At 42.6% G+C, this 227,686-nt stretch overlaps 5 protein-coding genes across 15 annotated transcripts in view; 1 reads left to right on the plus strand and 4 right to left on the minus strand.

The window, feature by feature from the left end:
- LOC118367714 (protein O-linked-mannose beta-1,4-N-acetylglucosaminyltransferase 2) overlaps positions 1–10,220 on the plus strand; it is a 19,468-nt gene extending 9,248 nt beyond the window's left edge. The window contains exon 2 of the mRNA XM_035751325.2: positions 3,845–10,220. Within this exon, the coding sequence (XP_035607218.1) occupies positions 3,919–5,694 (1,776 nt within the window). The 5' untranslated portion in view covers positions 3,845–3,918 and the 3' untranslated portion in view covers positions 5,695–10,220. The remainder of the gene's footprint in view (positions 1–3,844) is intronic.
- A 21,376-nt stretch (positions 10,221–31,596) lies between these two features.
- Positions 31,597–60,960, minus strand: LOC118367715 (Golgi-associated kinase 1A-like). The gene is made up of 5 exons (XM_035751326.2): positions 60,498–60,960; positions 41,225–42,721; positions 35,011–35,133; positions 34,090–34,193; positions 31,597–33,682 (listed from the first exon to the last, which is right to left on the minus strand). The coding sequence occupies exons 1-5, from the start codon at positions 60,498–60,500 to the stop codon at positions 33,478–33,480; spliced, it is 1,932 nt and encodes a 643-aa protein (XP_035607219.2). The 5' UTR covers positions 60,501–60,960; the 3' UTR covers positions 31,597–33,477.
- Positions 60,961–61,852: 892 nt separating this feature from the next.
- LOC118367716 (ectonucleoside triphosphate diphosphohydrolase 3-like) lies at positions 61,853–79,852 on the minus strand. Its single transcript, XM_035751327.2, has 10 exons — positions 79,714–79,852; positions 77,609–77,728; positions 75,028–75,145; positions 73,298–73,457; positions 72,834–72,993; positions 69,433–69,663; positions 68,498–68,758; positions 68,269–68,379; positions 67,430–67,567; positions 61,853–63,497 (listed from the first exon to the last, which is right to left on the minus strand). Exons 2-10 carry the CDS (start codon positions 77,723–77,725, stop codon positions 63,306–63,308), a joined length of 1,488 nt encoding a protein of 495 aa, XP_035607220.1. The 5' UTR covers positions 77,726–77,728; positions 79,714–79,852; the 3' UTR covers positions 61,853–63,305.
- Positions 79,853–94,390: 14,538 nt separating this feature from the next.
- LOC118367717 (aromatic-L-amino-acid decarboxylase-like) lies at positions 94,391–118,665 on the minus strand. Of its 5 annotated transcripts, none has more exons than XM_035751329.2 (14): positions 118,538–118,665; positions 113,369–113,576; positions 112,203–112,316; positions 111,415–111,534; positions 109,124–109,258; positions 106,937–107,086; positions 105,655–105,721; positions 105,392–105,486; positions 104,548–104,615; positions 103,066–103,142; positions 102,018–102,037; positions 101,676–101,774; positions 98,658–98,759; positions 94,391–96,806 (listed from the first exon to the last, which is right to left on the minus strand). In XM_035751329.2, the coding sequence occupies exons 2-14, from the start codon at positions 113,567–113,569 to the stop codon at positions 96,606–96,608; spliced, it is 1,449 nt and encodes a 482-aa protein (XP_035607222.1). In that variant the 5' UTR covers positions 113,570–113,576; positions 118,538–118,665; the 3' UTR covers positions 94,391–96,605. The 5 variants fall into 5 exon arrangements, with proteins under 5 accessions (XP_035607222.1, XP_035607223.1, XP_052350414.1 ...); XM_035751330.2 differs by lacking the exon at positions 118,538–118,665 and adding an exon at positions 115,888–115,976; XM_052494454.1 differs by lacking the exon at positions 118,538–118,665 and adding an exon at positions 115,861–115,882.
- Positions 118,666–124,858: 6,193 nt separating this feature from the next.
- On the minus strand, positions 124,859–214,938 carry LOC118367718 (growth factor receptor-bound protein 10-like). 7 transcript variants are annotated; one of them, XM_052494458.1, is made up of 19 exons: positions 214,788–214,928; positions 190,137–190,257; positions 189,809–189,868; positions 188,007–188,080; positions 177,107–177,203; positions 160,631–160,889; positions 158,985–159,117; positions 138,930–139,086; positions 135,764–135,879; positions 135,171–135,245; positions 133,740–133,877; positions 133,311–133,421; positions 131,207–131,302; positions 130,893–130,967; positions 130,475–130,591; positions 129,943–130,009; positions 129,741–129,828; positions 129,461–129,554; positions 124,859–129,277 (listed from the first exon to the last, which is right to left on the minus strand). In XM_052494458.1, the coding sequence occupies exons 4-19, from the start codon at positions 188,007–188,009 to the stop codon at positions 129,131–129,133; spliced, it is 1,773 nt and encodes a 590-aa protein (XP_052350418.1). In that variant the 5' UTR covers positions 188,010–188,080; positions 189,809–189,868; positions 190,137–190,257; positions 214,788–214,928; the 3' UTR covers positions 124,859–129,130. The 7 variants fall into 7 exon arrangements, with proteins under 7 accessions (XP_052350418.1, XP_052350421.1, XP_052350420.1 ...); XM_052494461.1 differs by lacking the exon at positions 188,007–188,080 and having other exon boundaries at positions 177,107–177,200; XM_052494460.1 differs by lacking the exon at positions 188,007–188,080.
- Positions 214,939–227,686: the final 12,748 nt, after the last annotated feature.

Raw genomic sequence — 227,686 nt, forward strand, 5'->3', positions numbered from 1 at the left:
TGCACTACTTCTGATCAGGTCACATCAAAAGTAGTGCACTGTAAAGGGGAAATGGTGCCATTTGGGACAGCCATGTACTCCTGATGACATCCAGGTCATGAAGTCTATAGGCCCAGCTGTCAAGGTCACGAGCAGTGTCTAATTATGGGCTTTAGCCCCCTGTCAGTACAATATGGGTCAGTGGGCAGAGGTGAGTTAACCAAACCTGTCTCCTCTGCCAGTGCCCTTGGCAAATGGCGATCCAAGTCAAATATTTGAGGGAGGGGAGAAAAAAGGAGGCCCCAAAACTGAGTGACTCCCATCGTTCTTTATCTTCAAATGTAGTGCAGTTCACATATGAGTATTCTGAGTACCAGTACATCTGCATTGCTATCATATTGTATCTATAGATGGGAGCCCTTATCTCCATCTATAGATACAATAAGACTTTTCCCACCTGAATTTGTATCATGCTCTTTTGCTTAACTAAATCTCAAATCATAATGAAAAAAAGTTATCTTTTTCCTATAACTTAGCTACAACTGCAGGGTATTACCACAAATACTGAGCCTACTACTACCACTGACATATTGTAGCCTATGTATTTGGATGTCAAAATAGCCTGAAGACTTTTTTTAGCCTGCCTCTATTGCAGCATATGAGAGCAGATATGGAAAGAGAATGAGAGCAGCAAGAGAGAGAGTGAAACAGTGCAGGGAGGGAGAGATGGAGCCATCATGTCTTTGTTCAGTCTGGCTCCTTCCTCCAGGGCCCTTGGGTTGGCTGGCTGCTAGAGGAGAGAGAGTCCGGGGCTTTAGGAGAGTGTAAGGCTGGCTGTGTCCAATGGGCCCTGGTCAAAAGTATTGCACTAAATAGGAAATAGGGTGCCATTTGGGACTGAGACCGAGTCAGGCCAGAGATACTGGAGTTCTTTATGAGCTCAGTCTGGAGAGACAGGAAGACCATGGGGGGGATGGCTGCTCTCTGGGGATGCTAGTGGCAAAGGAGGATTCTCCGGGAGTTTTTAGGATAGAGTGATTTTACAGAGGAACATTTTAAGAAATCAGAGGTGCATGTGTGTCTGTCCAAATGTGTGTTAGAAGTGGCAATGCCTGTTCATTATGTTTCCATGATATCTGCTCTATGAATCTTGTGCTCCATATCTGCTGCTCAAAGCATTAGAGACATTGAGGTAGAGTTAAACTGGAATTTGTTTTACTCAACATGAGATTGAAGGATAGGCTTGGCTGCAAAATAGACTTGGGTGGTATCCAGATTGTCCTACCTTCAAACCGATCTTGTGCCATCCTGGGATATTCGGTAATACCGGCGCTGCACACAAGGGGCACTATTTTCAAACCCCACTGAGCCTCTGTAATACCAAGGTTAGCAATGCTAACAAGTACATGGAAAATACCATAGTGATTGCTAGTTAAATGAAAATGAGCGCATGCAAACATTTTTACAGTCTCTGATAAACTATTTGCAGGACAGATATCACAGCTCATAAAGTTTATAAAAGTAACAAAAGAAATCTGCTCACAGTTTGCTGCACACACAACTAATATTAGACAGCAAGGTAGGCCTAAAAACCATATCTAGATTGTTTTCAAGTTTATGGGTGATTTATCTTGATTTTTGAAACTTTTTCTCTGAATAAGCTTTGTTGCACAATTAATACACTGGATTTCAAACAGGAATAATCTAATGAATTCTGGGATTATAAATATAAACCTTTGACCCACTAATGATTTAATTATTTTATCAAAATAGTTTAACCTGCTTTTTTTTGCAATAATCACTGATCTGGCTTTCAAAGCTTCATATGAAAATCCATTTTTGTTAACCAGAATCATGTTTTATACTCATTGCACATTTATAAAACATAGACTAGATGGCTAGCGCTTAAGTCTGTGTCTAAAATGCTGCTAGCGGTACGTGGTACTCCAGCGCCAGACAAACTGAGCATTCATTAATTTCCCACAATCATGTTCATTGATACTTCCATTTTCGTAGATAACTAGGTACTAAATTAGCAAACCAAATTCACATCTTCAGAGCATTTAGCTCTGTAAAACACAGCATCACATGATGCAAAATTCATCATACGGGCCAGATTTCTGTATTTTGAAAGTTACATCTTGAAAACTTGGGAGTATGTCAACAATGGACTAATGAAACAAATACCAAAATATCGTTTTTGGGTGGGGGTTTTCCTTTAATAGTTCTAAGATATTTAGCTGGCAAACATTTAGTTGTGAATTCCATACTTTAACTAGATCACCTGGCGCATGCTGCACAACAATGTGACTCACAAAGCTCCGATGTCTTGATGTTGTGTGCATGTAAACAAACGTGACTGGGGACTACCGGTAGGCCTACACTTCATAATGAATAATAATCTGACAGGTGAAATGAAGAACGTGTGATCTGCTTTATTTCCTAACCTACTGCACAAGTTGACTGCAGGTATTTACTTTGGTATTGAAAAACCATCCCGTGGCTATTTCCAAATACTCTGGAATACGGCATATACAGTATACCTACCAAGCCTACTGCAGACCATCTGGCTCCAGGGAGAGGAAGGGAGTGTATTTAGTGTCTACAGCCCAAAGTTGAAGGTTAGGGAGATAGTCCGTAGATTCTGATGAATATTATATATGCCAATGACTACGCTAACTCTCTTGACTCTTCTTTTTGAGTATTGCTAAATTATCATGGTGATATAAAGCATATTTTAAATGAATTAAGTCTCAATGTTATTTACTCAACTTTTTTATACTGGAATAATTATATTATTTTAATCTCAGCCGCTATTATGGAAAGTGATATTTATAGTATTCCAGGCAGAGGCTAGCCTATTGAAACATTTGTTCTTGTAGCAGTCAACCTTTAGATGACTACTTTCCCACATAGTCTGGAAGCAGCTGCTTGGGATCTGAATTAGTGGCGGCATCCCAAATGGCACTGTATTCCCAAGATAGGGCTGCAGTAAAAAGTAGTGCACTATGGGTCCTGGAGTGATCAAAAGCAGTGCACTATATAGGGAATAGCATTTGGGACGCAGATAGCCTGTCTCACCACATGACTTACTTGTTCTCTCTATGCAGGTTAGTGTAGTTTTAAGAGGAACTTTTCTTTTCCCCTTTCTCACAATGTCATTCATCAAGACATAACCAGGAGGGAAATGTGATTTGAGGTTCTAGGAATGCCTGTGCTTTTCCACCAAGGTAAACAAAGGATACGTCCCAACTGGCACCCTTTTCCCTAGCCTATACAGTGCACTACTTTTGATCAGAGCCATATGGGTCCTGGCCAAAAGTAGTGCATTTAAAAGGAATACTTTGAGATTTTGGCAATGAGTCCCTTTATCTACTTCCTCAGAGTCCGACGACCTTGTGGATACCATTTGTATGTCTCTGCGTCCAGTATGAAGGAAGTTAGAGGTATTGCGAGCCAATGTTAACTCGCGTTGTTAGCTATTTCCATAGACTTCTAGTCATTGCTTTAACTGTAGTTAGCAATTGAGCTAAAGCTAGTGAGAAACTACCTTCCAACTGCATGCAGAGACATGAAAATGGTATCCACGAGTTCATTTGACTCTAGGGAAGTAGATCCCGGAGTATCCCTTTATTTGGGACGCAGACAAAGACTTCTCCAACGGAAGGGACTTTGATCCCTAAAATTGTTCTACCGGTATGTAGACCTTCATCATGCACTGAAAATAATAGGCTTACACTTTGATATTATTTCTATGATTACTAAGTCTGAAATATAGTATGTTCAGTTGGAAACATGATATCAGTAATATGCAAAAAATTATTTCTCTCCCCCCCACCCCCTCTCTCACTCTCTCCCTCTCCAGGTGTAACGGCGCCTGGCTAGCGGGAGGCGGAGCATGCATGTGAGATCAGAGATCAGATTGGACGTGGAGCTGTGATGCGTGCGGCGAGCTGCAGGATGAACGTGGCGGCCATTCTGAATGGCCTGCTGGTGTCGGTGGTGGCAGCACTGCTCTGGAAGTACGTGAGGCTAAGTGAGCATGCTGCAGTACTGGAGGAGGAGCTGCAGCTGACCCGCCAGTCCCAGGAGCTGTCCCAGGCCCGGATAGACTACCACGCCGCTCTGCTCGCCCTCCAGGAGCATGGCACCCGTATGGTCTGCACCGGAAAGATGCACACTGACCGCATCTGCCGCTTCGACTACCTGTGCTACTGCACCGAGGCTGAAGAGTTTGTCTTCTTCCACAGCAACTCCTCCTTCATGTTGCCCAACCTGGGGCCCCGGCGCTTCCAGCCGGCCCTGCTGGACCTGTCCTCTGTTGAGGATCACAACACCCAGTACTTCAACTTCCTGGAGCTGCCCGCAGCTGCCCTCAAGTTCATGCCCAAGCCTGTGTTCGTCCCTGACGTCACCCTCATCCTCAACCGGTTCAATCCGGATAACCTGATGCACGTGTTCCACGATGACCTGCTGCCCATCTTCTACACCATGCGGCAGTACTCGGACCTGGACGATGAGGCCCGCCTGGTCTTCATGGAGGGCTGGGGTGAGGGCGCACACTTTGACCTCTACCGCCTGCTGAGCAGCAAGCAGCCACTTCTCAAAGAGCAGCTGAGGAACTTTGGCAAACTTATGTGCTTTACTAAGTCCTACGTGGGCTTGTCCAAGATGACCACATGGTACCAGTACGGCTTTGTCCAGCCACAGGGCCCCAAAGCCAACATCCTGGTCTCTGGGAATGAGATCCGGCAGTTTGCCTCATCGCTGATGGAGAAGCTCAATATCACCACGAGAGGAGGAGAGGAGAGTGCAGCGGAGGAAAAGGATGAGTACTTTGTAGTGTTCAGTCGCTCCATCAACAGACTCATCCTGAACGAAGCGGAGCTGATCCTGGCGTTAGTGCAGGAGTTCCAGATGAGAGCGGTGACTGTGTCTCTGGAGGAGCAGAACTTCCCCAGAATCGTCAAGGTCATCAGCGGGGCCTCCATATTGGTCAGCATGCACGGGGCCCAGCTGGTCTCCTCTCTCTTCCTCCCCCGGGGGGCCGTCGTTGTGGAGCTCTTCCCCTATGCGGTCAACCCAGAGCAGTACACCCCTTACAAAACCCTGGCCTCTCTACCAGGCATGGACCTGCAGTATGTGGCCTGGAGGAACATGGTGGAGGAGAACTCTGTGGCCTACCCAGAGAGACCCTGGGAGCAGGGAGGTATAGCCCACCTGGATAAGGAAGAGCAGGATCACATCCTGACCAGTAAGGAAGTACCCAGACATCTGTGCTGCCGCAACCCTGAGTGGCTCTATCGTATTTACCAGGACACCATAGTGGACATCCCTTCTTTACTAGAGGCTCTCAGAGCGATCGTGAAAACCAGGCCCAACCTGAAGAAGGCCAAACCTGCCAGCACGGTCCACCCGGGCCGGGTCAGAGAGCCCCAGTGCCAGACATCGGTTCAGGCCACCAACGAGGCCAAGCTGACTGTGTCCTGGCAAATCCCCTGGAACCTGAAGTACTTGAAGGTCAGGGAAGTGAAGTACGAAGTGTGGATCCAGGAGCAAGGAGAGAACACGTACATGCCTTATATTCTCCCCCACCAGAACTATACCTTCTCTGAAAACATCAAACCCTTTACGACGTACCTGGTGTGGGTGCGCTGCATCTTTAACAAAAACCTCCTGGGGCCTTTTGCCGATGTACTCATGTGCAGGACATAATTTGTGTTGATCTATACAGTTACAAGTTTGTGACTGCTTGTTCCGGATGATCAGATAGTGGGGTTGTGGATTACTGAAGGTGATACTAGATAAGTTCAGCCAGTAGTTTTGAAAGTAGCGCTCACGAGCCAAAATGGGTCCCAGAAAATTGTGCACAATTGTATACGATGTCATTCATTTTGTATGATATGTTACGTCCTGCACAATAAATGTATATTTCCTACAATTCGTATGATATGTTACGAATTTGTAAGTGCTTAAGATCCCGTTCAATCTCATTAATATGAAAATCTGTGATTGAGTATAGTCTCCGATTTGAGGATAGTTGATGTGATGTGATTTGTATCTAGGATGAGAGACAACCATGTCCTCACACAGAGAGTGAAATGCAATGGAAGTTCAATGGCATTTAGCATGGGACGCAGGAACACAGGATGCATCGTCTGTACCAATAGCAGAAAGTACTATACAACGTATCTTTGTGAGATATAGGAATTTCTTTAATATACTTATGAGCAAAAATATTTTTTATTAGTCTAAAAACACTGAACCTATCTATATCTGTACTTATTTGAGTATGTAATGTAGGTTTTCAGCAAAGCTCAGATTTGATTGGTTTGTGATTTATCTGAGAAATCACAACTTTGTGGCTTAGCCTACCCTCCTGCACAAAGTTGTAGCTTTGTCATGTTGCCTTTCTAATTGTCAATTTACATAATTGTTTGCAGAATGTTGCCAAAACCTTAAAGGGATACTGTAAGATTCTGGCAATTTTCTACTTACCCAGAGTCCGATGAACTCGTGGGCACCCTATTTATGCCTCTGCGTGCAGTATGAAGGAAGATAGGATTGCAAAACTACTTCTAACTAGCATTAGCACAATGACTGGAAATCTATGGGTATCTGCTAGCTGGGTATCTGCTTCAGGCCTGGACAATTCCAGTCCTCGGGGGCCTAATTGGTGTGACACTTTCCCCGTCCCTAGCAAACACACCTGATTTTAAACGAATTCAATTTTTAACTGAAGTTCATGATTAGTTGATTATTGGAGTCAGGTGTGTTAGCTGGGGCAAAAGTGTGACACCAATCAGGACCCAGAGGACTGGACTTGCCCAGGCCTGCTAGCTGCAAATACCCATACACTTCCAGTCATTACACTAAATCCAGTTAGCAATTATGCTAGCACTAGTTAGCAACTTCCTTCAAACCGCAATCAGAAACATATAAGAAGGGTGTCCATTTGTTCATTTGACCCTGGGGAAGTAGATAAAGGTCCTCATTGCCAAAATCCTGAAGTATCCCTTTAAGAGAAACCAAAATGAATTTGAAAATGTGGTTACAAGTCTACAGTACCATTAAGTATGTGTTATTAGTTGTAATTGAATTATCTTGTGCTTCATTGAGGCTTTAATATTTGCCAGTTACCTTTTTGAACTATTGTGACCCATGGATAATAAATTCTTCCTCTTCTAGATTATTTGAGATATTTATTCAAGGCAGATAAAAACTGTGTGTCCAGGAAAAAGTTTGTAGTTTTCTAAAGATGCGGACTAAAACATGCATTATTCCTTCAAATAGTAGCAGTCTTTTACGAACATTGTTCCTCTAAATGAAAATAAAGAGAATATATTATGTATTTATGTGAAAGGTTCTGTTGCTATGCGGTGCAGTTGCTAGATATGCGAGGGTTAGTTCTATTTCTTTCAGAAAAACTGTAACTTCTTTAATCAGTTTCTTTGTCATTGTGTGTCAAAAGATAAATACAAAAAGGTTCATGCCACTTCAGTGTGCCCATTACAGCAATTCTGAGTTCAATTGTCCTATTATTATTTTTTATTCAGTCTACACAGTTGCAGAAAATGATCAGAATTCCTTACTTACTATTAATCGGTACCATTTCTGATTGTGATCATAGAACATGTGTGCAGGTTATATGCATGCATAAACTTGTGAAATAATTAGCCTGTAATGCTTTGGTAATGACTACTATACCCTGAATCAAACTGGAGTAATAACCCATTCTATGGCTCATCAATGCTGCTAACCATGTGTGATTCAGTGTCTTTATCCCAAATGGCACCCTCTTCCCTTTAACAGTGTACTACATTTGACCAAGAACTATAAAGGTCAGCAGAGCCTAAAAGTAGTGCTCTATAGGGAATAGGGTGCCATTTTGGGACTCAGCCCAAGTCTATATGGTGGTGTGCAATGCTGCCTGTTACATTTCATTGCCTTGTGGTGTGCAAAACTAAAGTAATGGCTAGCTTCCCAGTATGTGCCAAGCCCTCAGAGTACGAGTGCTGATGTAAGATCAGCTGCAGCCCTCGTGTCCTGCTAAGCGTATATGCATTGCCTTCAGAACGTATTAACACCCTTTGAATTTTTCAACATTTACAAAGTGGGATTAAAATGGTTGGAAAAAAACATACAATTAAATCCATCTACAAATAATCTAATGTCAAAGTGGAAGAAAAATGACACTAATACAGTATATCTTTATAAGTATTCAACCCACTTAGTCAATACATGTTTCTCTGGGCAAGTCTCTAACAGCTTTTCACACCTGAATTGTGCAACATTTGCCCCTTATTCTTTTCACAATACTTCAAGTTCTGTCATTGTTTATTGATCATTGCTAGACAACTGTATTTGGGTCTTGCCATAGATTTTCAAGCAGATTTAAGTCAAAACTGTAACTCAGCCACTCAGGAACATTCAGTGTCTTCTTGGTAAACAACCAGTGTAGATTTGACCTTGTGTTTTAGGTTATTGTCCTTCTGAACTGTAAATTAATCTCCCAGTATCTAGTGGAAAGCAGACTGAACCAGGTTTTACTCTAGGATTTTGCCTGTTCTTAGCTCCATTTAATTTCTATTTTAACCTGAAAAACTCCCCAGTCTTTAGCGATTACAAGCGTGCCCATAACATTATGCAGCCGTTTCTATGCTTGAAAAGAATGGAGAGTGGTACTCAGTAATGTGTTGTATTGGGTTTGCACCAAATATAACACTTTGTATTTAGGACAAAAAGTGATTGCTTTGCCACATTTTTTTCAGTATTACTTTACTGCCTTGTTGCAAACATAATGCATGTTTTGGAATATTTGAATTATGTACAGGCTTCTTTAGTTTCACTCTGTCAATTAGGTTAGTATTGTGGAGTAACTACAAAGTTGTTGATCCATCCTCAGTTTTCACCTTGCACAGCTGCTCAAAGGGATATTCAATGTCTGTTTATTTTAAGTATTTTTTTAAAACTTATTTAGGATTGCCATAACAAAGGGGTTGAATAGTTATTGACTCAAGACATTTGAGCTTTTCATTTTTAATTATACTGAACAAAAATATAAACTCAACAATGAACAATTTTACTGATTTACAGTTATGAGGAAATGAGTCCATTTAATTCATTAGGCCCTAATCTGTGGATTTCACATGACTGGGCAGGGGCGCAGGGCCTGGGAGAGCATAGACCCACCCACTTGGGAGCCAGGCTCACCCACTGGGTTTAATCAGCTTCTTGATATGCTACACCTGTCAGGTGGATGGATTATCTTGGTAAATGAGAGATAATCCCTTACAGGGATTTAAAGAAATGTCTGCTCAGAATTGGATAGAAACAAGCTTTTTGTGCATATGGAACAGTTCTGGGATCTTTTATTTCAGCTCATGAAACATGGGACCAACACCTTACATGTTGCCTTTATATTTTTGTTCAGTATAATTTAGAATTTTTGGGGAAATCATCATTCCACTTTGACATCATCATTCCACTTTGAATCAATTTTAAATTCAGGCTGTAATACAACAAAATGTGGAAAAAGGTCAAGGGGTGTGAATACTTTCTGAAGGCACTGTATTGTGATCTAAAAGGTTAAACTGTCCTAAATCAGCACTCCTACTCTGAGCGCTTGACATGCGGCCCCAGATCACTCTGTCCCACGGTTGAGTTTTCAGCAGAGGGCACAGGTTTGAAACGTTTTTTGAGGCAGCTGAGAGTGGTGACGGGAATCTGTGAATCAATAGCATTGGATTGGGTTTCTCTCTTCCCCTAAAACAACACTAGTGACACACAGATCGCCAGTGCCAATTCATAGACTTTGCAATGTGTTGCATTGTTGATTATTGGTATAATCATTTAATGGACATTAATGGTGTCATAATAATCAAGGGATTTAAATGCAGTGCTGACTTGCTAGTATGTGAATACTACCCATTGACGTATCCTACTGATGAACTAAATTCCACATTAACTGGAATTTGTCCCTTTTTGACTGAGATGTTTCGGTCCAACTTGAACTGTTTGAAAAAAAGATGCTCTCAAATGCAGTTCTGTCAGTGTTTGTATTCAAGAGATTATTTTGAACTGTTTTTGTTCAATGTGATGGTGTATTTTGTGTGTTTCTTTTGCTTGTTAGCTTGTGTATACCACCTCCAGTAAAAAAATGAATATATTTGCTAAGACTGAAGTGTGCCAGAAACTAGTGTACATGTATTATGTTTATTATAATGATTTTTAAAAAGTAAGTATTGAGTAACTGAGTTATTTAATTAAGCAACATTATTTTATATACAGTACCAGTCAAACGTTTGGAGACACCTACTCATTCCAGGGTTTTATTTTTTTACTACATTGTAGAATAATAGTGAAGACATCAAAACTAGGAAATAACACATATGGAATCATGCAGTAACCAAAAAACAAATCAATATATGTTTTATATTTGAGATTCTTCAAAGTAGCCACCTTTTGCATTGATGACAGCTTTCAACACTCTTGGCATTCTCTCAACCAGCTTCATGAGGTAGTCACCTGGAATGCATTTCAATTAACAGGTGTGACTTTGTTAAATTAATTTCTGGAATTTCTTTCCTTATTGCATTTGATCCAATCAGTTGTGTTGTGACAAGGTTGGGGTGGGATACAGAACATTGCCCTATTTGGTAAAAGACCAAGTCCATATTATGGGAAGAACAGCTCGAAAAAGCAAAGAGAAATGACAGTCCATCATTACTTTAAGACATGAAGGTCAGTCAATCCAGAAAACGTCAAGAACTTTGAAAGTTTCTCAAAGTGCAGTCGCAAAAACCATCAAGGGCAAAGATGAAACTGGCTCTCATGAGAACTGCCACAGGAAAGGAAGACCCAGAGTTACCTCTGCTGCAGAAGATAAGTTAATTAGTTACCTGCCTCAGAAATTGCAGCCCAAATAAATGCTTCACAAGAGTTCAAGTAACAGACACATCTCAACATCGACTTTTCGGAGGAAACTCCATGAATCAGGCCTTCATAGTCGTATAGTGGAGTTCAAGAAGAAGAAAATATTTACCAAGCAGGCTAAAATAAAAAGTAATAATAAAAGTAACACAATAACAATGACAACAAGGCTATATACAGGGGTACCTGTCACCGTGCAGGGGTACAGGCTAAATTGAGGTAATCTGTACATGTAGGTGAGGGTGAAGTGACTATGCATAGGTAACAAACAAACAGCGAGTATAGCAGTGTACAAGAGGGGAGGGGGGGGGTCAATGTAAATTGTTCGGTGGCGATTTTTATGAATTGTTCAGCAGTCTAATGGCTTGGGATAGAAGCTGTTGAGGAGCCTTTTGGCTCTAGACTTGGCGCTCTGGTACCGCTTGCCGTTCGGTAGCAGAGAAAACAGTCTATGACTTGGGTGACTGGAGTCTCTGACAATTTTATGGGCTTTCCTCTGACATCGCCTATTATATACAGTTGAAGTCGTAAGTTTACATACACTTAGGTTTGAGTCATTAAAACTTGTTTTTCAAACACTCCACAAATTTCTATAGTTTTGGCAAGTCGGTAAGGACATCTACTTTGTGCATGACACAAGTAATTTTTCAAAATAATTGCTTACAGATAATTGCTTACAGATTATTTCACTTATAATTCACTGTATCACAATTCCAGTGGGTCAGAAGTTTACATACACTGCGTTGACTGTGCCTTTCAGCAGCTTGGAAAATTCCAGAAAAGGGTGTCATGGCTTTAGAAGCTTCTGATAGGCTAACTGACCTCATTTAAGTCAATTGGAGGTGTACCTGTGGAAATATTTCAAGGCCTACCTTCAAACTCGACGCCTCTTTGCTTGACATCATGGGGAAATCAAAAGAATTCAGCCAATACCTCAGGAAAAAAATGGTAGACCTCCACAAGACTGGCTCATCCTTGTGAGCAAATTCCAAAGGCCTGAAGGTACCACATTTATCTGTACAAACAATAGTACACAAGTATAAACACCATGGGACCACGGAGCCGTCATACCGCTCAGGAAGGAAACGCGTTCTGTCTCCTAGAGATTAATGTACTTTGGTGTGAAACGCGCAAATCAATCCCAGAACAACAGCAAAAGACCTTGTGAAGATCCTGGAGGAAACAGGTTCAAAAGTATCAATATCCACAGTAAAACGAGTCCTATATCGACATAACCTGAAAGGCCGCTCAGCAAGGAAGAAGCTACTGCTCCAAAAACTGCCATAAAAAAAGACAGACTATGGATTGCAAATGCACAAGGGGACAAAGATCGTACTTTTTGGAGAAATGTCCTCTGGTCTGATGAAACAAAAACAGAACTGTTTGGCCATAATGACCATCGTTATGTTTGGAGGAGAAAGGGTGAGGCTTGCAAGCTGAAGAACACCATACCAACCGTGAAGCACGGGGGTGGCAGCATCATGTTGTGAGGGTGCTTTGCTGCAGGAGGAACTGGTGCACCTCACAAATTAATGGCATCATGACGCAGGAAAATTATGTGGATATATTGAAGCAACATCTCAAGACATCAGTCAGGAAGTTAAAGATTTGTCGCAAATGGGTTTCCAAATGGACAATGACCCAAAGCATACTTCCAAAGCTGTGACAAAATGGCTTAAGGACAACAAAGTCAAGGTATTGGAGTGGCCATCACAAAGCCCTGACCTCAATCCTATAGAACATTTGTGGGCAGAACTGAAAAAGTCCATGCGAGCAAGGAGGCCTACAAACCTGACTCAGTTACACCAGCTCTGTCAGGAGGAACAGGCCAAAATTCACCCACGTTAGTGTGGGAAGCTTGTGGAAGGCTACCCGAAACGTTTGACCCAAGTTAAACAATTCAAAGGCAATGCTACCAAATACTAATTGAGTGTATGTAAACTTCTGACCCACTGTTAATGTGATGAAAGAAATAAAAGCTGAAATAAATCACTCTCTACTCTTATTCTGACATTTCACATTCATAAAATAAAGTGGTGATCCTAACTGACCTAAGACATGGCATTTTTACTAGGATTGAACTTCAGGAATTGTGAAAAACTTAATTTAAACATATAAGCCTAAGGTTTATGTAAACTTCAACTGTAGGTCCTGGATGGCAGGAAGCTTGACCCCAGTGATGTACTGGGCTGTTCACACTACCCTCTGTAGCGTCTTGTGGTCAGATGTTAAGCAGTTGCCATACCAGGCAGTGATGCAACCGGTCAGGATGCTCTCAATGGTGCAGCTGTAGAACCTTTTGAGCATCTGGGGGCCTATGCCAAATCTTTTCAGTCTTCTGAGGGGGAAAAAGTTTTGTTGTGCCCTATGTTTGGACTATGATAGTTCATTGATGATGTCGACCCGCTCCACTACAGCCCCGTCGATGATAATGGGGGCTTGTTCGTCCCACCTTTTCCCGTAGTCCACAGTTAGGTACTTTGTCTTGCTCACATTGAGGGAGAGGTTGTTGTCCTGGCACCACACTGCCACTTCTCTGACCCTATAGGCTGTCTCATTATTGTCGCTGATCAGGCCTACCACTGTTATATTGTCAACCAACTCAATGATGGTGTTGAAGTCATGTTTGGCCACGCAGTTGAGGTTGAACAGGGAATACAGGAGGGGACTAGGTACACACCCATGACGGGCCCCAGTGTTAAGGATCAACATGGCAGATGTGTTGTTGCCTACTCTTACCACCTGGGGGCTGCCCACCAGGAAGTCCAGGATCCAGTTGCAGACGGAGGTGTTTAGTCCCAGAGTCCTTAGTTTAGTGATGAGCTTTGTGGGCACTATGGTGTTGAACGATGAGCTGTAGTTGATAAACAGCATTCCCGCATAGGTGTTCCTTTTGTCCAGGTGAGAAAGGGCGTTGTGGAGTGCAATTGAGATTGGATCATCTGTGGATCTGTTGGGGCGGTATGTGAATTGGATTGGGTCTAGGGTGTCCGGGAGGATACTGTTGATGTGAGCCATGACCAGCCTTTCAAAGCACTTCATGGCTACCGACATGAGTGCCACGGGCAGTAATCCTTTAGGCAGGTTACCTTCGCTTCCTTGAGTACAGGGACTATGGTGGTCTGCTTGAAATGTGGGTATTACCGACTCGGTTTAGGGAGAGGTTGAACATGTCAGACTTGACACACTTGACAGTTGGTCCACGCATGCTTTGAGTACACGTCCTGGTAATCCATCTTGCCACGCGGCTTTGTGAATGTTGATCTTTTTAAAGGTTTTGTTCACATCGGCTACTGAGAACGTTAGCACACAGTCATCCAGAACAGCTGGTTCTCTCGTGCATGCTTCAGTGTTGCTTGCCATGAAACGAGCCTAAAAGGCATTTAGCTCACCTGGTAGGCTCGCGTCACTGGGCAGCTCGTGTCTGGGTTTCCCTTTCTAGTCTGTAATAGTTTTCAAGCCCTGCCACATCTGACAAGAATCAGAGCCAGTGTAGTAGGATTCAATCTTAATCCTGTATTGACGCTTTGCTTGTTTGATGGTTTGTCTGAGGGCATAGCTGGATTTCTTATGTGTCGGCATTAGTCTCCCGCTCCTTGAAAGCGGTAGCTCTAGCCTTTAGCTTGATGTGGATGTTGCCTGTAATCCATGGCTTCTGGTTGGGATATGTACATACTGTCACTGTGGGGACGACATCATCTATGCACTTATTGATGAAGCTGAGGTGGTGTATTCCTCAATGCCATTGGATGAATCCCGGAACATGTTCCAGTCTGTGCTAGCAAAACAGTCCTGTAGTGTTGCATCCACGTCATCTGACCACTTCCGTATTGAGCGAGTCACTAGTGCTTCCTGCTTTAGTTTTGCTTGTAAGCAGGAATCAGGAGGATAGAATTGTGATCAGATTTGCCAAATGGGGAGTGGGGGAGAGCTTTGTATGCATCTTTGTGTGTGGAGTAAAGGTGGTCACATATGTGACGTAGAAGTCCATCACTGGCCGCGGGCAGCATTTGGTACTTTAACACACGCACACATTCATCATTCCTCCCTGCTCCGTTATAAGATAAGTTAACAATGTGGGTCGACACACAAATTAACTTCTGTCTTAGTACATACATTTCACACTTGTCAGTGTTCATATTTAATATAAGCAATATTTATTATACTTATATATGTTGTGGATGAGCGCATTGTTTGTTCTGTTCCTCTCTATCTCTGTAGCTTCCGGGTATGCTGGATAAGGACCCGAGCTAAGGGAATTGGGCTGACTTTGTAGTGCCTGTCCCGAATGGTTCATTCATGTAAATGGGCATATTGAAATACACTGTCAGTAGTGATGTATTGTTGTAAATGTTATATTGGGATATTGTTTCATAAAAACGTGTTGCAATTTATATCCTTTAGAATGTTTAGTTAATGGAAAATGTAGGTTTGACTAGGTAATTGCTTAATTAATTCATGTTAAAATCGGAAATATATTTTGCTTTGTTTAACACTATTTCTGGTTACTACACGATTCCATGTGTTATTTCATAGTTTAGATGTCTTCACTATTATTATACAGTGTAGAAAACAGTCAAATAAAGAGAAACCCGTGAATGAGTAGGTGTGTCCAAACTTTTGACTGGTACTGTATATTGCCCTTTTTCATAGCTCTGACAAACATCTCATGAGAATAAGCATTCTAAGAAATGACATTCATATTACACATGTCATCAATATCATGTTTGAATGAGAAGGAAATTGCACAGACGAAAAAGAAGAGCAACCTAGAACTTCTACAACTGATACTCCGAGACAAGAGTCAAACTCAAAGCAGTATTTACCTGCTTATTTTTAGGTTCTAAATAAGGGCATTACCTTGGTTACTTTTTTTGGGGATTCTAAAGATAGTTTAGGCCATACATACAGGTTATTTAATTACACATGTCCTCCAGAACAAACTGTACTGCATCAATGTAATTATAACAAACATCTGAGACACAAAGTGAATGCATGCACTCTTGGTCTCATCATACGTTGTCCTATAAAAAGTAGACTACATGCATTTCCCTTGGAAGACAAGTCGCCTCCCGGCATCCATAATTCTCTTCCCTCCCATCCCTCCCTCTTGTCCACTGGGCTTTTTTCTGCCAGCTTAGCTTGGGAGATGAGATGCGCTCTGACAAGCCCAGATGGGCAGCGCCGGCATACGGATGTAAGTGACAGTGCCTGCCCCCAGAGTGGAGAAGTGTCAGGGGGAGCCGGGTGGCAGAGCACAGCAGAGTGAGGGTGCGTCCCAAATGACACCCCTTTCTATTTAAAGTGAATTACTTTTGACTATAGGGCTCTGCTCAATAGTAGTGCACTATGTAGTGTGCCATTTGGGAGTGAATGGCTGTAATGGAGGAAGAATGAGAATAACTCTCACAGTGGCTCTGAAAAAGCAGAACAGAAGGAGCCAGGGGCTGAGACTTAAGTGGACCCCATCCTCCAATCCATTCTTTAACCTTCAGTCTCTGGCTCCAGAGCTTTTTCACCTTACTTAGTGTAAAGGCAAGCTGGAGGGACATAACATCTAGTGTGACAATATGATTTGTGGGAAGATGCTCATCATGAAAAGCTTAGGACTCTTCCCTTCTACTCCCTCTCCATGATGCGAAGCAGCAAGCGTGCCTGATGTGATGGTTGCCGCAATGGTGATGAACCTTCTGGAAAGCCATTTATCCATGCAGACTTGGTGTCAGTCAAAAATATAAGGGCATCAGCCGAATTGTCTCTAATCAACTGGTCACAAAGGACTAGCCTGGGTGTAGAAATGTATTCTTTTTGTATTTGCTCAAGGTCCCACCAGTGAGCCTCATACAAGCCAAGCCACTCAACGTGCAAAATATGTTCTTTAGGGAAGTCAGAAGTTGGCAGGTAGAAGCTACTGAATTGCTTGTGTAGGCCTGTGTGTCCAACTGCAGAGGGAGTGGATGAGTCTTTCTTATTAGTATTCAGAGTGTGTTGCGTCTTAAATCAGTGGCTCTTTTTCCTCCAAAAGAGAGCAGTGACTCACCAGTAGTTTTTTTTATATTTGCAGAAATGCCCCAACGCTGAAACAAGGGGAGAAGCTTAATCTGCCGGCTTTTGAAGTCAGGTTTATGTCTCATTGACTATACACGAGGGGAAAGCTACTCAAGGCTGCTTTGAACTCAAAATAATGCAGCTTTTCCATCTCTCTGTGTTTTATCTTTGAACCTCTTAGTAAAGGGTTAAGGTGACTTTGGGGATTTTGCACCCAACATAATGTAGTGCTGTTGTATACAATATGTTTCCTCTGTGATATCACAATAATATCCTCATAGTAAACTCAATGTTATTTTGACAAAATATGCTGCTAACAAAACACACCTGAGAAGTTTCAAAAACACGCACGCTGACATGTTCATTAGCAGAACACCTGAGACCAGCCTGAAGAAGGTCCTGTAAATTATGCTATGGCAATGCACCTTTCATCGTTACAGCAACATACCTGAGAGAGGAGCCATAAAAATTCTCTCATTATTATCACAGACAGCCTCCTACTTGAGAGAGCCTTGGGTACATTTCCTCACAAACTATTCATATCCCTTGACATATTACACATTTTGTTGTGTTACAGCCTGAATTAAAAATTGATTAAATTGATTGTTTTTCTCAACCATATACATACACACAATGCTCCATAATGACAAAGTTTTTGAAAATGTACTGGAAATTAAATACAGAAATATCTAATTCACATAAGTATTCACACCCCTGAGTCAATACATGTTAGAATCACCGTTGTCAGTGATTACAGCTGTGTCTTTCTGGGTAAGTCTCTAAGATCTTTGCACACCTTTATTGTACAATAGTTGCACATTATTATTAAACAATTATTCAAGCTCTGTCAAGTTGGTTATTGATCATTGCTAGACAGCCATTTCCAATTCTTTCCATAGATTTCAAGACGATTTAAGTCAAAACTGTAACTAGGCCACTCAGGAACATTCATTGTTGTCTTGGTAAGCAACTATGTTATTGTCCTGTTAAAAGGTGAGTTTGTCTCCCAGTGTCTGGTGGAAAGCAGACTGAATCAGGTTTTCCTGTAGGATATATTTTGCCTGTGCTTAGCTCTATTCTATTAATTTTTATCCTAAAAATACTTCCTAGTCCTTGCCAATGACAAGCATACCCGTAACATGATGCAGCCACCACCATGCATGAAAATATGAAGAGAGGTACTCCGTGATTTGTTGTGTTGGAATTTCCCCAAACATAACGCTTTGTATTCAGGACATTGTATTCAGTTGATTTATTTGCCACAAACAGGATGCATGTTTTGAAATATTTTTTTATTCTCTACATGCTTCCTTCTTTTCATTCTGTCATTTAGGATAGTATTGTGGAGTGTCTACAATTTTGTTGATCCATCCTCAGTTCTCTCTTATAACAGCCATTAAACTGTAACTGTTTTAAAGTCACCATTGGTCTCATGGTGAAAACCCTGAGCGGTTTCCTTCCTCTCCGGCAACTGAGTTAGGAAGGACGCATGTCTCTTTGTAGTGACTGGGTGTATTGATACACCATCCAAAGTGTAATTAATAACTTCACCATGCTCAAAGGGATTCAGTGTCAGCTTCTTTTCTTTTACCAATAGGTGCCCTTCTTTGTGAATCATTGAAAAACCTCCCTGTTTTCTGTGGTTGAATCTGTGTTTGAAATTCAGTGTTCGACTGAGGGACCTTACAGATAATTGTATGTGTGGGGTACAGAGATGAGGTAGTCTTTCAAAAATCATGTTAAACACTATTATTGCTCACAGAGTGAGTCCATGCAACTTATTATGTGACTTGTTAAGCACATTTTTATTCCTGAATTTATTTAGGCTTGTCATAATGAAAGGGGTTGAATACTTACTGACACAAGACAATTCAGCTTTTCATTTTTTATGAATTTGCAAACATTTCTTAAAACATTATTCCACAATTTAATACATTTAAAAATTCAGGCTATAATAAAACAAAATGTGGAGAAAGTCTAGGGATGTGAACTTTCTGAAGGCACTGTATCTGGAATAATAGAAAGGGTATTGGGTTTTTCCTTTCCCTTTTCTCACTGTTCTTCCCGTTCGTTTGCTTTCCCATTCCCTTCCTTCCCTTCCCTTTCCTCTGTTCCAGCATGACCTTTCCCTCTGTTCCAGCATGACCTTTCCCTCTGTTCCAGCATGACCTTTCCCTCTGTTCCAGCATGACCTTTCCCTCTGTTCCAGCATGACCTTTCCTCTGTTCCAGCATGACCTTTCCCTCTGTTCCAGCATGACCTTTCCCTCTGTTCCAGCATGACCTTTTCCTCTGTTCCAGCATGACCTTTTCCTCATCCCTCCATCCTTACCTCCAAGCCGAGGGAACAAGCCCAAAGACATCATCATCAATAAGATGTGGTGGTGTACCATTACTAAATCGCCCCAATGCCAAGAGAGCGTGGAGTCCGTTAAAACTTATATTTAAGTGAGGGACAAATCAAAATCCTTTGGGAAAAAAAACAAGAGACAGAAAATAGTATTCCACAAACAGGTAGAACATCACAAATGGATTCCAAATGGCAAAGAGTGATGAGTTTGCAAGGGTTACAAAAATGGGTTTAAAATTGTAATTGTTGGTCACGCTTTACGTTGAATTGTTGGTATTACTGTTATTACTGTGTTATTAGTGTGTAATTATTTATATAAATACAGTGAAACAAGTATTATATTATATTTACTCATTGTTACACTGTATTCATACAAGGATGGTGTTAAGGCTTGGGTTAGGCTTAACGCTTAAGGGTTGTGGTTAGGGTTGTAGTTGAGGCTAGTGTTTGGGTTAGGGTTGTGGTTGAGACTAGGGTTAGTGTTGAACTGGGATGTGGACATGAAGCTAGGGTTGAGGATAGGTTTAGGGTTGAACTGGGATGTGGACATGAAGCTAGGGTTTGAGTTGAGGATAGTTTTAGGGTTGAATTGGTATATGGACATGAAGCTAGGATTAGGGTTATGGTGAGGATAGATTCAGGGTTGAACTGGGATGTGGACATGAAGCTAGGGTTAAGGTTAGGGTTAGTGTTGAACTGGGATGTGGACATGAAGCTAGGGTTGAGGATAGGTTTAGGGTTGAACTGGGAAGTGGACATGAAGCTAGGGTTTGAGTTGAGGATAGTTTTAGGGTTGAATTGGTATATGGACATGAAGCTAGGATTAGGGTTATGGTGAGGATAGATTCAGGGTTGAACTGGGATGTGGACATGAAGCTAGGGTTAAGGTTAGGGTTAGGGTTGAACTGGGATGTGGACATGAAGCTAGGGTTAAGGTTAGGGTTAGGATTGAGTATCGGTTTAGGGTTGAACTGGGATGTGGACATGAAGCTAGGGTTAAGGTTAGGGTTAGGGTTGAGGATAGATTCAGGGTTGAACTGGGATGTGGACATGAAGCTAGGGTTAAGGTTAGGGTTAGGGTTGAACTGGGATGTGGACATGAAGCTAGTGTTAGGGTTGTGGTTGAGGCTGGGGTTGAACCAGGATGTGGACATGAAGCCTCAACCCTAACACTATGCACAGCTGTAACACCAAACCTATCCCTAACCCTAGTTTAGCAATACATATCATGACCTAGGCCTAGATTAAATCTGTAGTGCGAAAGATCTGAGTTAAAGCATGACTGACATTTAAAGGCAACATTCCAGTGTTAGCGGAGACTGCATTCACGGTAAAAGCTGTATATGTCAGCTCAGTCGGAAATGATCTTAAAATGGCAACCACTTAAACATCTAGCATCTAGCCCCTAGCATTATGAGTTTTTGTTGCACGGTGCCCCATAATGAGTCATATTACACTGAGCTCAGCTGACATAGTCCCAACACTCTTGGGTGCAGTCGGTGCAATTTAGTAACAGGAAACTAGCTCTGCCAGTGCACTGGTTAATATCATCCAAACACTTCCAAACTGGCAAATTTACCAGAACAGTTCATACTTTCCAGAGGGGAGAGGGAGTGAGCAGAATGAGAGTGTACTGTAGGTTGTGAAAATAACATTCTGTTCTCCAGTGTGCATGTCCTGTTGAATATCCTCTTTGTCCAGTTTCATTGGTCCATCAACTATTCATTTCAACCCCTTTCACCATTCCATGATATATTCCATGATTGATCATCGAGGTTTAAAAGCTGCATGTCTTTACACATTTTTCTTTCACCTTTCCATGTAGCCTATTTGGAATCGCCTCACATGGTGATTTCAGGTGAAATGGAAGTCTGCTTTTACTTGACAAAGTACCAGACTGGTGTTTGGTGTGAGGTTACATTAGTTAAGATCCTCAGTTTTGCACTGCAACTTTGTAGCTTTGCTAAGTGCTGGTTTGCCTGGAGGAATTTCTCTTGATGGGCCTACCAGTCAGCAGACGCAAGAGAACGAAGCCGTAGCTCTCTGAGAGATGTATAATTACCTCAAAGCTCTCTCGCTCTTTCTCTCTTTTTCTCTCTCTCTCTCTTTCTGTGTAATCATAATCTCTGTGTTTATAACAGTTGCTCCCCTAGTTATGATTAATTGAAAGTTTGCCATAAAAATAATGACAAGCTCAGTAAACACATTGGAGACTCTGTTGTGAGGACTAAGTTTGAAACCACAGTGCATTCCATTTGGTTGGAGGCTGTGCCTTTATTTAAGTTATGTCTGGTGGTGTGGTTTTTCTCCCCTAAAAGACTAAATGTTAGTTTTGGTAAATAGATCCACTAAAATGCAACTTTTGTGAAAGGCATATACAGTACATACCCATTGGCAAACAGACAATTGAAAAATAAGAAAAAATTAAGGAAATTGAAAATAATAAAAGAGGACAATAAATCATGTTTGCCAGCTGAAGATCAGAGATGAGAAGTGGAGTTCATTGCTTTTTCAAAGCCATTAAAATGTTTCCTTTATCTGAGGCCAAATTACAAAGTGGCCCAATGGCAGAGGATGAGTCAGATTTAAGAGGGAGGGAGAGGTGGCTCGGGGCCATGTCTATCTGCACTGACTAACTTTAACATTTACATGAAAATTAACTGGTAAGCGACAAGTCCTCCAAGCATCAACACTGAGTTACTGGCCACCCCACATAGCCTGGTTCCTCTCTAGGTTTCTTCCTAGGTTTTGGCCTTTCTAGGGAGTTTTTCCTAGCCACCGTGCTTCTACACCTGCATTGCTTGCTGTTTGGGGTTTTAGGCTGGGTTTCTGTACAGCACTTTGAGATATCAGCTGATGTACGAAGGGCTATATAAATACATTTGATTTGATTCGATTTTATTTAGTTAGCCTGCTGAGCTGAAGCCTAGGCATTAGCTCACAGGAGCTAATGTGAGTCCTCAAATCTCAGGCAAGGTTAGTCATTAGGCAACCATGGTTCTGGACCACTTCTTACACAAGCACCCTGCTAGGGTTTATTTATGGTACATTAACGTCTGTCAAGAACATTTTCAAAATCTGAAGATGGCAGCAAATGTGTAAATGTCTTTTATTCATGTCTGGGTAGCAGTAATAAGAGCATGCAGGGAATGGACTACCAATCAAAGGAAGATTTCAGGAGGAACTCATAGATTATAAAATGAGCTAAGCCTAAAGATTTGCACGTTTGGAATAATCAGGATTTATAGTAGAAGCACTGACAAATACCCTTTCTGTACATTTACATCAAACTGACAAGAAAACTCTTATCGTGATTAATTGAAAAAGTGAACGACTTTATTTAACTACAAAAGACGTATAGAATTTTGAGACCTAACGGTTATCATTCAGATTCAGGCGTTTCTTCTCATGTTGGAACGATATGGAATCAACGTGAATGTAATGTCAGGGAGCCAACTCAATCACTATTCCTCAATATCTGTGATCCATTTGAATCTTTTCACATGGATTGCGAGTACCACTGTCTGAAGCTTTTAGCATTTTTTTGAGAAAGAGACTTCTTAAATCTGTAGATATTATGAAGTAACTTCATGCACTAAAAATGAATTTTTTCAAAGTTGTCATAAATGTTTTACCAATGATCAGGTTATCTCTTATAAAAAGACCACAACTGTGAACTGACTGACTGCTAAGCCATTGGACTGTAGATGGATACTACAGTACCATCCATGGGACGGCCCCGAATGGCACAAGCAAGGCACTAAATCCTAATTGCTCCAGGGGCACTGTACAATGGTGACCCTGGCCATGACCCCAATCCTTGCGGTGTCTCAGGGGGAGTTGGGATATGCAAGAAACATATTTCCATTACATACCTCCAACTGGACACAGACGTAAATCCAACGTCTATTCCACTTTGATTCAACATTGATTCAACCAGTGTGTGCCCAGTGGGTTGTGTGTAGCAGGACACATATAAGCACCCTCAAAAATATTGTTATTAGTATTATCATTGTAAATAATGCCCTTGTTTTGACCAGGGCCCTGGTCAAATGTAGTGCATTATATAGGAAACACTTTAGTTACCCATTCCATCTCACAGAGAGATGAAACAGTCTTTCTTTATTTTTATCAGATTTTTCTACAGCTTAGTTTGTTCAGTGGTTGGGTGCTCTATTAAATAGTTTTCTATTTTTAATAGAATGGGTAGCATGGATAAAACGCAGTAATATCCTCCAAAGTGAGAGAATTTAGATTGAACACAATCAAAGAATGCAAAGGCATTTCAATGTTTTAAATGTTTACTCAGCCTCTTTATGCCTTACAAAATAGTTTTCTGTCTCATTGTGAGATTCTTTTCTGAAACAATCTGTATTCTGTCCCCAATTCATACGCATTGGCTATGTAACGATTACTATTCACCCTGCAGTAACAAAGAAATGGACTAGCAATTCACTACTGCTCCACACACAGATGGTCAGTTTGTCATGATGAATAACATTGTAGCTGGGAGGAGATTTTCTCCACGTGTAATGTTGAGTTTTCATAGCATGCTAGCCCTAACCTGTCTCCTGTTACTTCAATTATGCATGGAGAGTGCTGTGCTGTGCTGTGCTGTGCTGTGCTGTGCTCCTCCCTTAAGAATGTGTATGCGAGTTTGTCTGACATAGCAGGGTTGACAAGACACCAGACCAGAGGATCTCTTACTCACAACACATCCACCATGATGATGACTCACCGAGCTATGCATTATAATAATATGACTAAGTCCGCATCCTTAATGGCACTCTATTTCTTACGTAGGGCCTACAGGAAATAGGGTGCCATTTAGGACACAACCCTGTTTAACATGTGTACTGCAGATTCTCAGGGTTAAGGTGCCAACCATTATCTGATCATAGGGAGATGCTGTATGAAAGATCTAATCATTTTTCTTCTTCTTTTCTTTCCTGCCCTACCATCCCTACCATCCCTACCATCCCTAGCATCCTACCATCCCTAGCATCCCATCCCTACCATCCGTACCATCCCTACCATCCCTACCATCATCCCTAGCATCCCTAGCATCCCTACCATCCCTACCATCCCTACCATCCCTACCATCCGTACCATCCCTACCATCCCTACCATCCCTAGCATCCCTATCATCCCTACTATCCCTAGCATCCTAACATCCCTAGCATCCCTCCCATCCCTACCATCCTAACATCCCTACCATCCCTACCATCCCATCCCTACCATCCCTACCACCATACCATCCATACCATCCCTACCATCCCTACCATCCTAGCATCCCATACCATCCATACCATCCCCATCATCCCTACCATCCCTACCATCCATACCATCCATACCATCCCTACCATCCCTACCATCCATACCATCCCTACCATCCCTACCATCCCTACCATCCCTACCATCCCTACCATCCCTACCATCCCTACCATCCCTACCATCCCTACCATCCCTACCATCCCTACCATCCCTACCATCCCTACCATCCCTACCATCCCTACCATCCCTACCATCCCTAGCATCCCTACCATCCATACCATCCCTACCATCGATACCATCCCTACCATCCCTACCATCCATACCATCCATACCATCCCTACCATCCCTACCATCCATACCATCCCTACCATCCCTACCATCCGTACCATCCCTACCATCCCTACCATCCCTACCATCCCTAGCATCCCTAGCATCCCTACCATCCCTACCATCCCTACCATCCATACCATCCCTACCATCCCTGCCATCCCTACCATCCCTACCATCCCTACCATCCCTACCATCCCTACCATCCCTACCATCCCTACCATCCCTACCATCCCTACCATCCATACCATCCATACCATCCCTACCATCCCTACCATCCCTACCATCCCTACCATCCATCCCTACCATCCCTACCATCCCTACCATCCCTAGCATCCCCATCCCTACCATCCGTACCATCCCTACCATCCCTACCATCCCTAACATCCGTACCATCCCTACCATCCCTAGCATCCCTATCATCCCTACCATCCCTAGCATCCCTACCATCCCTACCATCCCTAGCATCCCTACCATCCCTACCATCCCTAGCATCCCTAGCATCCCTACCATCCCTACCATCCATACCATCCCTACCATCCATACCATCCATACCATCCCTACCATCCCTACAATCCCTACCATCCCTACCATCCCTAGCATCCCTAGCATCCCTACCATCCATACCATCCCTACCATCGATACCATCCCTACCATCCCTACCATCCATACCATCCATACCATCCCTACCATCCCTACCATCCATACCATCCCTACCATCCCTACCATCCGTACCATCCCTACCATCCCTACCATCCCTACCATCCCTAGCATCCCTAGCATCCCTACCATCCCTACCATCCCTACCATCCATACCATCCCTACCATCCCTGCCATCCCTACCATCCCTACCATCCCTACCATCCCTACCATCCCTACCATCCCTACCATCCCTAGCATCCCTACCATCCATACCATCGATACCATCCCTACCATCCCTACCATCCATACCATCCATACCATCCCTACCATCCCTACCATCCCTACCATCCCTACCATCCTACCATCCCTACCATCCCTACCATCCCTAGCATCCCTACCATCCCTACCATCCCTACCATCCCTACCATCCCTAACATCCCTACCATCCCTACCATCCCTAGCATCCCTATCATCCCTACCATCCCTAGCATCCCTACCATCCCTACCATCCCTACCATCCCTACCATCCCTACCATCCCTAGCATCCCTACCATCCCTACCATCCCTACCATCCCTACCATCCATACCATCCATACCATCCATACCATCCCTACCATCCCTAGCATCCCTACCATCCCTACCATCCATACCATCCCTACCATCCCTACCATCCCTACCATCCATACCATCCCTACCATCCATGCCATCCCTGCCATCCCTACCATCCCTACCATCCCTACCATCCCTAGCATCCCTAGCATCCTTACCATCCCTACCATCCCTACCATCCTACCATACCATCCCTACCATCCGTACCATCCCTACCATCCCTACCATCCCTAGCATCCCTACCATCCCTACCATCCGTACCATCCTAGCATCCCTACCATCCCTACCATCCCTAGCATCCCTACCATCTCTACCATCCCTACCATCCCTACCATCCCTACCAGTACCATCCCTACCATCCCTACCATCCCTACCATCCCATCCCTACCATCCCTACCATCCCTACCATCCCTAGCATCCCTACCATCCATACCATCCCTACCATCATCCATCCCTACCAGCATCCCTACCATCCCTACCATCCGTACCATCCCTACCATCCCTACCATCCCTAGCATCCCTAGCATCCCTACCATCCCTACCATCCCTACCATCCATACCATCCCTACCATCCCTGCCATCCCTACCATCCCTACCATCCCTCCATCCCTACCATCCCTACAATCCCTACCATCCCCATCCCTACCATCCATACCATCCCTACCATCGATACCATCCCTACCATCCCTACCATCCATACCATCCTACCATCCATCCCATCCCTACCATCCCTACCATCCCTACCATCCCTACCATCCATCCCTACCATCCCTACCATCCCTACCATCCCCATCCCTACCATCCCTACCATCCATACCATCCCTACCATCCCTAACATCATCCTACCATCCCTACCATCCCTAGCATCCCTATCATCCCTACCATCCCTAGCATCCCTACCATCCCTACCATCCCTACCATCCCTACCATCCCTAGCATCCCTACCATCCATACCATCCCTAGCATCCATCCCTAGCATCCCTACCATCCCTACCATCCCTAGCATCCCTAGCATCCCTACCATCCCTACCATCCATACCATCCCTACCATCCATACCATCCATACCATCCATACCATCCCTACCATCCCTAGCATCCCTACCATCCCTACCATCCCTACCATCCCTACCATCCCTACCATCCCTACCATCCATACCATCCCTACCATCCATGCCCCATCCCTACCATCCCTACCATCCCTAGCACCATCATCCTTACCATCCCTACCATCCATCCTACCATCCCTACCATCTACCATCCCTACCATCCCTACCATCCCTACCATCCCTACCATCCCTACCATCCCTAGCATCCCTACCATCCCTACCATCCTACCATCCCTAGCATCCCTACCATCCCTACCATCCCATCCCTACCATCTCTACCATCCCTACCATCCCCCATCCCTACCATCCCATCCCTACCATCCCTAGCATCCCTACCATCTCTACCATCCTTACCATCCCTAGCATCCCTACCATCCCTACCATCCCTACCATCCCTACCATCCCTACCATCTCTACCATCCCTACCATCCCTACCATCCCTACCATCCCTGCCATCCCTACCATCCCTACCATCCCTACCATCCCTACCATCCCTACCATCCCTACCATCCCTACCATCCCTGCCATCCCTACCATCCCTACCATCCCTAGCATCCCTACCATCCCTACCATCCCTACCATCCGTACCATCCCTACCATCCCTAGCATCCCTACCATCTCTACCATCCTTACCATCCCAAGCATCCCTACCATCCCTACCATCCCTACCATCCCTAGCATCCCTACCATCCCTAGCATCCCTACTATCTCTACCATCCCTACCATCCCTAGCATCCCTAGCATCCCTAGCATCCCTACCATCCCTACACTCCGTACCCTGATTGGAGTAAACGAACGGACAACAATACTTCTACTGTTACTTACAGTTATTTTCTCTCACATATATATATTACCTGTAGTTAAATAATTATACATACAGTATATTCCTAATTTCCTCTTTCTTCAAGTGCTCCTCTTTCTTTCACCCACAGCGACCAATCACTGAAATCTAACAGTACAGCTCCCACGATCATCTTATTATCAATTTCTTTCAACCAATCATCAGTCATTTGTGTCAGTGTAGTAGATGTCGAATGCCCTTCTCTATAAGCATGCTGAAAGTATGTTGTTAATTTGTTTACAGAGAAATAGCATTGTATATGGTCAAACACAATTTTTACCAACAGTTTGCTCAGAGCTGGCAGCAAGCTTATAGGCCTGCTGTTAGATCCAGTAAAGGCCGCTTTACCAAGCTTGGGTAGCGGAATTACTTTGGCTTCCCTCCAGGCCTGAGGACAAAGAATTTCCTCTAGGCTCAGATTAAAAATATGACAGATAGGAGTGGCTATAGAGTCAGCTATCATCATCAGTAGCTTTTCATCTAAGTTGTCAATGCCAGGAGGTTTGCCATTATTGATCGATAACAATAATTTTTTCACTTCCACTGACTTTACAAAATTCAAACTTGCAATGCTTTTTTATCATTATTTGTTTTTTTTATGCATGAATACGATGGCTCACTGTTCATTGTTGGCATTTCCTGCCTACGTTTGCCCACTTTGCCAATGAAATAATCATTAAAATAAATGGCAAAATCAGATGGTTTTGGGTTTAATAATCCATCTGATTTGATGAAAGATGGAGTTGAATTTGTCTTTCTGCCCATCATTTAATCTAAAATACTCAAGTTTTTTTCCATCATTATTCATTTAGTCACATCTCAATTTGCAGTAAGTCAGCCAGTCAGATGTGCAGACAGACTTATTAGCCACTCCTTTTGCCTCATCTCTTTCAACCATACAGTTTTTCAATTCCTCATCAATCCATGGAGCCTTAACAGTTCAGTCAGTTTCTTAACAGGTGCATGTTTATCAATAATTGGAAGAAGCAATTTCATAAATTCATCAAGTCTGGATGCTCCTCATTAATCATATCAGACCAACAAATATTTTTAACATCATCCACATAAGAGTCACAGCAAAATCTTTTGATTGATCTCTTATACACTGTTTTAGGCCCAGCTGTTGGATTGTTGGCTTTCTTGGATATAGCCACTATATTGTCATCACTGCATCCAATGGGTACGGATACAGCTTCAGAACAAAGTTCTACAGTATTAGTAAACATGTGATCGATACATGTGGATGATCTTGTTCCTATAGTGTTTGTAAACACCCTGGTAGGTTGATTAATAACCTGAACCAGATTACAGGCACTGGTTACAGTGAGAAATTCCTCTTGAGTGGACAGCTTGATGAAAACCAGTCAATATTCAGTTCCCCAAGAAAGTAGACCTCTCTGTTTACATCACATACACTATCAAGCATTTCACACACATTATTTAGATACTGACTGTTAGCACTTGGTAGTCTATAGCAACACCCCAAAAGAAAAGGCTTTAGATGTGCCAAGTGAACCTGCAACCACAACACTTCAATAACACCTCCCCCATAAGCTTTTCTGTCTCTTATATAGATGTGATATCCTTGTATTGCTACTGCTGTATCATCCAATTCATTATCTAAGTGAGCCTCAGAAATGACTAATATACCGTATGAATGTTATCTGATGTTAGCAAGTTATTGATTTCATGAACCTGATTTCTAAGGCTACATATATTAATATGGGCGGTTTTCAACCCTTTCCTGGTTAGCTTATCAGAGATAGACATCATTCTGAAAAGAGTAAACAAAGCAAGAGAAAAAAATATACATTCAGCAGCAATTGGTGTGTGTGTGCTGCAGGGTTGAAGCTATGAACCCATAGGCTTGGCTCTCTCATCCCTTCCAGGTTTCTGGTAGGGACGGTGGACATTGAGCCTGTCATAACAAATCTAAGCAATGTCTCCACACCCTCTGGCAGCTTTCATGGCTGGGATCAGTTCTTTCCTCTTCTGGCGCACAGCTTCAGGACAGTCCTCGTTGAGGAAGATATACTGTAAGTTCCTCTCAAGTTCTTGGCTCTTTACAGAACAGCTACCTTGTCCTTGAACCTCAGAAACTTGACCACTATTGGCCTGGGCCTATCACCTGGGCCGGTTCTTCCAGTCCTGTGGACATGCTCCACCTCAATCTTCCTGTGGTCCATCTTCAATTTCTCAGAGATAATTTCCCTCACTTTGTCCTTAGACTCCGTCCAGGTCTCGTGGAGACTCTGCAATTCCGTCCACAACCGTGTTATTCCACCTTGATTGTCCATCGAGATAGTCTGATTTATATGTCATCATTATCATGGATTCACACACAGAACTGATGTCCTGTCTCAATGATTTACAGATTGATTGAATGATTGTCATCTTGTCATCTTGCTGTTCTCCTATTTCAACTCATCCATCTGACCCATGCTGGAGATGAAACATGGGCTGTGTCCCAAATGGCACCTTATTCCCTATATAGTGTATTCATTTGCTGGTCAAAAGTAGTGCAATATAAAGGAAATGGGGGGCCATTTGGGACACACAGGGATAAGAAGAACGGTACACTCCGTCCATACGTCAATTACAGTCAATTGCATTCACTCAGTAGTACAGAAGGAACCATCTTGTTCTGTAAATGCAGAAAATGTTCATTATTCATAGAACATTGATAACTTGATCACTTGTCAATCACTGTTGGGTTCAGTAACTAAATGTGTTATTGTTGTGTGGCGTAAATATAATTTTTCATTCATAACAGTCAGTAATATGAAAATATGAAAACATTTAAATCATACCATTTGTGCTTGACCCAAGGGAGAATGACTGCCCCCTCTCATTGAAGCCACGGAAGTTCAAGGAAGAAAACAGGATCCCCCATTATGGTGAATGGAAAAATGTCGATCTTCATGGTCAATCTTCGTGTAAATAAAAATCTAAGACAATTATGGTACTAATAATTTATTCTCTTACACCATATGTACAGTATGTCCTTCAACCGATTATTTTAAAATCACACACATAAGAAGTTATAAGGACAATTTAGTAGCTAATGGCAGCCTGCAGTATCCCGGTCATCCTTCAACTTAAATTACTCAATGAGAGAGGCAGCACTAAACTTGTCTGCAACGTCCCTTCTTGGAGTAGCTCCTACTGTGCATGTTATGTCTACATGAATCTCCATCTTAACTGACTTCATTTGGCTTCAATTCGCTGTTGAGTCTTCATAAAGGAATGAATGGCGTCACGTGATCGATGGCTTGGTCCACTATATACAGTCATTGGCTTGACCCTACATACCATAACTCCAAGGAAATGTTTTATTGCGAAGAGATTTATCAACATATTCATACTTGCAGACACCAGTGAATTCCTACCCAAAGAAACTTGTTTTTTTTTCTTGAAGTCATATACAGTAAAGTGAACAAAGGATCAATTGTCAAGGAGCCCAATCTTTTTTTTTGTGACCAACTTTTTATTTAGTTTGGTAATTTTTCTTTTTCAAAAGAGGGATACAGGTAGAAAAGCAAAATAAATGCATACAAAGATAACCCCGACCCATTCCCACCTCAGTCCCCGTCAGATATGTGAGTGAAGCGGAGTTGGAGCGGAGCGTGCCCAATTTGACTGGAGCGTGGAGTGAGATTCCCAAAGGCTGAAGCTTTGGCCTTCTCACTTGCTCCAATTTTGCTCCAGTAGCGTTCCAGTAGTGGTCACTTCTGGAGCTGAGGGCATACCCGGCCCAGCATGCATTTGTAGTCTACTTTTGTGCTGCTATAGCCCCTTGCTTTAGACACTGTCATAGAGTTCACTAAATATTTTCATAAAGAAACTAATAAAACACACAGGTGCTAAATCAAGGTGACTTACAAAGATGAGGACCAAGAGCAAGAGAGGTGGTGCGATGATTTAGTGTCCACAACCAAAGAATCATTGTGGAATCTCAATCGCACTCCACACTGCCATTTCCCACCTGGACAAAAGGAACACCTATGTAAGAATTCTGTTCATTGACTACAGCTCACCATTCAACACCATAGTGCCCACAAAGCTCATCACTAACCTAAAGACCCTGGGACTAAACACCTCCCTCTGCAACTGGATCCTGGACTTCCTGATGGGCCGACCCCAGGTTATAACGGTAGGCAATAACACATCTGCCACGCTGATCCTCAATATGGGGGCCCCTCAGGGGTGCAGCTTAGTCCACTCCTACGTGGGCAAGCACCAGTCCAACACCATAATTTAGCTGGCTGACAATACAATACTGTCTAGCCCTGACCTTAGAGATCCTTTTTATGTCTCTATTTTGGTTTGGTCAGGGCGTGAGTTGGGGTGGGCATTCTATGTTTTGTGTTTCTATGATTTTGTATTTCTATGTTTTGGCTGGGTATGGTTCTCAGTCAGGGACAGCTGTCTATCGTTGTCTCTGATTGGGAACCATACTTAGGTAGCCCTTTTTTCCACCTGTGTTTGTGGGAAGTTAACTTTGTTTGATGGCACATCGCCTTAAGCTTCACGGTTTGTTTGGTATTGTTTATTGTTTTGTCGGCGTCATTTCTTAAAGTAAAATGTACGCTCACCACGCTGCACCTTGGTCCTCATCCTTCAACAGTCGTGACATGTATCCCCACAAGGAAGCAACCCCAGTCGGTAGGTCACTTCAATATATTGTCCATTGTTCATTAATTGGCGTGGAGTCAACATTATCTAAATGTCTTTGAACATAGGAAATAAGTCCAATGTTCAGCAATAATAATAATAATAATAATTGTGTTCCTTTAACCCAATTGAGTGGGTTTCCTCATCATTGTCTTAGGAGCACAATCTTATGAAAGGTTTGGTATTTTCTTATCGACCAGTAGCCTCGATCCAGTTCAGAAGCTATTTTAAGATTGCAGCCAAACGCTTATCTCATATAACAGACAATAAATAGATCTTTCAATCTGCTATTTTTTATTTGAAAATACAAAACTCACCTCATGAACAGTCAGGGAAGAAGAGGGTGCAATTTCAATAACATAATTTGCTTGGCTTGAGGGATGTTGGCAAGATGTATGGATACAACATGGATGGGAACCACAACCAGCATGGAACAGGCATACTGTACCTGCGGCCCAAAGAGCACCCTCTTCCCTATATAGTGCATTACCTTTGACCAGGGGCTCTTAGGGTGTTTATAGACAATGAAGGGCTGTGGTCATATGTAGTGCACTATATAGGGAATAAGGTGCCATTTGAGACACATCCTGTGTCTTTAGGCTGGCTGGGACCTTGAGGAGGCTTCCATGTCTGTCGCAGGCACCCCCTGCCTGGATGAAATTAATGTGCTGCTGGGTGCCTTCTGGGCCATTGGATTCACAAATCCCTGTTTAGTCTCAGTCTCTTGTCGTGGATGTGCTGCAGCAGTATCCTCCCTCTTTGCTCAACAGTGTGGATGAGAGGTTTCAGGCCACGTGCCCCCCCTCGGCTCTCCCAGAATTGCTTGTCCATATACAGAGAGCTCAGGAGCATGCTCTCCAAGCAGCCAGACTGGAGAACTGATACAGCTCTCTCTGGAAACCTGCCAGAAAAATACAGTAAGACTGTCAAATCCAGACAAATACCAGACAGCGGATATCAAACCCAATTGACTGAGCATAATGTGATGGTGTGGGCAATTTTAGTTTAATCTACCAACAGTTATACTTCATCTCTGAAGTATTCAGAAAGAAATAACAACAATGCATAGCTACTCGCTATCCGCCCACTCGCTTCACTGGATTTATAAAACACACATTAAGGCTGTGTGATGTGGGGTTGATGTAGGGTTCAACTGAGCTTCTGTACACTAAGCTGCTTCCTAAATGGCTCCCAATTCCCTATATAGTGCACTACTTTTGGCCAGTACTTCTGGCAGACTAAGCCTATTTCCATGATTCTATTCCATGATCTTTGAATAGAGACTGGATAATAGATGTTTGTACTCACTCATCGATGCCCTCTACTAAGCGGAAGTTGAGGTTGTCATGGGGATGATTTGGCCTGCCTGCATTGTCTATAAACACCAGTCTGGTAGGCTCTACCCTCCTCACCTGTAGAAAAAAACATAGACAGACACAGTATAGTTTAGCATAAAGTATCATCAACACTAACTGTATCTCTTTGATAGATATTAATATAGTAATTATGAGATGAGAGGAAGGCTCGGGAGACTAAGTTTAAACTAGATATTACTCGTTTACACCTCTCACTATATATCAAACTATAAATCAAAGTTTATTGTTCACATACAGTGTTATAGTGTAATGGCGGGTGCAGTGAAATGCTTGTGTTATTAGCTCCGAACAATGTACTAAAAATGTCAAAGTACACAAAACATCTTCAAAAACGAAGAAATAAGAAATCATAATTGTCAGGTCAGATCCAGTTAACAACCCAAATAACACTGTGTGAGTAATTCAAATGCAATCTACTATATTACAGTGAGCCAGGTCAAGAATCCAGTATATAGATACCAAGTCAACTCTTACTCCTTTCTACAACAGTCGAAATAATAATGTGTAATGTGCTTAATAGAATCCTATTTGTCGTTTCAAATAGTTCAGCAGGTTCAGTGGAAAGAGGGAGTAATTTTTCCACAAAGCAGTTGTAAAAGAATAGTGATCATCTTTATCCAACATTGGAATTCTCTTTGTTAAGAAGAAAAGGTCTGGATAGAAATAATAATATTAGTATATGTAGAGGTCTGTTTACATTGTCCTATTAGATTATTTAGACAAGCCTCCTCCTAAACCTCCTGCAGGCTATTGTCTTACATTATGTCCAAGTAAGTAAGTAAGCCTTGTCTGAGCCAGAATGGCCCATACATTATGTCCATGTGATGTTTCTTGGGTGTGATATGACAGTTACCAGGATGTGCACCAGCACTAGATCCTTTGAGTTCCTGCACTTGGTATGTAGCAGGTTCTCCACACATGGTTCTGCTGGGTCAGGCTGGAAACCGCAGCAGTACCGGTCCAGACGATCATTCACCTGCACGGGGGGGGGGAAGAACATGGATTAGTTGGGATTGACCATCAACAATGTCCTTTCCATAGAATTACATACAGAACTGTGTAGCAGAGGTTCCCAATTGTTTTAGTTTTTACAATTCCTGATTGTATACCAATCTAAAACAACACATAGATCTGTAATTCTTTAGGCTAGAAACAAGCGGTAAAACACCCAAGGAAGACACGACTCGGATGCACATGGGATTATATTTGATTGGTCTCTATGACATTCAGAAGCTGAGCTACGACCTTCTAAAGTCGAGAAATGAAAGAAATTGGACTATGCGTCATTTCAGCCTTTGCTTGGGGAGTAATCTTATACAATGTGACTCTGTGACTATCAATTGATCTATTCACTTTGTATAAAATAGAATATGAATAATTTAATTGAGTGGTCATATAAATGATCATAATAAAACATGTTTGATAACGGCCTAGACTATTTTCTTTATCCATTATTATGATTATTATCATTAAAGAAATGTAGAATTGGGCCTCCCGGGTGGCGCAGTGGTTAAGGGCGCTGTACTGCAGCGCCAGCTGTGCCACCAGAGACTCTGGGTTTGCGCCCAGGCTCTGTCGTAACCGGCCGCGACCGGGAGGTCCGTGGGGCAACGCACAATTGGCCTAGCATCGTCCGGGTTAGGGAGGGGTTGGCCGGTAGGGATATCCTTGTCTCATCGCGCATCAGCGACTCCTGTGGTGGGCCAGGCGTAGTGCACGCTAACCAAGGTTGCCGGGTGCACTGTGTTTCCTCCGACACATTGGTGCGGCTGACTTCCGGGTTGGATGTGCGCTGTGTTAAGAAGCAGTGCGGCTTGGTTGGGTTGTGTATCGGAGAACGCGTGACTTTCAACCTTTGTCTCTCCCGAGCCCGTACGGGAGTTGTAGCGATGAGACGAGATAGTAGCTACTAAAACAATTGGATACCACGAAATTGGGGAGAAAACGGGGTAAAAAATATTAACAAACAAAAAAATTAGGAAATTAGCTTCAGAACAACACTGTTTTCCGAGGTCCCACAAATGAAACAAATTCAAGTTGGTGGTGTATTTAATATATGCTATCTCAATAAACAGGTGGTGTATTTAATATATGCTATCTCAATAAACAGGTGGTGTATTTAATATATGCTATCTCAATAAACAGGTGGTGTATTTAATATATGCTATCTCAATAAACAGGTGGTGTATTTAATATATGCTATCTCAATAAACAGGTGGTGTATTTAATATATGCTATCTCAATAAACAGGTGGTGTATTTAATATATGCTATCTCAATAAACAGTCATAAAAAAAAGTGGTGGGTGCATGACATGTTTTACATGTGAAAAAGGGGCCCTGGTGAAAAACGTTTGGGAACTCCTGATTTATAGGATCTCTTCTGTCCTTTATGAAGAACTTCAGAATCCAAAACAGCTTTCCAAGAGGAAAATCAAGGGTGACTACAAGAAACAAGTAGAAAATGTATTTACTTTCTGAAAACATCAACCATAGCAAATAACTCTTACCGCTTGTTCGCTATGCAGTCATTGATCATTTTGTTGACAGAAATCCAAACGCAAAGTGTTGATAGAGTTAGTGACAGTTACAGCTTAAGCTTTTGGCATGAGAGCGAGAGGGAGAGGAGGAGTGGAATGGTGAGAGGAGGAGTGGGGCGATGGTGAGAGGAGGTGAGAGGAGGGATGTTGAGGAGGTAGTTACTTGTGTGAGACAGACGCCTGCGGGAACTTTGACTTTGAGGTCAGAGGTCACCAGAGTTGATTACAGTAAGAGGTGGATCGGTCATTGTAGGTCAATCACCTGCAGTGAGGGCAAACCAGAGCAAGCTAGCGAAAGCAGTAAGACTGCTTCTTTTGCCACCTCATTTATTGCATTAAGTCCAATTCTATGAACAAGAGTGCTATAGAAAAGCCAAACTTTCAAGTGTACTTTAAATTCATATCTATTGTAACTTCAGACTGACTTCTCTCCACTTCACCAACTTCAATAATCACTGTTTAAAGAAGGAAGCTTGACTTTTTTCAAAGTTAACACCCATCATATTATATTTGTTCATGCATGTATGTATTCACTGCAGTTGATTTGTTTTTGCATTTTCACACAAAAAATCCCTAATTATAATGATGCAACATCAACACCTGTGGTGTCATTCTCTTCCCCATTACACCGCCGAACAAACCAACTATCAGGGGAGGAAGGGAGCAATGTCGTCATTGTTGTTAAACTGAGAAGTGAAGGCATTGCCACACTCCTCTGAGAGTTACCAAGGTGAGATATGCCCCCAGGGCTGTCTGGGCCTCTCTGTGGTAAAACTCACACCACACCATTTCGCTTCACTTCTTTCGCGCCTTCAGGAGTTCTCACATCCCTACTACTTTTCACCCTGACACTAGAATACACTCATTCGCGTAGGGACAGAGTACAAGAGTCTCCTGGATACAGCTCCAGTGTTGACATACAGTATTACACCATCACCAAGTCTCTGGGAAACAGGACATGCCATTAAGGTCTATATCACACACAATAACATCACAAGCCGACTCACAACTAATTCATAGCGATACATCAGTAGCCTTCTTAGCCTACAATGGCAATTCAAAGCATCCAAGGCAATGACCAACAACGAGGACACTTGGCGCAAGGTCCTCTGTCTCCTCTGTTTTTCCCAGGCAAAGTGCGTGTGTGACTGTGTGTCCTTCACACTGTTCCCCTTGCTAATTGGTGTTAGGTTCCACATCAGAGCCATTAGATGTGTTAAATGAGCAGGTAGGAACAAGTGTTACAGGGTCCCAGTCAGCAATTCCACTGAATCAATACAATCAATACAGTTGGCCATGTTACAGGTATTGACTTCTGCAAAGAGACTACTCATGTATTATTCATGCAGTGGCTAATCGCATCCCAACTGGCACCCTATTCCCTATATAGTGCACTACTTTTGATCAGAGGCAGTCAAATCTGGTGCACTATATAGGAATAGCGTTCCATTTTGTATTCAGCCACTATTATCTCCCCCCACAGTTCAGTTACCCATTCCATTCCATCTCACAGAGAGATAAGACAGTCTTTCTTTCTTTTTATCAGATTTTTCTACAGCTGAGTTGGTTCAGTGGTTGGGTGCTCTATTAAATAGTTTTCTATTTTTAATAGAATGGGTAGCATGGATAAAACACAGTAATATCCTCCAAAGTGAGAGAATTTAGATTGAACACAATCAAAGAATGCAATTTGTGACTAATCTCTTTTCGAGGCATTTAATTTGTTTTATGTTTACTCAGCCTCTTTATGCCTTAGAAAAATGGTTTCCTTCTCATTGTGAGACATTATTTTCTGAAACAACATGTATTCTGCCCGCAATCTGTATTGGCTATGTAACAATGACTGTTCACCCTGCAGTAACAAAGGAATGGATGGAATTTTTCTAAATGTTTTGTTTACTATGTGGTGTCCTTCATCCCCATATTTTTTTCTGCCAGTTATAGACCACCCTTTTCAAAGAGCACCTAATATTAAGTCTCCATGGACTTGTAGTTTTTACCCATTTGAGCGCACCAGCACACTGTTTATTTCTTCTGGGGTTTTTTTCTAAACAAAGAAATGGACTTCCTTTTGGCTATAGAGACAGACAGCGAGAGGAGCAGCTGCTATCACTTTCCTCTCAGTGCTTCCTTATGTGGACTTAGGCATCCATGATTGCCGAGCATCACCATGGCAACCCTGACTTTGACTTCACACTGCCAGCGGCCAGTCATCGGTTCTTTAGAGGCCTGATGAAGACTCTCTATACTATACGTACTAACTCTCTCTTACATGCAACACACATCATTGGGCTGTTGGCTTCATTGCCACCTCTCATTCCCTAATGGCAGCTTAGATATTCCTCATGCAGAATTACTCAGCTTTACACACACACACACACACACACACACACACACACACACACACACACACACACACACACACACACACACACACACACACACACACACACACACACACACACACACACACACACACAATGATCCTCCATCTGGCTCTTACAAGGACCATCAGCCATCATTTCTTACATAATAAAGATCTCCAACTTCATTATAAATCACTGGCAGATCATAAACGAGTTTGAAGCTAAATTAGAGACAAACATTGTGTTGATTTTTTTTATTGAACTGCGTTGATACATTCATCTACTGTAGTAGGGAGAATGATAATGTTCATTCAACTAGTGGGAGAATGATATATATTTTTTATTTTGATTTATTTCACCTTTATTTAATTAACCAGGTAGGCCAGTTGAGAACAAGTTCTCATTTACAACTGCGACCTGGCCAAGATAAAGCAAAGCCTTGCAATAAAAACAACAACACAGTTACACATGGGATAAACATTCGTACAGTCAATAACACAATAAAAAATCTGTATACAGAGTGTGCAAATAAAGTAAGGAGGTAAGGCAATAAATAAGCCATAGTGGCAAAGTAATTACAATTTAGCAATTAACACTGGAGTGACAGATGTGCAGATGAGGATGTGCAAGTATAAATACAGGTGTGCAAAAGAGCAGAAAAAAACAAAAACAAATATGGGGATGAGGTAGGTAGTTGGTTGGATTGGCTATTTACAGATGGGCTGTGTACAGCTGCAGCGATCGGTAAGCTGCACTGACAGCCGATGCTTGAAGTAATGACTTATTATGTTGTATGTCTAGTAAGCTGATGGGATGCACTCACAACAATACCCTTCTACCTGTGATCCATGAAAAAACATAATTATCTGATAATCAATTACATTTATCGCCCCAGACAGAGAGATCTCCACACTTTTTTCATTGGCCGGTATCTTTTAATCAAAGGCAGTTTAGTGAGTAGAGTTCTTCAGATGATAAGACCTTGGCAATACAATCCAGTGCTCAAATAGGCTCATTATCAAGGACTGCCAGCCTACTATTAGACGAGGTCGGTGGATTTCATCCAGTGAGAATGTTCTTTAATATAAATGCAAAACAAGAGCTGAATCCCAAATGGCACCCTATTTCCTTTGTAGTGCACCACTTTTAACCTCTGGTCAAAAGTAGTGCACTATATAGGGAATATGGTGCCATTGGGGAAACAACCAAGGACCATTGGCTGCCATGAGTTTTCCCAGTCTGCCTGAACTCATGAGTCCTTATCAACTGGACCCTCCATAGGGACGTTAAGTGAATCACTAGCTAACTGTCAGTTTATACAGCGTACTGGAATAACAACTTTACAGAACTTACATCTCTCAAGGTGAGATTTCAATCAGAACTCTAGTCTATGAATTATTTCCATAGGTTGTCTTCACATGGTGTGATTGAAAGGATATAGAAGTTTGGATGTGTACGTTTGAGTGGCACATCAGGATAAAACTGAGTTAAGGTTATGGCTAAGGTTAGGGATACGGTTAGGAATTAAGATCGGGTTAGAATGCCTGGCATTAGGAGCCATATAAAACCTAACAGTCACATATGAAATCTAACAGTCTGTAACGGCATTCCTCCTCCTCTTCTGAGGAGTAGTGAGAAGGATCGGAGGACCAATGCGCAGCGTGGTAAGTGTCCAAAACGTTTATTTTAAGACATAAACTGAACACTATGAAATACAAAACAATAAATGTGAACATGAACGAAAACCAAAATAGTACCGTGTGGCAACAAACACTCACATGGTAACAAACACCCACAACTCAACAGTGAAACCCAGGCTACCTCAGTATGATTCTCAATCAGAGACAACTAACGACACCTGCCTCTGATTGAGAACCATACTAGGCTGAACTCAAAACCCCAACATAGAAAAACACACAGACTTCCCACCCCAACACACGCCCTGACCATACTAAATAAAGACAAAACAAAGGAAATAAAGGTCAGAACGTGACACAGTCACATATAAAATCTAACAGTCACATCCACTACCTATCAGTTTTTCTGACCTCTGAACTCTAGCCAATGTATCTCTTAAACGTTCAAATCAATTCTGTCAATAAGTTAAATAAAAGGCTTTAACAAGTGTGATTGGAGGATACAGTGTTATTAGTTGTTCTATACCTGTAGGAGGAAGTCAAAGAGTGCCAGGTGCCCCCACTCCGCATGGTGAACCCCCACACAGGGGGTCTCGTTGAGGGCCACGCCGCTGCCACTTCCACACCTGGCCCTCAGCAGGCTCTGGTACTGGGGCCAAGTGAGAGGGAACGAGTTCTGGTCATTGTCATCATCAGCCAGGTGCTGGATGCCTGGGTCCCACCACACCGCGGGTCTGGCTGCCCCCCTGGTGTATTTATAAGGCAGGATGTCACTGTGGAAGTCCCTGAGCACTGTGGGCAGACTCCTGTTCAAGCCCAGAACACGGTCTAAATGGAAAGCGAAGACTTCGAACCAGTCGTCTGGACGTTTGATCAGGGCACACAGACCCTGTTGGCAGTGCCCACTGTGGTCAGCCAATGGAGCCCCAAGAGAAGGGGGATGATGAGGGGCACCCAGCCCTACATGGAGGACCTGTCCGTGGGCTGGGAGCCTAGCCTTACTGACAACCTCACTGCCCGAGAGGAACTCCATCTTGTGAATGTCGTCCTTGCTGAGCCATGGCACAGACTCAGGGTCCCCAGTCCTTATTCTCCGTGTGTCAGTGTCTGGGAACTCCCTCTCTCCAGCTGACATCTTACACCAGTGGGCCTCCCCCTCACTCCCTTTCTCTGGCTCTGCTGCTGTTTTTGCTGTGGGCCGGGTCTTTTTACGCCCAGACGAAGGCTGTCTGTCACGTTTCCTGAGTTCTCTGGGGACCTTTTTCACAGCCTGCTGCTTGGTTAGGTTCTCCCTCCCTGCTTTCCCTGCCTGCCTGGTTTGCCCCTGGTCCTGCCTCTGTTCATCTTGAGTACATTTGTGCTCAGAGTCAAACAGGCCGAGTAGTAGAAGGGCGGCAGTAGAAGGGCGGCTCTGGCTGTGCACTACAGTCTGGGTCACGGCTGGGTGGACGTTCTCTTGTCTGGGAAGAGGTGGTGGTTGGGTGGAGAGCTCTGAACCACTGCAGTTGGTTAGATGGCTTCCATCATGCCTTATTAGCACAGCATTGACTGTCAATGGCGGGGTATCATGTTGTTTGTCAGTAATAGAACTTGGCGGCATCTCTTTCTTCTCTTTCCTTTTGGAGGCGATGCCCTTAGTTTTACGATTCTTCTTGTAGTTGCTGTGAGTTCTCTCACCTGTCATGCTAGCTGCTCTCCTATCCAGTTTGGGCTGGGCAATGACCAGGTGATGCTTTGAGAACTCTTTGACTTTGTCACTCTGTTTCCAACCTCCACTGTGACCTTTGAGGGGTAGAGGAAGATGGTGTTGGTGGTGAGGGGCCAATGAGGCCCTTTCCCTGGGTCTTGCCCTCACTTTATACCCTTTGGCTCCAGCAGAGCTCAGGCCTCGTGAGGGCAGCCTGCGTGTCTCAGAGGGGGGGAAGGGGAGGATGTTGATCACCACCACAGACAGGGTAAAGAGGAGGAGGAAGGCCCACACTGCCCACCTCTTGCAGCAGATCTTGGACCACACTCTTAAGGCCTGCATGCATGGGAAACAGAAAACAAAGAGAATGTTAGGTCTGTAGTTGTGAGCAAACCACCAAAAAGCCATGATTATAATGGAGCAGAGCCATAAATCAAAGATCATATATTTACTCTCTAAACTATACGGTCGCTGGTCGGCCACTTGAACTGAACAGCTCAGATTCCAGTGTGTGTTTACAGAAGAGGAAACTTGAATCTCTCAGAGGTTGACAAATGCAAATATCGGTACACAGACTGAAGGACAAGGGCAAACCAAAAACATAGAGATGAAGCAACCTGTGCTTAAAAATAAAATGATTTGGTAAGTTATTCTGAGAGAGAGAGAGAGAGAGAGAGAGAGAGAGAGAGAGAGAGAGAGAGAGAGAGAGAGAGAGAGAGAGAGAGAGAGAGAGAGAGAGAGAGAGAGAGAGAGAGAGAGAGAGAGAGAGAGAGAGAGAGAGAGAGAGAGAGAGAGAGAGAGAGAGAGAGAGAGAGAGAGAGAGAGAGAGAGAGAGAGAGAGAGAGAGAGAGAGAGAGAGAGAGAGAGAGAGAGAGAGAGAAATATCTGCAATGCACACAAGTATAAATAAAGCCTTTTTCAGCCACAGCTGGGCTTTCCTCAGCTTATATTGTAGGAGAGTTGCAGTTACTGAGTTGAGACAAATACTATGGCAAACACGTAGATATTGCAGCATTCCCTTTTGCACGCCAGTTCATCCAGAATGTGCTGATAGACACTGCGTGCCAAATTGTATATAGTGCACTCCTTTTGACCGTGGCCCATAGGGAATAGGGTGCCATTTGGGACACAGACAGATTCTGAATGTCTTACTTCTACTGCAGCCTCTGTGAGGATGAATTACTTTTCTGTGGCATAGGCCTAAATACAACCCGGTCCCATTCCATAAAGTCTCCATCGCATATAGAGTATGTATGCCATAGAGATGAATCCATTCAGATGGATCTCTATGGAATATGCTCTCAATGTTATTCAAACCTATGGTAAATCCAGAGGCAGTTATTTATCTGAATCACATATCAATGAAAGGATTAGGCTATTGTATAGAGCTATAGAGGCTATGGGATAGAGCTATAGAGGCTATGGGATAGAGCTATAGAGGCTATGGTATAGAGCTATAGAGGCTATGGTATAGAGCTATAGAGGCTATGGTATAGAGCTATAGAGGCTATGGTATAGAGCTTGGTGCTTGCCTACGGAGCTGTGAGGGGAATGGCACCTCAGTACCTCCAGGCTCTGATCAGGCCCTACACCCAAACAAGGGCACTGCGTTCATCCACCTCTGGCCTGCTCGCCCCCCTACCACTGAGGAAGTACAGTTCCCGCTCAGCCCAGTCAAAACTGTTCGCTGCTCTGGCAAACCAATGGTGGAACAAACTCCCTCACGACGCCAGGACAGCGGAGTCAATCACCACCTTCCGGAGACACCTGAAACCCCACCTCTTTAAGGAATACCTAGGATAGGATAAGTAATCCTTCTCACCCCCCTTTAAGATTTAGATGCACTATTGTAAAGTGACTGTTCCACTGGATGTCATAAGGTGAATGCACCAATTTGTAAGTCGCTCTGCTAAATGACTTAAATGTAAATGTAAAAGCTATAGAGGCTATAGAGGCTATGGTATAGAGCTATAGAGGCTATGGTATAGAGCTATAGAGGCTATGGTATAGAGCTATAGAAACTATGGTATAGAGCTATAGAAACTATGGTATAGAGCTATAGAGGCTATGGGATAGAGCTATAGAGGCTATGGGATAGAGCTATATAGGCTATGGTATAGAGCTATAGAGGCTATGGTATACAGCTATATAGGCTGTGGTATAGAGCTATAGAGGCTATGGCATAGAGCTATATAGGTTATGGTATAGAGCTATAGAGGCTATGGTATAGAGCTGTAGAGGCTATGGTGTAGAGCTATAGAGGCTATGGGATAGAGCTATAGAGGCTATGGTATAGAGCTATAGAGGCTATGGTATAGAGCTATAGAGGCTATGGTATAGAGCTATAGAGGCTATGGGATAGAGCTATATATGCTATGATATATATCTATAGAGGCTATGGTATAGAGCTATAAAGGCTATGGTATAGAGCTATAGAGGCTATGGCATAGAGCTATATAGGCTATGGGATAGAGCTATATAGGCTATGGTATAGAGCTATAGAAACTATGGTATAGCTATATAGGCTATGGTATAGAGCTATAGAGGCTATGGCATAGAGCTATAGAGGCTATGGCATAGAGCTATATAGGCTATGGTATAGAGCTATATAGGCTATGGTATAGAGCTATAGAAGCTGTGGTATAGAGCTATAGAGGCTATGGTATAGAGCTATAGGAGCTATGGTACAGAGCTGTAGAGGCTATGGTACAGAGCGATATAGGCTATGGTATAGAGCTATATAGGCTATGGTATAGAGCTATAGAAGCTGTGGTATAGAGCTATAGAGGCTATGGTATAGAGCTATAGGGGCTATGGTACAGAGCTGTAGAGGCTATGGTATAGAGCTGTAGAGGCTATGGTACAGAGCGATAGAGGCTATGGTACAGAGCGATAGAGGCTATGGTACAGAGCGGTAGAGGCTATGGTATAGAGCTATAGAGGCTATGGTATAGAGCTATAGAGGCTATGGTATAGAGCTATATAGGCTATGGTATAGAGCTATATAGGCTATGGGATAGAGCTATATAGGCTATGGTATAGAGCGATAGAGACTATGGTATAGAGCTATAGAGGCTATGGTACAGAGCGATAGAGGCTATGGTATATAGCTGTAGAGGCTATGGTATATAGCTGTAGAGGCTATGGTACAGAGTGATAGAGGCTATGGTACAGAGTGATAGAGGCTATGGTATAGAGCTGTAGAGGCTATGGTATAGAGCTGTAGAGGCTATGGTATAGAGCTGTAGAGGCTATGGTATAGCGATAGAGGCTATGGTATAGAGCTGTAGAGGCTATGGTATATAGCTGTAGAGGCTATGGAATAGCTATAGAGGCTATGGTATAGAGCTGTAGAGGCTATGGTATAGAGCTGTAGAGGCTATGGTATAGCTATAGAGGCTATGGTATAGCTATAGAGGCTATGGTATAGCTATAGAGGCTATGGTATAGCTATAGAGGCTATGGTATAGCTATAGAGGCTATGAGCCATGACTACATGGAACTCTCTCCCACCTCAGTTAACCCAAGCAATAAAATCAGAAAAAAACACCTCACTGCACAACGTGGACTCTGAAGACACACACTAACACATGCTATACACACGCACCCACACATTATTCTTAGTAATGTAATATAGTATTGTAAAATGGTAATACAATAATGTAAATTTGTATGATGTCATGTTTAATTTCTGTTTGGGCCTCAGGAAGATCCCTATTAGAAACAGCTAATGGGGATCCTAATAAAATACTAAAGACTAAATATTATGGTTCCATTCGATCTTCACATACATACAGTATTATTATGAATATAACTTAGCTTCTTCCATCTTTTTGTTTCTAATCTTTTCTATTTTGTCTGTGTTACATGTACATGAATATTTAGTAACAGTGACTAGTGAGAAACTGCCATCAAGGATCAGCTTTATTGGCCCACAATGCAACTCTACTAATTACATAACCAATAGTAGGTGAAAGCAGTCATCTCTCAGAAAGACAACCTACATCAGCTGTCCCTCTGCCTGCCTCTGTCCTGTCCTCGCTCCTCTCTTTCTCTCTGAGGGAATTCAACCTAAGGAATGTTTCAAACCCGTGAGATCTTTTCCCAGTCGGTGGCTGACGACAGTTTTACAGCTTTCCCAGAACCCACCTGTGAATGGATTTCATTATGTTCTTCTAAAAGAATGTCATGCCAGTAGTTCTGACTGAGTCAGGGTCCTGATGGGCTTTTAGATGTCCGTGGAGATCCCTGTCTGAATAAGATCTACTACTTACCCAGCTGACTTACCCAGCTAACCCCCAGGCATATGAATAGTAGATCTGAGATAGTTGGATGGGTAGAATATAGTATACCACCAGAATATGGTGGTAGCTCCATCTTGCCCTCTGATAGGCCAGGTGAAATTCCCGCCATATTGCTTGCACCTATCCAATCCTCTCATATCTACAGAAGTACCCATAGGGTGTATATCTAGTGATTAATTTGCATAAGATATGTCCTGCACCTATACCGTAATGTACATTGTAATAAGCTCCTGAGCAGCAGAGATATTCTTTGGCGGTGGGTGGATGAAGTTTCACCATGCCACGGTCCAACACCCTCACTCCAGTACCGCACTGCACCAGCCTCCAGTACCGCACTGCACCAGCCTCCAGTAACGCACTGCACCAGCCTCCAGTAACGCACTGCACCAGCCTCCAGTAACGCACTGCACCAGCCTCCAGTAACGCACTGCACCAGCCTCCAGTAACGCACTGCACCAGCCTCCAGTAACGCACTGCACCAGCCTCCAGTAACGCACTGCACCAGCCTCCAGTAACGCACTGCACCAGCCTCCAGTAACGCACTGCACCAGCCTCCAGTAACGTACTGCACCAGCCTCCAGTAACGTACTGCACCAGCCTCCAGTAACGTACTGCACCAGCCTCCAGTAACGTACTGCACCAGTCTCCAGTAACGTACTGCACCAGCCTCCAGTAACGTATTACACCAGCCTCCAGTAACGCACTGCACCAGCCTCCAGTAACGTATTACACCAGCCCCCAGTAACGCACTGCACCAGCCTCCAGTAACGTACTGCACCAGCCTCCAGTAACGTACTGCACCAGTCTCCAGAAACGTACTGCACCAGCCTCCAGTAACGTATTACACCAGCCTCCAGTAACGCACTGCACCAGCCTCCAGTAACGTATTACACCAGCCTCCAGTAACGCACTGCACCAGCCTCCAGTAACGTACTGCACCAGCCTCCAGTAACGTATTACACCAGCCTCCAGTAACGCACTGCACCAGCCTCCAGTAACGTACTGCACCAGCCTCCAGTAACGTATTACACCAGCCTCCAGTAACGCACTGCACCAGCCTCCAGTAACGTACTGCACCAGCCTCCAGTAACGTATTACACCAGCCTCCAGTAACGCACTGCACCAGCCTCCACCTGGCAAAGCCAGAAGACTCACTCACACTCACTGATGGAACCTGTTCTCCAAAAACACATTAATCACATTTCAAAGTTCTGGAATTGTGTGGAAGTGACACAGATGCACCCTGTCTTGACCCTTTCCAAATCCTTTCTAAATCCAGTGACTCAGTTTGTTTTCCCAGTGGTTTGGCCAACCAGCTCTAATTAGTGGTCAGGCATGTAGCACCTTTTATGTCTGTGTCTGTGTGACCGTGTGACTGTGTCAACATAAAGACATCGTGTTGTTTCTTAGTGGCTTTAGCACTTCTCTATAGCAGACATGCACAGCAAGGGGGTTTGATACACAGCTCAACACCAAACCACAGCACAAAAATACAAGACAAATGCCTTGGTATCATATTTGCTAGGAATTTTAATCATCACAAAAACAAAATAGCACGAAATTGACACAAAGTCATTGTTGTATTGCATGGCTGCTGTTGAACGGTTTTCAGCTCACATGCTATACGATCTGATACATGTCTACACAACACATCTTAGCACCTACAGTTGAAGTCGGTAGTTTACATACACTTAGGTTGGAGTCATAAAAACTTGTTTTTCAACCACTCCACAAATTTCTTATATAGTTTTGGCAAGTCGGTTAGGACATCTACTTTGTGCATGACACAAGCAAAATTTTCCAACGATTGTTTACAGACAGATTATTTCACTTACAATTCACTGTATCACAATTCCAGTGGGTCAAAAGTTTACATACACTAAGATGACTGTGCCTTTAAACAGCTTGGAACATTCCAGAAAATGATGTCAAGGCTTTAGAAGCTTCTGAAGCTGCTAATTGACCTAATTTGAGTCATTTGGAGGTGTACCTGTGGATGTATTTCAAGGCATACCTTCAAACTCAGTGCCTCTTTGCTTGATATCATGGGAAAATCAGCCAAGATCTCAGAAAACAAATTGTAGATCTCCACAAGTTTGGTTCATCCTTGGGAGCAATTTCCAAAAGCATGAAGGTACCACGTTCACATGTACAAACAATAGTACGCAAGTATAAACACCATGGGACCACGCAGCCACCATACTGCTCAGGAAGGAGACGCTTTCTTTCCCCTAGAGGTGAATGTACTTTGGTGCGAAAGGTGCGAAAGGTGAATAAATCCCAGAACAACAGCAAAGGACCGTGTGAAGATGCAGGAGGAAACAGCTACAAAAGTATCTATATTCACGGTAAAATGGGTCCTATATCGACTTAACCTGAAAGGCTGCTCAGCAAGGAAGAAGCCACTGCTCCAAAACCTCCATAAAAAAGACAGACTACGGTTTGCAACTGCACATGGGGACAAAGATCGTACTTTTTGGAGAAATGTCCTCTGGTCTGATGAAACAAAAATTGAACTGTTTGGCCATAATGACCATCATTATGTTTGGAGGTAAAAGGGGGAGGCTTGCAAGCCGAATAACATCCCAATCGTGTGAAGCATGGGGGTGGCAGCATCATGTTGTGGGGGTGCTTTGCTGCAGGAGGGACCGGTGCACTTCACAAAATAGATGGCAGCATGAGGGAGGGAAATTATGTGGATGTATTGAAGCAACATCTCAAGACATCAGTCAGGAAGTTAAAGCTTGGTCGCAAATGGGTCTTCCAAATGGACAATGACCCCAAGCAGACTTCCAAAGTTGTGGCAAAATGACTTAAGGACAACAAAGTCAAGGTATTGGAGTGGCCATTTCAAAGCCCTGACCTCAATCCTATAGAAAATGTGTGGGCAGAACTGAAAAAGTCCATGCGAGCAAGGAGGCCTTACAAACCTAACTCGGTTACACCAGCTCTGTCAGGAAGAATGGGTCAAAATTCACCCAACTTATTGTGGGAAGCTTGTGGAAGGCTACCCATAACGTTTGACCCAAGTTAAACCATTTAAAGGCAATGCTACCAAATACTAATTGAGTGTATGTAAACCTCTGACCCACTGGTAATGTGACGAAATAAATAAAAGCTGAAATAAATCATTCTCTCTACTATTATTCTGATATTTCACATTCTTAAAATAAAGTGGTGATCCTAACTGACCTCAGACAGGGAATTTTTACTCAGATGAAATGTCAGGAATTGTGAAAAACTGTGTTTAGATGTATTTGGCTAAGGTGTATGTAAACTTCTGACTTCAACTCTATCTAACACTTTAGAACACTAGAAGAATACAGCTTCACTTTATTGAGTGGAATCATCCCCGTCAATGACCTTTCATGCAGTGATCTTTATCAATTGTTGTTCAGCATTTGTCTGTGTTCCACTTCAGTCTAATTCCAGCTATGACAACCGCAAGGCTGGAATTCTATTAGGCTGTAGCCTCCCACTCGTTTCAGCAGGCCAGGTGTCTGATGCCTTTACCTTCTGGTCCATTCTTTTTACATCTCTTCTCCTTTAGTAGACGGAACGCTCGAGGACAGGTTTGCAGGAATGCTGAGACATGCAACAAATGCTTTACAGGATTCAAAGAAGATTAGGAGAAAATCAGTCTCATTATTTTCTATGTTTAGCGGAGAGGGGGAGGAGGAGAAAGAGGAGAGGAAGGTGGAAGTAGGGAGGGGAGAGAGAGAAAAGGGGAGAGAGAGAAAGGGTGAGGGTGAATACTGTAGACGAATAGCATTAATATTACACAGAGAATAGCATCTGAAAAGAGCTCCCGAAGTAGTCTTGTTCAGTTGGAGGAGAACAGACTGGTTTGGTGGTCAGGCTTTAGGGACTGTCACAGTCATATTCTGGAAAAGCACTGGGTTGCAGCTCTATTAGCATAACCACGTACACTAGATGTGGAGGAGGCTCTCTCTTTCCTGCTGATATGTTGTAGTTAATCACCTGTTGAGAATGAAACTCCTGCATGGCAGGACAAAGGAGTACATTCTCTCGCCATTCTACCATGGCAAAACTGATACACTGTGACTACACACAGAATATTATTCCGTTAATGGGCCTCGTCTACTTGGTAATGGGCATGTATGAATTATATGTGTGAAATTGTGTGAAAACATATCTATTCGCTTAAGTGCACGTGTGTCTATCTGTGTGTATGGTGTGACAACCCTCCCACTCTGTCTGCCGTATTCTTTCTCTTTGCTCTCGTTTTCCTTATTAGGATGCTGGTGGGTGGAGCCGGGAGGGTCGTCAGCAACATGGGACACACCTGGGCCCTGGTGTGTCCCGGGATAAATACACCTCTTCCCCATTCATGGGGGAGACTCTCTCCATGCAGACACCTTTATAGATTTTGTTGTGGTTATCTTTGTGGCCTTTTGTTTGTTTGCTTTGGCACCTTTAAACACCCTGCATTATCACATTTATGCCATCAAGCAAACACTCACTTACACTACTGATTACACACACCATTATTAATCATATTTAGTTTACTTTATTTAATAAATATATTTTGTTATTCCTTGTCTCCACGTTGTTTCCCTTTTGTTACGAACTTCGAGCCGGTTCGTGACAATGGGCACAGGAGGTTTAGGGGGTATATTCTAACATGAAATGAATTGCTTCCATGTTCATGTCGGTTATTATTGTGTGCATTAAATAGATGTTCTAGTCAAAGATAGGGAATAATTACTGTCTCACATGACCATTCAGTCCCAGTGCTGAGGCAACTTTGAAAGAGAAAAATAAGCGAGAACCTCCCTTTCAATAAACCACATACAACAAAAAGGCTAACAAAGAATGCAATAAATCCACTGACTGCTTTGTAAATCCATACAGAACATCACAACAAAAAATTATGCTGTAGTGTTGACTGATGAGGGAGAACAAAGTCCATCATCTGACAGTAATATGACATGATGGCATGGAAAAGGCAGCATGAGATCTCTCCACTGATGTCAGACAGGGGAAGACCTTAATTGAATCAGTCACCACATCTCTGCTGCCTGAGAGATCACACCGACCGGAAGTGTTACGGCGCAAAACATTATCTCAAGATGGCTATACTGAAAGGAAAGGAATAAACTGTGTGGTTGGTTGAACACAGTTTCATGAGGGAGATTGGGAGAAAGAGGATGTGGTGCAGTAATGCACATGACGCCCCAGGCTGGATTATAGTCTTACTGGCAACACACACACACACGTACACACGTACACACACACGTACACACGTACACACACACACACACGTACACACGTACACACACACACACGTACACACACACACACACACACACACACGTACACACGTACACACACACACGTACACACACACACACACACACACGTACACACGTACACACGTACACACACACACACACACACACACACACACACACACGTACACACACACACACACACACACACGTACACACACGTACACACACACGTACACACGTACACACACACACACACACACACACAAACACACGTACACAAACACACGTACACGTACACACACACACACACACACACACACACACACACACACACGTACACACACACACACACACACACACACAAACACACACACACACGTACACACGTACACACGTACACACACACACACAAACACACGTACACACGTACACACACACGCGCACACACACACACACACACACACACACGTACACACGTACACACACACACACGTACACACACACACACACTTACATGCACGCACACTCAAACACTCTCTCTCGCTCTCTCTAGATTTATAGCAATGCTGTGTTCCAAGTGACCTTGACAATACCTGATGATGCATATTTCACTGCAACGACCCCATCCCATGGGAAAAGAAACCAGCTCGTCCCATGACGGAAACTGCTGCTCATCATTCGCCTCTCCAGTCAGCATCAACAATATCCTCCTTTCCACTGGACTCTTACTATACCACAGAGAGCCATTGTCATAATGGGCTAGTCATAGGTCTATATTCTGCTTTATACCCCGGGACCTGGGAGAAAGAGTGGTGAGATAGGGGCCCAAACAGAACAACAGTGCTTTTATTGTCCTCTTTAACCGAGCCTCTCTCTGAGTGACAGCCAGGCTGATACAGGTGTCCTTCTCCACTGCACACAGAGAGACCTTCAGTGTAATGACTTGATGATGTTAATCTACAAAGGGAAGTCTGCAGGTGTGTGAGAGAAAGAGAGGACAGATAGAGTAAGAGAGTGAAAGAGAGATGGAGAGGGGAAGAGGAGAAGAGGGGCAACCGTCTGCTGCTTAGCCTGTTCTGTACACGTGTGTTTGTGTGTGTATGCGTGTGTGTGTGCCTGTGTGTATACGTGTGTGTGTCTGTGTGTATACTTGTCTGTGTGCCTGTGTGTTTACGTGTATGTGTCTGTGTGTATACGTGTGTGTTTACGTGTATGTGTCTGTGTGTATAAGTGTGTGTATACGTGTATGTGTCTGTGTGTATACGTGTGTGTTTACGTGTATGTGTCTGTGTGTATACGTGTGTGTTTACGTGTATGTGTCTGTGTGTATACGTGTGTCTTTACGTGTATGTGTCTGTGTGTATACGTGTGTGTATACGTGTATGTGTCTGTGTGTATACGTGTGTGTTTACGTGTATGTGTCTGTGTGTATACGTGTGTGTCTGTGTGTATACGTGTGTGTTTACGTGTATGTGTCTGTGTGTATACGTGTGTGTTTACGTGTATGTGTCTGTGTGTATACGTGTGTGTTTAGGTGTATGTGTCTGTGTGTATACGTGTGTGTGTCTGTGTGTATACGTGTGTGTGTATGTGTTTGTGTGTATACGTGTGTGTTTACGTGTATGTGTCTGTGTGTATACCTGTGTGTTTACGTGTATGTGTCTGTGTGTATACCTGTGTGTTTACGTGTATGTGTCTGTGTGTATACGTGTGTGTTTACGTGTATGTGTCTGTGTGTATACGTGTGTGTGTTTACGTGTATGTGTCTGTGTGTATACGTGTGTGTATATGTGTCTGTGTGTATATGTGTCTGTGTGTATATACGTGTGTGTTTACGTGTATGTGTCTGTGTTTACGTGTATGTGTCTGTGTGTATACGTGTGTGTTTACGTGTATGTGTCTGTGTGTATACGTGTGTGTTTACGTGTATGTGTCTGTGTGTATACGTGTGTGTTTACGTGTATGTGTCTGTGTGTATACGTGTGTGTTTACGTGTATGTGTCTGTGTGTATACCTGTGTGTATACGTGTATGTGTCTGTGTGTATACGTGTGTGTTTACGTGTATGTGTCTGTGTGTATACCTGTGTGTTTACGTGTATGTGTCTGTGTGTATACCTGTGTGTTTACGTGTATGTGTCTGTGTGTATAGGTGTGTGTATACGTGTATGTGTCTGTGTGTATACGTGTATGTGTCTGTGTGTATACGTGTATGTGTCTGTGTGTATACCTGTGTGTATACGTGTATGTGTCTGTGTGTATATGTGTGTGTTTACGTGTATGTGTCTGTGTGTATATGTGTGTGTTTACGTGTATGTGTCTGTGTGTATACGTGTGTGTTTACGTGTATGTGTCTGTGTGTATACGTGTGTGTATACGTGTATGTGTCTGTGTGTATACGTGTGTGTTTACGTGTATGTGTCTGTGTGTATACCTGTGTGTTTACGTGTATGTGTCTGTGTGTATACGTGTGTGTGTCTGTGTGTATACGTGTGTGTATACGTGTATGTGTCTGTGTCTGTGTGTATACGTGTATGTGTCTGTGTGTGTGTATATGTGTGTGTTTACGTGTATGTGTCTGTGTGTTTACGTGTGTGTATGTGTCTGTGTGTATACGTGTGTGTATACGTGTATGTGTCTGTGTGTATACCGTGTATGTGTCTGTGTGTATACGTGTATGTGTCTGTGTGTATACGTGTGTGTTTACGTGTATGTGTCTGTGTGTATCTGTGTGTGTCTGTGTGTATACCTGTGTGTTTATATGTGTCGTGTATGTGTCTGTGTGTATACGTGTATGTGTCTGTGTGTATACGTGTGTGTTTACGTGTCTACGTGTGTGTATACGTGTATGTGTCTGTGTGTATACGTGTGTGTTTACGTGTATGTGTCTGTGTGTATACGTGTGTGTTTACGTGTATGTGTCTGTGTGTATGTGTCTTTGTGTATACGTGTGTGTTTACGTGTATGTGTCTGTGTGTATACGTGTGTGTTTACGTGTATGTGTCTGTGTGTATACGTGTGTGTTTACGTGTATGTGTCTGTGTGTATACCTGTGTGTATACGTGTATGTGTCTGTGTGTATACGTGTGTGTTTACGTGTATGTGTCTGTGTGTATACGTGTGTGTTTACGTGTATGTGTCTGTGTGTATACGTGTGTGTTTACGTGTATGTGTCTGTGTGTATACCTGTGTGTTTATGTGTCTGTGTGTATACGTGTGTGTTTACGTGTATGTGTCTGTGTGTATACGTGTGTGTTTACGTGTATGTGTCTGTGTGTATACCTGTGTGTTTACGTGTATGTGTCTGTGTGTATACGTGTGTGTTTACGTGTATGTGTCTGTGTGTATACGTGTATGTGTCTGTGTGTATACCGTGTATGTGTCTGTGTGCATACGTGTGTGTTTACGTGTATGTTTCTGTGTGTATACGTGTGTGTTTACGTGTATGTGTCTGTGTGTATACCTGTGTGTATACGTGTATGTTTACGTGTATGTGTACCTGTGTGTTTATGTGTATGTGTCTGTGTGTATACGTGTATGTGTCTGTGTGTATACGTGTGTGTTTACGTGTATGTGTCTGTGTGTATACCTGTGTGTTTACGTGTATGTGTCTGTGTGTATACGTGTATGTGTCTGTGTGTATACCTGTGTTTATACGTGTATGTGTCTGTGTGTATATGTGTACGTGTTTATGTGTCGTGTATATGTGTCTGTGTCTGTGTGTATACGTGTATGTGTCTGTGTGTACGTGTGTGTTTACGTGTATGTGTGTGTTTACGTGTATGTGTATGTGTCTGTGTGTATACGTGTGTGTTTACGTGTATGTGTCTGTGTGTATACGTGTGTGTCTGTGTGTTTACGTGTATGTGTCTGTGTGTATGTGTCTGTGTGTGTGTTTACGTGTATGTGTCTGTGTGTTTATATGTGTCTGTGTGTTTACGTGTATGTGTCTGTGTGTATACGTGTATGTGTCTGTGTGTATACCTGTGTGTTTACGTGTATGTGTCTGTGTGTATACGTGTGTGTATACGTGTATGTGTCTGTGTGTATACCTGTGTGTATACGTGTATGTGTCTGTGTGTATACGTGTGTGTTTACGTGTATGTGTCTGTGTGTATACGTGTGTGTTTACGTGTATGTGTCTGTGTGTATACGTGTATGTGTGTGTATACCTGTGTGTTTACGTGTATGTGTCTGTGTGTATACCTGTGTGTTTACGTGTATGTGTCTGTGTGTATACGTGTGTGTTTACGTGTATGTGTCTGTGTGTATACGTGTGTGTTTACGTGTATGTGTCTGTGTGTATACCTGTGTGTTTACGTGTATGTGTCTGTGTGTATACATGTATGTGTCTGTGTGTATACGTGTATGTGTCTGTGTGTATACCTGTGTGTATACGTGTATGTGTCTGTGTGTATAAGTGTGTGTTGACATGTATGTGCCTGTGTGTATACGCGTGTGTATACGTGTGCATGATCAGCAACGTCTCTTTGTTATGGCAGAGATGTCAGCACACAGTATAGGAGTGTGACAACAGCCGATCTGCTGCAGTCAATGATTCACTCACACACAGTGTGAGACGGAGGAAGTCAGCCCAGTGCTGATTATATCACTTTGTGACAGCTGATGTAAAAAGTGCTTTAGAAATACATTTGATTGTGTTTACTTGATATCAATCAAATTCAATCAGACACAAAAGAGACAAATAGAGACCACTACACATATTCCACACACACACACACACACACACACACACACACACACACACACACAACCTCCCGAGCAGCGAGCAGATCAGGGCCTGCCTGGAGAGACAGGTGGGGACAGCTCTGGATCACTGTCAAGATCCTGTTATCACAGTAGTCAAACCATCGCAGGTTTTCTGAATGACGGTGGAAAACATCTTGAAGTGTGACAGGCAAACTGTATGTGCAGTACTGTATGGATGGATGTGTGAGATCCAGGATAGTCATGATCCAAACATTGCCCAAGGCTATACTGCCACTGTGTCAGAGGAAAATCTACAAGGCAAAGCCTACAAGACAAGAGGATCAGTGTAGTCTACGGTGAGGTCATCAGTCAGTTACTTGTCAAGATATACCCAAAGAACAATGGCAATTTGAACAGGACACTAGTGTGCATTTATTTGTACTAAATGTCAAATATTTCAGTTATTCAAATGATGTATGAGAGCAGCAGGTCCTAGTGTGATTTTGAATTACAAATTGATATCACCCACCTGCAGTATAAACTGCTTAAGGTCAATTGACTGTCCTGTGGCAGTGTGGCTAGCTGCTGATAACATTGTATTCTATGCATGTAAATGAATGCCGGCCAACTGACTTCCCATGGGGCACACTGTTGATGCATTTAGCCGGCTGAATACATTTGCTATTTACGACACACGCACACACTCACACACACACACACACAGAGACGTTAAGCAGGAGCCTTAATAGTAGTCAGTGAGGCGCTGCTCTCTGCAGTGCCCTTTATAGGCCCCGTGCCAGACCCTGCCTGCACAGTGATAAATAATGTCACACACACAGTGGTGTAAAGTACTTAAGTAAAAATACTTTAAAGTACTACTTAAGTAGTTTTTTGGGATATCTGTACATTACTTTAGTATTCATATTTTTGACTACTTTTACTTCACTACATTCCTTAAGAAAATATTGTACTTTTTAATCCATACATTTTCCTTCACACCCAAAAGTACTCGTTACATTTTGAATGCTTAGCAGGACAGGAAAATAGTACAATTCACACACTTATCACCTGAACATCCCAGGTCATCCCTACTGCCTCTGATCTGGCAGACTCACTAAACACACATGCTTCATTTGTAAATGATGTCTGAATGTTGAAATTATTTGTTTGGTTTGTTACTTTTTCCACCACTGCACACACACACACACACACACACACACACACACACACACACTGGTACCGACTTGAGAGCATGTTTGCCTTTTCAACTGTTTAAAGTTGAAATCATAATCTAAACATTTCACCAAAAAGCCTGATAGACTAAATAATTGAAATTAATTGTCATGCTTCCACCAGTCATGTATGTTAGTTAATTAGGAATGATGGGATATACTGTGTGTTCTCAACTTCAGGCCTTGGTCACAGCTATGAAAAACATGAGCAAGAATGTTCTAACCATATGGCTGCAGTGTGTGAGCACATTTAAGAAGGTCTGCTTTTAATCTGACATGCCATGGCAAGAGAGGAACCTCAGAAAAAGGATGACATTTTTGGTGCAAGATTGGCCCAGAATAAGCAACATTACATTCTTTCTTTATCGTAACACAAAAACAAGACAAATTATTGATTTACCAACAAAATCACCACTATTTGGTGACAGAAACCTCCTGCCAGACCTCTCCTCCCCTCCCATCCTCTCCCCTCCTGCAAATGTATTTTCTATGAGGATTACTGAGATTATAAACCACCTACAACACATCAGAGTTTTTCCTGGTCCCCAGTTGGACCTATTTTTTCATCAACATACACACTCTGGACACCTCGGTACCACACAGTCCTGCAGCCACATCCCCGGTCTAAACTTACCATCAACCTTTTACCAGGAGCCATCTTTCCCCTAATGCTCTCTGGGACTGGAAGATGTAAAGTGGCTCCAAACCCATCAGGCCTCATAAAACAGGATCTTGTAGCCAGATCTCAGAGCTGTTATGACATGTTCCTTCCCAGAGAAAAGGTCAGCTCACCAGGCAGAATTCCTGCACAGTGCACACTGAAACCTATGAAAGTGTATACTGTATAGGTTTCACTGACCGCACACACACACACACACACACACACACACACACACACACATACACTCAAACCTAGACGGAAAGTGTGTGAGTTATAAAAGTTCAGACGTCAGTGTTTGGATGGTAATTTTTGCCTAATTCACGGAGTCCTACTAGTCCATATAAAGAGATCCACGGGTACTGTAGAACCTGTTTAGGACTAATATGAAACTGTATTTGACTCCTGTCTTTTCATTACAATTTAATTAGTTTAAGTACTTAATGTTATCTTTAGTTTATGGCATAAGGGCAACATAATGTTAAGTGTTTTCTAAATTGAGAGGCCGTTGTTTTGTCCCCCTGAACTGCAGTGGTGTGGAGTCCTGTCCTCCTAACAGATTTACTTGGAAGCCAATATTACATGGGTCATTCATAATGCATTGAGGCAACAAGCATTCCATCCTGTCTGAGACAGGAACCATGGCTTATGTGGACTGCTCTGCTCCGAGACCCGATACTGCCTGGAATATGGTATTTGACAGCGGTTGGCCCTCCCTTTAAGCGCACAAAGTTATGGCACTGCTTTCACTTTCAAAGCATACCCAGGAACTGACATCCCAGCTGAGAATACAACCATGGATGGACGGCACTCACAGTGCATTGTGTCTAACCAATATCCTGTGGGGCTGGAGTTTTTTTGGGGGGGGGTCTGAGTATAGCAGTGAATTCCAATGGTGCCCCTTGAATGACTTGAGGCAGACTTGAGGTTGAGGGTGTAGTCAGTGCATGCTTGTGTTTGAAGAGAAAAGATGCCTCTCTCTACCTCACTTGAGCTTTGAGTTTATGTCTGAGCACAGAAACATTGCATGCAGAAGGAGCTGATCACTATTCCAACACAGTCTAAGGTGCCAAACACTTTTTTTTTTTACCAGGGGTAGTAGTGCTCCTCAAAATGTAAAAATAGTTGTAAAATTCATGACACAATACTCCTTAAGCTTCATTTAAGGTCCAATAGATGAGAAGTTGGAGTTATTATTGGATTCCATGGAGCTGTTCAAACCAGGGTCTCCTGTCTACATGTATGGAATCAATTAAGAAACTGTGAGACTGCAGGGGCTGGCTGGTGGAACTGGGAGACTTGATCCCTGATCACCTAGTTGAAAGAGTGTTTTGACTAAAACCTTTTAAAACTTTCTGTAAGAGGCTTTTACTATCAACTTTAATATTTGTAAGGCATGAACATATAATTTTCTATCAGATTAATATAATAAATTATCATTATTTCTTAATATGCAAGACAATCGGAATATAAACCTTTATTACTTCTAGTCTCTTCACTCATGCTACTGATACTCTTACCATAAGTAATGACAATTCACAAGTTTCTCTGATCAGGAGTCAGTGCACAACAGACAGAATGGGTTATGGAAGTCAGCTCTTGGTGCTGATGTGTCAAAATATGAGCGATAACAAATGCTCCAAACTGACCACTTTCTTGCTTATTTTCCTTCAGGCTAAATAGGATTACAATTCCGTATCACATGGAATAAGGGCACACATTATTTTGGCGATATAGTTTAGTCTACAGATAAAATTGGTTTAGCTTTTTTAGCCAAACGGTTTGGAAGTTGCCTATTCTGCAGCTTTATCAGGAACAGAATCAACAAAAGTGCAGCAAGACTATGCAAATGCAACACCTTCACGTGGATGCACAGACTAAAACAAAGTTTGAAATTGTGCTATCGGGCAGCAAAAATAGAATGATGATTTATAGGAAACATGAACCACACTTACCATCGTTTTTCCCACTCGGGTGCATTCCACAAGAAAAGTTTACAGCGTTTATTATAGTGCAAACACGTCCGGTGACGCCATGTAGATATGGTTAAACAAACTTCATTGAAGACTAGACAGCAAGGGTCTCTGAAGATGCAGCATGCGTAAAGTCTCCGGTTTCTCCACAGTGCTTTTTCAATAGACTATCACTTGATAATTTGAATTGAGCTATGTTTAATCTCCTTCTATAGGCTACATTGCAGTTGTCATTATTGTAGGGTACTTTGGCATTAATAAAGGTAACAATAAATCTCGCAAATTACAATACTTAAGTAGGCTACGGTACGTTTCAGTGGCTTCAAACTTTCGTGGTAGCCTGCTTCTCCAGAAGAAATCCCAACCCACAGTTTTGCTTTAGTGGAGCATAGGCATATATCACAAGCAGCCCTCACTACCGAGGGACCCGTGCGTTTCGGAGAAGGTTATTTCACTGTAAAAGTCCTCTTTCTGGGACTGGATGGGAATTTAGTAGACTCCAGGAATGCGCTGTAATTTGAGAGCAGGCGGCCTGCCCGCGCAGCGCTTGCGTGGTCTAGCTGTCCATATATTGGAGACAGGCGCCTTGAAATTGCAGATCACGTTTTTAAATGAGTCATGAAGCCTAATTTGAATAACAGACAATAAATATCCTTGGTGGATGAGAGCAATAAATGATAAGAACCAGACTCATAAAAATGAATGAATGTTGCTTTTTATCCACTTTGAAATGTGCTTGAATTGTAAAGTATTAGGCTCACTATCCATTCCTTGGCAAATGAGTCACAGGGGACAGATCTAACAGAGACCCCGTACCAATTAGGTCTTTAACTTTAACTAATAACACATAGCCTATTTTTTGTAATAAATATTAGGCCTAGTCTTGGACTAAAAACATGCTCAACCTAATCTCCATTGAAAGTGCTTTTTAGTCTAGCACTAGGCTTTATCTGTGTCTGGGAAACTGGCCCATAGGGTTCTATCCTCTTCAGAGATGAAGAAAAAACGGTTTAATTTCTCTGAAGATGAGGTGCTTTTCAACCATGAAACGGATTAAAAGACAATGGACAAAGGATGTCAATTCTTGGCTCACTAGGTAAATCTTTATGGTCAAGGACTGCCCCCTTCTGGTACTGTAGCTGTTGACCTAGGGCACATTGAATTGCAGTCAAAAATGGATTAAAAAGGAAAATGCATCCCAAATCTCCGCCCTCCTGAAGGGGAAAGTACAAGTGCACACAAGTGTGGTGAATCAGAACACATACATAAAGTCTACAGGGGGAAGTAGGCTGGGTACAATAAAAAAAGAGGAAGGAAACAGATATAACTAGCTGGAGTCTAGAGATGATAACATCATGGGTGATGTTCAGTTTATTGTTAATATGGAACATTCAACCAACAAAAAATGACCGCATGACAAGGATTTGCTGATATAGTACATCAGACGAGAAACATGCAAGATCTCGGAGGTAGATAACCGACAATGCCATGCCATCCAGCAAAATATGTAATAAAGAGATTTTAGTCATTTCAGGTGTTTACCATGCTACCTTCAACCTTAATTCAACCTCCTGATCTCCAGTACTGTATAGCTGATGACTTAGTGCAAACGGCGATAATTTTTGCTCAGCAGTTCATTATGCAATTAATAGTTCTCTTTTATCATACTTTAAAGACCAATTGAGCGTTTGAAGTCACTGAATCTCTTAGAATTGTCTCATTCGTCTGTTTGGGATGAGCCTAAAGCAGCGAACAAGATCTTATAATGCATTACTGACCCTCAAGTGTATCTTCTCACTGAAAACACTCAAACACATGGAATGGAGATCCTTTTAACAGCTTAAGATACATTATTATGTTTTGTATAATTTCAGCCAGTAGTTTTGAAAGTACCCCAAAATACCCTGAAAAAGTTGCACAATTGTGTACAATTATATCCATTTTGTATGATATGATACCTCTTGCAAAATGATTTTTTAAATTCCCCTGCAATGCATATGATATGTTACGAATTTCAATTTGTACAATATGTTATGCTTTTGTAAGTGCTTAAAGGGGCAGTGCAGTCAACGTGATTTCCCCCTTTTTTTAAATTATATTTCTACACTGTTTAGGTGGGAGGGAGTTTTTGGCCCACAGTATGACATCACAATCTGATTATTTTGACCAATGACCAGTCAACTTTTATTTGCATATGTTTCATCCTACTTTGAAGGGGTAAGCTGGGTAGGCTCTAGTCTAGAGTCTAGACGATCCTATCTGCCAATCAGGGATGTGTATGTAAATATATTTACATTTGTATCAACACACTCACACGATCAGACCGAGCATTTCAATGGCCAAAGGAGGCTCAGGAAAATAAATAATAGCAAATATATTTGGAGTTATTTTCATGAAATAAACACACAGTGATTTATTAGACATATAGTGTTGATTTAAAAAATAAAATGAATAAGACTGCATGTGGGCTTTAAGATCCTGTTAAATCTCTTTAACTGATGATGATAATATCTGGTGATAATACCTTCCTCCTATCCATGTTCTATTGTTGCCTGCTGTAACTGTGTCTGGATGGGACCAGAAGCACTTTCCTCCATCAGGTGTAACTATGGATGAAAAACTGCTGTAACTTTCCCAAAATTCTAAGGTTTTCTAGAAATCCCATTTGGAGGATTCCCAGATTTCCTGCTCATTCCCTCCTGATTCCAGGAATCTTCCAACCCGGATTTCTGGAAAGAACACATTTTGGGAAAGTAACTGTAATTTGAACACTCTGCCCTCTAGTGGGGGTCAGTAGCAGGCATGCACAGCCTTGATGATCAGAAACATGACACTGACGATGGTGAGGGCGGTGAAGAGGAAGAGGAGGCCACTGAACACAGAGTTGGCCATGGGCAGACGCACCAGCTTGGCCTCAGCAGGGATCATGTTAGATGTATGTAGCATGTAGCCCAGACTCCAGCCTATACTTGTGTTATGTACCTGGAGGGGACAGAGAGACAGCGTGAGGAGAGACAGACAGACACTCACTTAAAACAGACTATTGACCACAAGACCCTATACCTGCGAATAGGGGTTCCCAGACTTTTTCACTTGGGTCATTTTACCCGGCGCCCCCCTGCCAACCCCTCGGGGACACACCACACAGTAGAGGATTGACAAGACAGTTTGAAGACAGACAGACTCACTTAAAACAGACATGTGTTTCCCAAACTAGGGGTCTCCTGATTTGAAAATGGGGTCGCGAGTGAAACTAAACCGGGGTCGCTTGATTTATTGTGTCAGTAACTTCTGGTAGCCACTAGATGTGGTTGTAATAAACAACGGGGTTTCTGTTTTCTGCCTACACATGTGGCTCTATCTTTTGAACTGTTTAAGCGGTTTTAACTTGTTAACTGTTTTAACAAAATACTATGACCCCATCACTGAAAGATGAGACTCAAAGGGACATGTTTGTGTCTGTTTCCCTCCACAATGTCCACAAGCCTCATTAGAACAGGGTGGACAAGACTAAATCATAGTGGGGGGACATCTATTATGTGTTATTTTCTACACCGAAGATCATACAATATTATTGCCTGATGATCTTCTGAACCTCCCAATACCTTCCTGATGCAATTCAGCCACTTCAAACTATACTTTCTTCAGATTGAAGTTCTGTCAGACTGATTTGTAATAAACTGTCATAGCACCTATTTAAAAAGTTAATGTTGGCCGTTGACTACATCACTTTTTTTGCATGTTGGGACGGCGAACATTTTATTGATATCAAAAAGGGATTACAGACCAAAAATGTTTGAGGACCCCTGCCTTACACCATAGCCCCTACACCAGGGGTGATCAAACTTTTGGGCTTGGTGGGCCAAAATATAATCTGAGTGATGGGCCACAGGCTGAACAAATAGACATTATCTATTTAGAAAAATTAAAGGTAAACAATAGCTTTTTAGGGTATTTAAACAACAACTTTTCAGTAAGCAATCATAAAATCACACTTCAAGCATTAATCAAATTGTAGCAATATATTTGACACCTATCAACACATTCTTATTACCAGTATTAAAGATGAATTAAAAAATGTAACCGTTGTGGCACAGAAACGGTCTATATATTCATAAGGCTCATAACTTGAAAATAGGAAGGTGTAACAATTTGTATTTTCAGCAGGAAGTAACAGAAATGCATCAGAAAGGGTTTGGAACCTTCAGGAAGACATCAGGCAGAAGCGCCATTTTGGGGGCCCTAATCGACATTTGGTTGGGAGACCCACCCACCCACCTTGTGGGCAAAACATTTTAGTGCCACCCCTCTTGGTAGTTTTTTTTTCAGTGTTAAAGTAAATTCTCTGCAATTCTACACAGTTGCCATAGGTGTAGAGAAAATGTGGCAGTTTTAAAACAATTTTCATGCAATTCTATTCATGTTTCCATAGGAAGTTGAGAAAATGTTGCAGTTTCAAAGGAGAATATCCTGCAATTCTACACATTTTGCCATGAGGTGTTATTTGTTGCAGTTTTAAAGCGAATTTCCTGCCATTCTACACATTTTGCCATGACTTATGCCATGTTCATATGTTTTCTGAGTGACTAATAAAATCCATGGGGGCCCCTAGAGGTCAGGGCTCCAGGGAACATGCCCTGTGTGCCTGGTTGTTCATTTGGTGATGATTACAAGTAGAACTGTAGACTGCTAATGCACTACCAAATTTCAAAATTGCACTTTGTGTATTCTACTTTTCTAACTCTGACTAAGCTTAAAAATATTTTCTGGCGGGCCAAACCAAACGTTGGCCCACGGGCCCCAGTTTAGTCTGCCCTGCCCCACACCCTAATCCTAATCTGCCCTGCCCTACACCCTAATCTTGGTTAACCCAAAACTAAATTCTTTGGTCAGTTTCTCGATTAAGTTCTGGGTCCCAAACGAAGAGATGATAAAACATGAACCGGAACAAGGAATTTCTGGGTGCCCCATTTTTTTTCGTCAGAAATCTAATAATACAACCTTAAAATGGGTACTTTTTGATTTTCACATAAACAAATAACCTTCAATTCTTGAAATGTTCAGCTCTCTTATAAAAATGAAGAGAAGCAATAAACACATTTATTCAATAAAATTGTAGTTTTCAAATTATCTTTCATAAAAATGTTTGTATATTGTCCAATAAAAAAATGTATGTACTCTTAATTTTAAAAATGTTTTAAATTTGGTAATCCCACCTTTGAATACCACTGTCTCCTACACCCTAGGGCACAGACGAGACAGGGGAAGGGGGATACCTAGTCAGTTATCCAACTGAATGTATTCAACTGAAATGTGTCTTCCGCATTTAACCCAACCCCTCTGAATCAGAGAGGTGCAGGGGCCTGCCTTAATCGGCATTCGCGTCTTCGGTGCCCGGGGAACAGTGGGTTAACTGCCTTGCTCAGGGGCAGAACGACAGATTTTTACCTTGTCAGCTTTGGGATTCAATCCAGCAACTTTCCGGTTACTGGCCCAATGCTCTAACCACTAGGCTACCTGACGTCCTCATAAATTAACCCCAGATGGTTCAGCACAACTGATCTGTTCTCCTTATTTATCTACAGATCCCAAAGGTCATGGAATGCATTGCCTCGGTTTATGTAGTTGAGGAAGCTTAAACCTATCTTTGCAAAATCTCAAATGCTTCACTGCCACACATATAAACCCCTATCTCCATCACCCCATCACCACACCCCAGCCTAAAATGTATTGGACAAACAGACTTAAAAACAGATTATTGCTCAATTCCAAATGGTCACATAGCCCTTACATCTTAGGCACTCCATTAGATCTGATAGGATTGGATGGATACAGTGTAAAAATTAGGTCAATATCTTCATATTACCTTCTGATTGGCTAGGTGGAAATATCTCCCTACTACTTCCACCTATCCAATCCTGTCTGATCTACATGAGTGGCAGGAGAGTAGGGACTAGTGGCCGATTTGGAGTTCAGAAATCCTGACCCTTTTCCCAATTCTGGCATCCTCTATCATATCTTTTTTTGCTACAAGCTCTCACAGTCTCACATCAGAATTAGACGTTCATCCATGTTTCTCAAACGTCCAATTTCGAAGTTATAGATGCTTATGCCCATCCGCCATCCCGTCAACAACGCCCTAGCAAAACCTAAACCTAATTGAAGATAACAGCGCTCACTGTTGCCCCTACTGGCCGGTTTCCACATCATCTCCCAACATCATCAGACATGGATGGACTTGGAATACTGACTTGTATCAAGGGTGACCTGCCTTCTTTTTTAACATCAATAGTCTATTGGAAAAGGCTGAAAGACAACAATGAATAATGAACATTACAAGTTAGAAGAGTAATTGCCGTTTATAAATAATTGAGGCAAACTATGCCCCCCAGGGGGAAAATTACTCTAAAATCTGTCTTTTCTTCCACTGAAGAAATCATGCCTTTCAACCCCCTCTGATGATGGGACAAAGGGCATCAATTTCTCCTGACACCCAAAACACAAAGGACAGAGAGACAGTAGCTCGCTTGTTTGTAAGAATGAAAGACAGAGAATCGTCATCTTGGGGGACAAATCCCCCATTTTTCATCATGTCAAACAAGCTACTGTAACCAGTCTGTGTTGTGCTTTGATTTTGAAAGAAAAACTTAATGTTACACTTCATTGAGTCTAACAGGCAAAGACTTCAGCTGGAAGTTCCAGTCTGGACTTCCATCACAAGTTCCATTTCCTGGGGGCATAGGAAACGATTCTAGCCGCATCCTTGTCAAGATCTTGACCTCTGTTAATGAAAGTATACCCACCATTATATTGGTTTCTCTTTTTGCAGTACAGTATATGACCATAAAAACGTTTCATTTGGAAGCATGTGTTTGGATCCTCCAAGGTACCTGGCTGTATTCTGCCACACTTACCTGTTTTTGGAAGTCAATGTGTTTCCAAGTGTCTTTATTGAACTTGTAGCCATTTACAAGTAATGTCTGGACGTAATGTGCTGAATAGCAGTAGGACTTCCTGTATTTTTCATCTATCCAGCCCTTCTTTAGCGTGAGCTAAAAAAATAAGGGAAAAAAACAACATTCCATTTGTCTATCCATTACAGTTTCCATGTGTTGAGGCAATGTTCTAATCATTTCTTCTGATACATTTCTAATAGTACAATAACCATCTAATAATTGCAATAACCTTGATAATTGTTGGACAGCACCCGTCTTACAAAATATGTTTCTGTTGTCTGTATGAAGTTCCATGTAAAACAGCACCCAGGAAAGGTCCTCATAAATTAACCTCAGATGGTACAGTACAGCGGAATGCATGGCCACTCTTTCTCAGGTGGAGTAAGCTTACCCCACATCATTAAGTAGAATATCTATTTACTCATATCTTCCCTTTCTCTGTCACAGCTATAAATGTGAAAATTGCTGCACAGATGTAGGATCTTAATATGATCACTCTTTTGTTGCTGAGAAACTTGTAGTGTAATCTAGTTTTGAAATTTCAGACTTGATTTACCCTAACGAAAAAAGTATAATCCTCTACAAAAAATACCATTAATTATAATCCACATAATAATTCACATTTCCTGTTGCTGCAGGATTATTTTCCTGCTGTAGCACACTGGCTCAAATTAAGATCCTACGTCAGTAGCTGCCACTGTAAAAGGACTCCCAGGGGTCCAGTCCATGGAGCAGAGTGACCTCTACCACCACCAACAACAAAAACCTCAACAACTACAACAACAACATGGACTCACGGTGGGCCAGTCCCAGGAGCAGAATTCCCAGGTAGAGGAGTTCCACTGGTCCAGTTGTGAAATGCCTTTCAGCCCAACAGCCTGAGCAGTGTAGAAGAACCCAGCATAGGCCTGAGGGATGGAACACACGTTAGGCGCTCAGACAGATACAATATTTTATGGATAACTGCAAAATATGCCCTATATATATACAGTATGTCTGTCTGTCTGTGTGCGTGTGCGCGTGTACCAGAAAGTCCCCTGGTCCCACGGATGGTTGGTATACTCTGTCAAAGGAACAGTTCTTCGTGCAGGTCAGGTCAAATATGGATTTCACCACATCCCTACAGGCTCCGTTGTCTGATGACCCCTTCAGGGTGATCATCTGCTTGGGGTCATAGTCGGCAGGCGTTTTTATGCACTCAGTCCCAAAGATGGACTCAGCCGACACAGTCATGTTGTAACCAAGATTGAAGCAGGGGTTGGTCACATGTGTAGCGTTCTCAGAGTTCTGATCGGTGAGACAAAGAGAGCACAGTAAAAGTATTTACAGTATGTCACTTGAACATTTATGAAGAAGGAATCCAAAGGATCAATAGCTGAGCTTGAACCTCTTGTCTACTGTAGTAATTACAGCGTTACTAGGCTACACGGGTATAAGAACTACTATAAGTAAAGTGGGACCACTATTTACATTGTTGTCTCCTCAAAATGGCTGTCTTCAGTTGTGCATGCATTATCTACCATCCTAGCAAAACAGACACTTTTCGACCAAGCTTGCAAAGCAAACCATATAGAAATGGACAGATCAATACGGTTAATAACATAATGCACTTTGCCTCATCTCCGAGAGACAGTAAAGTGTCAAGGTAATGAGGTGTCCTCAGATTTCTTAGGGTGTGGTAATTACATATTAATGGGTGTTGTGGACTTAGCCAGAGGGATTGCATTATTTACACAAAAAACAACACTTAGCTAAGTATAAAAGCAGCAGCATCATCATCATGTTGACAATGCTGCCAGGAATGAATGTGAGGGATGACATCCTTCTGGGTTCAAGTAGTATTTATTTTCTTTACTGCTGGAATAGTCCCAGTCCATTTCGCACGCCAGGCTTGACCAATCAGGTATTTGGAAGAAAACAAATACTATTTGAAGTAAACCCAAATTCCCTTTACACAGTACCTTCACTAAAGCAGCAAGGACTCTCTTCTCTGCCTCGTTCTTCCCATAACACAAGAAGCTGTGAGTGTAGATGTTGTATTCGTAGCCATAGAGGGAGACCCGCATGATGTCTGTTCCCCGGGCGTTGGGATCTGGGAGGGTGAACGCTATCTGGGTGGACGCCCCTCCTAGATCCATGGAGCCCACCATCTTCCCTCCGGCAGGCCGCACCCACATGTTCCATATGTTTCTCTACAAACCAGAGGATAGATTGATGTTTTCAAATCAATTAGGATCTTTATGAAACACAGTGATAAGAACTGTACTCTATTGTGATAAATTCATTCAGATAAAAACCCTACACTGCTAGAATAAATATTGAAGGGTTCAATGGCTCGCTTCATGCATGGCCCTCAAAAAGGTTCAATATAGAGCCGCAAAACAGTCTTATTTTAAGCATTGTAGAAGCTAAGGAACTTGTCTGTCGGCCCTGCATTGAAGACCAAAGTTGGTCAAAATCTTTTTGGATCAATAAAAAAAATATACCAGTTCCATTTAAGGACAAAACAATGACAGCTGCACCATACAGGTTGCAAAGTAGATGGGAAGAGATGTTTGATGTGCTGATTCCATAGCACATGGTTTATTAACTGGTATACAAAACAACGCCGGATTCAAAACTTTGAGTTTTTCCATTTAAATGATTATACAAAATCCTTGCAACCAATTTAATGGATTGGGGATACAACCATCCCAGTTCTGCAGATTTTGCTGCAAGGAGACAGATTCATTAGGTCACTTGTTTTGGAACTGCACATATAGCTTGTTTTTGGTCGCAGGTTCAGGAATGTCTGAAAAATCACCACATTTACCTAAAGCTAACTCTGCTAAAAGCACTGCTGGGTGACATGGAAAGCCCTGGTCATTCGATCAATAATATAATATAATATTTTTTTTTTAAAATCATATTTAATTTACAATCTATAGAAACTGAGAATAGTAAGGTTCAGAACTTTTGTGAAGCATCACAGCGCAGTTAAAGAAAAAATTGCAAATAGAAATCAAAACTGGATGTTTTTCAGAAATAAATAAGGGGTTGAGGGTAGCTGAAGGGTAAAAAATGTATCAAATAAAAGGTAACTGATGTAAACTGTACCGTGTCCATAAAATGTATATGGTATGTATAAGCTGGAAGTAGGAGCCTAAGTATTGTTGTCCATGGGTTAACTTCAATTAGGGGAGGGGTGGTAGGGTTATGGTCAAATAATAAAGAAGGAAAATATATTTTAAAAATAAGAAAAAATATGTGGGGGATTGGAAATAATTGTCTGCATCATTTCCAATCCCCTCATATATATATATATTTTTTTTATTTTAAATATATATATTTTCCTTCAAAACCATCCAGTTTTGATTTCCACTTTCCATATAATTATTACACTGACATAAACCACAATTTGTCTGCAATATTTAAGCTGATCTACCCCCTACATTTATACAGTATATACTGTATAAACATTGATTTTGTGTTCAAATTTCCCTTTTTTAAAACCTTTTATTTATTTTAATCCACATTAGCTGTTGCTGAAGCAGCAGTTACTCTTCCTGGGATCCACACAAAACATAAAACATGACATAACAGCTCAAGGACAGAACGACACACATTTTAAATGAGAACAATAGAACCAAAAATAGTTCCTACATACACTTACACACATTACTGACAGTTACCCACACATCAGTACATATACATACAGTGGGGCAAAAAAGTATTTAGTCAGCCACCAATTGTGCAAGTTCTCCCACTTAAAAAGATGAGAGAGGCCTGTAATTTTCATCATAGGTACACTTCAACTATGACAGACAAAATGAGAAAAGAAATCCAGAAAATCACATTGTAGGATTTTTAATGAATTTATTTGCAAATTATGGTGGAAAATAAGTACTTGGTCACCTACAAACAGGCAAGATTTCTGGCTCTCACAGACCTGTAACTTCTTCTTTAAGAGGCTCCTCTGTCCTCCACTCATTACCTGTATTAATGGCACCTGTTTGAACTTGTTATCAGTATAAAAGACACCTGTCCACATCCACAAACAGTCACACTCCAAACTCCACTATGGCCAAGACCAAAGAGCTGTCAAAGGACATCAGAAACCAAATTGTAGACCTGCACCAGGCTGGGAAGACTGAATCTGCAATAGGTAAGCAGCTTGGTTTGAAGAAATCAACTGTGGGAGCAATTATTAGGAAATGGAAGACATACAAGACCACTGATAATCTCCCTCGATCTGGGGCTCCACGCAATATCTCACCCCGTGGGGTCAAATTGATCACAAGAACGGTGAGCAAAAATCCCAGAACCACACGGGGGGACCTAGTGAATGACCTGCAGAGAGCTGGGACCAAAGTAACAAAGCCTACCATCAGTAACACACTACGCCGCCAGAGACTCAAATGCTGCAGTGCCAGACGTGTCCCCCTGCTTAAGCCAGTACATGTCCAGGCCCATCTGAAGTTTGCTAGAGAGCATTTGGATGATCCAGAAGAAGATTGGGAAAATGTCATATGGTCAGATGAAACCAAAATATAACTTTTTGGTAAAAACTCAACTCGTTGTGTTTGGAGGACAAAGAATGCTGAGTTGCATCCAAAGAACACCATACCTACTGTGAAGCATGGGGGTGGAAACATCATGGTTTGGGGCTGTTTTTCTGCAAAGGGACCAGGACGACTGATCCGTGTAAAGGAAAGAATGAATGGGGCCATGTATTGTGAGATTTTAAGTGAAAACCTCCTTCCATCAGCAAGGGCATTGAAGATGAAACGTGGCTGGGTCTTTCAACAAGACAATGATCCCAAACACACCGCCCTGGCAACGAAGGAGTGGCTTCGTAAGAAGCATTTAAAGGTCCTGGAGTGGCTTAGCCAGTCTCCAGATCTCAACCCCATAGAAAATCTTTGGAGGGAGTTGAAAGTCCGTGTTGCCCAGCAACAGCCCCAAAACATCACTGCTCTAGAGGAGATCTGCATGGAGGAATGGGACAAAATACCAGCAACAGTGTGTGAAAACCTTGTGAAGACTTTCGACCTCTGTCATTGCCAACAAAGGGTATATAACAAAGTATTGAGATAAACTTTTGTTATTGACCAAATACTTATTTTCCACCATAATTTGCAAATAAATTCATTAAAAATCCTACAATGTGATTTTCTGGAGAAAAAAAATCTAATTTTGTCTGTCACAGTTGAAGTGTACCTATGATGAAAATTACAGGCCTCTCTCATATTTTTAAGTGGGAGAACTTGCACAATTGGTGGCTGACTAAATACCTTTTTGCCCCACTGTATGCCTACGTGATATTTAGGTCATTCTAAAATTATTGTAAAGGTTTTGAAGTTCATGTAAAATTGTAATGTACCTCCAGGAAGTTTCCCATCAGATAGTTGACGGTGATCCAGCCGTACAGCCCCTCCTCGTCCCCTGACATGATGGAGGCGTTTTGGAAGTTAAACGGCAGAGATTGGAGGTAGTTCTGCAGGTTCTTTAAGATCTCATTGGATTTAGTTTCATTCTGTGAACTTGTAATCAAGAGAGAGATACATTTTGAGGTTGTATATTATCTCCAGTAGAGAATGTAGAGGTCAATAATAGGCCTACTTTAGGTTGATTAAATATGGTGTAAAACTTATTAGTATTCTGTGTGTGGGATCATTATGTGTGTGCATGTGTGCGCATGCACACGTCTACTTCTGTATCTACCATGGATCCATTCCCAGAAGTGCAACAACAGAGATAGGTCAGCCAGATAGACTGTAAAGGACTCCATACCTAGAAGATTGGTGAGGTACGCTCACACTGGAGGAAGACAAACCCACAACTCACTGTAGCAGTCTCATCCCAGCAGTTGCCCCAAGGTAGAGGATGGTTGAATTGTGTTGGTCTGCGGGGACGATTTTTGTGATGTTGTTCATACATTCTCTGATCGACACCCAGGACTGTTGGTCCTGTGCATTGTCAACTAACATATCCGAGATACCAGGGCCTAGGGAATCAAATCAGACTGAGCTCAGAGTCATACAATACTTGTTCTCAAAGTCACAAGCAATTGATGCACTAGATAGCAAGCAAGTCTGCATCACTATACAACACTGGATTAAATGTATAGTGCTTTTAAACCTGGTGCTAAAAGGGGCAACTCCACCACTTTTCAACCTCATTTTCATTATCTCCAGCACAAGACCAGTTTCAACATTTGTGAAAGCAGTACATGTTTTGTAGAAAAAAATATAAAGTTAAAAAGTTCTACCTGATGACATCATCAAAAGTAAAGTGCATTTCACATGCAAGTCCTTTTCCAAAATGTAATGGATTATGACACCTTCATAAAAAGGATGAGTACAAGGGCATCCCGAGTGGCGCAGCGGTCTATGGCTCTGCATCACAGTGCCAGAGGTGTCACTACAGACCTGGGTTTGATCCCAGGCTGTGTCACAACTGGCCGTGATCGGGAGTCCCATAAGGTGGAGCACAATTGGCCCAGCGTCGTCCAGGTTAGGGGAGGGTTTGGCTGGGGGGGCTTTAGTTGTCTCATCACGCTCTGGCAGGCCAGGCAGGCTGACCCTGGTCGTTAGTTGTACAGTGTTTCCTGCAGCTGGCTTCCGAGTTAAGCGGGCAGGTGTTAAGAAGCGCGGTTTAGCGGGTCATGTTTCAGAGGATGCATGACTCAACCTTTGCCTCCCGATCCCATTGGGGAGTAGCAGCGATAAGACAAGATCGAAATTGGGGAGAAAAAGGGGGTAAAATACAATAAAAAAAATATGAGGACAAGATTGTGACCTGTGTGAGAATGTGTCAGGTTCATCACATTACGATGCAGATTCACCAGTGACACCGCATCTCAATATGAACATACAGACTCCGTTTTTAAATGTCAATTATTATACAGCATTCTTGCTGCATAATGTTAGACAGTATACAGTATATGAGGCATACAACCATCTCAGCTCTGCAGATTTCACTGCGAAGAGACATAATCATTCGATAATTTATTCTGGTTTTGCCCCAATGTAGCTTGTTGGGGTCACAGGTTCAGGAGAGGCTGAAAAAGAACAACATTCATCTAAAATTAACCCTACAAATTGTACCATTGGACGATTTGGAAAGCAAAAGTCAATATATCAGCAATATAATAATACTCTCAGCCAATATATTCATCTTTAACTTACAATTTGTGGATACTATGCGATTGGAAAGGTTCAGAATTGATGTAAGACATCACAGCACAGTTGAAAAATATATGTCACATTGAAATCAAGAGAGGGTGGTGTACGGAGATAGGTGGGATGGGCTGAAAGTAGCTGAGGGGTGGGATTAAAAGCTGATGCTCTAGAATAGTTAGGACCGAAAACACTATCATGTTCACCGGATATGTCTCAGTACTATGTATCCACATTTAATGTGTTTATCCCAAACATATATTTCTCTTTTTGTAATACTGTGCATATATGTAAAATGTCTATTTCACAAAATAGCTGTGAAAATAAAACATTTCTTTAGTTCTCTGAAGAGGGTTGTGCCAATAAAATACATTTTTTTAAAACATGCAGACTCACCAGCGACCATGCATCTGAGTGTCTGGCTCACCACTCCAGTGTTATTTTGCTTCTCGGCTGGCCATTGATACAGATACATAGTAGAGCGGGAGGAGCCTGAGTCGATTACTATGCCATACTGCACACAGAGGAGAGCAGGAAAAATCACACTACATATTCAAGATGCTAGTTCATATACAGATGTTTTATCTTCATTTGATCACTTTGTTGTTGCAGATGAGCCTTGCTATTAATTCACTGAAAACCCGCAGTTCTCTTTCTCTCTCGCTCGCTCAAGCGCTAAAGAACCAGACAGAATAAATGTGCCTACTGCTACAACATTCAAATGTACAAAAATGTATCTGAAATGCAGCCATAGGCTACACCTAAATGATAGCCTACTCTAGCCTATCAAAACTCATTTCCCGTTAGAAATGATAAGATTTTATTTTTTTGAATGATCAAATCCTCCTGCTGCATGATTACTTCACTCATACAATGAAACAGGTCAAAGTCAATTGATAAAAAATACTCTATATTGCTGTCCAACAGTAAGAGGATTCTATTAGATGATGAAATGATGCAGTGGCACGCACATAATCGTTGTATAATGAAAGGCAATAATGTATGTTATGGTAAACAACCACTATCCCCTAAAGTACAGTCCATCAAATACCTCATCGTTATCACACAATTATTGCACTCCGTTCCTGATTGACTAGAAGCACAATGATTGCACTCCGTTCCTGATTGACTAGAAGCACAATGATTGCACTCCGTTCCTGATTGACGAGAAGCACAATGATTGCACTCCGTTCCTGATTGACGAGAAGCACAATGATTGCACTCCGTTCCTGATTGACGAGAAGCACAATGATTGCACTCCGTTCCTGATTGACGAGAAGCACAATGATTGCACTCCGTTCCTGATTGACGAGAAGCACAATGATTGCACTCCGTTCCCGATTGACTAGAAGCACAATGATTGCACTCCGTTCCCGATTGACTAGAAGCACAATGATTGCACTCCGTTCCTGATTGACTAGAAGCACAATGATTGCACTCCGTTCCTGATTGACTAGAAGCACAATGATTGCACTCCGTTCCTGATTGACTAGAAGCACAATGATTGCACTCCGTTCCCGATTGACTAGAAGCACAATGATTGCACTCCGTTCCTGATTGACTAGAAGCACAATGATTGCACTCCGTTCCCGATTGACTAGAAGCACAATGATTGCACTCCGTTCCCGATTGACTAGAAGCACAATGATTGCACTCCGTTCCTGATTGACTAGAAGCACAATGATTGCACTCCATTCCTGATTGACTAGAAGCACAATGATTGCACTCCGTTCCTGATTGACTAGAAGCACAATGATTGCACTCCGTTCCTGATTGACTAGAAGCACAATGATTGCACTCCGTTCCTGATTGACTAGAAGCACAATGATTGCACTCCGTTCCTGATTGACTAGAAGCACAATGATTGCACTCCGTTCCTGATTGACTAGAAGCACAATGATTGCACTCCGTTCCTGATTGACTAGAAGCACAATGATTGCTCCATTATGGTGTGATTATTACATCCATAAAGCTGAGAACAGGGACAGAACGTAAATACATGAAAAATGCAGCTACTCTGTAAACACAGGAAACACTCACTCAGGCATGAAGACAAATCCATAGAAATGAAAAGGACTGATTGTGTGTATTTTGTGTGTGTATGTACTGACATGTACTGATAGATGCAAACACATGCCCACACTACATGTTATTGTTTTTAAATGTATGTAAATTGTAAATGTTATGTGTCAGTCCACAGTAAGACTAGCTGTTGCCATTGGTGTTGGCTAATGGGGATCCTAATAAAAAATGTAAAAAGGCAGCAATAATACACATTCCAGACCCAGACATGGATTCAAACAGGCCAAGTATTTGCTATCTTTGAGTGTTTGTTTGGTCCTGTCCTGGAGTGGTAGATGGGCAGATTTTGCACTTTTGTGGATTACTTCCATTAGTACCATTCCATTGCGTCAAGCGAGATTAAATAAAGCACAGCTACATTTTTTGGAAAGAAAACAAATACTATTTGAACCAACCTCAGAGTCTCAGTTCCTGCAGAGTTGAAGTTAGCTTTCCCTTCTCTTATATAGATAGACCTGGTGTGCTGACTAAATGTGATTGATTAATTTCACAGAGTTATGAAACGTTAGTCATCTTTTGATTAATAGGAAATCATGTATTAACCCTGTTACCCAAAGCTGTATCAAGTCAACTAGTCAAGTGTCGTCCTTCCTTTCGAGTGTGTCCCACTCGCAGCAAATGTTTCCCCAACATGGACCTGCCATGAATACAAACCACCCTGGTCTTTATAATGCCATCTATGCTAACTGCCCCCATTCACTGTAGTTTGGCCTGACTCCTAAACAGGCTGTAGAGACCCAGTCTGATCTGTCACCTTCTGTTTGTGATGATTGTCTTGATGTCTGGGTAAATACTAGGTCATTAATTTACATTTTTAGTCATTTAGCAAATGCTTTACACTGTCAATACAGCTATTTGAGAAGAGAAGGATCAGGAATGTGGTTGTTGTTTTTACCTTCAGACGTGACTCAAAGACACGCTTATGACCCTGGATCAGGGACATAGTAATGATGACAGCCAGACTAGCCAGGAGAAAGAAGAAAGCTAGATATGTCCAGAACTTGCCTGCCATTTCCTGTAGGGCAGAGGACAGCATGTTTTAGCCATTGACATTTGACATTTATCTTGTTGTCCAGGCCTTACACAGACTGAACAAACCCCAATGCAATAAGCAGGGCTGCTGAACCCTGTTCCTGGAGCGCTATACCATCCTGTAGGTTTCGGCACCAACCCTGTAATCTAGCACACCTGATTCTAATCATAAACTGGTTGATAAGCTAAATAAACTGTCTGTTTTTTGTTTTGTTTTGTTTTTTTGAAAACGTTATGACACAGTAATTACATGCTTGCAACTGCTGATAAATACAGCAATTATATCACCAGTATGTCTTTCTTCTGTGTGTCAGTGTCATCACGTATTGTTTTTGTCCCAAATGGCACCCTATTCCCTACATAGTACACTACTTTTGACAAGAGCCCTTTAGGCACTGATCAAAATGTGTGCACTATACAGGGAGTAGGATGCCATTTGGGACATGGGCGCTGTGTCATCAGCTACAGGACAGTCAGTGGTCTAGTTTAGCCATAAAGTGACTGTTTCTGTTTATCTCTCTGAGCAAGCACACTGGTCACAGTTGTCATTTGTGAGATGACAGACTCTGTGGGAGCTATTTCCAGAGCTGAAGCCTTTCACAGACTCAGAGGTAATCCAATGTTTTTCACACCTTGTAAGGGATGTTTTCTAATGTTAAATTAACAACAAGGCTGTTGTTCTTTCTTACAAGGATACTGTAGGCCCCTCAAACTCAACTCTGGATCTCGAAACCAGTTCCACTGTATTTCGTCATTGTTCCCTTCTGATTTATACCAGGTGCTTGCAATTAATGATCAGGTAGAACAGAACACCAGCAGGCTCCGGAACTCATAGTGTAAGAGTTGAGTATCCCTGCTGTAGACCTTTTCTAATTGCATAGCGATCTGATATGTAATGTAGTGCAGTGGTAATGTTGTCCCTCCCAAAACACTCAACTCTTAAGTTTTTGCCTGCTGAAAGACATGACGTTTCATATAAGGTTACAGTCCTAACCTCTGACCTTTTAATTCAGACCATCTTGGTAACCACTGGTGTAAATGCATCCTTATGTCAAGAATGACTACAAAGTAGCCAACAACAAATATATTATTTTACTTCCACAAATACCATATGGAGTATACACAAAATCGAGGTCACAAAGCATTAGGCCTACCTGCTTTGAAGGAGCTTTACATAATCACTGATTTGAATGAATTAAGATACAGAACATGTTGTTGTTTCATTCACTTCATCTTCATACATGGAAAAACACTGTCATACACTGTCCTGCACATTCTTACATGGAGAAATGTGTATACTGAAGCAGAATGCATATCGAATTCAGCAGGTTAACTAACTAATAATCTTTCATTGGGAACAGCGAGAATGCATTATACTGCTGCTTTCTATGTATCATGTTGCCTTTAGTGTCTGAGGGTGAGATGTTGACCTCCCCCAACCTATTGGCACTATGCCCCAAGCACCTTACTACTCTCCGTCTCTACTGAGCAGTCTCCACCCCAAGGCAAGGCACAATACCAGCAATGTTTTTATTCACATGACTTGCTACGGTTAAAGAGTTCCATGAGAACATGCACACCAAGACAGTGTTTCTTGCTGTGGTGCTTGGAATAAGACAAAACCTGTCCTTCTGCACCTCTTTACCTAGTTAAACATGCATGTTAATTTTGTTAACTCTTAAAGTTCAACATTTGCTTAATTAACACAGTATGGTTTGAAGGTGTATTCCTTCAAAGGACAATACAAAATTGGAATAAAGCGTATTGTTATTATTAATTAATCGTTATTACATTACCTTCATGAATTACTCAAATGAACTACAATACACAAAAAAAACGTATAGGAAAAATTATAGGCTTAAATATGAAAGGTCAGAATGAGTAGTCTCACACAGTATCTTACCCTGCAGATAACAATACATCCCCCCTGGTCTTTTTCTGAATGAATGAGTAGATCTGTTATCTTACCTCAGAGTGAGTGTTGACCTTCCTTCGTCAGTTGGAAGCAGCAGAGCATAAGTAAGTGTTCTGAAGAATACAGCTCCTCATTCCTCATTGATCAGCCTAACTGGCCAGGAGACTTGTACTCCAAGGAGGGGCCTCAAGCACAGGCCAGCAACACCCAACAGAGGCCCCTCCCATCTGAGAAGACAAATATCAAGAAAGCGGTGGATGTTTGTTTAATTTATATTACGAGAAATAGACAATAGAGATAATCTATCACACAACAGCCTTTATTTAACTAGGTAAGTCACTGAGAACACATTCTATTTTGCAATAACGACCAGAGTTAAATATTTACAGTAGATCACTCTCATACACTGACTGCAATTGGGTGTTTGGCAAGTGTTTCATTTATTGATTGTTTAAACACAAGGCAGAGTTCTACAGAAACCCAGTGACGAAAACAATGTCTGGAACATTCGTTAGAATTTGACCCAATATCGGGTGCACTGTAGCAAGTTTAGTTTCACCCTCCGACACAGGTGAGGTAAGTGAATCAACCCAACCTAGTTGACATACAGTATAGTATACTCTTAGAATTCGTGGTGACTCGAGGAACCCTGGAGATCTTCAAGGAACCCCTGGAGTTCCTCAAGGAACCATTGCTAGTCAATTGTTCATATTTGCACCTTTGGTTAGTTGAGGGGTTCCTGCACTGGAGGCGTGGCTTATTAGGGGTGTGGCTTACAGATATTTTTGTTGGCCACCCGTTAAGAGTAAATTACATTCCTGCTCATCTGTTCATTTATTCTGTTATATTGTTATTATATGTTAAGGTTGAACACTGACAGGTTTGAAGCTTCATTGAGGCCTGCAGAGGTGTACGAGTTCCTCAAGAGTTTATGCAAATCCAAAGTTGGAATGGTTACCATTCTATGACTATATATAATCAGCAACCTTAAAATATTAATATTATATTGGAAGAATATGCATAATTATTCAAGGTATATAGAAATTTGCAGTGTAACAACTTAATATGACATTTACTCAAACGGGTAGCCAAAAATAACAATCTGAAAGCCATGCCTCCAATAATCCATGCCTCCAATAATCCATGCCTCCAATAATCCATGCCTCCAATAATCCATGCCTCCAATCTTCTGATAGGCTGCCACCTCTACAATATATGATTGAAAAGGTTCAAAATTGAACCTCTCCCATCACCAAAATATTGTGGTTTGTACCTTTACACAGAGGTTTCTTAAAGACCCTTCTCAGATTGGTTCCTCATGGAACCTTTTTGACCTGGAAAGGTTCCACTGGTGTGGCAAAGCAAACAGACATGCCACTGTGTATGAGCTGCTAGCTAGTTGACTTTACTGTGTAGCTAAGTGAATTAAATATCATCAGCTAGCTAACTTCTTATTAGCAAGCTAACTTGAAGTTCTTAGAATTGTAAGGTAAAATCACAAGATCCAAATGCATGTAGATGCCATGGAAGAGGGTGAAAGGACTGCAGCTCCAGCTGTCAGAAAAGGGAGAGAGTTGGCTACTGGATACGGCAGGTCATTTTCTGGGAGGACACTGTGAAAAGATTCTCCAGTTCCAGTCCTTAGTAAGGGAAACTATTAGGACAGAGAGATAATAGCAATATAATATACAGTGCCCGTCTAATTTTTGCTGTTTCTTTGTGATGTTTTCTGTCCTCAGATGCGGAGAGCTATGAAAGCCTGTCTTCAGATGAGGTCCTAATGAATGTCCCAAGAGACTAAGGCTATACCCTTGTATACTGGGTTATATGTATACCTACACTCTTAGAGAAAAGGGTTCCTAAAGGGTTCTTCGGCTGTCCCCATAGTAGAACCCTTTTTGGTTCCAGGTGGAACCCTCTGTGGAAATGGTTCTAGAACCAAAAAGGGTTCTTCAAAGGGTTCTCCTATGGGGACAGCGGAAGAACCCTTTTAGGTTCTAGGTAGCAACTTTTATTCTAAGTGTATGTTACCAAAAGCAGTATACAGTTAAAAGTGACACACAATGTATAACCCTATTACAACTGGAGCAGGCCAACCCTACTCCAGGATGTCTGCTGGGTGTGCAGGCTTTTGTTCCAGCCCAGCACTAAAACACATGATTCAACTTATGGAACCTAATGGGTTGATAATCAAGTGTTCTATTGCTGAGCTGGAATAGAAGTCTGCTCACCCAGTAGATCAGGGATCAGTGGAGCAAGGTTTGCCAACGCTGGTATATACTTTTGTTTATTCACCTGAAATGTTGGTATAGCCTCCCGCTAACACACCGCATAAAACAAAATATCTGCTTAATGTGGACCGTGAAAAACAGACTTGGGTGTGTTTCAGGGTTGGATCAAAAGCCTGCACACCCAGTAGCGCTCCTGAAGGAGTGTTGACCACGTGTTTTATACAGTAGCCTAACTAACAGTGCAGTTACATTACTTTGTGATGGGGTGTGCCTTGCTCAAGGGCACAATGGCAGGATATGATACATGAATTCAGAGAGCGGCCTCACATTGTTAAAGGGAAACGTAATAATTGTTCAACTTCATATTCATCATATCCACCACCACCACCAGAACATCAACATGTCAAAATGGTGCATTTCTATGTTTTGTAGTTAAATGATAAAGGAAGATGTCTTTCCAATAACATCATTGGTGTGTATTATGTGAGTTGGACCAATTGTGAGTAGGCATTGCCTACTAATTGCCTACTAATTGGTTGATGATGTCATTGCACGCAAGCACACACACGAACAGTTGAACATGCACCATAACAGGGTATTTTCAAGCACTCTGTGGAAAACCGAGAAGCTTTACTGCGTTATGATGTGGGGCTTATCTTCTGGGAAATGCACAGACCACATGACAGGGAGGCTGCATATGCTGCTGTAGTCTGCTGTCCAGATCAATGGACAAATAAACCTCAAACAGCACTCAGAAGGGCAGGCTGGACAGGCTTCCTTTGATAGCCTACAGTAACAGTATGCAGTGTCGAAAGTACCACACAAAGACAGCTAACTAGACTACTGCTGCCTGCATTGAAATCCACTAGACTCGTGTGTGGTCCAAGGCTGAATACAATACAAAGCAACGGCCGATGATCAAACTGAATTTGATTTATGATTCATCACGCAGAGAGATTTACTGGGGTATTTTTAGCTACTGGGAGTGTGATCTGACACCCGTTTGTCTGAGGAAAGCGGAAAGGCAGCCCCTTACAATTAGATTTAGGAGGAAGATGCAGGAAAGCTAGCAATACTCCACTATCTCCTATACTGACTGAAGCTCTCTGTCTTCATAGCTCTGCACACAAACAATAGCTCCTGCGAACATCAGTCTTTTAGATTGTGAACTTTAATTAAGTTAGCAACGCAAATTGATGGTGTGTGTGTGTGTGTGTGCTCATCTTACACTGTGACAGTAAAGACATTTTTTGCAGTTGTTTTATCATAGTTATTCAAAATGTTTAACCCAAACTTAAGTGTTGTCTTCCAATTTTAATACAAGCTCTACCTATGGAAATGCCTGCAGTAAACAATGCATGCAATGCAAGCATAAAAACGTTGCACACTGAAATGCAACGTATATTGCAACAACATCTATTGAGAACATCTGTGATTGACTTTTTGGAACATAACTGTTTTGATCGCATTGCAACTCTAAAATGTTCCATGCATTGTTTTCATAACAGGGCTTTCCATCAACCTTTTTATTCAAATTCTTCCATTTCAGTTCATCAGCATCAACCTCGCTACATGAACAACTGCAGTACGACATCTGAATAGACACAAAAATTCATAACATTGAACCCAATGAGGGGCGGCAGGGTAGCCTAGTGGTTAGAGCGTTGGACTAGTAACCGGAAGGTTGCAAGTTCAAACCCCCGAGCTGACAAGGTACAAATCTGTCGTTCTGCCCCTGAACAGGCAGTTAACCCACTGTTCCTAGGCCGTCATTGAAAATAAGAATTAGTTTCTAACTGACTTGCCTAGTAAAATAAAGGTAAAAAAAATAAATAAAATAAAATGATCTCAGTGCATTAAACTCCCCACTCGGAGATGTGAATAGTATGTGGTCTTGCTTGTGGCCTGATCAGAAAGCTCTTAGATCCTCGGTTGGGTGACTGTCAGGAGCCTCAAAAGAAAATGACGTCCAAGTGCAACAGAAGGACAAGCTAATCAAAGAGGATCATTTGAGAAGAGACAGATCATACAGTATTTGTCTCTCCTAATACAAAGACAGTCTTATTAGAGGAGCTTTGGATAGCCAGCAGTTCAATGTATCACAAGAAAAGGGAACTGTATATTCCATGAAGTACCAAACTACTCAGAAATGTGGAATTACTCAGAAAATAGTTTGTTTAGAGTAGGCCCACATTCCATCCATGATATCCTCCAGACATGGGTTCAAATAATATTTGAAAGATTTCACATGCTTTGATAGTTTGGTTGAGGCTACCTGGAGTGCCAAATAGGAGATGTTTGCGAATTCAGAACTATTCCATTGATTTTAATGATTCCATTATGCCAGGCAGGATCAGTCGAACACAGTTTAAGTATTTTAAAGGTTTCAAGTACTATTTGAACCTAGGTCTGATATCCACTAGACATCTACCCCCATTTGAACAGTTTTCTCCTGTTAAATGCAATCAGTCATCTGAAAATATGCTGCTAATGTCCCGCATGTGTAGATGATGCATTTGAAAACCTGAGGTGAAGCCTGTTTGATGCTAACAGATTTAATATTTCAGTACATGTTATGATAATTATTTATACAAGTTCATTATTCTTGTTATAACAGCATCATAATGCATTACATCTTTCAGCCTTACTTCTAATATATTACTGAAGCAGCTTCTCCTTAAAGGATGTTACATAGTACAATAGGTAATAGGCTTTGTATGTAAAGTTGTGAAATACTAACCTTCAGTAGCATTAAATGACTGGGGCACTTTGTGCTAATCTCATTTCAATGTAGTACTACTCCAATCAAAGCACAGTTCAACACAAGCATTACACGCAAGCTCTGAAACAGGATACGCTAGGTCTCCGATATAGCTATGAATGTAAATTAGATTAGCTTCTTATGACTTGCAGTGATTTCCCATTCGGGTCTATGACAAGTGTCGAAACACATTATCTATCTAGTCTTCTCCCAATTAACAATGTCTAATAGGGAAATGGCCACGATGGATTACAGGGACAATTGGGATTGGGAATAGTTTTTAATACAACTTTGTGGTTGCTGGAAGGCTATGGGTGTCACACTGATATAAAGGCTTTTGGAGACAGGCGCAGGAATACACAATAGGGGTTTTTAATACACCCAAAACAAACAGGTGTACAAAAAAACTGGGCTGTACCCAAACAAAAGATCTTGGGTAAACCTTGTTGACCGACACGGGGCGATACCCGTACTACACAATATTTAAAGCACGCAGCATAACAGCTGCAGCAACGCATAGGGAACAGAGGGCACATAAACTCAGCAAAAAAAGAAACGTCACTTTTTCAGGACCCTGTCTTTCAAAGATAATTTGTAAAAATCCAAATAACTTCACAGATCTTCATTGTAAAGGGTTTAAACACTGTTTCCCATGCTTATTCAATGAACTATAAACTATTAAATGAACATGTACCTGTGGAACGGTTGTTAAGACATTAACAGCTTACAGACGGTAGGCAATTAAGGTCACAGTTATGAAAACTTAGGACACTAAAGAGGCCTATCTACTGACTCTGAAAAACAGCAAAAGAAAGATGCCCAGGGTCCCTGCTCATCTGACTGAACATGTCTTAGGCATGCTGCAAGGAGGCACGAGGACTGCAGATTTGGCCAGGGCAATAAATTGCAATGTCTGTACTGTGAGACGCCTAAGACAGCACTACAGGGAGACAGGACGGACAGCTTATGGTCCTCGCAGTGGCAGACCACGTGTAACAACACCTGCACAGGATCGGTACATCCGAACATCACACCCGCGGGACAGGTACAGGATGGCAACAACAACTGCGCGAGTTACACCGAGAACACACAATCCCTCCATCAGTGCTCAGACTGTCCACTATAGGCTGAGAGAGGCTGGACTGAGGGCTTGAAGGCCTGTTGTAAGGCAGGTCCCTACCAGACATCACCGGCAACAATGTCGCTTATGGGCACAAACCCACCGTCGCCGGGCCAGACAGGACTGGCAAAAAGTGCTCTTCACTGACGAGTCACAGTTTTGTCTCACCAGGGCTTACACCGAGGCCTGTACTCTGGAGCGGGATCGATTTGGAGGGGGAGGGTCCGTCATGGTCTGGGGCGGTGTGTCACAGCATCATCGGACTGAGCATGTTGTCATTGCAGGCAATCTCAACTCTGTCCGTTACAGGGAAGACATCCTCCTCCCTCATGTGGTACCCTTCCTGCAGGCTCATCCTGACATGACCCTCCAGCATGAAAATGCCACCAGCCATACAGCTCGTTCTGTGCATGATTTCCTACAAGACAGGAATGTCAGTGTTCTGCCATGGCCAGTGAAGAGCCCAGATCTCAATCCCATTGAGAACGTTGGTGACCTGTTGGATCGGAGGGTGAAGGTTAGGGCCATTCCTCCCGGGATGTCCGGGAACTTGCAGGTGCATTGGTTGAAGAGTGAGGTAACATCTCACAGCAAGAACTGGCAAGTCTGGTGCAGTCCATGAGGAGGAGATGCACTGCAGTACTTAATGCCGCTGGTGGCCACACCAGATACTGACTGTTACTTTTGATTTTGACCCCCCCTTCGTTCAGGGACAAATTTTTTAAATATATTTTTTTACACCTTTATTTAACATGGCAACTCAGTTAAGAACACATTCTTATTTTCAATGACGGCCTAGGAACGGTGGGTTAACTTCCTTGTTCAGGGGCAGAACAACAGATTTTTACCTTGTCAGCTCGGGGGATCCATTCTTGCAAACTTACAGCTAAATAGTCCAACACTCTAACCACCTGCCTCTCGTTGCACTCCACAAGGAGCCTGCCTACTACACAAATACAGTAGAAGCCACGGTAAGTTGCTAGCTAGCATTAAACTTATCTTATAAAAAACAATCAATCAATCATAATCACTAGTTATAACTACACATGGTTGATGATATTACTAGTTTATCTAGCATGTCCTGCGTTGCATATGATCGATGCAATGCTGGGGGATGATTTAACAAAAGCGCATTTGCGAAAAAAGCACAATCGTTTGATGACTGTACCTAACCATAAACACCAATGGTTTTCTTAAAATCAATACACAGAAGTAAATATTTTTAAACCTGCATATTTAGCTAAAATATATCCAGGTTAGCTGGCAATATTAACCAGGTGAAATTATGTCACTTCTCTTATGTTCATTGCACACCGAGTCAGGGTATATGCAACAGTTTGGTCAGCCTGGTTCATTGCGAACTAATTTGCCAGAATTGTACGAAATTATGACATAACATTGAAGGTTGTGCAATGTAACAAGAATATTTAGACTTAGGGATGCCACCCATTAGATAAAATACCAAATGGTTACGTATTTCACTGAAATAATAAACATTTTGTTTTCGAAATGATAGTGTTACGCCTTGGTCTTAGTATTTTGTGTTTTCTTTAATTATTTGTTCAGGCCAGGGTGTGACATGGGGTTATTGTATTGTCGTATTGGGTTTTTTGTTGGCATTGGGATTGTGGTTGATTAGGGGTGTGTCTAGTATAGGCTTGGCTGCCTGAGGCGGTTCTCAATCAGAGTCAGGTGATTCTTGTTGTCTCTGATGGGGAACCGTATTTAGGTAGCCTGGGTTTCACTTTGTATTTCGTGGGTGATTGTTCCTGTCTCTGTGTAGTTTCACCAGATAGGCTGTATTAGGTTTTCACGTTCCATTTGTTGTTTTGCATTTGTAATAGTTATTTCATGTATTGCTCTTCATTTATTAAAGACATGAGTAACCACCACGCTGCATTTCGGTCCGACTCTCTTTCTACAAACGAAGAACGCCGTTACAGATATTTTCCGGATTCGAACATATTAATGACCAAAGGCTCGTATTTCTGTGTGTTATGTTATAATTAAGTCTGCGATTTGATAGAGCAGTCTGACTGAGCGATGGTAGGCAGCAGCACTTTAGTGCGTTTTGCCAGCAGCTCTTCACAAGCACAGCGTTGTTTATGACTTCAAGCCTATCAGCCTAATGGCTGGTGTAACCGATGTGAAATGGCGAGCTAGTTAGCAGGGTGAGCGCTAATAGCGTTTCAAACGTCACTCGCTCTGAGACTTGGAGTAGTTTTTCCCCTTTCTCTGCAAGGGCCGCGGCTTTTGTGGAGCGATGGGTAATGCTGCTTCGAGTGTGGCTGTTGTCGATGTGTTCCTGGTGTTACGGTTTTATTCGGTCGAAAGAGAGGAGGACCAAAATGCAACGTGGTTATAATTAAACATCTTTAATGAAATATGAAAAATACGAACAATATACAAAACAAGAAACGTGAAAAACCAAAACAGCCCTATCTGGTGCAACAAACACAGAGACAGGGACAATCACCCACCAAATACCCAAAGAATATGGCTGCCTAAATATGGTTCCCAATCAGAGACAACGATAAACACCTGCCTTTGATTGAGAACCACTCTAGGCAACCAGAGACTTACCTAGACTACTTCACTAACCACAATCCCATAACCTACAAAAAAAACCTAGACAAAACACACCACATAAATACCCATGTCACACCCTGGCCTGACCAAAATAATAAAGAAATCGGGTCGGGTTAATGCAGTAATCAACAGGGAATTGTAAACGGTACGTTACCTCATTAACCCTCCTCAGGACTTTAACTTCTTTGGGGTAGGGGGCAGTATTGGGTAGCTTGGATTAAAAAACGGCCCCAAATTAAGCTGCCTGCTACTCAGCCGTAAAAGCTAGAATATGCATATAATTAGTTCATTTGGATAGAAAACACTCTTTAGGTTTGTAGCTTTTCAACTCAGCCCCAATTGAAGAAAGTCCATGTAGCTACCTTCCACTTCATTTATACAGACAAAGGAATTGTATGGTTGGAACATTAATGACGTTTTACAGTATGTTAAAAACATTCTAAAGATTGATTCCATACTTAGTTTGGCATGTTTCTACGGGCTTTAACATAACTTTTTGAACTTTTTGTCCGACATACGGTGCGACCTGAACTCGCTTTTGGATTTGTTTACCAAACGCGCCTAACAAAAGAAGAATTTGGACATAACTGATGAACATTATCGAACAAATCAAACATTTATGGTGGAACTGGGATTCAGATCATCAAAGGTAAGTGAATATTTAAAATGCTATTTCTGAGTTATGTTGACTACCAAATATGGCTGGTATCTTTTTGGCTGCTTTGTTGTCTAAACGCTGTATTCAGATTATTGCATGGTTTGCTTTCTCCTTAAAGTTTTTACAAATCTGACACAGCGGTTGCATTAAGGAGAAGTTTATCTAAAGTTCCATGTATAATAGTCGTATCTTTATCAATGTTTATTATGAGAATTTCTGTAAATTGATGTGGCTCTCTGCAATATCACCGCATGTTTTAAAACGTAACGCGCCAATGTAAACTAAGATTTTTTATATAAATATGAACTTTATCAAACAAAACATACATGTATTGTGTAACATGAAGTCCCATGAGTGTCGTCTGATGAAGATCATCAAAGGTTAGTGTTAATTTTATCTCTATTTCTGCTTTTTGAGACTCCTCTCTTTAGCTGGAAAAGAATTGCTATTATTCTGTGGCTTGGTGGTGACCTATCAATCGTTTGTGGTGCTTTCGCTATAAATCCTTTTTGAAATCAGACACTGTGGCTGGATTAACAAGAATTGTATCTTTTAAATGTAAAATACTTGAATGCTTGAGGAATTTTAATTATGAGATTTTTGTTGTTTTGAATTTGGCGTCCTGCACTTTCATTGGCTGTTGCGGGGGAGTTCCGCTAGCGGAACGGGGTTCCACAAACCGCGGGCTCAGCTTCCGGCAGGGCAGGCGGAGGGGCAGGTTCCGGGTGGAGAGCCAGACCCGGTCGCCTGGGGAGAAAACAGGCGCCTCACTGTGGTGGAGGTTGTGCCGAAATCACTCATCCACCGCAGGAGCCTCGATCTGGCTCAGATGCCAAGGTGCCATGTCCAGCTGATACCCCAACACACACTGGAAAGGTGTGAGGTTAGTGGAGGAGTGGCGGAGGGAATCCTGTGCATACTCCGCCCAAGGTAGAAACTCCGTCCACACCCCCGCCCGATCCTGACAGTAACACCGCAGGAACCTGTCCACCTCCTGGTTGACCCTCTCCACCTGCCCATTTGCTTGAGACCGATACCCAGAGGTGAGACTGACTGTGACCCCCAGGAGAACGCCTTCCATACCTGTGAGGTGAACTGAAGGCCACGATCTGACACAATATCCTCCGGAATCCCATAGTGCCGGAAGAGATGTATAAACGTGCCGAGCCCACCTCCATCAGCTCTGGCCACAGAGCAGGGGTAGCCATGGGCTCCGAATTCCGTACAGGTCTTCTTCGGGAAAGCAGGAGGTTGTCCAACCGGGTCCGCCATGCTGATGAGCTGGTAGAATTACAGGTTGTCATAACGGCAGGCTAACTCCAGCTGTACCTGGTGGTAAATGGTGACCAGAGCCAACTCGTTCCATCCGGTTGAGGCCGCGATGATCCGGTACTCCAGGAAGAACTCCAAAGCGCTCCTAGATCCCTGGCATAGTCGGAGTAGACGCTCACCCTCCTCCCGGCCTTCCACAGGATGATCAAACATCGAGCGGAAGAGGAGGGTGAAGCGCGCTCGTAGGACTCGACCTCGGGTCCGCCCGTCTCCCAAGACCGCGGCACCCCAGTCCAGAGCCTATCCAGTCAGTGCCAAGATGACGGTGGCAAACCTGTCTCTTCAGCGAGGTACAACTCGCATTGTAGAAGGAACCCCTTGCATCTTGCTGGTGCACCGTCAAAGCGCTCCGGGAGGGACAGGGGTATTCCACGGACGGGCGGGGGTAGGTCGTGGTGTGGGAGCTGGTACCAGAATCGGTGCTGAGACTGGAGGGACTGCACACTCCCCTCCAAGCACAGGATGGTTGCCAGCACACTGTTCATGGCGATACCGAGTCTGGAGAGACAGTCCTCGTGGTGCTGTACTGTCCCTACAATGGTCGCTAGCGCAGTCTTTCCTGCGGTCTCCATTTTGCGGGTCAGTTATTATGTATAAAGGATTTTGGAGACAGGCGCAGGAATACACAATAGGGTTTTTTAATACACCCAAAACAAACACGTATACAAAAATACTGGGCTGTACCCAAACAAAAGAGTGTGGGTAAACCTCATTGACTGACACAGAATGATACCCGTAATACACAATATATATATATAGGGTACAGCATTACAGCTGCACTAACACATAGGTATTCACACCACCAACGGACATGGGAACAATAACCGACAAAGACAGAGGGAACAGAGAGCACATATATAACATACTAGTCAGGGGAAATGGGAATCAGGTGTGTGTAATCAGACTAGAAAGCCGGTGACATAGACCTGGCAGTGTGGTGCCAGGACAACAAACTCTCTCAACGCCATTAAGACCAAGGAGCTGATCATGGACTACAGGAAAGAGCATACTGGTTGTATCACTGTCTGGTATGGCAACTGCACAGCCCTCGACCGAAAGGCCCTACAGAGGGTGGTGCAGATGGCCCACGCATCAGTGGGGACGAGCTCCCAGCAATCCAGGACGTACAGTACATGCCAGGCGGTGTCTGAGAAAGGCCCGACCGAGACATGGACTGTTCTCCATGCTCCCGTCCGGCAGGCGGTAATGGTGGATCAAGGCTCAGACCAACAGGCTCCTAAACAGCTTCTATCCCCAGACCACAAGACTGTTAAAATGACTAACAATTACTGCTCTCCCTCAGACTGTCCACACTGACTCTATGCCCATCCACAGGTCTCTACCCACTCAAACACACACCTTCACTGTCACTGCTAATCACACGCACTCACATACACACATACACCCTCACACATACACCCTCACACATAACTGACGGCACACACTTACACCCCCTTACACCTACGCTGTTGCTAATATGATTATTGAGTCAATTTATTACCAGCATTACACTGCCATTCTTTGATTATTGATTACCATTCAAATGTATATATTTATCCTGCTTACTAGTCAGTATTACTCCTGTTTACATGTACAGTACCTTCGGTGTCACGACTTCCGCCGAGGTCCGTCCCTCTCCTTGTTCGGGTGGCGTTCGGCACCCGATCTCACCAGCTACAAACAGACACCTTTACATTCAGAAAGTATTCAGACCACTTGACTTTTTCCACATTTTGTTAGGTTACAGCCTTATTCCAAAATAGCTTAAATATTTTTTTCTCCTCAATCTACACACAATACCCCATAATGACAAAGCAAAAACAGGTTTAGACATTTTTGCAAATTTATTCAAAAATAAAAACTTAAATATCACATTTACATAAGTATTCAGACCCTTTACTCAGTACTTTGTTGATGCACCTTTGGCAGCGTTTACAGCATCGAGTCTTCTTGAGTATTATGCTACAAGCTTGGCACACCTGTATTTGAGGAGTTTCTCCCATTCTTCTCTGCAGATCCTATCAAGCTCTGTCAGGTTGGATGAGGAGCGTTGCTGCATAGCTACTTTCAGGTCTCTCCAGAGATGTTCGATCAGGTTCAAGTCCGGGATCTGGCTGGGTCACTCAACTCCTGCGTTGTCTTGGTTTGTGCCTAGGGACGTTGTCCTGTTGGAAGGTGAACTTTCGCCCCCAGTCTGAGTTTCTGAGCGCTCTGGAACTGTTTTTTATCAAGGATCTCTCTGAACTTTGCCCCGTTCATATTTGCCTTGATTCTGACTAGTCTCCCAGTCACTGCTGCTGAAAAACATCTTCACAGCATGATGCTGCCACCACCATTCTTCACCATAGGTATGGTGCCAGGTTATCTCCAGACGTGATGCTTGGCATTCAGGCCAAAGATTTCAATCTTGGTTTCATCAGACCAGAGAATCTTGTTTCTCATGGTCTGAGGGTCCTTTATGTGCCTTTTGGCAAACTCCTGAGAAGTGGCTTCCATCTGGCCAATCTTCCATAAAGGTCTGATTGGTGTCGTACTGCAGAGATGGTTGTCCTTCTGGAAGGTTCTCCCATCTCCACAGTGGAACTCTGGAGCTCTGTCAGAGTGACCATAGGGTTCTTGGTCACCTCCCTGACCAAGGTCCTTCTCCCCCGATTGCTCAGTTTGGTCGGGCAGCCAGCTCTAGGAAGAGACTTGGTAGTTCCAAACGTCTTTCATTTAAGAATGATGGAGGCCACTGTGTTCTTGGGGACATTCAGTGATGCATAAATGTTTTGGTACCCTTCCCCATATCTCGACACAATCTTATCTCAGAGCTCTACGGACAATTTCTTCGACCTCGTGGCTTGGTTTTTGCTCTGACATGAAGTGTCAACTGTTTGACCTTATATATACAGGTGTGTGCCTTTCCAAGTCATGTCCAATCAATTAAATTGACCACAGGTGGACTCCAAATCAAGTTGTAAAACCATCTCAAGGATGATCGATGGAAACAACTGAGCTCAATTGAGGGTCTGTAAAATGATGTAAATAAGGTATTTGCAACATTTCTAAAAACCTGTTTTCGCTTTGACATTATGGGTTATTGTGTGTAGATTGCCGAGGAAAATTGTTAATTTAATCAATTCTAGAATAAGGCTGTAACTTAACAAAATGTGGAAAAAGTCAAGGGGTCTGAACACTCTCCGAAGGCACTGCATATGTTATAATTAGTATACTACTGTGACGTTCTGACCTTAGTTCCTTTGTTTTGTCTTTGTTTTAGTATGGTCAGGGCGTGAGTTGGGGTGGGCAGTCTATGTTCGTTTTTCTATGATTTGGGATTTCTGTGTTTGTCCTGGTATGGTTCTCAATCAGCGGCAGCTGTCTATCGTTGTCCCTGATTGAGATCCATACTTAGGTAGCCTGTTTTCACCCTTTAGTTGTAGGTGATTGTTTTCTGTTGTGTGTCTGCACCAGCCAGAACGGTTTTCGGTCGTTAGTTTTGTTATTTCCGTGTTCATTTAATAAATATGGACACATACGACGCTACACCTTGGTCCTCCTCTTCTTCCACCACCAACGGCCGTTACAACTACCATAAGTATTGGCGTGTTCTCGCACGCATCTGCATATTTCCGTTAGGGATTGCCTCCTCTGTGAAGTGTGCAATAACTCAATTCAACCTTTGCATTCCTTCTAAACAACTTAGTCCACTCTGTTAACACATTCTAGTTTTGGGAACAGAAAACCGTATTGAGATCAAATGATTGATGGATGAGAAAATGTGCATTGTCGCCCGAAATCCATCTCGTTCCATTTTCTCCCACTGCTGACCAGTGGGCTTCCTCTCACATGTATACATCCAGTGAAATATCCATCTCATTTTTCCATCTGTGGTTTTACTGCTCCAACCCTCACTGGACTGTGACAATGCTTCCATCTAGTGGTTTGCAAGGGTGTCACACAAACTCCTGAAGACAATGTATTTGAAATGGTATGATCTGATAGTGCTGATTGAGTTTTAAATAGTACCAATGTGAAAGTATGACATACTCAAACACACATTGCAAACACATTTATTTTTTTGTGTGAAGAGGAGCATACAATGATGCCACAAGGCAGACAAGCAGCAGGAAGCCACAAAGCCACTCAAATGCCTATAAAAGAATACATCTACACTTCAAAAAAACATAGGATTGCACTACCAGCATATTGCCAGGTAAAAGCTGATCAAGCGTACAATGCAATTTCCCCCTAGTGTTGACTGAAGCGGTCAGCTGGTTATATCAAGTAAAGACACAAAAGAGACAAATAGAGACCACTACACATATTCTACACACACACCCCTCCATTCCTCATTCAAAAGGCACACTTGACTTGTGAATCAAACCAGTGAGAGATATTTTATCTCTTAAGATGACTTAATTTATTTTGAGTGACTCTGACATGCTGGGATTCACAGCTTTAAAGGTCTAATCCAATTCAACTGGTTTGTTTATCCAACAGAACCATATGATGTGCATACAGTAAAGCACACATTTGAAACTCATTCATATTAGCTTAAGGGGAGACCCTCTCAAGTCAATTCCTCCTTGTCTCACTGCTACTGCAATAAGTGAAGCTAGGTACATATTGTTTTTGTGTCTCTTCAAATCAACTGAGACATTAACTGTTGTCTGAATATTTTATTCATGCACTTCAGGGCAAAGGCCTACTATAAGTGTTTTAACTGATGCTCCCATAAGAGCTCTTATTTGTCTCATGGGTTATTATGATGTTCAAGACAAAGCTGGTTATGAACCAGGGTCGGGGCCAATTCCTTTTTAATTTAGTCGATTATGGAATTACATTTTTTTTCTCAATGCTTCTCTAGGAGAACATTTTGGAATTGGAATTTTAGTTTATTTTCAGAACTGACTGAATTTAAAATGGGAATGGCCCCAACTCTGGCATACGATACCTGTGTCTCTGGCATACGATACCTGTGTCTCTCTTTGGCATAATCGCAACATGCTGTTCATTTTTGTACTTTTTTGTCTTCATTAAAACAGTGAACAGCTCAAACATTGGAAGGCAATACTTCAGACAAACAGCAAGACTAAAAGGTTAGTCTTTTTTAACTCTTCTTACTGTATAATGGAGCCAAAACATACAATGTTTTCTGACTCTTAAATCTTGTTTTAGGGACCTAGACTACACCAATGTTTTAATCAATATGTCCCTAAGGGGATAAATAATAACTCCACTAGAGCAGGTAAACACAGCTGAGTGATCAGTGCCTGGATAACTCTCAGACAGGATAAAGCCCCACTCATACTAAGTACTTGCCTGTATTTTTAGCATGCTGACCCTTCTATAAAGTGATTTGGATGAACAGTTGGTTGAGAGGGGACAGGGCAGGGTGGGTGAGGTTGGAGAAGCAGGCGGGGCATACACAGAGCCTTGGGGGGGGCCCGGCTCTAGCCTGGCCTCTCATTTAGCACACTGATGTAGCGTCAGAGCAGAACTCTGGGGCTCCACAGCAGAACTCAGTCATTTTACATAGAACACATGCTTGTGTATTGTCAGTAAACCCTACACTACAGTAACTTATCAGGCAAAACCTTAACATCTGGATATGATTTGCTTCACCCAAAAAGCCCCTTTAATTTAGTCACGCTCACCCACACAAATTAATTGATTCACATACAACCACACAAAACACACATATAAATACACACATGGGATCAGACAGCAGAGAGAAAGGGCTGCAATTTGCTGATGATGTAAACAGTGAGATCACAGGAGGTTGGTGCCACCTCAATTGGGGAGGATGGGCTCGTGGTAATGACTGGTATCGGAGTCAGTGGAATGGTATCAAATATGTCAAACGCATGGTTTGATGCCATTCCAGTCCCTCCATTTCAGACATTATTATGTGCCGTCCTCCCCCCAGGAGCCTCCACTGAGTGAGATCCAGGCCTGTAGAATCTCAGAGTAGGCATCAAACCGTGCTGAACTAGGATCAGTTTAGCCTTTTACTTCATAAGGAATAAGATAACATGGAAACTCCTACTCTGAGACACTTTTTGAATACTGGCCATGGTCAGGTGGGGTTAGGACCCTTATTCATCAAGCATCTCAGAGTAGGAGTGCTGATCTAAGATCAGTTTAGCCTTTTAGATTATAATGAATGGACAGGGGGACCTGATCCTAGACATGCACTCTAACTCTGAAATACTGCTTGATACATACAGCTCCTGGACCAACCCAGCCTGTCTAGTCCATGTGGATGGTCAGTGGGGCAGCTCCTGCATGACCTCTTCGGCCAGCTGTGTGATGAGTTGCCAGGCCTCACGGATGTGACGTGACTCAGTGTTGCGGGCGCAGAGGGCGAAGCGCAGCACAAACTGACCAGACAGCAGGCACGGCACCAGGTGGATCTTCCTGCCCTTGTTGATCCTCTTCAGCAAGGTCTCATTCACCTCGTTGGAACCCTTTCAGGAGGAAAGGTTAGATGGGGTGCTATTTGGGATACAATCTATTACCTATATAGTGCACCTTATTCCCTATATGGCCATAGGGCCCTGGTCAAAAGAGGGGCACTATATAGGTAATAGTGTGCCATTTGGGATGTTACAATAGTCTAATACTTTTTTTAAAAAATAAAAAAATGGATGCCGGCAGGCAATGTGAACAATGCATAAGAAGCATAGGTTCCAAAATGTAAACTAAAACTACACTGCTCAAAAAAATAAAGGGAACACTTAAACAACACAATGTAACTCCAAATCAATCACACTTCTGTGAAATCAAACTGTCCACTTAGGAAGCAACACTGATTGACAATAAATTTCACATGCTGTTGTGCAAATGGAATAGACAACAGGTGGAAATTGTAGGCAATTAGCAAGACACCCAATAAAGGAATGGTTCTGCAGGTGGTGACCACAGACCACTTCTCAGTTCCTATGCTTCCTGGCTGATGTTTTGGTCACTTTTGAATACTGCCGGTGCTTTCACTCTAGTGGTAGCATGAGACGGAGTCTACAACCCACACAAGTGGCTCAGGTAGTGCAGCTCATCCAGGATGACACATCAATGCGAGCTGTGGCAAGAAGGTTTACTGTGTCTGTCAGCGTAGTGTCCAGAGCATGGAGGCGCTACCAGGAGACAGGCCAGTACATCAGGAGACGTGAAGGAGGCCAATAAGCCAGCAGCAGGACCGCTACCTCCGCCTTTGTGCAAGGAGGAGCAGGAGGAGCACTGCCAGAGCCCTGCAAAATTACCTCCAGCAGGCCACAAATGTGCATGTGTCTGCTCAAACGGTTAGAAACAGACTCCATGAGGGTGGTATGAGGGCCCGACGTCCACAGGTGGTGGTTGTGCTTACAGCCCAACACCGTGCAGGATGTTTTTCATTTGCCAGAGAACACCAAGATTGGCAAATTCGCCACTGGCGCCCTGTGCTCTTCACAGATGAAAGCAGGTTCACACTGAGCACGTGACAGACGTGACAGTCTGGAGACGCCGTGGAGAACGTTCTGCTGCCTGCAACATCCTCCACCATGACCGATTTGGTGGTGGGTCAGTCATGGTATGGGGTGGCATTTCCATGTGCTCGCCAGAGGTAGCCTGACTGCCATTAGGTACCGAGATGAGATCCTCAGACCCCTTGTGAGACCATATGCTGGTGCGGTTGGCCCTGGGTTCCTCCTAATGCAAGAAAATGCTAGACCTCATGTGGCTGGAGTGTGTCAACAGTTCCTGCAAGAGGAAGGCATTGATGCTATGGACTGGCCCGCCCGTTCCCCAGACCTGAATCCAATTGAGCACATCTGGGACATCATGTCTCGCTCCATCCACTAACGCCACGTTGCACCACAGACTGTCCAGGAGTTGGCGGATGCTCATCAGGAGCATGCCCAGGCCTTGTAGGGAGGTCATACAGGCACGTGGAGGCCACACACACTACTGAGCCTCATTTTGACTTGTTTTAAGGACATTACACCAAAGTTGGATCAGTCTGTAGTGTGGTTTTCCACTTTAATTTTGAGTGACTCCAAATCCAGACCTCCATGGGTTGATACATTTGATTTCCATTGATAATTTGTGTGACTTTGTTGTCAGCACATTCAACTATGTAAAGAAAAAAGTACTTAATAAGAATATTTCATTCATTCAGATCTAGGATGTTTTATTTTTGCGTTCCCTTTATTTTTTTGAGCAGTGTATTTACCATAGACCTAACAAGAAATAGTTTTAGTCTACTCCAGTCCAAAGATAGTTTACGTCTGTTCAATGATCATGTGCTGAACTAACATTCACAGTTGGTTGAATTGTCTTACCTTTAGTCTAAAGCAGACCAGCCCTAACACGACATCTGCGCTGATCTCAAAGCGCTGGTCAGCGCGAACCAGGCTCTCAAACTCTTTGGCCAACTCCACATGCTATGAAGGCAGAGAGACAGTCAGTCATTCATTCATACTCAGACAGCCAGTGGTTGAAAAAGTACCCAATTGTTATATTTGAGTAAAAGTAAATATACCTTAATAGAAAAGTAAGTCACCCAGTAAAATCCTACTTGAGTAAAAGTAAAAAAGTATTTGGTTTTAAATATACTTACTTATCAAAGGTAAATGTAATTGCTAAAATATACTTAAGTATTAAAAGTATAAATAATTTCAAATTCCTTTAAGCAAACTAGGCGGCACGATTTTCTTGTTTTTATTTTTTTTTAACGGAGAGCCAGGGGCACACTCCAACACTCAGACATAATTTATAAACAAAGCATTTGTGTTTAGTGACTCAGCCAGATCAGATGCAGTAGGTAACACCAGGGATTTTCTCTTGAAGTGCATGAATTAGACCATTTTCCTGTCCTGCTAAAAGCATTCAAAATGTAATGAGTACTTTTGGGTGTCAAGTAAAATTTATGGAGTAAAAAGTAAAAATGTTTTTTAGGAATGTAGTGGAGTTAAAGTTGTCAAAAATATAAATAGTAAAGTACAGGTACCCCCAAAAACTACTTAAGTAGTACTTTAAAGCATTTTTGCTTAAGTACCTTACACTACTGCAGACAGCAGTCTGCGGTGCTACAGATGGAAATGGGTTAAGGTGAACTTCTTGATATGGACACTAGGTGACACCCTGGTAACAAAAGTGTAATTAATATTTTTTGTTGTAAGACACGTTTTTTTTCAGCAATAGTAGCTACATTTTCTTTAATGGTCATTCACCCTTGAGAAGGGCTCCATTCTCAACCAAAGGGTTAATGTGATGACAACTGTTTGACGAGTGAAAAATACTAAACATTAAAGCACATGGCCCTAACCATACAACTTCCTGAATCTAACAGAAAATGCATTGTTGTTTAGTATGCCCATGGAACCAAGTATATCTCAGTATGGAAATTAATGCACAAGCTCTTTGACAATGAATCTAGTCATAAAACAGTCAGTATTCGCCCAAAGGCTGGCAGATGGCAATATTGAGTCATTTCAGCTTACTGTCCAAAGAGGATCTACAGTATTCAGCCGGCTATACATTTGTATCCACAGTGGACCAGTTCGTACATAAAACATTCTCCATGTGGGCTACAAAGGCATCGATTTCCTCCTTAACTTGATTTAGTGGTGACAAAATGGTGGCTAAAGATACTTCCAGACATTGCGTACAGCGTTCAGACCAATGGTAAACAGTCTGCTGCAACCTGATTGGCTGAACGCGATACGCAACATCCGGGAATTGCAATTAGCCACTCTAGCATTCTGGTGGAAAATGGTGTTTCATAAAGTAAGTATGCATATTTTCCCAGTTGTTGTATGCCTTCTCACAATTAAATCAAGTTAAGAAGCAGTGATGCCTTTGCAGCCTGAATGGAGAATATTTTATGCACAAACCAGTCCACGGGGGATACAAATGTACGGTTGCATAGATTCCCTTTGGACGATAAAATGAAACAATTCAATATCGCCATCTGCCGGCCTTTGGGCTAGGTCTAGGTTTGAACAAAGAAGTCCGGAAATCGGAAGAAAATAACCATGAAATAGTCAAACTGTCCAACCTTCCTTGGAGGGAATGCTCAAACCTAATGTCCTATTCCAGCTCATCCTGTTCAAAATCTTATTCACCACAGGATCAAACGTGTAATCCATTCACTAATCATCAAAGTACCCTGTGCGTGGCATTAAATGCTTCATGAGAATTGAAACGTGTATCATTGCATGGAATCACAATTACACAGTAGTACATCATGATGTGCAGTATTTGTAACCAAAGGCTGAGTGAGAACAGCCAGGACAGGACTATTAGTAATAACTCCAATGCCAAATCAGTCATTAATGAGGCCAAAACTCTGGTCCTAACTGATTATTAGCTGAGCACTCCACTTCCTCATTCCCAGCCACCACCACTATGAGGTTTAATGGTCCGTGTGTGTCCACTATAATAATTCACTTAGTGTTCGTATGTCTATTGAGAAACTATATGCTGCTGTACCAAGATGATAGGAAAAGACTCATTTCTGTCATCTGACCTATAGTAGGCAATGGTCAACTTGTTGAATAGCACTGTTTTGTAAAAAGACAACTAGCCGACTTATAATTGATTACAAACATGTCAAATCAAACTTTATTTGCCACATGCGCCGAATACAACAAATATAGACTTTACCGTGAAATTCTTACTTAGAAGCCCTTAATCAACAGTGCAGTTCAAGAAAAAAAAATATATTTACCAAGCAGGATAAAATAAAAAGTAACACTCCTCAACGAGGCTATATACAGGGGTCACCAATACCGAGTCAGTGTGCAGGGGTACAGGCTAGTTGAGGTAATCTGTACATGTAAGTGGGGACGAAGTGACTATGCATAGGTAACAAACAACGAGTAGCAGCAGTATACAAGAGGGGGGGGTCAACGTAAATTGTCCGGTTGCGATTTTTTATGAATTGTTCAGCAGTCTAATGGCTTAGGGGTAGAAGCTGTTGAGGAGCCTGTTGAGGAGCCTGGTCCTAGACTTGGTGCTCCGGTACCGCTTGAGTCTGACCATTTTCTGGGCCTTCCTCTGACACCGCCTACTATATAGGTCCTGGATGGCAGGAAGCTTGACCCCAGTGATGTACTGGGCCATTCGTACTACTACTACTACCCTCTGTAGCGGCTTACGGTCAGATGCCGAGCAGTCTCCGCTTTACTGGAGTTTTTCAATCTAATAAAGACAGTAGATGAATGCAGTATGGCTGAAGGCCTTGTGTTGCTGTTGCTTAATTTACTGATAGAGCTAGACAGACAGACCAGGCTGATTTGATTGACAGACCGATACAGAGGAAGGGAACCTGAGCTGTTTCTGTGCTTTGCTGTTACCTTACGGATGTAGTCCTGAAGGCCTTTGAGCCCATACATCCGGAACACAAACCACATCTTGAGAGAGCGGAACCTTCGGCCCAGTGGAATCTGCCAGTGCTGTGAGGTAGTGTGAGGTAAAGGGGGAGAGAGGGTGAGGTAGGGGGAGGTAGAGGGGGTGCGGTAGGGTGAGGTAGGGGGAGAGAGGGTGAGGTAGAGGGTGCGGTAGGGTGAGATAGGATGAGGCAGAGAGGGATAAGTGGGTTAGGGTTAGTGGAGAAAACAGAGTGAACTCTGATATGACATCCAGTGCCACTTACACATAGACAGAATATAATGATAATAGATAACCATTCAGCTTACCCTGTAATCTGTGATCAGTCCTGTGAATAAACAGATGAGTAATTATACTACTAGCACAGCCAACATTTGAATTATTAACATATTATTGAATGTTGTTACCGTCGCTGACCTTTATTCTCTCTCTCCCTAGATAATAAACCGATCTCTCGCCCTCTCTCTACACATACAGTAGAAAAGCCCTGTTGCAGTGGTAATAACCTGTAATTTCACTGAGCTGGAACTGGGGAAGCAGTGGCCTTACTGTGAGCAGCCTTCTCTGTGAGGAGAGGTTGGCCAGTCTTTTGTCTTTCTGTCAGTCCAATTAAGGAGGAGGAGGCTTCAGTGTTGTGTTGAACTGCATCCCAAATGTCATCCTATTCCCTACATAGTGCACTTTGTACAGTCCTTTGGTGCCCTGGACAAAGTATAGCACAATCTAAGGAATAGGGTTCCAATTGGGAGAATACATCTGCATCTAAGATGGGTGACACTCTGTCACTGGCTAACACTGGCAGGCAGCGATGCAACAAGACCATTAGTGGACTATTACAGTGCAAATGTTTTGTGGGGAGGACGTGTGGGACATCGGTAATTGAATTGTTTTAGACTGACATATTGCGTGTTATTTGGTCAGCGTTTGGACGCTTTATTGTATTTACTCTCTAACACAAGTACACAAACATATGGTACAACTACAGTACATGAACACACACACACACACACACACACACTTCCTAGCCATATAAAACATGGGGCTGTGGTGGTGAGTATTAGTTTATCCACCTTGGGTTTATTAGCAAGCCTAAAGCCAGCAGGATTGTGAGGTGAGCAGGTCGACAGACCCTCAGATCCTTGATGTGATATACTGGGCTCTCACACTAACACCATTCACATCCCATTACATTACAGGGACTACAGGCATCATCTGCACTTGATCAAATTAAACCACCATACTGTAAATAGGCTGATGAGACTATTGCTAGATTTACCACATTTAAACCTAATAGATTGGAAATAACACAAAAAAAGTAATGTCAATACAGACTATTGTCAGTGCAAAAATATCTACCCGACTCTTGATGATCATGTTTCAGGTATAGAGGATCCATCTTGAAGGCCCCAATGAGATCAGATCTTTTCTTCACCCTATGGACAGACACTGAAACACTTAAACACTCTTACCCTATGAGAGCTCCCACAAAAAACATAAGGGTGGGCTAAAGGGCAAGGCTTTTTAAGAAAGAAAACGGCTCCCCCACATACAGGTGTTCAGTGCTACATTAAGTCTTACAAAAGACACACGGTATTGAAGTAAATTATAATCTCTATTTTATTGAAGTATATTCTCTTTTTGTTAACTTCTATTGAACAATAAAGTTGTATTGTAAAGTGACAATGATCTAAGGGGACACCCTACAGGGGATGACACAGCAGCATAAATTATGTTTTTGTAAACAATGACTTGGCACAACTTGTGCTCTAGATTTTGTCTCTGAAAATGAGTTGAAAGAATTCTGTTTTCACAATCAGTTGAGCATGAAACAAGAACGTAAGATCATAAGTGAGACCAGGGTCTATCAGTTACAGATTCAGCTGACGTATTGTTACAAACTGTTATAAACCAATAATACCATTCATAAACTAAGATGCTACAAGTAATTTTAACTGTATTACAGTTATTAAAATACACTATAGCGTCATAAAAAAGCACAGCTATTTCTGAGCAGACTACATAAGTCTCTCCTTACATAAGTCATTTTCTTTGTTAACTGACTTTGTCATGGCAACTCACCAGGGTTGGAAGAGGGCATTGAGCGTTCTATCAACAAGAAATGTTGGGGTTGTTTGTGGGGTGATGAGAGAGGGCATATGGGATGCCTATTCCCACCCACCATGTTTAAAGAATGCTTTAGGTGTCTAGATAGTGCTTCTGGAGGTGACTTTGTTATGTCGGCCCATTGTAGAGAAGTGTAGACAATAGCCACATTAAGCAACAGTGTAACTAAGGATGGGGAGAATAGTACAGCCTTAGATTTTAGGTTATAGACACGTATTTTTAAAAATTGTTTTATTTAACTAGGCAAGTCAGTTAAGAAGAAATTCTTATTTTCAATGATGGCCTAGGAACAGTGGGTTAACTGCCTGTTCAGGGGCAGAACGACAGATTTGTACCATGTCAGCTCGGGGGTTTGAACTTACAACCTTCCGGTTACTAGTCCAACGCTCTAACCACTAGGCTACACTATTATACAGTTGCACAGTGTCGTGCTGAGCTCAGAAGGTAGTTTAGATTTGAATCAATATTAAAAACCATGCTGAAGCCGCTCCCCTCTCCCCATAGAACAGAAAAGAAACTAAGGGGTCATACAAAATCAAAGTGAAAAATATATATTATACAAATAAAGATTTTACTTGTATGATTGTTGTATGATTTTATTTAAATGACCAGCAGGGAATCTTACAGACTGTCCCCCTGGTCAGATAAAACAACTTGTTCAATAATAAAACGATGTTTCTACAAAGGCTGACTGTCAATCACTTGATAACTTACCACATTGTAGAACAGTCAAAGTTGACCAACAGCCATTTGTGTGCATTGAAATTGAAAGAGTCTGCAAACTGAAAGAGATAAAAGAGTCAGCCAATCAAATCAGCTGATTTTGACGTAAGTGTACAGGTCTTTATACACAAGCCATTTTTTCCCATCTTGAATTCCAGGAAAACCGTGGTCTTAGAATATATTTGATTTGTCAAAGCCCCTTGCTGCCATCACTAGGTTTGCACTGACTGCAGCTGGCCTATCACCATATCCTTCCCACCTGCCTTCACAGACGCAACAAAAGCAGGCAGCAATAAGAGACAATATTAATCAGAGGGGCCCAGTTGTTACCATGCTGACAGATGCATGAGCCTGCCTATCACTCATATCCTAGCAACCAGCCTCAGCTGCAGAGGGAGCCGTGTCTGCCCCCCTGTCATTCAGGTGTGTGTGTTTGTGTGCGCGCGCGCGCGCGTTCCCGCCTCCTCTACTACATCCCTGTCTCCCACCCCCCAACATTGTTTGAACTTGTGTCGCTAATAAACAGTGATATTTCTTTGATGAGGAGAGCAGCAAGGTTTTATCTAAAGGTCTGATGATGCCTGAGGAAATTACTTTAGCCTTATCTGTGCTCTCAGTGTGTCACTCCACTCGGCTCTGTTCGGTTGAAGACGCATGCTATCCAAAAGGCCAACGGATGCTGTTCTAATTTCCAACGGATTATTGGGTATATTACTTATTCTAGCACGCTTCCCTCTTGACAGTTAATTTAAGTTATTATCAAACACAAATTATAATGGGTGTAAAATACAAGTATGTTCACTGGCAATTTAACTGGAAGTGTGTGGTTTCTAACCTCAATGCCGTTCAACAGGGGTCTGAATTCAGGACAGATAAAGGAACTCCCAGCATATGCAGCATCAATGTGCATCCAGATTTTCTCTGCATTACCTGAGACAAAAATACAAATGTGTAGAACCAGTAGTACAGAAACATACAAAGCTGGTCCTGAGACATGGCTGTACAGTAGATTCCTATGTCTTTATCAGTCTACAACCACATGTCAGTGCTAATAGACAGCCTTTAGGAGTGTGTTAATGCTTTGAGAATCATACTTACATATGGGCCCAAGTTCAGTAATGTGATCAAATGCACATGAGGGAGTGGACCCAAGAGTAGCACAGAACTAAATGAAAGGACAAAAATCAACGATTTCTGTCAAATCACATGATATTCATAAGAATGTGTTTGTGGACTGTATTGGACTATTGGTTATTTCTGTTTGACTATTGTCTTGGACAACATGTGGCATATTCTTTATAATAAGGGGAAAATGAATGTGTCTATTCTAAGTGCCAATCTGCCGCCTCAATGCTTGTACATGTAAATGGACGTGTGTTCTGACTTCCAAAGAAGGGGATGAGTGCGTTCTGTTCTGACGTAGAAGGGGATGAGTGCGTTCTGTTCTGACGTAGAAGGGGATGAGTGCGCTCTGTTCTGACGTAGAAGGGGATGAGTGCGCTCTGTTCTGACGTAGAAGGGGATGAGTGCGTTCTGTTCTGACGTAGAAGGGGATGAGTGCGCTCTGTTCTGACGTAGAAGGGGATGAGTGCGTTCTGTTCTGACGTAGAAGGGGATGAGTGCGTTCTGTTCTGACGTAGAAGGGGATGAGTGCGTTCTGTTCTGACGTAGAAGGGGATGAGTGCGCTCTGTTCTGACGTAGAAGGGGATGAGTGCGTTCTGTTCTGACGTAGAAGGGGATGAGTGCGTTCTGTTCTGACGTAGAAGGGGATGAGTGCGCTCTGTTCTGACGTAGAAGGGGATGAGTGCGTTCTGTTCTGACGTAGAAGGGGATGAGTGCGTTCTGTTCTGACGTAGAAGGGGATGAGTGCATTCTGTTCTGACGTAGAAGGGGATGAGTGCGTTCTGTTCTGACGTAGAAGGGGATGAGTGCGCTCTGTTCTGACGTAGAAGGGGATGAGTGCGTTCTGTTCTGACGTAGAAGGGGATGAGTGCGTTCTGTTCTGACGTAGAAGGGGATGAGTGCGCTCTGTTCTGACGTAGAAGGGGATGAGTGCTTGCTGTTCTAACCTAGAAGGGGATGAGTGCTTGCTGTTCTAACCTAGAAGGGGATGAGTGCGTTCAGTTCTGACGTAGAAGGGGATGAGTGCGCTCTGTTCTGACGTAGAAGGGGATGAGTGCGTTCTGTTCTGACGTAGAAGGGGATGAGTGCGTTCTGTTCTGACGTAGAAGGGGATGAGTGCGTTCTGTTCTGACGTAGAAGGGGATGAGTGCGTTCTGTTCTGACGTAGAAGGGGATGAGTGCGTTCTGTTCTGACGTAGAAGGGGATGAGTGCGTTCTGTTCTGACGTAGAAGGGGATGAGTGCGTTCTGTTCTTACGTAGAAGGGGATGAGTCCTGCAGCCTTGTCTTCCTGTATCATTCTCCGGAGGGTCTCTCCCTGGACAGCATACTTGTCTGACTGCTCCGTCGGAATCTTCTTCATCCTCACTCCGGCAATCATACCTGCTCGTTCCACCGAGCAATGAGCCTGTTCAAAGAGAATAGAGTAGAGTTAACACAAGTGACTTCAAGATAGCCAACTGTAACAACCCAAACAGAGCAGATGATAAACATGTAGGTCACTTCAAGTTGGTGACCAACGTCCAACCAAAGGGAGTAGAGCTCCCAAGATAGCCAAAGAAAGACAGTGATTTTGGTGACTTAAAAGACAGCCAACATTGTCTCGGCCAGCAGACTTAAGCCAGATGATGCTAATAGGTTATTTTAAACCAGTCTAAATTATCATTCTATCTCGGCATATAGTACTGTACATTCACCCAAAGATGAAATAATGTTTGTAGTCCGTCCATCAAGTAAGACGTTAAAGGACCAGTTGTACTGTGTGTAACGTCACTCCTGGAGAAAAGGGCTGTTATCCTCTTCCCCATAAAGGCCAGTGTTGTCCTCGGGGCAAAGCCATAACCTAATCCCATGCTGCTCAGGTCAACAGAGCAGAGCTAGCATGACTGTGCTGCCTGACAAACTGTTAAGGGTTTTTAATGAAAAAATGACCAAATTATGTATACATTTAAATCAGAACTATAACTAAACCGAATACTACTATGTTACTGTATGGATGTTTGAATCTTATTGTAATCATAATACTGAATGTAATGTGTGTAGTTTTCGCCAAGAATTAGTACAAGGACTTTCTGTTCCTTGTTAGAAACGAATGGAGCTATCGTCAGAGGTATATAAACCAATGTACATTGTATTATGACCAGAGCTATCGAAAATAAACACTACTGATTAATTATGAGACTGGTCTCTGTCCATTTTATGCAAATAAGTATCTTACAAATTCTTAAAAACAGACAGAATGTTTTAATTGAACATATAGGAAATTAATTCCTCCAACACAAACAGACCCATATCACGAGAAAGTTACCAAGAAAAACGTACAAAATGACTAATTCAAGGCAAAAAGGAGTTGGAGCACGCAAGATTGATTTATTTTAGCTCACTTTAATAAGTTGTAGAGGATGCAAACAGGTGACTGTCGTTTCAACGTCAAGCTGAAGTCTTCCTCAGAGTGACCTAACCATTGCACTTACCTCCTATTTATAGCCTAGTGGCCCATTAAAACACAAGTGCTAGAGGCATTACTACAGATCCGGGTTCATTCCCGGGCTGTGCCACAACCAGCCGTGGCCGGTAAGTCCCATAGGACGGCACACAATTGGCCCAGCATCGTCTGGGTTAGCGGAGCTTTTGGCTGATGGGGATTTAAGTGGTTCATCGCATTCTAGTGACTCCTTGTGGTGGGCCGGTTTCCTGCGGGCTGACCCCGGTAGCCAGCTGAACGGTGTGACACTTAGCATTCTTAGTTTTCTTTACTTCTGTAAAAAATAAACTAATTACATTTGCAAACATTTCTAAAAACCTGTTTTTGCTTTGTCATTATGGGGTGTAGATGTTTAGATTTATGAGGGAAAACATTTATTTAATCAATTTTAGATTAAGCCTGTAACTTAACAAAATGTGGAAAAAGTGAAGGGGTCTGAATACTTTCCGAATGCACTGTATATTATATTAAACAATAGAAAGAGGAACTAATACCCAAAACTATAAAGAGAAGAAAAAAAACATTTGTTTATTATATATACTTAATTATTTTTGAAATTATTCCCTCGATCTATTGGTAAATAAGTCCAAAAAAATCTAAATCAAATGTATTTGTCACATACACATGGTTAGCAGATGTTAATGCAAGTGTAGCGAAATGCTTGTGCTTCTAGTTCCGACAATGCAGTAATAACCAACGAGTAATCTAACCTAACAATTCCAAAACTACTACCTTATACACACAGGTGTAAAGGGATAAAGAATATGTACATAAAGATATGAATGGCATAGGCAAGATGCAGTAGATGGTATCGAGTACAGTATATACTGTACTGCAAAACGCACCTGCATTATGGTGGGACTGATTGGGTTAAAGTGCTCTATAGTGCTCATCTGGTTTTGTGACCTGACCTGTTCAGGGTAGGAGTAGGATTAATAAGAGCATGAGTAGAAACCTGACCTGGTCGGAGGAGTAGGCCACCAGTTTGGAGGTAATGCCAGTCTCTGGACGTTGTGGGTCACTGGCCAGGATCATTCTGACCACCCTGCAGCGGGCAGCTAGGAGAGCCACAAGAGTTGCCTCACTGGCCGTACCCTACAGAAAGACAGACGAATGTAAGTGGGGTGAGTTTCGATGATTTCAGTCAAACCAGTAGGCCTTGCAACATGTACATCCTCTATGGTCTTAGGCAGGTCCCACGTTCTATAAAAAACAGACTTCACATGTAAAATTTGCTCCACATAAACCTGATGGTTTTCAAATAGCTCTTGTTCTTTGCGGAGTCATATGCACATTCACTTAACCAAAAAAGCAGTTAAGAAAATAACTTTAAAAAAATAAGAGAAAAGTAACAAATAATTAAAGAGCAGCAGTAAAATAACAATTGTGCGGGGGCACTGGTGTCAAGGTAATTGAGGCAATATGTACATGTAAGTAGAGTTATTAAAGTGACTATGCATAGATGATAAGAGAGTACTGCAAATAGTCTGGGTAGCCATTTGATTAGATGTTCAGGAGTCTTATGGCTTGGGGGTAGAAGCTGTTTAGAAGTATTTTGGACCTAGACTTGGCGCACTGGTACCACTTGCCATGCGGTAGCAGAGAGAAAATTCTATGACTAGGGTGGCTGAAGTTTTGGACAATTTTTAACCCCAACACCTGCTATATAGGTCCTGGATGGCAGGAAGCTTGGCCCTGGTGATGTACTGGGCCGTACGCAATACCCTCTATAGTGCCTTGCGGTCAGAGGCCGACCAGTTGCCATACCAGGCAGTGATGCAACCCGTCAGGATGCTCTCGATGGTGCAGCTGTAAAACCTTTTGAGGATCTGAGGACCCATGCCAAAGGGGGAGGTGGCCTCCATCATTCAAGAATGATGGAGGCTGCTGTGTTCTTGCGGACCTTCAATGCTGCAGATATTTCTGTACCCTTCCCCAGATCTGTGCCTCGACACTATCCTGTCTCGGAGCTCTACAGACAATTCTTTCGACCTCATGGCTTGGATATGCACTGTCAACTGTTTTGTTTCTTCTTCCTTCGAAAACTTGTTTTCACTTTGTCATGATAGGGTATTGTGTGTAGATTGATGAGAAACATATTCAATTTAATGCATTTTAGAATAAGGCTGTAATGTAATAAAATGTGGAAAAAGTGAAGGGGTCTGAATACATTTCGAATGCACTGCACTTTAATTACCTCGTACCCCTGCACATCCACTAGGTACTGGTAGTCCTTGTATAAAGACAAGTCATCATATTCATTATGTATCTATTATTACATGGTTAACTTTTCTATTATTTCTCTATGTTCTTTCTCCCTGCTTTGTTGGGAAGGGCCCGTAAGTAAGCATTTCAGTAGTCCACACCTGTTGTTTAGGATGCATGTGATTTGATTTTTCAGTATAATAATTTCACTTACAATCATAAATGCAAATCTCACTCATTAGCTTCTGTTTGATAAAACTGCTCCTAAATGCATCTCATACTCTTTCAAATGCTCATCTGAACATGATGCATCAGGTGAGATGGCAATTTGTCACAGCTCTCATAAGGCTAGCAACAAGTGAGAGGAGGCCTACTTTTTGCCATAATGAAGCACACTTAAAACCCCAGCCACAAACAAAACACCCCTAGGATGAGCGATGATCCTCGATGGATTCAATAGAGGGCCATTCAATTATCTGTCAGCCTTCTCTCTCATGCCTAAGCCACCTCTCCTATCTCATCCCTGGCTGAGACAGTCACCTCAGCTGCACTGCTGTATCCACAACAATAAATTAACACTTTACCACACGAAATAAGTACCCACAACCACAAAACACACACGCCCATCTTTGACTGACATATTAAAAGGCAATTCACTGCTGTTTATCTGGTTTTGTGAGGCAAACAATAACCAAAACATATATGACAGACAAATTGCTGGCAGTGACAGAATCGTGAGCAGTCAATTGCTTTTCCTATTTTTCTAACATCTGCATTGTTTTAGAAGGCAAAGTGGCAGGGGCTGTAAATCCAGTTTTGACCCTACTGTGAATACCATGTGTTCTGTACAAATATTAGATTTATATTGTTCTTGGATATCCTTACTTGAAATACGACTACGACAAATATCCGACTACATTTTTCATTTAAATTAATTAATTGAATTGTAAATGTATTTGAAAGTATGTTGTGGCAATGTAGCAATACAACTGTGGAAATAAAAGCAATGCATCGTCTTACCCCAAAGAAATGGTGGGTAGTTTTACCTGGATGACACCTCCTCCTTGTCCGTGTGTCCCGGCGATGAAGTCTTCTGGCAGCTTGAGCATCTTCCCCAGCCAGTCCATCATGACTGTCTCCAGCTCTGTACACGCCGGGCTGGCAGCCTACAGTAACGTGGGGTTAGAGACAGGGTCAACACACAGCTCTGTACACGCCGGGCTGGCAGCCTACAGTAACGTGGGGTTAGAGACAGGGTCAACACACAGCTCTGTACACCCCGGGCTGGCAGCCTACAGTAACGTGGGCTTAGAGACAGGGTCAACACACAGCTCTGTACACGCCGGGCTGGCAGCCTACAGTAACGTGGGCTTAGAGACAGGGTCAACACACAGCTCTGTACACGCCGGGCTGGCAGCCTACAGTAACGTGGGGTTAGAGACAGGGTCAACACACAGCTCTGTACACGCCGGGCTGGCAGCCAACAGTAACGTGGGGTTAGAGACAGGGTTAACACACAGCTCTGTACACGCCGGGCTGGCAGGTTACCACACCATTTGGACAAGGACCGATATTAGCATTTTTCGCATCAATGTATTGAATTTGTGCCACAAATGCTAAAACGTTAATATTTGGAAACAGTGCTATGGAATCTTAACCAAAACATGGATTGCTGTCATACCTTGTCCATAAACTGCTTACAGGGTAAGGAAGCCAACATGTAATTTTGTAATGTGGGTGAACTATTCCTTTGTCTTAAAATGTTGATACTGTTCAAATCACATTCAAAAGAAAGAGAGAGGATGACAGAAACAGATGACAAGGTCATACATACCCAGGAGAATCCGATGCAACCAATAGCTCCAGACAGCATGTCTGCCAGCATGGCCGGGAAGGAGTTCGCCGTGGGGAAGTAGGCATAGAAGTACGGGCTGTGCCAGTGGGTCACCTAAACACAGAGGAAGGGTCGTGTCAGGTAGCCTAGAGGTTAGTCTGGTTCGAATCCTAGGTGTAACCTGACAGAGTAAATCTGAGGTTTGCTAGTATCAAAATCCTGCTAAATACCATGCCTTGCCATGGTGCCACTGAGCCCTTGATCAAGGCACTTAACCCCTAAAGTGCTCTAGCCCTTGAGCATGGCAGTTAAACTTTTCCAGGCTGAATTCCAGTCTTGTGCGTGTTTGGGGCACCAAGCTAGAGGCTGCCAGTGTCCTTGCCTGTCTCCCTTACATGCTTTCCCATGGTGAGTCATTCATTAGACTAACCGGGCTTATTCCACACTGTTAAAAGCAGAGAGGGTAAAGAAAAAAAAAAATGTTTTAGAGGGTCAGATTGATAATGGAAAAACAGCTTTCATGTTACAGCTAAGGAAAGGGTTTGGGTTGGGAGTAGATATATTAAAACTGGGTTTGTTTCTCTGGTGGTGAGATTATTGATGTTATTGAACTTTGCCATGTGAAAGGCCACAGAATGCAGGGAATTCTACAACCATTTGCAAAAACAACTACATGGTTGATACGTGTCATATACAGTTGTGAGCTTTCGTGAACTGATTTCTCAGTACAACGGAACACTGTCTTGTTAACAAAACGTTCAACACTGAAACTCCTTACTGTACATCTTCTGAATGGTCACTAAACAGTCAACAGACCAGAAGTTGATACAGATATTGTGATAATGCCTCCCCCATAACTTAGCAGTTATTGACTGTGTGCATTGACTTGTGTATGTTCTCATGATCTCATGTTCAATGCAGCCGGAAGCCACTGGGTAAACAGCCCATTGGTATCATCAATGCTTTCATATTTAATGCTTAACTTTTCACTGATGAAATCTGGGAGAAAGCGGATCTCCAATAACAGAGTACCTGACCTATAGCAAGTTATGAATACCTTATTTATGCCACCTTCAAGTAAAGTTTTACCATCATGTTACAGCTGTAATCAGCCTTCAATCAATAGTCACCTCATCTATAATAATAGAATCATCTTGGCCGCCTACCCCAGGCATGATGACCCTCTCAATGTCTTTGACCACGTCCTCGTAGGTGTCAGGCTCCTCAGGGGCCTCCTCAGGGATGAGGGACCGCAGGTACCCAGGCTCCACGTCGGGGTACACCGTCCTCTGCTCTATGTTCTCCAGGTAATCTGCTATCAGGTCTACCATCTCCTTCCCTCTCCTCCGGAACTCTGTAGCGTCCATTGTACAACTGGAACAGACAAATATCCCACTTCATCGTCCCAACCTTCACTAACAGTCCTACAAACTTAATACTGATTGCACGCACACACACGATTTAGCAAGCCACATTATGACAACGACACCTTGCTTCCAGACAAACTAAACACCTTCTTCGCCCTGCTTTGAGGAAATCAACACTGAGCTGCCGACGTGGGCCCCTGCCACTCACGAGGACTTTGTGCTCCCGATCTCCGTGGCTTACGTGAGTACACAGAACCCAAACCAGCAATCGTGCTTAGCTTGTTGTTAATCCACCTGGCGTGTCAGATTTCAATAAAGCTTTTCGGCGAAAGCATACCCAGCATTTATGTAAGGACATCTCTCGCAGTAGGCAAAATATTACAAACAGCTAGCAGCCAAGTAGATTGGTCACGAAAGTCAGAAAAGCAATAAATTAAATCACCAACCTTTGATGATCTTCGGATGTTTGCACTCACGAGACTCCCAGTTACACAATACATGCTCCTTTTGTTCCATAAAGATTATTTTTATAAAAAACCAAATACCTCCATTTGGTTGGCGCGTTATGTTCAGAAATCCACAGGCTCGAGCGGTCATGACATCACAGACGAAAATTCCAAATAGTATCCGTAATGTTCGTAGAAACTTTTCATAATCAATCCTCAGGTTGATTTTACAATATATAATTGATAATATATCAACCGAGAATGTAGCTTATTCTATAGGAGAGAGAGAGAAAATGGCTGCGACAAGCTGTTGCGCATACAAAACGCTGCTGGCACCCAGCCATACAATGTGTGATTTTTCAAAATAAAAGCCTGCAACTACATCTAAAGACTGTTCACACCATGGGGAAGCCATAGGAAAGGGAATCTGGTTGATGTCCCTTTAAATGGAGCAAAGGCAGGCTATGGAACACGGAGCTTTCAAAATAGAGGCCACTTCCTGTTTGGATTTTCCTCAGGTTTTCACCTGCAATATCAGTTCTGTTATACTCACAGACAATATTTTGACATCCCCATACTGTTTATATTTATTTACTTTTCTGCTTTTTTGCACACCAATATCTCTACCTGTACATGACCATCTGATCATGTATCACTCCAATGTTAATCTGCAAAATTGTAATTATTCGCCTACCTCCTCATGCCTTTTGCACACAATGTATATAGACTCTCTTTTTTTCTACTGTGTTATTGACTTGTTAATTGTTTACTCCATGTGTAAGTCTGTGTTGTCTGTTCACACTGCTATGCTTTATCTTGGCCAGGTCGCAGTTGCAAATGAGAACTTGTTCTCAACTAGCCTACCAGGTTAAATAAAGGTGAAATAAATAAATAAAAAATGTCAAATATAACTCAGTTCTATTTCTGACGCAGATCGTGCTGCAAGTCCTGCCTCTCCCATCTCATCATTGGTTTATAGAAGCAGGTATCCACGTGCCATCTCCTCATTGGTTATACCCACGTGGGTGATTGAAAGATTAACTTTGTTGCCGGTTGTCGTGGTAATACAATGAATGTTTAGATGCGATCACCATATAAGTTCAAAGATGATAAAGCCTGGAAGGAAGAGCGATGACAAGAAAACGATTCGGTTGGCCGTTTTATGTGTGGATTAGTTGTCGGAGGAGAGGTCCTTGTGCATTTCAGGTAAAATAACAACTCAATGTTTCTATCCCAGGACAAATTAGCTAGCAACAGCAAGCTAGCTAAATAGGATAAATTAACGTTAGCTAGCAAGTGCAAGCTAACTAGCTAAATTGTCATACATGTTTAATGCTTTTTGACCTGTCCCCAAATGAATGTAATTGGTTCAGAGTTTGTTTTGATATTAACCTGCTTGTCGTGATCGCGTTTGGTGTAGGGGGACAACATAAATGTATGCACGATGGCGCATCCGCATTCGGTTTGGGTTCCGTAGAGTCCTTGGCACGTGCAAGAAGTGTGGGTGCAATAATTGAATGTTAGATTTCTAAATTGATTTTACAACGAGAGCGGTGTATAGACATTTAAGTGTTTTAACCCTCGCAAGGCTGCCGGCTCAGATGGCATCCCAAGCCATGTCCTCAGAGTATGTGCAGACCAGCTGGCTCGAGTGTTTACGGACATATTCAATCTCTAACTATCCCAGTCTGTTGTCCCCACTTGCTTCAAGATGTCCACCATTGTCCCTGTACCCAAGAAAGCGAAGGTAACTGAACTAAATTACTATTGCCCTGTAGCACTCACTTCTGTCATCATTAAAGTGCTTTGAACGGCTAGTTAAGGACCATATCACCTGCATCTTACCTGACAACCTAAAACCAATTTGCATACCTCCAACAGATCCACAGCTGACGCCATTGCACATCGCCCTATCCCACCTGGACAAGAGGAATACCTATGTAAGAATGCTGTTCATTGACTACAGCTCAGCCTTCAACACAGTAATGCCCTCAAGGTCATCAATAAGCTCAGGGCCCTGGGTCTGAACCCCGCCCTGTAGAAATTGAAGCAAATTGTATTTCTGATTCATTCTTGTTACATATATTTTAGGACAGTCAAAGTGAAAATGTGTTCTTATTATATAATGAAACTGATTTCTGTGAAAAATCATTCCAACTTCAAAGAGAAGTTCATTTATTTAATGCTGCCTGTTAGTGTTTTTTAGGTCAGTGTGTTATGAGTGACAATGTAGGCTTTCTGAGTGAGAATTGTTGCCAGCTATGGTTGAACAAGTTTATTTTGAAACATTAAGTATGTGTTTTGAGTGAGTTTAACTGTTAGGCCAAGATGCATGTTGGTAATGCAGACTGAAGAGTTTTGAAGAAAAAAAAAATGTAAATCGGTTTGAGGTCAGGACCCTGACTGGGCCACTTCAGAAGGCATATTTTCTTCTGTTGAAGTCATTCTGTTGATTTACTTCTGTGCTTTGGGTCATCCTGTTGGATCACCCAACTTCTGTTGAGCTTCAGATGACGGAGAGACAGCCTAACATTTTCCTGCAAAATGTCTTGATAAACTTGGGAATTAATTTTTCCGTTGATAGCAAGCTGTCCAGGCACTGAGGCAGCAAAGCAGCCCCAAACAATGATGCTCTCTCCACCATACTTTACAGTTGGGATGAGGTTTTGATGTTGGTGTGCTGTACCTTTTTACCTCAAGTGTTGTGTGTTCCTTTCAAACAACTCAACTTTAGTTTAATTTGTCCATAGAATATTTTGCCAGAAGTGCTGTGGAACATACAGGTGCTCTTTTGCAAACTTCAGACATGCAGCAAATTTTTGGGGGGACAGCAGTGGCTTCTTTTGTGGTGTCCTCCCATGAACACCATTCTTCTTTAGTGTTTTACGTATCGTAGACTCGCCAGAGATATTAGTATGTCCCAGAGATTTCTGTACGTCTTTAGCTGATACTCTAGGATTCTTCTTAACCTCATTGAGCATTCTGCACTGTTCTCTCGTAGTCCTCTTTGCAGGACGACCACTCCTAGGGAGAGTAGCAACAGTGCTGTACCTTCTCCATTTACAGGCAATTTGTCTTACCGTGGACTGAACATCAAGGCTTTGAGATACTTTTGTAACCCTTTCCAGCTTTATGCAAGTCAACAATTCTTAATCTTAGGTATTCTGAGATCTCTTTCATTCACATCAGGCAATGCTTCTTGTGAATAGCAAAGTCTAATTTTGTATAAAAAAAATATATATAGGGCAGAACAGCTCTAACCAAAATATCCAATCTCGTTTCATTGATTAGACTCCAGGTTAGCTGACTCCTGACTCCAATTAGCATTTGGAAAGTCATTAGCCTAGGGGTTCACATACTTTTCCAACCTACACAGTGAATGTTTAAATGATCTATTTAATAGACAAGAAAAACAATTTGTTATTAGTTTAAGCAGACTGCCTATGGTTGTGACTTAGATGATCACATTTTAAAACTAATTTGTGCAGAAATCCAGGTAATTCCAAAGGGTTCATACTTTTTCTTGCCACTATATCTGCTGCACTAAATGTTTTATATACACTACCGTTCAAAAGGTTGGAAGTCACTTAATGTCCTTGTTTTTTAAAGAAAAGCACATTTGTCCATTTAAAATAACATCAAATTGATCAGAAATACAGTCTAGACATTATTAATGTTGTAAATGACTATTGTAGCTAGAAACAGCAGATTTTTAATGGAATTTCAAAGGCTCATTATCAGCTACCATCACTCTTGTGTTCCAATGGCACGGCGTGTTAGGGAATCCAAGTTTATCATTTTAAAAGGCTAATTGATCATTAGAAAACCTTTTTGCAATTATGTTAGCACAGCTGAAAACTGTTCTGATTACTGATTAAAGAAGCAATACAACTGGCCTTCTTTAAACTAGTTGAGTATCTGGAGCATCAGCCTTTGTGGGTTCGATTACAGGTTCAAAATGGACAGAAAAAAATTAACTCGTCAGTCTATTCTTGTTCTGAGAAATGAAGGCTATTCAATGCGAGGAATTGCCAAGAAACTGAAAATCTCATACAAGGATTACTACTCCCTTAACAGAACAGCGCAAACTGGCTCGAACCAGAATAGAAAGACTGGGAGGCCCCGGTGCACAACTGAGCAAGAGGACTAGTACATTAGTGTGTCTAGTTTGAGAAACAGACGCCTCACAGAGTCCTCAACTGGCAGCTTCATTAAATAGTACCCGCAAAACACTAGTCTCAACGTCAACAGTGAAGAGGCGACTCGGATGCTGGCCTCCTATGCAGAGTTTCAAAGAAAAAGCCATCTCAGATTGGCCAATAAAAATAAAAGATTAATGGGCAAAAGAACACACACTGGACAAAATAACTCTGATCATAATTACTAATCATAGATCAGCACTCCTACTCTGAGAAATTTGCTACAGCCCCTGGTGTGCATGTATTCTGAAGCCCGGTGGAGACCTGCAGTCCTGATAAACCCAAAGAATAATAGACAGGTGGTTGGCGGTGGGTGTACTCACGTTGTCGAGCACAGCCGTGGTCGGGTCCTCCTCTCTTTCAGTCTTCACACACCGCAGCAGTGAGTGGTGTACATCAGGAGCGGCGAGCACGGCTCTTTTATCTGCCCAGTGGCCCCCACAGCTAGCCAATGGGAGTGTGGCTCCGGGCCAAGGCAGTGTGCACAGGCAGGAAGGGCACAAGGAGTTAATCACTCTCCACACAGCCTGATTGACACAGAGGCTTAGCACACCTGTTGAACGGCACTATTATAACTACTATTGTTAACCTATATTACTGTTAGTATTACCACTTACCAGTAAAGCCTGATAATCTTGGGTTTTGGCAAGCAGCTAACTGACAAACATAACTTCAACCAATGCGGTATAACTTTATTACAGACTTAAACTACTAATTTTACATTTACAAATGACTTATAAACCTTGTTAACTCATTTTAGGTATACATTTTTGGTTGATATTTGATTGAGGTTGGTTTGTTGATTTAACTCTAACACAAATGTGAGAACTATGTTGACATTTACGCCTCCAGGGATAATATTTGAGACTCAACCCATTGTTAACAAGCTAAAAATAGTTCCAAAATACATATGGTTATGCATCCTCTAGTGTCTGGATATATCAATGCTTAAATACACAGATGCCAATCTGACGAAAGATCTTAAGCAAGATAAAATGATACATCTCAACTCTCATCTGCTTAACCAGGATGTTGTTTTATCTACATCCTCTTATGGGGCCTGGATGATTGCTCCATTCTAATGCTGCATTCATTACCAAGTGGCAAGGTGGTAATTACCATTTGTGAAGTTGTACATATGAGTAAGATGCATTAAACCCCCTTGAACTGCATCGACCGTAGACAAGAATACAGATAGTGCTCGCAAACAAATTATAGTGTTCACCAACTATATATTAATAGATTTATTTTTATAAATAATATTTTGTTTAATTTTACTTCCCAAAATTATGTTATGGAGGTATTTTCCTTAGTGGGTTACGTCAGAGTTCAACATGGGAGAAGTCGGCGCTCAGGGATAATAGAACAGTTTCCTAGTAATTACCAGTTGGAGGGACGGTCAAGTGGATTTTTCTTTACAGTTCTGTGCTTGTATTTACGACTTTACAAGATGCTATTAACGCAGCATTAGGTCTGTATCGAGCAAACTGTCCAAGTTTTGTGCCAACATCCGTGATGCTTTTGAATGAATCTTGATTGTTGGGACGTGAACAATCCTTAATGTGAAATGTGTTAGTTCATGACGTTTGCCCCTTAAAGGGGCAATCCATTTTTGGACTTATAAATTAATGATATGTAGCTTTCCACTGAGTCTTGAAGAATATAGCTTATAAATGCCTCAAGCTTAGTTCAACTGCCGTACCCCATCAGAACCCAAAATATAAGCTTGATTTACTCCAATGTTTGTTTACATTTTCTTTGTTCACAAACTACATGGCTTCAAAACAACATGATTGAAACTATCATTTTGATATCATGGATGCTCAGTCCTTGCATCCATATCTGTCTATGAATTTCAGAGTGGTTACTCCAGCCCAATCCCACAGCGTTTTACCAAAACATAATGCGGGGTATTTGCTTTGCTATTGTGTCAACGGATGATTTCCCATTTAAGTAGAGTATTTGATTAGCTTTCGTAGTGGTTGTCTGCCATCGAGTGGGAAAACAGGGTGACGTTATAACCCAATGTACAGTTGAACATTTCAAGCAGACATTTATGATAGTTAGATGAAAATATATAACTAAACTCATGGTAAGTTGCAGTGGAAATGTAATGCCATCTATAATAATTAGCATTTGCAATAGTTTTCAAAAGAAACAGAATGACTTGCAAGTAGAATGCAGTGATTTAAATGCATTTGTAATTACCTGGATTAGGACTCAAGGTAATTGAGTAATGAGGAAAAAGGTAAAACCTCTACCAAGACAATACCATCCCTGCTTAAATTAATAACAATGTATTAATGTTTTATTCTAATTACAATAAACAGAACATAATAGTCTGACAAACAGACTTACACAAGAGAGAAGAGGACACCTGTGCTGTACTACTGTTTGGGAGAAACTACTGGTATTCTGAACGAACATCATAAAGGCCAAACTCCTTACTAAATAAAAAATGATTTGGTGAAATACTATTAACCCCAAGTTGATGAACAGAACTACACAACATCGCACATACAAAATCTCACTGGTCTGACGATATGACCAGTTTTCAACAGGCTCCATGTCAACCCTGAGCAACCCAGTTACATTCATTTCTCTGAAATATAAAAAAGTACATTTACTTAATTCACTTTCATCAGTTCACTACTTTGCAGGTGATTCAATGTCACTAGTAACATTCTAGTTCATAGCAAGACACTATGTGAGAGAACTCGCCTCTGAATACAAAAAACACATCTGTATCTAACAGGCCTAAACAGTTAGTGTTGAGAGTCAGTGATGTCTGAGTAGCTTAGGATGACTTGCAGGAACTATGAAAAGATGTACACTGTATGCCCAAGCCAACTCCAGTTCCATACCAGCAACATTCCAATATTATAGACATTTGTGAAGAGGTTTTTACATGACAAACACATAAGAAATGAACTCGATATGCACATGAAATCAAATGATAAAAATAAATCAAGTTTCTTCATGGCGAAGGCAGTGTGCATGGGCAGGAAGGGCTGATTCACAAGGAGTTCATGAGATCCTACTCACTTTCCACACAGCCTGATAGACAGAGGCTTAGCACACAGCCACCTGTTGAACGGCACTGTTACAACGAATATTGTTAATTGATATTACTGTTAATACTTTACCACTTACCAGTAAAGTCTGATAATCTTAGGTTTTGGCAAGCAGCTTACTGACAAACGTAATTTCAACCAATGTGGTATAACTGTTTAGTACAGACTTAAACTACTCATTTATAGTTTACAAACTACTTATAAACCTTGTTATGACTCATTTTAGGTATACATTTTTGGTTGGTTTATTGATTTAACTCAAACTCAAATGTGCGAACTATGTTGACATTTGCGCCTCCAGGGATAATATTTGAGGCTCAACCCATTGTCAACAAGCTTAAACTAGTTCCAAAATACATATGGTAATGCATCCTCTAGGGTCTGTGGCTATGTTAATGCTTAAATACACATTTGAGTTTTTACAGACTGGCCAGATGCCATTCTGACGATAGATCTTAAGCAAGATAAAAATCGAATTGTATTTGTCACATGCCCCGAATACAACAGTGAAATGCTTACTTACAAGCCCTTAACAAACAACGCAGTTTTAATAAAATACAAAAAAAGGTAAAAGATAAGAATAAGAAATTATAAAAGAGCAGCAGTAAATAACAATAGCCGGGGTACTGGTACAGAGTCAATGTGCATGGGCACCCATGTCAAGGTAATTGAGGTAATATGTACATGTAGGTAGAGTTATTAAAGTGACTATGAATAGATGATAACAGAGAGTAGCAGCAGCGGGGGCAATGCAAATAGTCTGGGTAGCCATTTGATTAGCTGTTCAGGAGTCTTATGTCTTGGGCGTAGAAGCTATTTAGGAGCCTCTTGGACCTCGACTTTGCGCCCCGGTACCGCTTGCCATGCGGGGTCAGAGAGAAGTCTATGACTAAGGTGGCTGGAGTCTTTGACAATTTTTACGGCCTTCCTCTGACACCGCCTGGTATAGAGGTCCTGGATGGCAGGAAGCTTGGCCCCGGTGATGTAATGGGCCGTACGCACTACCCTCTGTTGTGCCTTGCGGTCGGAGGCCGAGCAGTTGCCACACCTGGCAGTGACGCAACCAGGATGCTCTCGATGGTGCAAGCTGTAAAACCTTTTGAGGATCTGAGGACCCATGCCAAATCTTTTCAGTCTCCTGAGGGGGAATAGGTTTTGTCGTGTCCTCTTCACAACTGTCTTGGTGTGCTTGGACCATGTTAGTTTGTTGGTGATGTGGATGCCAATACCTTGAATCTCTCAACCTGCTCCACTACAGCCCCATCGACGAGAATGGGGGCATAGTCGGTCCTCCTTTTCCTGTAGTCCACAATCATCTCCTTTGTCTTGATCACGTTGAGGAAGAGAATGTTGTCCTTGCACCACATGGTCAGGTCTCTGACCTCTTCCCTATAGGCTTTCTCATCGTTGTCGGTGATCAGGCCTACCACTGTTGTGTCATCAGCAAACTTAATGATGGTGTTGGAGTCGTGCCTGGCCGTGCAGTCATGAGTGAACAGGGAGTACACAGGAGGGGACTGAGCACGCACCCCTAAGGGGCCTGTGTTGAGGATCAGTGTTGCAGATGTGTTGTTACCTACCCTAACCACCTGGGGGAGGCTCGTCAGGAAGTCCAGAATCCAGTTGCCGAGGGAGGTGTTTAGTCCCAGGGTCCTTAGCTTAGTGATGAGCTTTGACGGGCACTACGGTGTTGAACGCTGAGCTGGAGTCAATGAAAAGCATTCTCACATAGGTGTTCCTTTTGTCCAGGTGTGAAAGGGCAGTGTGGAGTGCAATAGAGATTGCATCATCTGTGGATCTGTTGGTGCGGTACGCAAATTGGATTGGGTCTAAGGTTTCTGGGATAATGGGCCTTGTGAATGTTGACCTGTTTAAAGGTCTTACTCACATCGGCTGCGGAGAGCGTGATCACACAGTCGTCCAGAACAGCTGATGCTCTCATGCATGTTCATTGTTACTTGCCCCGAAGCGATCGTAGAAGTTATTTAGCTCGTCTGGTAAGCTCGTGTCACTGGGCCGCTCTCGGCTGTGCTTCCCTTCGTAGTCTGCAATAGTTTGCAGGCCCTGCCACATCCGATCGGAATCGGTGTAGTACGATTCGATCTTAGTCCTGTATTGAGGCTTTGCCTGTTTGATGGTTCATCGGAAGGGCATAGCAGGATTTCTTATAAGCTTCCGGGCTAGAGTCCCGCTCCTTGAAAGTGGCAGCTCTACCCTTTAGCTCAGAGCGAATGTTGCCTGATAAAATGATACATCTCAAATCTCATCTGCATAACCAGGATGTTGTTTTATCTACATCCTCTTATGGGGATGATTGCTCTATTCTTATGCTGCATTCATAACCAAGTGGGAAGGTGGTAATTACCAATTGTGAAGTTGTAAATATGAGTTAAATGCATTCACCCCCCCTTGAACTTGAGAAACATTGTTTGGCTAATGGCAAAAAAGCTGCATCAACCATAAACTACAAGTACAGATAGTGCTCACAAACAAATTATAGTGTTCACCAACCATATTAATAGATCGCTTTTTATAAATAATGTTTTGTTTAATTTAACTCCCGAAAATGCTGTTATAGAGGTATTTTCCTTAGTGGGTTACGTCAGAGTTCAACATGGGAGAAGTCGGCGCTCAGGGATAATAGAACAGTTTCCTAGTAATTACCAGTTGGAGGGACGGTCAAGTGGATTTTTCTTTACAGTTCTGTGCTTGTATTTACGACTTTACAAGATGCTATTAACACAGCATTAGGTCTGTATCGAGCAAACTGTCCAAGTTTTGTGCCAACATCCGTGATGCTTTTGAATGAATCTTGATTGTTGGGACGTGAACAATCCTTAAAAATGTGAAATGTGTTAGTTCATGACGTTTGTCCCTTAAAGGGGCAATCCATTTTTGGACTTATAAATGAATGATATGTAGTTTCCAACTGAGTCTTGAAGAATATAGCTTATAAATGCCTCATAAGCTTAGTTCAACTGCCGTACCCCATCAGAACCCAAAATATAAGCTTGATTTACTCCAATGTTTGTTTACATTTTCTTTGTTCACAAACTACATGGCTTCAAAACATGATTGAAACTATCATTTTGATATCATGGATGCTCAGTCCTTGCATCCATATCTGTCTATGAATTTCAGAGTGGTTACTCCAGCCCAATCCCACAGCGTTTTACCAAAACATAATGCGGGGTATTTGCTTTGCTATTGTGTCAACGGATGATTTCCCATTTAAGTAGAGTATTTGATTAGCTTTCGTAGTGGTTGTCTGCCATCTAGTGGGAAAACAGGGTGACGTATAACCCAATGTACAGTTGAACATTTCAAGCAGACATTTATGATAGTTAGATGAAAATATATAACTAAACTCATGGTAAGTTGCAGTGGAAATGTAATGCCATCTATAATAATTAGCATTTGCAATAGTTTTCAAAAGAAACAGAATGACTTGCAAGTAGAATGCAGTGATTTTAAATGCATTTGTAATTACCTGGATTAGGACTCAAGGTAATTGAGTAATGAGGAAAAAGGTAAAGCTTCTCTACCAAGACAATACCATCACTGCTTAAATTAATAACAATGTATTAATGTTTTATTCTAATTACAATAAACAGAACATAACAGTCCCTTATTTGTACAAAAATACCTGAAAAGGTTACAATTAAGAGATATAAGCCATTCAGCTATTTACAGATTGAAGCAAAGCACAGTATGAATACAGGATCTTTCTCTTAAAAAGAGATACAGGTTCTTGTTTTTTTGCATTCCCTGAAATACATAATGGTTTATATTTATATAGATCTATATATATTTGCTTTACTCCTTTGTACAGTCACTGTATCTTGCATTGTGACAATATATGCAAAGCACAAGAGTCATTATCGATCACTGGAAAAGGTTCCCATGAACGGTCCAGTCAGCTCTGGTTTAGTGCAGAGAAAAAGGTCATCAGAGGCACCTGCTGCATTTTAGGCTTCTTGGGACAAACAGACTTACACAAGAGAGAAGAGGACACCTGTGCTGTACTACTGTTTGGAAGAAACTACTGGTATTCTGAAAGAACATCATAAAGGCCAAACTACTTACTAAATAAAAAATGATTTGGTGAAATACTATTAACCCCAAGTTGATGAACAGAACTACACAACATCGCACATACAAAATCTCACTGGTCTGACGATATGACCAGTTTTCAACAGGCTCCATGTCAACCCTGAGCAACCCAGTTACATTCATTTCTCTGAAATATAAAAAAGTACATTTACTTAATTCACTTTCATCAGTTCACTACTTTGCAGGTGATTCAATGTCACTAGTAACATTCTAGTTCATAGCAAGACACTATGTGAGAGAACTCGCCTCTGAATACAAAAAACACATCTGTATCTAACAGGCCTAAACAGTTAAGCGTTGAGAAGTCAGTGATGTCTGAGTAGCTTAGGATGACTTGCAGGAACTATGAAAAGATGTACACTGTATGCCCAAGCCAACTCCAGTTCCATACCAGCAACATTCCAATATTACAGACATTTGTGAAGAGGTTTTTACATGACAAACATTTAAGAAATAAACTCGATATGCACATTAAACCAAATGATAAAAATAAATCAAGTTTCTTCATTTCATAAGTAGTTAAGAGTAAGCCAATGCGGTAATAATAGTGATCTGTAACCTAAATACAGTGTTGAATCTACATGGTTTCATATGCTAATATGGTACATTGATTCAATACACAACTTTTACATGAGTTGCATATTACATTGTACAGCTAAGATTACCATCGGAGGAGGCAATCCTAACTGATTTCTACTGAAATCATTATGACCAATGGGAAGATATATTGTCCGACGTTTTGACACAATTTAGCAAAGAAGTAAGCAGCTATGGCACCTAACCTGCTCATTGTATAGTCATAATGATTCCACACCCAGAGCCATACATTAACATATATTATATATTCATGGCTCTGGTCACACCCAATAAACAGTGAAGTGTAGCTCTGAAGTTACTCTCAAAATTCCATGGAAAAAGGTACTGCAATGGGCATCTAGTGGTGCCATCACATCCAAGCCTTTCTCATTGGATAATACACACTATGCTGTGGAAATGACTTGGCTATTTAATGTACTGTAGACCAATTGGTTTTTTGCAATTGTGGCTCAAGTATTGTAAAGGTATAGCTTCACTTCTGACACAAGAAACAAAGTTCTGATTAACGCAAAGTTTAAAGAGTGAAAGTTCTGTAAAATGGAAGACAACTAACTGTAATGAAATGGGACAGAGCAACTGAACTGACAGCTCAAAAAACAGTGTGTATTTGAAAATCAACTCGTGAATTAAATGTCTAGATATGAAATTAATTTGATTGACATTGTCAGTGAAAGTCACACTTAAGAAGATGTCAAATGTTTAAATATGTAAAAAAAAAAAAAAAAATCCATGTAATCTTCAACCTGTGTGTTTGAAATATCCATGTGAAAAGATTTCCTAAATGTAGAAGAATGTGTGAGAGAAAGGCATTAAACTGAATATCGATGTGAAACGCACTGTGACTGAAATATGAGTGACTTTTATTCCCCACACTTTTTCTACTGACACCAATTTGGAATGAAAACCATGACATTAGGGAACACCACTTGAATGTTACTTCATAGTAAGTGTTGGTGATAAAATAGTTTGAGTGTTCAAACTTAAAAAGCAAGAAATGAATTATAGGCTTTGTAATAGATGCTATGTAATAATTACGCGGTTCAATCATTCCATGGTAATGATAAAACAGTAACGAACAGCACTGAGAAAAGAGCTACATTTCAAGTAATCACTCACATCCAGGTAAATAAATACATTTGCAAAACAATACTTGAAATGATTGAGTCATTGCATCTTGTTTTTTGAAATGTCATTGTGCAGAACTTGTAGATAGTGTGGCTAATATTCTGTATCTGAATCTATCCAGCTTAAGACACTATAAATAAAATAAAAAGATGGCTCTTTCTTAATGTTGCGTTACAGGTAAAAACATCTTTACAAATCTGTGTGTTCACTGCAACCTTGGACGAGGCTGGACAGTAAAAACCCTTCCACTTCAGGGTATCATCCATTACTAGGGCTTCACAGTGTCTGTTCTAAAAACAATCATTCAATCACATCATGGAAAAGAAAAGCAACAAGTCTAAAATGAATGGACTTGGAGTGAATCCCAAATGGCACTCTATTCCCGATATAGTGCACTACTTTTGACCAAAGGCTTACGGGCCCTAGTCAAAAGTAAGGTAATGCACTATGTAGGGAATATGGTGCCATTTGCGATGCACCCTTGGATTAAGAAGATGGGTCCTCCTAGCAGATGAGTCGATTGATTCCAGTTGCATTCTACAGACAGACCGACCTTGGACTGTACACGTCAACTCTGAGCTTGTCAGATCCCTCTCGTGGATCACAAGAGGTTGGTGTAGTGGTTATATTTCCCTGTGTTCTGACGGAGGGAATGCAAACAGGTAGGTTTAAAAGAAAACTGTGGCACCCTCCCGCCCCAGTGGCCTGTTAGATTTTACTCATATAATCATAACCATGTCTTCAGAGGGCTTACAACCTGGAATTAGTCCACAAGATGGCCATATGCTTTATTATTGTGTTGACACTAAGAGAGACCCAAGAGCTGAGCTGTTATGTTGCTTGTTATCACCTGAAGAGCAGCATGGTAGCCTAGTGTCATTCTGAATACGTACTGTAGCCAACAATAGAAGGGTTGGTTATAGCACACGGTATAGGACTAGGCTAGCAACGTGGACCACAACAGCTATCTATTACATGGACTTAAATGAGTGGATGAGACGGGGAGTGAATGAATACCTGTAGTAGTTTATATTTTGGGGGGAAGTTCATGTGGAACACCTGATGGTGGAGCTGATGATGGAGTGATTTAACACTGAACTGGATGTAGTGATTTAGTTGTTGTTGTGTGAATGTTAGAAATCTATACGCTCCAGACTACTGATAAGAAACTAAAACGGACTAAGAACACATTTGATGCAGTACTAAAATGTCATGAATACAAATGCCTGTGAGGTCACCAAAGAAAGAAAGAAATGAAGAAAAGTCCTATGAGAGTGGAATGAATGGATCCTGTGTAGTCCTTGAGTATCCTTCAGCTCCATCCTAAATTACCAGGTCCAGCCTTTCCTTTCCTACAGCTTGAAAGAGACAGCTGGCCTCGTGATCTGTCTTGTGATGTTCTTTTTCCGAATATCAGATTGTCCATCCATCCCTCCAACACAGGAGGGATTTGCCATTGTTGGTCACGAGAAGAATGAGACAGTAGAGGAATTCTTCTTCAGTCAGTGTGGAAAGGCCTGTTCCCAGTTTCACAAGCGCCAAACTAGAAAACAATCAGCTTTTCAGAAAACGGTTGTAGTATAGATGATTTGTAACAAAAAAAATACTTTCATTCTGTAAAAAAGTGGCCCAGACTAAACAAAGTCCTGATGATTGGACAAGGAAAATAAAAACTACTTTGATCTCATAAACTGTCACTAAACCGTGTCAGTGGATCAGAGCTTATTGGTGACTATGAATACAAACTTGAAAATGTTTTTGTTTTTTATAAGAGTTAATAACAACGTGGTGCAGCTTTTTGCTTTTTTATTTCCTTCCGAAACACAGAGGTCACTGAAGTCCACTGGCGTCCGTCCTAACCCCCAACCACTCCGTCCCGTTCCATCTGCAGTCTCTGGCAGCTCATGACACATCAAGAACAACATGAGTTCATCACTTTAGCTTCTCCTAAAGAAAAAGTATTGAGTTTGTTTGTAGGCAGAGTCCGGTCAAGTCATAGGTCAGGGGTCATAAGGCTACGAGGGTGCAGGGGTGCTTGAGTTTACAAGGCAAGACTCCTCTGTTGAGCTGGTAGAACTCCACCAGCTGGATCAGGTCGGTGAATTTGGTGGACCCGTCGTCAAGGCTGAAGAAGATCTGGCCATCCTCTTCACACTGCAGGACGGACCATAGAGACAACAGTCAGGTGAGAACAACAGGAAGTAATGAACAACAAAAGTGACTTTACTCTATAAAATTGTTGACTGTTTTACTTGGTTTTCTAGTGTGCCTGTAGTCATAAGAGAGATGGGGAGGTCAAGGAGAGAAAAGCCCAGAGGCAAGATAAAGCTCACTTACCGGTAAGATCTGGAAATGCTTGATTTTCTGGTGATGGCACAGTGTGAGGACAAAGGCCTTTGGGTTGCTTTGACTGTCCCTCAACAGAAACAACCTGAGCAGAAAAGGGGGAAAATCAGTCTTTGGTGAAAACTTCAATGTCGGTCAAATTTACAAATTGAAATCCAACATACATTGGCATGTGGGCTGGGCATTCTGAAGATGCAACACTTTAATAATCAAATAAATCCCAATTAAATAACAGGTTGGCTGTGTGGTTGCAGAGACTGAGGAGCCTTACCCGTCCACCTGGCCTTGTTGGTTGATCATCCGATGGGACTCTTCTCGCGTTATCCGCCCATGGAACCACAGCTGTGTTCTGTGAATAACTGGACGTGGAAGAGGAAAGGAGAGCTTTAGGACAGGAACAAGGCTTTTATCTACACAGAATGTAGCCAACTCAAATAACAGAGGGATTGTTAGAATTTATGTTGTTGAATTACCTGAGCTTAATAAACAGGGATGTAGTGGACTGGGACTACCTAGAATGTTCATCCGTTGACTTCTCTTCTGAGATACAGAACAAACAAACATGGATTAGTTTGTTAATAAAAGGCTCTTACTCCATTGGTACAGCTGCGTGACGGATAGCATGATATCTTTGTGACAAGCATGACTCAAAGAAAAGTTGTTGCACTCTTGCTCAGATTATTTCTTTATATGCCATTTAGCTGACGCTTTTATCCAAAGCGACTTACAGTCATGTGTGCATACATTCTACGTATGGGTGGTCCCGGGAATCGAACCCACTACCCTGGCGTTACAAGCGTCATGCTCTACCAACTGAGCCACAGAAGGACCACACAGCAGTACGTTTTCCTTCTGACCATAAGGTCATATTGTAATATCTTAATAACGTTGTAGTCGCATTGTGGACAGGTTGTAATAACATTGCTGTAACGTAGCTACGTTGTAGTAAGGTTGCATTATTGTTGTAGAACCATTGGAATAGTAACATTGTAGAAAGAGACTCACCCTCCAGGCATAACCCTCCTCCATGGCAGCGCTCTGGGCCTCCAAGGGATTGTCGATCACCCTGCCTATCCTTCCTGAGAAATCCATGGCAACCAGAGAATTCTCAGACACACTCCGCTAGAGGGAGACAAACAGTGCCAGTGTCAATACACTTCCAATGTAGAAAATGCCCTGTTACAGTACTAGGGCTCTTCCTCAATTGTCTGTCATTGAAGTCCTCCTCTCTCCTCACTTCCTTCTCAAAATTCATTGAACAGATAACCTAGCGGTTAAGAGTGTTGGGCCAGTAACCGAAAGGTCGCTGGTTCGAATCACCGAATAGAGGACACAAAGATTCAAGGAAAGACAACCGAGAAAGAGTCTGGATGTTAACAACAGTTTGGCTGGCACCTGTAAGGAGCTAAAAGGAGAGGCTTACCACTGGTGTTGAAAAGTGTGACAGAGTTTTTCTCTGCTGAGGAATCTTGTAGTTCTGATAGAGGACTATTCCATACTGTGAAGAACAATGAAAGTATCCACAAATTAAAAAGTTAGCTATTGTTTGACTTCACCCAAAGAAAAGCAAACCTTCCAAAATATTCATAAAATTCATAAAGATAGATAGTATTCAAATTAGCATGGTATAAGTGACAACAACCCATGTGAAGTGAACTTGCATCTGATACAACCCTCTGGTATAACTGAGGCACTACTTTGCAGTGTATTGAGGACTTGTTGCCATGGAATTGGTACCTTGAAGAGTCTGAAGGCTGTCATCCAGGACGTTCTGCTCTGTTCGTCTTCAGTACACAACATCCTAAACTCTTTCAGCTCAGTCCTCTTGTTTGGCTGTCAATTAACACACAACAACCAATTAGAGAGACCAAACAAACACCTCATCATTAGAAACAACCATTCAGACAGTATGGTTGTACTAAAACACTCCTCCCTCGTACACTGACATATCCCATGAGATGATAGTTGATCTTGTTCAGGGTTGGTGAGAAAAAAAAAATGTAAACCATTACGTTACAAGCAAAAATGTTGTAATCTGATTACAGATACTTTTGAAAAACTAGATGATTACTTCTAGGATTACTTTGAAATTCCAAAATTCTTTGATACCTTTCTGTTGTCTCAATGACATCTAAATCAGCATTGAAAAAGGCGCACGTTAAGGTTTTTCTACCTGAGCAAGTCTGAGACCACTATGATGACACACCAAATACATTAGATGGATTGCGGGAAAAGAGCAGAAATGGGCTTTTGTAGATTATCCAACTTGAATAAATGCTTGGAGGTAAAGATGACAGCAGTGGTGTAGCCTATGGGCAATACGGATATCACATACTATTGATATCTACAGTGGCTTGCGAAAGTATTCACCCCCTGTGACATTTTTCCTATTTTGTTGTCCTACAACCTGGAATTAAAATAGATTTTTGGGGGGGTTTGTGTCCTTTGATTTACACAACATGCCTACCACTTAGGAAGATGCAAAATATATTTTATTGTGAAACAAACAAGAATTAAGACAAAAAAAAATGAACTTGAGCATGCACAACTATTCACCCCCCCAAAGTCAATACTTTGTAGGGCCACCTTTTGCAGCAATTACAGCTGCAAGTCTCTTGGGGTATGTCTCTATAAGCGTTGCACATCTTGCCAGTGGGATTGTTGCCCATTCTTCAAGGCAAAACTGCTCCAGCTCCTTCAAGTTGGATGGGTTCCGCTGGTGTACAGCAATCTTTAAGTCATACCACAAATTCTCAATTGGATTGAGGTCTGGACTTCACCAATTTGGACTATTTTGTCTATGTTCATTACATGAAATCCAAATAAAAATCAATTTACATTACAGGTTGTAATGCAAAGAAATAGGAAAAACACCAAGGGGGATGAATACTTTTGCAAGGCACTGTACATAGCACATTGATGTGAATCACACTGCTGCTCGAACTTTTAGCTATTTGTTCATTACGGATTGTGGTTGTTGTGGATGGCTGTTCACAAATGTATATGTGTATTTTAACTCAATAATGGTTGAATTTAAGAAGTTTAAGCTGCCTATAAATCATTGTTTTTTCAACCAGTGGACAGTGGGTGAAAAAATGCACTCCCTCAACAGCTGCATAGTGCGTATCCCAGCCTGCGGAATAAAAGTTTGAGTTGCTCCCTTCTAAACTCCTCTTTGGTATTGTGCTCCATACGGTCAAAAACAAGTTTAATTTAAGAAGACCACGAGTGGGGCTTTTATTGCTGAATCTAATCTGTGATGATTCAAAATGTCCATGGGCCTAATGGATACATGATCAAACTCACACAATTAGATAGACTTAAACAGCTGCATATTATCCAGATACCAAAGTGTCACCAACAAAAACGTAAATATGGCATACATTTTTTACACGCAAATAGCACTTTTTGGGAGCGCTCAAAGCATGCCATTCCATGAGAGCAGCATTTATTTTTCTTACTGATGAGCCCAATCATTTAGAAAGGAACCTTTCCAACCCTTATCATGTTGCAGAATAAAATAGGATTTTGTTTGATTTCAGTTTCATTCTCTATCCATTTATTATATAGCCAGAAAGTGGGTCAACACAGCGCACACAATGGCAGCGAGGCCTGCCTCTTGTCAGGCATGTCTCAGCAAGATAATGGATGCATACCAAATGGCAACCTATTCCCTATATAGTGCACCATTTGGGAAGCAGCCACAGTCTAGACACGACACTGTTCAATAACTGTAATAGGAGACGGCTTGTCCTCCATAGAAGAATAATAGACAACATATGAGCATCTGAATGACTTGCAATGCCTCGAGTGCAGAGGCCTTTCTTTCTCTTGAACATACCTTTATACAGAACTCGTAGTCTGTTGGCGCACTGTGTAGCTTCTTGCCTGTTGTTACTGTGAAGACATTGCTGTCCTCCAGGTCTGCTAGTAACTGTAAATGCCTGGGCTCCTGTGGAGGATAAATCAATAACCGATGTCATTTCATCACAAAGAAACTTAAGCCTGGAGGTAGCAGAGAGCAGAGCTCCACTCAAATCAATAGCAGCTTGTGTGGTTGTATGGGACATAGAGAAGGCAGGCCTCTCTGAGCAGCAAGTATGTACACTGATGATTGAGGCAAGCAGCCTCTTAACTAACAACTAGTATTAGACTTTGTAGGCTATTTACTAGTGCAGTTTAAATGTGGGATATTGGCTTCGGCAATACAAGCCTAATACTAACAGAGTTCATGTACTAAGCCTACCATAGAAGAGAAAAGGCCATGTACCTTTGACGTTCCTTTTGTAGAAAAGTAAAGTCCTGAGCGTCTAAGGAACACGTACAGCTTCTTCCAGGATTTCCTGCCCATCTCTTTCACGTATAAAAAGCCCTGGATCTCAGGACAACTGCTGGAGTTCAAGAAATTCTGAGAGAAGGAGAGAGAGAAGAAGGCTTTAGCACACAGCTATCATCATCAAATATCATCATTTTCATGGGGCTCGGAGAAATAAACCTCCACCGCCTTCCTTCCTAGCCAGAAAACAAACATTTATATTACGAACAATGTTGGCATTCTTGTGATACCAATTTTTATGAGCCACCTTAAACATGGGAGAGAAATGTTCAGACAGATGTTCTGTCTTGCGTAACAGTATTAACCAAGACACATACACACTGTAGAGACAGACAATTCAACAAGGAGTTCTGATTCTGACAGCAAATTGTTCCAAGAACTGAGTAGAGCGATAAGATAAGCACCTACTGGTTTTAACATGCCCTGCAGAATACAGAACTTTCTCTGCCACATTCAGACACTGTCTCCTGACCTGACAAGATACTAATTAAAGCTGCAATATGCCACTTTTCGATGACCAAGTCGACATAGAAATGCGAGTTAATAAGGATCTGACATTCTCATTGAAAGCAAGTCTAAGAAGCGGTAGTGTTTTATGTGTGCCATTTCTATGCTTCCTGTTCTTAAGTTCTGTTTTTCCTTCTTTTACTTCTGGCTTTGTACACCAGCTTCAAATAGCTAAAAATACAATATTTTTGGTTATGGAAAATATATTTCACGGCAGTTTAGACGGAACACTGATTCTCTACACAATGACTGAAAGTAGGCTATTAGAATTTTTGAGCAGCGCACCTTTAAGTGATCCACTGTTTATGATCTGACTTGATTTGATTCCGACTGGATTCCTGGAACCGCCCCCAGCCTGCTCCTTAAAACTGACCATGTCAGGGATGGTATCATTTTAAAAGCTTTCTGCCATAGTGGATGGATTCCAGTCATGGCCCTTTTAATAACGCTTTGTCACACTGCTACATTTGCAGGCTGAACATGTAAACTTCATTCCATTAGAGGCTCAGGTCTTTAAAGGCACCATGCATCTACGCCGTGCTGCCTGGTGCAGAATGGGAGGACGTTGGCCTGATGCGCTGTGCTATAACATTCAGTACGTTCCTTTACTCTCCTCTCACAGTTGCTTCCCTTCAGAAGCTGTAATATCTGTCTGTCTGTTTGTCTTTCTGTTAGGCACGCCTGGCCTGCGTGTGCAGAGACACTCGTATGTCAACAGAACATCAAGTGTTACAGTCTGTTCTCTGACAAGACATGCACAAGGAGGTGAAAGGTGAGATCAGACATACAGTACACAACAAAGACTGAAGTACGCAGTATGCTGAGGCAGTGGAGTCTTTATGGTTCTACGGTACATACCTGTAAAAGTTGAGATGGTGGGATTGCACCATTTGTTTCCTGGCACCATGCAACCATATGCTCGGGAAAGAAATTCTATTGGTAAGTGAGAAAGGGAAGGTTGTGGGTAAAAGGAAAATCAGAAGGATGGAAGTGGAACGACCAAGAGACATTCAATGAATCCCTTTTCCCAAATGAAAATGAAGAAAAACATTCAACAAAACTTTTCAATCTAGTTTCAACCTGTTTCTTAAATAAGTACATTTAGGGACAGTTTCCCAGACCCTGGTTTAGCCTTTCTGAGTCCAGGACAGTTATAGCCACCAGTCTAACAGTGTTATCACAATCTGTTTATTTTTTTGAGTGTGAGTGGGTACATTACTATAAAGTGAGGGAAGGATGATTTTCCTGGGTAATATGCAACATTTAACAAGCACAACCAAACATTCGCCACTCATTTAAGAAATGCATTGCTTGTAAACAAAAAATAACATCCAGGCTGTTTAGCTTGATGTAACCGTTTACACATGTAGAGAATATAAATAGGACAAGGAAAAACTCTGCATGCGAGCTCTGGGATTCTTTGGAAACAAATGAACAAAAAAACAACCTACCAAGGGATTTCTGAAGAATTCATATTTGGCATAGTTCTTCCTGAACAGAAATCTGCCCTCGCTGGTCATGGATGCCTGCACTTGTACCACTAGCTCATGGTCCTCCAAGTACCTCTCTGTCGAGAGAGAGAGAGAGAGAGAGAGAGAGAGAGAATGAGCTAGTTACCAAATGGAAGCCTACAATAAGGACACAATATAACATGTATTTAACAAGAAAAAGTTTTAATTTTAATTTCCTGAACATTGCGTGTATAAGGCAAACGATGAAAGAACAAGCAGTTCAGCCTATGAACCCCACCCCCACACACACACACCCATCCTCACCCATAACCCACTCCCCGCCTACTCTGCCCACCCCCTCTCCCAAACCCTCCAACCCACACACCCCTTATCTTATCCAAAACTTGCAGACAAATCAGCATTTTCTTACTATATTCCAGGTCAGTTCCATTTCAATTCCAGTCAATTCAGGAAGTACACTGAAATTCCAATTATTTTCACTGCTTTTCAAAGATGAACATTTGGAATTGGAATTTGGTTTACTTTCTGAAATGACTGGAATTGACCCCAACCCTGCTATATTCCTCTTCCCCCCATCCTGTCAATGTCTTGAGCATACATGCACTCCCCCCTCTCTCAAACAATTAGTGGGGCTATGCTGCTATGCTATACAGGCCCTGCTGTCTGCCTGGACCACTGACCCTGCCTGGCCCCTGCTCTCTCTCAGGAACACATGTTTCACATCCAACTGTGGAAGCAGGATTCCTAAATAGATTTTGGCAGCAGGAAAGGAGACACTGGGGACTGGAGAGGAAGGGCCCAGGCTTTCTTGGACAAGCAGTAAGACTCTCTCACTCATTAAGAGAGAGAGAAAGAGGAAATAGACAATGTGGACGTTTTCAGAACCTATGTGTGTAGTTTCATACTGATGTTGCAACCTGGTTGGATTCCAGTCCACTTATATCCCAATAAATGGAGAGCCAATCCAGTACCTCCTCTACCTTTTCTTTTACTGAGGCTCTTTGGTGAGTCACTTCCTCTCTGACCATGAGTCAGTCAAGCCCCTGACTCACTAGCTTAAAGTCTGTAGAGGTTGTAACCCTTTGTGGGGGAAGCTGAGGGAGGGTCATTGGCCATTATTCTTATCAGCTATTCTATTCACCCGATGACTGACAGTGGCCTTCTCTCGCTCTCTCTCTCTCTTTCTTTCTCTAAGGAAACACCCCCACTGATTGTGGGGTTGTCTTTCAACTATCTCCTGACCCATTCTGAAGAGAAGAGATGACTCAGTAATGACAGACGCGTTAGCCTTCTTCATACCAGGGAGTCAGGGACCCCGTCTCCATTTTGGATCTGTGTGTCTCCCTGTCTTTCCTAGTTTCCTCCTTAGTGAGGGGATTGGGAGCGAGGTTGGGAAAGCAACATATCTAATTGGCTGGATGTCATTCTTATACAACAAGGCCCATCTGGACAAGCCTGGTCAGATTAAGGAGCAATTAGGAAGAGTGACCTTGCCTTGCCTCTAGTGGACTGGACTCACCATAGAGAGCCTGCCCTAGCTCCATTCAGGCAGCTTCTAAAAGGTCAGATCAGCCCTGGTTCCTTTTACAACGAATGGAGGTTGCGTACAAATGGCACCTTATAGTGCAATATAGTGCCTTGTACATCACTGTAAGAAGAAAGTACCATTTGAGATGCACAAAAGTCTGTAGAATTTTGCCATTGTAGAGGGATGAAGTTATACTTCATGGGGCGGCAGGGTAGCCTAGTGGTTAGAGCGTTGGACTAGTAACCGAAAGGTTGCCTGTTCAAATCCCAGAGCTGACAAGGTACAAATCTGTCATTCTGCCCCTGAACAGGCAGTTAACCCACTGTTCCTAGGCCGTCATTGAAAATAATAATTTGTTCTTAATTAACTGACTTTCCTAGTTAAATAAAGGTAAAATACATTTTTAAAATACTGGTTATCCCCACGGTTTTGGCAGCGCTGACACCAAACCAATCAGAACAGATCATGTGACGAAATTAAATGAAATACATGCAATAAAATGCTAATTGATTACTTAAAAATCATACAATGTGATTTTCTGGATTTCTGTCTTGTTCTCCCCACTGTATAAAACCTATAAAATGACTGAAAATAATACTGCATATAATTGTTACCCTTTATGTTGTGCGTCCATATTGGGTAGCCTACATTTCAGTGTTTAGGCCTAAACGTTCCCAGAAATACAGTACTTTCATTTTACCCATCTGCTATAATGAAGATATAAGCCCAGACACAACTTGTGTTTTATAATTGCTCGTTTCTTAGGGGGTTGAAGTTTGGAGCATTCAGTTTCTCAGAACTCTTAACAAATCACTGCAATGCCGCCACATTAAGCATTCCACGTCTTGACTTACACAACCTAATATCAATTCATCTAACATTCAGTGAGACGAGCGTTATCCTGTTCAGCTATGGTATAAGCCCAAATTAAAGTTCCCGTACAAATGTTGACTAGCATGGGGGTGACTAGATATACAGTAACTAGAGGCAAGGTACCTGTATGATCCAGTGATCGCTACTCCTGGTCTAGAATTAGATAATAAAGAACATCTCTTACCATATTATTATCATATTACTACCATATTATTACACGTGACCATATTATGGTACATTCTTATCTCCAACTGTAAGGGACCGTATATCCGTTCTCAGGTACGGTAACAAACTACGGTTTGGGAGAGTGATGTCAGGAGGGTTCCCGTTGTCTCAGACTGCATCTCAAATGGCACCCTATTCCCTACATAGTGAACTTCCTCTAACAGGGCCCATAGCGCTCTGGTCAAAAGCAGTGCACTATATAAGGTGCCATATACACCAGACTCTGAAACCGTCTAAAAGACTAAGAGCAGGCACAGACAGGCAGCTAACGACTGTTAACCAAAATAATGATATACAAGAGAAAATATAGGCTATAGATATAGGCTATCTATTATTTACGATGACTCTTGGTTTCCATAATGAGACCTCTGTTGACTTTAACATGAGCAGGAGAACATGTTCATTATCCAGTTGGCTTCTCACAGAGCGAGGGCAGAGGGGGGAGGGAGCGCTAGGCTATGTCCTGCCAGCCAGCCTGCCCACCAGCCCACCCATCCAGCACATCAGGTTGCCACTTACCTAGTCCGAGGAGAGGGTGATGCTCAACAAGTGCCCAACTGTTGTCGTCCACACAATGGCTTTTGTACACGAGGAGCTGGCAAAGATCTCTTGCAGTCATGTCGGCTGGTATTTCCACTACTTTCCCCATGCCGTCCTCGCTGAAAATTTTTATAATCTAAAAGAGGAATGAAAAGGCCCTTTCATGTTAGAACTATTCCCAGACACAACCTCGTAGGCAGACAGACATAATTCAGATAGATGAGGCGCATAGTTCAAGCGTAGACAGGCATAGTTTTACATAGAAAGCACAACTAGATAGCTCAACATTTGCAATATAGTACCAAGAGCTAATTTACTTTAATTCATAACCATGCATGTTTGATGAGCATACGAGACATATACAATCCATTCTCACTGGCAGCGGTTTGTGGGAAAATATAGGTTATAAAAACATAAATGTGACACTCATCAGAATCATACTTCAAGCTTAAATACTAAGGGGACTGTTTTAGTCCTTCAATCCACACCACCTGTTTCCATAGAGATTATCCACTACCAGAATTAGGCACAAAGATAATGCATAGAAAGACACTGTATAGAAATATACTGTATAGAAAGACACGGTATAGAAAGATACTGTATAGAAAGATAATGTGTAGAAAAATAGTTTATAGAACGATACAGTATAGAACAAGATACTGTATAGAAAGATACTGAAATATACTATATAGAAAGATACTGTATAGAGGAATATAGTGCATTAATAGAAAGAATGGATAAAAACCCTGATAAATCCCCGTCTGAGCACAGATCCTATTTCCTCTGGTTCTCCCAAGGAGATTTTAGTAGGAATTTAGCTTTCTTAGCTTTCCCACTTAGGCTACAGTACGCACACTTTGAACATGATGTCTTATAAAAATACATTCGCATTCCCTTCTCCAGCTATAGCTTCAACAAATCCAAAGCCTTACAACAGATCACATCTTCTTTCGACAGGAAAGGAAAAAACTATTTCTCCTTTCAAGGGGGCTTCGATTCAGTCTGAGCCTCTCCAATATTCCCTCCTTGCTCGTCATATCTTTAAAAAAATACAAATTATCTTCGAACTTTATAGAGTATACTTTGACCCTCATCTCAGCTAACCTTTATCAGACTTCAGAGAAAAAGGGAAAAGCGGTTAAATATGTCTCTAAGAGCTTACCTCTACGGCCTGTAATAGGCAGCAGTCCGGAGAGCACGATGGCATTTTTGGAGTGAGCCTGCCTCCGCACAGAACACACACAAATGAACAACCCTCTCCACAACTTGGTCGAAAAAAAGACTGTAGTACAGCACAGTTCCTTACTCTCTGTCAGCGACTGCCTGTTATGGGACCTGTCACATAATCTCCTCTCCTCTGCCTAGTGCAGGACAAAGCAAGCAGATGGCACTATTTCCAGTCCGGCTAGCTGACAACTTCCCTCTGCATCCCTCACAAAGGGTTACAGCCATGGGCTTTTAGGTAGTGAATCAAACCACACTTCCTTAACCAATCATAGGGCTCGCTCAGGCTGATGTAATCATTCCCACACAGACACACACTCACAGACCTCTCTCTCTCTCTCTCTCTCTCTTACACGCACACTCACATACACAGACGCACAGTCATGCACAGACAGTCAACTTTATCAGGCTGCAGCTCTGAATAGCTTTCAGATTCTTTTTGAGTAAAAGTGAAAATGATCATTTAAGAGGGGTGTGGGGCAGAGCGAAAGAAGCCTTTGTTTTAACCTCCCAACATGTTCTGAAGTTTCAAGTGAGGGCTTGTTTCTTTTCTATTTTCTCTCCGTGGTACAGCTTTGAACTTTGCAGTCAGAAATCTCTCTCACGACAGAGCAAGGCTCATTACGGGATAAATTAAACAAACCTGAGTACTTGAACTTCTTGTTGGCCTCCCCTCGAGTCTAGCTTCATGCCAAAATTCTTTCTCTCAAAAGACCAAAACCCGGAAACTTAGTGTTTTCACTATTCCGTTCACCCACCAACCCCCTTTTGTTTTGTTTTACTTCAGATACTTAATACCCCACTGACTGGACTGGACTGACAAAGGCTCTGCCCCACCCTGTCTGGAGTAGACATTTAGCCAATGTCCTTTCAACATCCTCACATCTCATTGGGTCAATATCTATATACAAACACTATGCTGAAGGAGGATAATGGGAGGTCTTAAATAACAGTTCCCTTCCTTCCAGTGTAGGAAGCAGGAAGCAGCCATAGTGGCCAGGGAGGATGATTTAGGGTTTCACTACTATTGCCATGTTCAAAACAACTGGGAACTCGAAACTGGGAAATCTCTGACTTCCGACTTCAGTGCATTCAAGACAACTGGGAATTCCAAGTCGGGAACTCAGGCCTCTTCCTAGAGCTCCGGCTTGCCGACCTGAAGATCACTGACGTTACGATTCAACCTCAATTTTCTTTCAGGGTTTCCAGTTGTCTTGAAAGCATCATAAAGCCTTAAAGAGAGTTGGGCTATGGCAGGGGAGGGGAGAACTAGAGAAAGAGTCCCATGCCAATAAAGCCCCTTAAATTGAAATTGAATCGAGAGGGTGAGAAAGAAGAAAGAGACGGACAAGTAGAGAGGGGAAAAGATGGTGAAATATGAGAGATCGATGGAGGAAAAGAAAGAGACAGATAAGTAGAGGAAGAGATAGTGAAAGAGCGAGGGAGAGAAATAGTGAAGGAGAAAGAGAGCAGATACACAGAGACAGACAATAGTGAGAGAGGTGGGAGAGAGAACAAGAAAGAGAGAAAGAGAGAGAAAAGAAGAGACAAAAGAATGTTATGTGATAGTAGTAAGTAGTAGTAGGGCTATGTGTAGTGTACATGCCACTATACTAGGCTTCCAGTAGTCCCTGCAGCCACACCCCTCTCCTCATTGACTTATCACTACCTCACTACTGGCCTGCCTGGTGAATCAGTGGGGAAAACCCCATGTCACATACCTACCATGCTGAACCACAACAGGACACACTACCACTGCCAGCAGCTAACACTCCTTATGTGGAATGAGATAGCACAACCAGCCCTACACCACTACGCCTATTACATCACTGTTACATCATATTATTATCCTAGAATACATACTGTACTGGATATTATGAGGAGAGGAGTCACGTGCTTTGACATGTGTGCAGAGGAGTCAACAAGTACACACTTCAGGGGGTAGAGAATTGGAGCACATGGTCCTAACTTAACCGAACAAGAGCAGGAACATAACCTCTCAACCTCTAAGTGAAAAATGTTTCAATCCAACATTGCATCCCAATGTGATGAAAGGAACAGAAAGACATTCAAGTGAGTGATGAGGACTGAGGAGACACGGCACACTTCCTTGACCTACTCCACTTCTTTTTTCTAAAAGAGAAAAGATTTCCTTGTGTGTGAGGTGATAAAGAGAGAGGGGGGGAAGAAAGAGTGAGGGGGATGGAGGGAGGGGAGAAAGAGAGGGAAAATGAAAGGGAGGAAGGGGAAGAGAGGGGAGGGAGAAAGAGAGAGGCAGAGAAGGAAAGAGAAAGACAGGGAGAGAGAGAAAGAGGGAGGGGGAGGGAGAGAGAGCGAGCTGGGTTGTCTTCCGGTTCTTTCTGAACACTATTCTCATTCAGTGGTGGGCCTCCAGGATGACTCAGGACTTGTGATGTAATTACCCAGGGACAAGCTGCTGAGAGCCCCAAGCTACACACACACACACACACAGGCAATGTCCCTCTTCAGCCACTCTCATTCTCTCATAAACACACACACACACACATGCAATGTCACACACACATTAGTGCATTAAAAGCACAACATTTACATCAGGGATTGTGTTAAAAACTCTAGATTACTGGTCAATACTGGTTACTAGCCTCTTAGGGTCGGTATAATATGGACTGCAGTATAAATCTATAAGGTTGTGGTGACATCAGGTCCTCTCTACTTATATCCCACACCGGAAAGGAATGGTGAAGTAATATAGAGGGGCACCACTGAATAGGTTTTACCATGCTAAGTACTGTAAATGGTGCCAATTGGGACTCATGCAATTGGGTTCTTCAGTAGGCAGGCTACAGTGGGGTAGTAGTGGTCATTCCATATAATTAGAATACGTAGAACATAGTGCACCTATGAGTTTACCAGTGAAATTGCCAAAGTTAGAGGATCCAATACTATTCTGTTCATTCTATTTCTATGAGTAATTCTTCTGATGGAAACATCTGACCTGATCTCTTTGAGAGGCATTTTATATTTAATATTTAATATAGCCTACTGTACCAGGCGATATAACAACATTTTATTGGCTATGACATAAGAGGCAAAGAATAAGTGGTGGAACCAATTGAATAGGGCTGTGACGATAACAGTATCTCAATATTTCCATGGCAAAAATGAAAACACGAACCAGACCAAACTATTTGGATCTTTAAAATCCTGCTGTATGTAATACATTGTGTGCTATAGCTTTGTTTCCAACATTAGGGTTGCTTTTCTAAGGAAGTTTGTATTTTGTTTCCTTGCCACGACACTGACGAGTATCGTGATACTGGTATCTTCCCGGACATACAATTGAATACCTTAAATCTTATACATAAGAAAAAGTTCAATTAAATCTCTAAGGAGGCGGTTCTAAATCTAGTGCTTCTCTGTAGGCTAACTCCATTATCTCCCTAAATTATTAAAAACCAAAACCAAAGAAGTGGCTCGACTCTCTGATCCCCCAAAAGAACAGCCATTGATTAAACCGTGTTGGCTAGCGGTCGACTGAGTGGTGGTCTCGCCCCCTCTCTGCAACCCACCAACAAACCAGTCCCGTTTACAAGTACCTCTTTAATGAAGCCAAATGTACTGTGTGGTCTCTGAACTGCAGTGGCCATTGACATCCACTAATGAGAATGTGAGACAAAACCTTGTGGAATAAAGACAATAGACTTTCAGAGGAGCTTGCCATGTCCTGAGATGCACTCGCTGCCTGCAGTCTGCTCGCCCAGGGGGAAGTGCTGGGCTGAGTCGGCCTGTAAAGGGAAGGCTACGTAAATACTGCTGACTCATGAGGTGGACATGAACCAATCCTTGTTGTCAAATTAGGATTTATCCAGGCTCACTATAGAAGAAAAATGACCAAAACTTTGGCCAAGGACTAAAATGGGGGCTTTCAGATGCACAATAACAAGTCATGTACAATGCACTCTCCATCCCACGCAGTTAGTGAGCTAGGTACAGAACAATAAAATGACAGAATATATAATACAGATGATTTGTAAGGTTTTGAAATACTATCCTTGTCTCAGGATGGTAAGTTGGTGGTTGACGATATCCCTCTAGTGGTGTGAGGGCTGTGCTTTGGCAAAGTGGGTGGGGTTATATCCTTCCTGTTTGGCCCTGTATCATCGGATGGTGCCACAGTGTCTCCTGACCCCTCCTGTCTCAGCCTCCAGTATTTATGCTGCAGTAGTTTATGTGTCGGGGGGCTAGGGTCAGTTTGTTAAATCTGGAGTACTTCTCCTGTCTTATCCGGTGTCCTGTGTGAATCTAAGTATGCTCTCTCTAATTCTCTCTCTTTCTTTCTCTCTCTCGGAGGACCTGAGCCCAAGGACCATGCCTCAGGACTACCTGGCATGATGACTCCTTGCTGTCCCCAGTCCACCTGGCCGTGCTGCTGCTCCAGTTTAAACTGTTCTGCCTGCGGCTATGGAATCCTGACCTGTTCACTGGACGTGCTACCTGTCCCAGACCTGCTGTTTTCAACTCTCTAGAGACAGCAGGAGTGGTAGAGATACTCTTAATGATTGGCTATGAAAAGCAAACTGACATCTCCACCCGGCACAGCCAGAAGAGAACTGTCCACCCCTCATAGCCAGGGCGGCAGGGTCGCCTAGTGGTTAGAGTGTTGGACTAGTAACCGGAAGGTTGCAAGTTCAAACCCCCGAGCTGACAAGGTACACATCTGTCGTTCTGCAGGCAGTTAACCCACTGTTCCTAGGCCGTCATTGAAAATAAGAATTTGTTCTTAACTGACTTGCCTAGTTAAATAAAGGTAAAATAAAATTGCCAAAACCTCTTCCTAAGTTTTGGCCTTTCTAGGGAGTTTTTCCTTCCTTTTTCTTCACCTGCATTGCATGCTGTTTGGGGTTTTAGGCTGGGTTTCTGTACAGCACTTTGAGATATCAGCTGATGTACAAAGGGCTATATAAATACATTTGATTTGATTTGATCATGCACGTTCAGCAGATGCTGGGGCCAGTTAAAACAGTACTTTTATACTTTCAGAAGTGGAGAGATGTGGATGAACTAACGCCATACTGTGGTTAACATCTAGGCCACAGTGACTACTCATCCCCATCGAACTCCCACATGCAAACCACCCAGCTCATGGCTGAAACTCAACCCTATCCCATTGATATAACAAAAGTTAGCAATGGGAGTACAGAGTACAGTACAGGGCAGCCCAGTCAAAGACAGTCAGTCTATTGGCTCAAAGGGCATGATGAAAAAACGACTCTCTTTGGAAAACAAAGTTTAGGTTATAATAAGTTATAATATATGACTAACCGTATACATTTCATTTTTTTCCCGGTGGTTCCAGATATCAGCATATGTTCCAAAAATGCAGAACAACTTGACTCATTAACTAAAACTCAACAAGCTACCATTATGGAACCCACCCCCAAAACCAAACAATCCCTCAGTTCCTTAGCCACCAGAACAAACCACAAGCAAAAAGACCCACGGTTGGTGTCTATATATAGATCAAATAGAGGCTGATCCATCAGCTCTGTGCATTCCTCTGGGAAGAATCCCCCCTGAGCAGAGCCTGGAGCTCCCATACCTCCTCCCTGCCACACACATCCCATCGGCCCCTGCCTCCAACCCCAACAATTCCCTTTGAATGGCCGAGATCTTTCCCTGCGGCTCCCTACTGAGATCAATCCAGAGAGGAGCCAAATATTTCTCCAATAAGAGCAGACTGGTTAATTGCACAGCAGGGGCCTGGGTAGCACCCTTTCAGGCCACCGCACCGCAGATCATTGTCCCCTTACGGGACTCAGGGACTGCCAATGGGCACTCACAAAAGGATGACATCATTCAATTTTGACTACACAATAAAATCAGCCGCCCGCAAGCTGCACTCACTGTACTTCTACTTGCACTGTTCACCCAAGCTGTAAGGCCAGGCAAAGGCCAGCTAGCTGCTGGTGGTGACACACACACACACACACACACACACACACACACACACACACACACACACACACACACACACACACACACACACACACACACACACACACACACACACACACACACACACACACACACACACGGTACCAGCTCACTCAGACTCAATAATGCTCTGCTCTGGTACAGGCCTACTACAATACAAGAAGTCAGCAGCATAATCCGTTTATTAAATTAAAGGTGAGTGCTGAGAAACGGTGAGAGAGATTTGATTTCAGAGATTTAACATAGCTGTACATTGTGTTCCAGTATAATTAGGTGTTTCTGGAGAGAACGCGAGATCAGGCCCCATTCCAATGGCGCTGCTCTGCTCTCTACTATGGACGTACAGTCATTACTGCTATTTGAATTAAGCCAGTTGTCTTTCTGCATTTCCTCCAATGGTTGCCTTTTCAAAATTGAACAAGTTAGAGATTAATTGAATGTATATGCTGAGAGTGTGGGAGTATTGTTGCATCTCTTTTTTCCTGTTTACAGAAAGCACTTTCCTTGTGTCTCCATCTCTCACTCTCTCCCCCTTTCTTTCCCCCTCTCTTTTCCCTCCTCTCTCTGTGAACACAAGTTCCACTTGAGAGAAATCTGAGCTGTCCTACTTTCCTGTATGAGAGAGAGTTGAGGGAGAGGCAGAGAGAGATAGAGTTGAGAGAGAGGGAGGAAGAGAAACAGCAGGGCAGAGAGAAAAGCAGAAAGTTGAGAGTGAGAGTTGAGAGTGAGAGAAGCTGTCCTCTTCTCAGTTTAGAGAGCAAGAGAGTTGTGACGGAGAGAGGCCTGCTCTGCCCTGCAGTGGAGGATTCCATGCAGTCACCATGACCTACATGAGTCCAGCTGAAGCTTTGCGGGCCCGCTGAGACACTCTACTCGGGCCAGATGAACTAACAGCTTGCAGCAACACATTCCACCCTGTCAAGCCTCCATCCTGGACACAGAGCAGGGCAGTTCACATTCCCTCCAGTAAAGTCATGCAATGATGAATCAACTGCTCTTTTACATTTACATTTACTCACACGTTCAATATAGGCTAAACACACACTATATATAGATGGCTATTGTATCATTTTCTCAGACTAAAACTGTGACATATGCAGATAGTAAACAGTAGCAGCAGTATATGTGAATCAAAACATTTAGTGCAGAAAGGGTCAATGTAGATAGTTAAATTGTTAACCAAATGATACCCGGACTAACTATTTAGCAGTCTTATGGCTTGGGGTGGCTTGAGTCTGACAATTTTTAGGGCCTTCCTCTGATACTGCATGGTATAGAGGTCCTGGATGGCAGGGAGCTCGGCACCAGTGATGTACTGGGCAGTATGCACTACCCTCTGTAGCGCCTTCCGGTCGGATGCCAAGCAGTTGCCATAGCAAGCAGTGATGCAGCCAGTCAAGATGCTCTCAATGGTGCAGTTGCAGAACTTTTTGAGGATCTGAGAGCCCATGCCAAATCTTTTCAGCCTCCTGAGGGGAAGAGGCGTTGTCGTGCCCTCTTCACAACTGTGTTGGTGTGTTTGGATCATGATAGATCCTTAGTGATGTGGACACAGAGGAACTTGAAGCTCTCGACCCGCTCTACTACAGCGGGGGCGAACGGGGGGCGTGCTCGGCTCTCCACGGTCAGCTCCTTTGTCTTCCTGATGTTGAGGGAGAGGTTGTTGCATTCCTATAGGCTGTCTCATCATTGTCGGTGATCAAGCCTACCACCGTCGTGTCGCCAAACTTAGTGATAATGTTGCAAGTCATGCGTGGACACACAATCATAGGTGAACAGGGAGTCCAGGAGGGGACTAAGCACACACCCCTGAGGGGCCACGTGTTGAGGGTTAGTGTGGCGGATGTGTTGTCTCCCCTCACCCCCTCGGGCGACCCGTCAGGAAGTCTAGGATCCTGTTGCAGAGGGAGGTGTTCAGTCCCAGGGTCCTAAGCTTAGTGATGAGAGAAAAAAATCGACCCACGGTTGAATCTAGTTGATGATCCCTGTGCTATAGTAATGAACAGGCCTGTACTAAGTGAGGGAATGGTTATGGCTTGTAAAGCTAACATGACACGGCTAACCAGAGTATCGTCTAGCAGTCTCAAAATAAGAGACATAAAACACAAAGGAACATGAAGGTGTCGACCTATAACCTTCCATTCTTATTTACGTAATAAAGAAAAGAACAGCACAAATCAACCAAGGCATTTAGCAGCATGAAGAAAATCCACTTTTATGTCAACTTCCCTCATAGAAGTTGAGTTAGCGCTTGCCTATGAGTGACCCAACATCGCCTGTACATACATGTTGACCATTTGACCTCATCAGCACATAGAAAATGGGTTTATTACTTAGTTTCACCTGTGACCTGACAGGCTCAGTGTACAGAGTGAGGGACCTTAATGTCCTTCACCCAATGTGGGACCACAGCCAGAGAGTTTGTCCAGGTAAGCTTACATCATAGCAGTTAGCATAGCCTATACTAGCATGGTCTAGCATAGACTAGCCCCTCAAATTCATATCTGGACTTTAAAGCATATCATTCTTCCCCCCTAATCTGGGACTGATTTAAACCTGGGACACCATGTTGGTGCAATTAATTATCAGGTACATAGAACAGAAAACCAGCAGTCGTCTAGCTTGACAACTCACACTAAATTATTCCGCTGCTCTGTCGTTTGCTACATACTTTAGTCTGAGACTGTCATCATTTAAATAGTTTGTGGTGACGAGGAGCGTTACAAAAAAACAACGTCATCATTGATTGGATCATCTCTAACCAATCAGAGTATCAAAGCCAATTACGAATTTACAAACCGTGTTCTGGCTCAGGCCCAACCGATCGGTTTCTGGACCAATCAGAGACGAACGGGGAGGGACTCATTGCAGAAAATAAATGAACATCCATAGGCGTGGCATAACGTTTGGCTGAAGCAGTAGTCCGGACCTCGGGTAAGATTTAAATACCCTTTGCCTAGCCTAATATAGCGTAGCACAGCGTCTCTCGGTTCCCCAGAACGTAACACACAAAGCAGGACAAGCCAGGGCTGTCGATAAAACAGTCACAGATATTTGTCACGGTATGACTGGTGCACTGGCCAAGTAATCCAAGCAGCAGGTCGAGGCTTGTCTTGCTGGGTAAGTGGAGGGTTAAAAATGGCCTGACACATGAGATGTTCCAGAATAAACCACAAGCTCCCTGGCACGCCTCCAACAAGCATTTGTTAACAACACAGTTGCAATTTGTATCTCAAGAGTGCTGCCAGTCAGCGTGCAACACATAGATACACACAGATACGCTGGCTTTGCGGACACACACGTACACACACACACGTATGCAGGCACCAATTTAAGACCTGCAAGTGAACAGCATACTTACTTCACCCACACAATGTCATTAGATACTCAGCTACAGTACAGCAGCCTCTCCTCTCCAGTACCTCTGCCTGCAACGTGCCTCAATTAATTAAATTGAACCCAAACAATTCTCTTTGGGAGGTTGAGAAAGATCTCGTCAGAGCCGAGCCAGCTGAAAGTCCTAAAAGCAGTTGCAGGAGGAATGTTCTCTCCCAGCAGCAGCACAGAACGCCAAGTGCTGACTGGTCCCTTGTAATCCTTCTATGTTCCATTTGGGAACATTCTTTGGGAAGGAGAAACAATAAGCATGCATTGCTTCAATACACGGGGCTCTGAACAATTATGGGCCGTGATTACATGATACTTTGCCTAAGTTCTAAATGGGACTCTAAATGGGACTATTCCCTACATAGTGCACAACTTTTCTTTCTATGGGCCCTGATCAAAAGTAGTGCGCTTTTTAGGAAATAGGGTGCCATTTGGCCTGTCCACTAAGTCAGCCCGCTGTGGGATCTGGGATGTGCTGCTTCACTCTTGGTGTGGTTTAAGAGCCTGTTAAAACAGACTCCCTCTAGTCTAGAAGCAAGGCAGCACATTTCTGGCACTGGTCACTTTGATCTCCAACTCAGCGCTGCAGAACACATTAACCTGAAATTGTGTTCCAACGCAATTAACCTAAACACTCAGACGAGCCAACATCAGCAAAATACCAACATGTTATTTACAGTGGAAAAAGGTGAACTCTGACCCAAACTCGGGCATTCCTGAATCCCCAGCAGCCAAGTATGATGCTCAGGTGATAGAATGCTGCACATCCCTACTAACATGTAGTGAGTTTACTGTGACATTGATGAGTGGCCCCATATGCTCTGCCATGGAATTTACAACATTTACAATTATGCACATTATATTAATGCTATGTTCTAATTAGCCAATTATTACAGTCCATACACAGCCATTACTGTTCATGTGAATCCAAGCAATGTGAATGACATTAAGTGGAGACTCCTTTCGCAATGTCAAGTTCACCCACTATGCCACCAATATCAAGTTCTCCCACTATGCTACCAATGTCAAGTTCACCCACTATGCCACCAATGTCAAGTTCACCCACTATGCCACCAATATCAAGTTCTCCCACTATGCCACCAATATCAAGTTCTCCCACTATGCCACCAATATCAAGTTCTCCCACTATGCCACCAATATCAAGTTCTCCCACTATGCCACCAATATCAAGTTCTCCCACTATGCCACCAATATCAAGTTCTCCCACTATGCCACCAATATCAAGTTCTCCCACTATGCCACCAATATCAAGTTCTCCCACTATGCCACCAATGTCAAGTTCTCCCACTATGCCACCAATGTCAAGTTCTCCCACTATGCCACCAATGTCAAGTTCTCCCACTATGCCACCAATGTCAAGTTCTCCCACTATGCCACCAATGTCAAGTTCTCCCACTATGCCACCAATGTCAAGTTCACCCACTATGCCACCAATGTCAAGTTCTCCCACTATGCCACCAATGTCAAGTTCTCCCACTATGCCACCAATGTCAAGTTCACCCACTATGCCACCAATGTCAAGTTCTCCCACTATGCCACCAATATCAAGTTCTCCCACTATGCCACCAATATCAAGTTTCTATGCCACCAATGTCAAGTTCACCCACTATGCCACCAATGTCAACTATGCCACCAATGTCAAGTTCACCCACTATGTCAAGTTCACCCACTATGCCACCAATGTCAAGTTCACCCTCTATGCCACCACCAATGTCAAGTTCACCCACTATGCCACCAATATCAAGTTCTCCCACTATGTCAAGTTCACCCACTGCCACCAATATGCCACCAATGTCAAGTTCTCCCACTATGCCACCAATGTCAAGTTCTCCCACTATGCCACCAATATCAAGTTCACCCACTATGCCACCAATGTCAAGTTCTCCCACTATGCCACCAATATCAAGTTCTCCCACTATGCCACCAATGTCAAGTTCACCCACTATGCCACCAATGTCAAGTTCACCCACTATGCCACCAATATCAAGTTCTCCCACTATGCCACCAATGTCAAGTTCACCCACTATGCCACCAATATCAAGTTCTCCCACTGCCACCAATATCAAGTTCTCCCACTATGCCACCAATGTCAAGTTCACCCACTATGCCACCAATGTCAAGTTCACCCTCTATGCCACCAATGTCAAGTTCACCCACTATGCCACCAATATCAAGTTCTCCCACCAATATGCCACCAATGTTCACCCACTATGCCACCAATATCAAGTTCACCCACTATGCCACCAATGTCAAGTTCTCCCACTATGCCACCAATCAAGTTCACCCTCTATGCCACCAATTCTCACCAATGTCAAGTTCTCCCACTATGCCACCAATATCAAGTTCTATGCCACCAATATCCACTATGCCACCAATGTCAAGTTCTCCCACTATGCCATGCCCAATATCAAGTTCTCCCACTATGCCACCAATGTCAAGTTCTCCCACTATGCCACCAATATCATGTCAAGTTCTCCCACTATGCCACCAATGTCAAGTTCACCCACTATGCCACCAATGTCAAGTTCACCCACTATGCCACCAATGTCAAGTTCTCCCACTATGCCACCAATGTCAAGTTCACCCACTATGCCACCAATGTCAAGTTCACCCACTATGCCACCAATGTCTATGCCACCAATGTCAAGTTCTCCCACTATGCCACCAATATCAAGTTCACCCTCTATGCCACCAATATCAAGTTCACCCTCTATGCCACCAATATCAAGTTCACCCTCTATGCCACCAATGTCAAGTTCACCCACTATGCCACCAATATCAAGTTCTATGCCACCAATATCAAGTTCACCCCTCTATGCCACCAATGTCAAGTTCTCCCCTATGCCACCAATATCAAGTTCTCCCACTATGCCACCAATAGTTCACCCTCTACGCCACCAATGTTCTCCCACTATGCCACCAATATCAAGTTCTCCCACTATGCCACCAATATCAAGCCACTATGCCACCAATATCAAGTTCACCCACTATGCCACCAATGTCAAGTTCTCTATGCCACTATGCCACCAATATCAAGTTCACCCTCTATGCCACCAATATCAAGTTCACCCTCTATGCCACCAATGTCAAGTTCTCCCACTATGCCACCAATATCAAGTTCTCCCACTATGCCACCAATATCAAGTTCACCCACTATGCCACCAATGTCAAGTTCTCCCACTATGCCACCAATATCAAGTTCTCCCACTATGCCACCAATGCCACCAATTCTCACCCACTATGCCACCAATATCAAGTTCTCCCACTATGCCACCAATATCAAGTTCTCCCACTATGCCACCAATGTCAAGTTCTCCCACTATGCCACCAATTCAAGTTCTATGCCACCAATATCAAGTTCTCCCCTATGCCACCAATGTCAAGTTCACCCACTATGCCACCAATGTCAAGTTCACCCACTATGCCACCAATATCAAGTTCTCCCAATATCAAGTTCTCCCACTACTCAATGCCACCAATGTCAAGTTCACCCACTATGCCACCAATGTCAAGTTCTCCCACTATGCCACCAATGTCAAGTTCACCCACTATGCCACCAATGTCAAGTTCACCCACTATGCCACCAATATCAAGTTCTCCCACTATGCCACCAATATCAAGTTCACCCTCTATGCCACCAATATCAAGTTCACCCTCTATGCCACCAATATCAAGTTCACCCTCTATGCCACCAATGTCAAGTTCACCCACTATGCCACCAATATCAAGTTCACCCTCTATGCCACCAATATCAAGTTCACCCCTCTATGCCACCAATATCAAGTTCACCCTCTATGCCACCAATATGCCACCAATGTCAAGTTCTCCCACTATGCCACCAATATCAAGTTCTCCCACTATGCCACCAATATCAAGTTCACCCTCTATGCCACCAATGTCAAGTTCTCCCTATGCCACCAATATCAAGCCACCAATATCAAGTTCTCCCACTATGCCACCAATATCAAGTTCTCCCACTATGCCACCAATATCAAGTTCTCCCACTATGCCACCAATGTCAAGTTCACCCACTATGCCACCAATATCAAGTTCTCCCACTATGCCACCAATGTCAAGTTCACCCACTATGCCACCAATGTCAAGTTCACCCTCTATGCCACCAATATCAAGTTCTCCCACTATGCCACCAATGTCAAGTTCACCCACTATGCCACCAATATCAAGTTCTCCCACTATGCCACCAATGTCAAGTTCACCCACTATGCCACCAATGTCAAGTTCACCCTCTATGCCACCAATATCAAGTTCACCCTCTATGCCACCAATGTCAAGTTCACCCTCTATGCCACCAATATCAAGTTCACCCTCTATGCCACCAATGTCAAGTTCACCCTCTATGCCACCAATATCAAGTTCACCCTCTATGCCACCAATGTCAAGTTCACCCTCTATGCCACCAATGTCAAGTTCACCCTCTATGCCACCAATATCAAGTTCACCCTCTATGCCACCAATATCAAGTTCACCCTCTATGCCACCAATGTCAAGTTCACCCTCTATGCCACCAATGTCAAGTTCACCCTCTATGCCACCAATGTCAAGTTCACCCACTATGCCACCAATGTCAAGTTCACCCTCTATGCCACCAATATCAAGTTCTCCCTCTATGCCACCAATGTCAAGTTCACCCTCTATGCCACCAATGTCAAGTTCACCCTCTATGCCACCAACGTCTAGTTCACCCACTATGCCACCAACGTCTAGTTCACCCACTATGCCACCAACGTCTAGTTCACCCACAATGCCACCAATGTCAAGTTCTCCCAGTATGTCACCAATGTCACTCACTAACTAAGTGGCTGCTTTTCCAAGCCTCTTACCTCACCATGTGTAAATATGCATCGCTACAGTAAGGAGCTCAGAGGCTATTAACCATATTGCTCGTCTCTCTCTCCACACACTCCTACTCCGCTTCTCCTTTCAGCGTGTGTGCCAGCTGCTGAGTTCACAGAAACATTTCAAAGGATAAAGCGTTGCACACAAGGGAAGAGGCGGAGAGAGGGGATGGGAGCGGGAGGGGAACCTGTGTCACCGGTGTGTCAACATAACAACAGTCTAATAGAAACAGAAAGGAGGCTAAGCTAAGGAGGACTAGGCACCAGGCATGACAGTGCAGTTTATTAACCCAGTAATAGAGCTGCAGCACAGTTGTGTCGCTGGCGTGCTTAGACTTGTCCCTGATGGTGTGTGGTATGGGCTAGAACCCAGAGTCTGACTGCATGGTGATGGATGCCCTTGGACTCTGTGCTGTGAGAGCCAGTTATGTGGTTCGCATCCATCCTGCTGCCTCTTAGGACTGATGACTTACTACAGAGCAGACATGACAGACAGAGACGGACAGACAGACAGGACTGGGACGGAGGGCGCTCAAGGTACAGACAGTACATTCAGATCTGCAGCTTCTGTCCAACCAATGCCAACCCATGGACAACTCACATCAGATCAGCATACGTCCACTAATTACAGAGATCATTGTGTCCAGATCAGTTGAAGACACAACACTAGGGACAGTGTGTCCAGGTCAGTCAGGCGGGCAGCATCAGGATCAGTTAGTATAGTGACTACTGGTTGGTCAAGACCCTCCATCTTCAGCCCAGTTAACAGATCATGAAAGACCCTACGCCACCAGGGTTGTCAAAACCAGCCAGTGAACATCCGTCCGTCCAGAACGAAACAAGTCAGTTATTTGTTAACACTACCATTTAAGAGCACAGCTAGGGTGAGACACAGAGAGAGTGAGAGAGAGAGCTAGGTCATTGACTGATACTTTGGGGGGAGGCAAATGAAAATCATATAGGCATCGTGTAACAGACTGCGCAGTGATCCCTGACAGGCCAGCCGGCAGCGCAGCGTTCGCATGCCTCCGATGCGCGGGGGCTGGGGAAGAGGAATGAGAGCCTGTCAGAAAGCGCCCAGAGGTTGGAAAATTCTGTAAACAGCTAAACTTCTCACCGGCCCTACTCCGCCAGCCAGCCAGGCCTCCAGGGTCGGCATGCAGGCAGGCAGAAAGATGGACGTACAGACAGAGCCGATTCTAGAGGGCAGACACTGCATGCTGGGAGAGAAAAGCAGAGCCAGCTGTGGAGCAGGGCTCATCTCTATGACCCTCAGCCTCACACACACACACACACACACACACACACACACACACACACACACACACACACACACACACACACACACACACACACACACACACACACACACACACACACACACACACACACACACACACACACACACACACACACACACACTATGCAAAGGTTTTTAGGCAACATGCCTTTATCTCAGTATAGTGGGCCAATCCCAAGCCGGAAAACCATGCTTTAGAACTGCTTTACAAACACTGCATGTTCTAGCCAAAGGTACATAGAACCAAATAAATATATGCTTATTTTCCATCTCCACATCCCTGCATCTACAGACTACAGCTCATGCTGCCAGTTCTTACAGAACAGGCCTGGGTTCAAATAGTACGTGTCTTCTGTCAAATACTTTAATTGAGCCTGTCTGAAGTGCCAGATTGGCGTGGCTTGCATTTTCCACGGGTTCCATTGAACCAGGCAAGCTCTATCAAGCAGCTGAAAGTATTTGAAAAGAAAATGAATACACTTTGAACCCAGAGTCTGCTAATACAGGCTCTGATCCCCAGAGCCATAAAAGTCAAGTCAGGATTAGCCAGGGACATATTTATTCAAAATATACATCCCTTTTACAGTAATCTTGGCTCTGCTATAGTAATGACTAAGAGTGACTCTCTTCCAGCAAAGAGTTCACCGCATCCTTCCCATTTCTTTCAACTGGGGGTAGTCGGCGTTGGCAATGGCATGGTCCCCAACCGAACATTTAAACGCCGTCCTCTTGGCCGCAGAAACAAAATGTTGCCGTTTTAAAGCTAGTTTCCTGCAATTCTACACATTTTGCCATGGCTTATGTCATGTTCTTATGTTATCTGAGTGACTCAAACATTATTAAAAAATCTATGGGGACCCATGACATGACATTTTTTGAATTTTAGATTCTCCCTGTCTAGTTTTTATTTTGGTGATTGTAGTTCTCAAAGATGATCTCATTTAAAAACATATAGCTCCATTACCTTTTCTACATACTTTATATCTTGTTTTAGTCGTTTAAGTTTACACTGAAAACTTTTTAACATCCTGAAAATGTGTTTTTAATAAAACTAAAAAACATATAAAATACCTGTCACGCCCTGGCCATAGAGAGGATTTTATTCTCTATTTTGGTTAGTCCAGGGTGTGACGAGGGTGGGCATTCTATGTTCATTTTCTATGTTTTGTATTTCTTTGTTGTTTGGCCGGGTGTGGTTCTCAATCAGTCTATCGTTGTCTCTGATTGAGAACCATACTTAGGTAGCTTTTTCCCACTGGGTTTTTGTGGGTAGTTGTTTTCTGTTTTTGTCTCTGCACCAGACAGAACTGTTTTGGTTATTCCCTTTGTTATTTTTGTATTTAGTGTTCAGTGTCAATAAAATAACATGAACACATTGCGCTTTGGTCCTCACCTTCTTCCACCAACAGCCGTTACAGTACCATTCAATTTGTAAGTCGCTCTGGATAAGAGCGTCTGCTAAATGACTTAAATGTAATGTTAAATGCATTCAGAAGTTTGGACACAACTACTCATTCAAGGGTTTTTCTTTTACTATTTTCTATATTGTAGAATAATAGTGAAGACATCAAAACTATGGAATAATGTAGTAACAAAAAACACGTTAAACAAATCAAAATATACTTTAGATTTTAGATTCTTCAAAGTAGCCACCCTTTGCCTTGATGACAGCTTTGCACACTCTTGGCATTCTGGCATCCAGCTTCAGGAGGAATGCTTTTCCAATAATTTTCTTAAACCTTTATTTAACTAGGCAAGTCAGTTAAGAACAAATTCTTATTTTCAATGATGGCCTAGGAACAGTGGGTTAACTGCCTGTTCAGGGGCAGAACGACAGAATTGTACCTTGTCAGCTCGGGGATTTGAACTTGCAACCTTTCGGTTACTAGTCCAACACTCTAACTAACCACTAGGCTACCCTGCCGCCCCAATAGTCTTGAAGAAGTTCCCACATATGCTGAGCACTTGTTGGCTGCTTTTCCTTCACTCTGTGGTCAAACTTATCCCAAACCATTTCAATTGGGTTGAAGTCGGGTGATTGTGGAGGCCAGGTCATCTAATGCAGCACTCCATCACCTTCATTCTTGGTCAAATAACCCTTACACCAGATGGGATGGCGTATCGCTGCAGAATGCTGTGGTAGCCATACTGGTTAAGTGTGCCTTGAATTCTAAATAAATCACAGTCACCAGCAAAGCACCTCCTCCTCCTTGCTTCACGGTGGGAACCACACATGCAGAGAATCTGTTCACCTCCTCTGTGTCTAACAAAGACACGGCGGTTGGAACCAAAAATCTAAAATAATCAGACCAAAGGTGTTTCTTGGCCCAAGCAATTATGTTCTTCTTAATGGTGCCCTTTAGTAGTCTGTTACTGGAACTCTGTGAAGCATTTATTTGGGCTACAATCTAAGGTGCAGTTAACACTAATGAACTTACTTCTCCTCTGCAGCAGAGGTAACTCTGTGTCTTCCTTTCCTGTGGCGGTTCTCATGAAAGACCGTTTTAATATTGCGCTTGACGGTTTTTACGACTGCACTTGAAGAATCTTTCAAAGTTATGGAAATGTTCCAGATTGACTGACCTTCATGACTTAAAGTAATTATGGACTGTCGTTTCTCTTTATACTTATTTTAGCTGTTCTTGCCATAATATGGACTTGGTCTTTTACCAAACATCTTCTGTATCCCACCCCTACCATGTCACAACTCAACTGATTAAACGCATTAAGAAGGAAATAAATCCCACAAATTAACTTTTAACAAGGCACACCTGTTAATTTAAATGCATTCCATGTGACTACCTCATGAAGCTGGTTGAGAGAATGCCAAGAGTGTGCAAATGTGAAATTAAGGCAAATGGTGGCTACTTTGAATAATCTAAATCTATTTTGATTGACTAAACACGTTTTTGGTTACTACATGGTTCCATGTATTATTTCATAGTTTTGATGTCTTCACTATTATTCTACAATGCAGAAAATAGTAAAACTAAAGAAAAACCCTTGAATGAGTAGGTGTGTCCAAACTTTTGACTGGTACTGTATTTTGGAGTGGCGGCAACGATTCAGCAGAGGCAACCTGCCACTGCTAAATGGATATAAGGGAAACACTGATTCTGATGAGAGATAATGACCGTGGGAGAAATAAACCAAACTGCTGTGGTACTGTAGGATGTACGACACCATACTTTAGTGGCCATTTTCAAGAACAATCTTCATGGTTAGCTAAGCTATCATAGTAAGGAGTGAAGAGAAGGGTCTCTGACTTACGTATGTGCCTGAGGGCTGACACGGAGGTAAGGACCCAGGGCTGAGGACAGGAGAGCCGGAGAGCTCGGGAAAGGGGTTGGGGATGGCTGGCAGAGAGGACGTCCGGAGCTGCTGCTCTTCTTCCTGCAGTCTCCTGAGAATCACAACATTCAGGGATGGACATTAACAAAGTGGGGGACAGACACACACAGACAGACTGAAAAAGCTGTTATGAAGTAGATGAATGCAGATCATGAGAACACGAGGACAGTCTCCCCTAATATAAACCCAATGCTTTGTGGCTGAGTATGAATAATGAATAATCCACGGTTTCACAGTGAGTGAGACTGCTGTCGAGCCGGGGCCTCATGCCCATTACTCTCTGATCACTGCACTGTGAGCTTATTCTTTCTGCCACACCACAGGAAGACTGCCAGCGTTTGAGGAGCTACTAATTACATGCAATATTCATCAAACCATTATTTCATGCAGTTTCTAGAGGAAAGTGCCCATTTCATGACCTGCTGCAAGAGCAACAGCCTGTTCCTTCACTGTCTGCCTGTAAATAAGAAACCGACTAGGGCTGTGCCCCCAATGGCATCCTATTATTCCAATTATAGTGCATTGCTTTTGACCTGGTCAAAAGTAGTACACTATGTAGGGAATATGATGCCATTTGGGATGCAACCCCTGACTGTCAATCAGAAAGAGACTAGAGTTTGGCTTGGCTTTATCAGATGACTAGCATCTGAAGTGAACTGCAGCAGCCAGGCAGATAGCCATCATTAGCATCTCTCTACACGTTCTCCAAACCCAGGCGGGGAGGGGAGTTCAAAAGGAGAAGTGTTTGATGCAGTTCCATGTGAGGCAGGAGCAGGGTGCTATTCGGAGGTCAGGACTGAATAATAAACTGAACCGTATCATTTCAAGCTGACAGAATGCACCAACGATACATCTCATTACCAGCCAGTGCCAAACTTTCTCTAGGGATCCAAAATAATGGATGCTATAACTCTGACAGACCATTTTAGATTTCATTAAGACCAGAGGTGAATAAAAGTTCCTCTCAGCTTATGGGAGCAGTTGACACCCGGTTTCTAGAATTAAAGAGAATTTTAACTTGGTCTCCCCCTCTGCTAAACTATGTTAGGACAAGGGGAAAGTGATGGAGAGAATGGGTCACACAGAGATTGCAGATAGGCAAAACTATGAACTATAATAAGCATATATACCTGTCCTCACAGAGCATACTGAGAACTTGTTTAGATGTACATTGTTTAGATGTACATTGTTTAGATGGACCATGAGAACATGGTCCCTTGTTTAGATGTACATTGTTTAAATGGACCATGATAACATGGTCCCTTGTTTCTGTACAGCACTTTGTGACATCAGCTGATGTAAGAAGGGCTTTATAAATACATTTGATTGATTGATAGAGGACTTTTATCTATCAGGTGTGGGTGTGTTGTGTGTGGGTGCTCACCAACAGCATGCCAGACACAGAACTGTGTCCAGTAAGTGCTGTGTGTGTGTGTGTGTGTGTGTGTGTGTGTGTGTGTGTGTGTGTGTGTGTGTGTGTGTGTGTGTGTGTGTGTGTGTGTGTGTGTGTGTGTGTGTGCGTGTGTGTGTGTGTGTTCGTGTTCGTGCCAACACAGTAGACATACCTGACGGCGAGGATGTGCATGGGCTGGGAGCGTCGGAGTCTCTGTTTGGGGGAGGTGGGGCTGTGCTGCAGCTCGCTGGCGGAGGTGTGGGTGTGGGGGGGCATGGGGGCACTGCGGTGGTGGTTGCGGTGCACATGCACCTGGCCGTTGTGCTGCAGGAGGGGAACCGACTCAGACTGCACGCTGCTGCATGTGGAGTACAGGCTCTCGAACGAGGAGTTCATGTCATTCACCAGCGCCTCCAGGTCCACATCATCTTCTGTAGGGGGAGGAGGGAGAGAGAGACAGGAGAGAGAGAGAGTCTGTGTGTGTGTGATATTCAGAGACAGACACAAAGTGCGTGTGTGTGTGTGTGTGTGTGTGTGTGTGTGTGTGTGTGTGTGTGTGTGTGTGTGTGTGTGTGTGTGTGTGTGTGTGTGTGTGTGTGTTATATCATATGCACATCCCAAACATCTCTACGGCACCAGGTTGACCTCTACTGTTCACGTGCTTTATTCCTGCATGTAGGTTACATGTGTAAGAATCTACTTCTCTCAATACTTCATGCACACCTGTCATCACCAACCGGTTTTGCAGTGTAGCTGCACACACACAAAAACCCTAACATGACATAGCTTAATCATCATTACCAACCTGTCAGGCAGTGAAGCTAATTCACCTGTTGAAACACTCCCTACGTTAACTACATGTTCATGTTATCAAGGCTCTCTGTATCTCTGGGGAAGACTAAAGAACAAGCCGAGACCTGTAGTCTCAATAATCCCATCCTTCAGCATAATCACTACTGGCCTCAGGGGAAGAGATCAACCCAGGCCATTGGTTAAGAGGCACAGAGGTCACTCCCAGTGAGTCAATGGTGGATGGAAGTTTTGACAGTTCAGAGTTATGTCCCAAATGGCACCCTATTCCCTATATAGTTCACAAGGTAAGGAATAGGGTGCCATTTGGGGACGTTAGTTTCATTACTGTGGGGGAGTGTCTGCAGGGCATGTCATCTCCTAATAATCATTATCTCTGAGACAATGAACAGCCAGTAATAGAAAACTACTGATATTTTCTCAAGTTTCCCCTTTTATTCACCATTGCTATACTGCAGTTACTTATTTCACCACTAGATGCTGCTCAAACTCTACCGTGCAATTCAGGGCTTTGGATGTCCACTGTGGCAATTAGAATGTTCTGCACTGTATGCTATTGTTACCTGGCTGGGCCGAGGTAAGTAGAAAGACCAACGCAATTCTTCATTCATTTATTCTATGTTGTGGTTTTAATCAATCACTTTGAATGGTGAAATCCATAGCATGTGCAATAGGGCACACCACATTTTCTAAATGTTGCATCATGGCATCGATTTACATACTATGGATTTGCAAGCCTAAATAGTATTAAAATACATTAATACTCTTATAATTCCTTCATAACGAACCATAGCCTAACTATAGCCTAATATTCAAACAAATAATGAGCCATTGAGAACAGTCCCCAGTATCTCCCCACAACCTATGCTGACCCAGTGATGCAGGTGCTACCCCCCCCACTGCAGCTGACAGACAGGCAGACTAACCTATGCCTTTTGAGGAACCTTTCCTGAAAAGGTGTCCCCTAACCAGCTGTATCACAGGTGCCTAATCTGTCAGTATTAACAGTCAGTGAGGTAAGCCCCTTCTCTAAAAGATCCCGGAGAGTTAAAGACACAAGTAGGCTACATAAGTGTACTGTATGGGCCAAAATAGCTTTGTGTTAGGTGAATAGTATTCATGTGTTTTGTAACAAGAGAACATTTAGTTACTTATACCTAAGTAGTCAGGCAGGTTGTCTACATGCGTTACATGTGGGGGTGAAACTCTAGAACGAAGATCCAATCCGATCAAGATATTTGGGGCCGTGGTTGGATAATAGCCAAACTAGATTGTCAACAATAAGCTTATGGCCCAATTTATTAGCTAGAACTGTGACAGGTAAAAACTCATGCACACACACCCAACAGGGTCAGGATTATTTGTCTTTGACACTGTGTTTAGAGAATAGAAAAATTGCACTAGTGGAGCTTGGCAGAAGTTTTAGGGACATAAACATCTTTATTTATGTCCATCAAACAAGCAACAGTCACAGCAGGCCTAGCCCTACAATATTACTGCCATAAATTAGACACTCTTAAAATATCACGAGAGCAGACAGCAGCGCTCATCAATTACCTTTGGCTCTGGAGCACAAGGACAACAAGGAAAGGCCAGACAGAGACAGGATGGGACAACAGGCAAAGCCAAGAATGGAATGGGGATGAAGCACATGGACAAGGCTAGCAGAGCCAGGGATTGAAGGTTAAGATGGGATGGAAAGCGACAGGATGGGGATGAAGCACATGGACAAGGCTAGCAGAGCCAGGGATTGAAGGTTAAGATGGGATGGAAAGCGACAGGATGGGGATGAAGCACATGGACAAGGCTAGCAGAGCCAGGGATTGAAGGTTAAGATGGGATGGAAAGCGACAGGATGGGGATGAAGCACATGGACAAGGCTAGCAGAGCCAGGGATTGAAGGTTAAGATGGGATGGAAAGCGACAGGATGGGGATGAAGCACATGGACAAGGCTAGCAGAGCCAGGGATTGAAGGTTAAGATGGGATGGAAAGCGACAGGATGGGGATGAAGCACATGGACAAGGCTAGCAGAGCCAGGGATTGAAGGTTAAGATGGGATGGAAAGCGACAGGATGGGGATGAAGCACATGGACAAGGCTAGCAGAGCCAGGGATTGAAGGTTAAGATGGGATGGAAAGCGACAGGATGAGGATGAAGCATATGGACAACAAAGCGACCTTTCAGAGACTTTGGGGCGTTGAAAAGACTGTATAAGTCCCATGTAATATTATTATTAACAAGACAAGCACAGCCAGTGACAGGATGGTTATGAAGCATGAGGAACAGGATGCTCGAGTTCAGGAACAGCAGATGCTAGAGGGGCACAAGGCTAATAGAAGTATGTCTGGAATAGAGCCAAGGTCAGGCGTAGAAGGTCTGGTCCGTCAGAAGGTAGATGCAGGGTCAGGGGAGCACATGAAGGTTTAGACACTTAAGCAATAAGGAAACGTGGGGGTGTGGTATATAGCCAATATACCATGCCTAAGGGATGTTCTTAGCACGACAAGTGCCTGGATACAGCCCTTAGCCATGGTATATTGGCTATATACCACAAAACCGAGGTGCCTTATTGCTATTATAAACTGGTTACCAACGTAATTAGTAGTACAAATAAATTAGTAGTAAAAATAAATGTTTTGTCATTCCTGTGGTATACCGTCTGATATACCACGGCTGTCAGTCAATCAGCATTCATGGCTCGAACCACCCAGCTTATAATATCTAATAATAACTTCCATTAATGTCTGTTATAGGGCACCTGCTCATGTTTTCTCAAATGATGCATCTTTTTTACATTTCAAGTAGTTCCTGAATTAGGCTAGAGAGACTGGACTGTCTAAATGATGTTGTGACCACAATTACATCTGGCCTTGCAGTGAGATCTACCAGGAAAAGGAATTCTAGGAAAAGGAATTATACAACTCCCTCCAGTGCCAGTGGCTAACACTAACCTGACATAAAATTGTCTCGCTAGTCTAGAGATCCGTCTCATGCAGAGGCAAGGAGAAAGAGAGAGAGAGGGCGCTGTTCAATAACCTTAAATGGCTGTCACGCAATCTGAACGCTGAATACCTTATTAAGAGCAGTTGTCTTACACTCTTGATTAAATCGATCGGCAGAATTGACATTTTGGACTGAGAACATCTCGTTCAGGTTTCAGGCTTGTTTTGATATGGCTCAATAATACATTACAATATAATAGCCTCTTAGAAAAAAATATATCAACTATTAAAACCATGACTTAAAAATAACACATATTGGTGTAAGATGGAGGGAATGTTGGAACGTAAACTAACGGAATTACAGTTAACAAAAATGCATGCTTAATCCAGTATAAACTAAAGTATATAATTTATTATACAAGAGACAAAATTCCCAAATTCTACACCTCAATGGCAGAGTCACAGAGTCATGTCTTAAGTATAAAACGAATAATGACTCAGTAATCTATGCCTTCTGGGAATGTTATAAAGTCCAAAAGTTATGGGTGGAGTTAGAAAGTTGTCTGTCAGAAGTATTACAATATAAAAGTACTTTTAATCCGTCTGGCTGCATATTTAAAGACATGGAATATGAGGGTGCAGTGAGATACCCAATGGGTTGGACGATACTTTCATCGTCAATCATCTTGAAAAAATGTACACTTAAAACTGGAAATCAACCAATCCTCAATTGTTAACAGAATGGAAAGGTCAAATGCTTTATTGTGTAAATGTTGAAAGTGTGTGGGCGACAGAGAGAAACAAAATGGTGCAGTGTGAGGCCATGTGGCAGAGAGTGATGTGGGCTCTGGAGATGGGGGTGTGAGCAGGTGGGTCGGTGAAGGATGATGTTTGTGTGTGTTTGAATGCTGTCGTTTGTATGTGTATGTTTTGTATTGTCAAAAAAAAGATCTAATTGTACAAAAAACAATAATTATTTGTATAAAATAATATAATAGCCTACATACTATCCTGGGATCAAATGGTATTTGTTTTCTGTCAAAAACTTTAGTTGCCCTTGACTGAGGCTGCCCAGTACAAGGTTGCCTAGAACCAATGCAATAGTCCCAAAAGTGCAAACCCTGCCCATTCAAACGCTCAAAGTAGTTGAAAGAAAACAAATACTAATTGAACCCATGTCATACTCCTACTACAACTAAAAATATGCTCAGTCAGTCTAGAACAGCGTCAATCAAACTGTAACTCTGACAGCCCCTCACTGTCTCTCAGTGAGACAACAGCAAGTCCCAGATAGATCCCTATTCATGTTATTGTCTGTCTTATTCAGGACCGGTCCTGTTTGTCTGTCCTGTTTGTATTCCCTATATAGAACACTACTTTTGACCAGAGGCCATAGGGCTCTGGTCAAAAGTAGAGCACTACATAGGAAATAGGGTGCATTACCTAGGCAATAGGGTGCCAGTTGGGACACACTTTGTCAGTACTGTAGGGGCCAAACCGGGGCTGGCTGGTGGCGGGGCATAGCGGTTAGCATAAAGCCCTCCATCGCGACGGAATGGTTCCCCCACTTTCTCTCACCATTCCAGCTTGTCTGCTTCAACAACCGAAGCTTCCCTTTTCACTGTCTATTGTTAATTTGTAAAGGGGAAAAGGATGGCACGCCCTGGTGATGACACCATAAAAGCTGTTTGGGATGTTTCCGATGCTTAGCAGACCATTATATGGACCAAATTCCTTATGGCTTTTCTTTACAACCACCCAGGAATGTATGTATTTATTATAATCTTCCTATCTGAATTAATTATGAGTGGCGTCGTCTCGACCAAATTTCCCCCCTGCCCTTTCCCAATGTACTGCTGCTACACACACACCTACTAAACTAAAGGGAAATAATATGTGTGATAGTTTAGTTGCTCTTATCAGGAGTTCGGGATAACAAATCAAAAAGTACTTTGATAAAAGTGATGTGTTGACAATGTAGCCCAGTCCCTCTAACCAGCCACTGTCAATTAGCATTCAAATGTGTAGAAAACAGAGGGGAGCTGGCATGGCTGGAAGTCGGGAAATGGCACAGCGTCCTTGGGATGTGACGAGGAGACCGGACGATAGGAAGACAACACAGGGAAAAATGGCCCATGTGAAAGGAATCAGTGGACCCATTCTTTCACGGTTCACACAGATACAGTCTTAACTGTACAGGGTGGTTCTACAGTGTCTAGGACAATACTGGGACAATACGGAGTGCCAGTACACACCCACTGAGGACAGTGGCCCAATCAGAATTGTACAAAAAACAATAATGGTCACAATACAAAAAACAATAATGGTCACTCTGACAAAGCCCAATCAGAATGAGCAGAAGAGCCTGTTCTTGGGGAACACTTAATCAGTTTAAATCAGCGTACTTAATTTACATCAGCTACCATAATCTCAAAAGAACCACCCTCCTCATCACGTCTTTCATCTGAGGAATGCGTGATTGGATATTGCCTGTTCCAGATTTCATCTAAACCTGAGTGCCAGCCAGGGCTACAAGCCAGGGCCTATGACTCTCAACAAAGCATCATTTGTTTCAACCTTTATTTAACTAGGCAAGTCAGTTAAGAACAAATTCGTATTTACAATGACGGCCTATCGGGTTAACTGTCTTGTTCAGAGGAAGAATGACAGATTTGAACCTTGTCAGCTCGGGGATTCAATCCAGCAACCTTACCAGTTATTGGCCCAAAGCTCTAACCACTATGGTACCTGCCTCCCTAAAGAAAGAACTTTTGGAACAGGACTTTGATACTTGAAATACAAGTTAACTTCTCAACTAGAAAGTGTATTATTGGAGCGCATTGGAACCATTGATAGGGTTTATTACCTATCGACTGTGCCTGCCTGGGTTTGGGGCTGGGGCAGATACACCCACACTTCCATCAGTCTTGTTAGCCCCAAATGGCACCCTATGGCCCGGCCCATAGGGCTCTGGTAAAAAGTAGTACACTATATAGGGAAGAGGGTGCCGTTTGGAGTACAGCCCTATGCTTCAGCCGTAGGTTATATTACTGTTGACCAGTGAACTACCAGAATGTTAGTATCTTTCAAGGATTTTATGTACTCAGTCACAAGACATCTAGTGGCTGTGCACTTCAGATTATCACAGGTCTCTAATTATCTCAGATGTCTAATTATCTTTTTACGTTACATTTTTTTAGTCATTTAGCAGACACTTTCATCCAGAGCAACTTACAGTAGTGAGTGCTTACATTTTCATACTGGTCCCCTGTGGGAATTCAACCCACAACCCTGTCATTGCAAGTGCCATGCTCTGCCAAGTGAGGCACAAAGGACACTGGCCTTACCACATATACAATTGATCATATAATCAAATAAGATGACCTTTAAAAATGAAGAAACTGTAAAACATTATCCTAAATTTAAACCATCAACTTATTAAACACCAATGGTATTCACTATGAGGTTTTCAGCATGAAATATCCTGGCATACACCTTACACTGTATGTAGCCTGGAAATAAGGGCTCAGTCATTTTGTTGCTGTTGTCTTTCAACTTCTGGCGCATTGACAATGCCGTTAAATATAAATTCTACTGAACAGAAATATAAACGCAACATGCAACAATTCAAAGATTTTACTGAGTTACCAATCATATGAGGAAATCAGTCAATTGAAATCAATTCATTAGGCCCTAATCTATGGATTTCACATGAATGGGAATACAGATATGCATCTTTTGGTATTTCTGTGCATTCAGAATGCCTTTGATAAAATGCAATTGTGTTCATTCTCCGTAGCTTATGTCTGCCCATACCATAACCCCACCGCAACCATAGGGCACTCTGTTCACAACGTTGACATCAGAAAACCGCTCGCCCATACGACGCCATACACATGGTCTGTGGTTATGAGGCCAGTTGGACATACTTCCAAATTATATAAAATGATGGAGGCAGCTTATGGTGGAGAAATTATGAACATTAAATTCTCTGGCAACAGCTCTGGTGGACATTCCTGCAGTCAGCATGCCAATTGCAAGTTCCCTCAAGACTTCAGACATCTGTGGCATTAAGTTGTGTGACAAAACTGCACATTATAGAGTGGCTTTTTGTTGTCCCCAGCACAAGGTGCACCAGTTTAACAATCATGCTGTTTAATCAGTTTCTTGTTATGCCACACCTGTCCGGTGGATTGATTAACTTGGCAGAAGAGAAATACTCATTAACAGGGATATACATTTGAGAGCAAAAAAATATTTTGTGCAAATGTTTCTGAGTGATCATATATTAAAACTATTAAATAACAGACACATAATTTGAAAGATATTAAGTAGTATAAACTAGGGCTGGGAATTGCCAGGGACCTCACAATATGATATGATCACAATACTTAAGTGCTGATTCTATATGTATTGTGATTCGATATTGGGAAATGTATTGCGATTTGATGTTCCAAGCATACAGTGCATTCTGAATTTATTCAGAACCCTTCCCTTTTTCCACATTTTGTTACATTACAGCCTTACTCTAAAATTGATTAAATAAAAATAAATCCTCATCAATCTACACACAATACCCCATAATGACAAAGCAAAAACATTATTTTTTTAAACAACATTTTTGCAAATTTATTTTAAAAAAATTAAAACAGAAATACTTTGTTTACATGAGTATTCAGACCCTTTGAGACTCAAAATTGAGCTTAGGTGCATCCTGTTTCCATTGATCATCCTTAATATGTTTCTACAACTTGATTGGAGTCCACCTGAGGTAAATTAAATTGAATGGACATTATTTGGAAAGGCCCACACCTGTCTATATAAGGTCCCACAGTTTACAGTGCATGTCAAAGGAAAAATCAAGCCATGAGGTCGAAGGAATTGTCCGTAGAGCTCTGAGACAGGATTGTGTCGAAGCACAGGGAAGGGTACCAAAAAATTTATGCAGCATTGAAAGTCCCCAAGAACACGGTGGCCTCCATCATTCTGAAAGGGAAGAAGTTTGGAACCACCGAGATTCTTCCTAGAGCTGGCCGCCTGGCCAAACTGAGCAGGGGAGAAGGGCCTAGGTCAGGGAGGTGACCAAGAACCCAATGGTCACTCTGACAGAGCTCCAAAGTTCCTATTGGGAGATGGAAGAACCTTTCAGAAGGACAACCATCTCTGCAGCACTCCAACAATCAGGCCTTTATGGTAGAGTGACCTGACGGAAGACAGTCCTCAGTAAAAGGCACGTGACCGCCTCTTTGGAGTTTGCCAAAAGGCACCTAAAGGACTCTCAGAACATGAGAAGCAAGATTAAACTCTTTGGCCTGAAAGATGAACGGTGCAAAGTACAGAGAAATCCTTAATGAAAGCCTGCTCCAGAGTGCTCAGGACCTCAGACTAGAGCGAAGGTTCACCTTCCAACAGGACAACGGCCCTAAGCACACAGCCAAGACAACGTAGAAGTGGCGTCGGGACAAATCTCTGAATGTCCTTGAGTGGCCCAGCCAGAGCCCAGACTTGAACCCAATCAAACATCTCTGGAGAAACCTGAAAATAGCTGTGCAGCAACGCTCCCCATCCAACCTGCCATCAGTCTTGTTCGTCCCAAATGGCACACTATGGTCCATAGGGCTCTGGTCAAAAGTAGTATACTATATAGGAAAGAGGGTGCCATTTTGAGTACAGCCCTATGCTTCAGCCTAGGTTTGCAAAAGGAGAGTATATTACTGGAAACTTTCTAAGTTTACCAGTAAACTACCAGAATGTTGGCATCTTTCAAGGATTTTATGTAAACTATCGCAAGACATCTAGTGGCCATTTTTGGGTACTTCAGATTATCACAGGTGTCTAATTATTTCTGGCCCTTTTAACATTATTCACTAAGTTGATGTTGTTAAGGCCTCATAGAAGTGAGAGAAAGAAATCCAAATGAAGTGTTTGTGGTGGGGGGTGGGACCTAGAGAAGAATGCCTTGCCAGGCCTAGCCTAAACTCCTCCCTGGGCCTGCCATGTCTGGATCACAACAACCCTGCTGAGGGGCCCCTGAGATTCAGCCTCAGCCTACAGTTATGTATGTCCTCCATATTCAGTCCCAAATGGCTCTCTATTCCCTTAATAGTGCACTACTTTTGACCAGAGCCTTATGAGCCCTATAGTGCATTACATAGGGAATAGGGTGCCATTTGGGACATAACCCCAGCCTCCTGCACTCCACCATGACTTATCTCCTTTTGCAATAGCTGAAGGCTGCATCGCGACTCTCCACACTTCTCCCAAAGTGTGAACTTGCACATTTCCCGTCAAGGATTTTAAAGCATTGCATTGGTGTAAAGATTGGCTGGAGAGGGAGTGCCCACCATTGTTCAATCCATGACAGGGAGTGGGGAGTGACCAAGTGGGTGGAGAATGAGGATGAGATCCTGCTGCTCACAAACAGCCTAGCCAGGGTAGCAGCAGCAGTAGCTATGTCCCAAATGGCACCCTATCCTTATAGTGCACTACTTTAGACCAAGGGCCACAGGTCACTTTATCCCCTAAATGGTGCACTACTTTTGACCAGAGCAGTGCCCATAAGGCTCCGGTCAAAAGTAGTGCACTAAATGGGAAATAGGGTGTCATTTGGGATGTAGGCAGCAGTGTTTATTTGATATCTCCTGCTAATCTCTCTCCCACCTGCCCAGCCCCACTCATGGGAATGTATGGGAGAGAGAGGAGGAACCAATCATTTTGAAGGGGAGCGTCCCATGAGGTTTCTTTAAGAATGGAGCCCAAACACATTATTCACTGCTTACATACCACAGTTCTGTATGATAAAGATCTCATATTAACCCTTCAGCGACCACACCTGGCCTTCAGTGTAGCCTATGTATGAACACAGGAAATAGTAAGTCAAATAGTTAAAGCAACAACACTGAACTAAAGGCAGACTGCAAAGGCAACGAATACTAGACTACTACTGGACTGGTAAATAGGACACAAGAAATAATGGCAAAACTACCACACCAGAGACTTAAAACCTGTAGTTCCATTAACAGCACAACACCATGATACACCCCCACACCCCCACACACACAGTGCCAGCACAAAACCCAAATAATCTTTCACCTCATTTCGGCCTTGTAATAATTCTCGCTACAAACGTACTTAATTATCTGCGAAAGGATTTAGCCATGTCAACAAAACTGCACCTTGACATCAAGACATTTCTTAGCACAACAATGTTATAACATCTCATAAGAACATGTCATGACATACCCGGGTCATTTGTACAGTACATTAGTGTGTGTTGACTAATTATATCTGTCCTTTTACCTATAACAAACTGCTTCAATCCTTCTCATTCCTGAAATATCTCATTATTCAGGGTGCCGTTCCAACAAAAGACTTGTTCTTTCTGCCTAAGCACCAATAAGGTTTATGACAAACACACAAAGTAGGTCTTAGCCCTCAGCTCTATTAAAATCCTATAAGCACAAGTGTGGGTTTTGTGGAAAAAGAGATCGGAATTTCACAGAGGATTATAGCACTACAACAATGTCAAGGCACCAGAAATATGTTCCAGAAATATGTATGAGCTTTGATGTCATAAACATTGTGCTATGGATTTAGGGATGAGCATGAGTAATTGAGTACTCAAATACTGGAACTGATGTCAAAACTTGATCTCTAAACAGAGGCAAAAAAAATAGTCTAATACTGTGTGGCAACAAAGCGTTAGGCACGTCTCTGCCTCGCCAGGACCCGCAGAAGGCGAGTGGGAAAGCTGCCGTCAATATTACTCGCCAATGTGCAATCAATGGACAATAAATTAGACGAGGTACGATCACGAATATCCTACCAACAGGACATCAAAAACTGTAATATCCTATGTTTCACGGAATCGTGGCTGAATGACTACATGGATATTCAGCTAGCGGGATACACGCTGCACCAGCAGGATAGAACAGCACACTCTGGAAAGACGAGGGGGGGGGGGTCTGTGCATATTTGTAAACAACAGCTGGTGCACGAAATCTAAGGAAGTCTCTAGATTTTGCTCGCATGAAGTAGAGTATATTGTGATAAATTGCAGGCCACACTACTTGCCTAGAGTTCTCAGCTATACTTTTTGTGGCTGTTTATTTACCACCACAGATGCTGGCACTAAGACCACACTCAGTCAGCTGTATAAGGAAATAAGCAAACCACTCACCCAGAGGTGGCGCTCCAAGTGGCCGGAGAGTTAAATGCAGGGAAACTTAAATCAGTTCTACCAAATCTCTATCAACATGTTAAATGTGCAACCAGAGGGAAAAAATTCTAGATCATCTGTACTCCACACACAGAGACGCGTACAAAGTTCTCCCTCGCCCTCCATCTGGTAAATGTGACCACAACTCTACCCTCCTGATTCCTGCTTACAAGCAAAAATTCAAGCAGGAAGCACCAGTGGCTCGGTCTATAAAAACATGGTCAGAGGAAGCAGATGCTAAACTACAGGACTGTTTTGCCATCACAGACTGGAACATGTTCCGGGATTCTTCCGATGATATTGAGGAATCAACCATATCAGTCACTGGCTTTATCAATAAGTGCATCGAGGACATCGTCCTCACAGTGACAGTACATAATACCCCAACCAGAAGCCATGGATTACAGGCAACATCCGCACTGAGCTAAAGGGTAGAGCTGCCGCTTTCAAGGTGCGGGACTCTAACCCGGAAGCTTACAAGAAATCCCGCTATGCCTTGCGACGAACCATCAAACAGGCAAAGCGTCAATACAGGGCGAAGACTGAATCATACTACACCGGCTCCGACGCTCGTCGAATGTGGCAGTGCTTGCAAACTATTACAAACTACAAAGGCAAGCACAGCCGTGAGTTGCCCAGAGACACGAGCCTACCATATACATATTTGAGATGAGACTCTTTAAAGTGGCCACCTTTTGCCTTGATGACAGCTTTGCACACTCTTGGCATCCTCTCAACCAGCTTCATGAGGTAGTCACCTGGAATGCATTTCAATTAACAGGTGTGCCTTGTTAAAAGTACATTTGTGGAAATGTTTCCTTCTTAATGCTTTTGAGCCAATCAGTTGTGTTGTGACAGGGTAGGGGTGGTATACAGAAGATTTGGTAAAAGACCAAGTCTTTGGCAAGAACAGCTCAAATAAGCAAAGAGAAAGGGCTGTCCATCATTACTTAAAGACATGAAGGTCAGTCAACACTGAAAATTTCAAGAAATTTTAAAGTTTCTTCAAGTGCAGTCGCAAAAACCATCAAGCGCTATGATGAAACTGGCTCTCATAAGGACCCTCACAGGAAAGGAAGACCCAGAGTTACCTCTGATGCAGAGGATAAGTTCATTAGAGTTACCAGCCTCATAAATTGCAACCCAAATAAATGCTTCAGAGTTCAAGTAACAGAAACATCCCAACATCAACTGTTCAGAGGAGACTGTGTGAATCAGGCCTTCTTGTTCAAATTGCTGCAAAGAAACAACTACTAAAGGACACCAATAACAAGAAGAGACTTGCTTGGACCAAGAAACACGAGCAATGGACATTAGACCGGTGGAAATCTGTCCTTTGGTCTGATGAGTCCAAATGTAAGATAATTTGTTGCAACCGCCGTGTCTTTGTGAGATGCAGGGTAGGTGAACGGATGACCTCTGCATGTGTGGTTTCCACCGTGAAGCTTGGAGGAGGAGGTGTGATGGTGCATTGCTGGTGACACTATCTGTCTGATTTATTTAGAATTCCAGGCACACTTGGCTACCACAGCATTATGCAGCGATATGCCATCCCATCTGGTTTGTGTAAGTGGGACTATCATTTGCTTTCAACTGGACAATGACCCAACACACCTCCAGGCTGTGTAAGGGCTAATTGACCAAGAAGGAGAGTGATGGAGTGCTGCATCAGATGACCTGGCCTCCACAATCACCCAACCTCAACCCAATTGAGATGGTTTGGGATGAGTTGGACCGCAGAGTGAAGGAAAAGCAGCCAACAAGTGCTCAGCATATGTGGGAACTCCTTCAAGACTGTTGGAAAAGCATTCCAGGTGAAGCAGGTTGAGAGAATGCCAAGAGTGTGCAAAAATGTCATCAAAGCAAAAGATGGCTACTTTGAAGGATCTAAAATATAGTTTGGTTTGTTTAACACTTTTTTGGTTACCACATTATTCCATATGTGTTATTTCATAGTCTTCAATATTATTCTACAATGTAGAAAATAGTTTTTAATTTTTTTTTATTTTACTGGTACTGACTGGTACTGTATATGGGGCAATTTAGAAATTAGAATGTTTTATCTGTAATCGTTTTGATAAATTTGGCACTGTATGTTACACATACATTTAAACTCAGTTTTTCACAATTACTGACATTTAATCCTAGTAAGAATTCCCTGTTTTAGGTGAGTTAGGATCACCACTTAATTTTAAGAATGTGAAATGTCAGAATAATAGTAGAAAGAATGATTTATTTCAGCTTTTATTTCTTTCATCACATTTCCTGAAGTTTACATACACTCAATTAGTATTTGGTAGCATTGCCTTTAAATTATTTAGCTTGGGTCAAATGTTTCGGGGTAGCCTTCCACAAGTTTGAATTGTGGCCCATTCCTCCTGACAGAGCTGATGTAACTGAGTCGGATTTGTAGGCCTCCTTGCTTGGTGTCATTTTCCATTTGGAAGACCCATTTGCGACCAAGCTTTAACTTCCTGACTGATGTCTTGAGATGTTGCTTCAATCTATCCACATAATCCCCCCCCCCCATGGTGCCATCTATTTTGTGAAGTGTACCAGTCCCTTCTGCAGCAAAGCACCCCTACAACATGATGCTGCCACCCCGTGCTTCACGGTTGGGATGGTGTTCTTCGGCTTGCAAGCGTCCCCTTTTTCCTCCAAACATAATGATGCTCTTTATGGCCAAACAGTTCTATTTTTGTTTCATCAGACCAGAGGACATTACTCCAAACAGTAAAATATTTGTCCCTATGTGCAGTTGCAAACCGTAGTCGGTCTTTTTTATGGCGGTTATGGAGCAGTGGCTTCTTCCTTACTGAGTGGCCTTTCAGGTTATGTTGATATTGAACTCGTTTTACTGGTGGAAAAAGATACATTTGTACCTGTTTCCTCCAGCATCTTCACAGGGTCCTTTGCTGTTGTTCTGGGATTGATTTTAACCTTTTGCACCAAAGTACGTTCATCTCTAGGAGACAGAACGTGCCTCCTTCCTGAGTGGTATGACGGCTGCGTGAACCCATGGTGTTTATACTTGCATACTATTGTTTGTACAGATGAACGTGGTACCTTCAGGCGTATGGAAATTGCTCCCAAGGATGAACCAGACTTGTGGAGGTCTACAATAGTTTTTCTCATGTCTTGGCTGATTTTCCCATGATGTCAAGCAAAGAGGCACTGAGTTTGAAGGTAGGCCTTGGAATACATCCACAGGTACACACCTCCAATTGACTCAAATTATGTAAATTAGCCTTTCAGAAGCTTCTAAAGCCAAGACATTTTCTGGAATTTTCCAAGCTGTTTAAAGGCACAGTCATCTTAGTGTATGTAAACTTCTGACTTACTGGAATTGTGATACAGTGATTTATAAGTGAAATAATCTGTCTGTAAACAATTGTTGGAAAAATTACTTGTGTCATGCACACAGTAGATGTCCTTACCAACTTGCCAAACTATAGTTTGTCAACAAGAAATTTGTGGAGTGGTTGAAAAACTAGTTTGTCTTTTATTTGATACTCGAACAATTTAAAAAAACAAATGTAAATGCCCATCCCTATATGGATATTAGACACTGTGTTAACAAAGGTTCTATATCAATAATATTGACCAATGTTGAAATGTATAGTTTCAACGGTTTAAACAATGAACAGTTGCCTTTTAAGTATACAATGGTTATCAATGCAATCCATGATTAATTCATTTATTCCCTCAATCTGATCTTCATATTATGGAGGGAGGGAGGTCTTCGCACATATTAAACATTTTGTGGCAAATATATTTTTTACAAAGCATTATTTTCTAGCATTCTTTTCTTTTTTACCCAAACTCTCATATTATTATAGATCATTTATCATTTGAATCACTGTGAAAATTATTATCTGTTTTCCCAGTCATAAATTCCAGTGCAGTGCTCTCCCTTGATAGTAAAAAAAATGTCAAATCTAATTTCTGCTCCATTTATTTCCACGACAGCACCAAGCTTTCTCATCCACTACCAGACAGTTCAAAAACCTTCAAGCTTTACATCCCATGCTGGGGCAATAGTGTGCGTAAATCTCATGCTCCGATTATCATGGATGGAATTTGTATAGCACAATTAGATTGAAAGCTTAATTATAATGGCACCCCATGTCTTTACAAATCACTCTTTGAACTGCTGAAATGTTTACAGCGGAAGAGCCCCAGAATATACATCCTAATCTGAACTTAATGAGCGACGGAGCCCTCTGCCATAAAACGCGTCAATAGTAACCCCCCACCCATATCAAAGCGTGCGCGCATGCACACACAAACACTGAAAAGACACACACACACACACACACAAACTGTAATACAGAAAATGAGAAGCGCAAATCTCAGATCTGAGAATTAACAATGTGATAAGGATCGTCTGAAGCTGCAATTCCAATACAAATAGGCTGCATTTCAGAACAGAATCTTGTTAGTGACGTTAGTATTCTCAGAGCAAAAAACGGTGATTATTATTATTAAACAGTTGTCTTTGTTTTCTGAGGTCAATTATGCAGCCTCAAATAAATTACATCCTACTAAATGTACTGACAGACCATAAACACTTACACCATATAACTAGTCTACATCTGTCAAATAATTTGAGCAGTGACACAATTATCAAATGAATATTTCCATTTTCTAAGTACTGACATTCTAAGAACACCAACCTTGATGGTTTGGAGAGTTCCGATTGGTTGACTTCTGGAAACTCGGCCCAATTAGATCTGCTGGTCTGTGATTGGAGGCTCGGTCCACATTGTCCTGCTGAGAAAAAAGCCAACATAGCAGTCATGCCAAAAGAGTTTATTCACAACTTCAGCATCACATCATAACACTGGGTTTGTCTTTGTCTATCTATATGCAGTATCAATCTGGTCAATCATGAGGTTAAAAAAAAAACACAATCTCATTGCAGTGCGTGTACGCCCAAGCGCGCGTGTATGTGTGTGTACAGGCTCTTCTCCTGCCTTTCTAAACCAGAGCATCCCCTCAGAGCAGCGCAGGGCACTACCATAAAGAGGCAACATACCAAGTTGCCTCTTCTTCCACCCAACCACCCCATGTTTTAGGCTGGATATGAGATTATGGCAAAGAGACTAATGAACTAGAACCAGCTTCTAGATTGAGTAAGAAGACTACATACTAAGCTGTCTTCAGTCAAGGCCTGGGTAGCAGTTACTGTTGCAGTAAGCAGTTGTCTTCATTCGAGGGCTTGGAAGCAGTTACTGTTGCAGTAAACTGTTGTCTGCAGTCAAGGCCTAGGAAGCAGTTTTTATTTAACTAGGCAAGACAGTTAAGAACAAATTCTTATTTACAATGACGGCCTACCCCGGCCAAACCCAGACAATGCTGGGCCAATTGTGCACCGCCCTATAGGACTCCTAATCACAGCCTCTAGCACTGAGATGCAGTGCATTAGACCACTGCGCCACTCGGGAGCCTCCCAGTTACTGTGGGAGTAAGCAGTTATCTTCAGTCGAGGCCTAGGAAGCAGTTACTGTGGCAGTAAGCTGTTGTCTTCAGTCGAGGCCTAGGAAGCAGTTACTGTGGCAGTAAGCTGTTGTCTTCAGTCGAGGCCTAGGAAGCAGTTACTGTGGCAGTAAGCTGTTGTCTTCAGTCGAGGCCTAGGAAGCTGTTACTGTGGCAGTAAGCTGTTGTCTTCAGTCGAGGCCTAGAAAGCAGTTACTGTGGCAGTAAGCTGTTGTCTTCAGTCGAGGCCTAGGAAGCAGTTACTGTGGCAGTAAGCTGTTGTCTTCAGTCGAGGCCTAGGAAGCAGTTACTGTGGCAGTAAGCTGTTGTCTTCAGTCGAGGCCTAGGAAGCTGTTACTGTGGCAGTAAGCTGTTGTCTTCAGTCGAGGCCTAGAAAGCAGTTACTGTGGCAGTAAGCTGTTGTCTTCAGTCGAGGCCTAGAAAGCAGTTACTGTGGCAGTAAGCTGTTGTCTTCAGTCGAGGCCTAGGAAGCAGTTACTGTGGCAGTAAGCTGTTGTCTTCAGTCGAGGCCTAGAAAGCAGTTACTGTGGCAGTAAGCTGTTGTCTAACGTCGAGGCCTAGGAAGCAGTTACTGTGGCAGTAAGCTGTTGTCTAACGTCGAGGCCTAGGAAGCAGTTACTGTGGCAGTAAGCTGTTGTCTTCAGTCGAGGCCTAGAAAGCAGTTACTGTGGCAGTAAGCTGTTGTCTTCAGTCGAGGCCTAGAAAGCAGTTACTGTGGCAGTAAGCTGTTGTCTTCATTCGAGGCCTAGAAAGCAGTTACTGTGGCAGTAAGCTGTTGTCTTCAGTCGAGGCCTAGAAAGCAGTTACTGTGGCAGTAAGCTGTTGTCTTCAGTCGAGGCCTAGAAAGCAGTTACTGTGGCAGTAAGCTGTTGTCTTCAGTCGAGGCCTAGGAAGCAGTTACTGTGGCAGTAAGCTGTTGTCTAACGTCGAGGCCTAGGAAGCAGTTACTGTGGCAGTAAGCTGTTGTCTTCAGTCGAGGCCTAGGAAGCAGTTACTGTGGCAGTAAGCTGTTGTCTTCAGTCGAGGCCTAGGAAGCAGTTACTGTGGCAGTAAGCTGTTGTCTAACGTCGAGGCCTAGGAAGCAGTTACTGTGGCAGTAAGCTGTTGTCTTCAGTCGAGGCCTAGAAAGCAGTTACTGTGGCAGTAAGCTGTTGTCTTCAGTCGAGGCCTAGAAAGCAGTTACTGTTGCAGTAAGCTGTTGTCTTCATTCGAGGCCTAGAAAGCAGTTACTGTGGCAGTAAGCTGTTGTCTTCAGTCGAGGCCTAGAAAGCAGTTACTGTGGCAGTAAGCTGTTGTCTTCAGTCGAGGCCTAGAAAGCAGTTACTGTGGCAGTAAGCTGTTGTCTTCAGTCGAGGCCTAGGAAGCAGTTACTGTGGCAGTAAGCTGTTGTCTAACGTCGAGGCCTAGGAAGCAGTTACTGTGGCAGTAAGCTGTTGTCTTCAGTCGAGGCCTAGAAAGCAGTTACTGTGGCAGTAAGCTGTTGTCTAACGTCGAGGCCTAGGAAGCAGTTACTGTGGCAGTAAGCTGTTGTCTTCAGTCGAGGCCTAGAAAGCAGTTACTGTGGCAGTAAGCTGTTGTCTTCAGTCGATGCCTAGAAAGCAGTTACTGTGGCAGTAAGCTGTTGTCTAACGTCGAGGCCTAGGAAGCAGTTACTGTGGCAGTAAGCTGTTGTCTTCAGTCGAGGCCTAGAAAGCAGTTACTGTGGCAGTAAGCTGTTGTCTTCAGTCGAGGCCTAGAAAGCAGTTACTGTGGCAGTAAGCTGTTGTCTTCAGTCGAGGCCTAGAAAGCAGTTACTGTGGCAGTAAGCTGTTGTCTTCAGTCGAGGCCTAGAAAGCAGTTACTGTGGCAGTAAGCTGTTGCTAGCTAGTTGGTCCTAGGAGATGAACATTGGGGTTGTTATTTAACCTGAAATGCATATGGTCCTTTTTTTGCTGGATCTTTGTAAAGTTTTGATCAGGAGTCATACAAAATCGTGTGTTTATATTCTCCGATGATTAATCCACAGATAAAAGGGGAAGCCTAGTTAGTTTTAGTTAGTTATCGTTGATTAACTCTCCTCTTTCATCTTTCAAGCATGTATGCTTTGTATGCTTGTGAAAACCAATGAGAAGATTGCCGCGCGTATTTTAGCATTCGGCAACACAGGCACTCGTTGATGTGCATGGATAAAATGAGTGAATAACATGGACACGTTCATTTATATTGTAACACTTGCGCACAAAACTCGTCCGGTCTGCTTTCCCTGTTAGTCCACAGCAGAAGGACTCGTTTTTCGGTCTATAGGATATTAATGCAGGCATTGAATGTGTTCAGTAGAACGGTGTCCAGAGGAGATAGTACAGGTGTGAAAAGCGATCGGCCGGGTGAACCACAGCGTTGACAGCGAATGTTCAGAGTTCTCCCCGGTGTTTATGCTAGTTGTTCGGTAGATAGGCTAGTTGTTTTCTTTATAGCAAGGCTAGTTGTTTTCTTTATAGCAAGGCTAGTTGTTTTCTTTATAGCAAGGCTAGTTGTTTTCTTTATAGCAAGGCTAGTTGTTTTCCTTATTGCTTTGTTCTGCCTCAGATGTAGGCCTAAACAGCGAGTAGCAGAGAACTCACGATTAGAGGGCTTCCCACAGAAACACATGCTCCCAGAGAACACTGTGTCTTCTTGGACAAAAACAATTAAAAGAATAATAAATCACTACAAAATAAGTGTGGGAGATCCATAATGCCAGCACTGATTGGAGCACTCACAGCATGCTGCGGGAACAGAATGTACTGTGGTGGACTTCTGTGTTTGGCTTGCTAGGATGCTCTCACACGCACGCACGCACGCACACACACACACAGACATACACACAGACATACACACAGACACACACACAGACACACACACACTGACACACACACAGACACACACACAGACACGCACACACACACACACAGACATACACACAGACACACACACAGACACACACAAAGACACACACACTGACACACACACAGACACACACACAGACACGCACACACACACACATACACACACACACACACACAGACATACACACAGACACACACACAGACACACACACAGACACACACACTGACACACACACTGACACACACACTGACACACACACACACACACACACACACAGACACACACACAGACATACACACAGACACACACACAGACACACACACTGACACACACACTGACACACACACTGACACACACACCACCAAGACCTCTTGATACGGCAGAAAAAGCTGTAGCTGTTATAATGCCTCAGTGAGAGAGGTAATATGATTTATAAAATGGTTTTGTTGTGAAATTGAAGAGGCTCGAACATTCTTTCATAATTTTGAACACCGGTTTTCATGGTTGACCCTTGGTAAGTATGATTCACAACTTCAAGGAGCCCACTTCAATAAATAAACTCTACACAATCTTAGTTAGGCCGCGTAAAAATAACCCTTTCAAACTCAAACCGGTTTTTAATACGATCTAAATCAACTCACTGAGAAAAAGCAGCAGCAGTATAGTGGTGGCCCTCTCCAGTCTCGTCCTCCTGACTCCAAACTAATCCCAGTGCAAAGTGTCTGGACATGGTCGACACCACCAGACTAGACAGGGCTAAAGGTCCAGCTACCAGAGCGTGACTGATCCCACCCACCCAGCCCCGACTGACTCCCACCCCCCAAATGGCTGAAGCCAGTGACATTCTTACTGGGATGGGGCCAACCATGTATGCCAGTCCCAGCGAGCCCAGGGTTCAGCTCCAGTGAGCCCCACCCAAAGCTGCACGCTGGTATCATGCTCCGAAAGGTTTTAATAGGACTAGGACAACGTTTTGTTGGCTTCCACAGGATAATTCTTCTCAGCCAAGTCTTCCAGCAGTATTACTACTCTATATTAACATGGGGTTGGAAACGAACACCTGCTCAATTCAGACACTCCGAGAAGAAGCTATTGACCTAACCACTATATGTTGGGTTTATAGCGTTAGATAAAGTACAACTACAACACTTTGTTTTAGTGATGCTATCTCAAAACATGGCCACCTACATTCTACACCATAGAAATAACTCATATTTTTCTATGATCTACTCTGCCACAAACTCAAACGTAGGCTAGGGTTAGTGCGTAGAGAGGGGTCATAGTAAAGTTGGGGTCAGGTTTATAAAAAGGGGCAGATATAAGGCAGATATGGGACCAGGACTACGGTAGGTTCCAAGATAAGGTCAGGGTTAAGGGTTAAGAACAGGGACAGTGGTATGGTTCAGGCTGAGGTTAGGGGTTTGAACAAGGTCAAGACAAGACGAATGTTAGGGTTGCGGTGTTGAAAGGGGAGTGCCTGACAAAATAATCATACATGGGTCCTTCATGGGGCTTTGCTAAGAAGAAGCACTATGCTTTCGGTTTAAAAAATAACTGTTGTGTTGTATGCGATAAAAACGATTGATTTGCTGACAGTCCTCGTCAAGGCTAGTCTGTTAGAATAGAATGTTCTTAAACACCCTGAGAGCAATTTGAGTTCCTTATTAGCCTACATAATTAAGTAAAAAGATCATGAGTTCAATTTGGACTTTCCACACTGTGCTGCTGTCTCTTTGAAGACACAAGGAGTGAGAGAACGAGAATGAGAGTAGGCGTGGCCTATTATATGTTTCCACCGTAATGGGTGGATATAGAATAACCTAACAGCTGTTAAGTACATGCAGTAGGCTACTGTACGTCATTCCTGTATTGCCATCGTCCGGCACTAACACACCCAGTACACCCACTACAATATAAAATAAACACCGCCTCTTTCCACATGCAGGGCTACCTCACTGAACAAGTCGGGGCCTATTCATGTTTAGGCCTAGGTTCTACTCTGGTAGGGTATTCATGATACTCAACACTGGTTCACTTTCCTCAATAACTGATGTTGTGGTTTTGCATAGTGCATTACTAACAGTCATGAGGCATTTCCTAAATGTTAGCGCACTAAAAAAGAAGCATAATCCTCACTCTAAGGATCATTTAAATGCTACTTCACATTCCAGAAAAGATCACAATTTCTCCCACCTTGAACTTCCATTGGTCATTCTGTTACGTTCAAAAGTCACATTGTTTAACTCTCCTGAATAAAAACAATAAGTGGTCCAATTGTCATAGAGTTACATTTCATTGCATGCTAACCTAAATACAAGTGCATGGATCTATTGTGGATTAGAGGCTAGGGTGAAATGGCCTACTCTACTGCTAGATGACGTCAAACTCATAGTCTAGTAGCCTAATTCAGTAGGATACTTAGCCCTGCAACATCATGGTAAAGTCAAATACCAATTTAAATAGCAGATTTTATTGCTGTATGTTTATGTAGATAAGCCTACGGTTTCCTCTGGGGTTTCTCTGGTAGAGAGAGAGAGAGGCTTTGAAACACTGACCTTCTTTTACAAGTCAGGGCACATTTGTCATGTAACCCACTAGATGCCTAAAATGCATCCTGATTCAACAAACGCAGCTCAACCCAAACCTTTCCTGTCGGTCAGTGTCTCAAAAATAAAGTAAAAGAACCAGATTTTTTAATCTCCCTATTTACTTCCAAGAAAAACCAGAACAAAAAAGCTTGACTTCCAGGAACAGGAAACCACATGCTTCTGCCAGAAAAATCCCCACTTCATTCACTCTAAAAACACCTATAAAACTCAAGGCGAAAAATGCACTGCTCTGCAAAGACTGATGTGTTTCAGGGAATAAGATCAGCTTTAATGGCTACAGCAGCGTGAAGCCAGTCTGTGTCCCAAATGGCATGGTATTCACTACGTAGTGCACTTATTTTGACCAGAGCCCCATGGGCCCTGGTCAAAAGTAGTGCACTACATGGGGGATAGGATGCCATTCGGGACACAAACAGAGTCAACATAGCTGCCGACCAAATGATACATAAAAGTGTCAAAATTCAAATGAGTTTTTCCCTTTCAAGAAGTTTCCTTTCGTTTGAAAGTTTGTTTCTTAAATCCTTAGTTGTTATAATGAATTCTTTACAGTCATGCTTTCTCATCATATTTTTAATAACACTGTCATGAAGCATTATGGCCATCCTGGGTAAACTGGACTAAGAAAATACATGTTATGACACTGTCAAGAAGCATTATGGCCATCCTGCGTCAACTGGACTAAGACAATACACTTTATGACACTGTCATGAAGCATTATGGCCATCCTGGGTCAACTGGACTAAGAAAATACACTTTATGACACTGTCATGAAGCATTATGGCCATCCTGGGTCAACTGGACTAAGAAAATACACTTTATGACACTGTCATGAAGCATTATGGCCATCCTGGGTCAACTGGACTAAGAAAATACACTTTATGACACTGTCATGAAGCATTATGGCCATCCTGGGTCAACTGGACTAAGTAAATACACTTTATGACACTGTCATGAAGCATTATGGCAATCCTGGGTCAACTGGACTAAGTAAATACATGTTATGACACTGTCAAGAAGCATTATGAACATCATAATAATGCCGTACATGCCCGTATATCAGTCAAAAAGAGGGTGTCTTGTCCTGCTCCTGAAATCTGCTGCTGCATTCATTCCAGTCATCAGCAACACAGCATTGGTGTAGGTGCATGTCTGACATCAATATGTGCACAATAACAATCACTTAATTTTAATTGTCAATTTTAAATAAAATAAAAAATATATATAGCATAAACATAATGTTGACATGTAAGTTATGGTGTAATGGAATGTTTTGCCGTGTGTGGTAGGTTTTGACACACTGTATGTAGGTGTCATAACCAGCCAAAATATAACACAATATATGTCACAACAGGTCTAAATATGTGTCATGACAGTGTTATGACCATATTATAACAAGTTATGTCAGCTGTTATGACATGGTTATGACCGTGTCATTACGTGTTATGATGCTGGGTGTCAAGTAAAGTGGTACCCTTTGTAGCAACCAGGAAATGGTGGAGCAATTTCTGCATAGTGCATCTTTAAATGTCACTTATTTTCTTCAGAGTTTAGGCCTGCACGGAATCCTATTTACACTTTACAGTCAGTATAAACTGAAACAGTAAGCCATCTTGACAAATGGAAACTACTTTAGCAAGTAGGCCAACCTCTGTTTCCAAGGAATATGCCTAGTCTATTCAGTACACTAAAACATTAAACTAACCACAATACTATTTAACACAGACTCCTGAGCTCAATACTAAGTCCACAGCTGTGTAGCAGCCATAGTCCGATGGTTCATTATTACATATTTACGAACCTCATTGCATTGGCTGTTTTCGAGTAGTGGACATATGTTACAATAGTCAGAGCGTCTCTGTGGCTTTGAACTCTAACATGATTAACGGTGTGTAGCACCCTCAAAGTGCCTCATGCACAGGAGATGGTCTGAGTTTAGATTCCTGGAAGGCTGGATTAGGCTGTGATGGACCTATGATCTTGTTTCTACTATCATATTAAGCCCCTCAACCTGTAAAAGCATTTCACCTTTTGAGAGACCAGGTTGGACTGTTTACTAGGACAGCGGTTACAGGCGGACAAGAGCAGAGAGATCACCATGGAGAACGTATGACCAACAGACAGACAGTTTCAAAATTGTTACACTTGACTTGTTGCAGAGTTGTAAAAACGAGCTAGTATCTAGCAAGGCAGCCTGGCTACAATAATAGTAAGCTATGGAATGTATCCCCTCATATATAGGATCTTCTCAGGTAACATTATGAACGTTTTTGAGGATGTATTGAAAGTCAAGTGTATTTTGCTTGTGTAACAGGGTTAGTTATGTTTCCACTTGACACTGCAGAAATATGTATTCAATGTTTATGTATTCCCATTGGTTGGTTGAATTTACATATCGATAGGTAGATACCATTGGTTATGCTTTCAGATAGCGGGAGATCACGAACGTAAATTCTTCCCAGTCTGATATTGACAGGCAATTGGTAGGTCACGTCCTGAAATACTGTATTCTATTTCCATATTTACAATGTGTACGAGTTCACTAAGTACATGACATGTCTTGATGTATAAATGTGTACGGTGCCTGTTAGATATTGGGGGCATCCTGGGATGTGCTTTTGTATGTATTCGCTGTAAGAGCGAGTTAGCTAGCATGCTCTAATTGTAACGGTATGTTATTTCCATGCTAACAGACAAATCACAACACTACAAGCATCAACATACAATTGTCCTGCACATCTAATGTGCTTCCTTGTGTCTATTGTCAGGTACTTATATTTATTGTTTTTTTGTTTTGTTATTATGATGTTTTATCACAAAATACCCCGTCTGATATTGACATGCAAGCGAGGAATCACAAATCTACAGCCATCTAATGTGGTTCCTTGTGTCTATGGTCAGAATAAACACCAATCAACTGGGATCGCTGGCTGGACAGTCCTTCCTTTAAAAAAACTTCCCCGGTGAAAAATGTCTGGCACCGCCAGTGAACCTTCACGTAACTGTCTCACTGGCTTTGTATGTCTGGCCCTGCCAGTGAACCTTCACGTAATTGTCTCACTGGCTTTGTATGTCTGGCACCGCCAGTGAACCTTCACGTAACTGTCTCACTGGCTTTGTATGTCTGGCCCTGCCAGTGAACCTTCACGTAAATGTCTCACTGGCTTTGTATGTTTGGCACCGCCAGTGAACCTTCACGTAACTGTCTCACTGGCTTTGTATGTCTGGCACCGCCAGTGAACCTTCACGTAACTGTCTCACTGGCTTTGTATGTCTGGCCCTGCCAGTGAACCTTCACGTAATTGTCTCACTGGCTTTGTATGTCTGGCACCGCCAGTGAACCTTCACGTAACTGTCTCACTGGCTTTGTATGTCTGGCACCGCCAGTGAACCTTCACGTAACTGTCTCACTGGCTTTGTATGTCTGGCCCTGCCAGTGAACCTTCACGTAACTGTCTCACTGGCTTTGTATGTCTGGCACCGCCAGTGAACCTTCACGTAACTGTCTCACTGGCTTTGTATGTCCGGCACCGCCAGTGAACCTTCACGTAACTGTCTCACTGGCTTTGTATGTCTGGCACCGCCAGTGAACCTTCACGTAACTGTCTCACTGGCTTTGTATGTCTGGCACCGCCAGTGAACCTTCACGTAACTGTCTCACTGGCTTTGTATGTCTGGCACTGGTGGCAAAACCCAGTCACCCCTCCGGGGATCAATAAAGTTAACTCGACAGACACTGTGACCCAAAGACCTATTAGAAGCAAACCAAGAGCGAGAAGGCAATCCATGTGTCCATGAACTGTTAAAGATCATAACCCTACACGGTGGCCTACATCAATTACAGTGGGGTCCCAAATTATTGGCACCCTTGATAAAGATGATCAAATAAAATAATAGAAAATAAATCATTTAAATACTGAGCTACATTGTATGTTCCAAAAAATGGGGACATTTTATTATTTTATACTAATTCAATTGCTCAGAGAAAGAGATTTTGTTGAACAAGTCATCAATTATGGGGGCAAAATTTTTGACAACCCTAAAGATTCTTACAAATAAAGTAATCAAACGTGTTGTATTTGGTCCCATATTCCTAGCACGCAATGACTATGTCAAGCTGTGATCTTTGACCTTCTGTAACTTTATCACTCATCATTATTCACAATTCATTCAGGATTATCCGTAATCATGGTAGCATCCACATTAATGTAGAAGTGTTTAGAAACATTTTCTATTCTTATTTGCAATAAAAGTGCCTCCAAAATGAAACAATACATTATTTACCATTAATTTCTATTGGGCACAAAATGATCTGAAACACAACCAAAATAAACTGCAAATGTATCCAACAACTTTGTAGAGTCACAAGCTTGACGTAGTCATTGCTACTGTATTTAGAATAATCTTCAGGGGTGTCAAAATTATTATTTGTTAACAAAATCTTCTTATTTGAGCAATCGTATTAGTACAAAATAATATAATTTCCCCCTACAATATAGTTTAGTATTTTAATTATTTATTTTTAACAGTCATTTTTGCTCATCTTTATCAAGGGTGTCAATCATTTCAGACCACACTGTTTGTACTGCACTATTATATACTGTACCATCTTTGATGACAGAAGTCTATCGATCCATCAATGACTGACCCAACACGGAAACATGATGCGACCCTCCAGATCTACCAAACAAAGAAAAACCAGACTTCTGTTCATTAGGGCACGCAACGTAAAACGCTTGAAAACTTTTTGCAACAGAAAATTAAACGTTTGTGTCCAGACCCTCAATGTTTCTGACCATTTTCTTCTGTTTGGTGACTAGTGAACATGAGTCAGAATATACAATTCTCCTTCACTGGCATCCCAGACCATAAGCACAAACTCATAACAGGACTACAAACACCTGACCTTTCACACAGTGTTTAATTGAAAGTAGAGCTGGGACGATAAACCGGAAATGATCCATCACTTCTGCCTGATATCGTTCATTTACTGTAAGTAGCCTATACTACTATACTACTAAATGTGAAGTTTGAAATTATATACGTTTCCTAATATGGGAGATTTTTAATGGGACAAAATCCATCATACTAGTAGTAGTTTAAAGGATTTAAAAAATGTAGAGTTCTATTTATCGTTATTGCATCAATTCATGCAATTTATTGCGATATGGATTTTGGTCCAGCTCTAATTGAAAGTACAAAAACTGAGACAATTCCTTCCATATAAAATCCAGTTCAATAGTCCAACCCTGGAGTGCTGTGGCAAACCTCCAGTCAGTTCACCCAGCTCTCTCTCGCTCCCTCTCCAACACCGCCTTGGAGCTGAGCCCAGAATCCCATAACATTTACTAGTTATATAACCCCAGGATAAAGAAGCTGTTTCTACCCATTATTTACCAATTAAAAAACTGACAGTGTGAATGAGCCCATCGAGGAAGAGATCAGATGCATAGGATAGCTACTTCTAGGAACTGTTAAGCTAGTTGAGATACTTTGTGTTTAGCTGCATGACTAAACGAGTGTGTCTTATACTAGAAAAGTGGACATAGCCTATTCATATTCTATTCTTTAGCCTTAACCACAATGAAAGCCCAAGGGAGAGGGTGGGTGGTGGATGACAAGCTAAAATCCCCACAGCACAGGCTTCCTAAATAGCCCTTTAGGGCTGGATGGGTTGAACTCTCCTCTACAGGGCGGGTGACCAGGCTGATTGATAGTCTATTTCCCACTGGACTGGGGTTGAACTGCTGCACGTGGAAACAGACAATGTAAAAACAAAAAGGTGAAAACAATCCGGTTAATCCATTGATTGAGACCACTGCTGACGGTCTTACGTCGGGTCCAGATTCCCCATGCTGGGCCAGGCACCATGTGAATCACCATCAATGTATTCAGCCCAAAGGAATGTGCGTCCATGCCACTGCCATTCATTGGCTCTTCTGTTTTCATTCATGCTCTGCCACTAAATCTATTGGCCATGACAGGTACATTCACAGCAAGGTTTTTTTGTTACGGCCCAGCTGAGAGAGTGGGGCTCTGGTTTTTACTTCTCTCTCCCGCCTTCCCTCAGCTCTGGCTCTAGGGTGAGGGAGGGCTTATAGCAGGGGAACTGGGAGTGTTCAAACAGTCTTTTCCTAACCACTCCATGTATAGTTTTATATACAGGTCCATATGTTAGATGCATATAGAGCGTTTTATTATTCTTATTTTTACGTTTATGACTTGTGTAAATAAGAGTTACAAATCCCAAATGGTGCTGCTTCAGCAAACACTAGAATATTACCACAGCTAATAAAGAGCTTATAAAATATGTCAGACCTGGGTTCAAATAGTATTTCAAATCCTTTTAACACTTTAGCTGTGCTTGCTTGAACTTGCCTTGTGAAAAAGTACCAATGGAATACTCACAAAAGTGAAAACCCCGCCCAACTGGCACTGCAGCCAGGCTCAAGTAAACGCTCAAAGTTACTGAAAGAAAACAAATCATTTTTGAAGCTAGGTCTTATAGATGGTGTGGTTAAACTATGGTCTAAGCCAAAGGTTTTAACAGAAAACATCACAGTAGTAAATGAAAGCAATTGTAACATTCGTAATTGCTATTCCAAATGAATTGATATCTCTGGCACATGAAAACATTTGAAATCTACACATGAACACTCAAGAACAAAGACAAAGAGGTCAATGTACTGAAATACAGATGGTACACAACGTCTAGTGAAAGACATGCATTATTTACCTGATAATTTGGATGGTGTAGAAAATAATCTGGACATCCGGCCACAGCCATGCTATGAAGCTATTTCTCAATCTCTGTTCTTCGGGTTTTCCCATTCACTTTTGATAGATGGTGCAAGAACCTGTAAAAGAAAACAGGAGAGATTCATGAAACTACACATGCAAAAATGTAGCTAAAGCATCCACAGTAAAAACGTTTTTGATGATCTTTTACAATTATTTGTACTGCATCAAGGATAGCATACACATACGTTTTGGGTTAACATCCTTCTTCAGTGTGTAGCTTCATGACTGACGTTAATTAAACTAAAATGCTTCAGAACAGTGGACACTAATATAGCACAGAGCACATCTTAACCCACATAAACTCAGCAAAAAAAGAAACGTCCTCTCACTGTCGACTGCGTTTATTTTCAGCAAACTTAACATGTGTAAATATTTGTATGAACATAACAAGATTTAACAACTGAGACATAAACTGAACAAGTTCCACAGACATGTGACTAACAGAAATGGAATAATGTGTCCCTGAACAAAGGAGGGGGGTAACAGTCAGTATCTGGTGTGTCCACCAGATACATTAAGTACTACCAGCTGCATTAAGTAGTGCATCTCCTCTTCATGGACTGCATCGGATTTGCCCACTCTTCCACCAAGGCACCTTACCTGCAAGTTCCCTGACATTTTTGGGGGGAATGTCCCTAGCCCTCACCCTCCGATCCAACAGGTCCCAGACGCTGGCCATGGCAGAACACTGATATTCCTGTCTTGCAGGAAATCACTCACAGAACGAGCAGTATGGCTGGTGGCATTGTCATGCTGGAGGGTCATGTCAGGATGAGCCTACAGGAAGGGTACCACATGAGGGATGAGGATGTCTTCCCTGTAACGCACAGTGTTGAGATTGCTTGCAATGACAACAAGCTCAGTCCGATGATGCTGTGACACACCGCCCCAGACCACGTCGGACCCTCCACCTCCAAATTGATCCCGCTCCAGAGTACAAGCATCGGTGTAACGCTCATTCCTTCGACGATAACGTGAATCCGACCATCACCGCTGGTGAGACAAAACCATGACTCGTCAGTGGAGATAACTTTTTGCCAGTCCTGTCTGGTCCAGCGACGGTGGGTTTGTGCCCATGGGCGACGTTGTTGCCGGTAATGTCTGGTGAGGACCTGCCTTACAACAAGGCCTACAAGCCCTCAGTCCAGCCTCTCTCAGCCTATAATGGACAGACAGTCTGAACACTGATGGAGGGATTGTGCGTTCCTGGATGAACTTGGGCAGTTGTTGTTGCCATCCTGTACCTGTCCTGCAGGTGTGATGTTCGGATGTACCGAGCCTGTGCAGGTGTTCTTACATGTGGTCTGCCACTGCGAGGACGATCAGCTGTCCGTCCTGTCTCCCTGTAGTGCTGCCTTAGGCGTCTCACAGTACGGACATTGCAAGTTATTCCCCTGGCCACATCTGCAGTCCTCATGCCTCCTTGCAGCACATGCCTCCTAAGGCATGTTCACGCAGATGAGCAGGGACCCTGGGCATCTGTCTTTTGGTGTTTTTCAGAGTCAGTAGAAAGGCCTCTTTAGTGTCCTATGTTAATTGCCTATCGTCTGTAAGCTGTTAGTGTCTTAACAACCGTTCCACAGGTGCATGTTCATTATTTGTTTGTGGTTCATTGAACAAGCATGAGAAACAGTGTTTAAACCCTTTACAATGAAGATCTGTGAAGTTATTTGGATTTTTACGAATTATCTTTCGAAGACAGGGTCCTGAAAAAGGGACATTTCTTTTTTTGCTGAATGTAGTTCTACAGGTCAGTAAACACTAGCCTAAACAGTGAACAGCTTCTAGCAGCAAACAGCACAGGTCTTAGTTAAAGGCTATGGTATGATTGTTCAGAAGTTCTAAGTTGAAACTACTGTGCTCATGTGGTGTGTGGAAATTAAACCTACAGTGAACATCCTCACTTAAACAAGCTTTTATGTTGCTTTTCTAATCATTCTCAAGAGGTTTATAGACTACAATTGACCACCTTTATCACCCGGCCTGGTTGATGGTGTTGATAATTAGAACCCAGATGAAAACAGATACAAAAGGTCAAAGTTGGTGCAGATCAGATTATGAAGTATTTTGTTGCAACCACTGTCTGAGAATCCTGGTCAGTCAGACAAGATCACATTTTAAAACTTATGAGAAACAGAAACAGCAACTGGCACAATGATGCTGTTATTCCAAAGCCCTACAGCCAATACTTTGCTGGTGCTTCCTGTGAGTGTTGACATGTAGCTAAAGCCTCATCCAATCCCTGGGTCAAGACAGGAGAAAGTTCAACAACAAGTTGGACCTTTGGTATATTTGAACATCTTAAAGGCAGTATCCTATTAACCTATTGAAAGCCTACATGTACAAATACGAACACTTGTAAATATTTCCCCTGAAATACAGGCCATTTACATGACACAGTCATCTGCAGGCTTAGGCCTAGCACAGTTTCTCACTGAATGGAGCTGAATGCCCTTTAGGAGGTCCCCCCCAACTCAAACCACAATTACCTTACAAAACGTTTTCATACATGTACAGTTAGACCAGAACCATAGATTTTACGAGTTTGGACATATACACTGGGAGGACAAAACTTTAGGAACACCTTCCTAATATTGAGTTGCACCCCCTTTTGCCCTAAGAACAGCCTCAATTCGTCGGGGTATGGACTACAACGTGTTGAAAGCATTCCACAGGGATGCTGGCCCATGTTGACTCCAATGGTCCCCATAGTTGTGGCAAGTTGGCCGGATGTCCTTTGGGTGGTGGGCCATTCTTGATAAACACAGGAAACTGTTAAGCGTGAAAAACGCAGCACTGTTTCAAGCATCAGTGACATGGCAGGAGATGTTTTGAAACAATTACTGCTTCGCACACAAGCCAGTAAATTATATGCATTGCAGCTGGAGTCAACAGACATCGCTGGCCTGGAACAGTTACTGGTATATGTCCTTTACGTTTATGGGGGGTCAATTAAAGAAGACATCCTCTTCTGCAAACCACTGGAAACCAGGACATGAGAGGATATTTTGTGACATCAAATGGACTTTGCTGGTCAAGATGTGTTGGTATCCGTACTGATGGCGCAAAAGCCATGACAGGGCGACATAGTGGAGTGGTAACACGCGTTTAAGCAGTTGCTCCCAACGCCACTCGGGTACACTGCAGCATCCACGAGAGTCTCTTGCTGCCAAGGGAATGCCTGACAGCTTGAAAGAAGATTTGGACACGAGTGAAAATGGTTAACTTTATTAAAACAAGGCCCCTGAACTCTTGTGTATTTAATGCATTATGCAGTGATATGGGCAGCAATCATGTAATGCTTTTACAACATACAGAAGTGCGCTGGTTATCAAGGGGCAGAGTATTGACACGTTTTTCTTTCATTGAGAGACGAGCTTAACGTTTTCTTCACTGGCCATCATTTTCCCTTGTCTGACCTCTTGCATGATGATGAGTTTCTCACACGACTGGCCTATCTGGGTGATGTTTTCTCGCCTGAATGATCTGAATCTACGATTACAGGGACTCTCCGCAACTACAGTTGAAGTCGGAGGTTTCCATACACTTAGGTTGGAGTCATTAAAACTCGTTAACAACCACTCCACACATTTATTGTTAACAAACTATAGTTTTGGCAAGTCAGTTAGGATATCTACTTTGTGCATAACACAAGTAATTTTTCCAACAATTATTTACAGACAGATTGTTTCACTTCTAATTCACTGTATCACAATTCCAGTGGGTCAGAAGTTTACATAAACTAAGTTGACTGTGCCTTTAAACAGCTTGGAAAATTCCATAAAATGTATTGGCCTCAGAAGCTTCTTCTAATTTACATCATTTGAATCAATTGGAGGTGTACCTGTGGATGTATTTCAAGGCCTACCTTCAAACTCAGTGCCTCTTTGCTTGACATCATGGGAAAATCGAAAGAAATCAGCCAATACCTCAGAAAAAAAATTGTAGACCTCCACAAGTCTGGTTCATCCTTGGGAGCAATTTCCAATTTCTATTACAAACAATTGTACGCAAGTATAAACACCATGGGACCAAACAGCCGTCATACCGTCCAGGAAGGAGATGTGTTGGTGCGAAAAGTGCAAAATCAATCCCAGAACAACAGCAAAGGACCTTGTGAAGAAACAGGTACAAAAGTATCTATATCCACAGTAAAACGTGTCCTATATCGACATAACCTGAAAGGCCGCTCAGCAAGGAAAAAGCCACTGCTCCATAACCGCCATAAAAAAGACAGACTATGGTTTGCAACTGCACATGGGGACAAAGATCATACTTTCTGGAGAAATGTCCTCTGGTCTGATGAAACAAAAATAGAACTGTTTGGCCATAATGACCATCGTCATGTTTGGAGGAAAAAGAGGGACCCTTGCAAGCCGAAGAACACCATCCCAACCGTGAAGCACAGGGGTGGCAGCATCATGTTGTGGGGGTGCTTTGCTGCAGGAGGGACTGGTGCACTTCACAAAATAGATGGCATCATGAGGAAAGAAAATAATATGGATATATTGAAGCAACATCTCAAGACATCAGTCAGGAAGTTAAATTTTGGTTGCTAATAGGTCTTCCAAACGGACAATGACCCCAAGCATACTTCCAACGTTGTGGCAAAATGGCTTAAGGACAACAAAGTCAAGGTATTGGAGTGGCCATCTCAAAGCCCTAACCTCAATCCATTAGAACATTTGTGGGCAAAACTTAAAAACTGTGTGCGAGCAAGGAGGCCTACAAAACTGAGTCAGTTATACCAGCTCTGTCGGGAGGAATGGGCCAAAATTCACCCAACTTATTGTGGGAAGCTTGTGGAAGGCTACCCGAAACGTTTGACCCAAGTTAAACAATTTAAAGGCAATGCTACCAAATACTAATTGAGTGTATGTAAACTTCTGACCCACTGGGAATGTGATGAAAGCTGAAATAAATCATTCTCTATACTATTATTCTGACATTTCACATTCTTAAAATAAAGTGGTGATTCTAACTGACCTAAAACAGGGAATTTTTTCAAGGATTAAATGCCTGGAATTGTGAAAAACTGAGTTTAAATATATTTGGCTACGGTGTATGTACTTCCGACTTCAGCTGTTTATTCAATGTGCGGCAGAAAATTGAGGCTATGATTAAGAAGTTGGAGCTCTTCTCTGTCTGCATTAACAAGGACAACACACAGGTCTTTCCATCACTGTTTGATTTTTTGTGTGCAAATGAACTCAAGGTTACAGACAATGTCAAATGTGATATAGTGAAGCACCTGAGTGAGCTGGGTACATTCCCGAAAAGTACTTTCCCGAAACGGACGACACAAGCAACTGGATCCGTTATCCCTTTCATGCCCTGCCTCCAGTCCACTTATCGATATCTGAACAAGAGAGCCTCATCAAAATTGCATCAGGCAGTTCTGTGAAAATATCATTTAATCAGAAGCCACTGCCAGATTTCTGCAAAGGGCTGCGCTCAGAGTTTCTTCCTTTGGCAAATCGAGCTGTTACCTCTTGCTCCTACCTGGCACGCAGGCGTCCCATCTAGAGCTCTGGAAATGCAAATGCGCTACGCTAAATGCTAATAGTATTAGTTAAAACTCAAACGTTCATTAAAATACACATGCAGGGTATTGAATTAAAGCTACACTCGTTGTGAATCCAGGCAACAAGTCACATTTTTTAAATGCTTTTTGGCGAAAGCATGAGAAGCTATTATCTGATAGCATGTAACACCCCAAAAGACCCGCAGGGGACGTAAACAAAATAATTAGCATATTCGGCGCTACACAAACCGCACAATAAAATATAAAACATTCATTACCTTTGACCATCTTCTTTGTTGGCACTCCTAGATGTCCCATAATCACTATTGGGTCTTTTTTTCGATTAAATCGGTCCATATATAGCCTAGATATCGATCTATGAAGACTGTGTGATAAACGGAAAAAAATAGCGTTTCATAACGTAACGTCATTTTTTTAAATTCAAAAAGTCGACGATAAACTTTCACAAAACACTTCGAAATACTTTTGTAATGCAACTTTAGGTATTAGTACACGTTAATAAGTGATACAATTCATCAGGAGGCGATGTAAAGTCTATAGGTATTCGTCTCGAAAAAATGTCTGGAGAGAGCTCGACCAAAACATCCGGTCGGAGACCGGAGGGAATCGGTTCCCTTGATTCGGTTTGACCAAGAATCAAAGCTGAATCAAATGACAAGACTCTACACATCGTGTGGAAGCTGTAGGCACTGCAACCTTGGCCTCATTTAATTCGGTTCACTTTGAACAATTCCTGGAAGTAGCGTAAGGATATTTATTTCCATTTTCAGTGATCAGATTTTCCTGCACTATTCGATGAAACGCACGTTCTGTTATAGTCACAGCCGTGTTTTAACCAGTTTTATAAACGTCTGAGTGTTTTCTATCCACACATACTAATCATATGCATATACTATATTCCTGGCCTGAGTAGCAGGGCGCTGAAATGTTGCGCGATTTTTAACAGAATGTTCGAAAAAGTAGGGTGTCGACATAACAGGTTAAGACACTGATGCCCTTTGCAACCACGTACCTATGTGAGAGTGGATTCTCGGCCCTCACAAGCATGAAAACTAAATACAGGCACAGACTGTGTGTGGAAAATGATTTAAGACTGAGACTCTCTCCAATACAACCCAACATTGCAGAGTTCTGTGCATCCTTTCAAGCACACCCTTCTGATTAACCTGTGGTGAGTTATTCACGTTTTTTTATGAATAAATATGGTTTTATCTGTAAGATGGCTAAATAAAGAGCAAAATTATTGATTATTATTAGTGATGCACAGATATGACATTTTTGGTCGATACCGATATCTGATATTTAACATTTTAGCGGACTTCTAAGCATTCTAGTATAGTTAAATAGTTAAGACACACACATGGACGCAGCGGTCTAAGGCACTGCATCTCAGTGCAAGAGGAGTGACTCGAGTCCCTGGTTCAAATCCAGGCTGTACCACATCCGGTCGTGATTGGGAGTCCCATAGGACGGCGCACAATTGGCCCAGCGTAGTCAGGATTTGGCCGGGGTAGGCCGTCAATGTAAATAAAAATGTGTTCTTAACTGACTTGTTAAATAAAGGTCACACACACACACACACACACACACACACACACACACACACACACACACACACACACACACACAAACAAACACCAAAAAGTAATTTTGTTTGCATTTACGTACAGTGGGGAGAACAAATATTTGATACACTGCCAATTTTGCAGGTTTTCCTACTTACAAGAGGTTTGTACATTTTATCATAGGTACACTTCAACTGTGAGAGACGGAATCTAAAACAAAAATCCAGAAAATCACATTGTATGATTTTTAAGTAATTCATTTGCATTTTATTGCATGACATAAGTATTTGATACATCAGAAAAGCAGAACTTAATATTTGGAACAGAAACCTTTGTTTGCAATTACAGAGAACATATGTTTCCTGTAGTTCTTGACCAGGTTTGCACACACTGCAGCAGGGATTTTGGCCCACTCCTCCATACAGACCGTCTCCAGATCCTTCAGGTTTCGAGGCTGCCACTGGGCAATACGGACTTTCAGTTCCCTCCAAAGATTTTCTATTGGGTTCAGGTCTGGAGACTGGCTAGGCCACTCCAGGACCTTGAGATGCTTGTTACGGAGCCACTCCTTAGTTGCCCTGGCTGTGTGTTTCGAGTCGTTGTCATGCTGGAAGACCCAGCCACAACCCATCTTCAATGCTCTTACTGAGGGAAGGAGGTTGTTGGCCAAGATCTCGCGATACATGGCCCCATCCATCCTCCCCTCAATGCGGTGCAGTCGTCCTGTGCCCTTTGCAGAAAAGCATCCCCAAAGAATGATGTTTCCACCTCCATGCTTCACGGTTGGGATGGTGTTCTTGGGGTTGTACTCATCCTTCTTCTTCCTCCAAACACGGCGAGTGGAGTTTCGACCAAAAAGCTCTATTTTTGTCTCATCAGACCTCATGACCTTCTCCCATTCCTCCTCTAGATCATCCAGATGGTTATTGGCAAACTTCAGATGGGCTGGACATGTGCTGGCTTGAGCAGGGGGACCTTGCGTGCGCTGCAGGATTTTAATCCATGACGGCGTAGTGTGTTACTAATGTTTTTTTTTGAGACTGTGGTCCCAGCTCTCTTCAGGTCATTGACCAGGTCCTGCCGTGTAGTTCTGGGCTGATCCCTCACCTTCCTCATGATCATTGATGCCCCACGAGGTGAGATCTTGCATGGAGCCCCAGACCGAGGGTGATTGACCGTCATCTTGAACTAATTCCATTTTCTAATAATTGCGCCAACAGCTGTTGCCTTCTGACCAAGCTGCTTGCCTATTGTCCTGTAGCCCATCCCAGCCTTGTGCAGGTCTACAATTTTATCCCTGATGTCCTTACACAGCTCGCTGGTCTTGGCCATTGTGGAGAGGTTGGAGTCTGTTTGATTGAGTGTGTGGGCAGGTGTATTTTATACAGATAACGAGTTCAAACAGGTGCAGTTAATACATGTAATGAATGAGTGGAGAACAGGGGGGGGGCTTCTTAAAGAAAAACAGGTCTGTGAGAGCTGGAATTCTTACTGGTTGGTAGGTGATAAAATACTATTTATTTTCATGAACTGAAGTTCAATTTCAATAGGTGAACAACAAGTGGCAACCTAGTTAATACAAGGATTCCTAAATCATTGCTAAGAATAATGAAAATCACTGCAGTTTCTACTGGTCATTGTTTTCAGGCTGATTTTATTGGTGCTAGCTAGATACCAAGCCAAAGCTTGCTACCCCAGAAGTTGCCGTCAAACAAATGACGCTTTATTACCAACGCAGTAATGTAAACACATCTTTTTTCTACAGCTTTGACAGTGCTACTGTATCTTTTTTCTACAGCTTTGACAGTGCTACTGTATCTTTTTTGACACGCAAAGACCCAAACGGCGTTCCATAGTATGTATTTTGTGACGCTAATAGAGTGACGCATTTACTGTGTAACTCCGGCAGGGCAACATCTGACAAATATACAAACACTACATGGTAGTGTGTACCGGTGCTCGACCGGTCGGCAAAAGCCAACATCACCCACGACGGAGAACGGTTGATTGTCAAGGGCAATGAATTCGACTATCTTAGCTTTAATGGATCTCTCCTTTGAGTTGTCTCGCTGAAATTTGTTACTCTTTCAAATGACTGCTCGACTTGTTGACACTCAATCCACACAGCAGACATTGTGGGCTAGTTAAGGAATGCTGTGTTGCATGTATAGAGCAACATTTTACGTGGCATCATTACATCATGTACGTGATATAGGTGTGCGCGTCAGCTTTGACATCGGTTTTGCACATCAGCGTTAAACTAGACATCCGATATATCGCGCATCCCTAATTATTACTATATTATTATTTGTGCCCTGGTCATAAAAGAGCTCTTTGTCACTTCCCAAGAGCTGGGTTGTGACAAAAACTCACACTCAATCGTATGTTTAATAAATGTATTGTATACTGTTTGTGTGGCAGGCTTACAATGATGGCAAAAAAACTACATTTGAGAGTGCGCTGACCCTGGTTCTAGAGGGGGTACGCAGCTGTGGATTTAACAAGTGACATCAATAAGGGATCATAGCGTTCACCTGGTCAGTTTGTCATGGAAAGAGCATGTGTTCCTAATGTTTTGTACACTCAATGTAGATGGCTCTGAGTGAAACCCTTTTGATGATATTTCAGAAATACTTCTATCGGGCTATGTCCCATGCCATGTAGTAATGGACTATTTTCAGGAATTCACAGGATTTTCAGGTTGCCTGGTACTGTTACAGTGCTATTTCCCATCCTGATTACATAAGAAAGTAAAAGCTGGCCACAAGTTTCACAGCCAGCAGCAGCAACACTCCTACTCTTTCCTGCTCCACAACAAAATTAGAGGAAGCCCCTGAAGGATGTCATGGTGGCCATAGATCAGGTGGACCATCGTCAGAGACGAGAGAGAGACCTGCTTTTGTTAGTAGGTATCTGCTGTTAATTTATCAGCAGGGGAAATACAGTAGCACAGCATTTTCATTCAGTACCAGTTCTGCCTTCCCCTCTCATCGGATAGAGAACTAGAGCCAGGCAGGCCCAGGCCTTGATGCTGACTGGAACTAACTGAACAGTTTGTGTTCCTTGAAAAAGATGTCTGTTCCACTGGGTCGCGGAGGCCCCTGCCACTAGTTTCAACAGAAAAGTAATGGGCAGATTCCATGAGCTTTTTTCCTCATGCTGCCTCTCTCTGAGATTGACAAACGAACATAGCAAAATCTTCTCCTCGGGTTCTGACTTACATAGAAAACCTTAGAGAAACAGGCTTAGTAGGGTGAGGTAGCAGAGATTTCTTGAATATACATCATCGCCATAGTCAAAGCAAACTTCCACTAGGCAAACATTTAAATTAAAATATTGTTGTATCCCAAACAATGATTTAGAGTTTACAACAGTTCCTCCAAGTTCCTCAGAATTAAATAACTGTGTAATTTCAGCATTACAGTCCGCCAAACCTGATAACAAAATATGAATTATCCACAAAATACAAAAAGCTGATTGGACATAAATTACATTAAAAGTTCTGAGTAACTGTCTTAGTTTCCAATTTGTTGAGAAAGCACAGCATGAACAAAGTTTTTAACATGCAAATAATGATCCACTCATGAGTTTATCTACAATAAAGAGCTTGGCACTTGGATCAATAGAACCACTGAATGGGCTCACTTGTAATTAGTGTGTGGGTGTGTGTCCTCTGTGTGTGTGCTCTGTGTGTACGCACCGCACTTTGAACTGCTATGTGTGTCTCAGTCCCGGTCTGTGTGTGTAGCCCCACGGATGTATAATTCATACTGTACTGTACGACTGTACGGGTGATCTTGAGAACAGAAGAAACATTGATCTCTTGCCCTTCGCCTATGACACTTAACAGTAAAGCCCTCATCATAAAGCTGGTCTGAGAGGAGAGGCACACTATGTGTGATAAACACTATTTGCTGTGAGATATGGCTGGAAGGGCTTACCTCCATTAATAAAATCAGAACATTCCAGTGTACTCTTATGACAAGTGCCTTGGGGGTTAATTGCCATAATTGGACAAATTGACAAAAAACATATACCTATGTTTAATCATTCCTTTTCAGAATCAAAGTCATTCTGTGTGTGTGTGTGTGTGATTTCACTCATTCCACTTGAACAGAAAAGTGAAATATGATTAACTGTGACCTTAACGGAGCAATTAGCCCCAAAGCATAGATCAACTAGAAAGGCTGGGGACTTTAGAGCACCGTGTGCCACTGGTACTGTACGCGTCTGTACTAATTAGAGAGATTGTTGCTCAAGCTTGCATGAACGAAGAATGTAACTTCAAACCGAGCCTTAACAATGGACATCTTCATCACAGCTAGGCTTAATTATTACAGCCGTGTGAGAGTTGAGAGAGAGAGAGCATGCTAACATTTAGCCTTAACTATTAAAGTAAGGGGTTCTCCTTCTCCACTGGGCTCTTATTCAACAAGACACATTTCCTCTGTCTGCTTGTGGGATTTCAAGTCAACATTTCTCCATGCCAGGGAGGGAGGGAGGGGTGCAGTCAGAGGTTTGAGGTCTATTCCTCGGGCTATGCTCATGTTTCTCTTGCAGTTAACTCCTTCTGTTGTCTTTGCCTGTCTCGTCACACAGAGCTAGAGAACAACGGTAGGTCTATACTGTACGTGACGGTACAACTATGTTGTGACAATGTCATCTCAACATACGGTGGAAAAGGGGCACCTATCAACAACATAACTACTCGACTGTACTTGGTCCTTGATGTTATGATGAGAGCTGACTGCATGTATTTCATTGGGATTCATTCTTCATGTGCTATATTGGAACTAGAGGTCAATCTATTAATCGGAATGGCCGATTAATTAGGGCCGATTCCGTTTTCATAACAGTCGGTAATCGTCGTTTTGGACGCCGATTATGGCCGATTACATTGCACTCCACGAGGAGACTGCGTGGCAGGCTGACTAGTTGCTAGCTAGCATTAAACGTATCTTGTAAAAAACAATCAATCTTAACATAATCACTAGTTAACTACACGTGGTTCTTCTGTAGCTCAGTTGGTAGAGCATGGCGCTTGTAACGCCAGGGTAGTGGGTTCGATTCCCGGGACCACCCATACGTAGAATGTATGCACACATGACTGTAAGTCGCTTTGGATAAAAGCGTCTGCTAAATGGCATATATATATTTTTTTTTATATTACTAGTTTATCCAGCTTGTCCTGCGTTGCATATAATCGATGTGGTGCCTGTTAATTTATCATCGAATCACAGCCTACTTCGCCAAACGGATGATGCATTCGCGAAAAAAGCACTGTTGTTGCACCAATCAATACACACAAAATCAATACACAACTAAATATTTTTAAACCTGCATATTTAGTTAATATTGCCTGCTAACATGAATTTATTTTAACTAGGAAAATTGTGTCACTTCTCTTGCGTTCTGTGCAAGCAGAGTCAGGGTATATGCAGCAGTTTGGGCCGCCTGGCTCGTTGCGAACTGTGTGAAGACCATTTCTTCCTAACAAAGACCGTAATTAATTTGGCAGAATTGTACATAATTATGACATAACATTGAAGGTTCTGCAATGTAAAAGCAATATTTACACTTTGGGATGCCACCCGTTAGATAAAATACGGAATACGGTTCCGTATTTCACTGAAAGAATAAATGCTTTGTTTTCAAAATGATAGTTTCCAGATTTGACCATATTAATGACCTAAGGCTCGTATTTCTGTGTGTTATTATATTATAATTAAGTCTATGATTTGATATTTGATAGAGCAGTCTGACTGAGCGGTGGTAGGCAGCAGCAGGCTCGTAAGCATTCATTCAAAAAGCACTTTCCTGCATTTGCCAGCAGCTCTTCGCTGTGCTTCAAGCATTGCGCTGTTCAAGCCTATCAACTCCCGAGATTAGGCTGGCAATACTATAGTGCCTATAAGAACATCCAATAGTCAAAGGTCCTATAATAACTAGAACCTAAAACTTCTCACCTGGGAATATTGAAGACTCATGTTAAAAGGAACCACCAGCTTTCATATGTTCTGAGCAAGGAACTTAAACGTTAGCTTTTTTACATGGCACATATTGCACTTTTACTTTCTTCTCCAACACTTTGTTTTTGCATTATTTAAACCAAATTGAACATGTTTCATTATTTATTTTTTATTGATGTATTATATTAAGTTAAAATAAAAGTGTACATTCAGTATTGTTGTAATTGTCATTATTACAACAATCAAAAAAATATATATATATATATATATAAAATTGGGCGATTTAAATAGGTAATCGGTCGACCTCTAATTGGAACTATGCAGTAGCCCTACTGTGGCAGGCTCTGGGATGGCTTGCTTTGCTTGGTCATTACGGTACAGTAACAAGTTCATGTGTGCTGATTCTTTACGTTCTAGATTTCAACCACACATTGACAGTCATATGGTGTTGGGATGGCTTGCTTTGCCTGGTACAATACAGTAAGAACTTCATGTGTGCTTACACCGTGAGGGGAAAGCTTTAATATCCTGCAGTGATTCGCACCAGAACAGAGGCAAAGCCCAGGCTTGGGATCACCATGAGCGCTGGCTATTTAAAGTAAAGCCTAATTGAAACTGAACCAACATTTCCCTGAAGAGAAGAGATCTCATCTCCTCTTTTGCATGTCGCTGCTGGTTTTAAGGCCCAGGCTGGGACCAGAGATGGGCGTTAAAGGAGCCGTCACACTAACTGATTGGTCAGTCAGTGGCTGTGATTCCATGCAGGATGGAATCTCTCTTGGTTAACAAGCGTCTTAATCGAGCACAGATTTACAAACAGTGTCGTCAACATCATTGCTTCCATTAACACGGACTGAATGAAGGAATGGAACACCAAATCATTTCATTAAGACCTACACTGGTATCAAATAGCCTATAGGCCTCAAACATCGAGGTAAAAAATATGTACAAAGGCCTCCATCAACTACAAACACCCTAATGATATGCATAACATAAGGCTAAACTTAACATAGGGTAAACAGAACAGTTTAAAATTGATACTTGAGCAAATTGAATGTAAAATATATATATGGTCCTAAACAAGTGCCTAAACTTCATGGAAGTAGAAAACTGCTAACACATTCTCTTGAATAGGCCCACATTCCATTATATACAGTGTGGGTGGGAAACACTAAACTTTTAACCTCATCTTTCTGGGCCAAATAATTGAAGTAAAGCAGAAATCTATAAACTTCTTATGGCTCAGGCTGCCAAATATTTCCTTGTAAATGGAGTTGGTGGGTTGGGTTCTCTGGGACCTGCTTGTGTTCCCTCCTCTCCTCACACTGCCCAACTGCATAGCATTCACAGGGCTATACATTCCCCTCCCTTCCAAATTGGGGCACACTTCAAAATAGTAGGGCTATTTATAGTTCTGTCCATCCAGAATCATAACAGCAACCTGTGCAGCAGAATCGTACACAAGTCAGTCTAGTCATTACTACCCAGTACGTTTACAGCACTATGCATACTGCCTGAGATCTGTGAGGTAGGCCTGTGGACGTTGGAGAAAACTTTGAAATGGGCATTTAGGCCTAGATGTGTAAACTTGAAATAGAAAAAACACAAACACCTCACAGGTGTCTCTTACAGTCTAAGTATTTGGACAAAAATAGTGTGACTATGATCAAACTGAAGATCAATTGAAGTTGAATTGCATTCATGTCTTCTTTTTTTAAAGAAACATTGATATGAAATAACCTAACTCTGTACTTCTGTCTTGAAAAACAGCTCAAGCACAACCACTGATAGGGCTTGGTTCTCAAATGCAAAGAATAATGGTGTCCTCAAGGTCCATCAAAGGATAAAGGATTAATACTACTACGCATTGAAAGCCACATGCTGGGTGGTAACCCTCAAGAGTGTGACAATCTTCTAGTGGCATTGTTTCTCCAAAGAAAACAAAAAGCTTCACTGTATGTTGAACAAATAGTAAAGTACGTGACCCTGCATTTTGGCCACCTTAAAGCCACAATCTGTGTTTCAGCCCATTGATTGAACAGCAGGACATATCTCAGATTGTGCCTTAAAGAGCATAAGTAGGCCAGCTTCCACCTGAGCAGGTGAAACCCGGTCTTGCAGGCTGTTACGTTGCCTGCCTGCTTTACTGTCTGCATACCAACCTACTACACTGCCTGTCTGCTACACTGCCTGCCACACTGCCAGCCTGCTACACTGCCTACCGCCCACACCGCCTGCCTGCAGATCATCCCCTCCATACCACACCACATGATCGCTGGATGAAGCTCACTGCAGTCCTCTGGAATGCTGGGAGCAAATTCTTTCCACATAGGCTATTGGATAAAAAAAGAGCAATGCCCTGAATGGTATGCACTGATTTGTAGGCCAAAGAGTGGTGATGAAAGAAGGCCCTCGGGCAGTGTGCGGCCCGGGGCATTGGAATGTGCAGCTCTGGCCTGTTCAGCTGTGGAGCTGAGCTGCTTGGGCTATGAGGGAAACGGGAGCTGGGCTGGAAGAGAGCTGGGGCTGGGGAACTGAGCTGCCTGGGAGGGGAGCTGGGCTGAAGCTACAGGGAATCTGGGGCTTGAGGGGTTGGGCTGGGGCTGGGACTAGGCTGGAGATGCTGGATCTGGGGAGGGGAGCTGGGACTGCGGCCGGAGCCCCTCAGGGGTGTGTACTTAGTCCCCTTCCCATACTCCCTGTTCACCCAAGACTGCGTGGCCAAACACGACTCCAACACAATCATTAAGTTTGCTGACGACTCAACAGTGGTCACCTACAACGATGAAACAGCCTATAGGGAGGAGGTCAGAGACCTGGCAGGGTGGTGCCAGGACAACAACCTCTCCCTTAATGTGAGCAAGACAAAGGAGCTGATCGTGGACTACAAGAAAAGGCGGGCCGAACAGGCCCCCACTAACATCAACATGGCTGTAGTGGAGCGGGTTGAGAGTTTCATGTTCCTTCGTGTCTACATCACTAACGAACTATCATGATCCAAACACACCAAGACAGTCGTTAAGAGGGCATGACAACACCTTTTCCCCCTCAGGAGACTGAAAAGACTTGGCATGGGTCCCAGATCTTCAAAAAGTTCTACAGCTACACCACCGAGAGCATCCTGACCGGATGCATCACCGCGCCTGGTATGGCAACTGCTCGGCATCTGACCGCAAGGCACTACAGTGGGTAGTGCGTATGGCCCAATACACCACTGTGGCCAAACTTCCTGTCATCCAGGACCTATATACCAGGCGGTGTCAGAGGAAAACCCCAAAAATTGTCAGAGACTCCAGTCACCCAAGTCATAGACTGCCTTCTCTGCTACCGCACGGCAAGTGGTACCGGAGCACCAAGTCTAAGACCAAAAGGCTCCTCAACCCCCCCTCATTTGTTTTGTACACTGCTGCCACTCACTGTTATTTATATATGCATAGTCATTTCACCCCTACCTACATGTACAAATTACCTCGACTAGCCTGTACCCCCGCACATCGACTCAGTACCGGTACCCCTATATATAGCCTTGTTATTGTTATTTTATTGTGTTACTTTTTATATTTTTTTTACTTTAGTTTATTTGGTAAATATTTTCTTAACTCTTTCTTAAACTGCACTGTTGGTTAAGAACTTGTAAGTAAGCATTTCACAGTAAGGTCTACCTACACATGTTGTATTCAGCGCAAGTGACAAATAACTTTTGATTTTATTTTATTTGAAGGGCAAAGGGAAAACAGGTTTTTAGACATTTTTGCAAATTTATTACAAATAAAAAACATATACCTTATTTACATAAGTATTCAGATACTTTACTATGAGACTCGAAATTGAGCTCAGGTGCATCCTGTTTCCCTTGATCATCCTTGAGATGTTTCTACAACTTGGAGTCCACCTGTGGTAGAATCAATTGATTGGACATGGAAAGACACACACCGGTCTATATTAAGTCCCACAGTTGACTGTGCATGTCAGAGCGAAATCCAAGCCATGAGGTCAAAGGGACTGTCCGCAGAGCTCCGAGACAGGATTGTGTCGAGGCACAGATCTGGGGAAGGACACCAAAAAATGTCTGCAGCATTGAAGATCCCCAAGAACACAGTGGCCTCCATAATTTTGGAACCACCAAGCTGGCAGCCCGGCCAAACTAAGCTATTGGAGGAGATGGGCCTTGGTCAGGGAGGTGACCAAGAACCCAATAGTCACTCTGAAAGAGCTCCAGAGTTTCTCTGTGAAGGGAGTAGCTTCCAGATGGTAGACAGAAGCCACTCCTCAGTAAAAGGCACATGACAGCCCACTTTGAGTTTTCCAAAAAGCACCTAAATGACTCAGACCATGAGGAACAAGATTCTCTGGTCTGATGAAACCAAGATTGAACTCTTTGGCCAAGCATCACGTCTGAAAGAAACCTGGCACCATCCCTATGGTGAAGAATGGTTGTGGCAGCATCATGCCGTGGGGATCTTTTTCTGCGGCAGGGACTGGTAGACTAGTCAGGATCGAAGGAAAGACGAATGGAGCAAAGTAAAGAGAGATTCTTCATGAAAACCTGCTCCAGAGCGCTCAGGACCACAGACTGGGGCAACGGTTCACCTTCCAACAGGACAACAACCGCAAGTCTCAATGTCCTTGAGTGGCCCAGCCCGAGCCTAGACTTGAACCCGATCAGACATCCCTGGAGAGACCTGAAAATAGCTGTGCAGCGACACTACCCATCCAACCTGACAGAGCATGAGAGTATCTGCAGAGAAGAATGGGAGAAATTCCCCAAAGGCAGGTGTGCCAAGCTTGTAGCGTCATACCCAAGAAGACCAGAGGCTGTAATCGCTGCCAAAGGTGCTTCAACAAAGTACTGAGTAAAGGGTCTGAATACTTAAATAAATGTGATATTTCCATTTTTTATTCAAAGTCAAGGGATCTGAATACTGAATTATTTCCAAATGCACTGTAATCCGAATGCACTGCAATAATAATAATAATAATAATTGAAACGTTTATGACGTTTATTTTATTTTCGTGAAGGTCTTCATCCATAAATCGTCAGTTACACTATTACATGGTAATTGTGCCAGCCCTATTAAGGGCCACATTGTGACCCATCCAAACGCCAACAAGAGCTCGCACAGTTTAAAAAAATGTCCCGCCTCCAAGCAGTGACGGTTGCAAGAGCAGCGTGTGAATCTCAACTGAACATACCTCCTCCCTCCCAAAACCCCATTGTTTCATTCTCACACCTAAATGACATATGTAACATCCAACTGACACTCACATGCACAGACTCAGGATTGAGGAGACTGCTGCAATGGTAGGAAGCGCCAAACAGCATACAAGATGCTGTTCTTCAGGGTTCCTGGGCATCTGTCTTATCACTAACCTACATCATCATGTCCACATTGATCAGGGCAAATGACAAGAGGTTTAGGCGCAAACAACTGAAGAAGAGATGTAGCCTTGTATTTTCCAGCAGTATTTCAAGCTGTACATGGAACACCATTTAGAAATCTGAAGTCAAGCCAGAACAGAGTAGTCCAATGTCGCTGGAAGGCGCACCGTCATGCAAAATTCATCATTTAAGGAAGATTTTGGTTTGGGACTGCCTGCCTCTCTACAGTAAGGTGACAATGTAGCCTGTTTTTAGGGTAGAAGCACTGAACTAAGAAAACAGTTTGCAGTTTGCTGAGAGACGTGTCTTGAAGGGATGATAACTACTGGAATGCAAGTATTTTTGCAACATTTCATTTGTTGTGCATGGTAGACTAGATAAGAAAATCCAGCCAGATTCCACAACTTGATAAGATAAGGGTCCTGAGAGGAGTAAGTCATCCCTTTAAATCTGTAAAATTGCACAATACACAGTAATCAAATAGCAATTACACAGTAATCCATAGACAATACAAGCAATTGAGCATAGTTGAAGAATGTAGTAATTTGAAGTAATAAGCAAATGAATGCATATGAAAAGACTGAAGAGCATAAATAAGTACCTACTTCTCCAATAAGTTTCTTCTGACTGTCTGTAGTACAGCACAGGTTTTAATTTACTGGACTGAGTTCCAAATGAACACTGCCATCTCTGTCATGGCTGACTATTTTATCAGTGGATGGTTCAGATTGTTGTCACACCTCAGTAGATGTGCTTGTTTCACATGTTGATTCTTCATTAAATGGCAGCTTCATTATTTCGGGCCAGCAGCGTAAAGAAGGTTATAAGAGAGAGCCTGATGTCATCGTGGAGGGCTTGAACAGCAGAAGTCTGAGAAAGGCTTTGGGAGACATGGACAATCGCTAATTGGATGAGGATTTCATTGGGCCGGCTGGGAGAAATGACCTTATGCAATGTGCATAATGAATGGCTTGGATGGGAGGGAGATGTTATGTTTGTGCACAAGCCTGCTGCCAGGGTGGGCTATGGCTAGGCTATTTTAGTTTTTATTCAACTAAGAACTCAAGCTTTCATCTAAGGGACGTGTTATTCAAAAAGTTTAAATAAGATCAAGAAGTGTAAATAGAATAAATTATTATTTAGGCTCCTGTACAATGGATCAGACTGATCATCTGGACATATGAGAGTTTCTAACTAACATTGAATAGCCTACATTGAGTTATGTAATAAACATGGTATAACAATGGGGAATTTAGGCTTTGTGAGGCTTCATAGGCTTGCTGTATCTATGGTCTTAGTAATTTTCAACACAAACCCCCCTAGACAAACTTAATTTGACCAGAAACCCCCTATCCCTATGACAGTAGGGCCTTATAACATCTGGTGTATTCTGTGCCCAATTGCATTTCGTTTTTCACCCAAATTAAAACTTCTCAGTTTTGTTTTTCCAGGTTTCGGTTTTTCCAACAACAACAAAAACGTTTTCACTCTCAAAATCACCACAAAATAGGATGTTCTAAGTCCACAACAATGCTAAACCCTTGACACTCATGGGAATTGGCCTACATGGATATGGCTAAATTGAAATGTTTGTTCCAGAAGAAATATGAAAAGCATATGCATATCCATGGTAGCAATTGAAAGTGAACAGTTTGCAGCAAACCATTGAGATCATGTATAGCTTGTTACTGTACAGCCACTGCGTTCAAATGTAGGTGTTCATCAGTGCCCAAATCTGCCATTTTCAACCTGTATACGGTACGAGTGTAAAGGGCTACATCACATCAGGAGGCCACTTTGGAGGTCTGGGAAAAGTCTAAGAAATTGAGATTATTGTGTGTAGTTACCCTTTAATTCAAGTGCACACCAGACAGAGACCATTGTTTGATTAGCGGTGTTTCTGTTGCGCTCGTGTGATTTTGATTTTACAAAACAAAGCAGTTTGCAAAAGAAATGGCAGCTGGATTGATGCAAATAATCATGATATCATTCTGCCAGGTGGGTGTAGGCTTTGTAGTTAACATTTAACTGATAAGGTTTTTGGGAAAGCCTTTCCATCTACTGACTATCATTAGCATTATTGCTAACAGCTACACAAAGTGTAGACTAGACAAATGGACATATCGCACACACACACAGACAGGGGCATTCCTGTGCCATTTCAGAAAGTTGCAGCAAAGTACAAGTCACTAACCAGGTTTCTATCCAACCTTTTTTGTGCAAGTAGAGTACATGTCGGATAAACAGACCTGATGGAAAAAGCACATTTGTTGTTAAACTTTCAAAATGTTGACAAAGCAAAATACACTAGACAATATGGGAACTTTTTGTGTTGGTAAAATGTATTATGCGAGAAATGGTGGTGGAAACGTCTTTATTGCTATAATAACCATCAAATCGATGAAAACTTGGAGTCACGTGATGATATGTTATGTGGTCCTCCCACTATGACTTGGGGAAAGCATGCCGTTTATTAGGCTGATGAGCTTGATGCTTGGTTGCCGTTTTTATTTGACCTTTATTTAACTAGGCAAGTCAGTTAAGAACAAATTCTTATTTTCAATGACGGCCTAGGAACAGTGGGTTAACTGCCTCTTCAGGCAAATACAAAATGATATTATGCCCTAAATGTCATTCTAACCTACCTACCCACACTGTATCTGCCAGCTAACAGTTCAATTTGATGGAAGCCCATCTCTGGTGGGAAAATGCATATGTTGTTTTTATTTTAGAATAAAATGCTACGTATGCATTTTGTTCATATCTTATGATTAACTTGAGCAAATTAATGCATTTTCCAATTGGTTAAATACATTTAGTTGATTTCCTACGAAGTTCAACAAAAAACGTATATTGTTGAATTCCGTTTTAATATCTGGATTCTGTGATTCCATTCGCATTGTCCGCAACCCATGTTTTATAGAGCCCTACATACTGTTTGTTATAAATCATTGAAATAGATTTCTCCAAGTGCTCATCACTTATAGGTTTGGTGAAATATGTACTGATAATATGAGAAACGATGTACAGATAAATCCAAATGAACCATTAAACTCTCTGGATAAGAGCGTCTGCTAAATGACTTAAATGTAATGTAAATGAGAAGAAAATACTAATGATGTCCAGGCACAGCGATAAAATTCAAGAGCACAAAATGCCTCTATTGTTCTGAAGTTTCACCGGGGAAGAATGTCACTCAAAACCCTTTTGTTTTCATGAATACATCTCGCCAAGCCCACTAACCCTGGTTTGTTTTAGATTTTACAGCACAGATTCCAGCTCGTAGAGGCTGAGTGACATTTTCTGGAACATCGCCATCATTCTGCACCACTCTCTCTGTTCTTCCTGCACACAAACAAACTAGCAGGGGTGTTCAGTTACCTGCTTTAGAAAATACAGCATTCCTGCTTCTCAGGTTTCAAACAGATTTGGACCAGCTCCAGACATTGAGAAATTGAATCCACCGTGCTGTGGTTGGTTGGTTAGACAACCATTGCATCATTCTGCCTTCTGGGTAATCATGGGTGGATGATGGCAAGTATTTATAGGACCAGTAAGCTAAAATATATTAAGTTGCCCTTCTGTAAATCAATTACAGACTACTTTAGTAAGCAGAATGTAATTACTTAGCTATAACTGAGGTAGCTAGATAAAAAAAATGATTACATTTAAATGAAAGGTAAGTGACACAGACAAACTAAGCCTTCTCTAGCTGCCTGCAAAGCTTTTTCATCTTGTCCTGCTACCAAGTAATCTAATAAAGACATTACAACTTTGTTCATCTACAAGCCTTGGGGTTCTTCGGAAGTGTTTTATTGCTTTGTACAACCATTGACACCTGTCCACATGTCCAGTTTTTCTCATGATTCAGCTACCTGTTTCCAAACAGCACCTACCGCCACACCCACAGACCAAAATTCTGTTTGAAATGAGTTACTCTAATTTATTAAGACAGAATACAGGAGGTGTGTCAACATCAGATGTGCTCATAACTGATGAGAGAAATAACTTGGGCAATAACAGGACATAACCTAGTATTTGGTGTCATTGATTTAGGCCAAAACTCTGACTCTGCATCCCAGACTTCAGGAAAAAGTGCCATGACCAGCCATCAAGAAGGGGTATTGGCACTGAATAGCGAGGGTTATACGACTGGCGCAAGGCCTAATGGAATGCTAGGGCCTGGGTGAGAGAGATCACCACTATGACAGAGAACATAATCATAATATAAAATGTATGTGGAAGTACAATTTATATGTCTGCAAGGCCTCTTCAGATTGAAAGTTTGGACAGCTCTCAACAAGGAAATTTGCCATTTGAGTGAACTTGGCCTATCCCTTTCACTTTCCATCCCGATAATAAACTAAACCAACAAGCTAATAGGCCTGCTTATATTCACTGAATGAACGGCTTGTATGATGAATGGAATAGATTGGTAGAACAAATGAAATGCCAATAGGATATGATCCAACAAAGCAATTTGTTAGTCAGACTCTTCCAGAGAAGAGACTTGAACCGCCATGGCAAGACAGGTTGCATATGTAAAATATGTGAGCTCAGCAGCTCTGAGCGAGCTGTCTGTCTTCGGCCTCCTAAACTCATGCCCCATCATGTCAGTCGCTTACAGAACACAGACTTGAAATAGCTAGATTGTAGCAGAGGGTGTGAATTTAAAACGAGTTGGTGACACTTTATATTAGTAACAATTTCTATTAAGTTGCTGTTATACCAGTGTAGTGATGCTGTAATTACACAAGTAGTAAGAATGTTGTATGAACATGTTACATAGTAGGCCTACATTAGTAATGGCATTTTAAAGGTATAATAAAAATGTAGTTTAGTGGAAGGGGATAGGGATTGTTCCCAAAACGTACTATGCCATTATGATTAATCGATATATTATTATGGTTCTCACCAACTATAGTTCTTAGTTGAGCTGTACAGTAGTACACTGCTGGGTAATTCTGCTGAATCAGCATTAAGTCAAACAAATATGTTGTTTTGGATTACTAATATGATCACATATCACATCTACAGCATAACATTCGTTTTATTTTATAACATCCCTGCCAAAATCCATCCCTGATGTCCCATCCAGTTAGAACGTAAATACTTAGCCTCTGAATAAGCCTACTATAAGTATACTGTATAGAAAGGGGCTGTAGAAGCCAACCACCATCCAAGGTTCTGTACACGAGTAGCTAGCTGCCTGGAAAAACGCCTTTCACCCCACCCCCAAAGCAAATGAAGCCATGGGATAAGACTAACCGGACCGGTGAAAATGGTAGAACGTATAGGACAGGCAGGGCCTGCGCCTGGTTGGTAGTTGAATAGTAAGCAGCTATGCAATATCTGTAAACAAGCCAGCACAGTAAACAGTCAGAAAGCCGAGACGACACACAAAATCTTTTTTATATATTGAGGCCTATCGGAGGGGTATACTACAAAACAGGATCAATGAGCCAGCTAACTTAATTGGCTAAATATTTTGAAATATATACATATATATATTTTAAGATACGCTTGAAATGGGCATGGTCTAATTGACTCAGCAACCAAAAACACATTTCTTAATGAACCAGAAAATCAAGTTAGTTTCGTTTTAATCAAAGTTAGCTGGATAACTTATTGATACCCCTCTGGATTGGTACTTTTATCTACCCAACTATAGTAGTTTAGTAAGCTTTAGTTGCCCCAATACAGGAGATCATAATTCTTTCAACCATGTCCCTACACGAACACAGTTTATCTGCCTGCATGCAGTCCCGATAGCGCTGGGTAGACATGTGGCTATATTAAACTCAGGTTATTTAGTAACTGGCACATTTGTGATTAACAATGTTAACCTATGTTTTGGACAACAAATTACATTCATTTGCTAAACAAGTTCTAACAGCTATCCACATCAAAACCCTCCTCACACTTTCGTGAAAGACAGAGCCTCACGCTACTAGCCACGCTGCGCTGTGTTCCAGTCTCACCGACAGCATTTTACACCCAGAGGCACTAGCCAGCTAGCTACACTAAACTTTGCTTGCTGCTCCCTAGAAAGTCAAGAAAGATGCATACAATTACACCATATTTCAAATAACACAAGACTCCCTTGATATTGGAATAATACACTCACCTTATTGACAGGCCTCTGTAGCAAATAAAACAAGAGCAATCAGACAGCCTTGCACTTGGGATGGGAAGACCGTTGCTAGCGCAACAGCTATGCTTTTCTTGCTCAAGACGCTCCAGTGGTCAACATTCCCAATGAGGACAAGCAGCTAGCAGTTTATTTCTCAGCTGACTCCTCAACACACACGAAACAACTCCTCCCTCCCCTCTCGGCTGACTCCGCCCACATCGCCTCATGTCTCTGAATTCGAGAGGAAAATTCAGTAGACTCATCAACTGAACAGAGAGAGAGAGAGAGCTTGTCCTGGGGCTCTGTTCACAAACACAAACAAATCATGAGAAAACAAAAATATAATTACTTGACACATTGAATAGAATTAACACATTGGAAAAAATTAACATGCGCCGAATACAACAGGTGTAGACGGTACAGAGAAATGCTTACTTACCAGAGAAATGCTTACTTACCAGTAACCAACAGTGCAGTTTTTTTTTAAGTACAGATTAACAGAGAGTACAGAGTGGCAGAATACCTGACCACTGTGACTGACCCAAACGTAAGGAAAGCTTTGACTATGTACAGACTCAGTGAGTTTGTCAATAGCCTTGCTATTGAGAAAGGCCGCCGTAGAGAGGCCTGGCTTTCAAGAGAAAACAGGCTATGTGCACACTGCCCACAAAATGAGCTGCAACTGAGCTGCACTTCCTAACCTCATGACCACATTAGAGACACATATTTCCCTCAGATTACACAGATCCACAAAGAATTTGAAAACAAACCTGATTTTGATAAACTCCCATATCTACTGGGGTAATACCAGTGTGCCATCACAGCAGCAAGATTTGTGATCTGTTGCCACAAGAAAAGGGCAGCCAGTAAAGAACAAACACCAGTGTAAATACAACCTATATTTATGTTTATTTATTTTCCCTTATGTACTTTAACCATTTGCACATCGTTACCACAGTGTATATATATGTAATGTCTTTATTCTTTTGGAACTTCGGTGAGTGTAATGTTTACTGATAATTTGTATTGTTTATTTCACTTTTGTATATTATCTACTTCACTTGCTTTGGCAATGTTAAAGACCATTGAGAGAAAGAGAAAGAGAAAGCGAGAGCGAGAGAGAGCGAGAGAGCGAGAGAGAGAGAGAGAGCGAGAGAGAGAGCGAGAGAGAGCGAGAGAGAGCATTTGTATTTTTATTTCACTTTTGTGTATTATCTATTTCACTTACTTTGGCAATATAGACATATGTTTCCCATATCAATAAAGCCCCTTGAATTGAGAGAGATTTTATTTGAGTTATTAAGATCCCCATTAGCCGATGCCAATGGCGACAGCTAGTCTTACTGGGATACGACACATAACGAAACATACTTTATTGATAAAATACTTTACAATTGACATACATTTCAAAACATTAACATGTAGTGCGTGTGTGTGTGAAGGGGGGAGGGGGAGAGAGACATGCTGAAAAGTCCTGTCTGCAGACATAGCACGCAGCTGCAAAAATAGACACTTCCATACACAGCAAACTTCTCCCAAAATCAGTAGATACAGCCCCATGCTCATTCCCATGTAAACAGGCCCCGGGATCTCAGGTCTCAGCCTGGAGTAAGTGGGTGCTAAGAAGCATGGAGCATGTGGGTGCTAAGAAGTGGAGCAGGGACCCTGGAAAGTTGACAGTATTGCTCAGGTTCTATTTCAGTTCCAGCCCTTTGGCCTAACCTTATTTCGGTCCATTGTGTCACTATTTTGTAGCTTTTCAAACTGTAAATCTAAATGATACTTACATAGTGGTCCTGTATGGCTCAGTTGGTAGAGTGTGGCGCTTGCACCACTAGGGTTGTGGGTTTGATTCCCTGGACCACACATATGTAAAAATGTATGCACACATAACTGTAGCCTCTTTGGATAAAAGCATCTGCTAAAAGGCATATATCATTATTACATCAAGCTACTGTAAATCAATGAGTCGGAAGTAAGCATACACCATATAATTACATCAAATCATATGGAACTGTAGGATTTTGGGGTACACTACAAAATGTACAGTTGTTTTTCAATTTCATAATCTCCTATTGGCCCCGTTGCATAAAAGTTTAATCAAGAGTTCAATGCTCTGTAGTTACCTTTCCCTACTCATATGCAGTGTTTTTGTATTTCCTCCTCTAAGCACTATGTACGGGGGTTACATGCAATAGGCCTACGGGGGTTACATGCAATAGGCCTACGGGGGTTACATGCAATAGGCCTACGGGGGTTACATGCAATAGGCCTACGGGGGTTACATGTAATAGGCCTACGGGGGTTACATGCAATAGGTCTACGGGGGTTACATGCAATAGGCCTACGGGGGTTACATGCAATAGGTCTACGGGGTTACATGCAATAGGCCTACGGGGGTTACATGCAATAGGCCTACGGGGGTTACATGCAATAGGCCTACGGGGGTTACATGCAATAGGCCTACGGGGGTTACACGCAATAGGTCTACGGGGTTACATGCAATAGGCCTACGGGGTTACACGCAATAGGTCTACGGGGTTACATGCAATAGGCCTACGGGGTCACATGCAATAGGTCTACGGGGTTATATGCAATAGGCCTACGGGGTTACATGCAATAGGCCTACGGGGTTACATGCAATAGGTCTACGGGGTTACACGCAATAGGCCTACGGGGTTACATGCAATAGGCCTACGGGGTCACATGCAATAGGTCTACAATAGGCCTACGGGGTTACATGCAATAGGCCTATGGGGGTTACACGCAATAGGTCTACGGGGTTACACGCAATAGGCCTATGCGGGGTTACATGCAATAGGCCTACGGGGGGGTCACGGGGTCACATGCAATAGGTCTACGGGGTTACATGCAATAGGCCTACGGGGGGTTACGGGGTTACACGCAATAGGTCTACGGGGTTACATGCAATAGGCCACGGGGGTCACATGCAATAGGTCTACGGGGTTACATGCAATAGGTCTACGGGGTTACACGCAATAGGTCACGGGGTTACACGCAATAGGCCTACGGGGGTCACATGCAATAGGCCTACGGGGTTACATGCAATAGGTCTCACATGCAATAGGGGGGTTACATGCAATAGGCCTACGGGGGTTACATGCAATAGGCCTACGGGGGTTACATGCAATAGGCCTACGGGGGTTACATGCAATAGGTCTACGGGGGTTACATGCAATAGGTCTACGGGGGTTACACGCAATAGGTCTACGGGGGTTACATGCAATAGGCCTACGGGGGTTACATGCAATAGGCCTACGGGGGTTACATGCAATAGGTCTACGGGGGTTACATGCAATAGGCCTACGGGGGTTACATGCAATAGGCCTACGGGGGTTACATGCAATAGGCCTACGGGGGTTACATGCAATAGGCCTACGGGGGTTACATGCAATAGGTCTACGGGGGTTACATGCAATAGGCCTACGGGGGTTACATGCAATAGGCCTACGGGGGTTACATGCAATAGGCCTACGGGGGTTACATGCAATAGGCCTACGGGGGTTACATGTTACCGCACTAACCTTTGTGGCGAGTATAATTTCCTTCATATAATTGTGCAAATGTGGCCATTGTGCTCTTAATATGCCACAGTATGTGATTTATCAATCTGATTATTCTAGTAAGACACCTAAAATATGATTTACTGCATGAACTTGAAAAATTGGAAATCATTCAAAGAGTCTGTAGTGCAAAAGGTTGTAAGTCTGGAACTTTCCCCAGTTGAGCCTGCCTAATGACAGGGCGGGGAAGACAAAGGACCCGTCCCGGACCTGCAGTATCTGGGTGAAAAGAACAACAGTGGCGACCCTGCCAAACACCCTACAATATAAAAGGGCATTGTACACATACAACATCAAGTCACACTTTGGATCAGATCTCCTCCCTGTAACATTATTCATGCATTAGGCCCATGTGAACATAACCTCTGTCACAGGCTTTCACTTTGGCCAATCTTGGGAGCCGAGGCTGATGTGAAAATGGTTGCATTTGCTCTTCCCAAGTTTTTAATTACAAGGATGTTCAGGCATTTCGCTGCAAATTTGATACCTGATGAAAACTGTGTACGTGATAAATAAAATGTGATATTGCAGGAATCTTATTTGCAAAAGTAACACATGGAAATGGTGTTAAAACAAAGTATTGATAGCCATCATCCTTCTCAACCATGAATGCTGTGAGTTAACCACTACCTTCTTCTATGCTGTGTCATGAGCTGCCAGTAAGTCTTGATTTAGAAAGAGATTTGTTTTTCTGCATTAAAGGTTGTGGCGGCGGTTGGCTTGGAACCAACCAAGCACTCTGTCTTTCTGCAGTTAGTTTCGTAAGACAGAATGGCCACAAATGAGCAGGAATTCTGACCGACAGAGGGCCTGTGGGTCAGCAGGAATTTACAGACCAACAGTGTGGAGAGGATTACACTCTCTGGCAGCGTCCCAAATTACACCCTATTCCCTTTACAGAGCACTACTTTTAACCAGGGCCCATAGGGTAGTAGTTTACTATACAGGGAATAGGGTGCCATTTGGGAAACATACTTTCTCTCTCTGTAGATAGTGAAATCTGGATCGCATGGCAGACAGACACAGAAACCCAATCCCCAGATCACCTACTTTTTGTGGGCCTGCCTGGCCTTTGAGAGATCGATTCAGGCAAGGCATAGCAGGGAGCCTGTGAAGCTGAAGCGAGGGGACATTGTGGTCCCATTGTCGATCTCAGTTCTCTCACTAACCCATTCCCCTTGGCCCTAACTGTGTAGATGGAATCAATATAGTGTAATAAACCACCACCTGATTATACCTATCCAGACTGTTCAGATCTGCAAACGTTGAAAGGTTAGGGCCCAGGAGGCCATGTATAGGATTTTTGGGGAAACCTAAACGTAGGGTCAGGGAATACAGTTTAGGTAAAGTTACATGTCAGTTATGTCCACATGATGAGTCATGGTTCATAGTAGCTTGGAATAGTTGGGAGAGCTCTGATGTGGCAATCCTCTCAAAACAACATGTAAGCCTGGTGGCATCATAAGAAAGAGGTCTGTTTGGCTTCCAGATTTCAAAAGGACAACAATAACCACAGCCAACAACCAAATGAGAAACACATCTACTGCATGTTAGATTAGCTGCACCATGACTCAACAGCTTGCTACACTACCAAACGATCAATACATACAGTTGAAGTCGGAAGTTTACATACACTTAGGTTGGGGACATTAAAACTCATTTCACAACCACTCCACAAATTTCTTGTTAACAAACTATAGTTTTGCAAGTCGGTTAGGGCATCTACTTTGTGCATGACACAAGTCATTTTTCCAACAATTGTTTACAGACAGATTATTTCACTTCTAATTGACTGTATCACTATTCCAGTGGGTCAAAAGTTTACATACACTAAGTTGACTGTGCATTTGAACAGCTTGAAAAATTCCATAAAATGATGTCAAGGCTTTAGAAGCTTCTGATAGGCTCATAGACATCATTTGAGTCAATTGGAGGTGTACCTGTGGATGTATTTCAAGACCTACCTTCAAACTCAGTGCCTCTTTGCTTGACATCATGGGAAAATCAAAAGAAATCAGCCAAGACCTCAGAAAAAAAAATTGTAGACCACATGTCTGATTCATCCTTGGGAGCAATTTACAAACGCCTGAAGATACCATGTTCATCTGTACAAACAATAGTACGCGAGTATAAACACCATGGAACCACGCAGCCATCATTCCGCTCAGTAAGGAGACGCATTCTGTCTCCTAGAGATGAACGTACATTGGTGCAAAAAGTGCAAATGAATCCCAGAACAACAGCAAAGGAACTTGTGAAGATTCTGGAGGAAACAGGTGTAATAAAAGTATCTATATCCACAGTAAAACAAGTCCTATATCGACATAACCTGAAAGGCCACTCAGCAAGGAACAAGCCACTGCTCCAAAACCGCCATTAAAAAGCCAGACTACGGTTTGCAACTGCACATGGGTACTTTTTGGAGAAATGTCCTCTGGTCTGATGAAACAAAAATAGAACTGTTTGGCCATAATGACCATCATTATGTTTGGAGGAAAAAGGGGGAGGCTTGCAAGCCGAAGAACACCATCCCAACCGTGAAGCACAGGGGTGGCAGCATCATGTTGTGGGGGTGCTTTGCTGCAGGAGGGACTGGTGCACTTCAAACTAGATGGCTTCATGAGGATGGAAAATTATCTGGATATATTGAAGCAACATCTCAAGACATCAGACAGGATGTTAAAGCTTGGTCGCAAATGGGTCTTCCAAATGGACAATGACCCCAAGCAAACTTCCAAAGTTGTGGCAAAATGGCTTACGGGCAACAAAGTCAAGGTATTGGAGTGGCCATCACAAAGTCCTGACCTCAATCCTATAGAAAATGTGTGTGTGCGAGCAAGGAGGCCTACAAACCTGACTCAGTTACACCAGCCCTGTCAGGAGGAATGGCCCAAAATTCAACCAACTTATTGTGGGACGCTTGTGGAAGGCTACCTGAAATGTTTGACCCAAGTTGAACAATTTAAAGGCAATTGCTACTAAATACTAATTGAGTGTGTGTAAACCTCTGACCCACTGGGAATGAGATGAAATAAATAAATGCTGAAATCTTAAAATAAAAGTGGTGATCCTAAGTGACCTAAGACAGGGAATTTGTAGTAGGATTAAATGTCAGGAATTGTGAAGTTTAAATGTATTTGGCTAAGGTGTATGTAAACTTCCGACTTCAACTGTACATATACACACATAATGTTCCCCTGCAGAGTTCATTGTTCAGAGTTCAAGCTCATTGTTACATTGTACTTACACTGTATTTAGGATTAGGGTGAGGGATATGGTTAGGATTAGGGTTGCAAAGGGTCAGAAACTTTCTTGTAAATTTACAGAAATGTTCCATGGGAAGTTAAGCCCTGGAATTTGGAGAATTTTGCTTAAATTAATTTTTAAAAGTAGACTTATAACAGTACTTTTTTGTGGGATACACATAAGACAATTCTAGTTGTTGTGACATATTTTGGTTAAACTATCCCCAGTTCAATGGAATTGCAACCCTCTGCATGCACAGTGCACTCTTCCATCACATGTCCAGCTGATTCTCAAGATCTTGCACACTAATGAGATGCTATTGAGCCCACACTACTACACTGTCTGAGCCAATGACTACATGCTTTCTGGTAAGTTTTGAATGCAATACTGGGTGGGGTAAATATATTTTATATGACATACATATTTTTTGTTAACTAGTAAGTAGTCGCCTACAGCAAAGTGTGTTTAAATCATTTCTAACTTGTTAACAATTTCTGTTAGTTTTTGCTACCATGTGGGTTTTAGCTTGATTGAGCCTGCTATCTGAGGAGTGTTAATTCAACTGTTTCATTTTAAAACATTTATCTTAAAGGTGTTGTTTAATCTAACTGCTTATCTATTTATCTGTACATGGAATTGTACTTGTATTTTTTTTACAATTTTTTTCTTTACAGGAAAATGCCACGAGCACTATTTGATGTGTGGAGACATTTCACCGCAGCTAATGTAGATGGAAAAGCTGTGTACATTTGCAAATACTGTGCCAAATCATATGTGGAGAATGCAACAAAGATGCAGAATCATCTGGCCAAGTGCATAAAGTTCTCTCAGCACTCACATCAAGCAACCTCTGACAAAAGTCCCTCTACTTCTATTCGAGGTGAAAATGATGAATCAGATACCTTATCAATAACAACAGCTCATGGTCCTCCTAGAATCAGATGTTTTTTGACTCAATGGAGGAACGTAGTTAGAGAAATGCTGATGAATGTCTTGCTTGAGCTGTGTACGCAACTGGTTCACCTCTGATGCTCACAGGAAATGTGTATTGGAATAGATTTCTGAATGTTCTTTGCCCAGCATACATCCCTCCAACCAGACATGCTTTATCTACTCATTTGCTGGTTGCAGAGTTCAACAGAGTTCAAGTGAAGGTCAAGCAAATCATAGAGAAATGGGTGGTCGAATGTTCGTGGGCAATGAATAATTAACTACATCATCTCCATCCCTCAACCAGTATTCTACATGACCACAGACACGGGACAACAGACTCACCGGTCTCTACATTGCAGATGAGCTGAAGGCAGTCATTAATGACCTTGGACCACAGAAGGAATTTGCACTGGTGACAGACAATGCTGTGAACATCAAGGCTGCTTGGTCTAAAGTGGAGGAGTCCTACCCTCACATTACACCCATTGGTCGTGCTGCTCATGCATTGAATCTGCTCCTCATGCACATCATGGCACTGAAAACTATGGATATACTCTACAAAGGTATTTCAAGCTTTAGCAGCAATCTACCTCACTAAGCAAAGTGAGAAGAATAAGAGCACCACATTGAAGCTGTCCAATAACACCCGTTGGGGTAGTGTTGTCATCATGTTTGACAGTCTCCTGGAGGGGAAAGAGTCTCTACAAGAAATGGCCATATCACAGTCTGCCGATATGGACAGCCCCATCAAAAGGATGATCCTCGATGATGCATTTTGGGAGACAGTGGTAAGCAGCCTGAAACTCCTGAAACCTATAGCAGTTGCCATTGCACAGATTGAGGGAGACGATGCCATCTTGTCTGAAGTTCAGACTCTGCTTGCAGATGTAAGAGAAGAAATCCGTACTGCCCTGCCCACTTCACTGTTGCTTCAAGCAGAGGAAACTGCAGTTCTGAAATACATAAAAAGCGCGAAGACTTCTGCCTGAAGCCCAAACACACCGCAGCGTACATGTTGGACCCCAAGTATCTTGGCAAGAGCATCCTGTCTGGTGCAGAGATCAACAAGGTCTATGGTGTCATCACTACCATGTTTCGCAACCTTGGCCTGGATGAGGGCAAGGTTCTTGGCAGTCTAGCGAAGTACACTTCCAAGCAAGGCATTTGGGATGGAGATGCAATATGGCAGTCGTGCCAACATATCTCAACAGCCAACTGATGGAAGGGACTTTGTGGATCTGAGGCTCTTTCCCCTGTTGCCTCCATCCTCCTCCAAATCCCACCAACATCAGTCACCTCGGAGAGCAACTGGTCCTTTTTGGGAACACACACACCAAAGCACGCAACAGACTGACCAATACAAGGGTTGAAAAATTGTTGGCCATCCAGGCAAATTTGAGGCTTTTTGAGCCTGACAACGAGCCATCCACAACAAGTTTGGAAAATGACAGTGAAGATGAGGCCTCAGAGTCTGATGTTCAAGAGGTGGACATTGATGAGGTCCAGAGAGAAGACATGGAAGCCTGAGAGGAAGACAACCAAACCTTTCGTTTCTAGATGAATGTTGTGTCACGCCTTGGTCTTAGTATTTTGTGTTTTTGTTATTTATTTGGTCAGGCCAGGGTGTGACATGGGTTTATTTTGTGGTGTGTTTTTGTATTTGGGGTTTAGTAGGTATTGGGATTGTGTTGAGTAGGGTTGTCGAGCATAGTCTATGGCTGCCTGAGGCGGTTCTCAATCAGAGTCAGGTGATTCTCGTTGTCTCTGATCGGGAACCATATTTAGGTAGCCTGGGTTTCACTGTGTGTTTGTGGGTGATTGTTCCTGTCTTTGTGTTTGTTGTCACAAGATAGGCTGTATAGATTTTCACGTTCCGTTTGTTGTTTTGTATATTTGGTTATTTAATGTATCGTACATTTTGTCATTAAAGAACGTGAGTAACCACCACGCCGCATTTTGGTCCGCTTCTCTTTCAACAGACGAACGCCGTTACAGAATCACCCACCACACCTGGACCAAGCAGCGTGGTGACAGGCAGCGACAGCAGAAGCAGCGAAAGGAGGAATGGACATGGGAAGACGTTTTGGATGGCAAGGGTTGTTACACTTGGGAGGAGATACTGGCTGGAAGAGATCGCCTCCCATGGGAACAGGTGGAGGCACTTAGGAGAGCAGAGGCAGCCGGAGAGAGGAGCCGACGTTACGAGGGAACACGGTTGGCAAGGAAACCCGAAAGTCAGCCCCAAAAATGTATTGGGGGGGGGGGCTCAGGGAGAGTGTGGCAGAGTCAGGGTTCAGACCTGAGCCAACTCCCCCTGTTTATCGTGAGGAGCAGCGATTACAGGACTTCTGGACATGGGAGGATGAATTGTTCGGAGAAGGACCCTGGGATCAGCCTGGAGAATATCGCCGCCCCAAAGAAGAACTGGAGGCGGAGAGAGCTGAGAGGCGCCGGTATGAGGAGAAGCAACAGCGGCAGCAGGAGCAACAATATCGGGACTACACTACTTGGGAGGAAATAGACAGGTGGGCGGTCGACCCAGAGAGAGTGCCGGAGCCCGCCTGGGATTCGCTGGAGCAGTGCGAAGAGGGTTATAGGAGAATGGAGATGGAGAGACAAGCAGAGGCAGCCGGAGAGAGGAGCCGACGTTACGAGGGAACACGGTTGGCAAGGAAACCCCGAAAGTCAGCCCCAAAAATGTATTGGGGGCTCAGGGAGAGTGTGGCAGAGTCAGGGTTCAGACCTGAGCCAATCCCCCCTGTTTATCGTGAGGAGCCAAGAAGGAGACCAGAACCAGAGCCGGTGTTAGAGGTGAGCGAAGCAGAGACTGTGAAGGAGTTAATGGGGAAAGTGGAGGAGAGAGTAATGAGGGAGTTGCTCGTTTGGTGCTTTAAATACGATATTCGCCCGACGGAGCGTGTCGGGGATTTAATGGCACCTGGGTCAGCGCTCCATACTCGTCCTGAGGTGCGTGTTAGTCGGCTGGTGAAAATTGTGCCAGCCTCACGCACTAGGCCTCCTGTGTACCTACCTAGCCTTGCACGTCCTGTGCCAGCCCTGCTCTCAGGCTCTCCAGTACATCTTCACGGTCCAGTCCATCCTGTGCCACCTTCACACACCAGTCCTCCGGTGGCAGCTCCCCGCACCAGGCTTCCTGTGAGTGTCCTCGGTCCAGTACCACCAGTTCCAGCACCACGCACCAGGCCTTCAGTGCGCCTCGCCTGTTCAGCGCAGCCAGAGCCTTTCTCCTTTCCAGTGCTGTCGGAGTCTCCCACCTGTTTAGCGCTGCCGGAGCCTCCCGCCTGTTCAGCGCAGCCAGCGCTTTCCTCCTCTCCTGCGCTGCCGGAGTCTCCCGTCTGTTTAGCGCAGCCAGAGCTTTCCTCCTCTCCTGCGCTGCCGGAGTCTTCCGCATGTTCAGCGCTGCCAGCCTGCATGGAGCAGCCTGAACTGCCAGCCTGCATGGAGCAGCCTGAGCTGTCAGTCTGCATGGAGCAGCCAGAGCTGTCAGTCTGCATGGAGCAGCCAGAGCTGTCAGTCTGCATGGAGCAGCCAGAGCTGTCAGTCTGCATGGAGCAGCCAGAGCTGTCAGTCTACATGGAACAGCCAGATCTGCCAGTCTACATGGAACAGCCAGATCTGCCAGTCAGTCAGACTCTTCCAGATCTGCCAGTCAGCCAGACTCTTACAGATCTGCTAGTCAGCCAGACTCTTACAGATCTGCTAGTCAGCCAGACTCTTCCAGATCTGCCAGTCAGCCAGACTCTTCCAGACCTGCCAGTCAGCCAGACTCTTCCAGACCTGCCAGTCAGCCAGACTCTTCCAGACCTGCCAGTCAGCCAGACTCTTCCAGACCTGCCAGTCAGCCAGACTCTTCCAGACCTGCCAGTCAACCAGACTCCTCCAGATCTGCCAATCAGCCAGACTCTTCTAGATCCGCCAATCAGCCAGGATCTGCCGGATCCAACTACCTGCCTGAGCTTCCTCTCAGTACTGGGCTTCCTCTCAGTACTGGGCTTCCTCTCAGTACTGGGCTTCCCCTCAGTGCCGAGCTTCCCCTCAGTGCCGAGCTTCCTCTCAGTGCTGAGCTTCCCCTCAGTCCCGAGCTTCCCCTCAGTCCCGAGCTTCCCCTCAGTCCCGAGCTTCCCCTCAGTCCCGAGCTTCCACCTCAGTCCCGAGCTTCCACCTCAGTCCCGAGCTTCCACCTCAGTCCCGAGCTGCCCCTCAGTCCAGTGGGGTCCTTGGTGAGGTTTATTAGGCCAAGGTCGGCGGCGAGGGTCGCCAATCAAAGGACGCGTTACAGGGGGACTAAGACTTGGTTGGAGTGGGGTCCACGTCCCGAGCCGGAGCCGCCACCGTGGACAGACGGACCCTCCCCTATGGGTTTAGGTGTGCGGCCGGGAGTCCACACCTGGGGGGGGGGTTTCTGTCACGCCTTGGTCTTAGTATTTTGTGTTTTTGTTAATTATTTGGTCAGGCCAGGGTGTGACATGGGTTTATTTTGTGGTGTGTTTTTGTATTTGGGGGTTTAGTAGGTATTGGGATTGTGGTTGAGTAGGGTTGTCGAGCATAGTCTATGGCTGCCTGAGGCGGTTCTCAATGAGTCAGGTGATTCTCGTTGTCTCTGATCGGGAACCATATTTAGGTAGCCTGGGTTTCACTGTGTGTTTGTGGGTGATTGTTCCCGTCTCTGTGTTTGTTGTCACAAGATAGGCTGTATAGATTTTCACGGTCCGTTTGTTGTTTTGTATATTTGGTTATTTAATGTATCGTACATTTTTTCATTAAAGAACGTGAGTAACCACCACGCCGCATTTTGGTCCGCTTCTCTTTCAACAGACGAACGCCGTTACATGTTGAAAACGTTTTGGGGAGATAACATTCAATATTCTCTTTCTTTTGTTGGTCAGTGAATTCATCCCATGTGAAGAGACAACTGATTTAATTCAAGTTCAAATGAGTTATTTACATTTCTTTTGGAAATATTTAATAATTTGCAATTATGTATACTTATGATAAGGTTTATGTTTGTCTCCATATGATATGATAAATATATAATACTATTAATTTGCATATATTTCCATTAATTCCAATATATTCCCGTTAATTCCCACGGAAAATTTCCACCTCTGA

This window comes from Oncorhynchus keta, chromosome 34, assembly GCF_023373465.1.
Source record: "Oncorhynchus keta strain PuntledgeMale-10-30-2019 chromosome 34, Oket_V2, whole genome shotgun sequence".
Taxonomy (NCBI): Eukaryota; Metazoa; Chordata; class Actinopteri; order Salmoniformes; family Salmonidae; genus Oncorhynchus; species Oncorhynchus keta.

Coding starts and splice junctions, on each gene's coding strand:
- LOC118367716 (XM_035751327.2), bottom strand. CDS start 77,725: ATGGCAGGCAAGTTCTGGACATATCTAGCTTTCTTCTTTCTCCTGGCT. Junction 73,458..75,027: donor ACTCAGATGCATGGTCGCTG/GTGAGTCTGCAT, acceptor TTGATTCCCTAG/GCCCTGGTATCTCGGATATG. Junction 68,759..69,432: donor TCCTTGCTGCTTTAGTGAAG/GTACTGTGTAAA, acceptor CTCACCGATCAG/AACTCTGAGAACGCTACACA.
- LOC118367715 (XM_035751326.2), bottom strand. Junction 34,194..35,010: donor TAGTGCTGGTGCACATCCTG/GTAACTGTCATA, acceptor TTTTTTCTACAG/GTGAGGAGGGTAGAGCCTAC. Junction 33,683..34,089: donor TTAGTAGAGGGCATCGATGA/GTGAGTACAAAC, acceptor TTTTTCTGGCAG/GTTTCCAGAGAGAGCTGTAT.
- LOC118367718 (XM_052494456.1), bottom strand. CDS start 190,187: ATGGCTGTGGCCGGATGTCCAGATTATTTTCTACACCATCCAAATTAT. Junction 131,303..133,310: donor ACTACGAGTTCTGTATAAAG/GTATGTTCAAGA, acceptor GTTAATTGACAG/CCAAACAAGAGGACTGAGCT. Junction 129,555..129,740: donor CAACAAGGCCAGGTGGACGG/GTAAGGCTCCTC, acceptor TTTTCTGCTCAG/GTTGTTTCTGTTGAGGGACA.
- LOC118367717 (XM_052494453.1), bottom strand. Junction 111,535..112,202: donor GTTGCATCGGATTCTCCTGG/GTATGTATGACC, acceptor ACGTTACTGTAG/GCTGCCAGCCCGGCGTGTAC. Junction 98,760..101,675: donor TTCAGGACTACATCCGTAAG/GTAACAGCAAAG, acceptor CTGCCTTCATAG/CATGTGGAGTTGGCCAAAGA.